The 288358-nt window shown below is 43.9% G+C and overlaps 1 protein-coding gene across 2 annotated transcripts; it reads right to left on the bottom strand.

Annotated features, from left to right (window-relative positions):
* Positions 1–82507: 82507 nt before the first annotated feature.
* Positions 82508–235465, bottom strand: SH3RF2 (SH3 domain containing ring finger 2). 2 transcript variants are annotated; one of them, XM_073651277.1, is made up of 10 exons: positions 235332–235465; positions 223006–223437; positions 146378–146647; positions 134124–134219; positions 133278–133598; positions 123661–123758; positions 122335–122505; positions 88593–88816; positions 85831–86174; positions 82508–85055 (listed from the first exon to the last, which is right to left on the bottom strand). In XM_073651277.1, the coding sequence occupies exons 2-10, from the start codon at positions 223381–223383 to the stop codon at positions 84729–84731; spliced, it is 2229 nt and encodes a 742-aa protein (XP_073507378.1). In that variant the 5' UTR covers positions 223384–223437; positions 235332–235465; the 3' UTR covers positions 82508–84728. The 2 variants fall into 2 exon arrangements, with proteins under 2 accessions (XP_073507378.1, XP_073507379.1); XM_073651278.1 differs by having other exon boundaries at positions 82508–85052.
* Between the last annotated feature and the right edge of the window lie 52893 nt (positions 235466–288358).

The raw sequence follows: 288358 nt of genomic DNA, 5'->3' as shown, positions 1-288358 counted from the left end.
CCGCTGGTGCGGTGGACTAGCAGAGCAAAACCACAGGAGCGGTGAACAAGCAGAGCGGAGCAAAGCCGCAGGTGCGGTGAACAAGCAGAGCGGAGCAAAAGGCAGGAGTGGTGAACAAGCAGAGAGGAGCAAAACCGCAGGTGCGGTGAACAAGCAGAGCGGAGCAAAACCGCAGGTGCGGTGAACAAGCAGATTGGAGCAAAACCGCAGGTGCGGTGAACAAGCTGAGCGGAGCAAAACCGCAGGTGCGGTGAACAAGCAGAGCGGAGGAAAACTGCAGGTGCGGTAAACAAGCGGAGCAGAGCGGAACCACCGGAGTGGTGAACAAGCAGAGCAGAACAGAGCAGAAGGTGAAGGCAGACAGGACAGGGCTCTGTTCACATGGAACAGACTGGAAAATACAGGAAGATGGTAAGAGCACAGGAGGTAGATACGGAGGCAGGGAAACGGGACAAGTAGAACCAGATACACACAAGGTACTTACAATGAAGTAGTGAGTGGACACAAAACTCACAAACAGAATACAGAGACAACGAGTTGGAGTTAGGTGCAGTTTCAGATACTGCAGGAAAAGGGAAGGTACGGACATAGAGAGAAACAAGTAACGGGCTAGGACAGTGTTCAGACAGGAACTGAACCGGGAACAAGATACAGGAACGAGCCTGGGAACTCAGCCCTCAGGGTGGCGGAAACAGACTAGAAGTCAGAGATACAGGTAGCGGCCCTGGGTACTCAGCCCCCAGGGTGGCAGGAACAGACTAAAAGTCAGAGGTACAGGTAGCAGCCCTGGGTACTCAGCCCCCAGGGTGGCAGAACAGACTAGATACAGGACAGGACCTGGAAACTCAGTTGCATAAGACAAACTGAGGGAAAGTTTTGCTCAGGCACCTCCTACTGGGTGGAGGGGGTTTAAGTATCAAGTGACTCACAGCAATAGGCTGGGGACACATTAGGACTGTGCACACAGTAGCTGTAAGAAACAAGCAGAAAGCTGCGCCGACGCCCTAAGCAATCAGACAAGGTACTGGAGCAAAGAGTGCAGCATGGACTGACAGGTAAGATTGCGGTCTTGCATGGTGGGAGGTGGTGCACCATGCAAGCACTCCGCCAGGGATGTTACAGTACCCCCCCTTTACGCCCCCTCTTCCTCCAGCCAGCAAGGATTTTCTGCAGTGAATTTGGAGGCCAATCCTTCTCCTCAAGAAGATTTCCTCTTCTGTCCACTAGAGGGAACAAAGCTGGTCTCATCATCTTGGTAACTAGGATGCTTCCTTCCATCAGGCCATCCTCAGCAACAGATGAAGTGGGCGAGGTACCAGGAACAGGACAAAGGAAAGTCTCTCTCTACTTATTAATATCGGGTAGCACCCCAAAGGATTCACGGGACAACTGGAGACCCTCCACCGGTTTGGGGGGGTGCAGAGACTCGGGGGAAACCACCGCCTTGACGTGCACTTTGCCAAGCTTACTGGATGAAGTGGGCGAAGTACCAGGTACAGGGTGCAGAAAAGTCTCTTTCCATTTGTTATCATTGGGAAGTACCCCAAAGGATTCATGGGACAACTGGAGGTCCTCCACCAGGTTGGAGGGGTGCAGAGACTTGGAGGTAGCCACCACCTTGATGGACTTATTGCCAGATTTGTTAGAGATGGAGGATCCTTTCTTAGGGACCAACCTCAGTTTGGTTTCTGAGATGACACGTCTGCGAGGCGGGGCGTACCTAAAGCCAGATCATTGATACAATCGTCGAGACTGTGTGGGGACAATGCCTCCGCTTCCCTTCCTTCGGAGACTTCAGCGCACAGCGAGTCAGCGACTAGCAGATCTGGTGAAGAAGAAGAAGAAACTGCTGACTGTCCTGAAGATATGGGGACTGGACACCCCTTTCACCTCAGCAGTCCCCCAGGAAACACCATGCAGGATCTCCAGACCTGAGTGGGCACTAAATCTCTCGGATCTGGACGACCTGTGGGTAAACCAGACAGCACCTGGAATGTGAACTTCTTCATGTGTAATGCTCCGATCTGGAGCTTAATTTGTACAGACATATTTTGACTGTTTCTGAGTAGGGCTCGTCCTTCTGCTGACAATGCCCAAACCGGCTTCTGGAGTTGTCGGACAGGAATCAGACACTGACTCTTCAAGGCTTTAAGCCCGAAACTTCCGGTTAATCCGAGGCCTTCACTTGCCACAGAGACAGTCTTGGTCATCTGTGGAGAGGAAACACTAACGCCAAGGGCAGCCTCTCCTACAGGCCTAATGTCTTGGGATTCTCCAACCTTCGCTGGACAAAGACCGTCAGGGGGTCCCAAACAACCGCAGAGGGGCCGCAATCCAATTTTGTGACTGAGTTCTGGCTTCTGCTTTGCCTGACGAACATAGTCATCCTTCATGGATTCTGTGCGGAAAGCTGCCTCTACAGGCTGGGGAACAGGAGGTCTTTGGGAGGACAGAACCTGGCGTGACGGTTTACCTCTACGCCTTGCACGTCTGGACTGCCTCTTGAAGTTGGGAAGAGAAGTATTCTGTGGAGCATTGTCATCCTGTGTGGATTCTGTGTGGGCAGCAGTCTCTTCAGGCTGGAGAATTGGTAAGCTACCTACACACGTAACCCATCGGGGCTGCTCCAGGATACTGGGAAGGGAAGCTTTAGCAGAAGCCTCAGGATTAGGGTCATCGAAGACCATTAGAAAGGCCACCAGGAAGGCCTGCAGGTCAGAGTCGATAGGATCCCATGCTTCCCATAGGTGGGTGATCCATTTCAAGGCATCACCCCTAGGTAGGACATCATGAATGCTACTTTAACCCGATCGGTAGGAAAATAGTGAGCATAGAATTTGAAATTCAGCATGCATTGCTCCACAAATGCACGGCTTCGTTTTGGATCAGACAGGCAGATACTGGCAGGTATGAATGCAGGCTGGATAGGGACCAGTACAGACTGGGATATAGGAACAGAGCCGCAGGTGCGGTGGACTAGCAGAGCAAAACCGCAGGAGCGGTGAACAGCTTTCTACAGCGATCCAGCCTGTCATGTGAATGTAGCAGAGCTGAAGCTGTCGTGGGAACCATGGAAAGGTAAGGATGATGTTGCTTTATTATTTTACTTTTATTGCAGGAGATCTTTGGCTTCAGCTGGAATGGGCGTGATGGTAAGTATGGTTTAATTTAGAACAATAAAGAATTGTGTCTTTATTTCAATTAAAGGACTTTATTCTGGGTGTTGTGTTTTTTTAAATACTTTACTAGAAATTCATGGCGGTCATGTCTAATATTGGCGTGACCCCATGAATTTCGGGCTTAGGGCCAGCTGATAATACCAAGCTGGCCCTAACCCCTTTATTACCCAGTGAGCCACCGCACCAGGGCCCTGGATGAGCTGGATACAGCGCCAGAAGATGGCGCTTCTATGAACGCGCCATTTTCTGGGGTGGCTGCGGACTGCAATTTGCAGCGGGGGGGCCCAGAAAGCTTGGGCCTCCCTGCGCTGCAGATTCCGGTCCCCCAACTGCCTAGTTGTACCTGGCTGGACACAAAAATAGGGCGAAGCCCCATGTATTTTTTTTTAATTATTTCATGAAATTCATGAAATAATAAAGAAAAAAAGGGCTTCCCTATATTGTTGTGTCCGGCCAGGTACAAATAGGCAGCTGGGGGTTGGGGGCAGCCCGTTCCTGCCTGCTGTACCTTGCTGGACACAAATATAGTGCGAAGCCCCACGTCAATTTTTTTAAAATTATTTCAGGAAATTCATGAAATAATTAAAAAAAAATTGACGTGGGGCTTCGCACTATATTTGTGTCCAATCAGGTACAGCAGGCAGGAACGGGCTGCCCCCAACCACCAGCTGCCAATTTGTACCTGGCCGGACACAACAATATAGGGAAGCCCTTTTTTTTAAATTATTTCATGAAATAATTAAAAAAAAATTGACATGGGGCTTCGCACTATATTTGTGTCCAGTCAGGTACAGCAGGCAGGAACGGGCTGCCCCCAACCACCAGCTGCCTATTTGTACCTGGCCGGACACAACAATATAGGGAAACCCTTTTTTTTTAAATTATTTCATGAAATAATTTAACAAAAATTGACGTGGGGCTTCGCACTATATTTGTGTCCAGTCAGGTACAGCAGGTAGGAACGGGCTGCCCCCAACCACCAGCTGCCTATTTGTACCTGGCCGGACACAACAATATAGGGAAGCCCTTTTTTTCTTAATTATTTCATGAAGTTAATGAAATAATTAAAAAAAAAAAATACGTGGGGCTTCGCCCTATTTTTGTGTCCAGCCAGGTACAACTAGGCAGCTGGGGGCTGGAATCCGCAGCGCAGGGAGGCCCAAGCTTTCTGGGCCCCCCCCCGCTGCAAATTGCAGTCCGCAGCCTCCCCGGAAAATGGTGCGTTCATAGAAGCGCCATCTTCTGGCGCTGTACCCAACTCATCCAGGGCCCTGGTGCGGTGGCTCACTGGGTAATGAAGGGGTTAGGGCCAGCTTGGCATTATCAGCTGGCCCTAAGCCCGAAATTCATGGGGTCACGCCAATATTAGACATGACCGGCATGAATTTCTAGTAAAGTATTTAAAAAAACGCAACACCCAGAAAAAAGTCCTTTAATTGAAATAAACACACAATTCTTTATTGTTCTAAATTAAACCATACTTACCATCACGCCCATTCCATCTGAAGCCAACGATCTCCTGCAATAAAAGTAAAATAATAAAGCAACATCATCCTTACCTTTCCATGGTTCCCACGACAGCTTCAGCTCTGCTACATTCACATGACAGGCTGGATCGCAGCAGAAAGCTGCCATCCAGCTTGCCATGCCGCATACACTGAGAAGTGCAGGCATGCTTGCGCTCCTCAGTGTCTCGCTGTGACGGCATCCAGATGAGCCGAGTTCATGTCCAATGAACTCGGCTCACCTCATGCACGTCACTGACAGCGTGGGAAAATTCTCCTGCACTCAGCGCTTCAGCGTGATAATTTTCCCACGCTGTCAGTGATGTACATGAGGTGAGCTGAGTTCATTGGACATGAACTCACCTCATGCACGTCACTGACAGCGTGGGAAAATTCTCACACTGAAGCGCTGAGTGCAGGAGAATTTTCCCACGCTGTCAGTGACGTGCATGAGGTGAGCCGAGTTCATTGTCAGCTCATCTGGATGCCGTCACAGCCAGACACGGAGGAGCGTAAGCATGCCTGCGCTTCTCAGTTTCTGCGGGATGACAGGCTGGATGGCAGCTTTCTTCTGCGGTCCAGCCTGTCATCTCGATGTAGCAGAGCTGGAGCTGTCCTGGGAACCATCGAAAGGTAAGGATGATGTTGCTTTATTATTTTTCTTTTATTGCAGGAGATCGTTGGCTTCAGCTGGAATGGGCGTGATGGTAAGTATGGTTTAATTTAGAACAATAAAGAATTGTGTCTTTATTTCAATTAAAGGACTTTATTCTGGGTGTTTGTGTTTTTTTTGTAACTTTGACTATGGGGTTAGTAATGGGAGTGTCTTATAGACGCCTCTCCATTACTAACCTGGGCTTGATGTCAGCTGGCATTATAAGCTGACATCAACCCCAGCCCTATTACCCCACTGCCACCGCTACAGGGCTGTGGGAAGAGCGAGGCTAAGTGCCAGAATTGGCGCATCCTATGGATGCGCCATTTCTGGGGCGGCTGACGGCTGGTGTTTCTAGCCTGGGAGGGGGCCAATATTCATGGCACCCTTCCTGGGCTATTAATATCAGCCCCCAGCTGTCTGCCTAGCCTTTTCTAGCTATTAAAATAGGGGGGACCCCACGTCATTTTTTTGGGGGGGTCCCCCATTTTAATAGCTAGTAAAGGCTAGGTATTCAGCTGGGGGCTGATATTAGTAGCCTGGGAAGCTCCATGGGTATTACCCCCTTCCCAGGCTTCAAACATCTGCCCCAGCCGTCTGCTTAACCTCTGCTAGAGACTAAAATTACGGGGAACCCAACGCCAATTTTTTTTTAAATAAATCCTTTATTTTAACACTAAATGACAAGTACAGTAAGCAACACTGTCACTGTACTTCTTATATATGTGACTGACATGTTTCTATCTATCTAATCTATGTGTGAAGCTCTATTCTGTCTGTTATAAATTGTCGGGTACCGCTGCTGAATTGCCGGCCGGCTTTTTTAAAGAGACGGTGCACGAAAACACTATTATTTTTTTAAATAAATCCTTTACACTAAATGACAAGTACAGTAAGCAACACTATCACTGTACTTATTATATATGTGGCTGACATGTTTCTATCTATCTAATCTATGTGTGAAGCTCTATTCTTTCTGTTCTAAATTGTCGGGTACCAGTGTATGCCGCTGATGAATTGCCGGCTTTTCATGTTTCACTGTGAGCACTGTTCCCATCGATTTGGGCAACCACCTCCCCCGATACATTCTACATTATTGTTAGTTGTTTTCCTTCATGTAGAATTAACCTACAAGGAAAGAAAGGGTTTATTTTCATTCAATATTTGTGTCCCATTGACTTGCATTGGTTTCCGGTATCGGAATCGGCAATATCCGATACTTTTTGAGTATCGGCCCGATCCAATCCGATCCGATATTTCCTGATATCGGAAGGTATCGCTCAACACTACTCATATAACCATTAATAATCTCATTGATAACGTGCCAAGGCATGTAAGTGCACATTTTTCTGCGAGTGGTGATCATACTCAATACTGAATAAAACAAGTTATTTTGAACACTTTGCTTGCATTTTTTCATCATTAGCATATAGCATGGCAATCAGTCCTGTGATTTCCATAATTCCATAACCTTTCCTTCATGGTATTGAAAATTCAAGGTTGAGAAGTGTATATATATATATATATATATATATATATATATATATATATATACAGTACAGACCAAAAGTTTGGACACACCTTCTCATTTAAAGATTTTTCTGTATTTTCATGACTTTGAAAATTGTACATTCACACTGAAGGCATCAAAACTATGAATTAACACATGTGGAATTATATACTTAACAAAAAAGTGTGTAACAACTGAAAATATGTCTTATATTCTAGGTTCTTCAAAGTAGCCACCTTTTGCTTTGATGACTGCTTTGGACACTCTTGGCATTCTCTTGATGAGCTTCAAGAGGTAGTCACCTGAAATGGTCTTCCAACAATCTTGAAGGAGTTCCCAGAGATGCTTAGCACTTGTTGGCCCTTGTGCCTTCACTCTGCGGTCCAGCTCACCCCAAACCATCTGTGGAGGCCAGGTCATCTGGCGTAGCACCCCATCACTCTCCTTCTTGGTCAAATAGCCCTTACACAGCCTGGAGGTGTGTTTGACGTCATTGTCCTGTTGAAAAATAAATGATGGTCCAACTAAGCACAAACCGGATGGAATGGCATGCCGCTGCAAGATGCTGTGGTAGCCATGCTGGTTCAGTATGCCTTCAATTTTGAATAAATCCCCAACAGTGTCACCAGCAAAGCACCCCCACACCACCTCCTCCATGCTTCACGGTGGGAAGCAGGCATGTAGAGTCCATCCGTTCACCTTTTCTGCGTCGCACAAAGACACGGTGGTTGAAACCAAAGATCTCAAATTTGGACTCCTCAGACCAAAGCAAAGATTTCCACTGGTCTAATGTCCATTCCTTGTGTTCTTTAGCCCAAACAAGTCTCTTCTGCTTGTTGCCTGTCCTTAGCAGTGGTTTCCTAGCAGCTATTTTACCATGAAGGCCTGCTGCACAAAGTCTCCTCTTAATAATTGTTGTAGAGATGTGTCTGCTGCTAGAACTGTGTGTGGCATTGACCTGGTCTCTAATCTGAGCTGCTGTTAACCTGTGATTTCTGAGGCTGGTGACTTGGATAAACTTATCCTCAGAACTAGAGGTGACTCTTGGTATTCTTTTCCTTTGGCGGTCCTCATGTGAGCCAGTTTCTTTGTAGCGCTTGATGGTTTTTGCAACTGCACTTGGGGACACTTTAAAAGTTTGGCCAATTTTTCGGACTGACTGACCTTCATTTCTTAAAGTAATGATGGACCCTCTTTTTTCTTTACTTAGCTGCTTTTTTCTTGCCATAATACAAATTCTAACAGTCTATTCAGTAGGACTATCAACTGTGTATCCACCTGACTTCTGCACAACACAACTGATGGTCCCAACCCCATTTATAAGGCAAGAAATCCCACTTATTAAACGTGACAGGGCACACCTGTGAAGTGAAAACCATTTCCGGTGACTACCTCTTGAAGCTCATCAAGAGAATGCCAAGAGTGTGCAAAGCAGTCATCAAAGCAAAAGGTGGCTACTTTGAAGAACCTACAATATAAGACATATTTTCAGTTGTTTCACACTTTTTTCACACTTTAAAGATCTTTAAATGAGAAGGTGTGTCCAAACTTTTGGTCTGTACTGTATATATACACACACATATGTATATATATTTGTTTTTTCATTTATGTTTTTACATTTTATGCAATGGTGATACATATTTATATTAATATGGCTGCATACATTTGCAAATATACAGCAGTGAAAAATACACACACACACATATATATATATATACATAATATATATATATTTATATATATATATATATATATCTATCTAAAACACATATCACCAGTGAGTAAATCCACCAATAGAAATTATTTTTACAGCATGCTTGATTGTTAACAATGAACAAGTTTTTGTGATCTTTTTGGTCATTAATTTACTGCTATTATAATTGCTCATAAATTAACATATAATAACAATATTTAGGTGCCTTTAATGGGGTGTATTCTAGCTTCGTGCCTAGGGCAGCGTGAACGGTAAATATGGCCCTGCATGTAGTTTGGATCTACGTGCTAAGAAAGCAATAAATAGATGTAGCAGTTATATTGTCCAGTAGTGGACACAAGCAGAAGGAAGTCCCTGTGCAAGAAGAATAAATGGATCCTTTGCAGTCCATCTCATCATCATAATGTTCCACTTTATGTGTGGAGAGAAACTTCTTGCTGCTTTGGAGGTGGAAGTGGGCGCATTTCATCCTGGGCCCTGATGTGGCTGGGCAGGTTGCACCAATGGTGTCTTACCCCTGTTATTGTACGACTTAAACAGTTTTTGTCAACATACTGAACAATATTTTAAAGAGTATTTTCATTGTAACTATCATCCCGACGTATATTTAAAATATATTTGCATTGACATTGTAATACTATGAATACAAATATGGACATAACAGAAAATGTTCAAAACACTTCAGCAATTCAAAAAATAGAATATTAAATGTGCCACGGATCTTGGTGCCTGCAGAAAAAATGTCCCATCTCGGTTTAAAAGAGGCCGAATTGTCCTGGTCACCAATGAATATTAAGTGCCATAGAAGGTCTAGAAATCACATTTGATATTTTTATATTTTTTTCCTGCAATAAAAGGGATAATAGGAAGTAAAATGCAACAAGAGCAACATAAACCGAGTGAATGACAAAATCGCATAGAAGCACCAATTAATAATATTAGGGAATATATAAGACCAGATCTGTTATGAGACTATGTTAGTGCTGCTTATGGCCATTAGATGGCAGCATAAGACTGGCAGCAGTCACAATAAATGCGATAATGCCTATATGATTAAGTAGTCTTATCTGTGTGCCATGAGGTCTGTTTTATAATCTTTACTGCCTGATATCTATCACTTATCACGATAAATATAGACATAGCAATAGGAACATTATTGCCATTAAGCAGATCACTCGCTGTCCTCAAAAGGCCGTGGGGAAAGTTAAAATACTTTACAGCATGATTCAGTGATGTTTATGGCTTTATATCAGTTTTTATGAATAATAATTATTCTTTAAGGCAACACAGGGAGACGCTAGTTTTGTTTATACATGTGAATTTTTCTGTAGCTTCTCTAAAATTGATGTCCCTTAATGGAACATTTCAGTAGTTTTTGTAAATGTTGAAATAGAAAAAAAAAGAAAGAAAAGGATTTATAGGACTATGCATATGCTCATAGATTTTAGTCCAATCAATGTTGGCTCTGAACTTGTTCTGTTCTTCTCTAGTAGCAGTGATTGGTATAAAACTTTGCGTTTCACCCAGTTTTGACACTCCCCCTAATGAAGCTTAGTGTAACGTGCGTTGAGGCGTAGGGCAACACACCTAACAGGGCTACACATTATTACTATGCAAGTTAGCCTCCTTTACTCTTCTATCTGATGTATAAGTTAACCATTAGGGAATGTACTGAAATATATATGTGGGCATATTAATTATATGCTGTTTATAGCCTTATTATAATTACTTCAGAATCAGAGGCCTCCCTGAGGTCGTTAAGACACTAAATCTTGTTGTTATCCTACAGGATGTTACGGATCCAGGTGGTGGAACCTCTGTGCTGCGGTGCAAGGAGGGACCAGAGGGGCGTGACTAAGTATCTACTCGGCCTGACCAAGGTCGCACGGTGGCTTAGTCGACTCCGTGAACCAGGGAGGGACCGAGCAGAGGGACCAAGTGCCACTCTGGGACCGACCTTGTATGAGAGCAGGTGACTCCCACGGGTCAGAAGGCAGGAACCGACTGGTACAGCAGAAGAGCCCGGCAGGAAGGCTGACGGGTGGTCCAGATAGTCAGGCAGGCTGGTAACAGGCAGGTGCTTCCAGGTAAACAGGCGGGCAGGCACGGCAGGTAACAGGCAGGTGCTTCCAGATAAGCAGGCGGGCAAAGCCCATAGACCGACTGGCGGACTGGACTGTAGGCAGACTGTCGGGCTGGAAAGTAGTCAGACTGGCGGACTGGACTGAAGAACAGACTGGCGGACAGGACTGACTTGCAGAGGACCTGAGGGCTGAAGCAAAGTAAGTATAACAGAGCAACAACCTTACACGGGCACCTCCATATTGGAGGAGGTGCCTTTTATAGAGAAAGCCCTCTGGTCATTGGTCGGGGACTTTTTAGGACGGCGCGCGCGGCCCCTTTAAGAGGGAGGGAGCGCGCGCGCGCCCTAAGCACAGTGCCAGGGAAGCAGCGTGCAGCAGCAGCAGGGAGGTCGGAAGATGCCGGAGCAGGACCGCGGCGGTAGGGGGGACGGCGTCTCTGCCTGGCAGGGGGCAGAGACGCCAATGCTACAATACCCCCTCCTTTATGCCCCCTCTTTTTTAGGCCAGCAAGAAATTCTTTAAGAAGAAGAGGGGCATGGATGTTCTCCCTGGGTTCCCAAGACCTCTCCTCCGGGCCAAATCCCTTCCAATCCACAAGAAAAAAGGTTTTTCCTCTTACCCTTTTGGTGGCCAAAATGTTCTCTACCTCATAGACGTCCTCAGCGGAGACTGGCGCTGGAGTGGTACCTGGATCATCAGAAAAAGAATTAAGAACAACTGGTTTGAGGAGAGATACATGGAAGGAGTTGGGAATCCATAAGGTGGCCGGGAGTTTTAGCTTGTAAGCCACGCGATTAATTTGCTTGAGAACCTCAAACGAGCCGATGAACCACGGACCCAACTTATATGATGGTATTTTGAGCCGAACATGTTTGGAGGAGAGCCAGACCCTGTCTCTCGGACGGAATTGAGGCGGATCCAGACGTCTCTTATCGGCATGTTTCTTCATCCGCTCAGAGGAACGAAGAAGTGTGGATCTAGTGTTCTCACAAATGGTAGAAAATTCGCTGACCAGAGACTCCGCGGCAGGATTGTCCACAGAAGCGGAGACAGGAAATGGAATCCGGGGGTGTTGGCCGTAGACCACAAAGAATGGGGATTTGGAAGTAGACTCATTCTCATGGTTGTTATAGGAGAACTCGGCCCAGGGCAGGAGCTCAACCCAATCGTTATGGTGAGCATTGACGAAATGCCGGAGAAAGCTGGTAAGGACCTGGTTGATACGTTCCACTTGACCATTGGACTGGGGATGATAAGCAGAGGAGAAGTCCAGAGTGACATCCAGCAGCTTACACGTAGCTCTCCAGAAGCACGAAGTGAACTGAACCCTGCGATCAAACACAATGTGGAGGGGAAGGCCATGGAGACGAAAGATGTGATGGATGAAGTCCTTAGCCAGTTCAGATGCGGACGGTAGACCAGGCAAAGGGATGAAGTGGGCCATTTTAGAAAACGGTCAGCGACCACCCAAATGACTGTACAACCGGCAGAAACAGGGAGATCCATAATAAAGTCCATAGCTATGTATTGCCACGGGGTGGAAGGTACGGTAAAGGCAGAAGACGGCCGGCGGGAAGATGCCTGGAACTTTGTTATGGGCGCAGGAGGAACAAGCCGAGATGAAATCTGCAACATCCTTGCGTAGAGAGGGCCACCAGTAGTGCCGGGCGATGAGCAGGAAGGTCTTCCTCTGGCCTGCATGGCCGGCTAGTTTGGACGAATGACCCGAGAGAAGAACCTTCTTACGATCCGGAACAGCTACAAAAGTCTTATCGGGTGGAAGACGAGACAGGTCAAACAGGGCCACAGGCATTACTCTGGAGGGGTCGATGATATGCAGTGTCTCCTCCTCTTGGTCGTAGGACAGGAATGAGCGGGATAGAGCATCGGCTTTAATGTTCTTGTCCGCAGGGCGGTAATGTAGAGTAAAGCAGAATCGGGCAAAGAACAGAGACCACCGGGCCTGATGTGGATTGAGTCTCTGGGCATTTTGTAAATAGGCCAGGTTTTTGTGGTCTGTGTAGATGACTACCGGGTGCAGAGCCCCTTCCAGCAGGTAGTGCCACTCCTCCAGCGCCAATTTGATGGCAAGCAGCTCATGATCTCCTATGGAGTAGTTGTGCTCGGATGAGGAGAAGAGCTTGGAGAAGAAGCCGCAGGCTACCATTCTTCTGGACGGGGATTTCTGGGTGAGCACCGCTACGGCTCCAGAGGAGGAAGCATCAACCTCCAGGAAGAACTGCTTGTTGCAATCCGGACGGTGCAGCACAGGAGCAGAGGAGGAGGCTTGTTTTAGGGAGACGAAGGCCTCCTCTGCTTCGGAAGTCCATTCCTTGGGATTTGCTCCCTTACGGGTGAGAGCGGAGATGGGAGCGGTCCAGGTGGAGAAATGAGGGATGAAGAGGCAGTAATCATTTGCGAAGCCCAGGAATCGCTAAATCGCCTTCAACCCCTCCGGTCGGGGCCATTTTAAGATGGCAGAAACCTTCTCGGGATCCATCCGAAGACCAGTCTCGGAGATAATATATCCCAGGAACGGAAGGGAAGTCTGCTCGAAGAGACATTTCTCAAATTTTGCGTAGAGACGATTCTGCCGGAGCCTTAGCAGATCCTGACGAACATTCCTCTGGTGTGTGGGCAGATCCGGAGAGAAGACCAAGATATTGTCCAGGTACACCACTACGCAAGAATACAAGAGATCTCGGAAGATGTCGTTAACCAGCTCCTGGAAGACGGCTGGAGCATTACAGAGACCAAAGGGCATCACGTGGTATTCATAGTGACCATCCCGGGTGATGCATGCCGTCTTCCACTCGTCTCCCTGGAGGATATGGACCAAATTGTATGCCCCACGAAGATCCAGCTTGGTGAAGATCCTCGTGCCTTTAAGGTGGTCAAACAGCTCCGAGAAGAGAGGCAGGGGGTTAAGACCCCTGTAGTCGATACACGGCCGTAGTGAGCCGTCTTTCTTTTTAACGAAGAAGAATCCTGCTCCAGCTGGGGAAGTAGATTTCTGAATGAATCCCCTAGCAAGATTCTCCTCAATGTACTCAGACATGGCCTGGGTCTCAGCCAGCGACAAGGGGTAGATACGCCAGCGGGGAGGAGAAGCACCGGGTACCAGGTCGATTGGGCAATCATACGGCCTATGAGGTGGTAGGGTCTCAGCTTCCATCTTGTTGAAGACGTCCGCATAGGACCAGTAGGGTGCCGGCAGACCAGGTAGATTAGCCGGAGAAGACGGAGGTCGAGCCGGATGAACCGGAACCAGGCTGGTCTCATGGCAATCCTGCCCCCAACGGAGCACCTCACCAGATAGCCAATTCAGGACGGGTTCATGTCTCTGTAGCCAGGGTAGACCTAGCAATAGGGAATGAGAGAGTCCGGATAGCACATGAAATTAGATCTTCTCCGAGTGCAGCATTCCCACCTGAAGGGTTACTGGCTCTGTGACGAGCAAGATGGTCTCCGGAAGGAGTCTCCCATCCACAGAAGTGACTGCCAATGGTTCGGCCAGACATTTGGTAGGAATCTGATACAGCTCCGCAAGGGCCTGAGAAATGAGATTCCCAGCGGCTCTGTAATTCAGGTGGGATGTCTCAAAGAAGCGGGTCTCACCACTGGAAATAGAAACGGATAGAGTCAAGGACGGAGGGGATTTACTCTTGCATAGGATGACCTCTTGCAAGACATGACCATCTTGGTCTGGTCAATTTGCATGGGAGGCAGGTTTCTGGAATACAGGAGCGAGACGAGGAAATCTTCTCTCCCGGGTAGTCTCCTTAACTCGTTCCAAGAAACGGGTGTCAATCCGGATAGCTAGTGACACCAGGTCGTCCAGGGTGGAAGGGATGTCACGACCAGCAAGCTCATTCTTGATCCGTCTGGAAAGACCCTCCCAGAAGGTGGACACCAGGGCCTCATTGTTCCAGGCAAGCTCGGATGCGAGGGTACGGAACTGTATGGCATACTGGCCCACAGTGAGACTTCCTTGGCAGAGACAGAGAAGAGAGGAAGCAGTAGAAATCTTTCGTCCGGGCTCATCGAAGACCTTAGGGAAGGCAGTGAGGAAAGCCGGAAGATCGGACACCAGGCGATCTCCTCTCTCCCATAGAGGGTTTAGCCATGCCAATGTTTCCCCGGTGAGGTGAGACATGATGAACGCCACCTTGGCCCGGTCGGAGGGAAACTGATGTGCCAGGAGTTCAAAGTGCAGCGTGCACTGGTTTATAAAACCCCGACATAAGACGGGGTCACCACCTAAACGTGGGGGCGTAGAGAGCCGGGGACCAGGGCCAGATGTCATGACACTAGTAGGCAGAGGCGCCGCCGGAGCGGGTGCCGCTCGGCACGAGATGGACACAGGTGGGATGGACAGCGTGTCCAGGCGGGAGTTGACAGACCGCAGGTAGGTTAGGATAGTTTCCTGTTGGGATCTCTGACGAGAAACCTCCTGGTACAGGTCAGAAAGCGCAGGAGCCTGGGAGCCACCGGGTTCCATTTACTGTGCAAACTGCTACGGATCCGGGTGGTGGAACCTCTGTGCTGCGGTACAAGGAGGGACCAGAGGGGCGTGACTAAGTATCTACTCAGCCTGACCAATGTCGCACGGCTTAGTCAACTCCATGAACCAGGGAGGGACCGAGCAGAGGGACCAAGTGCCACTCTGGGACTGACCTTGTATGGTATGAGAGCAGGTGACTCCCACGGGTCAGAAGGCAGGAACCGACTTGTACAGTGGAAGAGCACGGCAGACAGGCTGACGGGTGGTCCAGATGGTCAGGCAGGCTGATTCGGCTGATAGCCAGATAGGTGCTCCGGGTAGGCAAGCTGGCAAGCACAACAGGTAATTGGCAGGTGCTCCAGGTAAGGAGTCAAGCCGGCACGGCAGTTAGAGGCAGGTGCTTCCAGGTAAGCAGGCAAGCGGGCACGGCTGGTAACAGGCAGGTGCTTCCAGGTAAGCAGGCGGGCGGGCACGGCAGGTAACAGACAGGTGCTTACAGGTAAGCAGACGGGCAAAGCCCATAGACTGACTGGCGGACTGGACTGTAGGCAGACTGTCGGGCTGGAAAGTAGTCAGACTGGCGGACTGGACTGAAGAACAGACTGGCAGACGCGACTGACTTGCAGAGGACCTGAGGGCTGAAGCAAAGTAAGTATAACAGAGCAACAACCTTGCACGGGCACCTCCATATTGGAGGAGGTGCCTTTTATAGAGAAAGCCCTCCAGCCATTGGTCGGGGACTTTTTAGGACGGCGCACAGCCCTTTTAAGAGGGAGGGAGCGCTCCGTAAGCACAGTGCCAGGGAAGCTGCGTGCACCAGCAGCAGCAGGGAGGCCGGAAGACGCCGGAGTAGGACCGCGGCGGTACAACGGACGGCGTCTCTGCCTGGCAGGGGGCAGAGACGTCGATGCTACACAGGATCTATTAAGCAAAATAAACTAGCAGAAGACGACCTAAAGATAGACAGAGCTCGCAGGACCCGTCAACCCTGATGTTAATATACCATGGAATGTAATCTTATACATGCACTTTTACACCATAAAAGATGAAATAATGCTAAAAGTGGTTGTCTGGTCTTCTGGTGATAGTCTGCAGTCAATGTGACTGCAGTCGTCTAAGCCCCAACAGCGTGCACACTGCATGCTGTCAAGATTCTTCAATGTTGCCGGTGAGAGTGAGTGCGATTTGTATACATATGGTTACATGTTGACTAGATGTGCTTGGCCCTGCTCAGTACAGAGCCTGGGTACAACTGGTCAGAATGTGGCCGAAAGGACATACTTGTAATCACATGACCGCCTGGTCTCATCAGCAATTCCAGAGAATCCTGCCAGCAGGTGGGATGCATGCTGTAAGGATTCAGAAGTCTGCAGTCACGTGGAGTGACTGCAGACTTTCACAACAAGAACAGAAAACCCCTTTAAATGAAGAAATATGGATACTATTCTACATGATGTTGCGCAGTTATCTGTTATGCAAGATTTATCACACTGCTGTACTCCAACAAAGGGTCTTACATCTTCTACTAGACATTCTTAGAGAGCATGAAATACCAGATTCCTGTGGCTTCCATTTCACTTGATATCTTGGATGTTCTTGGGCTCCTAGATGTACCCTTTTTGTATTGGCAATCGCTTCAAAGCCAGCTCACAATAGACCAATAGAGGTGTCTCCAGGTGGTAGCCATGATTCTAAGGAAAGAGCTTTACTAGAAAACCCAGGACCCCAGGCAGTGGCGTAACTAGAGCCCGTTGGGCATCGGTGCAAAATTTGGAGCTGTGCCCCCATCTACATGTTGGTCAGATGTATGAGCCTTGTAGCGTTCTAGATCCTATAAAGACATACAATATGTTTCCACCCTCCATGTACTAATGTCTTCATCCTGGCACCTTCCTGTAATAATGTCCCCCTTCCTGGCCCCATCCTGCAATAATGTCCCTCAGCATGGGTCATTTTCTGTAATAATGTCCCCAGTCCTGGCCTAGCTCAACGATTAATAACACAAAACTCTATTTGAGAACATATTAATTGGTTGATGTTAAGAGAATACACCGCCTTAAGATAGGGATTATTCATATTACTGGCCTCCCATTGCTATTATAGAGCATTGGATATTTTTATAATCTCACAATATACAGTGCTTTAACTTTTCAGCAAAAGGCATTTTTTGGATCTGCTCCAGCGGGTGAAATAAGTATTGAACATGTCACCAATTTTCTAAGTAAATATATTTCTAAAGGTGCTTTTGACATGAAATTCTCACCAGATGTCGGTAACAACCCATCCAATCCACACAGGCAAAGAAATCAAACCATAGATGTCCAGAAATTAAGTTATGAGTAATAATGAGAAATGACAAAGGAAAGAATATTGAACATGCTTACTGAAATTTATTTAATACTTCATATAAAAGCCTTTGTTGGTGATGAAAGCTTCAAGATGCCTCATGTATAAAGAAACTAGTCGCATGCATTGCTCAGGTGTGATTCTGGCCCATTATTAAACCCAAACACTCTTCATCTCCTGAAGGTCCTATGGGCTGCTTCTATGAACTCTGAGATTTAGTTCCCTACATACATTTTTTATTGGATTCAGGTCAGGTGATTGGCTGGGTCATTCTAGCAGCTTTATTTTCTTTCTCTGAAACCAATTGAGTTTCCCTGGCTGAGTGTTTGGGATCATTGTCTTGCTGAAATGTCCACCCTCATTTCATCTTCATCACCCTGGTAGATTACAGCAGTTTTCTTTCAAGAGTGTCTCGATACATTTACCCATTCATCCTTCCTTCAATCATAAAGTTTGCCAGTGCCGTATTCTGAAAAACACACCCACACCATGATGTTTCCACCTTCAAACTTCACTGTTGGTATAGTGTGTTTGGGGTGATATGCAGTGCTTTTTGGCCTCCAAACATGGTGTGCATTATGGCATCCAAAGAGTTCAATTTCAGTCTCATCAGACCAGAATATATCCTCCCAGTATTTCACAGGCTTGTTTAAATGTCGTTGAGCAAACTTTTATCATATTTGACCATGTTACCAACATCTGGTGAGAATTTCATATCAATAGCACCTTTAGAAATATATTTACTTAGAAAATTGGTGACGTGTTCAGTACTCATTTCACCTGCTGTATATGGTCTGACCATTCTCCTGGTTCCCTGGTACTACAGTAGACTAGGATATAATCCAATGAGTAAACACTGCTTTTAAATGACTCCTTACCTGATGATTTGGTATATAAATTTATATATATATATATATATATATATATATATATATATTTATATATATATTTATTTTATATTTATATAAATTGAGAAGGTTATTACAATTGTCATGGTGGACCACATGTCTGATCCAAGTGCTCCTTCTTTGGATTTGAAGGTCTTAAAATATGTAGTAAGGCTGTGTGCACACGATGCGTTTTTAATGCGTTTCCGCAGCATTTTTGCAGCTGCGGAAACGCATTAAAAACGCATTAAAAACACATGGTAGAAGGGCAGCAATGTTCCCCAATGATAATCCACATGTGCTGTGCACATGCTGCGGAAATTTCCGCTGTAGATTATCTTTGCGGAAAAAAACGCAGCACTACCAATTATTTTGCGGAAGTGCTGCGTCTTCGCCGCCATTGACTTGCATTAGACCGCATGGATTACGCATCACTGTATATGTAGATGCGTAATCCAAGCGTTCTAATGTGCGGATGGTACCCGGGTGTAGATGAGAGGAGACTCTCCTCCACACCCAGGTACCATTAAAAAATCTGTAAAAAAAGAATAAAATAAAAAATAAATGTATACTTACCTTCTGTCGGCCTACGCACCCCTCCTGCTTGGTTCCCGGCACTTTGCAGTGAGTTGAAGGACCTGCGCTGACGTCAGAGTCATGTGACGGGTCACGTGACGCTGACGTCGGCAGGTCTTTCAATTCACTGTTGCCGGCAAGGGAGAACGTAGTGAGCGGGACACCGGGGGCCATCGGAGGGTAAGTATACATTTATTTTTTTATTTTTACCACTCTTTCGGGTCACACTATATAAATCCATGCTGTTTGCACGGATTTATATAGTGTGACCTAGATGTCACAAGCACTTTCCAAGTGATGCTAATCGCTTGGAAAGCGCTTGTCAATCCGCATGTGGAAATGTCAGTGGGTAACCGCTCCATTTCCGCATGTCCCTGGCAGGAAAACGCATGTACAATCCGCATGCGTTTTTTTCTGCCAGGGAGATGCAGAAACGCTCAGGAAAAATTCCTGAGCATTTCTGCATCGTGGGCACATAGCCTAAGAGGGATCTTCATTCAACACTGTTCTAGATTGAAACAGTAGAGATCAGTCCCCATCCTAAAGCTCTTGGCCTACAGTGGCATGTAAAAGTTTGGACACCCCTGATCAAAATCACTGTGAGCAGTAAAGCAAGTTGAAGATTAAATGATCTCTAAAAGGCCTGAAGTTAAAGATGACACATTTCCTTTGTATTTTAGGCTAAAATATATAAACTGTAATTTTTTTCATTTAAAAAATTACAAAAAGGGAAATGAGCAGATGCAAAGTTTGGGTACTCTTGGAGATTTGTGTGCTCAGATAACTTTGACCAATGTTTCAGACCTTAATTAGCCTGTTAAGGATATGGCTTGTTCAGTATCATCGTTAGGAAAGGCCAGGTGATGCAAACTTTGAAGCTTCATAAAATCCCAGCCTCCTCTAACCTTGTGTCAAAAAACAGCAGCCATGGGTTCTTCTAAGCAGCTGCCTAGCATTCCGAAAATGAAAATGGTGGAGGCCCACAAAGCAGGAAAAGGCTATAAGAAGATAGCAAAGTGTCTCAAGTTGCCGTTTCCTCAGTTCGAAATGTAATTAAGAAATGGCAGTTAACAAGAACAGTGTAAGTTAAGATAAGGTCTGGAAGACCAAGCAAAATGTCAGTGAGAGCTGCTCGTAAGATTGCTAGAGAGGCAAATCAGAACCCCTGCTTGTCTGCAAAAGACCTTCAGAAAGATTTACCAGACTCTGGATTTGTGGTTCATTTTTCTACTGTTCAGTGACACTTACACAAATATGGCCTTCACGGAAAAGTAATCAGAAGAAAACCGCTCCTGCATCCTCACCATAAAATTCTGCATCAGAAGTATGCAAAACATCATTTAAACAAGCCTAATGCATTTTGGAAACACGTCCTGTGGACCAATGAGGTTAAAATAGAACTCTTTCGTCACAATGAGCAAAGGTACAGTGGCGAAAAAAAGTATTTAGTCAGCCACCAATTGTGCAAGTTCTCCCACTTAAAAAGATGAGAGATGCCTGTAATTGACATCATAGGTAGACCTCAACTATGAGAGACAAAATGAGAAAACAAATCCTGAAAATCACATTGTCTGATTTGGAAAGAATTTTTTTTCAAATTTTGGTGGAAAATAAGTATTTGGTCAATTACAAACAAGCAAGATTTCTGGATTTCACAGACCTGTAACTTCTTCTTTAAGAGGCTCTTCTGTCCTCCACTCATTACCTGTAGTACTGGCACCTGTTTGAACTTATCAGTATAAAAGACACCTGTCCGCAACCTCAAACAGTCACACTCCAAACTCCACTATGGTGAAGACCAAAAAGTTGTCAAAGGACACCAGAAACAAAATTGTAGCCCTGCACCAGGCTGGGAAGACTGAATTTACAATAGGCAAGCAGCTTGGTGTGAAGAAATCAATTGTGGGAGCAATAATTAGAAAATGGAAGACGTACAAGACCACTGATAATCTCCCTCGATCTGGGGCTCCACACAGGATCTCACCCCGTGGGGTCAAAATGCTCTCAAGAACGGTGAGTAAAAATCCCAGAACCACATGGGGTGACCTAGTGAATGACCTGCAGAGAGCTGGGACCAACGTTACACAGGCTACCATCAGTAACACACTACGCCACCAGGGACTCAGATCCTGCAGTGCCAGACGTATCCCCCTGCTTAAGCCATTACATGTCCGGGCCCTTCTGAAGTTTGCTAGAGAGCATTTAAGTGGGAGAACTTGCACAATTGGTGGCTGACTAAATATTTTTTCCCCACTGTAGGTGTGGAGAAAAAAGGGCACAGAATTTCAGGAAAAGAACACCTCGCCAACCATTAAGCATGGGAGTGGATCAATCATGCTTTGGGGTTATGTTTCAGCCAAAGACACAGTGAACATTTCACGGGTAGAGGAAAGAATGGGTTCAATGAAATTGCAACTAATTCTCGATGCAAACATAACACCATCTGTAAAAAAGCTGAAGTTGAAAAGAGAATGGCTTCTACAAATGGAAAATTATCCTAAACAAATGTCAAAATACACAATAGACTACCTCAAAAGGTGCAAGCTGAAGATTTTGCAATGGCCCTCACAGTCCCCTGATCTGAACATGATTGAAAATCTGTGGCTAGACACTCAAAATAGCAGTGCATGCAAGACGACCCAGGAATCTCACTGAACTGAAAGAATTTTCCAAGGAAGAATGGATGAAAATCCCTCAAACAAGAATTGAAAGACACTTGGCTGGCTACAAAAAGCATTTACAAGCTGTGATATTTTCAAAAGGGGGTGCTACTAGGTACTAACCATGCAGGGTGCCCAAACTTTGTATCAGCCTATATTCCTTTTTGTAATTTTTAACATGCAAAACATGAAAAAAATATATTTTTTGGACCATAAGACGCACTTTTTTCCTCCAAAATTTGCATCTTATAGTCTGATATACATGAATACTGTGACTGTGGGTGGTGGGGGATGTGGGGGGAGCGACAGCGGTGGAGTAACGGGGCACAGGAGGCAGCAGCTATCAGCTGCAGCCTACACTGTGCCCTCTACTAAAGAAAATGAATATTCACTGCTCCCCACACCAATGTACGTGGGGAGCAGTGAATATTCATTTTCCTTCATTTCCTGAAGCGCGTCTCCTGGTATGTATGGCACCCTTCATCCCTGTATATATGGCCCCCCTCATCCCTCTTCCTTGTATGTATGGCACCGTTCATCCATGTATGTATGGCCCCCCTCATTCTGGTATGCTTGGCCCCCCTCATCACTGTCATGCTGCACAGAAAAAAATAAACAATTATACTCACCTCCTCTCTCCTCCAGCACTGCGTCCTGCTCTGCTGCCGACAGGGTTCTCACTGTGTGAGCCGCGCATGGCGTAACTGCCATGCGCCCTCACACTGTGAGATACTGTCCCAGAATAGTCACTGCTCCCCACACCGGGACTGTGTGCGTGGGGAGCAGTGACCAATCCATTCATTCTCCCTAATAGCAAGCACACTGTAGCCGCAGCTGTGCTCGGCGGTCAGTGTGCCCGCTATTAAAGACCATGAATATTCACTACAATCCACTCCCATGGGAGTGGTGAATATTCATGGACTTTAATAGCGGGCACACTGACCGATGACTGATCGATATGAAGGGTGCCATACATACCATGATGAGAGGGGCTATACATACAGTGATGAGGAATGAAGGTGCCATACATACCTGGAAGAGGGATGAAGGTGCCATAAATACCAGTAGGGGGGCCATACATACCAGGATGGGGATGAGGGGAGCCATACATACCAGGATGAGGGGGGTCATACATACAGGGATGAAGAAAGACGGTGTCATACATACCAGGGAGAGGGATGAAGGTGTCATACATACCAGGAGGGGGGACATACATACCAAGATGGGAATGAGGGGGGCCATACATACCAGGATGAAGGGTGCAATACATACCAGGAAGAGGGATGAGGGGGGCCATATGTACCAGGATGGGAATGAGGGATGCCATGCATACCAGGATGAAGGGTGCAATACATACCAAGAAGAGGGATGAGGCGGGCCATGCATACCAGGATGGGGGATTAGACACAGGGACATGCACCTTGAAGAACCCTGATGAAGCCACCGTGTGTGGCGATACGCGTTGGATAATTAGTACCCTTCTACACCTTTCCACCAAACAGGCTGTTCTTATTTAGGACTTCTTATTGGGAATACTACTGGTTTGGTTTGTATTTTGCTGGTGCAGCAATTTCCACTCAAATAGCATGTATTCAGTGTGGACATTTTCCTTTGGCTGATCTGAGTGACTCATTTTGAGTCTGCCAGGGTTACCTGAGGTGGGGACACAATATTGTTCAAGTTGTCCTACCACCTCGCATGTGGATCATTAGGTCAAGTGGATATGCTCATATGTATGTCCATTTTTCCAGGATTATTGAATTTCATTTAGGTGTTGTTTGCTGCACCAAATTTGCGTGTTCTTATCTTTTTTTACACACCGGGCAGGTGCAATATTGACCGTCACAGATGCTTTATATAGCCTGTATAAATTTATTGATGTGTATAATCATGTATATACAACCAGGTCAAATCATGGAAGGTTACTGAAGTAGAGGGTCCTATAGGGAGTGGATGGTCCCATTTAATTTTTAATTGTGTTTTAACGTGTCTTGCGGGTATGTCCTTTGTGTATATGTGTCTAGTCAATTTGAAATAAAAATTTGTGCATTTTTTGCATTCGGATAATTTATACTGTTTATTGGATGTACCTTGATTATTAATGGTGATCACTGCTCAGATGCATGTCTTCTTTTCTTCTCAAATATTGCATGGTTTCTGTATGACATGCTGCATGTAGATGCCAAATATTGGATGGTGCCCTCCTAATGTGTTAGTAGGATGGGGGATTAGGGTGCCATGCATATCAGGATGGGGTTAGGGCCACGTATAACAGGAAGGAGGGGGCCATATATACCAAGATGGGGGATATTAACATAATTGGGGGATATTACCCCTATAACAGTGTCAGCAGCAGACCCCCTCCCCCTTAACAGGGCATCATGACCACATTTTTTGCTTACTTTTTTTTCTAGTTTCCTCCTCCCCCTAGATGCGTCTTATGGTCCAGTGCGTCTTATAGTCCGAAAAATACGGTATATATATATATATATATATATATATATATATATATATATACAGTTATGCTCAAAAGTTTACATACCCCGGCAGAATTTTTCCTTTCTTGGACTTGTTTCAGAGAATATGAATGATAACAAAAAAATTTTTTTCTCCACTTATGGTTATTGGTTGAGTGAAGTCATTTATTGTCAAGCTACTGTGTTTTCTCTTTTTAAATCTTAATGACAACCAAAAACATCCAAATGACCTTAATCAAAAGTTCACATACCCTGGTGATTTTGGCCTGGTAACATGCACAGAATTTGACACAAATGAGTTTGAATGGCTACTAAAGGCAACATCCTCCCCTGTGACCCGTTTGCTTGTGTGTGTGCATAAAAGCTGAGTGAGTTTCTGGGATCCAGACAGACTCTTGCATCTTTCATCCAGCCACTGACGTTTCTGGATTGGGAGTCATGGGGAAAGCAAAAGAATTGTCAACAAATCAACAGGAAAAGGTAGTTGAACTGTATAACACAGGAAAGGGATACAAAAAGATATCCAAGGAATTGATAATGCCAGTCAGCAGCGTTCAAACTGTGATTAACAAATGGAAAATAAGGGGCTCTGTAAAAACCAAACCACAGTAGACCAACAAAAATTTTGGCCACAACTGCCAGGAAAATTGTTCGGAATGCAAAGAATTTGTCAGATGAGACAAAAATTTAGCTCTTTGGCATTAACTCAACTCGCCGTGTTTGGAGGAAGAAGAAGGATGAATACAAACCTAAGAACATCGTCTCAACCATGAAGCATGGTGGGAGAAACATTGTACTTTGGGGGTGCTTTTCTGCAAAGGGGACATGACGACTGCACCGTACTGAAGGGAAGATGGATGGGGTCATGTATCGCGAGATTTTGGCCAACGACCTCCTTCCCTCATTGAAGATGTGTCGTGGCTGGGTTTTCCAGCAAGATAATGACCCAAAACATACAGCCAAGGCAACAAAGGAGTGGCTCAAAAAGAAGCCCAGTAAGATCATGGAGTGGCCTAGCCAGTCTCCAGACCTTAATCCCATAGAAATCTTATGGAGGGAGTTGAAGCTCCGAGTTGCTAAGTGACAGCCTCAAAATCTGAATGATTTAGAGATGATCTGCAAAGAGGAGTGGACCAAAATTCCTCCTGACATGTGCGCAAACCTCATCATCAACTACAAAAAACATCTGACTGCTGTGCTTGCCAACAAGGGTTGTTTGCCAGAGGAATCAAATGCTTATTTCTCACTGCAAAATGCAAATACATTTATTTAATTTATACAATGTGATTTTCTTGATTTTTTTGGGATATTCTATCTCTCAATGTTAAAATTAACCTACCCTTAAAATTATAGACTGTCCATGCCTTTGTCAGTGGGCAAACTTACAAAAACAGCAAGGGATCAAATACTTATTTCTCCCACTGTAAATAGATTGAAAAAAAACATAGTTCTATTAAGTTCAACCTTTCTCCCACCAGTTATAGTTGTGATCCCTGTATTATTAGCTATGGGACAAGACAGAGTTGTCCCTTGAGTCCCTTGCTCTACATCATCACAATGATTTAGCAACCTCTCTACATAACAATCTGGACATCTCAGTTGTTGGGATCAGGCAGAACCATCACAATCTAGCTCTCTATGAGGACAATCTTCTTCTTTATGTCATTTTTTCACATATTACACTACACTAATTGACTTCAAAAGCTCGGGTGCTTAAAGGGAAGCTATTGTCAAAAAATTACCTATTGTTTAAATCATGTTTTTGTGTTAGATATATTGCTATAAAAAATTGATAATCTTGCGACGTTCACAGTCATCACTGGGTCTTTTTTAGACTTTATACTATCTGTCCATTCAGAAAGAGATTACAACAGTTTCCCTATCAGCAGAGGCAGAATTACAATGACAGGTGACTCCTCTATGCACAGCTGATAAGAATGGATATACAATTAATAATGTCACCGATGACCCTGCTCCCTCCTCCATTCACAGAGACTTTTATACACATTCATTAGATGCTTCAAAATAAAACATAATGTAGAAGTCTGTTCATTGCTGCTAATGTTCATGTGTTGTTTCATTGGTCAATGTGAAAATTGAAAGATTTTCTTGGAAAAAATGGATGTTTTACCCAAAAAATCTTGTATTTTTTTCTTGCATTTTCCTAGGATATATGACTTATCCCTCTATTGAAGATCTAAAGATGTTTATAATTGCATGTCATTTTTTGTGCATATATAAAAAAATATTTCTTTCCTTTTTTTTCTTGCAATATTCTTGGATTTAATATGCACAGGGTGAAATATCTATTTTCATTAAAATATGATATGAAGGCTTGAATATGGATACTTTGTCCAATTGGAAATGGAGGTTGAGAATTGTGTTCTTTTGGGATACATATCTCCCACTGTTGCATGGTTAACCGGTTGCCAGCCCCCAGCTAACGGGGGGCGTTCCTGTACCGTTTGGTATATGTCCTTAACTGATCATATTCTACCCCATATCACAGGTTAGCACAGCCCCATATCTTCATAAATAGGATTCAAATGTGAATATGACATTTGATCAGAGTGGCATTATTAAAATGTGCTCATTTACTCATGGTATCTCTCAAGCCTCGCTGGCAACAGAGAAGAACTACTAAATTATTTGCCGTTTTTATTACTACCCAGTGGATATGCATCGTACGTACTCCAATGTCACTTATCTTTGTTGGAGGTGTGAGGAGGAAAAGGGTACTAAGATTCACATCTGGTGGGAGTGTTAAAATCTTTTTCGGGAAAAATCTGTGACAGTAAGGCCGTGTTCACACTATCAGTATTTGGCCAGTATTTTACATCAGTATTTATAAGCCAAAACCATGAGTGGGTGAGAAATACTGAAGTGGTGACGTGTTTCTATTATACTTTTCCTCTGACTGTCCCTCTCCTGGTTTTGGTTTACAAATACTGATGTAAAATACTGACCAAATACTGAACGTGTGAACGTGGACTTATAGCACTTATTCAGTATACACCATACTCCTAGTGAAACATTTCCTTGCCAGCAGTATAATTAGTCTTTGTCATTGGAGATTTAAAGAAGGGGTCAAGATCGAGAAGGGGTTGTCCTTGTAGTGGACAATCCCTTTAAATCTCCAATGACAAATAATAATCATACTGCTGGCAAGGAAATGTTTCAGATCGAGAATGGGTTGGTCTCATTCAGGTCCCTTCTCTTAGTGATTTGGCTTACTGAAATTCTCAACATGAGAATGAAAGAACTCAACTATGCTTAACGCAGTATGGTTCTTTTGCCTATATTTCATGAATTTGCCTTAATTCCCATGATTATTTAGCTGAAGATTATTAACTGCGTTCCAATTATTACACAAATGCTTTTTTCTCTCATTTTCCTACATGATCGATGCAAATGAGTCAGTATAATGTTTAAATCATGAATCGTTAGAGTATAAATCAAATTTTATTGGACAAATCTCTCAATGATAAATATTTTTTCAAAACTAAAAAAAAAAGTAAGTTATTAATGCACAACAGAATTTCCAAACATTTTATAGGTTGTAAAGAACATAAAATAGTCATTTGTTTAATTTGCAGCATTAAGAGGTCACATTTAGGCTATGTGCCCACGATGCAGAAATGCTGCTGATTTTTTCTGCATCTCCCTGGCAGGAAAAATGCATGCGGATTGTACATGTGGATTGTACATGCGGATTGTACATGCGGTTTTTACATGCGTTTTTCCTGCCAGGTAGAAGCTTTTGTCAAGCGTCTTCACATGCATTTCTGCATGCGGGTTATCAAGTGCTTTCCAAGCGATTTTAGCATCACTTGGAAAAATGCTTGACAACTCGGTCACACTATATAAATCCATGCAACTGGCATGGATTTATATAGTGTGACCAACTTAATAGATAAAAAAAGAATAAAAATGGTAAAAAAAGAAACAAAAAAACATTATACTCACCTTCTGATGGCTCAGGGTCTTCTCTCCGGTGCGTCCTGGCTCCCTGGTGCCTCGCGGTGGTGTAAAAGGACCTTTCATGATGTTATTTAGTCATGTGACAGGTCACGCGACCGCCGACGTCAGCGGTCGCGTGACCTGTCACGTGACTAAATGACGTCATGGAAGGTCCTCTTACACCATCGCGAGCCGCCGGGGAGCCAGGACGCACCGTACAGGAGACCGGGGGCCATCAGAAGGTAAGTATAATGTTTACTTTTTATTTTAAATTCTTTTTTTTTAACAGGTACTATGGTACCCGAGTCTGGTGGAGAGTCTCCCCTTCTGACAAATTGAATCGCTTAATATCCACATGTGCACATGTACTCATGCGGATATTAAGCGATTCAATGCAAGTCAATGGCGGCAATTACGCCGCGTTTCCGCAAAAATAATGGACATGCTGTGGATTTTTCCGCAATGATAATCCGCAGCGGAAATTTCCCCAGCATGTGCACAACACATGCGGATTATCATTGGGGACCATGGGGCACGTATTACCAAGCGTTTTTTAAGCGTTTTTGCTGCAGAAATTCCGTGGCAAAAGCGCTTGAAAAATGCATAGTGGGCACGCAGCCTTACTGAAATCAAAAGCTTTGATATCACCATCACAATTTTTGCATCCATTGAGCTTTTGGATAGTTTCTGCTTAACTCTGTTTTGATGTGAGCTGCCTCCCACCCTCATAGATCTTTTGCTTGAGGATACTCCAGAGGTTCTCAATAGGGTCAGGGGAGGATGGTGGTCACACCATGAGCTTCTCTGCTCTTATGCCCATAACAGCCAATGACTCATAGGTATTCTTTGCTGATGAGATGGTGCATTGTCATGCATGAAGAAGATTTTGCTATGAATGACAACATTCTTTTTGTACCATGGAAGAAAGCGGTTAGTCACTGTAAACAAGCAATTTTATATGTCATAACTTTAGCTAAGTCAATCTTTACTTTTTCTGTAGTGACAATGAGCAATCTTTGGATTTTATTTCAAAACTTAATAAATTAAGATCATCCATAAAACGGTACACCCCTTACAGATCATTTCAACATGATCAAATGCCCAATGATTTTTTTCTGTTGTTTTATAAAATGGCATTTTCCAGAATTCACGAAACTGCTCAATAAAAAAATATATATGTTATCCAGCTCACCCTGAATGAGGCTCCAATGTTCCTTGGCACGGAAAAAAAACTCCTGCCCAATGTGGTAAAAAGACAATCTGAAATATGAAGCTTTTCAGCCATATTCCGGATTAAAAAATATGAATGAGCCTTATTCCAGCATGTATTTTAAAAAAACATTACCGGTACATCAAAGAACATTAATATTTTTGCGTTTCGGAATAAACCTTAGTCCTTATTCATGGACATTCATTCATTCATTCATTGAAAACGCATAGGAAAATCTATAATATAATGGGAGATGCGTGTCTCTGTCTAAAGCCTTTATAGACTGCGCATGCGCGACGCGCAGTCTGGCTCTAGACAGAAGACCGCATCCAGCAGTTACAGGTAAGAGGAGTGTATGGCGCCGGAGATCACGGTATGCGTAGACACTGAATGCATACCGCGATCTCCGGCGCCATACTTTCATACTTACCTGACTGGGAGGGGCATTGCCACGGCGCCTCTCTTCGCCAGAGACAGGGGCAGGAGTCAGGCGTCGGATAAGCGCATAGCGCTATCCAGCGACATTTTACTGAAGACACATTTGCAGTGTGTCTTCAGCAAAATGGTGCCAGACAGCGCAGTATGGGTACGCGTGTACTCCGGTTATACACTCCTCCCCCGGCCTCCGGCAGAACAGGACACCACAGAGCTGGAGTACAGGGAAGAAGGGTGAGTATAAGTGTTTATTTTTTTGTATGTGTGCACAGCGTGAAAGGGATGAGGGGACCACACATACCAGGATTGGGGGGTGAGGGGGCCACATATACCAGGATTGGGGGGTGAGGGGGCCACACGTACCAGGATTGGGGGGTGAGGGGGCCACACATACCAGTATTGGGGGGATGAGGGGTACCACACATACCAGGATTGTGGGATGAGGGGACCATGCATACCAGGATTGGGGGTGAGAGGACCATGCATACCAGGATTGTGGGGTGAGGGGATCATGCATACCAGGATGAGGGGTACCACACATAACAGGATTGGGGGATGAGGGGACCATGCATACCAGGATTGTGGGGTGAGGGGATCATGCATACCAGGATGAGGGGTACCACACATACTAGGATTGAGGGGTGAGGGGACCATGCATACCATGATTGGGGGGTGAGGGATACCACACATACCAGAATTGGGGGGTGAGGTGACCATGCACACCAGGATTGGGGGGTGAGGGGACCATGCATACTGGGATTGGGGGGTGAGGGGACCAGACCATACATACCAGGATTGGGGGGGTGAGGGGACCATGCATACCAGGATTGGGGGGTGAGGGTTACCATGCATACCAGACTAGGGATGAGGGGTACCATACATACCAGGATAGGAATGCAGGGTACTATGCATACCAGGATTGGGGATGAGGGGTACCATGTATACTAGGATTGGGGATGAGGGAGCCATGCATACCAGGATTGGGGATGAGGGAGCCATGCATACCAGGATTGGGGATGAGGGGTGCCACGCATACCAGGATTGGGGGTGAGGGGTGCCATGCATATCAGGATTGGGGATAAGGGGTGCCATGCCTTCCAGGATTGGGGTTGAGGGGTGCCATGCATACCAGGATTGGGGGTGAGGGGTGCCATGCATATCAGGATTGGGGGTGAGGGGTGCTATGCATACCAGGATTGGGGATGAGGGGTGCCATGCATACCAGGATTGGAGATGAGGGAGCCATGCATACCAGGATTGGGGATGAGGGGTGCCATGCATACCAGGTTTGGGAATGAGGGGTGCCATGCATACCAGGATTGGGGATGAGGGGTACCATGTATACTAGGATTGGGGATGAGGGAGCCATACATACCAGGATTGGGGATGAGGGGTGCCATGCATACCAGGTTTGGGAATGAGGGGTGCCATGCATACTAGGATTGGGGATGAGGCGTGCCATGCATACCAGGATTGGGGATGAGGGAGCCATGCATACCAGGATTGGTGATGAGGGAGCCATGCATACTTGGATTGGGGATGAGGGAGCCATGCATAGCAGGATTGGGGATGAGGGAGCAATGCATACCAGGATTGGGGATGAGGGGTGTCATGCATACTGGGATTAGGAATGAGGGGTGCCATGCATACTGGGATTGGGGATGAGGGGTGCCATGCATACCAGGATTCGGATGACGGGCCATGCATACCAGGATAGGGATGAGGAGTGACATGCATACCAGGATGGGGGTGAGGGGTGCCATGCATACCAGGATGTGGGTGAGGGGCCCATGCATACCAAGATGAGGGATACCATACATACCAGGATAGGGATGAGGGATGGGGTACCATGCATAACAGGATAGGGATGAGGAGTACCACACATACCAGGATTGGGGATGAGGGGTGCCACACATACCAGGATTGGGGGTGAGGGGTGCCACGCATACCAGGATTGGGGATGAGGGGTGCCATGCCTTCCAGGATTGGGGATGAGGGGTGCCATGCATATCAGGATTGGGGGTGAGGGGTGCCATGCATACCAGGATTGGGGATGAGGGAGCCATGCATACCAGGATTGGGAATGAGGGGTGCCATGCATACCTGGTTTGGGAATGAGTGGTGCCATGCATACCAGGATTGGGGATGAGGGGTGCCATGCATACCAGGATTGGGGGTGAGGGGTGCCATGCATATCAGGATTGGGGGTGAGGGGTGCCATGCATACCAGGATTGGGGATGAGGGAATCATGCATACCAGGATTGGGGATGAGGGGTGCCATGCATACCAGGTTTGGGAATGAGGGGTGCCATGCATACCAGGATTGGGGATGAGGGGTGCCATGCATACCAGGATTGGGGATGAGGGAGCCATGCATACCAGGATTGGGGATGATGGAGCCATGCATACTAGGATTGGGGTTGAGGGATACCATGCATACCAGGATTGGGGATGAGGGGTGTCATGCATACTGGGATTGGGAATGAGGGGTGCCATGCATACCGGGATTGGGGATGAGGGGTGCCATGCATACCAGGATTCGGATGACGGGTCATGCATACCAGGATAGGGATGAGGAGTGACATGCATAGCAGGATGGGGATGAGGGGTGCCATGCATACCAGGATGTGGGTGAGGGGCCCATGCATACCAGGATGAGGGATACCATACATACCAGGATAGGGATGAGGGATGGGGTACCATGCATAATAGGATAGGGATGAGGAGTACCACACATACCAGGATTGGGGATGAGGGGAGCCACGCATACCAGGATTGGGGGTGAGGGGTGCCACGCATACCAGGATTGGGGATGAGGGGTGCCATGTCTTCCAGGATTGGGGTTGAGGGGTGCCATGCATACCAGGATTGGGGGTGAGGGGTGCCATGCATATAAGGATTGGGGGTGAGGGGTGCTATGCATACTAGGATTGGGGATGAGGGGTGCCATGCATACCAGGATAGGGATGGGGGGTGCCATGCATACCAAGATTGGGGTTGAGGGGTGCCATGCATACCAGGATTGGGGGTGAGGGGTGCTATGCATACTAGGATTGGGGATGAGGGGTGCCATGCATACCAGGATTTGGAGTGAGGGGTGCCATGCATACCAGGATGGGGATGAGGGGTGCCATGCATACCAGGATAGGATGGTGGGGACAGGATGGGGGCAGCACATACCATCATGGGAAACCATATACCAATAAAAATGCTCGCCACCCGGGTGTAGAACGGGTTCAGTAGCTAGTACAAATATACTTGGATCTACCAGAAATGCTTTTTAATTCATGTTGAAATAAAGCTCATGCATATTTTTTAATCCGGAATATGGCAGGAAAGCTTCATACTTGAAACTACTCAATAAGCCTTCTGCTATTATCCAATATAACCCAGATTGAAGGATATCTGTCTGGTCAGAGATTTTCTTGAATATTGTATCCACCCTTTATGGAATTTTTAATACCTGAAGTTTCTCTTCTAGACTTTTACTTAGCTTGTAAAAATGTTGGGTGTTAATTGTGTGCCAAAAGAGTTCAGAGACAGGTTAGAAAGCTTTATAGTAATGTGCGCCTATTAAATGCATCAACACAGATCTCTTATGTCAATCCTTTTTTATAATTACTTCAGGGTGTTACTATGAAATTAGCTACAGTTTTATGTACAGTATGCAGTTAGTCATTAAGGGCGGTGGCCATTTTCAAAGAAGTGCATTTCGAGAACTTAAACATACAATGGGCATGAAGTTAACTGGCATAAAAATTTGCATACTAAGCTTTTATCTCATACCTCCTCTATAGATTAATAGCTGAACTTTATTAATGGGAGTTGGTTCTTTATTACTGTCAATGTGTTAACTCAATATAATATTAATATAAAATAGAAAACTTGGAAATCCTAAATTTAACTGCACAATTATGTTAAAGTGTAGCTTTTGCCAGATTTCTAAATACAAACGACATGAATTTTAAATAAATCACTTACACCTGATGAGGCTGGTATACCTACTCTGAAAATCTGTCAGAATGGCTTTATAATCCCTTGTGAAAGTTTCCCTGCCTAATTCTCTGCATTTTATGAGTCCAGCTCCTTTGCACTCCCAGAGTAGGCCTCATTATTGGCATCATTACTATGGTCCTCCTGCTCATCTTTATTATGTGCATTCCTGCAGTCTTCATAAAATTGTGGTGAAGCTTCTGGCCTGGTGGACCAAACAATATTACAACTTTTCATGACCATATTTTTACGGACCTTTAGCTTTTTTTCATTTGTGATTTTTATTGTATTATTCTTTTTTGTGTTGCTGTTTGTACTATGTTCTTTGTTTCGGCACCATGTTGGTGCGATTTTGTAAACCGCAACCTCAGCCCAAAAAAATAAATAAATATTTTTTTGGGGGGTGATGGGGGTTGAAAGCTGGCGGAGGTCAATAAAAAAGTGTGGGGTGTAGGTGATTGTGCTGGGTAAGTGTTTCTGTTTTATGATGAGGTGAAGAAAGTTGGTTGAGTCCAAAATTTCTCAATACAAAAGTTAGACTGAGCCTGCTATGGTTTAAGCATTTCTGTTTTCTATTTGTTGTCCTAAACCCATGCAGGAATCTTCTGCTTGGAGAAAATGCATCTGATAATTATGAAAAGTCTGATTTACTTATCTATTCATGGGATATCAGCACTTTGACGCTCATAATTGCAAAATTGGTAATAGATGTAGCAGATAAATATAGGCCCAGATGTAATCTTTGGAAACTTTTGCTTTTATCTGCAAAATTCAAATACCTGATTATAAAACGTGATGCGAAACAAACTGATTTATATAAAAGTGAATGCACACTATTAAAAAGTAACGCATCTTCTTTGTCTTGCATATCGCGAAACTATCCTAACCATTAAAATAAATAAATCAAAAAATATTTCAATACTGACTTTAAGGACACAGTCACAAAACAACAAGACAAAAGTAGATAATGTCCTGCTTCCAGTGAAAAGCTCAGGACTCATAAAATAGTCAACATAGAAGTCCCCGTTTTGTAGACTAGATGTTCTTGACCTTCCATGTGCTGACTGGCCAATAGTGAATGGCGTTGTTGTCACATGTTGGTCTACATTCTCAATAAAGTAGCATCACAGATCCTGCTGAAATTGTGAAGGAAATTTCCAGATTTATCAGTTGTGAAGACCAAAGACCCTCATTTGTTTGCTATAATCCTTAAGGGCAATGCCACAAAATAGAATGGCTTGGTGACCCTTAAGTTGAAAATACACTTCCAGATGTCCAAACATCATTTAGGGGAATGGACACAACATATTGATGGAGAGTTTAAAGCCCTCATCTTTCACTATAACATGAGAGGTTGACGGTGCTGAAGATCCAGGCAGTGGGTGGGTTTCAGAAAGTGCAAGCTGGTTGAGTTGTGGAAGCACCTAAGAAGCTTCAGCAATGATTCCATGGGACCTGATGTTCGAAATATCAAAGCCCACAGCAAAACAGAGAAAAACTATAGATGAATTGATTGCCAACTGCTTTTGGACATGGATATGTTTTTGGGAAACAGTGCAGTGTGTAAAAATTGATCAGCAATATTCATATTCATCCAGCAGCTTCTATTTATTTACCGTAGGCATGACAACCATAAGAACTTTAATTACAAGACTAGACAGTGATGAATGCACTTTCAGCCAAGTCCTCCTTTTCTTGGGAATAAGGTATATCAGTACTCTGAACCTGTGTCCCAACTTTAACAAGCTCCCTGGTCAGGGCCATAATAGGTAGAGTGTCCACAGCATGAGCGTTCGTGCTCCCAACTGTCATTCTCCCACACAACTGTCTCATCCCATCTCATCATCCAGCCTGCACAGCTCTCTTCTAACCCCATTTACACATCAGACAGTAGACAGACACAAGGAAGACATATAGTACGTAGAAAAAAACAAAAAAGACGAACACCACAGGTGGGCTCCCAATGTGTGTTGGACAGGAAAACCTCTTCACATTGAAGCCATGTATAAACAATTTAAAGGGGCCACATTAACTCCCTAACAAGCCACCTTTAAGTGGTGACACCATAATGGGCTGCTCTATTATGGTGACTATGCACAGGACATTTTCACAATGGTTCTAATGGTTATTTTTGCATCATACAGATCATTTGATACCATATGATTTTGAGCTCATTGTGGTTTGGTCCTGATGAAGAGGTTTGAAAACATATTTCATAGTTCATATTTTTGATCTGTCACATTTACATGGCTCTTTCTGGTTACTTTTTGATCTATCTGTCACTTTTATATGGCTCAAGTTGGGATGGTCCGTAACCAGATTAAGGGTTCAGTTTATACAAAAAGGAAGATTAAGAAACTGCGTTTTAAAGGGAAGCTATCATAATTAAAAATTGTCAAAGTTTTTTTTTCACATCATGATCACTATTAAAAAAAAATTGTAATCTTGCAATTTCCACACTGGCCATCGGGGCTTTTTTAAACTAATATTTCCTGTCCTTCAAGCCTTGATATTATCATAGGTGGGATTACGATGGCAAGTAATACATCTATAGGCAGCTTATAACACAGGATCCACTAATCAACATAGGTGATTTTACACCTGACTTTGCTTCCACTCCCTTTACAATGAGTTTTGCACAGACTTATTAGACACTACAAAAGATAGGTAATATATACCAAAAAGGGTCAAATACAAATTCCAACTTCCCGTTCAAGGTATTATATCAACAAAAACTAGAGCTAAATCAGTCCAGTTTCAAAGGAAGATATAAACAAAATCATTAAGATAATTTTTATTTTCATTCAATTAAAAAATATTTTTAAAATACAGGTACTTTCAAAATCAAAAGTCAAGTATCAATCACGAACCTATGTTATTATGGTAAATTTTCTCCATAAATACAATTAACAGTATTAGAGTACTCAAATATCCAATTCTATTGCACCCATTCCCTGATAATAAAGTGCTGAAAACATTTTTTTTTGAAAAACATAATTATAGCCCGAGATTCAAAAAATGCAAAGTGCAAGTGCCAAAAAGTTATATCTCTATATGCTATAAATAAATCTCTCATAGATCATTAGTTGTATTTAGAATAGTGCAATGCAACATGGTAATTTCATAGGGAGCATGATGTGCAAACAGGGCAAAGTCACTAAAGTTCACTGAGAGTAGACATAATAATTCTGAGGAGGGTACTTACATGACTCAATTAGCGGCTTGTGAGTGATGAGACTGTGATTTACCCCGATGACGCCGTTTCGCCTTGGGCTTCTTCAATAGAGGCGTTCTTTTTAAGATTTAAAAAGAGAAAACACAGTAGTTTGACAATAAATGGCTTCACCCAACCAATAACCATGAGTGGAGAAAAAGTTTTTTTTGTTATCATTCATATTCTCTGAAACAAGGCCAACAAAGGAAAAATTCTGCCGAGGTATGTAAACTTTTGAGGACAACTGTATGCACCCTTGCTGAGCATGGATGGTTCTTGCTGCAAATAGTGTTAGAAACTGTACACGCTGAATGTTCTGCTGGAAGACAGGTTCTTTGAACTATAGTGCTGTGGAGACCAAGGCTTCTATTGAGCATGTGCAATATTTCAGCTACAGGAGCATTGAGAGGGCAGTTAAAGAGCTCGTCAGTCAAGCTGAGTAGGTGGAGACAGAGTTTGCAACCTGAATACACTTGGATTAAAATCTAGCAATGTATAGCTAGTAGTGTTGAGCGAGCACTAAAATGCTCGGGTGCTCGAAGCTCGGGCCGAGCTCGCCGTGATACTCGGGTGCTCGACCTGAGCAACGAGCCCAATGTTAGTCTATGGGAGACTCGAGCATTTTTGCGGTGGCACCCCCGGCAGTCTTTTAAAAGCCTAACAAGTGCCCAAAACGATAGTGACAGTGCTCAAATGACATGGGGACAGCATGGGGATCGCCCCAGGAAGCATTTCTGACCTCCAGGTCACTGCTGTCAACAACGTGGTCAGAGGTATTAAGCCACTTTTACAGGCTCACAATAAAACGAAAGTGAAACTTTTTTCCTGTGAAATATGTTAAGGAACATCCTTTCCAGGGAAAAGACTTGTGTATAATTTAAAATAAATGACCAAAAACAAAAATACTCCTCCACACCTTCGGCTATGTTCACAAGTAGCATTTTTTATGCGTTTTTGCACTTTTGTATTGCTTTCAACTATGACAAATGCATTCACCGGGAAATGTCATTTTAACATTTTACAACCTTATCTGGCCATGTGCTGTGTGACACATGCATAAAGTGCTGAAAAGACATGGGAACAGCATGGGGAAGACCCCTGGAAGCATCTCTGACTCCCAGGTCACTGTCTAAAAGTGTGCCCATCATAAGTGATCCTTGCCGCATCAGAAGATGCAGACTTGCAACTATCCCCATGCAAGTTCTAGTCCCAGGGCAGTGTTCAATTGTACCTCCCCCATTCCTTGAAATACAAGCGCAAGTATGCAGCCTGCCACCCACCCACCCCCAGGCTGCAATACCATACTGCTTGCTTGCTTGAACTTGAAATTGGGCCTTTTAGGCATGTGGAGGCGGAATCTGGCCACCACGTCATGGCTGTGTTGGCGGCCTGGAATCCATACTCAGTCCCCAGCCGCCCAGCGGCCGGGTGTCCATACTCAGTCCCCAGCCGCCCCACGGCCGAGTGTCCACACGGTCCCCAGCCGCCTGGGGGCAGTCGGGTGTCCATAAACGGTCCCCAGCGGCCCCATTTCTCCTTGGAACATCCCCCCACACACTTTTCTTAGCCCGGCCTGCTTTAGGCAGCATTGGACGAGCCCACCAGAGAACCAGACTCCTCCGGTGGGCCCTGATTTCTCCATCGGTGGAGTTGAGAGTGCCAAGGTGAGGAGCATGATGATGATGACAGAAGTTAGCATCTGCTATGTTTTCTTTTAATGCAAGTGTAAGTGTGCAGCCTGCCACCCACCCACCCCCAGACTGCAATTCATACTGCTAGCTTGCACTTGAAATGGGGCCTTTTAGTTTAGAGGAGGCCGAAGCTGGCCACTACCTCATGGCTGCTTCGGCAGCGAGGTATCCATACTCAGTCCCCAGCCGCCCCTATTTGTCCTGGTGTGCCTTATACATAAGATTAAGCGCGTATACCAAAACATTACCTGTGCCCTCCCCAGTGCATTTAGTGGGAAGGAGAGCCTATTCCGCTGTAGTGTGTGCATGCCAAACCCCTGTTCATGGTACATGTGAAGATGCCTCCCACCTTGCACCTGTCGTTGCAGACTTGCAACTATCCCCATTCAAGTCCTTGTCCCAGGGCAGTGTTCAATTGTACCTCTCCCATTCCTTGCAATGCAAGCGCAAGTATGCAGCCTGCCACCCACCCACCCCCAGGCTGCAATACCATACTGCTTGCTTGCTTGCACTTTAAATTGGGCCTTTTAGGCATGTGGAGGCGGAATCTGGCCACCACGCCATGACTGTGTCGACGGCCTGGTATCCATACTCAGTCCCCAGCCGCCTGGTGGCCGGGTGTCCCCGCTTGCTCCCCAGCCTTCAGGGGGTGGCCGGGTGTCCCTACTCGGTCCCCAGCCACCCCTATTTGTACCGGTAACCTTTCCCACACTTTTCTTAGACTCCTCCGGTGGGCCCTGGCTTCTCCATCAGGGGAGTTGAGAGTGCCAAGGTGAGGAGCATGATGAGGATGATAGAAGTTAGCATCTGCTTTGTTTTGTTGTAATGCAAGCGCATGTATGTAGTAGCGGCTAGGCCTGAGGAGGTCAGCGTTTTGGCGCATATCCTACCTCCTCCGAGGATTGCTGGATGTTTTCCTGCTACTATCCAAGTTCTATGACTCCCGTTAAAACAAAGCTTCAGGTGATAAATGATGGATGAGGTAGTGGCAAAGGAGAAAGAGCAGGAGGAACAGGGACCATTCACATCAATATCAGGCCAGTCAACCAGATATGTCTTGTAGGATATGTTTCTGTAACAAAAGGAGCGGTTCGGCTACACAGTTATAGGGCATACAGTGAGTGCAATGCCTACCAAAAATTTCGAGGCACTCCAATGCCCCTTGGAAATGACATGGAGGTCAGAGGGCGTTAACTAAACCTTTTTTTCCATTTATAGCAACTGGGTCTCCTGTGCACTGTTGGCCTAAGCAGTGAATGGAATGCTTTCCAAAAATTATGAGGTACTGCAATGCCCCTTACAAGAGCCATGTGTGGCACCCCAGGGGTCTGGTCACCACAGTAATAGAGATTACGTCGGAGAGCAAGTGGGAGGTTTCCTGGTCAGGATCCCTTAAACATGCAACATCCTCCTGCCCCAGTCCTGGGAGGGGAGAATTATGCCCTTATAAACTGGATCTGGGGTGGGGTTGAGTGAGTCAGAGAACAGAGAACAGTCAGAGTCAGAGTGAGAGCAAGGGAAAGTAACAGCAAGGAGCTCTGTAGGAGCTAGGAGCTAAAGATGAGGGGCTGGAAGCTGAGCAGAGCTCGCCCTGGCAGAAGACAATAGGAACCGGACACAGGAGTCCGAAGCTGTGAGGACTTATATATCCAGCAGCAGAAACCAGCCGGCAGGGGATTTCAGGTCCTCTGGCCATAGAAGCCCGGAGGCTCAGTCACAAGCAAGGGACCAGCACCGCCATCGTGGAGCGGAGGCTAACAGAAGGCCCGAAGTCACCAGCCATACGTGTGAGCACTACACGGTAAACTCAGGGACGTGGGCTACTTCTACCCGCTTACAGCAAGGTAGCCAGGAAGAGTGCAGACAGACGGGGAGGCCTACAACTCCACCTGGCAAGGGGAACTTCTGCTTGCTCACAGACTGACCAGGCCTCTTATGCTAGCCAGTACTCCCGGGAGGGTCTACCTTATAATCATCAGTAAAGACCCTGAACTACACTGCAAAGACTCTGAGTCATTCCTGCTGCGCTCGTGCACCATCACCCCCATCATCCACACTCACTGCCCTGAGGCTATACTCCTCCCGAGGGGAGTTATCCCATTTTATGCTGCACACACAACACCAGCCTCAGCGGTCTGCTTCGCAGCGGTGGTACTCCCTGACCGCAATCCACGGGTGGCGCAGTCGGACAATTAACCTCAAAACCTAAGAAAGATTGCCACTGGTTTGACCAGCCTGAGCCACTGGACCGGGTCACCGCCACGGAGACTACAGACCCCAGAGACCTGGCACCGGGTATCCCACACACGTGTACACACGGCCCAGGGGGCGCGTCACATGCAGTACAGCATATTACAAACATAAGTCCCATTATTGGGGAGTGGGTGTCCCATAGTATTTGCTTATGCCTTGCAAGCAAAAGCTGCCAAAAATTAGGACGGAGCAAATTGCAATGCCCCTTACAAGAGCCATGCAGTACAGCATATTACAAACATAAGTCCCATAATTGGGGAGTGGGTCTCCCATAGTATTTGCTTATGCTTTCCCAGCAAAAGCTGCCAAAAATTAGGACGGAACAACTTGCAATGCCCCTTACAAGAGCCATGCAGTACAGCATATTACAAACATAAGTCCCATTATTGGGGAGTGGGTGTCCCATAGTATTTGCTTATGCTTTCCCAGCAAAAGCTGCCAAAAATTAGGATGGAGCAACTTGCAATGCCCCTTACAAGAGCCATGCAGTACAGCATATTACAAACATAAGTCCCATTATTGGGGAGTGGGTGTCCCATGGTATTTGCTTATGCTTTCTCAGCAAAAGCTGCCAAAAATTAGGACGGAGGAACTTGCAATGCTGGCACCCTGGTGGTATAGTGGTGGTGGAGGCTGAGGATAAGGAGAAGAAGATTAAACAGCCGAAACGAGGAAGCGTATACCCATGTGTGGGTGTGAAGCGGTGCATGTGAGTACACCTCCCGAAATAACACAGTGGATTTGACTTTATGTTACTCTGCTGTCATTTGGTGGTGATGAGAAGTCTGGCCCAATCCAGCCCTTGTTCATTTTGATAAGGGTCAGCTTGTCAGCATTGTCAGTTGACAGGTGAGTGCGCTTATCAGTTCTAATTCCCCCAGCGGCACTAAAAACACGCTCCGATAACACGCTAGCGGCAGGGCAGGCCAGGACCTCCAAGGCGTACAGAGCGAGTTCATTCCAAGTGTCCAGCTTGGATACCCAATAATTAAAAGGCACAGAGGAATCACGGAGGATGCTGGTACGATCGGCAAGGTACTCCCTCACCATCTTTTGAAACTTTCCACTCCTTGTGAGAGTACCCCGCGCCTCAGGGCCTGTAAGCTGGGCGGGTGTCAGAAAACTGTCCCAGAACGTTGACAGTGTTCCCCTGCCTCTGCTGGATTGGAGTTGCATCTCTGTCGCCTGTACGCCTTGGTTGGGCAACGAACTGTGACCTCTGCCGCTAGCGTGTTCAGATGGGAATTTTTTTAAGAGTTCTGCAGCAAGGGCCTTCTGGTATTGCCCCATTTTTGTAGACCTCTACACCTCAGGAATAAGAGAGTGAAAGTTATCCTTGTAGCGGGGGTCTACAAGTGTCACCAACCAGTAATGACTGTCACCCAACATTTTGACAACGCGAGGGTCACGGTTAAGGCAGCGTAACATAAAGTCAGCCATGCGTGCCAGACTGGTAACGGGCAAGATTTCCGTGTCCTCACCAAGATGACGACTGACCATGCTCTCCTTCTCCTCTTCCTCCTCCCCCCTGTCCTCAGGCCACCCACGCTGAACCGACGGTATGACACTTGTACAGGCACTACCGTCTACAACGCATGATAGCAGCTCCTGTTTTTCCTCCTCCTCCTCCTCCTCCTCCTCTCCCTCATTGTCCCCCAATGCACGTTGGGATGAGATGAGGCTGGGCTGTGTGTAATCGCCCGCTACGGCTTCTTGATCCATCTCATCATACTCTGGCTGCAATGCCTCCTCTTTAATTCTCTGCAGAGAGCGTTGCAAAAGACAGACAAGTGGGATGCTGACACTAATGATGGCGTCATCGCCACTCACTATCTTGGTGGCCTCCTCAAAGTTTGTCAGGATGGTACATATGTCAGACATCCAGGTCCACTCCTGAGGTCTTATGTGTGGAGTCTGACCTGAATATCGACGGCCTTGTTGCAGCTGGTACTCCACAACTGCTCTCTTCTGCTCACAAATCCTTTGCAACATGTGGAGGGTAGAGTTCCAATGTGTGGGGACATCACAAACCAGTCGGTACGCCGGAAGCTGCAAACGCTGCTGCAACACAGCAAGGGCGGCGGAAGCTGTAGCCGACTTGCGAAAATGAGCTGACAGGCGGCGTACTTTCACGAGCAGATCTGGCAACTTGGGGTACGATTTAAGAAACCGCTGAACCACGAGGTTAAGCACATGAGCCAGGCATGGTACGTGTGTGATCTCACCTCGCCTCAGAGCCGCCACCAGGTTACGGCCATTGTCACACACGACCATGCCGGGATGTAGGTTCAGCGGTCTCAGCCACAGATCTGCCTGCTCTTTCACAGCTGTCCACAACTCACAAGCAGTGTGAGGTTTATCACCTAAGCTTATGAGTTTCAGCACAGCCTGTTGCCGCTTGGCGGAGGCAGTACTGCAATGCTTCCAGCTTGTAACTGATGTGGTGATATCTGAGATGGAGGCTGAACATGAGGAGGAGGAGGAGGAGGATGCGCAGGAGCTGTACACTGTGGGGGCAACTCTGACTGACATAGGGCCCGCAATCCTCGGTGTGGGGAGGATGTGTTCCGTCCCAAGGTCCGACTGGGTCCCGGCTTCCACTATGTTTACCCAGTGTGCCGTCAGAGAGATGTACCGTCCCTGGCCACAAGCACTTGTCCACGTGTCCGTTGTCAGATGGACTCTCCCAGTAACTGCGTTGTTGAGGGCACGGCAGATGCTTTGGGACATGTGCTTGTGTAGTGGGGGATGGCACACCGGGCAAAATAGTGTCGGCTGGGGACCGAGTACCGAGGGACGGCCACCGCCATAAGATTGCGGAAGGATTCCGTCTCCACCAGCCTAAAAGGCAGCATTTCCAATGCAAGCAGTCGTGAAATGTGCGAATTTAGGACTGTGGCCTGTGGGGCCTTAGCTGCGAATTTCCGCTTTCGCTCAAAGGTCTGGGATATGGACAATTGAACGCTGCGGTGGGACGTGGACGTGGACGTTGATGCTGTTTCTTGAGAAACTGCCATAACAAGTGAAGACTGAGAGGAGGGGGCATCTTTATGTAACGGGTCTGGAAGGTGGAACCTCTGAGCAACTATACAAGGGGGCAGTCCTTGTAAGGAAGCGGGTGGCTCCCAGGGAAGACGGGCAGGTAGTCACGGCAAGTGACAGGGACAGTCTCTGGGTAGAGGGGCAGGTAGTCACGGCAAGTGACAGGGACAGTCTCTGGGTAGAAGGGCAGCGGGCTGGTGGCTGGTGAGCGCTCCCAGGCGAGCGGGCGAGAGTCTCTGGACAGGCAGGTGGTCACGGCAAGTGACGGCAGAACCTCCAGGTAGACTAGCAGACACGTAGCGGATGGACGCTCCCAGGTGAGCGGGCAAGAGTCTCTGGACAGGCAGGTGGTCACGGCAAGTGACGGCAGAGCCTCCAGGTAGGCTAGCAGGCAGGTAAGAGGTGAGCGCTCCCAGGTGAGCGGGCAAGAGTCTCTGGACAGGCAGGTGGTCACGGCAAGTGACGGCAGAGCCTCCAGGTAGGCTAGCAGGCAGGTAACAGGTGAGCGCTCCCAGGTGAGCGGGCAAGAGTCTCTGGACAGGCAAGTGGTCACGGCAAGTGACGGCAGAGCCTCCAGGTAGGCTAGCAGGCAGGTAGCAGGTGAGCGCTCCCAGGTGAGCGGGCAGGCTGGTCCATAGACAGACTGACAGGAGTCGGAGGGCAGACCGTCGGACCGCAGGCTTGCAAGCGGGTAGCGGATATCAGGCAGGTATCAAGCAGGAATCTGGCAGGTGACTGGCAGGTAACAGGCAGGAATCTGGCAGGTGACTGTCAGGTAACTGGTAACGGGACCTGAGGGCTGAAGCAGAGTGAAGGCTTTGCAACAACATTGCTCGGGCACCTCCATTTTGGAGGAGGTGCCTTATATATGGGAGGTCCTCCGGCAATTGGCCGGGGACTCCTTAGGATGGCGCGCGCGGTCCCTTTAAGAGAGGGGGAGCGCGCGCGCGCTCTAAGCACACTGCCGGGGAAGAAGCGCGTGCCGGAAGCAGCGGGGAGAGAAGCGCTGGAGGACGCAGCGCCAGGAGCGGGGAGGTGAGAGGGACGGCGTCTCTGCCTAGTACGGGGCAGAGACGCCGATGCTACACTTTACATGCAGTATGGACAGGGGATTGCCTTGCACACACAACAGGGGGTTCTATTGCATGCACAACAGTGGAAGAAGCAGTGGTGACACCCGCTGACACTGGTCGTGGACCCTGGGTTTCGCCCCACAAAGTCGGGTGCTTTGCTGCCATGTGCCTGATCATGCTGGTGGTGGTCAGGCTGGTAGTTTTGTCACCCCTGCTGATGCTGGCATGGCAGGTGGAACATATGGCCTTTTTGGGGTTATCAGCAGAGTCTTTAAAAAAATTCAAGACTCTGGAAGACCTACCGCTTGTACTGGCAACGTCCCTCTTGTTGGTGTTACGGGGAACGGTTGCCTGCCTTCTGTCTGCGGCCACCACACTGCTTCTTCCTGCCTGTTGGGGTACTCTGCCTCCCTCCCCCTGTGTGCTGCTGGCCTCACTCTGCATGTCCTCCTTCCACGTTGGGTCAGTTACTAGATCATCCACCACCTCCTCCTCTTCCACTTGCGCACCACGATCCTCCTCCTCACTTCCTGGCAATTGTGTCTCGTCATCGTCCACCTCTTGTGACAGATTTCCAACGTCGACTTCCTGTGGCCGTGGCTGTTCAAATATTTGGGCATCGCAACATGGGATCTCCTCTTCCACCACTTCAAGCGTATCAGGCGAGGGGCCCAAATATGGAAATGGACCAGTGAACAGCTCTTCAGAGTGTCCAAGTGTGGGATCACTTGCTGTCTGACGACACTCGGCATTGTGGGAGGAAGGAGCATCAGGGTGAGGAGGAGTATGCGATCGAGACTCACGGCTACTAAGAGTTGACCGTGTGGAAGACAGACCGCAGGTGGTGGTGCCCAGGTAACTGGAAGTATTGTCTGCTATCCAATTAATAACCTGTTCACACTGATCAGTTCTCAATACTGGTGTTGTTCTGTGCTTCCCTAGTAATTCGGTCAAGAAGTGGGAGCGAGAAGATGTGGCTGTTGGTTGTGGCACATTTTCAACTTGGCCACGGCCCCATCCTCTGCACGAACCATCACCAGAACGTCCACTTCCACGTCCCTTGCCATGCGCCTTGCCCATTGTAAATGAAGTAAAATAGCTTACACTTGCACTACCAATGGAAAAAGGGTAATAAAGAGTAGATTAGAACCGTGGAAGAGGAAAACCACAGTTATTGTTTACTGGGGTATACCACACTTTTTTAAATAGAGATATTTGCGGCTGAACAGTGAGCAACACACTCAAACTGCTTTTTTTTAGATACCAAAGGCCCAAAACTGGATAGTACAGCGATTTGACCCGTGGAACTGCGAAACCACACTGGGATGTCGGGCCTACACAAGACTATTTTCAACAGATATATTTTTGTGTCACAACAGTCAGGAGACACTACTGTTTTTCTTTACGGAAAAAACTGCCAAAACCTGAATAATAGCGATTTTTTACCGTGGAACAGCAAAACCACAGTTATAATTTACTGGTGTATACCAGGCTTTTTAAAATATATATATATTTGCGGCTGAACAGTGAGCGACACACTCAAACTGTTTTTTTTAGATACAAATGGCCCAAAAGTGGATAATACAGAGGTTTGTACAGTGGAACTGCAAAACCACACTTGTATTTCTCGGGCCTACACCAGACTATTTTCAACAGATATATTTGTGTCTGAAAAATCAGGGAGACACTATTTTTTTTTTTTTACAGCAAAAAATGCAAAAAGCAGGATAATAGAGATTTTTTACCGTGGAACAGCAAAAGCACACTTCTGTCTCTCTGGCCTACACCAGACTATTTTCAACAGATATATTTGTGTCTGAAAAATCAGGGAGACACTATTATTATTTTTATACAGCAAAAAATGCCAAAAACAGGATAATAGAGATGTTTTACCGTGGAACATCAAAACCACAGTAATAATTTACTGGTGTATACCAGACTTTTCAAAATATATATATATTTGCGGCTGAACAGTGAGCGACACACTCAAACAGTTTTTTTTTAAGATACAAATGGCCCAAAAGTGGATAATACAGAGGTTTGTACCGTGGAACTGCAAAACCACACTTGTATTTCTCGGGCCTACACCAGACTATTTTCAACAGATATATTTGTGTCTGAAAAATCAGGGAGACACTATTTTTTTTTTTTACAGCAAAAAATGCAAAAAGCAGGATAATAGAGATTTTTTACCGTGGAACAGCAAAAGCACACTTCTGTCTCTCAGGCCTACACCAGACTATTTTCAACAGATATATTTGTGTCTGAAAAATCAGGGAGACACTATTATTATTTTTATACAGCAAAAAATGCCAAAAACAGGATAATAGAGATGTTTTACCGTGGAACATCAAAACCACAGTAATAATTTACTGGTGTATACCAGGCTTTTTAAAATATATATATATTTGCGGCTGAACAGTGAGCGACACACTCAAACTGTTTTTTTTAGATACAAATGGCCCAAAAGTGGATAATACAGAGGTTTGTACCGTGGAACTGCAAAACCACACTTGTATTTCTCGGGCCTACACCAGACTATTTTCAACAGATATATTTGTGTCTGAAAAATCAGGAAGACACTATTTTTTTTTTTTTACAGCAAAAAATGCAAAAAGCAGGATAATAGAGATTTTTTACCGTGGAACAGCAAAAGCACACTTCTGTCTCTCTGGCCTACACCAGACTATTTTCAACAGATATATTTGTGTCTGAAAAATCAGGGAGACACTATTATTATTTTTATACAGCAAAAAATGCCAAAAACAGGATAATAGAGATGTTTTACCGTGGAACATCAAAACCACAGTAATAATTTACTGGTGTATACCAGGCTTTTTAAAATATATATATATTTGCGGCTGAACAGTGAGCGACACACTCAAACTGTTTTTTTTAGATACAAATGGCCCAAAAGTGGATAATACAGAGGTTTGTACCGTGGAACTGCAAAACCACACTTGTATTTCTCGGGCCTACACCAGACTATTTTCAACAGATATATTTGTGTCTGAAAAATCAGGGAGACACAAATTTTTTTTTTTACTGCAAAAAATGCAAAAAGCAGGATAATAGAGATTTTTTACCGTGGAACAGCAAAAGCACACTTCTGTCTCTCTGGCCTACACCAGACTATTTTCAACAGATATATTTGTGTCTGAAAAATCAGGGAGACACTATTATTATTTTTATACAGCAAAAAATGCCAAAAACAGGATAATAGAGATGTTTTACCGTGGAACATCAAAACCACAGTAATAATTTACTGGTGTATACCAGGCTTTTTAAAATATATATATATTTGCGGCTGAACAGTGAGCGACACACTCAAACTGTTTTTTTTAGATACAAATGGCCCAAAAGTGGATAATACAGAGGTTTGTACAGTGGAACTGCAAAACCACACTTGTATTTCTCGGGCCTACACCAGACTATTTTCAACAGATATATTTGTGTCTGAAAAATCAGGGAGACACTATTTTTTTTTTTTTACAGCAAAAAATTCAAAAAGCAGGATAATAGAGATTTTTTACCGTGGAACAGCAAAAGCACACTTCTGTCTCTCTGGCCTACACCAGACTATTTTCAACAGATATATTTGTGTCTGAAAAATCAGGGAGACACTTATTATTTTTATACAGCAAAAAATGCCAAAAAAAGGATAATAGAGATGTTTTACCGTGGAACATCAAAACCACAATAATAATTTACTGGTGTATACCAGGCTTTTTAAAATATATATATATTTGCGGCTGAACAGTGAGCGACACACTCAAACTGTTTTTTTTAGATACAAATGGCCCAAAAGTGGATAATACAGAGGTTTGTACCGTGGAACTGCAAAACCACACTTGTATTTCTCGGGCCTACACCAGACTATTTTCAACAGATATATTTGTGTCTGAAAAATCAGGGAGACACTATTTTTTTTTTTTTTACAGCAAAAAATTCAAAAAGCAGGATAATAGAGATTTTTTACCGTGGAACAGCAAAAGCACACTTCTGTCTCCCTGGCCTACACCAGACTATTTTCAACAGATATATTTGTGTCTGAAAAATCAGGGAGACACTTATTATTTTTATACAGCAAAAAATGCCAAAAAAAGGATAATAGAGATGTTTTACCGTGGAACATCAAAACCACAATAATAATTTACTGGTGTATACCAGGCTTTTTAAAATATATATATATTTGCGGCTGAACAGTGAGCGACACACTCAAACTGTTTTTTTTAGATACAAATTGCCCATAGAACTGCAAAACCACACTTCTATTTCTCTGGCCTACACCAGACTATTTTCAACAGATATATTTGTGTCAGAGGTACACTTTTTTTTTTTGGGGGGGGGGCACCAAAAGGTTAATAAGATGGGCATTTGTACATTGTGAAGGAGGAAAAAAAAAAGAGGATTTAGATTAAAAAAAAAGGATTTTTCCTGGCCCCCAGGACCTGGAGCTAAGTCCAGCAATTTCAGCAACAGGAGCAGCACACAGGACTGTAATGCAGCGTGTGCTGGTATAACCACTGCGTCTCCTATACAGCCTGCCTGCCTGCCTGCCTGATATACCTGGGATGGATATTAGTCCTGAGAAGGACTTTTCGTTTGATCTGGCAGCCTTTACAGACCCTACACTAACTATTTTGCAGGATATATCTCTCCCTAAATCAGCAGCGCTGTCCCTACACTGTCTGATCCGGAGCGACTGTGTCAAAGATGGCGGCGCCCGGTTTTAAATACTCGAGGTGACGCTGTGCGGCCAGCCAATCACTGTAATGCCCACAAACAACATGGCTGCGGCATTACAGTGACTGGCTGGCAATCCCTGCATGTTCATTGGCTCAGTAAAGAGCGCCAAACATGCAGGGCGGAGACCTGAGCTCCCGCCCGAGTAACCCGGAAATGCTCGGTGCTCGCCGAACATCCCGAGAAGCGTGATGCTCGGGCGAGTACCGAGCAGTGTCGAGCATGTTCGCTCAACACTAATAGCTAGAGTTCAGAATGAATTATAATCAGTCTTGGATGCATTGCCAAGCAAGTGCACCATCCTTGTGGCTTTTTCTTTGTAGTTTGAAATTATTTTAAAACTAATCAAGCCTTTTGGACAGTTTACTCCAGTGATGTCAAACTCAGATATACAGAAAGCCAAATTGGAAAAACTTGGACAAAGTTTGATATTTATGAAATGTCTACAATTAAGGAAGTTTTTCCTTATCATCAAATATAATGATGAACCTTTTAATATGGAAACAAACTTAAAGGAGTTGTCCCACAAACAAAGTACATTTTAATTAATAGTTAGCTAATTAATGAGTCAGCTCACATGACCGGACTATTGGGTATTTCCTCACGGGCAAGGGCTTACATAGAAATTATGAGGCCCAATAACAGAAGACCTAATTGGTGCCTCCCTTCCAAAAAAACCCTTTAATATTTGGTGGAGTCACAGAAGAGCATGTCTCACAACTTTGCAGCCCTTACAAAATATTTTTCCTCTTATTGAAACCCCTAGATTGCCCTTTCATTGCTCCCATATAGTATGATGCAAACAAAAGTGCCCCCCAAACACATTATAATACCCCTACAGTGAATTCCTCCACAGTACCCTCCATACGTACGATATGATGACCCTACTGTACCCTCCCTCAACCTACCTGGCAAAGTAGTATGGTGACCCCAACTGTGATCCCCACACAGCCCTCCACACTGTATAATAAGCCCCACATTTTCCTCCATACAGTATAATTGGTCTCACATAGTCCTCCATATAATATAATGGGCCCCACGTAGTCCTCCATACAGTAGAATGGGCCCCACAGAGTCCTCCATACAGTATAATGGGTCCAACATAGTCCTCCATACATTATAACGGGCCCCACATTGTCCTCCATACAGTATAATGGGCCCCACATTGTTCTACATACAGAATAATGGCACCAACATAGTCCTCCATACAGGATAATTGGCCCCACATACTCCTCCATATAGTCTTATGTGGCCCACATTGCCTTTTATAAAGTATAATGGCCCCACATATTCCTCCATACAGTATAATGGGCCCCACATAGTCCTCTATACCGTATGATGGGCCCCACATAGTCCTCCATACAGTATAAGGGGCCCCATATAGTCATCTATACAGTATAATGGCCCAACATAGTCATTCAACAGAATAATGGGCCCCACATTGCCTTTCATACAGTATAATGGGCCCCACATAGTCGTCCATATAGTATTATGGGCCCCATATTGGCTTCCATATAATACAATGGGCCCCACATAGTCCTCCATATAGTATTATGGGCCCCACATACCTTCCATACAGTATAATGGGCCCTAAATAGTCCTCCATGCAGTATAATGGGCCCAACATAAAAAAAAAATACTCACCTCTCCTCGTTCCCGACGCTTCCGTCTCAGCACCGAGCGCTCGGAAGCTCTTCACTGCTCTGCACAGCGTGCGCGAAATAGTGACGTCATCATGCTCGCTGTACTGAGACGTCAGACGCAGAGAGAGAATGATGGTGGAGGGAGCTGACGGCTTCCCTCCTCCATCATTGCATTCAACTGTATTGACATCCAGGATACTGATACAGTTGAAAATGCGATGCCAGATGGGGGAGGCGGCGCGCCTGCATCGCGGGCCAAAAAAACTCATGTTGCTGGCCAGATTTGGCCGGCGGGCCAGAGTTTGACATGTATGGTTTACACTCAAACTCGAAAATGCTATTAACATCAGTGGCCAACTACACATGGGTCCAAGAAGAAGAGATATAGGGCCTTCCTTCAGGGTCTGCCGACCTGAACAGCATCGTAAATGCCTGTGGGGCTGTTGGTTCATGTCTGGAAAGCAGTGGTCAGGTTGGGAACTGCAACTGTAACACTATGAATACACCCTAAAGAAAACTTGTCAGCTTTCCTATCATGACAAGAAATTACTTGTTTAATGACAATTCTATACCATGTTTTCCTCAGCTAAATCCTATGGTAACTATTCTCTCCTGATTTTTTTGGATTTTTCTGCTGTTTTTACACCATAGACCACCAACTCCTACTTGATATGTCCCACTCTATTAGTTTTAAGGAAACTGCTCTCTCTTGGTTCTGCTATCTCTCTCACACCATTCTTTAAATCGCTGGCTCTCCTTCTCTTTCTTTTCCCTTTGCTGTCAGGGTTCCTCAGGGTTCAATCTTACGACTCATCAGATAAATGATAAGCAGACTTGTCTTTTAGTACCATCTCTACACTGATTTCTGTGCTGCGAAGACACCCAATTATATACTTCTCCTGACATCACCTTTACACTTTTAGAGAACACCATCCTTTTCTTACCATAGAAACCACAGAAACGCTTATGGTTGCTCAAATTTATTGGCCTCTTGACAACAGCAATTTAATACTAATCAGTCTTCCTCTCACTAACTCTGCCCTCTACAATTCATTCTCAATGGAGAAACCAAGCTCATATTTCCATCCAGCTGGTACACCAATGCCTTGACATTGTGCCAGTCCGGTTGCCCAGTCCACTATAGAGTACAATATAAACTTTCACTTTCATCCTTAAAGGTCTTCACAGTTCTATTCTGAGATACATCTCCTGCTTCATCTCTGTCTAACTCCCTAGCCATATTTTTTGTTCTGCTGATGATCTAATACTAGCAACTTTCCTAATCCAAACCTCCTACCTCCCAGACTTCTCTCATGCTGCACCAATTATTTGAAATACTCTACCCCAGGCAATAAGATTAATTCCCAGAGTCCACAGTTTTAGTTTTTAGGCAGACCTTTCATTTCGCTGATCTAACTTTTCTCAATTTCCCCTTACCCACATTTTTCTTCAGAATCTGGTCTCTTCTTTGAACAGTTTCCCAACACTTCATGCACTAACTAGCCCTCCATATGTGTATGACTCGCCCCCTGGGCCGTGGGGCACTCGGAACCGTGCTGCAGGGCAATACTGGGAGTAGTAGTGGCAATCCGGTCCATGGCTCAGGGTGGTCAGACCAATGGCAGTCTTCTATATGTTTTGCAATGTCCGACTACGCCACCTGTGGATTGCGGTCAGGGCTAACCGCCGCTGCAGTGCAGACCGTTGGGACTGATATAAATGTGCAGCGCTGAATAGTACAACTCCCCACGGGAGAAGTATGGCCCCAGGGCAGTATACAATGGATGATGGAGGGGATGATTCCGACCGTGATAGCCAGGAAACGGAGGCCTCTTAAACAGTTCAGGGTCTTTATTAGAACAGGTGAAACGACCCAAAAACAGGCTCGGCTAGGAGGGGGCCTGGTTGTCTGAGAACAAGTGGGAAGCTGGCCCTGATCAGGGTGAGGGTGTAGGCCTACCGTGCTCTCTGCGCTCTCTCTGGCTATTTTCCTCCTCGTGGTGTAATAGCCCACGTTCCTGAGCTCACCGTGTCTTCTCGCCCGTATGGCTGGCGACTTGGGTCCCTTTTTACTCTTGGCTTGGTGCAGCTCTGCTGGTCCCTTCTGCTGTGGCGGAACCTCCGGGCTTCTTAGGCCAGGGAACATACAATCCCCTGCGGACTGGTTGTTTGCTGTAGGACTTGGAATCCTCACAGCCTCAGATACCAAAGTCTGGTAGATTAGTTTCTCTATCTGCCAGGACAGGCTCGCTTAGCCTCTTGTCCCTGGCTTGTGGCTCTCCTACTGCCACACGGCCTCTTAGGCTGCAACACAACTGTCTGTCCCTGCTCTGGGACACCTCTCAATCCAGAGACAGGTTGTCCAGTTCTCCTCTAACCCTGCCCCCAGTTCCAGCTTTTATAGGGGCAGCCTGCTCCCCCTGCTGGCCTGGGACAGGAGGTGCTGCATGCTAATGGTCCTTGACCAGAGAACCTCCCCCTTGCTCTCAGACACAGCTTTATTATACATTTGTGGCATCCAGGCCAGGGTGACACATGTACATCCACAGGTACTGGCTAGTGACTGAGTAATGCAGATTTACATCTACTACTTTACTTATTATAGAACATGGCTGCACAATACACTACAAGTACTTTTTACTTTTCGTGTCACCCTAATCTTCTCATTGATTGTAAACACTAGCATGCAGGGCCCTCACTTCTCTTGTTTGAATTGATAAACTATATGTTAGCGCTCATTCAGACGAGCCTATAATGCGGACAAGTGCTGTCCAAGTAATACATTGACCAATGTAAATCATCAGGGCTAATTCAGATGCCAGTTTTAGTTTTTTCACACGGACTAAATGTCCATTTGAAAAAAAATTGCTGCATTCACTATTCTCTTCCGAATCTCGGATGAGACTCACCCATTCAAGACTATGAATGCACAAAAAAAAATCAGATCTTATATTAAACATCTGTATTTTCCTATTTATATGTACATTGCCATTATTATCAAAAGAAACTGTATTTGATAATGTACAGTGTAAAATGTTGATGTACAAAATCGGATGCTACACGGACATAAAAATGGACATATGGATGGCACATGTGTAATAGTGGGGAAGGATGTAGCCTTCCTTTGGCACTGATGTAGTTAAAGGAGAATGAACCCGGAGTTAAACCTCTCTGAACTGTTGTTAGGCCCAGCTAAAGGGTTAGCTGCAGTGGTCCAGTCAGTAGAGTAGAGGGGGAACTTAGTGCCATGATCAAACATCGAGTGTTTATAAAGACTGTTTCTGATATAATTCCTTGTGGGCTGTAGTATTGGTAACCAGCCACAAGATGCCACTGACCCTGGTGCAGATGCCAGGTTGGGTCTGCCAGCAGTATTGCAGTCAGTGAAGGGGTTAATGGTGTGTGATGACAGCCCACAGAGGGTGGGCACATCAGGAAAATCTCTGCTTAGTTTCCAGAAGCAGGAAGTGAAGGCTCAGTGATAGTTGAGACAGTGAACCGTATGGGCAGCCTGAGTATATGGTGGCTGCTAGGGTAGACGGGTGCTCCGCACCCTCAGACAGTGGGATCACCAGTGTGAACATTTCCCTACCAAGAGTCCTGTTAGCCGGCCGGAGAAACTCAGCAGAGATATTGAGGACCCGGGGCACTTTCAGTCTGTAGGCAGCAGAGGAAGATAAGACTCCAGGCTAAGATGTAGGGGAGATATAGGATCCGGATACACTGTTGATATTGAAGAAGATTCTCTTGGGCTAGAGATTAGAGTCACAGAGATGCTTCACTTAAAGAGGGAACCAGGGCTGAAGATGTTGCCAGCGCCTGTGAAGGAGATGACAACCTGTCGGGCCTTATCCATTATATCTGCCTGTAAATACTGTATATATTCCTCTTCCCCAAGTAAAGTCCAAGTTATAGTTAAGAACCTCGTGTCCTCTGAATTTATTGCTGCCCTGGTCCCAGAAGAAAAATGCCTGGAGACAGCCGCGATCGGATGGTCTGAAGTAAGTGTAGAGCACCACATACACAGCCACACATCAGAGGGAGGACACGTATTGTCTTTAGAGAGCCAGAGCAAGCAGGGGCTACAGCTTGCCCACGACTACCTCGCTGAGGCACCTTTCATTTGGTGTAGTCGGCAGGATGCGAGCTCCTCGCATGAAGAAAACGGGGAAGAGGCGACGCAGAACACTGAAGAGAAAGTGTTGGAAGGGATGCGGCCCAAGATGGCGGCCTGAAACATGGATTCCAAGATGGTGACAGTGGCGGTAAAGTACAGGAGAAGAACCACCTATCGTAGGAGTGGACAGCGCCGGAGAGCGCGAAAAGATGTCCAGCCCCTACGAGTTCCAGCCCAGAGGAGGATGGGCCCAGTGGTGAAGATGCGTTCCAGGATAGGACGTCCAGTGAAGAAGAGGGCGCGGCGCAGAGCAAAGTCCGGCCCAGTGAGTACCAGCGCGCCCAGAGAAGGGGCGTGGCTGAAGGAGGAGCTGCCAGGAATGATGTGTGCGTCAGAAGACCAGCCCAGAAATAGGAGGAGTTAGACGCGCAGGACGCGCGCCACCGGTAAGCGACGAGCGCCATTTTCTGTCCAGCGCACAAGGGGAAGGAGGTGTCGCACTGGATGCTCCAGAAGAATGGCAGCCGGAGGATCCAAAGACGTGATGGAGATGCGCGGTGAGGAGGATATCCTGGAGATCACCACCCCAGGGGCCGCAGCTGGAAGCCACCCACCCGTGGACGCTGCCCGTGAGCCCCCGCCATTACCACCAGTGGCCGTCCAGTGGTCTATCAGGCCTGAGCCTGAGGAGGGTCTGCTCGTCCACGAGCTACGTGTGTGGTGCTGGAGCCGGATGCCGGAAGATGCTTCCCCCTCGGCGGAGGGCGAAGAACATCCCGGTGGGGCTGAAGCAGCAGCTGCAGCATGGCCTGGTGAAGGTGAGCAGCATATACCCTGGTGGCTGGTCCCGCTTGCGGCATCTATAGCGATAACTCCCGGAGTGGCGGCAGAGGCTCCTAGGCCTGAAGGTGTTGTGACGGAGGCAAGGCCTCCAAAGAGAAAGGTCACCCGCATAAATTGGTGGCAGATGGCGATGGAGGCCCTAAATATGCCCCCAGCAAAGCGCCACTCCGAGCCTGGTAGCCTGAGGTTGACCACGCGTAATCCCCCAATGATGCCATGGGAGCACCGGCGGTGGACCGATACGTTCCTGCGAGGCTGGCTGGAAGGGTCTAACGTTGTGCGGAGGGAGTCAGTGGAGGCTTCCCAGACCCGGGGGCAGGTCATGGAGTTCCACATCAGGCAAGGATATGGGTTTCTAGAGGAGGAGTGGACCGGGCACGAAGTTTTCTTTACTCGCGAGGTGGTCAAGCGAGAGTACCTGCCAGATCGCCTCCACAACCTGCACGTGGGAGACATAGTGCACTTCGTGAAATGCGAATGCTCCAGAGGGTGGTATGCGGCTGCGCTTACCCGCTACTATGAATAGAAAGATGTCCTCGAGAAGGATGAGGAGGTCTTCAGGCGGAGGTCCAAAAGAGAGGCTCTGCAGCGGTGGGCTAGGGAAGCCCCTAAGGGATTTCTACCCCCTCCCAAGGCCGGTGTCCCTCAAGAGGAGGAACAAAGAAAACGGCAATGAGGAGAGATCGAGGGCGAAGAGGAGGAAGGCTTTGCAAGATGCAGGGCAGCTGACTTTCCCAGTGAGGCGCATGTTGTCAGCTCAACGCCAAAACACCCAGGAGGGGCTGAAGGAGCTGGGCAGGGAACTGCTGGAGAATCACAAGCTGGCGTCAGCAACGTGGTCCACAACTTCATGGTTACCAGCTACGGCCCTACCCAGGTTGGCTGCGGCAGTGCCACGTCTTCGGATGAGGACCATGGGCCCAGTAGGTACCCTGATCAGCCTTGGAGGTCGAATAAGCCACCTTCATCTGCAGCATGGGCCACCTTCATGAAGGAGTGAAGGGAGGCACGGAAGAAGTGAGTTGGTTTATTAAAAGGTCCGTTGACCTTCCATTTCTTCCTTCACTAGGATCCACCAGCCATGGTCCTTTTTCTGGCACTGTTTCCCAATGGGGGTGGAGTGCCCCATGTTGATTTAGAGTTAAAAAACAAAAGGAAAGAGTTGGAGGACCGTTTTCCCTACCTCCCAGGCCAAGGAGGCCTCAAGCAGCACCAAGTTGAGTACTTACGTGAGCTGCTCTTTTTATTTTTACTTTTATTTTTATTTTTGTTGCTCCCATTGTGCCTTTTTCTGCTGGAATTTGCAGCGCTGAGGCACACCTTGAGGATGGATATCCTCTAAACCTAAGAGACTTGCGGCCTAGTGGGAATAACCGATGACCCCTGCTAGGGCCAAGAAGAAAGAGACTCACGGGGTGTTCCCTGTGACCGTGTGCCTCAGAATGCAGCCCTTGAAAGAGATTGAGGGCTATTTATGTGTTGACCTATCTTAATAATATGAACATGGACACTGTGTTTCCTGGGTCCTTACCAAGAAGGACAGGTACTTCTGAGCAAAGTTGAATGTTATGACAATGGACTGTCTGAAATGCTGTTCCGGGGCCCTTAACCGAGAAGGGCTGGTTTCCCACCCAAGAAGAAGACTTCAGGACCAGTCTTGTACTAAAAAGTGATATGATGTTATGCATGTTAATATGTATTGGTTGCCTAGTGTGGTCGGGGACGACAAACATTAAAGTGTGGGGGAATGTAATAGTGGGGAAGGATGTAGTCTTCCTTTGGCACTGATGTAGTTAAAGGAGAATGTTCCCGGAGTTAGACCTCTCTGAACTGTTGTTAGGCCGAGCTAAGGGGTTAGCTGCAGTGGTCCAGTTAGTAGAGTAGAGAGGGAACTTAGTGCCATGATCCAAACATCGAGTGTTTATAAAGCCTGTTTCTGATATAATTCCTTGTGGGCTGTAGTATTGGTAACCAGCCACAAGATGCCACTGTCCTGGGTGCAGATGCCAGGTTGGGTCTGCCAGCAGTACTGCAGACAGTGAAGAGGTTAATGGTGTGTGATGACAGCCCACAGAGGGTGGGCACATCAGGAAAATCTCTGCTTAGTTTCCAGAAGCAGGAAGTGAAGACTCAGTGATAGTTGGGACAGTGAACTGTACGGGCAGCCTGAGTATATGGTGGCTGCTAGGGTAGACGGGAGCTCTGTACCCACAGACAGTGGGATCACCAGTGTGAGGATCTCCCTAAGCAAGAGTCCTGTTAGCCGGCCGGAGAAACTCAACAGAGGTATTGAAGACCCGGGGCACTTTCAGTCTGCAGGCAGCAGAGGAAGATAGGACTCCAGGCTAAGACGTGGGGAAGATATAGGATCCGGATACACTGTTGATATTGAAGAAGATTCTCTTGGGCTAGAGATTAGAGTCACAGAGATGATTCACTTAAAGAGGGAACCAGGGCTGAAAATGTTGCCAGCACCTGTGAGGGAGATGACAACCTGTCGGGCTTTATCCATTATATCTGCCTGTAAATACTGTATATATGCCTCTTCCCCAAGTAAAGTCCAAGTTATGCTTAAGAACCTTGTGTCCTCTGAATTTATTGCTGCCCTGGTCCCAGAAGAGAAATGCCTGGAGACAGCCGCGATCGGATGGTTTGAAGTAAGTGGAGAGCACCACATACACAGTCACACATCAGAGGGAGGACACGTATTGTCTGTAGGGTGCCAAAGCGAGCAGGGGCTACAGCTCGCCCACGACTACCTCGCTGAGGCACCTTACATATCGATGACAATACGAATGAAAAGAAGATATTTTTTCATATTTTCATCGGACTCTGGCCTTACTGATATGACTGATATTGTTTGCACATTTACCCTCTGAATTGCAGAATACTGTATGTTGGTGCTGTAAAAATAAAGACTATTATTAACTTGAACCTCTTGGAAATGTAAGAATAAATTATCACTTGGGACTTATATTTCCTCTTGTCAATATGGAATATTTACTGGAACAGACGTTAGGAGAACTGACAGTTTCCCTTTAAGTTTCGCAACTGTTTAAGAGTGACACCACCATGTCTTTTATAGATAGATAGATAGATAGATAGATAGATAGATAGATAGATAGATAGATAGATATACTGCTATCCTGAGGCCACTATCAAGAAGGTAATAAGTTGACTGCTTTCTATGGTTATGTCACATTGAACAATGATTATACAGTGTTAATGCTCGAGTGACAAACTCTTGCTATTTCATGTTGTCATGGAAACATAATCTAGATTGTTAAAAAAAATTAAAATGCCTTTACTTGTAGGTCTCAGTCAATCATTCCATTCAATACAGTATATAATTGCCAAAAAATATTTTTTTTGTAGATATTTAATGTAGATTTGTCAGATTAATGTGCTACAATATATAAAGACAGCATATTAAAGCTACAGGTCCATACTCATAATAGCCAATATGGTGCAAAATGATGTGCCGCTTGGCTTCTCGGCACTCAAAAAATTTACAGTGGACTAATAGCCATGAGTCCAGTTTATTAATGATAGGAGCGCTTCCCCCGCCACTTTCCACCTTTCAGGGTGATGATTTTTTTTTAATTATCATTTGAAATCACTTTTTTCACTTCTTGTTAGATGAAGGCATCTGCATAAGGCCACGTTCACACGTTCAGTATTTTACCTCAGTATGTGTAAGCCAAAACCAGGAGTGGGACAATCAGAGGAAAAGTATAATAGAAACACGTCACCACTTCTGTATTTATCACCCACTCCTGGTTTTGGCTTACACATACTGAGGTAAAATACTGACCAAATACTGAACGTGTGAACGTGGCCTAAATATCATAACTGTCAAACATATCATGACGAGAACAAAAAAGGATCTTATAATGGGTTATTACCATCGCTGCTGTGCCATGGTGCGAATACCTGCTTCTAGGTACTGGGACCCAGAGTTGGGGTTAGGAAAACATTCTAGCAATGAATGGGAGTTACGGAAACAATGTAGCACACCGAGCTATGCTGATTCTGCAGCTCGGGAGTGACGCCAACAGCAAAGCTTGCTGTGATAAGATGTTTGGAAATTCCCATTGTCTACATCATGTTAGAGATGACTGTACTACCTGGTGCAGCCAAATCACTGGCCAAAAATGGTGATGCCAGTAAGTACTGTATGTGATGTATCTGCTGAGGCCACTGATTGGCTGCAGCAGTCATGTGATGTTAGTGTGGGTCATCTTCTGAAATTTTGCAGCACCTAGCAGAATTTTCCATTCTTTTCTTCTCGTAAAGAAGAAATGTCCCTATTAGGGTGTAATAAAGTGGAGAAGCTGTGAATTATTTTTTTTTCAAATTGCGTCTAATGCGGTTTTACTGTCTAGCTGTGGCTTGCAGTTATAAATACAGGGAGGACTTGGCGAGGATTCATCAAATTTAAATATTAAAGGGATTCTCTCACCCCCTCCAAAACGCAAATTAATTATACAGTACATTCATCTAGGAGACTTAGCCCCTATAAAAATCATACTTGCAGTGTAGATTTTACTTAATGCGTTTTATATAAAAAAAAGTTTCATTAAATATGTAACATTAATATGTTTTAATATGTTTATTAAATATGTAAATAGGGGGCTCAGTGCACCATGCTGATTAGTTGCTTTGAGACACTGCTTCAAGAGCGCACTGTCAATCAACATAAGGGAAGATATGGAGAATTGGATATGAGTGGGCATATACAATTCACCATATCTTCCCTTATGTTGATTGACAGTGCGCTCTTGAAACAGTGACTCAAAGCAACTAATCAGATCCCAGCTTTTAGTTTCTAGAATCTCTATCAAAGTGAAAGTAACAATAATGCTGAAATGCTGAGTAGTTGTTTTTTTGTATGCATGGTCAACAGACCTGCAAACTCAATAATATAAATTATTAAAGGGAATCTGTCACAAGGTTTTTGCCAACTAATCTGAGAGCAACATAATATAGGGTGAGAGATGCTTATTCCAGCACTGTATCACTTGGGCCGTTTGCTGCAGTTTTGATAAATCACTGTTTTATCTGCAGGAGATTTTCAATAGAGGACTAGAAAACCTGCTGCAAGGTAGTCAAGCATATTCATGAGTTCTGTGTAACCCCGCCCCCCACCACTGATTGGTTGCTTTGTGCCTCTGCACAGTGTACACAGAAATCTGCCACTCAGTGAAGTGGGCAGGGTCACATAGAGCTCAGCATTCAGAGAACTGCTAGAAAAAGCAGTAAAAACAGTATTTTTTGTCAAAACTATAGCAAGCAGCTCAGTAAGTCTCTTCCCTACATCATGCTGCTCTCATATGGGGTATCAAAAACCTGTTGAAAGAGTCCCTTTAAGAGTAGACGGGGGCCAGTTGATGTACACAGAGCAGTATAAAAGGACAGAGACAACAATTTATGGAACCACTTGATAACTGAGGCAGAGAGAGGGCCACAAACGGCTCCTGCACACCAGTTTTTCTGGTCTTTTCTAAAACAATTTCCTTGGACTGAAATATTTCTCAACATAAAGTTAAATGTTTGATACTTCCCACAAATAAGAAAACTACAGAAAAGAACAATTTTAACTTGAGCTGAAAGGGAGAAATTTGCCCTGTAAAAGTGCAATATCAATCTGTCATAACGATAATGATATCACAGAGAGGAGACCGTTGTGCACAAACAATGCCATAAATTTAGAGAAATGAAATGAGGTGCTAACGAAAACTTGGAGAATCAGCGACAACATGACAAGAAATGTCTCTGTATATTTGCCTCTATTTGGCTTCAGGAACACACACATATATCTTCTTTATGTTTCTGCTAATACAATTCTTCAAGCAAGCATGAACCTCTTACTTTCTACAATTTCATTAAGTCTCAATGGAATGTGACCATTGAATAATGACACATGGGGGAACCATTAGACTGAAAGTTAATGGGCTGAGCGAAATGCTAGCACACAAACAGAATTGTAAAATGAGGGTGTGGTAAATAAATCTTCTGCCCATAGTGGTATGCATAATAAAACGCTCAATTAACTGCTTATAATTTCTATCTCTACCTCTCAGCGGGAATTGCAGTCACAAAGTCATTAGATGACTCAGGAATATTTTTGGTAATATTTAGTGATTAAAGTTGAAGGAAGGCGTCATCATACCTATTGACTATCAGGAAAAGTACCCATAACATTGGGAGCCCAAAAAAAAAGTATTTTAAGAAAGCTAAATAAGTTTGATAAGTTTGACAAAAGTAAACACAGGTCCTTCAAGTCACGTCTAAGGTCGTGTTCAAGATTTAGGTAAAAATGCAATGCCCAAGTCCTGACAGAATTGGTTGACAATTCATTGGAATAGAGTAATGCATATTAGAAAAAACTATACGGTGACAATATTTTTGAACAAATGTGAACCATTTATATTTTTGTTCTATGACATGTAAAAAGGATTTCAAAAAGATGTATAGAGGGGGCTTGGCAAAAGGCTGACATGAGTAGTGTGATGAACCTGTAGCCGCCATCTTGGTAATGATAAATCATATCCAGGGATGGCCACACTTCAGCAGCCCCCACCCTTGGGACCTTCTGTTAAAACGTCAACTAGATAGTTTCCCCCCATCCAGGCTCCTGTAAGATAAGAAGCCTACTTAACACTTGAATGCTAGGAGCTTCAAAGACTTCGAGAGGAAACACAGCCAGCAGGGGGGGGTGCTTCGTCTATCTGTACCTGACCATTTGTCCCATAGGACTAGTTTCTTTGTCTGTCACAAGCATGGAGGCATAAGATATAGAAACATGAATAGTACACGCATGTTGCGTGGGATGGGCCAATAAAAAAATATCACGGCGTCCCGGAGCCATTGCGCACACAAGCCTCCGCGGTAGACGTTTGTACGTGCTCTGGAAGCCAAGATATAGCGCGGAGCCATTCCTGAGGACCGTATGGTATCATAATTGATATCAAAAGGTCGGTTACGGCGGCCCGAATCCATGGGAACCCCTGGGGGTATCATGAGACCATCCCAGAAGAAGTTATTGGGTTCCATAGAATTTGGGCTTCTGATCGAAGTTAGACCTGAGGGTGGAGACTGAGCCAGCTGACCTCACCAGCAGTGGGCGGGACGGGGCAGGTAAGATAGCAGGACAGACAAGAGACAAGTCAGTTTTTGACCCAAGAGTGGTGTGCTGAACATCTGAGCACCAGCTGAGGCCACCAAGGGGAGGAGCAGTTTGACCATGCGGTGGTAGGCCTCAGCCTGTAACAAAGAACCGTGCCTGCGACCGCAGAATCCTCTCCCTGCGTCACAAGAAAATCAAGAAACCGGTAACTGATATGCTGTGGTGATTCTGTGTGTTGTATTCCATTGTTGTATAGTTTAGCCTGACCTTATACCTGTGTATATTTAGTTGTATATCGTGTATCTAGTGTATTATTATAATCAATTACCTCAAGTAATTGTGGGCCTGCCTTTTATTCTGCATAACGAACGCACGTCCGTGTGAGCTCGGCTCAAGCCAAAAACGCTACCCAGGGTTGGTTCCTGACCCGATATAGGCCCATTCACGGACTGGGCGTATATCTAAAATAGGGACTGGTGGCAGCATACCAACTGGGGATTGGGGAAGGCTGGTAGTGACGGTCGGAGGTTCAGATATATATATTCCTGGCGCGGCCAAGGAAGATATATATACCGCCCTCACTACAGAGGGCCCCGATACCCAGTAGGTTACAGGACAGTCTCTCTGGCGACCGCTTATCCTAGGTGCAGTTCCTTGACTGACCTGAGGCTAAGAGGGCGCTAGCGAGTTGTGCTGTGTAGTGACGTTGAAGGGATAACACACTACCGTGTTCCCTGCGCTGGTTGCAGCTACCTGGCACTACTTTCTCTAGGTGCAGTACCTTGACTGACCTGAGAGGTAAGGGGGCGCCAGAGAGCTGCACCCACCGGCCGGCTTTCATCACATTGGTGGCAGAGCGGTGGGATTGCAGAATAATAGTGTTGTGGGACCCCTACTCCCAGGCACTAAAGACTGCCAGTGGTAACTTCCACTGCTGGAGTCTTAAGGTCAGCCCAACGTTAGACGGTCAGGCTAAAAGTATAACAAGGTGTGTGCAAACTCAGGGTTGCAGCGGTGTCGGTTACCAAGATGGCAGACGGCACCAGGAGCAAGACCCTGCAGGAGGCTAATGCTACGGTCCGTGTGGCAGGAGGGGAGGACATTGTTACTCATGGCGAGGAGGAGTCCAGCCCGGGCACCTCAGGGAGCCAGTCCCCAGTATACGGTCCCGCAGTGGGCTGCCCACCACCTACCCAGCCCAGCCTGTCCAGATCACAAGCCCTTTTACAAGCGGCTATGGCAAGTCTCCAGTCTCATGGCGATGCCGTCTACAAAACCCTCCTGGCAGCATCAGAGAAGGCAGCGGAGGAGGAGCGCGAAGCTGCGGAGCGCCGGGAGGCTGCGGAGCGTGAAGCTGCAGAGCGCCGGGAGGCTGCGGAGCGTGCAGAGCGAGCTGCGGAGCGCCAGCACCAACTGGACCTGGCCCAGCGGGGGCTTCCGCTAGAGCAACCAACCCATCAGGAGACCAAGTCGTCCAAAGTCCGAGCTGAGGACTTCCCTCTACTGGAGAAGGATGGGGACCTGGACTCCTTTCTGGTGGCATTTGAACGGACCTGTCTTCAGCACCATCTGGCCCGGGATCAGTGGGCCAGATACCTGACCCCCCGTTTGAGGGGTAAGTCCCTGGATGCCTTGGGGGACTTACCTGCCGGGGAGGTACAGAACTACGACTGCATCAAGCGGGCCCTGATCCGGCAGTACAACCTCACTCCCGAGTCGTACCGCCAGAAGTTCCGGAGCCTGCTGCGTGGCCCCAAGGACACCTGGACCGATCATATGCGGGCGCTGTTGAGAGCCGCAGAGCACTGGACCTCGGGTCTAGCGCTTACTACCCGCCAGGAGGTCCAGGAACTGTTCGTCACGGAGCAGTTTTTGTGGAACTGCCCAGAGGACCTCCGACAGTTCCTCCGTGACCGAAAACCAACAGGGGCTTCTGCTACAGCCGCCCTGGCAGACGAGTATGCCAATAACAGGGCGCCTGAGCTGAAGAAGTCTGCCAGCAGCACCTGGAGAGGGGGTAAGCCCAGTCATGCCCCTGTTTCCCCGGCCCCTAGAACACAAGGGGTGTATCCCCCTGTTGCCCTCTCCAGGCAAGGACCAGACGTAAGACGTTGTCATCTATGCAACAAACCAGGACACTTTAGGGCTGAGTGTCCCCAGCGCCAAAAGACCCCATCCCAGTCCCAGAGAGCGCCCAATGTTTTGTGTGTGGGAGGGGGTGGTGGTAGGTCCCTGGACAACATCCAACCCGTCACCATAGGCCGTTCTGCGGTCATGGGACTGCGGGACACGGGCGCTGAACGAACACTGGTACGGCCTGAGGTGGTGTCCCCCCAGGACTTGGTACCAGGAAAGACTCTTTCCGTCTCCGGGGTTGGAGGCGTGGAGCCGGCACTTCCCGTTGCCATGGTGTATTTGGACTGGGGTGCCGGAAGGGGGATGCGGGAGGTGGGAGTAACGCCAAATATTCCCGCAAATGTTTTATTAGGGACCGACTTGGGGCGTCTAGTATCGCAGTATGTACCCTCTGAACCCCCAAGTTCGGCCCCCCAAGAGTGTATTGATTTGTCTGCTGCTAATGCCAACCATGTTGTATGTAGTGTGTGTCCTGCTGAGGAGGAGGGAGTGAAACCTGAGGGTAACACCTGCACAGACACAACACAAACAGGGTTAGTGAAAGCAGGTGGGGAGTGTGGGGATGCCCGCAGAGGTGCTCAGCCGGCGTGCCGTGACCTCTTGTCCTCCGGTGAGGGAGGGGGCGGGCAGGATTCTGTAGAGGGAAGCTCAGGGATGGAGAGGGGGGCAGCTACCGGCAGTGTAGGGCTCCCAGGGGTATCCAGGCTGCTGAGTATAGGCCCACTGCAGGGGGAGGAACAGGCCATGGGAGGTGGGGGTGTCCCAAGAGAGGAGCCGCCAGGTAAGACCCCAGGGCAGGAGTTCCCCACATCCGAGATGTCCAAAGGCCTAGGAAGCCTGCCTGATCGGGCGGCTTGGTCAGAAACAGAGGGGAAGCAGGCACTACCCACGGTCACAGCGGTCATAGCCGCTGTCACCAGGAGTGGGAGCGCCGGAGCCCAAGGAGCCTTGCAGAGGTCCGACGGCTTCCCCACTTCTGACCAAGTGTCTGCCGGGTCAGACAGCGGCCAGGTGACATGCCCGGAGGGGCTGACAGAGGATGTGGCAGTTTCGTCGATTCTGGCCACATCAAGTCAGGAATTTCAGGCTGCGTTGGAAGCAGACGACAGCCTGAAAGCTCTCAAGGAACAGGCGGCACAGCCTCCCATGGAGTCAGACTGCGAGCGTGTGGTCTGGGACCAGGGACGGCTGTACCGGGTAACGGTCCAGCAGGGTTCACCGGAGGCGTGGCCCAGGGACCGACAGTTAGTGGTACCCTATCCGTTCAGGGCGGAATTGTTGCGGATCGCACACGAGATTCCGATGGCCGGACACCTAGGGATCGCTAAAACCAAGGCCAGGATAGCTCAGCATTTCTACTGGCCTGGGATGGGAGCCGCGGTGGGTGCCTACTGCCGTTCGTGTGACACCTGTCAGAGGGTGGGGAAGGCGGGGCCGCGCCCCAAAGCCCCACTGGTAACTCTGCCAATCATCGAAGAGCCTTTCTCGAGGGTCGCTGTGGATCTTATTGGACCTCTGTCCACTCCCAGCCACTCCGGGAAATGCTTCATACTCCCGGTAGTGGACTATGCCACCCGGTACCCGGAAGCGGTAGCTTTGTCGTCCATTCGGGCCGACAAGGTGGCTACCGCCTTACTGGAGATCTTCTCCAGAGTGGGTTTCCCCCAAGAAATGCTCACCGACCGAGGGACCCAGTTCATGTCGCGGCTGATGGAGTCCCTCTGTAAGCAAATGCAGGTGCAACATCTGGTGGCCAGCCCGTATCACCCACAGACTAATGGCCTGTGTGAGCGGTTCAATGGCACCTTAAAGCAGATGCTTAAGATGTTGGTCGACTCCCACGGGAGAGACTGGGAGCGTTACCTCCCACACCTCCTATTTGCTTACCGGGAGGTTCCGCAGGCCTCAACGGGGTTCTCCCCCTTTGAGCTCCTGTACGGGCGACGGGTACGGGGCCCCCTGGCTCTGGTGAAGGAAGCATGGGAAGGGGATTTGGCCACCCCCGAGGTGTCGGTCATCGAGTATGTCGTGCGCCACCGGGACAGGATGATGGCCTTGGCAAAGCTGGTGCAGGACAATATGGCCCAGGCCCAGGCCGACCAGAAGCGGTGGTACGACCAGAATGCTTGTGAGAGGACCTACCAGGTGGGTCAAAAGGTGTGGGTACTGGTCCCCGTACCACAGAACAAGCTTCAGGCAGCCTGGGAAGGTCCCTACTTCGTGCACCAGAAACTCAATGCCGTCACCTATCTGGTCACCCTGGATCACGCCCGTGGAAGGAGGAAGGCCTTCCACGTGAACATGATGAAGGCTCATCATGAGCGGGAAGCGACTGCCCACCCAGTGTGCAACCTTCCCGAGGAAGGAGAGGTAGAAACCCTCCTGGATCTGCTCACCCAAGCCAAGGCGGGTGGGTCCATCGAGGATGTGGGGGTTGGCCACCAGCTCACGGAGGACCAACGGTCCCAGCTGGGGACCACCCTGCACCCCTTCCGGGGGCTGTTCAGCAGCCTGCCCGGAAGGACTGAGATGGCTGTCCACGACGTGGACACTGGCGATCACCCGCCGATCCGGCGTTCAGCATATCGGGTCTCTTTCGAGGTGCAGGGAAACATGCGCCAAGAGATAGACGAGATGCTGAAGCTGGGGGTGATCCAGGCATCCAGCAGCGCGTGGGCCTCGCCTGTAGTCCTCGTACCAAAGAAGGACCGAACTACACGGTTCTGCGTGGACTACCGGGGGCTCAACGCTGTAACGGCCACCGATGCGTTCCCCATACCACGCATCGATGACCTGCTCGATCGGATGGCCGGGGCTAAGTACCTGACCATCATGGATCTGAGCCGGGGGTACTGGCAGATTCCTCTGACCCCCGCGGCAAGGGAACGCTCTGCCTTTATCACCCCTTTTGGACTGTACGAGTCCACAGTGATGCCATTCGGCATGAAGAATGCCCCTGCCACTTTTCAGCGGATGGTCAATACGCTGCTTGAGGGACTTGAAGGGTACGCGGCTGCGTACTTGGACGATATTGCAGTCTTCAGTCCCACTTGGGAGGATCACCTAGAGCACCTGCGGCAGGTGCTCGGTCGGATCCACCGGGCAGGCTTGACCATCAAGCCGGAAAAGTGCCAGCTGGGCATGAGTGAGGTCCTCTACCTGGGTCACAGGGTAGGCGGGGGGGTTCTGAAGCCAGAACCGGGGAAAGTGGATGCCATCGCATCCTGGCCCACTCCTAGGACCAAAAAGCAGGTGATGTCCTTCTTGGGGACCGCCGGGTACTATAGGAGGTTCGTCCCACACTATAGCACCCTGGCCAAGCCCCTGACGGACCTCACCAAGAAGAAGCTGCCCGTCGCAGTCGACTGGACAGTCGCCTGCGAGACAGCTTTCGGGGCACTCAAGGCCGCCCTAAGTAGCTCCCCTGTACTGCAAGCTGCCGACTTCGACCGGCCGTTTGTGGTACAGACCGACGCCAGTGACTTTGGCCTCGGTGCTGTGCTAAGTCAGGTCAACACGACAGGCCAGGAACATCCTGTCTTGTACCTGAGCAGGAAGCTACTGCCCCGGGAGGTGGCTTACTCCACGGTGGAAAAAGAATGCCTGGCAATTGTATGGGCCCTGCAGCGTCTGCAGCCCTACTTGTACGGGAGCCATTTCACCGTGGAGACGGACCACAACCCCCTCAGCTGGTTACACACGGTCTCTGGGTCGAATGGCAGGTTGCTACGCTGGAGCCTCGCTCTCCAGCAGTACCACTTCTCCATTCGCCACAGAAGAGGCCGTGACCACGGTAACGCTGACGGGTTATCCCGGCAAGGGGAGGGTGCAGAAGGACGCACGGGGGAACACAGGAATGTGCTACCCCCTCGCGCCCTCGTATAGGGGGAGGTGTGATGAACCTGTAGCCGCCATCTTGGTAATGATAAATCATATCCAGGGATGGCCACACTTCAGCAGCCCCCACCCTTGGGACCTTCTGTTAAAACGTCAACTAGATAGTTTCCCCCCATCCAGGCTCCTGTAAGATAAGAAGCCTACTTAACACTTGAATGCTAGGAGCTTCAAAGACTTCGAGAGGAAACACAGCCAGCAGGGGGGGGTGCTTCGTCTATCTGTACCTGACCATTTGTCCCATAGGACTAGTTTCTTTGTCTGTCACAAGCATGGAGGCATAAGATATAGAAACATGAATAGTACACGCATGTTGCGTGGGATGGGCCAATAAAAAAATATCACGGCGTCCCGGAGCCATTGCGCACACAAGCCTCCGCGGTAGACGTTTGTACGTGCTCTGGAAGCCAAGATATAGCGCGGAGCCATTCCTGAGGACCGTATGGTATCATAATTGATATCAAAAGGTCGGTTACGGCGGCCCGAATCCATGGGAACCCCTGGGGGTATCATGAGACCATCCCAGAAGAAGTTATTGGGTTCCATAGAATTTGGGCTTCTGATCGAAGTTAGACCTGAGGGTGGAGACTGAGCCAGCTGACCTCACCAGCAGTGGGCGGGACGGGGCAGGTAAGATAGCAGGACAGACAAGAGACAAGTCAGTTTTTGACCCAAGAGTGGTGTGCTGAACATCTGAGCACCAGCTGAGGCCACCAAGGGGAGGAGCAGTTTGACCATGCGGTGGTAGGCCTCAGCCTGTAACAAAGAACCGTGCCTGCGACCGCAGAATCCTCTCCCTGCGTCACAAGAAAATCAAGAAACCGGTAACTGATATGCTGTGGTGATTCTGTGTGTTGTATTCCATTGTTGTATAGTTTAGCCTGACCTTATACCTGTGTATATTTAGTTGTATATCGTGTATCTAGTGTATTATTATAATCAATTACCTCAAGTAATTGTGGGCCTGCCTTTTATTCTGCATAATGAACGCACGTCCGTGTGAGCTCGGCTCAAGCCAAAAACGCTACCCAGGGTTGGTTCCTGACCCGATATAGGCCCATTCACGGACTGGGCGTATATCTAAAATAGGGACTGGTGGCAGCATACCAACTGGGGATTGGGGAAGGCTGGTAGTGACGGTCGGAGGTTCAGATATATATATTCCTGGCGCGGCCAAGGAAGATATATATACCGCCCTCACTACAGAGGGCCCCGATACCCAGTAGGTTACAGGACAGTCTCTCTGGCGACCGCTTATCCTAGGTGCAGTTCCTTGACTGACCTGAGGCTAAGAGGGCGCTAGCGAGTTGTGCTGTGTAGTGACGTTGAAGGGATAACACACTACCGTGTTCCCTGCGCTGGTTGCAGCTACCTGGCACTACTTTCTCTAGGTGCAGTACCTTGACTGACCTGAGAGGTAAGGGGGCGCCAGAGAGCTGCACCCACCGGCCGGCTTTCATCACAAGTAGTGACCCAATACATGTGTGACACCCCAGGGGTCTGGTTGCCACAGTAACGTAATGTTATGTCTGAGAGCAGGTGGGAGGTCCTTTAGTCAGGGATCCTGTGCATGCCACACCTCCTGCCCAGTCTTGGGAGGGGAAGAACTTCCCCTATATAAACCTGGGGCTGAGGCAGGGTGAGTGAGTAGAAGAAGAGAAGAAGTAGAGACAGCATAGGAAGAAACAGCAGTTACAAGGAGTCAGGGGCTGGCAGCTGCAGAGTTCGCCCTGACTAAGAAGACTTTTTACCGGACCCGGAGTCCGAGGCTGTGGGGACTAATTCCTGCCCAGCAGCAGAATCCGTCAGGCAGGGGATTTCAGGTCCTCTGGCCCAGAAGCCCGAAGGCACGGTCACACGCGTGGGACCAGCACCGCCATCGTGGAGCGGAAGCCATTAGAAGGCCCCGAGTCACCGGCCATACGGGTGAGCACCACACGGTACACTCAGGGACGTGGGCTACTTACATCAGCTCCTAGCAAGGTAGCCAGAAGAGTACAGTCAGTTTGGGAGGCCTACAACTACGCCTGGCCAGGGGAGATCCCATCTGCTCAAGGACTGACCAGGCCCCATCCGCTAGCAAGTACTCCGGGAGGGTCTTTTGTTGTTACCAGTAAAGACCCTGAACTACACCGTACCGTCTCTGAGTGGTTCCTGCTACCCCCATCATCCACGTCGGCTGCCCTGAGGCCATACCCCTCCCTTTGGGGGTTATACTATCACGCTGCACAATCCCACCATCGGCCTCAGCGGTCTGCCCTGCAGCAGCAGCCCCCTGGCTGCACTCAACGGGTGGCGTAGTCATCAACCATTTACTACTAATGGACTGCCGTCTAGTTTGACTCCCTGGGCACGGACCGGGTCACCGCCACGAGACTACAACCCTCCACAGATCCGGCTCCGGGTAAGCTCCCGCATGCGCAGCGCAGCGCGACACAGGCCCAGGGGCGCGTCAACTTTGGCGTAGTCGGCAGGATTTCGTGCCCGCAACCACCGGGTACTGCGTGCCTGAAAAGCAAAGACTGTTCAAACTTACCAGTGGTGAAGATTCCCGCTATCCGTGGAGGTTTCCCGCCATCCGGCGCCATCTTCTACCTTCTTCCCGCCATCCGCGAAGTTTTCCCGCCATCCGGCGCCATCTTCGACCTTCTTCCCGCCATCCGTGGAGTTTTCCCGCCATTGGACGCCATCTTGAGGACGCCGCGCGGGAAGAAGAGGGGCGTGGACTCCGAAAGCGCGCGAGAACTGAAGCCCCGCCTCACGTCCGGACGTTGCGTAAGGTCCTGGAAGGAGCCCAGCAGACGCCGACGTCACAGGAGCGCGACGGAAGGTCCTCAACCCTGACGATCCACTGCGGAGCCGCGGCCTACGGAAGAGGATCATCGCAAGGTAGGCCACGGTCCACTAGGGGGGAGGAAGATGTCGGATACGGAGGAGAGCTTCACTGCCTCAACCCCCGCCAGCGCTACCGCTGCTGCAGTTATGCCCTTCACCATGCCCTATATCCCGGGAGCAGCTTGGCTACCCCAGTACTCAGGGGAGTCACATACCCTGCATGACTTTAGAGAAAAGCTGGATAGCCTCTTCCAGGTGTACCCCCTCACAGAAGAGCAAAAAGTGAGCATCCTGGTGGCCCAACTAACCGGGGCAGCCAAAAGAGAAGTAAAATCTTGGCCACCTGGGAGGAGGACTGTTGCAGAGATACTAACCCGGCTGAGGGACACCTTCGATACCCGCACCTCAGCCGAGATCAAGCTTAGATTCTACGGGTGCAAGCAGCGAGCGCATGAGAGTATAAGGGACTATGCACTAAACCTACAAGAGGCCCTGAGGGCCATAAAGCAGACCGACCCTGATGGGGTGGGAAACGAGGACAGGCTGTTGACTGAACAATTTATAGAGGGTTTATATTGCAATGCCCACCGAACCCAGTTGCGGGCAATGGCCTTACAGGATCCCCATCTGGACTTTGCACAGTTCAAGGATAGAGCTATCCGGGTGCTCCGAGAACCAGCACCGGGTGGCGTTGTGACCCACAGGCGCCCAGCTATCACTTACCACCAGGAGGCGGCGCCCTTGTCGACAGGGCCTGTGGGAGCTCATGCGCAGGCTTTGGACAATGACCCGGCTCCAGACCTACACCATCAGGTCCAAGAGCTAGTTAAGAGCGTTGCTGCGCTAACCCGAACTGTGCAGTCTTTACAGGTTTCCACCCCAGGGAAGATCCAGCTGGCATCCGGACCGGAGGACATCCCGTGGCGTCGACCAAGGAGGACCCCACCGGCCAGAGGAAGACCCAGTGACCGATACAGCGAGGACGGACGACCCATCTGCCGCCGCTGCAATCAACCCGGACATATGGAAAGGTACTGTTCTTTAAACGGGCACAACCTGGGGTAGAGGGCCAACCCCCAGGAAAAAGATCACCAGGCCCATCGAACTGGCGCGACAGATATGTGGGAGGACGTCCAGTCTTGCCTGTGGTACTGGATGGCATTCCCATGAGTGCCCTACTGGATACCGGGTCACAGGTCACCACCATCCCGTACGTGCTCTTCAAGCAGTACTGGAATGACTCGGATATTACCCGCTACCCTGACGACGACTTGAGTATCATCGCCAGCAATGGCCAGCCCGTGCCACAGATCGGATTTAAAGAGGTGACCCTCAAAATCGGTAGAGTCGAACTGGCCGCACAGGGACTGATCATTGTAGATATTGATAAACATGAGAGTCACCCAAAAATAACTCTAGGAACTAACGTAATTGAAAATTGTCTTGCAGAGGTGATTTTCCTTTTACAGCAGGTTGCCAAGAACGCCAGCTCCGGCGAGCAGCGGGTGCTCCAGAAAGAGATCCGGGCACTGATGCAACGGCAACAAGTGGAACTCTCCGGTGGTGAGATTGGTAGCGTAAGAATGTGTGACCCTTTTCTTATTGCCATGCCCCCAAAAAGTGAAATGATGATTTGGTGCCGGGCAGCTATTGGTCTGAGAGGTAGAGATTACCAGGCAATGGTAGAACCAGTTTACTCAGACAGTAGGCCCACCATTTTGACAGCACGGGGGGTGGTCAATGTACGCCATGGGAGGGTGCCCGTTCGCATAATAAATATCGGGGAGAGGGAAGTGTACCTGCCCCGGTATGCCACGCTAGCCAAATTATATACCACTAATCAAAATTCTATACAATCTGTGGGACCCTTGCCTCCATCTCACCCGGAGGAAGGTAACGGCTCTAAGAAAGACATGGAGGACTGGTGTCAGCAACTACATCTGGGTACTGACTCCACTCCCTCACATCAGAAACAAGGAGTCTATCGGGTGGTTCAAGAGTATGAGAGAGTGTTTAGTAAACACCCGTTAGACTTCGGGCGAGTCAAGGGGGTAGAACACCGCATCCCCACGGGAGATCATCCTCCCATAAAAGAGAGGTATCGACCCGTACCCCCTGCACATTACCAACACGCCAAGGGGATGCTTAGAGACATGAAGGAGGCTGGGGTAATCCGGGATAGCTGTAGCCCCTGGGCAGCCCCACTAGTTTTAGTCAAAAAGAAAGACAACACCATGAGGATGTGTGTAGATTACCGGAAAATCAACCGTATCACACACAAGGATGCGTACCCCTTACCAAGGATAGAGGAGTCATTGGCTGCTTTAAGATCTGCTAACTTCTTCTCTACCTTGGATCTCACTAGCGGGTACTGGCAGGTTCCTGTAGCAGAGGCGGACCGGGAGAAGACCGCATTCACCACCCCGATGGGACTTAGCGAGTTCACCTGCATGCCGTTCGGACTCTGCAACGCCCCAGGAACCTTCCAACGATTAATGGAGTGCTGTCTGGGCCACAGAAACTTCGAGACGGTCCTGTTGTACCTGGACGATGTCATCGTATACTCCAAAACTTATGAGGACCACCTGAAACACCTGGCGGAGGTGTTCGAAGCTCTGGCGAGTTACGGCCTAAAGGTGAAACCCTCCAAGTGTCACCTCCTGAAACCAAAGGTGCAATACCTGGGACACGTGGTGAGCGCTGACGGAGTGGCTCCCGACCCCGATAAGATCACCGCAATTAAGGGATGGCCAAGCCCCTCCAGCGTAAAAGAAGTGCGGCAGTTCCTAGGGTTGGTAGGCTACTACCGAAGGTTTATTCCCGGTTTCACCAAAAAGGCAGCACCTATGCAGGACCTCCTGATAGGCCAGTCCCGGAAGGCCAAGAACCAGAAGCCGCCCTTCAAATGGGAAAAGCTAGAAGAAGAGTCCTTCCGCCAGCTGAAGATGGCCCTCACGGGGGATGAAATCTTGGCGTACCCGGACTATAGCCAGCCCTTCATCCTCTACACCGACGCCAGTAACATCGGGCTAGGAGCCGTACTGTCCCAGATTCAGCAGGGGAGAGAACGAGTAATCTCCTATGCCAGCCGAAAACTGCGACCCACCGAAAGGAACCCCGAAAATTACAGCTCATTTAAGCTAGAGTTCCTGGCCGTGGTATGGGCAGTCACCGAGCGCTTTAGGCATTACCTCGCTTCTTCCCGGTTCACCGTATACACGGATAACAACCCGTTGACACACCTGGACACGGCAAGACTCGGTGCCCTGGAGCAGAGGTGGATGGCCCGTCTGTCCAACTACGAGTTCACAATCAAATACCGGGCAGGACGCTCCAATACTAACGCGGACGCCCTGTCCAGGATGCCCAACCTGCCGGACGAAGGAGAAGATCCGGAGGGACTGGAAGAAGTTGAACTCCCTGCGTTCCACCGTCATGGGACTATCCAGTATTCCCACCGGGTAAGGGGTAAGCAGGCTGCTACGTTGAACCCCTTACCCCACTACAACTGGGCGGAAACGCAAGACAGCGACCCTGCCGTCCGACTGGTGAAGGAGATGCTGACTCGGCCGGAGGCTCGCCTTGAACCAGACGCTCCGGAGGAAGCCAAACAACTATGGGCGGAGAAGAGTCGACTATTCCTTTACAAGGGGAAGTTGTGCCGCAGAATGGTCAACTCCCGGACGCATGAACTACTCTGGCAAGTAGTGGTGCCCCGAAGAGACGCAGCCATGGTGATGGAGGCATACCACGACGGAGCTGGACACTTCGGGTGGAAAAAGCTGGAGTTCCTGCTGCGCGAGCGGTTCCACTGGGTAGGCATGAGGGGAACCATCGAGAAGTGGTGCAGAGACTGTGGCCCGTGCAATCTGAGAAGGAAGGACCGGGCCAGCCAGAAGACTCCCCTGCAGTCCATCGTCACCCGGCAACCGTTGGAACTGGTAGCCTTGGATCATGTAAAACTGACCCCAAGCAGAAGTGGCTACGTCTACGCGTTAACCATCGTGGATCATTACTCCCGGTTCTTGGTTGTCGTCCCCGTCAAGGACTTAACGGCTCAAACAGCAGCTAGGGCCTTCCAGCAGCACTTCTGCCGTCCACACGGGTACCCGGACCAAGTGCTGACGGACCAGGGACCTGCCTTTGAAGCGGAGGTCTTCCAGGAATTCTGCAATCTGTATGGCTGCCGGAAGATAAGGACGACACCCTACCATCCGCAAACTAATGGACTTTGTGAAAAAATGAACCAGGTGGTAATGGATCTTCTAAAAACATTGCCCCTGGAAGAACGCAGTCTGTGGCCTGAGAAGTTGCCCGATCTGGTGGACCTATACAACCACATCCCGGTAGGTTCCACCAACTGTACCCCGGCTTACCTAATGAGGGCGAGACCTGGTAAGTTACCTGTTGACCTGGAAATGGGAGTCCTGACACCTGAGGACACTTCACCAGAAACAGACTGGGACACAGAGAGGCAGCAGCAGTACCGGAGAGTACAGGAGAGCGTGGAGCGAAGTCTCTGTCAGGCTAGGGAAAGACAAGAGAAGACTTACAACCAGTATGCTCCCGCTGTTCCCCTGGTACCCGGAGAGCAGGTCTTGAAGAGGAAAAGACGGCTCCACAAGTTGGATGACCAGTGGGAGAAGGACCCGTACACCGTACTGCCCTCAAGCCACGAGAACCCGAAGGTCTGTACCATCAGTAAAGACGGAGGGGAAACCACAGCCATTGTATCCCGGGACCACCTGAAGAAGTGTCCCGAACAACTGAGGAACCCTGAAGAGGAACAAGAAGACCATCGACCCGTGGGAGAAAGGGAAGATATGGTTAGTACCGTGCTCGGGGACTTCCCTCGGTCTTGGACTCAAGTCAATGGTGCAGTTGTGGTACCCGTACTCACCTTCCTCCAACCATCATCCCAAGAACCTACGGAGCAACGGGTAGAGCTGGAAGAACAGCCGGTCCAGGAGGCAGAAGACTCCACACAAGTAGAACAGGAGAATCAACCCTCTGCTTATAGTGAGCCTGCCGTACCCCTAGTGAGACAAAGAGCCGGTAGACAGCTGCCCAGTTTACCCTTGACAGCTCCTACACCCTGTAGTTCAGGGCCAGACAGTCAGCTCCGTAGGTCCACTAGGGCCACTAGAGGCCAGTTACCCGCACGTTGGAGGATCTAAATGTTTAAGCTATTTTATAATGTTCACCTGTCTATAGTTGCTTGTGTGTAATTTTGTATTTCTAGTTGTTTTAGGAATCCTTGGTGGATTTACCGGGAATCCTTGTATATAGTTGGAGCGTAACCCAGGATGGACTAAAGACTGTCAAGGACTCGGGGTAGAACAGACCCCTACCTGGTTACGTCTCCCTGTGTTGGTGAAATGGACACCTTGCTTTCTTCAGAGACTGCACCCGGTTGCGGACACGCCGTAACCATCTTTATGTGTTTTCTTATTGTATTATTAATGTTTTGCCTTGTTATGTTTTCTAAATGTGTTTAGTCCCGGAGTACTAAATTTTACTAGGGGGGAATGTGACACCCCAGGGGTCTGGTTGCCACAGTAACGTAATGTTATGTCTGAGAGCAGGTGGGAGGTCCTTTAGTCAGGGATCCTGTGCATGCCACACCTCCTGCCCAGTCTTGGGAGGGGAAGAACTTCCCCTATATAAACCTGGGGCTGAGGCAGGGTGAGTGAGTAGAAGAAGAGAAGAAGTAGAGACAGCATAGGAAGAAACAGCAGTTACAAGGAGTCAGGGGCTGGCAGCTGCAGAGTTCGCCCTGACTAAGAAGACTTTTTACCGGACCCGGAGTCTGAGGCTGTGGGGACTAATTCCTGCCCAGCAGCAGAATCCGTCAGGCAGGGGATTTCAGGTCCTCTGGCCCAGAAGCCCGAAGGCACGGTCACACGCGTGGGACCAGCACCGCCATCGTGGAGCGGAAGCCATCAGAAGGCCCCGAGTCACCGGCCATACGGGTGAGCACCACACGGTACACTCAGGGACGTGGGCTACTTACATCAGCTCCTAGCAAGGTAGCCAGAAGAGTACAGTCAGTTTGGGAGGCCTACAACTACGCCTGGCCAGGGGAGATCCCATCTGCTCAAGGACTGACCAGGCCCCATCCGCTAGCAAGTACTCCGGGAGGGTCTTTTGTTGTTACCAGTAAAGACCCTGAACTACACCGTACCGTCTCTGAGTGGTTCCTGCTACCCCCATCATCCACGTCGGCTGCCCTGAGGCCATACCCCTCCCGTTGGGGGTTATACTATCACGCTGCACAATCCCACCATCGGCCTCAGCGGTCTGCCCTGCAGCAGCAGCCCCCTGGCTGCACTCAACGGGTGGCGTAGTCATCAACCATTTACTACTAATGGACTGCCGTCTAGTTTGACTCCCTGGGCACGGACCGGGTCACCGCCACGAGACTACAACCCTCCACAGATCCGGCTCCGGGTAAGCTCCCGCATGCGCAGCGCAGCGCGACACAGGCCCAGGGGCGCGTCACATGCTTGACAGTCTATGGTGATATAAGGGAGGAATCCCGTATTAGAAGCTGAATGTAGCTTACCGGGGGCAGAGCGGTGGTGGAGCGGGTTCACAGGAGGCAGGGTTGCCATTGCAGAAAGTTGGCAGCAGCAGGATTGGGGCGATGCTGCAGTCCCTGGGCTGGGAGGAAGGGGTGTCCTGGCGGCGCAAGGCAGGAGCCATTGATCTCCCGGCAGTGAGCTTCAGGAAAATGTCGGCAGTGCGAGGCAGGAGAGGAGTCCTCGCTGAGCACATTGATCTCTAGGCGGTGGGCTTCAGGAAAATTGCCGCCGGTGTTGCGGCAAATGCAAAGATTTAGATCTCAGCTCAGTGACGAGCCGAGATCTCAATCTGCACCGTTTGACTTTAGAAACGCAAAGTTGGCTGGAATAGATAGTGGACACGATGTCCTGTTTGCAGAGCCTCTGATGTGCTTAAACAGTGGAAACCCCCAAAAGTGGCCCCATTTTAAAAACTGCACCCCTCAAGGAATTTAACTAAAGGTGTGATGAGCACCTTGAACAAAGAGGTGCTAAACAGAACTTTTATAACGCTGAGCCGTGAAAATAAAAAAATACCGTTAATGTTGCTTCAGCCCAAATTTTTCATTTTCACAAGGGGAACAGGAGTAAATGGACCATACAATTCGTTGTTCAATTTTGTCCTAAGTACCTCACATGTGGTGGAAAACTACTGTTTGGGCACACGGCAGGGCTCAGAAGGGAAGGAGTGCCAATTGAATTCTGGAGCGCAATTTTGGCTGGGATAGATTGTGGATGCCATGTCACATTTGAAGAGCCCCTGACATGCCAAAACAGCAGAAACCCCCACATGTGACCCCATTTTGAAAACTACCCCTCTTGAATTATATAACAGTCTGCTGAGTCAATGAAAAATTACCATTTTTTTCTACTTAAATGTTGCTTTGGTTCCAAGTTTTCAATTTTCAAAATGGGTAATAGGAGAAATTGCGTAACAAATTGCACCGTTCATTTTCTCCTGTTTGCGCCAAAACCCCATATGTTGTCAAAAACTACTTTTGAGGGACAGTGAAAAGCACAGAACTGAAGGAGCACCATATTTTAGTGCAGATTTTTCTGGAATGAATGGAGGGTGCCATGTCAAATTGGCAGAGCCCTTGAGGTGCCACAATAGCAGAAACCCTCATAAGTGACCTCATTTTACAAACTACACCTCTCAATGAATTCAACTAGGAGTGCAGTGATCATATTGACACCACAGGTGTGTCACAGAATGTTATACCATTGGGCGGTGAAGAAAAAATAACATTTTTGCCACGAAAATTTAGTTTTAGCCCCAGGCTTTACATTTTTACACGGGAGAAGAGGGTAAAAATGGCACCAAAGTTTGTCACACAATTTCTGCTGAACGGGCAAATACCCCATATGTGGTTTTACAGTAAGGTTTAGCCACACGGCAAAACTTGGAATGAAAGGAGGGCTATTTGACTCTCTTGGAGAACAAATTATAATAGTAGAATAGTTTGCAGACTCCATATACAGAGCACCTAAGCGCCAGAAGAGCAGAATTCCCCCTCAAGTGACCCTATTTTGGAAATTACACCCCTCTGGGAATTTATCTACAGGTGTAGTGACAATTTTAACTCCATGGGTGTTTCCCAGAAACAAGCAGCAGTGATTGTTGCTGAGTGAAAATTGCAATCTGCCTTTGTAGTGCCCAGTATGTTGTAGTGCCCATAAATTGTGCCAAGTTTGTGCTTCTGGAGACATGGATCCTGTAAATTAAGCGGGCTCTCATCACTACAGAGATGCAAATCATGTGGATGCTAAATGTGGTTTAGGCATACTGGGGAGGGGCATTTGGATTTGGGAACACAGAATTTGCTGGTGTTCTTTTGGGGGGCGAGGAACCATAGTGCTTTTCCAGAGCATTTGTGCCACCAGTAACATTGAACCGCACGATATTTCCATTGACAGATGATGGACCTGAGTGGAGATTTGCTCTTTTTGTGGATTGAGTTGAAGCTTTTATTGGGAACATTTTACATAATATTTTGGATCACATTTATCGTGTGACCATCAGCCGACTAAATGTCACCGCAGGTCCTGGCAGAACACTGCGGGTCGCCGAGGAAAGAGGACTCAAACTGGAGGAGACCAGGGGGCCGCCGGAGAGGTGTGTATGAATATATATATATTTTTTTTACTTTATAATTCTTTTTTTTTTTTTTTTACTATAGGTGCAGTATTTTAAGCAGAAATCTCGGTCACACAATATAAATTCATGCTAGTTGCATGGATTTATATTGTGTGACCAACTTGTCAAGCCCTTTTCCAAATGATGCTCAAAATCGCTTGGAAAAGCGCTTGAAAAAACGCATTCATAAACGCACGTAAAAACGCTTCTCCCTGGCAGAAAAAAACGCATGTAAATCTGCATGCGCTTTTTCTGCCAGGGAGAGGAAAAAACGCTGAGGAAATTTCTGCTTAAAATCTGAATTGTGGGCACATACCCTTGCACAATAAAACAATTTTATTAAAAAATAATTGTTTTTGCATCGCTAAAGCTAGCTATATCGCTATATATGATGGAGCTGTATGGCAGCTTGTTTTTTGTGGGACAAGATGACGTTTTCAGAGATACCATTTTTATTTACATTCGACTTTTTGATCGCTTTTATTCCACTTTTTGATTAGCGGCATAATAAAAAATATAGTTTTTTACCACGTTGTGTGTTTTTTTTTTTGTCACCAGTGGCAAGTAAAAGGTTTGGGCAAAATGAAAATCACAATTTTGTTATTTTACACATAACTAAACCTGCAAGCATTTCTAGGCATACACTGTGAACTCTGGAAAGGTAGAGGAGATGAGCTGTGTCCTTCATTGTAGATATTGTAATATCTATATGTAGGTGACACCTTTGTTGTAATGCTGCCTGTGATGATAATGTGATGAGAGCTACAAGTGACCTCAACAGAAAAGGAAATACCAGAGTAATATTAGGCTTCATAGCCAAATTTAAAATTGAAATTTTTTAGGATATTTTTATTTATTAAATATAGAAAAAAATCTGGAAACTTAAAAAAACAATACTCACACCATATTTTTAAATTTAAATTTGATTTAAAAAATGTCATTTTCTGATTACACATTCCCTTTAACACTTTTAGGCTATGGCCCCATTATCAATATTTGGTCAGTATTTGACCTCAGTATTTGTAAGCCAAAACCAGGAGTGGGTCAAAAATGCAGAATTGGTGCATGTGTTTCTATTATACTTTTCCTCTGATTGTTCCTCACCTGGTTTTGGCTTACACATACGGAGGAAAAATACTGAGGAAATATACTGACGAAATACTGATTGTGGGGCCGTAGCCTTAGGGACAGTATAACAAGTGATCAAAGCATTTAGCTTAATTCCTAAACTACCGTAATTGTGATACACAACCTGAAGTGACTGCCATATTACAAATACAAGACTTTGACTGCTTGCAATCCCCTGCTAGTCTAAGTTTGGTTCACTTGAACCACAAAGGGTCCAGGAATATGTGCTTTAATGCAGATCCTAAAAGGTGGCTGCAATAAGATCTTCTTAGTGGAGCCAAAAGCACATGGAACCCAGACGAGTAGGATGCCATTAGTTATTGTAATAATGTAAAGTTTTAGTAATTAAAATATTTAATTCATATAGTTGATATTCAAAATTCTAAGATTTATTTGCTTAAAAGTCAATACTAAGATGTACAGTTATATACAGATAACATATTCGCTATACATTCATTCTATAAATGCATGTAGTGTATTGTCTTGAGAAAAGTCATAAATAGCACAAAAGGAAGATTTTAAATTGTGTACTAATTCTAACAAAATATTTAATGTTTGCAAAATTGGCAACACTATAAGAATTAATCAGAAGTGTTCAACATACCACATTGTGGGGCAAAGCTATTTTCATTTTTTTACAAGAGCACATATTATATTCAGTCAAGAATAACACATTCAAATAAACAGCAAGTGTTCCAATGTAAAATAGGAAGCCACAACAGTGCCAACAGCCTCTATGGCCCTTAAAATGGGTTTCCCAGCCAAGAAAAGGTCTTTTTGGTATACAATCGCTCACTGAACGGTAAGGGTCTGACTTATCAAATACAGCTGATGGCAATTACCCAATGAACAAGCAAATAGGTTATTGGAAAATTATGCAGAATGAGAATCATCATCATTGGAAGCACATTGTCCTGCTCTGTATAAATGATAATAGCCTTTCCGATTGTTCTGTGCAAATAGAATTCAGGTCAGTCTTTCTAATCACATCATTAAATGAGCTCTGATTATCTTGCATATAGCGGCAGTTGTTTAATAACTTAGATCAGAACTGGGCAACCTGCAGCCACAGGCCACATCCAGCCCTATGGTTGTTCCAGTCCGGCCCGCAGATTGAGACACCCAAAGGGCTAAAACAGTGGTCCATGGGCCACACCATGCCCTCCCCAGCTGTCCATCCGCCGTCCGCTGTCACCTCTTTCTGCATTCTGCAACCTATGGAGGCTATGTGGGGCTCACACTGTATATATGGAGGCTATGTGTGGCTCGCACTGTATATAGGGAGGTTATGTGGGGGCTCACCCTGTATATAATGAGGCTATGTGGGGTCTCATGTATATAGGGAGTCTATGTTGGGGCTCTCGCTGTATATAGTAGGCTATGTGGGAGCTCACGCTACATATAGGAGGCTATGTGGGGGCTCATACTGTATTTAGGAGGCTGTGTGTGGGCTCATACTGTATATAAGAGGCTATGTTGGAGCTGTTATACGGAGCAGTGTGTGGGCTTTTACGGTATATAGGAGGATATCAGCATACTTAATTCTGCTCAATTTTGAGTGATACAATTAATATTAGTATAAACAATTATAATTAATAGGTTAATATTAATATTGAGCAAAATTAATTTCAGCCTATTGGTTCAGCCCTCCACAACAGTCACGGTCTATCATGTAACCCCTCGAGAAAATTAATTGCCCACCCCTGGCTTAGATCATACATTGTAAATGCACCTTATACTGGTCCTCAAAATATCTGGATAATTTATTTGGATCGAAACATAAAAAATGAATACTATTTTAACAGAATAAATCATTTCTATTCCCCATAATAAGGATTACATCCAAATGCTGTTTACATATGATTGTCACTGTCTGCTGATTTGGTCAGATAGGTCCACATTTTTGACCATATTAACATAGTGAATAGAGAGTCCAAGGCAACAGGCTTGCAGGGAAGGTAGTCTATAACTTTAAGCTTTTCCATATTTATCAAAGTGAATAAAATTATTAACTTTTTTCATACATCAAAGTTCATATTGTAATTTTGAAGTATGGAGACACAGTATTGCACAGTGATGCACAGTAATACTTGTTAAGTAGAATTTGAGACCTCACAAGCCAAGTCAACATTATCTTTTCAGATATTAATTAGTTTTAAGGTTTAATGGAAAATAAGAATATAATATATACAAAAAAAGTGCAAAAACCCAAAAGCTTTAAATGTCCTGATTCATGTCAACATCAAACTACTGTAGTTTCTGTCTTTCACCTTGTTGAGTAAGCGACCTTATTTCCTAAAGAGAAAAATAACCCAGTCAATGTGTCAAAAATATCCACTATATATCTTCATATGGCGGAGACCATGACAGAATGTCTGACACAAACCAGTCTTGATAATAGGAATGAGGGGTAAAAGAAACATTCATAATTGAAGGTGCCAGTGATCCTTTGTTTGTCATGGTAACTCTGTTCCATATGACAAAATGGATTGATGAGAAAATTAGAGAGAAACTCTCGGACACAAAATCTAATTTAATGTGCCAAGGAAGGAAAACAGCTGAGCACAAGTGAAATCAAAGCAGAGGCGCTAAGTTGACAGGATATCTTGAGTTTGACAGATTGCACTCCACCTATTTGAGTTATCACTTATGGCTTTTTTGTTGGGAAAGGACAAGGTTGATTGTGGAGTTAGGTCATTGCAAGTGTTCTTGAGCTTCTGTATCTTGCGACCTTCCGCTGGGTGAGCGGAGCTATGGTTGAGTCTTAATGGCGCAGTCATCAGAGCATCTGATGTAGAAGAATTCTCTGGATTGCTTGGCTGATTGGAAAATTCGTCCAGTTTGTCATCAAAATGAGCACTCTGACGTTTCAATGTAGGTGGACTAAAATTCATGAACCTCACAGTCTTCACCTGCTGAAAGAAAGAAAAGAATTCACTTATATACTCAAAGAACATCAGATATTTTGCACTTAGTCTAACCGAGGGTGCTCTGACAATGTTTTGCTGTGTCTGTGGCATACATTGGGAGGATTTTAAGAGATAAAGCTTCGATTGATGCCTCTGTAATGTGGCTCCTGGGCTCGCTTTGTTAAAGAAAAGGTGTACGCCATACTATACAATTTTTTTTTCTTGATGCTCCTGTCTAGAATTTTACACAGAAGATTGCACTATTCCATAAAGCAAAAAAAGAGCATATAGATGTGTAGCAGCCCAACAGAAAAGGATACCCTATTTGAGGTTGGGTAGGGGGTCTGTGGACAAGTTTAACATATGTGCAAGCGTGATATTGTGTGCTTTGATTAATTGAAGATTTTGATATCACCCATATGTATTCACTAATTTATCTACCTGGGAGGTGAAGTTGGGCTGTTTATGCAAAGTCTAAGCCAAATGGGGAAGGGGGCAGTTACAGTTGAAATAAGACATTCCACAGCACCCATCGGAATTATGGATAAGACCTCCAAAGACAGACAAACTGTGCGCAGTACCATCTGCCCTCACAACAGAAATGGGTCTCATTCCATGGATCCGCTCTATTTCCTACCATGTCCTAACAAGGAAATGTAGAAAGAGGACATCCCTTTATATGATCTTTCACCACCATATCAAGTCAGACTGGCAAAGAAATTACATTTTTAATTGCATATTTGTCTAATGTGTTAATTATTAAACTTAATTATGCTTTCACCTTGTCAGAACAACCTTTAGGCGTGTCTGGCTTCACCAGTATAGATGGAGGAGCAGAGGCTGGTGATTTTGTTGGTGAATCAATTTTAATTGGGAACTCTTTGGGCTCAAAAGCAAGGGAACTGGCAGCAGAGTATCTCCTGTAATCCACTGGTCTACCGGAGAGGGGCAAAACTTCACAAAATGAGCTGTGCCTTGTCCGGATATCAGGAGTGGCCCCAACAGTAGAATAAGCGGCATTGACAAATATCTGTTGTGGTTGAGCAATGCCTGATGGTGGCCTGTTGAAGGTTGTCACAGCCTGTGTTGTAGTGTTACTTTGTAGAGTCTTCTGTGGAAGCATACCTAATAAAACAAAAATTCTCATGTCAAAATGTTGTCAGACAATGGTGTATCAGATTTTATGATAAATTATAAAACATTTATAGAATTTTTTTTACAATTTTTTATCACATTGTGGTACTAAAATCAGCTTTGCACAGCTAGTGTAGTATCAAAATATCAAAATTAAAGAAACTACCTTATATAAAAAGTTTTTTTTTTTAAATTTTATGTTGGGTACTTGGAGTGATTTTTGCCACATTTATGAAAAGAGAAATTCTTCGGTGAATGTTTAAATTTTATGAGTACAATCATTTGTATATTTCTTGCACAGTTTAAACTGCATAGCAAATATAGCCTTTAGTGTCTGGAGCATTAACAACCGTCCACTCCTTATAAAAAAATGATATATTTAACTAAAGCAAATGTATGTCCTTTTACATTTTAAAATGTAAATTTAAATGATCCTAATTGAATAATGTTGTCAGTATAAGGCAGGGTTCAAACTTCGCAAACCATGACGCATTTTTGGCTTCAATTCTCTGAAAAAGCAACAAAAGAGTTACGGTTTGCAGCATGTGAACTGAGCCTTAGGGGCTTATTCAGATGTTCATTTTTCACACTTAAGTTTTTCACAGATATGACCCTTTATAGTCTGTGGCTGTTCACATTTCCATGTTTTTTTGTAAACCAAATGCCGTGCAAAAAAACAAAGCAAAAACAGAAACATGTCCATTACTGATCCAAGTCACAGATCAAAATTAGCTGTACAAGTCTATAGGTCCATGAAATATCACTGACAGCTCACAGTGTGACCCCTTTGTGCTGTCCGTTGTAGTGGATAGGAGAAGCTTTGCAATTTTTTTCCATACATGGAAATCGCTAAGGAAACACTGACCAAATATTGATGAAAATCAGATCCAAAATACTGATGAAAATCGTACCACTTTTTGTGTACAAGAAAATTCACTGATGTCTGAATAAGACTTTATTTTGCCAAATTCTTTGGGTCAATTGCATGGAAAACAGTTGTGCAAAGGGGGAAATAGTGAGTGTTTGTGACATAAAGGGATTTGGACAATAGAATTATATATTCATGACCATCACTGTTGTTGACACAGTCGTTCTGGTGGTCTATAATTTTTCTAGACTTCACTGAATTTAAAAACGTAGATAAGATACTAAATCATACTAAACACTCCAAAGACATACTGATAGGGAATGTAGATTGTGAGCCCCAATGGGGACAGTGCCGATAATCTCTGTAAATTGTCAGAATTGTAAAGCGCTGCGGAATATGTTGGCGCTAAATAAATAAAAGTATTATCATTTATTATAAGTCATATTATCTAATCTATAACTTGTCATAACTTTATCAAGCCCACATTGCCCATTAGAGTTGATGCCAGATACCTACATAATGGGAACCAAATAATTTGTTGGGTAAAATCCATTCCTTGTTATCTAAATGGTAGGCCTTGGCCCGCATTTATTAACCAGTTTTACCAAGATTTTGACAAGAATTGCACAAGTATAAGGTATAGGCAATTAAAACAGTGCCAAACGTACATCAAATTTATGCAAATAATTGAGACAAATGGCTTAACTCCAAACAATTAAAGATGAGTAATTTGGGCATGGCTAATCTGTTATATATTTAAAGAGAACCTGTCACCAGGTCAAAACTGACTAGTTTTTGCTCTTATTTTATTCTTGCTGCTCCCCTGAGTACTATTTTTCATTTTTTAAATCCACCATAAGGTTTCAGAGATATGGGCCATATTATTTAGTCTTGATTTTGTTGTTTTTTACCAATGGGTTGTTGCTCCCAGGATTCTCTGGGGAGGGAAGGGGTACATGGTGTCTGTAGGCCCATAGGCTGTTCTGCAACGTCCACTTGATAAAAGCCATAAAAATTAGCACTGAGTAAAAAGGCCCATATTTCTGGAACCTTACGGTGGATTTTAAAAAAAGAAATAAAAAACAGAATAATCAGCGGGAATAAAAAAAGAGCAGAAACTGGTCACTTTTGACCTGGTGACCAACCTTCTTTAAACCCATTTATTAGAGGGAACAGTAAAAAAGGCACACTGCAGTGATACAAATGTACAGCTGCCAGATGGGCTATGTGAAATGAGATTAGAAAAGACCTGACAAAAATACTGAAAATATCACAACCTCTAAAATTACTGACCCTTAAATATCATTTTATAAACAACTAAACATACAATGATTAAATGACATCCCAAAATAGCTCCTGGGGAATAATCAGATTTATTGCAATATATTGTATGCGGATCACATGTATAGACTGTTGTCCCTAAATGTTAAGTATGCAAACTTAAATAAAAAGAAAAGGAATAATAAAATCTTAATAAAAGATATCAATTACATTCCCAACATCCAGTATTTAGAACTTCTGTGTCAGCGTTTAGGACATACTTTTTCTGAAGCTGTCATTCCTGCGACGGAGAGTGGGTACAAGTGCTGTAGAAACAGGTGGATTCTTTTTCACTGGTTCGACCACAGCAGTTGCCACAAAAAAGGACCTGACAGGCCTGTTTACACCCGTTTCAGACACACTGCTCTGTGAGGAAACGGAGGCATTACTTGAAATCCACTTGCTGCAGGAAGAGCGTCTTGGATCAGGATATTGTGTGGATTTTCTGCAAAGAAGTGGAAACATCTTCATATTATCTTCAACTGGAATAATATTGCAAATGTATTAATAAAATAGTCTCTAGACCTCAGTCATTTTATGACAGATGATGGCACCTATAAGAAAATGCAGGAAACATGGGAATGATAACCGTGTAAAGTACAGTATTTGGATTTATTAGATGTTCACTTGGCACGCAAGGTTAAATCCATACAAATCCACCTAGTTCAATGCATTATCCTGCAGTGTTGATTTGTAACGAGAAACAACCCCATGTCCTCTCCTTGGAATAAGAAAAATCCTTATCAACTTAAAATATGAATACATGTCTAGATCTGTAGTCCAGTATCCAATATGTGGTAGACTAGTCATTTCCTAAACTCTGAAAACTTTGTCCTTAGCACCTGTTAACCATAGTAGTGTGCTTCTGCCTTGTCTGGAACCTTATGCACTCCCTGATCTATTCTTCACAGCTACCATGTAACAGTCCCTTATAGTCAAGGACCAGTCTCCTAGCTGTCTACAATGGCACACAAGCCACACTCAGGCATCAGCCCACAGATTTTTCCACTATGGCCACTTCTAACACCATATAGGCGGCCAAAACAGTATATGGGCCCTTTGCTGTCCAATAGCTCATAATAACGCACAATACCACCTGCTTTAGCAGTGTAAGTGGGCCCCTCGCCTATTGGGTCCCTTTGCGGCTGCACAGGTAGCACCAATGACATATCGGTCCCTGCCTCTCACCTGTCATGTGACTAGTAAATTAGTGCACACACAGATTTAAGGACATAGCACAACCCTCGTTTCTAACAATTAGCTATCCAGTGATACACTGCCTAAGCGTTACTTTCTCCCATAAACTCACTAGCTCTTGATGGCCCTAGTCACTCATATCACTCATCTGCTATTATTTGCTTTTACAGCAGCTGCCTGGCACTGGTTGCTACAGTTGAGTTTTTTGTCCAACAATAAGCTCAAATTTATTTTCTATGTCAGTTCAACACTGTTTTCTTATTTAGTATGTAATGGTAGTAAATAAAAAAATGACAATCTACATTCATAGCAAATATTACACACAATAATATCTAAAATAAGATTCTCATTACACTAAACTGTCAACCCAATACATCTCTTTTGTCACCTATCTTACATCTCTCATCAGTTTGAGTTGTACATTGATTCTACATTCTACATGTTATTTCCTAAGGAACACACCACTCCTCTGCCTCCTGTTTGTCAGGGGTCGTGGTGATCTTCTGAAATTAATAGTTCAAACCAGCGGCATGTTCGTGCACTATCAGAACTGTATGCTCTTCCATGCTGTAATCATAGGCAGCTTTGTCTCTGCAGCATTGGAGACGTGATAGGGCATTGAAGGTGGTCGGATCCAGCGACCCGTTCAGTTTCATAGAAGAGAATGTTAGCTCTAAAGCAAATAGTTTGTAACTGTGTACACCTAGACTTAAGCCCCCGTCTCACATAGCGAGATCGCTAGCGAGATCGCTGCGGTGTCACGGTTTTGGTGACGCAACAGCGACCTCACCAGCGATGTCGCTATGTGTGACACTTTGCAACGATCAGGCCCCTGCTGTGAGGTCGCTGATTGCTGCAAAGTGTCCTGGACCATTTTTTGGTCGTTGCTCTCCCGCTGGTCAGCACACATCACTGTGTGTGACCAGCGGGAGCAGCGATCAGGCTGGTAACCATGATAAACATCGGGTTAATAGGGGCACACGCGCACCTAGTAACCCGTTGTTTATCATGGTTACGAGCCTGCTAAAGGGAGCGGTAACCTCCCGCTCACTGTAGCAGAGTGGTAACCATGATAAACAACGGGTTACTAGGAGCGCGTGTGCCCCTAGTAACCCGATGTTTACCATAGTTACCAGCCTGCTCCTGCTTCAGCAAGCTCGTAACCAGGAGCAGGAGATCGTGGAAAGATTCTTTCCCTGATGTCGCTGCTCCCCTGATCGTTGGTGAGCCTGCCTGTTTGACAACTCACCAGCGACCACATAGCGACGCAGCAACGATCCCTGACAGGTCATATCATTGTCAGGATCGTTGCAGCGTCGCTAAGTGTGATGGGGCCTTTAGACTTGGACACTGGCCACATCTGATAGAATGTGTTGATAGTTGGTAACCTAGACAACAAGCAGTAAACTGTAGATTTAAAAATCCCTCCATACTTGCGAATGCTGCGGTTTTTAATATAAGATAAATTGCAAAGTTGTTTTTACAAGCAGTTTGCATTATTACCGATTTAATAAGATTAATAAGATGAGACAACCCCTTTACCCTTCAGGTGCTTCATCAGAATTAATGGAATGTGGAAGGTAAAAATAAACATTTACTTTTTTTTCACCAAAAATTTACTTTAGACCCCAATTATTTTTACTTTTACAAGGGTAAAAGGAGAAAATGGACCCCAAAATTTGTTGAACAATTTCTCCTGAGAACGTCAATACCCCATATGTGGGAGAAAACTGAAGGGAAGGCGCGCCATTTGACTTTTTGAATGTAAAATTTGCTGGAATAATTAGCAGATACCATGTCACGTTTGAAGAGCCCCTGATGTGCCTAAACAGTGGAAAATCCGCACAAGTGACACCGTTTTGGAAACTAGACCCCTCAGGGAACTTATCTAGATGTGTGGTGAGCACCTTGAACCCCCAGGTACTTCACGGATGTTTATAACACAGAGCCATGAAAATAAAAAATAAAAAAATCACATTTTTGCCACAAAAATGTTTTTTTTAGCCTCAAAATGTTTATTTTCACAAGGGTAACAGGAGAAAATAGACCCCATAATTTGTTATGCAATTTCTCTTGCGTACACAGATACCCCATATGTGGGGAAAACTACTGTTTTGGTGCTGGGCAGGGCTCAGAAAGGAAGGAATAACGTTTTGGAATGCAGACTTTGATGGAATGGTCTGTGGGTGCCATGTCGTGTTTGGGGAACCCCTTATGTGCCTAAACAGTGGAAACCCCCCACAAGTGACCCCATTTTGGAAACTAGACCCCTCAAGGATTTATCTACATGTGTGGTGAGCACCTTGAACCCAAAGGTGCTTCACAGAATTTTATAATGTTGATCTGTGAAAATGAAAAAATATATATTTTTCCCACAAATTTTTTTTTCATTTTCACAAGGATAGCAGGAGAAAATGGACTTCAAAGTTTGTTGTGCGATTTCTCCTGAATATGCTGATACCCCATATGTGGTCAAAAAGTACTTTTGATACACAGTGCAAAGCTCAGAAGGGAAGAAGCACCATATTGGAGTTCAAAGTTTGCTTGACTGGTTTGAGGGTGCCCTGAGGCTCCAGAACAGCAAAACCACCTATAAGAGACCCCAATTTTCAAACTACACCTCTCAATGAATTCATCCAGGGGTGCAGTGATCATATTGACACCAAATATGTGTCACAGAATTTTATACCATTGGGCAGTGAAGAAAAAAATAATTACATTTTTACCAACAAAATTTTGCTTTAGCCCCAGATTTTACATTTTCACATGGGGAAATGGGTAAAAATGGCACCAAAATTTGTCCCACAATTTCTGCTGAATGTAGAAATACCCCATATGTGGCTGTACAGTACTGCTTAGCCATATAGCGAGACTCGGGAGGGACAGAGCGATATTTGCCTCCTGGAACACTGATTTTCCTAGAATAGTATGCAGACTCCATAAACAGAAAAGCAGAATTCCTCCTCAAATGACCCCATTTTGGAAATTACATCCCTCTGCGAATTTATCTACAGGTGTAATGACGATTTTGACTCCATGGGTGTTTTCCAGAAACAAGCAGAAGTGGAAGTTGCTGAGTGAAAATTGCAAACTGTAACGATGCGCCCAGCTCATGTTTCTGGAGACATGCACCCATAAGTTAGCCGAACTCTCATCACTACAGAAATGCCAAACATGTGGACGCTAACTGCGGTTTAGGCACACTGTGGTGCTCAGAAGGAAGGGGGGCATTTTGATTTGGTAGTAGAAAATTCGCTGGATTTCTTTAGGGGGGTGAGGAGCCATAGCGCTTTTTCAGAGCCTTTGTGCTACCAGAAATGAGGAAGCCCACTATATTTCCGTATTTCCGATAACAGATGATGAACCTGAGTGGGGGCTTTTTGTGGATTGATTTGAAGCTTTTGCTAGGAACATTTTACATAACGTTTGGGATCACAATTAACCGACACTCTACGCTGAGCACTTACTGTGGTTTGAAAAAGTGTTTGCCCCCTTTAAATATTTGACAAAGGTAACACAAGAAAACACAAAATGTAGTTTTTAAATGAAGATCTTTATTATTAAGGGAAAACATTTTTTTGTCAAATATTTAAATTTGTTTTGTGATCTGAAACATTTAAGTTTGACAAACATGCAAAACAATGAGAAATCCGGAAGGGGGCAAACACATTTTCACATCACTGTATATCGGGGTTTCCATTTAAATCTCTGAGTGACGTGATTCAGATGAGATCCATTCACTATAATGAGGCAGCAGAGTTACTCTGCACTCCATCTGACCTCTATTCAGCGTTGTCCTTCTTTGTGCAGAAGTACACAAAACTGTGGCCGACGGCACTTTTTTGCACGACTTAAAAGGTGAACACTGCCGGATCACAGGCCAGACGGCTGCCACAGTGCCTCCATCTGCCTCATTGTAGGGAATCTTCAGCTGGGGGTTCTGTCTGAATCACGTATTTCAGAGATTTACATGGAAACCCCAGAGTAAGCGCTCAGTGCAGAGCGCAGGATAAAGGTGAGCCAAGCCTCACTGCAATCTTTGTAAAGCAGAATGAACAAATCCGCAGCAAATGAAGAATTGGTTTTATTTATTTTTTACACAGTTTCTCTTGCAGTGTAAGTGACGACTTCATTCTTTGGGTCGATGCCATTACAGCAATACCAGATTTATAGTGATTTTTTTATGTTTGGCTGCTGTCAAACACTAAAAGACTTTTTTTTTGCAAAAACTAGTTTTTGCATCGCATATTTTGAAAGCAATAATTTTTCCATATTCTGGCTGACAGTCATGTGAGGGCTTGTTTTCTGCCGTACGAGTTGATGGTTTTAATGGTACTATTTTAAATAATTATTTTTGCATTGCTTTATTCTGAGAGCTATAACTTTTTTCTTTTTCTGCTGATTGAGCTGTTTTGCTGCTGTTTTTTTGTGGGACAAGATGACGCTTTCACTGGAACCATTTTTATTTACATTCGTCTTTTTGATCACGTTTTATTCCTCTTTTTGTTTGCCGGTATGATGATAAAGCATCTTTTTTTTGTTTTTTTTTACGGTCTTCAATAAAGGAGTTAACTAGTGGGACAGTTTTATAGGTTGGGTCGTTCCGGACTCGGCGGTACCAAATGTGTGTACTTTTGTGTTTATTTTTTATTTCTTTAATATTTTTTACATTTTTGTTTTCACTTTTTTTTTACTTTATCCCACTTTGGAACTTTCACTTTTTGCAATGTGATCGCTTATAAAGCTCTGAGCATGGTGTAGCAATTTTGCTAGCTGGGGTGACTCGGATGTAGTCATGATAACATAGGGTCACCATGGCAGCGATCGGGCCCCCGCAATGACTGGCACAGATCCAAGGGCAGAGAGGGCTTCATTCCCCTGCCTGCTCTCTAATTGCTGCGATTGATTTAGATCGCAGCATTTAAAGGGTTAAAGTGTCGGGAGCGGTGCGGCACCGCTTCTGGCACTAAGTGCTGGGTGTCAGCTGTCGTATCAGCTGAACACCTGGCAGCAATCATGCGCCCACAGCCCCTGTGCGCGGGCGATCACAATGACGTATCCATACGTCCGAGGTCAGTAAGTACAAGGCGACATGGACGTATGGATACATTAAAGGTTGTAAAGGGGTTAAGGTACTAAAGGTATTAAAAAACATTAATTATTCAAATAGAGAATAGTTCAAACTATATATTATGGTGAATCAATTGTGTATCACTCAGCTTGAAGGAAGAATATGAAGAAAAAGGTCCTCTGTGCAAGACAAATGTGTCTTAAATAACAAACTTGTCCTATCTTTGCTGTTTTGATATTCTATAACCACATGTAAGTGACTAAAGCAAAGCACAGAACCATAATCATCTGCTCTAACGTCAACCCTTCATCTGACAAGCCATGGGCGGTTTTTAAAGATATATCTGGATAACTAGCAATTCAAGCATTCATTCTGACACGCAATATTAAACAAGGGAGAATCTTATCCACCTTTTACAAGTGCATACAGATTCAGTCATTGTAATTGTAAAACTTTTTTTTTTAACTTTTAAGAATGTAAAAATTATAAAGGCTATTGGTATCTATGACTTGAATGTTTTTTTTTATTTATTTAAATTGCATTTATTATTTAAAAAGAAAAATTCGGAAGGTTCACATTCTGGCCTCTGTTGAACAAAGGAGAGTTTACAGGATTTACAAGAAAAGGTATTGCGCAGCTTGTAATGTATTGCAACTGCAGAAGGAAAACAGTGAAAAATTATTAATTAAAACAAATTACAAAATGTGCTGTTGGTTTTTGCAATAAAATAATTGTAATAAATATGTTGCAAAGGTGAACATAGCCATTAAGGAAAAGAAACATTTACATACCTACGTACTTCCCATTGCAGTACTGTCTATAATAATACACCAATATCAAAGCCCAGTAGGGTTCACGATCTTAGTTTTCTAACAAACACACACAAGGTTAAGTTCACTGCTGCATATAATTTGATCAAGAAGTAAATCAATAAAACTTCCTGTGCATCTAAAAAATTTCATCAAAATTCCACTATCATCAAATGACAGAGCAACCTGTTCTATATCCATAAGTCAACAGGCAAAAGTATTTCTCAGTCAGTTAGTCCTATACCTTTGTGGTACTGCCTCTTAAACAAGTTTTCAATTAACTAAACAGGTGACCAAAAGCTTTTATATACAGTGGGTACGGAAAGTATTCAGACCCCTTTACATTTTTCACTCTTTGTTTCATTGGAGCCATTTGGTAAATTCTAAAAAGTTCATTTTTTTCTCATTAAAGTACACTCTGCACCCCATCTTGACTGAAAAAAAACAGAACTGTAGAAATTTTTGCAAATTATCAAAAAAGAAAAACTGAAATATCACATGGTCATAAGTATTCAGACCCTTTGCTCAGACACTCATATTTAAGTCACATGCTGTCCATTTCCTTGTGATCCTCCTTGAGATGGTTCTATTCCTTCATTGGAGTCCAGCTGTGTTTAATTAAACTGATAGGACTTGATTTGGAAAGGCACACACCTGTCTATATAAGTATTCACAGCTCACAGTGCATGTCAGATGAAATGAGAATTATGAGCTCAAAGGAACTGCCCAAGGAGCTCAGAGACAGAATTGTGGCAAGGCACAGATCTGGCCAAGGTTACAAAAGAATTTCAGCATTACTCAAGGTTCCTAAGAGCACAGTGGCCTCCATAATCCTTAAATGGAAGAAGTTTGGGACCACCAGAAGTCTTCCTTGACCTGGCCATCCAGCAAAACTGAGAAATCATGGGAGAAGAGCCTTGGTGAGAGAGGTAAAGAAAAATCACAAGATCACTGTGGCTGATCTCCAGAAATGCAGTAGGGAGATGGGAGAAAGTTCCACAAAGTCAACTATCACTGCAGCCCTCCACCAGTAGGGCCTTTATGGCAGAGTGGCAGTCGGAAGCCTCTCCTCAGTGCAAGACATATGAAAGCCCGCATAGAGTTTGCTCAAAAACACATGAACTACTCCCAGACGATGAGAAATAAGATTCTCTGGTCTGATGAGACGAAGATAGAACTTTTTGGTGATAATTCTAAGCGGTATGCGTGGAGAAAACCAGGCACTGCTCATCACCTGCCCAATACAATCCCAACAGTAAAACATGGTGGTGGCAGCATCATGCTATGGGGGTGTTTTTCAGCTGCAGGGACAGGATGACTGGTTGCAATTGAAGAAAACATGAATGCGGCCAAGTACAGAGATATACTGGATGAAAACCTCTTCCAGAGTTCTCTGGACCTCAAACTTGGCCGAAGGATCACCTTCCATCAAGACAATAACCCAAAGCACACAGCTAAAATAACAAAGGAGTGGCTTCAGAACAACTCTGTGACCATTCTTGACTGACCCAGCCAGAGCCCTGACCTAAACCCAATTGAGCATCTCTGGAGAAACCTGAAAATGGCTGTCCACCAACGTTCACCATCCAACCTGACGGAACTGGAGAGGATCTGCAAGGAAGAATGGCAGAGGATCCCCAAATCCAGGTGTGATAAACTTGTTGCATCATTCCCAAGAAGACTCATGGCTGTACTAGCTCAAAAGGGTGCTTCTACTCAATACTGAGCAAAGGGTCTGAATACTTATGACCATATGATATTTCAGTTTTTCTTTTTTAATAAATTTGCAAAAATTTCTACATTTATGTTTTCTTTCAGTCAAGATGGGGTGCAGAGTGTACTTTAATGAGAAAAAAAATGAACTTTTTAGAATTTCCCAAATGACTCCAATGAAACAAAGAGTGAAAAATTTAAAGTGGTCTGAAAACTTTCCGTACCCACTGTACGTAAAATAAAAAACACAGCAAGCACTCACATTCCCTGAGTTCAGCGTCGACTCTTCACCACTGCATATGTCTCTGATGTCACCACTGCAGCGCACATCATTGATGCAGCCAATTACTTAGCTCAGTGGCTCTGCAGCACAAGCAGCTGAGCTCAGTGGTTGGCTGGCGGCAGCAGAGATGTATGCTGTAGTTGGGATGTCTCCACTGCAAACAAAACAGAGTACGGAGCAGTGGTTGAGAACCAGTGCCAGACTTGGTCAGGGGGGTAAGAACCTTCTGTGTTTGTTATCTTACATGTATGAAATCATTTTTTGATCAGTTTTACTAAAGTGGAGGGCCCCGTTAAAGAGGTTTCCTGAAAAATAATACCAATCAGATATGTCATAGGTAGCGACTCATCCAAAAAGATCCCTACTGATCAACAAGGCAAGTGAATCCCAGTGCCATACCTCAAAAAAAATGTAAGAATGTTCTACTTATCTGATTGGTCACTGCGTTGTTCCTTCTAATTCATTGATTTCAGTTGGCCTACTGCTTAGTTTGGTTACTTTCCTGCTTAAATATACTCTTCATTTCTCACATCCAGCAGCATTCTTTGCCTTTTGGGCTTAGCATACTCTTTCTAGCAATAAATTTACAGACAAAAACAACAATCTGCAATAAGCAGGTTGTTTCACAAAGACAACCCATTTCTCATGGCATATTATATTATGCGGTCATCTAAGTGGTGATTCTTCACTCAAACCCCCTATTTGATCAAGAAAGGAGAGACTGTGGTGGCCTTCATAGGTTCATCCCTTACATGTGTTTGGAAATACATTTAAAGGGAACCGGTCACCAGTTCTTTCGTTTATAAACCCTGCCCATCACCTTTAAGATCATAAGAATGGGGTTACTGCAAACCCTCAGTTATATCCTCAGACGTGCCCCTGCATACCTCAGAAAAGTGTTTTATACTTGTCCCCCGCTGTATGTAAATTGCACTGGCCGGTTCAATGGGTGTTTCCACAGTGTGATCAGCACCGCCCCGGTCCCTTCAAACGCCACCTCTTATAAGTGCATTAAGTAGATAACATATCTCTGTCACCCACGTAGTGCCTGAAGTCTCACGCCTGGGCAGTGGAATTACTGGCTGTTCAATAGTGCACAGCGAGGTGCGCCTGCGCAGCTCTCTGATTCCACTGCGCAGGCGCGAGACTACAGGCACTACATGGATGACGGAGAGATGTCATCAACTTACTTGCACTTATAAGAGGTGGCGTTTGAAGGGACCGGGGCGGTGCTGATCACAATGTGGAAACACCCATTGAACCGGCCAGCGCAATTTACATACAGCGCGGGACAAGTGCAAAACACTTTTCTGGGGTATGCAGGAGCACGTCTGAGGATATAAAGGGGTTGCAGGAATCCCATTCTTATGATCTTAAAGGTGATGGGCAGGGATTATAAGCCAAAAAAATGGTGTTCCCTTTAAAATACCAACATGTAATATTGCACACCCCTATGCAGTGACTGCTAATTGGAAATATATAGGCATACACTGCTTCCCTTGGTGACAATGCTAGGATGTAGAGCAGCCAGACTTGTAGTGATCAGCTGCTCATTGAGCTGGTTCCTATTTACAAAGTGGTTTTCTAAGTGTGACACCCACTAAAAACAAAACACTGATTATCTTTGTGCAGTGGGATAGGCAGGTTTATCAATGAGTAAAAACATTGTAGCAACAGCTTTTCACTTTTTGTTAATGATATCGTAGACACGAAGGCAAAATTTTGCCAGCCATAGGGGTCATGTTACAATATTATAGTTTGTTTCCTGAGAAATCAGCAATAGCCTTAATCCAAACTGTTAGCTCTAACCAATGTATTTTCTGCAATCCTGACACTTAACTACAGCACTCATTACACTTAATGTGAGAAAATGTTATCGGAAACTAGCTGTGCTAAGATACATGTTAATGAGTTGCAATAGCTAATTATCTAGATATCTCTATATCACTGTCATAAACAAGTATTCATAGCTTAATGTGTGATTATGAAGTCCTCGATAAAGCTTGGTATGATGTATAAATGTCTTAACTATTATTGCGATAACTATCTGTTAAACGGCAAATTTCTTTAATAATTCTACGACTAAATTAACAATTTACATTTTAGTAGATTAAAATGGCTTCTGATTATGGGAAATTGAAGGTAATGATAACAGGACATTTTATGGATAACGAGCCATAACATACAAACATGACATTTTAACTGATAATTTTTAATGTGCTGATGGGTAACATGCATTCAGATTGTACATCCCCCTAAACTCTACCGAGCAGAAATCTTCCAGTTGGTGGGGTACCTCTAGTTGGGAACCTTAGCATTATCTGAGATAAAGGGAGAAGCCTAGGTGCAATTCCTAATTTTTCTTGTGCCTCTAATGCAGAGTGAGTCAGCTTAAAGGGAAACTGTCACTAGAAATAACGCTATTAAACTGAAGAATCTGCAGGTTAACAGAGCTAATATGCTGCCCGGCGCCTGCACGCAGCTGAATGCAGTGGGGAGAAAATGAACTTGTATCAGACACTGACTAGAGAACTATTCATTGATGAAGCCAAAGTGGAAATATGGTATGTGTGGTATAGCTTGTTTCAGGTTCCTATGTCTCCCTCATAAACATACATGATAATAAAACTACAAATATAGCTCATACAAAGTCATCACATGCAAATTTGGATCATACTATCACAGTTTGATAACTAACAATTACATACTTGATGAATAAAGACAGAACATAAACCTTAAAGAGAACCTGACAGCTAATACATGCTGCTTGATTCACGGGCAGCATATATCAGTCACTGGTTGTATGATCTTACCAATGTATGTTTGACTGTGAAATGCTGCGGCATTTCAGACAAAAAATGCATTAAAAGCTGCCGGAGACTGAGCCGCACAGGAGACTATTCGGACAGGCAGGTCCCCGGGAGCTTCTCCTTGCCGGCTTCCCTGGTCTCTACCTGCATGCATGTATAGGAACCTGTCACTTCATGGCAGCAGTCAGGGAGAAGTCGCCAGGTACCCACCTGTCTGAAAATGCCACAACGTTTCAAATCATACAGCTAGTGTCTAATACATGCTGCCCGCGATTCGTGCAGCATGTATAAGCGATCACGTCCTCTTTAATTGCAATATGCACTTTTTAATAGATAACAATGGTGCTCCAAAGACAAGAACTTTCTTCATATCGATAATATAGAAATTATTAACAATATTTGCACTATTTAGCCTTATAATACTGTCATTTTATCTATTACACGCCTATTACATATCTATCTATCTAGAAATTATTGCAGAACTGGATTTTCCCACAAGGAAGAGAGAAGGAAGTTTACTGAGGAGGGAAATGTGAAACACGGAATTATGCCAAATCGGCAACATTAATAATATAGATTTAATATGAGGAATGACACATCACGATACATTATTTAGAATTTGATAAATTATTCATTATCATTGCTTTATTCTATGCAATCTTTACTCTCTCTACTTTTTATACTCACTTGGGAAATGTTAGATTTATTTTGATTTGATATCTATTATTTAAGGGTTGCTCAGTATTCTTCTTCAAATAGCTGATGAAAATAGAGGTTTATTCCTAAGGTGAGCTGACTTAATGTGGTATATATAGAAAGCTAGTGTGTTTAAACTTAAAGGAAAGAATTCACAAATAAATACATTAAACTGATGACTAAGGAACTAGTGATACTCAGCTGAAAGTAAATCTAGACATGAGTTTATGGTAAATGTTTACGGAAATGGTTAATGTGAAACACTGCAACATATTATTACATATTATCACCACCGAGAGATGCCGCCATTGTGAAGGTGACATATATGCTAAAGACAGCTTAATGGGAATCTGTAAGCAGGTTTATGCTTCTCAATCTGAGGTCAGCATAAAAGAAGTAAAGAGACCCGGATTCCAACACTGGATCACTTACTGGGCTTATTACTGTAGTTATAATAAAACACTGCTTTATCTGGTTCGGACATGCTAGCCTTGTCAGTGATCAGCTCCTTCTAACCCCACACCACTGACAGAGTTCTACCCACACTGTAAAGGCAGAAAGCTGTCAATCAATGGTGGGTGCGGGAACACTGCGAGCTTATGTATATTGAGGACTACATAGCAGAAGCTAATACTGCAGCAGATAAAACTTAATTTTATCAAAATTACAGCAGAAGCACCGTAAATGACACATCACTGGAATCCGGGTCTCTGTCCCTTCTTTATGTAGTTCTCAGATGACAAAGGGTAAACCTACTGACAGATTCCCATTAAACTTTCACCCCCAGCTGTAATTGTCATCTTAAGGGCAACTGAACACAATGGGTCTAAATCTATTCTCTGAGTTCACCCTAGAAGGTTAAATTCATCATTCTCTGAATATTTTTACCTCTTTATTTTAGTCTTCAGCATCCCTCACATAACTACATTTCTCCCACCACAAATCATATATTTGAGACACTTCCACAAAAAAATTACATTCTCAACACCAACCTGGAATGCCAGAGATCACAGATCCACAACAATCATATACAAGTGCATCCTCTCTCCAAAAATTCTTAGTCAACACTTCCAAATCTTGTTGGCGAAGAGCAACACCACCATACCGCAGATCAAACCGTGAAATATCTTTATTAAGTTTAATGCATGTTTTACTGATTTTTACAACTTTCAAGCCCACCCTGCAGCAATATCAGAGCAAGCTGCTACTTTTTCTATAATGTCTACAACCTTAATAGATCCAATTTAATTTCTCCTGTCTAACCCCTGATTATAAATACACCCAAATCATTGATCTCTACCTGAACCAACTTCTTATACAATTGAAATCTGTGTAGCAGGGCAGGCCACACCATCTTCTTAATGCCAATCCACACAACCCGGACAAACTGCTACAAAGTGAAAATGCAAAAAAGCTTTACCATTCTTTTTTTAAAAATAAAATAATCCACTCGACCTCCAGACATACCAATGAAAAATGTTTGCACCATTGTACAACACCATGGTTTTCACACCTCAACGTTTTTGATGTTTTGATTTTTTGAATCAACACATCAAACTACTTCTTCCATTTTTATTGCCATACTTTGATATGCTAAAAAAGTATTAACACAGTTGTATTCTGTAAGCTGGTTGACAATGTCAAAGAGCAAAAAAAAAGTGCTTTTGTTCGATTTACGAAAATATTTTCAATCTGAGCATCTTTTCTTAAAACTCTGTAATATAAACACAGTCTTTGTAATGTCAAAGTGACCTCAGTACAGAAATGGATGCCTGTGGTAACCATCAGCCCATCTAATAAGACAGTCCACTGACAAACTTTTGTTTTTTTATTAAAAAAGGATCCAAAAATTACCTCTCAGTCATTTGTGATAAGGCAGACTGTTCTATGCAGAACACTTACTCAAACTGACAGTGTCGCTGTCAGAGGTAACACCATCCTGATGTAACAGAGGCAAGTGATGTAGCATAAATCCCATAATGCTTCCTCCCCTCTAAAGTGCTTGCTGGAGGCAAAGGAGGCCAATTGAGACCTGCGTTTGGTACTGTTACACTTGAATGGCTGCTGCCATTGGTGGTGATGGTGCTTTTGCTGCTGCTAGCAGCTCCCACATTCTCAGCCATGGTATAATTTTTTTTTTCTTTTCCACTACCCCAGTCCATTGCCATAGCCACTTTTTCTTTGATACATGTTGTACTACACTATATTAACACTTGACAATCTTTTAAACTGCAATCATTCAACCCCTGTCAAAATGGACATAACAAGAAATGCTAGGTAAGTAGGTTCACATGCAGAAAACAAAATATGACAGCAGGCACCAATATAAATGTGACATGTAAGGTTATGAAATTGGTCTAGTAAAACAGATGTAAAAAAGAGACACACATAGTTAATGTCTACATTTCTTAAACATTTTTTTCTATTTTTTAACTAAGTTCAACACCTTTGCCGAAATTAACATGATAAGAAATGCTAAGTAAATATATGTCCAAAAAGCCAGCAGCTGCAAAACAGCGTAGTATTGGTGTGGCATGTTTAAATGTAAAATTTGACTAGTTAAACAATTATTCCCCCCAAAAATATTGCTCAAAAAATACAAAAACTCAGTACAGTCATTTGTCGCTTGCAAGCACAACGTCTTTTTCTCTGTAAAAAATATTTTGCTGTCTTGCTGATGCTTTCCAGTGCATTAAGAATGAAGAAAACAATGTGTAACTGTAATTCAAATGCAGCATGACAGTTGCCAACTACACCTTATAACTGATTAATTACAGTGTGTTACTGCTGTTTCTAGCCTATATCTCTCTCCCCATATCAATTAAGTAACGGTGTTATTCACAGACTATTACACTTATCTTTTTCAATGTTGCAGTTGTACAACACATTACTGTCTGGGCTATTTGTCCAATGTTTTAGATATTTTTTTTCCTATCTCTACAACTGAGCTGTGAGTTATGACAACCTCTCCCTATCTTATACTGTATCACCTTAAAATGGTTTTTATACAGGCTAGAATAGTCTCTTCTGATTGGCTGGAATATACTGTGCGATGTGATAGTTGCAATGCATTATGAGGAGGCCAGCCCCGTTGTGTCCAAGGTCATGTCAGCCTTCTGTTATGCACATTGCAGAGGGACCCAGCAAGACTGACACCAAACCAGCAAAGGCGCAGCCACAGACGCACTTGGCACAAGCTGCCCAGCTAGGCGAACCCTTGAGGGTTGGGAAAACTCTTCACTCAGCTCCCAGTAAATGGAAGGGGGACTTTGGCAGAGCCCTTCCCAGGTCCCATGTCGCAGGACAGCTGGCGTCTGGTGACGCGGCTGATGCATAGTCAAAAACCAGGTGAGTACCTCTGCAAGAACTGCAGGAAGTGAAACCAGAAGAGAAAATGAAAAAAAAACCCTTAAAAGATAGCAACACTAATGCTAGCACTACTCACCACCACAGCACATAGAAACTACAATAAACAGCAAAGCACTGACCAGGGAGCAGGTTCAAATAGCCCGCCTAATGATCAGGTGTTGAATATCTCCCAATCATCCCCAGACAGCCACTCCCTGCTAGTTTGCACTGCAGAATGAACTTAATTCCACCACTGCTTAGTGCCAGACAAAGCAGCATCCTGCATTGCCTAGCAATTGGGGAAATCAGTGAGAGACATGGCATCCCGCGTTCTCATGCATCCTACAACACCAAAACGCGATGCTCCATAAGATTGGGACAGTTTCCGTGCATGCGTTGTAGCTCTGCCTCCAGGGTCAGGACAATGGCGGCGCCTAAGAAAGGAGTAGAATAGCACCGGACCTGCTCCATTCCCAGGTGGGAGCACAGAATCACCTAACACCTTCCTTGGTTGATGCAATCTTCTGCAATGTGTAAAAATGCAGCAGTCATTTTGTTGGCGATTTGTACAAGCCAATTGCAAATTGTTCATTTGTTCAAATTTGCAGTGTTCCGCGAATTTCAAAATATTGCTAAATATATATATATTATTTTTTCTTTTACTATATATATATTACTTGTTTGATACTACCTAACTATACACTTTATTTTAGTCACAGAAACTGTATTTTGCATTTAATTAAAGGAGGAGACATCTGTATGCATTACTAGTAAAGATGCACAAACATGTCTCTGTCCCTGAAGTCTGCAGTTAAAATCCAACTTGTCATAATTCAACTGAAATTGTACCATACGGAACAATTCTAACTTTCTTGGCTGGAGTTATATGTCGTTTCCTAGTGAGCCTGATTTATAGTTTAATAACATAGCTAGTCTGTGGCAATGCACCCAACGCACCAATTCATTTCATTAGTAGAGACATTTCAGAGAGTGCTGTGATGTAGATCTGCCTGCTTGGCGTCTGCTTCGTACTCCTGATTATAGTGCTATTTATATCTTTTCTTGTTGCTACGTTTTATTGTTATGGTTTGGGGGAGAACAATGAAGAGGCTACAAAATGAGCACTAAGAACACAAACCACAATTTCCATTCCCTTGCTGGAATATTTCAAGTATACTAGTCAATGAGAATTCATGGCGCATAACCACATGAATATGAGAAGAGGAAGAAGTGTTCTGCTGAATTTAAGGAATGTAATTGTGCACAATGCACAGGAGATGTATTATCAGAAGTCATTCTTGTAGACAACAGCAAAGCGATCGTTCTACAGCAATCAGAGGAATAATTCTGTTATAGGATCAAGATTTTCCTGTCATAGCCTTGAATGACAGCAGCAGCTATAACGGTTTAGAACGCAGAGAATTTCTAAAACTATACATGTCTACAGTGACTTCCTATATCTTTAGACTATTATTCCACCTGGACAACCATTGTGCGATATGCTTTATTATGAATCATGGATGATATAAAGAGGACCACTTCTATTAGTTCAAGTTCATGATGACATGCCCTAGGAAGAGTATGGTGTTATTTTGTTGGCATTTTTGTCACTGACTTTTCTATAGGGCTTCACAAACCTCAGAAAAAATGCTAAATAATAAAAGAACATCACTAAACAATCCCATAAAGGATACAAATAAAACACTTGAAACATATGGCATTTTAAACAGCACATGTACTGTATCTCCTATAGAAGCTTTTATTTACAAAATATCTTGTGTCCTAAGGTTACATACCAAGAAAGACCTATTTCAAATTCATGTCCACATGATCCACTAACTATGCTCTAGCTCTGGGTTTTCATTCTTACTTGTGTTGATAGGTTGGCTGTATATCTTTTATGGAAGTGGTAAATTAAAAAGTTGGAATGATATTAAAAAGGACATGTCATCAGGTCTAAAGTGTTCAAGTTTCCCTGTTGTCACACCCGCAGGTGGCGCACGTGGTTCGTGGACTCACCGAGCCACAGGGCCGGGTCTGCTTAGGAAGGGGCATAGCTAAGCAGCTACCTGGTGTTCACTGGAGCTCCTGATGGTAGAGTCAGGCTTGGCTGCAGGTAGCCGCCAGGTACCACTCCTAGGCAGTCCCCGATACTGCAACTGCTGGTCACTGACACTGACTCGAGCTACATTCAGACTGGACTGATTCGGAGACTGTTTTTAGCAGTTCAGATGCTTGGAATAATCAGAGGCACATTTACAGACACATGAGTCTTAGATACTGGTACTGGCACAGGCTGCACCCAGACCGGGGGATGAAGTTCATGCACTGGCAGCACTCGGACAAGGGACTTCAGGTTCAGGACTGGTCGCACATGGCTAGAGGACGAGGTTCAGGCACTGGCCACACTAGGACCAGGGATTTCGGGTTCAGGACTGGTCGCACACGGACCGAGTGACATCAGATTCAGGACTGGCCACACCAGGATCATGGATTCGGGTACAGGACACTGGCCAGCCCAGGACCTGGGGTTCAGGTTCAGGACACTGGCCACACCGGGACCAGGGGACCTCACAACTGCCTTGGTAGACCACCACACTACCTAATGACTAAATGTGTTGCTTGGCGACTCCCTAAGGGGGAGGGAGTCTTTTATACAAGATGCCTCCCAACTATTGGCTAGGAGCCATCTTTCAGGTGAACATTAATACTAAAACTAAATGCCTCTCAGCTATAGGCATTTCACTATATGTGCGAGCTGCCCCATTAAGATCAGGGGAGCGCACGCGCACTAGGTGTGCCGCCGGAAGGTGCGGCGTGCACACACACAGTCCAGTAAGCAGAGAACACACCGAGGACCATGCCGTGGGGCCGGGGCAGTGAGTGTGCTGTTGTCCCTGCTTGGAGGGAGAAGGGAAACCATGCAGGGGCACCAATAATTGCAGCTGTGATATTATTCCTGCTGCTCCCCTGAATATTCAGTTGTTGTTTTTTGTTGTAATCCATCATACTGTTCCAGAGATATGGGACTTTTTATTTAGTGATAGTTTTTAAGGTCTTTACCAAGAGGGCATGGCTCACAGGGTAATAATACAGAGTAGCCTAAAGACTCACCCCCAGAGAATCCTGTGAGTACCACCCCTTTGGTAATGACCATACAAAGTAGCACAGACTAAAAAGGGACATGCCTCTGAAACTGTATGGCGGATTAAAAAAACCCAAAATTAAACAATCATGCCCCAGCACCAAGGGCATCGCTAGCAAAGATCTGGGGCACTAGTTCCAATCTTCTTGTCTGGAGCCCCAGATCTTATGCGACTGTAGCACCCTGAGGATTCGGCTGCTACAGGAGTATTGCACCTCAACCCAGAGGTGTGATATTCCACTCCCGGGTAAGGATGGAGTGTGGAACTGAGCTCGGTAGGCTGCATGCACTACACACATCCCATTTCCGGGGAACAGGCCGACGGTACTCCCACTTAGAAATGTGCAGGTACGACCGAGTCTGTTCCTGGCTGGAGTGGGAGGGGGGTGGTACATCCCAAGTAGTGTAGGGGCAGATAGGGGGAGCAGCCTGGGTAAAGATAGGAGCTCATTGGGTGCTGGTCACCTGAGCTCACACATAGAGGGTGTATATAAGGAGGGCACCAACTAAGATCAGGGTCAGATGCAGAGGATCAGATGCAGAGAGTCAGTCAGCTGCAGAGAACAAGTCAGGAGCAGAGGAGAGAAGAAAGACAAAGACCCAGAGTGAGAGAGGAGAAAAGAGAGAGACCCAGAGCACAGAAGAGAAGGACTCTGAGATCCCAACTCAAAGCACCGGGTGAAGAGTCGGCATCAGGGTACCGGAACCCAAGCTGGTGGGGGTAAAAACATTCCCCAGCCAGAGACCGGAGACCGTGGGCAGCGTCTGCCACGGTCACCCATCACATCCACCCCGAAGGCACACCACATGAAGGGTCAGGGAACCCAGGGCCAAGGGTGTCCCAACAGAAGGCCCGAGGGAGCTGGACCTAGGTGGATTACTGGTGGGGACGGCCAGAGAACGGGACAGAAAGAGAGCTCAGGGCCACGCTCCGGACTTGTTTGGGGGTTGGCTGGATCCAGGACCTGGTGGACGCAGCACGGCTCGGGTGGTCACTAGCAGCTGGAGTGACCAGTACAACATCTGCAGTAAGTAAACACCCTTAACTGCACAACCCGACTCTGTCTTCACTGCCGTCTGCACTACACCACCACAACCCCCATCCTCTGCGCCTGTCCCCTCTGAGGCTATACCCCTCCCGTTGGGGGTTATCCCACCAAGCTGCGCACCCACCATCAGCCTCAGCGGACCCTGCTGCAGCGGCGGCCACAGTGACCGCATCACAACGGGTGGCGTAGTCGACACAAAAGAACTCTTAATAACATCTGTAGGACTGCCACATAACACTGAGCTTGACGCCCTGGGCACGGGCCGGGTCACAGCCGCTCGGAGACTACAAACCCCCCCATCTGATCCGGTGCCGGGTATTCCCCTCAAAAAGGAATATGTCCCAGGGGGCGCGTCAACTTTGGCGTAGTCGGCAGGATTACGTGCCCGCAACACCCGGGTACTGCGTGCCTGAAGAAAAGTGCAAGTTTACCTCAGAAAGAAGTCTCCCGCCGGTTCCGGAGGGTCCACGCCATCGGACTCCATCACCAGTCGTTTCCCGCCGATTGTCCGCCATTTCCAACTTGTTCCCGCCATCTGCAGAGTTTCCCGCCACTGGGCGACGCTTCCCGCCAAAACCGCAGATTTCCCGCCTTGGAAGAGCAGCGGACGCCATTATGGGCGTGCCAAAGGAGGGCAAGAGGCCACCTCCCATCGTGGGCCAGGACAGAAAATGGCGCCAAAAGTGGAAACCGCCCCCACCAACAGAGACTGTGATGCTGGAGGTGTCTGTCAGCGTGAAAGAACTACCCCTGGAGCTGACAGTCACCGAGTTGCCCCGGGACCGCCCTCGAAGTGGGAGGAGACGAAAGGAGAGAACAAAGATGGGTGCCGCCTGGAGCAGTCTGGAGCGAGCGCACCCGGAGACAAGAAGTCTGGAGAGGAGTAGCAGAGAAGCTCACCCGGAGATGTCCAGAGAGCAGAGCAGCACCGGCCCGCTGGCCAGGAGCCTGCTGGAAGAAGAGCAGAGCAGCACCGACCCGTTGGTCAGGAGCCTGCTGGACACCACGACCCCACTAGGCCTAGTGGAGGTCCTTGCACAGCTCCCCCGAGACCGGGAGTGTGCGCAGACTGCCCTGGAGGGCCTCGCACGGAGGATGGCCCGGGTACAGCGCGAGATATTGGCGGAATGGAGCCGGGAGATGGCCCAGCAAGCTGAAACCAAGACGCAAGCTGAAACCAAGACCCGGAGCACGCCAGCCGAGATGAGGAAGGAGACCGCCTCTGAGGATGGCGCGGGAGGACCCAAGGCCGGAGACGGCGCCGAGGAGGGAGCCGAACGCATGGAGGCAGGTAAAGGGGACGCCTATACCCCAAGCCGTGACACCGCTTACCTGCCCCAGCTCCCCGTCGCAGAGCCCGAAAGTCCCCCTGCTGTGCCCGAAAACGCCATGTCACCGACGCAGACTAGGCCCCAACCGGAAGCCGCCGCCGCGACCCCTGTGACGTCACACGCCTCGACCCCGAGCGTGACCAAGCAGGAAGTACCACCAGCCTGGTCGCAGGGCCTAGAATTCCCGGGCGCCGCAACACCAACAGCGCCCCCTACCTCTGCGGAGCCTCCGGCCTGGTCGCAAGGCCAGGTAGCCCAGGGCGCCGCCGTATTAACGGTGCCCTTCACCTTCCAGGTGCCCCAGGCCTGGCCGCAAGGCCTGGGCAACCCGGGCGCCACCACCACCGCGCCCGCACCCGTAAAACCAAGGGTGCCGCGTCTGGGAGAGGACTTGTTTGCCCAGCACACGTGGCCGGACGGGCAGCCTTTCATCTGGCCCCAGAAGTATTATGAACTGGAGCACCAGAGGAGGGTTGGGGCCATGTGTGCACCCCTGATTCCGGCTCCGAAGCCCGTAATAAGGATCTCGCCCCCGCTAGCGGAAGCACAGTTTGAGTGGGACCCCACCGGAGAAGATCTAATGGGGTTCACTCAGGAAACTAGGGCAGCTGCAGCAGAGCGTGCGGAGTGCTGCCGCCAACAGCTCGAGGAGTTTGCGAGGGAGCGGAGAGAGAGGCGGGTCCGGGAACAACAGGCCCAAATAAGGAGCGCCGAGCAAAAGAGCCGGACCAGGAGGGACCCCCGTGCAGCGCACAGTCCCCGTACCACCGGGACTGTAATCAAGTTCAACCAGCAGCATGGGTGGGGCTTCATTAGAGACAACAACACCCCCGGCGACGTCTTTGTCACGCGCAGAGACGTGGAGTCTCATCTGCCGGAGGGGCACAGAGGTCGTGACCTCTACATCGGAGACGAGGTCACCTTCACCCGGCACAAGTGTGCCAAGGGACCTTATGCCCTCCACGTACACCGCCTGACGGAGGAGGAGTTGCGGTGCGAGGAGGAGGAGCAAGAGGACCCGGACGGGTCTGAAGTAACAACCAGCTGTAAGCAAAGAGCAGGAGGAAGACGCCGTTGAGTGCGGCAGAGCAAGTGATGTAAATAGTTACCCGACCGGGTACCAAAGAAACTGTTGATACATATATATATAGTCCCCGTTGGGACCAGCTGAGTGAACTGTTTACCCGTTAACCCCTTAATCCCACAGGCTGAGGACTGTGAGCAGCCATTCCCTTCCCTCTACCTGGCCGAGGACTGAGAGCGGCCAACTTCCCCTGTATATAGTTGCGCTTCCTAAAGCGCCCCCTACCGGTTTTATAGGAAAACCAGTTTTTCTAAGAGACTGTCGCACTTTTCCCGGACACACGTTGCACAGTGTCCGGAGGAGGAACCTGAAACAAGAGACGACGAGAATGTTTATATGAAAAGTTTTATATATATAATGTTTTATATGTTTTATTATGTTTTTATGAAAAAAAAAAAAAATTGTATGTTTTGGTGTTATTTATGTCTTACAGCCCGAGGACGTGCTGTGATTTACCAGGGGGGAATGTAGCACCCTGAGGATTCGGCTGCTACAGGAGTATTGCACCTCAACCCAGAGGTGTGATATTCCACTCCCGGGTAAGGATGGAGTGTGGAACTGAGCTCGGTAGGCTGCATGCACTACACACATCCCATTTCCGGGGAACAGGCCGACGGTACTCCCACTTAGAAATGTGCAGGTACGACCGAGTCTGTTCCTGGCTGGAGTGGGAGGGGGGTGGTACATCCCAAGTAGTGTAGGGGCAGATAGGGGGAGCAGCCTGGGTAAAGATAGGAGCTCATTGGGTGCTGGTCACCTGAGCTCACACATAGAGGGTGTATATAAGGTGGGCACCAACTAAGATCAGGGTCAGATGCAGAGGATCAGATGCAGAGAGTCAGTCAGCTGCAGAGAACAAGTCAGGAGCAGAGGAGAGAAGAAAGACAAAGACCCAGAGTGAGAGAGGAGAAAAGAGAGAGACCCAGAGCACAGAAGAGAAGGACTCTGAGATCCCAACTCAAAGCACCGGGTGAAGAGTCGGCATCAGGGTACCGGAACCCAAGCTGGTGGGGGTAAAAACATTCCCCAGCCAGAGACCGGAGACCGTGGGCAGCGTCTGCCACGGTCACCCATCACATCCACCCCGAAGGCACACCACATGAAGGGTCAGGGAACCCAGGGCCAAGGGTGTCCCAACAGAAGGCCCGAGGGAGCTGGACCTAGGTGGATTACTGGTGGGGACGGCCAGAGAACGGGACAGAAAGAGAGCTCAGGGCCACGCTCCGGACTTGTTTGGGGGTTGGCTGGATCCAGGACCTGGTGGACGCAGCACGGCTCGGGTGGTCACTAGCAGCTGGAGTGACCAGTACAACATCTGCAGTAAGTAAACACCCTTAACTGCACAACCCGACTCTGTCTTCACTGCCGTCTGCACTACACCACCACAACCCCCATCCTCTGCGCCTGTCCCCTCTGAGGCTATACCCCTCCCGTTGGGGGTTATCCCACCAAGCTGCGCACCCACCATCAGCCTCAGCGGACCCTGCTGCAGCGGCGGCCACAGTGACCGCATCACAACGGGTGGCGTAGTCGACACAAAAGAACTCTTAATAACATCTGTAGGACTGCCACATAACACTGAGCTTGACGCCCTGGGCACGGGCCGGGTCACAGCCGCTCGGAGACTACAAACCCCCCCATCTGATCCGGTGCCGGGTATTCCCCTCAAAAAGGAATATGTCCCAGGGGGCGCGTCACGACCACCACATTGAACTGTGTCAGCATTAACATGACGCTCTATAACGGTCTATAACAAAAGCTCACTGCTCTATAACTATCCATCTTCTAAGCAGCAGACCGTTCTAGGCCAGCAGTTTAAAAGACATCATAATTGCATCGCACAGCCTCTGCAGGCCTGCTGTAAAGCCGGAAGAGGGAAAGGAGGCTGCGGTGCCGAGTATCAGGATTAGAAGAGTATAATCTTGTTTTTTATAATATTGAGTTTTGGGGAGCATCATACTCTATTCTGAAGGGGCTAATGGGGGACAATCATACTGTATACAGAGGGTGCTATTGGGGGAGGCCATCATAATGTATACAGAAAAGGCTCTGTGTTGGGGGGCATCATATTGTAAACAGAAGAGGCTCTGGGGAGTGGGGGATCATCATACTGTATACAAAGTGGATTGTGGTGGGGGAGACCATTATACTGAATGCAGAGGGAGCTGTGGTTGACCATCATACTATATATAGAGGAAGCTGTGGGACAGCTTCATACTGTATACAGAGGAAGCTGTGTGGGACCAGCATACTGTATACAGAAGGAGCTGTGGGACCATCAACAGCATCATACTTTATACAGAGGGGACTGTGGAGGAGATAAAATCATACTGTATACAGAAGGAGCTGTGGGGGGGGGGGGGCATCATACTGTCTCGCATATAGATTTGTCCGGGAATCATTTAAACAAGTAAAATGCATGCTATTTAACTGTGAATTTGCCAATGAGTAATGAATGTACCATCCATTACTACATGGACTTTGTAAGTAAAATCAGTACTGCTAAATTATGTAATTATACCCATATGTGTTTAAAATCGCTCTCCTTGGTACAGCCAGTTAAATAGCCTGCATCTTACTTGCTCAAATAATTCCCTGACAAAGCTATATGAGAAACATGCGTCAGGTGCATTTATACACCATGTTGATTTCTTCTACATTAATTACTTTATCTCCTATATACAACTAAAACATTTTACCACTTACACAAAACTTTTTGGGAGCATTCATCCTCTATGCAGAGTATCTCTCTATTACTTATTATAGCCCCCTCTGTGTAAAGTATGATGATCTCCCCCCACAGCCCCTTTTGGAGTTTCTTCTTACTCACCTAGTTGATTAACTTATTTTGTCTGAAGTTGTATGTTTTTAATCCCTTTTAATCATGCAACAATAAAGATTACATATTCTATTTAATTTTTGAGTTCTGCACTTTCATTAATTTAGGATATATATACTGTATATATAGGGTCTTTGGGGGCCTTATCATATTGTATATAGAGGGCTGTGGGGGCCATCATACTGTATTATAGGGGCCTGTGTGGGCCTCACCATATTGTCTATGAGGCCGGTAAAGGCCTCATCATATTGTATATAGAGCGCTGTGGGAGCCATCAAACTGTATTTAGGGGAACTGTTGGGCCTTACCATATTGTATATAGGAGGAGGCCTGTAGGGGCCACATGATATTGTTTATAGGGGCCTGTAGGAGTCTCATAATGTATATAGGGATTTGTGAGGACATTACATTGTATATATGGACATCACATTATATATAGGGAGTTGTAGTGGCACTTAGGACATTAATTGTATTAATGAGGGAATAATTAGTTTTGATAGGGGCATTCAGGGAACATTTTTACTTTAAGGGGACACAATGTTATTTGTTGCTTGAAGAGGAGATTATAGCCTTCAAAAGGAGCATTCTGGGGATTATTATTTTCTAGGTAACACAGTGGAGGCATTATTACTTGCTAGGTAGTACACTGGGAGCAATATTACTTTCTATGTAGTACAGTGGGGGCATTACTACTTTTTCTGGGACACCATTATTTTTAAAGCACCCTCTAGGGGGAAATCATAGGAATAACACAATTTTTGAAGTATTGGGGTCACTGTTCCATGCAACAAGTGCAGGCATGATGGTGAGTTTTTTGAGGTTGGGAATAAGTGGGAATGGAGCTGGAAATGTATGGAGTCAAATGTGTCTTTCTTATAAACTCTGCAGATACAACTCATGTCTGGAAGAAGTCGTAACAGTCTTACCTTACTTAAAGACACCAAACTGCAGAGGTTGAGCTGTGCACCAAAAGTAATTTTACTATCTCGTACTCTAACTCAGCAACACAGATCTAGAACGAAATCCTCGCACTGCTTTTCAGCAGCCACAGTATTACTCACAAGACGTGTACCTCTTACCACAACAGCTGGTAGAAGCCCCTAGTTCCAGTTTAGTGGTAGAGGACCAGGGGCGAACAACCCGAGTGCCCTCCCATTAATTCAGTCATGGTATTAAAAGTAGTTTTAGATTGCAATTTGCTATACATATTAGAAAGAAATAAAAAAAGTGGTTGTCATGAATTAAACAAAGTAGAGTAAATCATGGCAGTGATCACATACAGAAATTAAAATGAACTCAAAGTCTGCTTGAATGGACATCAAATAAAATAAAAGGGGAAACAGAGTGTGAATAAAAGCAGCAGAGCTGTAATTTATAAATGATCTACTTTATATCTTTACTAATTAGCTTGTAAAGTAATAGTGGAAACTCTGGAGGGCAGTGCCCATTTAATACATTTGTAATTTAAGTATAAATGTAATGAACGACTAAAAGTTATAATGGTTGGAAGAAAAAAAGGAAAACCATGTATCCGATCCTAAGAACATAATGTTAAAATAAAAAAAAATAATTTCAATATATTCATGCTAATTTTCTCTTCTCATTTCCAAGGCGTTTCTCTACTATATTGCTTCAACTACTAAAACTTACTTTACCTTCCCTAACATTAGCTGTATGCAATTATAACAACTGCGCTACATTACCAACACCCAGCGCCCCACCTTGTAATGAAACCACTTAAATTCAACTAATGCATTTTTTTCCCGTCAATTTCATGTTTTACATTTAATTCCCAAAGCATTTTCACAAGATATAGCTCAGTTCTTCCCATAAACTTACATTTCTAGTCAAAAGCAAGAGAATCAAGGTTGTTGTGGAAAGCATTGAGCCTACCAGACTGTGTAATTACACAAGCCAAGTATGTCATTTCTATACATCTAGTATGGAGCATGAGAGCAGTTCAAAGTAGTTTTTTTATCCTTTCAAGGCTATAAAAGCCTAGTAGCGATGCATGCTTTTCACAAATATAGGGATTGAATATGCATATATTGTATACAAATGCTAAATACCTAAAAAAAAACTTCTATTTCATATTCATGTCCATGTGATCCACTAAATTTGTTCTACTTCTTGGTATTTACAATCATTTGGGTAAATGGATTGGCTATATACAGTATGTTATTATGGATGGGAAAGATTACAACGAAAAGCTGTGCGGAAATGTAGTGATTTATTTAACTCCTTCCTGACTGGGCAACTTTTCATTTTTGCCCTTTATTTTTTTCACCCTCCCCTTCTTCCAAGAGCCATAACTTTTTTCATGTTTCCGTATAAGGGCTTGATTTTTGAAGAATGATTTGTAATTTTGAATGACACCATTCATTTTACCCAAAAATGTTATGAGAAACAGGGAACAAAAATAAAAAAGTGGGTGAAATGGTTATAAAAATGCAACCCCAACATTGTTTTTGGGTTTCCCTTAGAACGGGGATGTCAAACTCAAACACACAGAGGGCCAAAATGCAAAACTTGGACAAAGTCGCTGGTCAACGAATATACAATATAATGGGCCCGACATAGTCCTCTATACAGAATAATGGGCCCCACATAGTCCTCCATACAGAATAATGGGCCCCACATAGTCCTCCATACAGAATAATGGGCCCCACATAGTCCTCCATACAGAATAATGGGCCCCACATAGTCCTCCATACAGTATAATGGGTCCCACATAGTCCTCTATACAGAATAATGGGCCCCACATAGTCCTCCATACTAAATAATGGGTCCCACATAGTCCTCCATACAAAATAATGGGCACCACATAGTGCTCCATACAGAATAATGGGCTCCACATAGTCCTCCATACAGAATAATGGGCCCCACATAGTCCTCCATACAGAATAATGGGCCCCACATAGTCCTCCATACAGAATAATGGGCCCCACATAGTCCTCCATACAGTATAATGGGCCCCACATAGTCCTCCATACAGAATAATGGGCCCCACATAGTCCTTCATACAGAATAATGGGCCCCACATAGGGGTAGTGGTTCTGGTGTTGCAGGCCAAATAAAGCCACCCTGTGGGCCAGATTTGAAAGCCACCCTGCGGGCCAGTCAATTGAGTAGGAGGTGGATGTGCAGTAAACCGCGGCGGCCACAACCACTTGACGGCGGAGCCCAGCAGGCGAGAACTCCCGGCCGGCGGCCGCTGGCGTCGGTAACAGCTGATCAGCGGGGGTGCCGCGTGCGGGACCCTGGCCGATCATACATTGATGCCCATACATTGATACCCTATCCTTATCAATGTAAAAGTAGTGGACAACTTCTTTAATGCCGCTACAGAAGCCAATTGGTGTTCTTATCCACTACGATGCCCCTTTCATGGCACCCAGATTTGTAGCTAGGGGTTCAGCTGGTGGATTGGGGTGAGGGGGGGCGCGAAACATATGAGTGGGTCCCTAACCAGGTAACCCTGATAACAACTACGGTGGCAAACCCTAATAGTGGGTACATGGGAACCTCACCAGACGACTGCACCATTACTGAAAGTAAATTTCTATGTTTAAGTACCCACTTAACATTTAATAATATCACCCGAGTATCTCCATGTACAGCTCTCCCATACATAGTATGTTGGGCCCACAGCTCCCCCATACACAGTATGATGGACCCGAAGCTCCCCCATACACAGTACAATGCTCCCAATTCTCCCCTATACACAGCAAAATGCCCCAAAAGCTCCCCTATACGCAGTATAATAGGTCCACAGTTCCCCTATACACAGTATGATGGGCCCACAGCGCTACTATACAAAGTATGATGGGACCACAGCTCCCCTATACACAGTATGATGGGACCACAGCTCCCCTATACACACACTATGATGGGTCCACAGCTCCCCTATACATAGTATGATGCCCTAAGTACTCCCCCAAAACAGAGTATAAATGCCCCTCACAGTAGTTCTCACACTGTATAATGGTCCCCAAACTGTAAAATGACCCTCACACTGTATGATGGCCTCCTCTCTACTCCCCACACTCTATGATGGCTCCCACAGCAGTCCCCACACTTTATGATGGCCCTCACAGTAGTCACCACTTTAAGGGCCCCTACATTAGCTCCCATACTGTATGAGGGCCCCTACAATAGTCCCAACACTATATGATGGCCCCCACATTAGTCCCAACAATGTATATACTGGCCCCACATTAGCCCCAATACTGTAAGAGGATGCCCCACAATAGACTCTACACTATATGATGGCCCCTAAATAAGCCCTTACACTGTATGATGGCCCACACATTAGCTCCTACTGTATACTGTATAATGGCTCCCACACTTTGAGGGCCCCCAACAATAGCCTTTAAAATGTACAAGAGGCCCCTTTCCCACTGTATAAGAGTCCCCCCAAAAATGTTATGAGAAACAGGGAACAAGAATAATAAAGTGGGTGAAATGGTTATAAAAATGCAACCCCAACATTGTTTTTGTGTTTCCCTTAGAACAGGGATGTCAAACTCAAACACACAGAGGGCCAAAATACAAAACTTGGACAAAGTCGCGGGCCAACGAATATACAATATAATGGGCCCGACATAGTCCTCTATACAGAATAATGGGCCCCACATAGTCCTCCATACAGAATAATAGGCCCCACATAGTCCTCCATACAGAATAATGGGCCCCACATAGTCCTCTATACAGTATAATGGGCCCCCCATACTGTAGTCCTCCATACAGAATAATGGTCCCCACATAGTCCTCCATACAGAATAATGGGCCCCACATAGGGGTAGTGGTTCTGGAGTTGCAGGTCAAATAAAACCACAGCTCCTACTGTATACTGTATAATGGCCCCCACACTTTGAGGGCCCCCAACAGTAGCCTTTAAAATGTATGAGTCCCCTTTCCCACTGTATAAGGGTCCCCCCACACATTATTAAGGCGCCATAGTCACCCCAAAAGTTTTAAGTAAAATAAAAAATGTAATATAGTCACTTAATTCAGGATACTGATGAGTCCACTAGGCAGACCAACACGTTGATGTCCCTGTACTACCACTCTGAGCCACGGCAGTATGATGCAATGGATGAGGAGCCAGTACACGCAAAGGACGTTGGAGTCCCAACGCAGGACTTTGACCTTCCTCTACGTGCGCCAGTGCATCGACCATTGCATCATTTTGCCGTGGCTGAGGGTGGTAGTGCAGGTTGATCGTGTCTCCCTGCTCTACTGCAGAGCTTAACTGTATTGGTGAACTGCGCATGTCAATACAGTTAAGGGTAGTGTATCTCCGGGTGGGCCTATCTGAGCGCGGGACCATGACAACCACCCCCTCTGCCCTCCGGTAGCTACACTACTGATGGCCCCTGTAGGGTATGATACCCCTCAAAATGCCTTCCTCCCACAGTATGATATCCTAGTAGTGAATTCCTTCATACAATTTGGCTCCACAGTACCCTCCTCATGCACAGTAGGATGCACCAACATTGCCTCCAACAAAGTATGATGCTGCCACAGTGCCCCCAAAACAGTTTGATGACCCCACAGTTCCCTCCAAGCATTAGGATGCTGCCACAGTCCCCCAAACACAGTATGAATGTCTCCACGATGAACCTCCACACAGTATAATGTGTGAGGCAGTGACCGGGATCGTATACGAGGGACGTTATATATCCCCCAGAATGTGTACAGAGACCTATTAAACCCATTGGTGTGCATTGCAGTCAGAGACACAGCTGCGGCTGCAAGGCAAGAATGAAGGTGAGAATTGACCTGGTCAGGCTATTTGGCTAAGGCAGATTAAGTAAAACCTGGCAGGGCCTTCATTTGTTGGAGGAGGCTACAGGAAGGCAGTGGGGCGGCTTCCTTCCTCCAACCTGGGTTTTCCAGTGGCTCTTGCCACAGGTCCTTTAAAACCCCTGCATTAAGCATTAATGTTGTTCAGTGTTGGGACCTGCTAAGAGCATAGCAGGAAAGCTCGGTGGACCTGTAAGTAGCTGAACCCACGCCTGGGAAGGCGCTGCACCCATCAGGCTCTGAGCGTGTCGACGCGGCATTGTTATGGACTTGTGTTAACCCTGCTGCGTACCGGAGGACTTTTCTGTTTACCCGTGAGTCTGCTGAATAAAAGCTGCTTATGTTGGACTTACTTGGGTCACTGCCTCAGTTACTGCACGATGTGAACACCGAAGCCCTAAAAATGCTTCAATGGCCTCCAACAGAGTATGATTACCCCACAGCCCCACAAACAGTGAGAATGCCCCACTACCTCTTACACACAGTGTGATTGCCCACACAGCCTCCCATACACAGTATCATGGCCCCCACTCTGTATGTTGGCCCCATATCCCCACACACACAGTCCTCACACACAGTATTATGCCCCACTGTCTCTCACCCTCAGTATGATAGCCCACATAACCTCCCACACACAGCAACATGGCCTCCAATCAGTATGATAACCCTCACAGTATGATGGCCCGACTCATCATGATGGCCCACAGAGCCCTCCACACAATATAATGCCCTTACAGTACCCCACACATAGTATGATGACCCCCAAAGCATGATGTCTCCAAAGTGCCCACAATACATCATGACCCCCACATCCTTCCACTCACAGTATCAAAGCCTCACAGCCCCGACATACAGTAGAATGTCCCCACCAGCATGTTGGCCCCCACACAAAGTATGATGGCCCCCACCCTTAGTATGATGGCCCATACAGCCCAGTATACTCAGTATGATTCCACCACAGTCCCCAACACACAGATTGAATGCCCTACAGACCCCCACACACAGGATAATAGCACATACAGCCTCCCATACACAGTATGTTGGTCCCCCACAGACAGTATGATGGTCCACATAGCCCTCATATGCAGTATCATGGCCCCATTCAGTATGATGGCCCCCACAGCCCTCAGTATGATGATCCTCACAGTATGATGGCCTCTATAGCCATGCCCCCACACTTTATGATGACCCTACAGTCCCACAAATACCTCATACAAAAAAAGCATAATTGCCCCCACAGTCCCCCACATAGTATTGTAGCCACACTGCCTCCAACCCACAGTATGATGGTCCCCACAGTCCCCATCACATAGTACATTGGTCCACACAGCCAGCATTCTACACACAGTATGATGATACACACAAGCAGGATTATGGCCCTTATTCAGTATAATGGTCTCCTCAACCCACACACAATACAATGGCCCTCTACTCAGTATGATGGCCCACATATTTACCAACATAGTATGATGGCCCTCATAGCACCCACTCAGTATGATGGCCGCAACACAATTTGATGGTCCCTCACACAGTATGATTTTCACAACAGTCCCCCACAAGTACTGACATTAATGAAATAAAACTACTCATGACTACCCATTCCTCGATACACTGCTCTTATCTGTTCAGACTGAGGCTCCACACAGCAGGCACAATCTAGTGACATCACTGCACTTGCAATGGTGATGATGACTCCCTGTTACACCTGTTTCATGCTATTCAGTGGTATCTGTATGCTGACGATGTAGACAGCATCCTAATTGATAAAATGATCCGGGGTGGGGGTTATGCAGGTTTCAGATTTGAAGTGGTTTGCAATTACTTGCAACACTCAGGGCCACCTCTCTATTAGGAGTGCTCACTCTAGCAGGCCCAATCATAACAGCAGTTAAGAGCAGTTCCAAAGCATCGTGCATGCGCTAGTTTCCCATGCTGTGTTATTATAAGCACATTTGTAAAAAAAAAAAAAAAAAGTAAGGAAACAAGGTTTCTATGAGGAGGTAAGTGCAAATCTGGATGTTGGTAATGCGGCTGATGTGATTTGTCTGGACTTTGGGAAGGCATTTGATAATGTACCACATAGCAGCCTTATACTGAAGCTACAGAAGCAAAGACTTGGGGGAACTATATGTAGATGGGTAAGGAATTGGCTAAATAATAGGAGACAAAGAGTCGTCGTAAATGATACTTTCTCTAAATGGGATATAGTCAGCAGTGGGGGCCGCAGGGATCTGTGCTAGGACCAACTCTTTTCAACCTCTTTATTAATGACCTAGTTGATTTTAAAAAAGGGCTGGATAATTTCCTCAGTACACATAACATTGTAGGTTATATAAAATTTAGTGACAAAATGTATAAGTGGTGGAGGAAGGTTGAACTTGATAGACATAGGACTTTTTTCAACCTATGTAACTATGTAATAATAAATGGCATTTATTACCCTTTCACAGGATAGAGGACGCATTTATTGGATGCTTGCTAGAGACCCGATTGATGGAACACTCACCAATCATTATAATAGGGGTTCTGAGTCACCCGATCTTTCTCAATGCACAAGCGCAGTATGGTGGAGTTGGAGTGGAGAAGCGGTTAGCATGCACACTGCCGCTCAATTCACATTTTATCAGATGAACAGTTACATTCTGCTCACTAATACTCAACGTCACTTATGGAAAAAGACCTTTAAGCTATTATTGCACAAAAACGTTAAAGACCTTTGAGCTATTACTGCATAGAAACTATGAGTATTGAAAAGCAAACTACAGCCTATATTTACTAACCTGTAGATGGGGTTAACACAATGACTTGGGAAGATGCCAATTTTTCCAGTTACCAGTGAAACCCCACGAAGCCAGCCTTCCTGGAACTGCCCTAATACACGGACACCTTCTCCTTTTTGGAGGTCCATCTCATCTGGACCATGAGCTGTGTATGGGTAAACAGCTACACACCTGTCATAGAGGTAATAAATGGGACATTTTGTCAAAATCATGGTCCTAATCTTAGTTTACTTTTAAAACATGTAGCGGATCAAAAACTGTGCTATATTTATACAGAATTATATTTATAAGGGGATAAGTAAAGATCGCAGATGAGTTGATGTAAAATTCTAAATTAAATAACATATCATGGAAACATGTCATTACTTCTGAATTTGAAAAAAAATTGATTATGGTAAAAATGGGGGTGTGTAAAGGGAACCTGACAGTTCCCCCAGGCCCCTCAAACCGCCACCATCTATTTATTGCTATCTTTATAGGCTTCCTAACAAGCACTTTTTATTGTCTTATTGATTACTGCATATGCCAAAGAAACAATTTTATAACAGCGGTGGCGATATGCTAATTAGTAGGGGACTAGTAGTGTTGTTTTCCCCAGAATAGCCATACCACTGATCATGTTATCACACTCCTCTTGGCGTGAGTATAATGATCTGCAAGAGCGATATCACCGCCAGCTCTTTGCAAGTCTCTACCTTCCTGACAATGCGCAGTAAGCCGGCTGTACGTACCCCGGCTTCGTTGGCATCAGTTACCATTACCATCAGCTCTACAAACCTCATGGCTGGCGGTGTCCTACATCAGCGCTATCTCCCTAGGCACGCGCAGTGTGTCGATGAAGCCTGGGAGCGTACACACAGCTTACTGTGCATTGTCAGGGAGGCAGAGATTTCCAAAGAACCGGTGGTGATGCTGCCCTTGCAAATTATGTTACCCACATATTACAACATGATTAATGAGATGACTTGTCTGGGGAAAACAACGCCCCTTTGACTAGTCATCCACTAATTAGCATATCGGCACCACAGTTCTAATTTTATTTTTTTGCGTATGCAGTAATCAATAAAACAATAAAATGGGCTTGATAGGAAGGGTATAAAGACAGCAATAAATACATGGTGGCAGCTTTGGGTGCCTGGGGAAGCTGTCAGGTAATTTTTAAAGTGAATTCAATGTCACTGAGAGACTGATTTATCCTTTATTCATTCCTTCCTCTTCACTTCAAATATGGCAGAAGTATTGCAAGAAGGTTGATACAAATATTGCAATTTGCAACAACAAAGTAAACGATAAATAAAAGTAGACAAAGTTTTCATTAATACTTACATATTTGCCAGAATATTTTGATGAGAACTTGGGAATGCCATTAGGGAGGGTCCTGTTCCCTGTGGTCCCAGAGTAGTATAATAAAATGAGGCATTGACCTAAGGTTATTAAACATGAACAATATCAATTTGTTTTCCTATTGAACAAGAGAGTCGTCAATGTATACAAATAATATAAGACACACATTTTTTTGGGATCAGACACTTAAAGGGGATTTCCCACGAACAAAGTACGCTATAATTAATGGATCTTGGAATAATAATAACTTCCACAATTGGATGTGTTTAAATAAAATGTTCCTGTGCTGAGATAATCTTATAAATGTGCCCCTGCTGTGTACTGTGTAATGGCTGTGTCTGACTGTGCAGGGACATGGTCTGATCATACCACATCTCCTGGGCAGGGGAGGAAGTAAAGGAGTATACAGACACTACAGCATGGGATCACAGCTGATTTTTCTGTGAGGTGAAGCATTTGCTGCTAGTTTTTAAAAATGTTTTACCTCACAGAAAGCAGTAGCTGCGATCCCCTGCTGTAATGTCTGTATATTCTTTTGCTTCCTCCCCTGCCCAGGAGATGTGGTATGATCAGACCGTGTTCTGTACACAGTCAGACACAGCCATTACACAGTACACAGCAGGGGCACATGTATAAGATTATCTCAGCACAGGAACATTTTATTTAATCACTTCCAATAGTGGAACTTATTTTTATTCCAAGATCTATTGATTAAAATGTACTTTGTTCATTGGAAAAACCCTTTCAAGTATTCAAAAAATAGCATTTTAAATTTTCCATAAATACACATACAAAGTTATATTTCCTTGTAAGGAGGCTATGACATAAGTATTGTTATTAGCTCTTTTAGAAGCCCCTTCAAATTGCTGCTCAGCTAAGATCCATAACCTATATTTAAACAGCCCGTGTATGGGAATTACTATCTGAGTACAGGATGGAGAGCGGAGAAGCTCAGAAAGGGAAAGTCACAAACATAAATGGGGTTATACAAAGCTCAACATTTAGAAAACTGCTACATCTGCAGCAGAGAAAAAAGTGATTTAAAAAAAAACTGCACCAAGCAGTTTAGTAAGTGATACATCACTGGAATCATGGTCTCTGTCCCTACTCTCAAATTGCACAGCAAAAACCTGGTGACAGATTTCCTAAATTGATTAATAGTTCTAGTTGTTGATAGTGTTGGAGGTGGTGGAGGGGAGAGCGGGAAAGGAGAGTTCCAGATCTGCTTATTTTTACCTACAGCATTCTTCTGTACAATGTTATCATTTGTTCTATAATTATATGTTGTCTTGTAATCAGTGTGGGATGATTTACTGAAATCCTACAATTGTGCCTGTCTTTACATGAAAAGTCCTGCAACCCACAGAAGTATCTAAACTAGGCAAATACTGTACTAAGTCCTAAAACGACCTGTCAGCTCCCGTAATCCATCTGTTTTAGGAAATATTTGTATTTTTCTTGAAAAAGTAACTTTGCTAAAATGATATACTGGTTGACAATAATCATAGCTTTCCAAAGTTAACTGTAATGTCTATATGCCGAGAACTCCATGGGCCAGGTTGTCAGGTGATCTAAGTGCACAAACATGAAAACAGTGGGCATTGGTAGACCATGTGTCAAGCATCACTGGGTGCCAACAGAAGTTTAACTGGACCAAGAAAGGAAAAACGTCTTCTGCATTTTTTTTCCACCTAAATTCCTATTATCTACATAAGTTGTTAGGTGTTTCACCTGGAAATAAGGGCTTCATATGTCTTTAGACAGCTACACATGTATATCGCATTGTTTTATTATCAAATTATAATACTATGTCACATTATGCAAACTTACAAAATAACTATATTTGAATATAATAGTCTGTCGTAGTAACATCTGCCCAATGGGTCTCTGGCTTCTTCAGGTAAGAACCTGCAATGGAAGGTTTCTGTAAGTTAAGCTGCCTTTCAATCACCTCTTTCCAACCAGTTGTCATGATGGTACTGTTCATGGTCACCTGGCAGCTTCAAAATGGCTACCACAAATAGGTGTGGTGCTAGCTACTTCGTTTTCCAGATCCCAGGGATTGACCTGCCCATCACCCTGCAGCCCCTGTACAGGGATTTGGGCTTACACAGGGACCCGTAGGCTGGGCCACAGAGTTAGACGCTGTTCGGTGGTGCAAGCTGGCAAAAAGTATAGTTAGACAGCCAGGTGAGAACCAGGTGGTACGTGATGGACAAAACCATAAGGCAGGAGAAACATCAATAAACTAGTGAGGTCAGAGAACGGGAATAATCAGAACAACAAACAGGAGCACAGCAAAGCAGTATAAACCAGGACAGCAGTAGCTGACTACTCCGCTCAGTGCTCTCAGGAAAGAGTGATTAAATCTAAACTAAATTAACCCTGTAGCTTCCTTAAAAAGCGGCACCAAAAGTCGAAGGGAAAAAATAGGACTGGCACAGTCGCAATAAATGAAGCCACAAAACGGGAGGCCTGAATCGGCACAGAGCATCTAAAATAATCATCAGTAGTTGAATTCCACCTAACAATCATTTTGGTTGAAATCCTCCCTTATGATTAGTGATGGGTGAACCCAAATGGTAAAGTTCAGGGTCTGTACCGGACACCTAGTGTCCGTGAACGGACCCCAAACACGGACTTCTCCCGGAAGTCCGTGTTACTATTCGGGTTCGGCAGCCCGATCAAAGATTGTCGAAAGGCAACAGCGCAGTCGATCAACAAGCTTTCCCAGTGTGGACACTTCCGGCCTCATCACAGCTATGCCAAGTATTGGCATGGTTGTGATTGGCTGATGCAGTATGCTAAAAATAAATAAATAAATAAAAAAAGATGTGGGGTCCTCGCTATTTTTGATAATAAGCACAGATAAAGCAGACAGCTGTAGGCTGCAGCCCTCAACTGTCTGCTTTATCTTAGCTGGGGCCCCATGCCATTTTTAAAATTATTTAAATAAATAGTTTAAACAAAGGGCATGGGGTCCCCCCTATTTTTGATAACCAGCCAAGGTAAAGCAGACAGCTGGGGGCTGGTATTCTTAGGCTGGGAAGGTCCATGGATATTTGGCCCTCCCCAGCCTAAAAATAGCAGCATACAGCCACCCCAGAAAAAGTCCATCCATTAGATGCACCAATTCTGCATTGGCAAGTGGGGTAATATTTTGGGGTTAATGTCAGCTGTGTAATGTCTGCTGACATCAAGCCCAGAGGTTAGTAATGGGGTGCGGGCTACAAGACACCTCCATTACTAACCCGGAAAATACTTTATTTGATTAAACACTCCCCACACTCCCTTATTTAGGCTATGTGCACACGAAGCGATTTTGATGCGTTTTTGCGCCGTATTTTTGCTGCAAAAATGCCGCGAAAACGCATTAAAATCGCTTATAATAGGTCGGCCATTTACTGCAATGCAAATCCGCATGTGCTGTGCACATCATGCGGAAATTTCAGCTGCGAATTCGCATTGCGGTAAAACCCGCAGCAAGACCAATTCTAGTGCGATTTTTCTGCTAAATCGCCGCCATTGACTTGCATTGGATCGCATAAGATCCGCATGACTACATGTAGTCATGCGGATCTTATGCGATTAATGTGCGGATGGTACCCAGGTCTGGAGAAGAGGAGACTCTCCTCCTGACCCGGGTACCATAGTACCTGTAAGTAAAAAAAGAATTAAAATAAAAAATAACCTTATACTTATGTTCCGATGGCTCCAGCTCTGCTCCTGGCGTCGCTGCTGGCTCCGTGGCGGGTTCCAGTAATGTAAAAAGGACGTCAGCGCTCATGTGACAGGTCACGCGACCGCTGATGTTGGCGGTCGTGTGACCTGTCACATGACCGCTGACGTCATATGGAAGGTCCTTTTACATTACCGGTACCTGCCAGGGAGTCAGCAGCGACGCCGGGAGCAGACCAAGGCCGCCGGAAAGGTGAGTATAAGGTTATTTTTTATGTTCCAATTCTTTCTTTTTTTAACATTATGTTGGTCACACAATATAAATCCATGCCGGTTGCATGGATTTATATTGTGTGACAAACTTTCAAGCACTTTTCCAAGTGATGCTAAAATCGCTTGGAAAAGCGCTTGACAAAAGCATGCGAAATTGCATGCTAAAAACGCATGTAAAATGTGCATGCATTTTTTCTGCCAGAGAGATGCAGAAACACTCAGGAAAAATCCAGAGCATTTCTGCATCGTGGGCACTTAGCCTTACCCATTCATTAATTAAAAATAAATCCAGGAACTTTTGACAGTAATCCAAAAGTGAAATGTCCCACGATGCCCATCGAATTCTATTGTGTCTCATTCTGAGAGAGTTCTTAGAAGGAGACTTCATAGTTCACTCCCAATCAACGGCAGGCATGGAAATTCTCACGCTCCTGCCTGCCACTGATCACGAGTAACCCTATTGAGCCTCGCTCTCAGAAAGTTCTCAGAACGAGGTTCAATAGGGTTACTCGTGGTCAACGGCAGGCAGGAGCGTGAGAATTTCCGTGCCTGCTGCTATAAGCAAGAACAGGAGACGCTGATAACAGTAGTAGTCACCAGCCGACGCCTGACCGGTCAGAGCCAGTGTTTCCCATGCTGCCACACAGAGAACAGCATGGGAACTGCCGGATGTTTGGGCCACCCTTTCACCTGAATAGCGTTTGGGTTCGGGATCAACTTCGGGTACCCAAATTGAACTTTTTTAGAAAATTTGTCCGAACCTGACGGACCCGAACATCCACGGGTCCACCCATCCCTACTTATGATAAACACCACAATACAACTTTACATTAATTTGTATGGCTGTCGATTATTGGTCATTTTCATTTGACAAGAGTCCAGTCCAAATCATTTGGCGCAATGGCTTCTCGGTCTTTTTCAGTTTAACTAATTTATCAAAGATTTCAAACATGTTTCTAGATACAGTATAATGCCAGATCTGTCATACTGTGCACTGGAGTATGATGTGGCGGTATTGCCAAATCTCCTCTAGTAACTAATACAGTATATAGCAACTTTTGCAGTATATTTTTCCACATACATAATACTATAGAATAGGCATTAGCTTTCCTTTCACCCAATCAAGGGATGGGTGAGTCTTCACAACACACATCCTGAACATTCTTTGCATTGTAACAAATAATTTATAATTATTATAAAAAAACTAGAACTGAATAGAAAATATATGAGTGTGTAAAATTCTAAAAAAAATGCTGAATGGTTCTCACAATAAATGTGTCTAGGGATAGCGGAGCACGTTTGTCAACAGACTTATTTGTATTCTTGGACCCCAAGTGTTACTGATAAGGTACAAAGCCTCCGGCAACACATTCTGTGCTAGATGATAACTAGGAAATGTCTGTTTACTCGGCACAGACTTCAACGTTATCACATAGACATTTTAAATCACCACTCCAGACGGGTAGAGCATGTTAAAAATAACACCAAAGCTGTGGCGAAGCAATGGAAACAGAGATACTATATCTTCTGTAACAGTGTCCCCAACAAATAAAAGTTATGTGACCATGAAGACTAATATGTGTCATAAGCCATTTCTTCACAGCTAAACATAATCCTCTTAAAGTCGCAGTCTGTCTTTTAAGGGTGCAGTGAGAATATGCGGCTATATTGTTGAAAAAAGCATATCTTAATATCCATCTATTGCCATCTTAATACCATAAATATATGGTACATGTATTAAGAGTAATTTTTCCTTTCTTCCTCCTGAGCAAGTTTACAGCATTTACATCAAACTTTCAATGTGGCCTAAAGTGATCATCCTATAAAGTCCATGTGCCCTACTAGGACATACAGATGTCATAAAGGGGAGTCCTGTGCAGAAGCAGGAATAGCAGAGTGATATACTTGGCTGTTTCCATTAGTCTCATGAATGGAGTGGCACTGCAAATGCTCAAATGCCTCCCATTTTAATTCAAAATGGAGGCTTGGGACCCTTGTTCTAATGATCAGTGGGGTCCCAGTGATCAGACATTTATCACTCATGTTATGTCACAGTAAAAATTAGATTTTTAATACTTTAGAGGCTACATGTACCTTTTTAAGTAAGTTCACTTTTTTTTTCTTTCTTCTCCTTGTGACAAACTTCTTATGCAGTTGAAGGACCCGAAAAACACATTAGCCAATGTAGCTTGTTAATGGCTATTTAAATGAGTGATCATTACTGGACGCTAATAGCTCAAGTACTTTGGTGAGACGGCCATTAACTAAGGTCAAAAATCGATCTTTACCGATTAACACTGATTTATAAAGGTTATCCACATCAGAAGTGAAGCCACGCTCCAGAGGGCTGCCGGCATGTGTATAAATATTAGCCTGCTCTTAATATCAGCTTTCCAAAACATGGAAAATAGATATACGGGAGTTATTCGATGTCCTAATTGTATGTGCATTATTCTCTATACATGCAGTGTCCTGTCTATGGTGTGCTGCATTAGACTTCATCCCCAGCTGTTTGGGGTAGATAGACGCGATGAGCTGTCCTTTCTGCCTTGAAAGCTGCCAGCGTGAAATTAGAACTCTTACAGCGTAACTGAGGTTTCTAGAAACACCTATTAGCCAGGCTCAGGAGCAGGAAGCGGGCCAACAGAGCAGGCCGTGCGGCTCGCCATTAACCCTCCCCTCCATTCACTACAGTAGCAGGGAAGATTACAAGCTAGAGCCAATGGGCTGTGGATTGTAATGGCTTTTTAAAGACTATAGTAGCGTATAAACATGTTACAAATGCGAATTTATTATGTACAGGTCACGCGGTTCTAAAAATAAATGGAAATCGGGATCTTATACTCTCTCTATATATGTATATACACACAATAAAGCCTTTTACATACAGTATAAACATTTATCTTAAAGGTTTTACGCTTTCTATTTTTTACTAGATAAAACAAAAAAATTGTTCTTTTCTAGGCATGCGCTGTGATTTTTTTCTGCTTTGTGGCATTTACGGACACAGCAGTACCAAATGTGTTTCATTTTTAAATTTGTTTATTTTTAATTGGGTGAAAGACGGATAATTCGTTCAACTGAGTTATATTGCAGCGCAAAGCAAATATCACAGCCTCACCTGGAATGGAGCACACACATACTGAACATCTTAAATGCCAATCCAAGGGGTAAAGAGCAGCGACCAGAACTCAGTTCAGTTTGCTGCTTTTAGAGGCAGATAAGCGGGCACTTGAATTGACTAACAGTAAGAGGATAGGAGGGAAGAAAGCAAAAGGGATGTTCATCTGTAATTTTGTAGGCTTTGTAAGTCACGGGGAAACTAGTAATTCATTCCCACGTAATACATACATAAAAACATACTAACAGATCTGGAGTACAAACAACGGAAATTGATTCTGGAGCAATGTAACACTAATAGGGCTATAGCGCGAAGGGATTGCATTGTGACTGAATCACCTATAGATGTCAGAATTAAATCTTCTCATAGCAATTGATCACAGACTGGGAATATCATCTTTGTTTCATTTCTGACCTTAAAGAAGTTTGTCCAGGACTTATTATTTTACTATGTGCCTAAAAACTAACAGAAGCAACTACCTGCCTGTTGTACTCGACGTTGGCTCAGAGCGGTCACAGCGCCAATCTCTTTCGCTCTGCTTTGTTGATGGGCTGTGACTGCCGGTGTCATGCTGATTGATAGCTGGCTTCCCTTAGTTAGGCAGTGGGGATCAGGCTATCAATCGGCATGACGTCAGGAGTCATACCCCTTCAACATAGCAGAGCGGAAGAGATTGGCGCCGGGCACAACAGGCAGATAGTTAGCAACCTGTAATTATATGCCTAAAATTATGCAGTAGCAAAGACTTCATATTAAGAATTAAAATTTCTACCTGAATATCTGCCACAGCGCACTCTATTGCCACAAGTTAGGCCAATGTAAAGGGAATCTGGGTATGTTTTTGCTATGTAATATGAAGACAGCATGATGTAGGGGTTAAAACATTCAGCGATGTGTCACTTATCAAGCTGTGTGCCGTTGTTTACTTATAATGAAGGTTTTATAACCAGGACCTTATCACTGCTCAGACTTCAGCAGCTACAGCAGTGCGTGAGACCTAGTCTGGCGATGCCCCCTACTCTGATAAGCAGCTCACTGTCTATAAACCATGTACACAGAGAGCCTGGTGTGGGCAGAGCCTGGTGTGGGCAGGGTTTTCTTTCTCAGCTCTGCTTCATGAAACATCGACAAACTCTGATTGTGTCACAACTGCTGCAACCAGTAAACTACGTGATACATCGTTGGAATCGGGGTTTCTTTTCCTGCATTGTGCTCCTCTCAGATGAAATAGCAAAAACCTGGTAACAGATTCTCTTTAAGACTAAGGATGCATTTGGTGTATGTGGTTGCAACTTATGGCCAGCACCACCAATTCATCAAACATATCAGCTTATGTTCATGTTTCCCAAAAACAAGGTAGGAACATAGCCTTTCATACAGTAGTATACAATGCTGTACAATAGCTTACGTGTCATTTGAACTTAAGCTTTATAGCTCTCTCCTCTTTAAAACATCTGTCTACATTATCATTAGAACACCCATAATAAAAACCTGTCATAATTACATATTGTGAATGCTCACCAACAAATCTTTCATTCACTGTGGTGAACACTATGAGTATTCGGTTTCATCATGTCTTATAATATCTATGGGAAAGCAGATATGTGGCAGAACCCAAAAATGTATGGGCGTTTTAGGCAAGTAATATTCTACACCCTAGAATAAAAAAAATCGTAGCTCAAGATGAGTAAGCCTAAGAAACCAAAAGATTATTCTTTCAGGGTACGCCTTGACTTTCAAAACTAGAATAGAGCAGTAGGGACATAGGAGCATCTGAAGTTACCATAGGAAGTAAGAACTTATGCACTTAGTTAAACCAAGGAAAATAGACTAAAGGGTTCAATTGCTAGATAGATGAGGATATTTATTCACTGCCACCTTGCTTTACCTTAGGTCTTCAGTTGGCTGAATAGCTGTACAAATGTATACATCTTTGGTCCCATTCAGGCAATTAACCAATTTAAAACTGGACTTGCTTGTAAAATAATGAGAGCAAAATCCCTGAATTAGTCTCTTAGACCTGGCCTATTTAAGTCTATGTCATGCCCAAAACTCCACAATATTACCTATTACCTATTAGCAACAATATTCTAGAGAATACAAAGGGATTGTTGGGTAGTTAAGAAAATACTACTACTCATCTATTTAGCACAGATGCTGTGGCAATCCCCTCCTTTGTAGCCAATCCATGGCTTTATTGCTAATGTGTGGCATTACAAGTAGAACAACATGTGACTGTTGAGGCCTCTGATTGGCTTAAGAAGTCAAGTGCAACCACAAAATGTCATTACTGGCAGCCGGTAAACAAAGATTGGTGAGGACACCACCATAGCATCGGTGCCACAAACCCCTAATCTAAAGAAAAAGAGATTTAGATACTAACTTAAATTTGAAATTCACAATCATATTAAATCAATAATCGTAGGTAATCCAAAGATTTAAAAAAAAAATGTTTGTAACAATGTGACAAAAACATTTGCATACTTTCTAAATTATTCTATATTTTTGTTATTTATTTTTTTATTACCTGATTTTGTGAACTGGGTAAATACCGGGCTTTCTCAATTATGGCTGTGTTACTTGAACTGATCAGTATGGGGGTACTAATCTCTGGAACCTGTCTACTCGATGGAGAATGGACAATTCTGTTTAATGTATTTAGAGCATTGGTAATCAGGAATTGCCTTGGGGTCTTTCGCCTTCCTTCTGGTATTCGTCGCATTATTTCTGGCTCAGAAGACTTAACATTTGAGGGGGACCTCCTCAGTGGAGAAGTAAAAGGCAAATTCTTCATATCTTTTCTTTTAGTTTTGTTTGACTCCAGCAGTTGCTTGGCTGTAGTGTTTGGCTGCAAATAAAACATCACATTCGTAGGTTGTTTTTTTGGGAAAAAAAAGAGTGTAAAAAGTATAATAAATGATATCAACAATATAAATCAATTATTAGGATTTACAACTTTTCTTGAGGAAAAGCTATTGCTATTTTCTAAACATTTCCCATGGGCTATTGTTTTAAACTCTTCACACTTTTTACTCAATCCTCATGAGGAAAATCAGCTCCTTAGTGGAAACTTTTTTTTTCTAGCAATACAAAATAATAAATATACTTCTAGCCAATATTGTCTAAATAGCAGTCATTTGGGTTAGCAACTACAAATCTATAATCACTGTGATTTCCTAAAACATAATGACAACATTTTTTTTCTGGCATGCAGTTATGCGTGACATTAAAATACAATAATTGGGAAAGTTACTGCTGATTAAAATTAAAGTTAGTCCATATGGGTGGAAAGAATTAGATTGGACCTGATATTTCCAATAAATGTCAATAAGTTGCTCTTAAAAGATACTTCATGCATATATGTGTTTCATACCTCTACGAAGAGAAGGGGGAAAATTCCCACTTGATCACCTAACTTGCCTTCGGCCCAGTTGTCATCTACTCGTCGGATTACACTGATTATATCATCCTACAATAACAGATTTAAATTGTGGATCAGAATGTGTTGTAGATAAGATACAAACCCATTCAAAGGAGAAGGGACTAGACTGACACATGTATGTTAATAAGCCAGAAAAATTTTCATCACTTCATTTTTTAAAAACCAAGTAGGGAATGGTACATTGGCATGTAAAAGTTTGACCCCGGGTCAAAATTACTGTTGTTGTGAACAGTTAAGCAAGTTGAAGATGAAATGATCTCTAAAAGGCCTAAAGTTAAAGATGACACATTTCTTTGCGTTTTAGGCAAAACATTTTTTTTTCATCTTTTACATTTTAAAAATTACAAAAAGGAAAATGGATTGATGCAAAAGTTTGGGCACCCTGCATGGTTAGTACCTAGTAGCACCCCCTTTTGAAAGTATCACAGCGTGTAAATGCTTTTTTTGTAGATAGCCAAGAGTCTTTTAATTCTTGTTTGAAGGATTTTCATCTATTCTTTCTTGGAAAATTCTTCCATTTGTGCGAGATTCCTGGGTCGTCTTGCATGCACTGCAATTTTGAGGTCTAGCCACAGATTTTCAATGATGTTCAGATCAGGAGACTGTGAGGGCCATTATAAAACTTCAGCTTGCGCCTTTTGAGATCCTCTATTGTGGATTTTGACGTATCTTTAGGATAATTATCCATTTGTAGAAGCCATCTTTTTTTCGACTTCAACTTTTTTACAGATGGTGTTATGTTTGCATCAAAAATTTGTTGAAATTTCATTGAATCCATTCTTACCCCTATCTGTGAAATGTTCCCTGTGCCATTGGCTGCAACACAACCCCAAAGCATGATTGATCCACCCCCATACTTAATGGTTGGCGAGATGTACTTTTCCTGAAGTTCTGTGCCCTTTTTTCTCCACGCATGTCTTTGATCATTGTGGCCAAAGTTCTATTTTAACCTCATCGGTCCACAGGACTTGTTTCCAAAATGTATCAGGTTTGTTTAGATGTTCTTTTAGCATACTTCTGACGCTGAATTTTATGGTGAGGACGCAGGAGAGGTTTTCTTCTGATGACTTTTCCGTGAAGGCCATATTTGTGCAGGTGTCTCTGAACAGTAAAACATTGCACCACAACTCCAGAGTTTGCTAAATCTTTTGCAGTCAAGTGGGGGTACTGATTTGCCTCTCTAGCAATACTGCTAGCAACTGTCACAGAAATTTTTCTTCGTCTTCCAGACCTTATCTTGACCCCCACTGTTCTTGCTAACTGCCATTTTTTAATTACATTTCGAACTGAGGAAAGGGCAACTTGAAAACATTTTTCTACCTTCTTATAGCCTTCTCCTGCTTTTCGGGCCTCCACCATTTTCATTTTCAGAGTTGCACAGCAGCTGCTTGGAAGAACTCATGGCTGCTGTTTTTTTGGCACAAGGTTACAGGAGGCTGGGTTTTTATAAACCTGGGAAATTTGCATCACCTAGCTTTTCATAATGATGATAGTGAACAAGCCATAACCCTAAAAGGCTAATTAAAGTTTGAAACCTTGGTCAAGCTTATTGAAGCACACAAATCTCCAAAGGTGCCCAAACTTTTGCATTGGCCCACTTTCCATTTTGTAATTTTTTCAATGAAAAAAAAAATACAATATATATACAGTATATATATATATATATATATATATATATATATATATATATATATATGCCTAAAATACAAAGGACACATGTCATCTTTAACTTTTAGAGATCATTTCATCTTCAAATTGCTTAACTGTTCACAATAACACAAATTTTGACCAGGGGTGCCCAAACATTTACATGTCACTGTAAGTTATACTACGACTAGTAAGAAAGATTAAAATGTGATTTCAATACATTTAGGTCAATCAGTGCTTCATTAAATTACAGTTAGTAGTATGGCATCACAGGCATCAGTATTGGGCCCACTTCTTTTTCTATATGTTTGTTAATGACCTTATATAGAGCTTACAGAAAAAAATTCAACATTTGTCATATGATACGAAAATCTGTAAAAAATAAAATAAGAAATGAGAATAATATAATGTTACAGAAGGATTTGAGGAAGCTTGAGACTTGGGTAAAAATGCAAAATTTAATTTAATGTGGATAAGTGTGAGGTTTAGCATTTGGGTTGAAGAAATAAAACACACAATTATGTAAAACCACCACTGAAAAAGACTAGATGAAATTGGTTAACAGTAAATGCAACTTTAGCAGCTGGTACCAGGCAGCTTCTGCCAAAACAAATTAAATCATTAAATGCTTTAAAAAAGGAATGAATACTTAAAATGAGATCATACAATTGACTTGTCAAACCACAGATGGAAAATGTTGAGCACCTGTGTATAGGAAGAACACTTTACATGTACCTTTCTTTTGTAATTTTTTTTGTTAAGTCTGGAAGAAGAGGCAACACTTCAAATGGAAAACTTACTTTATTCAATCATGCAATGTTTCAACTACAAACAGGCATAACTACAGGGAGTTTATAGCTGTAACACTACATAGATGAAAAACAAAAGGTTTTTAATTTTAAGTGCAGCCTCTAGGATGAGATTTTTGCATGCAAGGGACTGCAGGACACTTTCTTAGGGATTAATACCCAGTGCGGCTTTTGTATGTCTTTAAGAGAATTGGCGGACTGCAGTAGTAAGCCAGGTTATCAAACTTGGTGTTTTTCTGTTTGGAAAATGACAGCTCAGGGGCGATCTAATTACAATGTACAAATATACTGTATGAATGGACATTACAGAGATTATTCCTAATGATCAGTTTATGCCTTGACCTGTAACCAACACAATGGGGTATCTGCTTTGTTTAGAGGAAAGGAGTTTACGTTATAAGATATATGAAACCAGGTATGGTTACTCAATTACTGATGGGACGTTAATCTAAGAAGTTTTTCTAGTTGCCATATTGGGTGTCGGAATTTAATGTTTCCCTAATACTAGACTGTAGGCATCAGCCTCTTAGGGGTTCTTGCCATTCTTGGATTGATATGGAAGGATTATAGTTTGGATTTGAGGGGACAGTGGTCTAGGAGATCATTTTTCTAATTTCAGGCTTTATAGAGGTTCACTAGAACCACCATTACAAAGCAGGCAGTTTTTAGACACTTTGATACTGATCCAAATTTTTGTTTTCACAAAGTTTACAAATTTAGTGTTTTTAGATCTTTTAGTCAGATGTTTTATCAAACATTTATTGGCTAATCAATGCTTGGAGTTTATCATAATTTCTGTGTTTTTATTTGTTTTCTCGCTTTGAGGATCAACCACAGGTTCTCAATGTGATTGAGATCGAGGGGAATCCTGGCCATGAACCCAATGTTAGCCACATTGTTTGCAATTTTGTCTTGTGACATGGTGCTCCATCATGCTGGAAAAAGAATTGTACTGTACATCGCCAAATTGTTCCTGGGTTGTTGGGAAAAATTGCTCTTGGAGGATGTTTAGAAACTGTTCTTTATTCTTGGCTTAGACAAAATTGTAAGTGAACCCTACTACCTTGGATAAAAAACAGCCCCCGTGGGTGCCCCGAATCTTCATCAGAGCAATTGAACCTCTCTCTTTAAAGTTCTTGATGATCCGATAAATGGTTAATTTACATTTGCAATTCATCTAATCATACTTCATAACAATCTCGAGTTAATGCAAATTTCCACTATAAAACTAAAACAGCAAACTTTGTGAAAACCAAAATTTGTGCCAGTCTCAAAACTTTTGGCCATAACTGCACAAAGGCAGTTTTTCACTTCATTCCCTGGCCACCTATATGCCATGTTTTTGGAGGCATTGACCCAATAAATAATAGGCTGTAAAACTGCTCTGTTTTGGCCTGCAGATGTATATATATGGTCAGCTTTTTAGTGCAGCTAGGATGGCTTGTGGGGTTTGGCATTGCATCCCAGTGGTTATCAAATGTGAATGTCAGTGGTAAGCCAAAACTGGTCATCAAGATTTCGACAGAGCACTGAAAAGTTGTTCACATCTTTATCATTTCAGGATGCCTCAGACAAGGGCTATGTTCTGTCGGAATTTACTGATAATATTCTATATCAGGCATAACACACAAGATAGAAGCATCTATTTATAAGCTACAAGCCACACACTTATTCCTTAGTTTTCTGGATTTAATAAAAAAAATCCACAAAAACTTGAATGCAACATCTTTCTCAATCAAAAATAAAAAACTTGAGATCATTATTGTATTCTGATAACATTATTGAATCCTCACCAGGAAAGGCCCAATTCAGCGCAGTTATTTCGATAGCAGGTATAATTACTGAAATGTAATATGCAAAATGCATAATATGTAATAAAGAAATGAAGTCTGCCGAGATTACATCTAATACACATCTACTGGCTCCTACAGAATAATTGTATTTCTTTGTACTAACAGGTACGCTTTAAGCAATTTTTTAAATATCATCCCATTTTATGAATAACTTAAGTGATGGAATCATTTTTAGACCCACATATTGTTTAATTGAAAAGTGACACACTAACTTGTGTATGGCTTAGAAGGTCGACATTGGATATGTTGTATGGAAATAGTTATTATGATATGTACATTAATTTTACTGTATTAATTTGATAACCGAGACATAAAATAAGGCTGAGGTCATTATGATAAGGAAGAAACACTACAGTCAATCACTGGGCTCAGCTGATTTGGCTGGTCAACCTTGTAATGACCACTGAGCCCAGTGTTTGGCTGCATCAGTCACATGCTGTCAATGTGATGTCACCACTGCAGCCATGTAAGGAAGCAGTAGAAGTAAGTCCAGCAGCAACTAGTGGTCAGAACCAGTACCAAAAACCTTTTTGCTCTTCTCTAGGAGCTGTAAAATCAGATTAGAGATGAGCAATTTGATTCGTTCTCTTCTGGTTTAGCATACAGTCCAGTCATCCGTGGAAGACAGTCTTCACTTCTGATCCCAGCATCCTCAGCCTCTTGGGCACCTCTGGTGATTACTAGACCCTGCAACGTTATTATGCGACGTTATTACGCTTTGACGCCACACATATCATGATGTCATATGAAGTCTAGTGACTATTAAGCACCAGAGGCACCCATGAGCGTAGACCGGCCATTGGATGCCGGAACATGGCAGCACAAATCAAATTTATCATCTCTTATTACCATGCTTGTAATGAAAGGCAAAAATATGCGATACCAGTGCCCTACCAGCCCTGCTGAACTAGCACAAATTACTTCCTAATCAAAATACAGCATTTGAGAGTAAATGAGAAGTATGTAGTGACAAATAGTGATTTTGAACACAGATAGAACTCATTACCATTTACTGTATGTATCAGCTAGCTAATCTTGTAAATCACTGAAATCCTTGCAGCCACTCCATAACATTACTAATTAGTACAAGTATGGTGGCAAAAAAGAGCTACTTATCTTACCCAGAATGTCATGATATAGAGTTTTGGAAATTGTGCTAAAATAAATGTTAAAGTTCTAACATTTTCTTATTCTCCATAGCAGTAGTTCATATAGTAAAGAAAGATGCTTTCCAGGATTGTAGAAAGAAAAAGTCTGAAAAGTGATGTCCAAAGAATATAAAAAAAGATGCGATCATCCAATCATTCTGTCTCTCAACACTTTTCTCCTCCAACTGCTCAAATTGCAGATCCTGTGCATCATTGTAGGCTTGTCTCTAGCTTTAAATCTAATTTCGCAGGTAAGGGAACAGGTGAGACCAGCAGGGGGTGTACATAGGTGTTTCCTGCAGCCCAACAGAACGCCCCATGCACAGTACGTCATTAATGATGTCCACTATACGGGGTTATATGCTTTATATTCATCGCTACATGATTTGAATAAAGGACATCAATAGAGCGGCCAAAAGATATTACAATTTCAAATAACTTTTCAGAATAAGCTGCTATGTGTGTGCACATGAGAAATAACACTATTTATGGTGTAGCAAAGCCATGTATGACTGGATTAAATCCTAGCACTGCAGGTCTTAATTAGATGTACCTGACTAGCTTTGAATAAGAACCAGGCCTTGTATTCATTAGGGGTGTCAGTCTGCTGGATGTTGAGCAGAGTCGAGTATGCTGCTGGTGAGTGACCAGACAAAATGTGAGTTATAGCTGGGAGAATGACATGCCAGGGTCTCTCTCTGAATGGAGACTGCATGGGTCAGCTAGGAAAGCTGAGCAGCCTGTGTGTTGGAGCTGCAGTGAACCATGTGGAAGCTGCAGAATGTTCAGTGGGAACTGTGCCCGGAGTTGAACACTTCTGTTTGGCGCTGGAAGCTGCTAGAGCTCAGGTTGAAGGGAATGAGGGGTTTTAGTAGGACCGTACCTCTTCTTTGTGTAAATTTTGCTATGGGAGAAAGAACTGTAATCTGCCTGGGTGAGCCCGCACTGACATACAGTACAGACCAAAAGTTTGGCCACACCTTCTCATTTAAAGATTTTTCTGTATTTTCATGACTATGAAAATTGTACATTCACACTGAAGGCATCAAAACTATGAATTAACACATCTGGAATTATATACTTAACAAAAAAGTGTGAAACAACTGAAAATATGTCTTATATTGTAGGTTCTTCAAAGTAGCCACCTTTTGCTTTGATGACTGCTTTGCACACTCTTGGCATTCTCTTGATGAGCTTCAAGAGGTAGTCACCGGAAATGGTCTTCCAACAATCTTGAAGGAGTTCCCAGAGATGCTTAGCACTTGTTGGCCCTTTTGCCTTCACTCTGCGGTCCAGTTCATACCAAACCATACTTGGTCGGGGCTCCTTTTGCATCAATTACTGTATCAATGGTGTGGCATTGAGGCGATCAGCCTGTGGCACTGCTGAGGTGTTATGGAAGCCCAGGTTGCTTTGATAGCAGCCTTCAGCTCATCTGCATTGTTGGGTCTGGTGTCTCTCATCTTCCTCTTGACAATACCCCATAGATTCTCTATGGGGTTAAGGTCAGGTGAGTTTGCTGGCCAATCAAGCACAGTAATACTGTTGTTTTTAAACCAGGTATTGCTACTTTTGCCGTGTGGACAGGTGCCAAGTCCTGCTGGAGAATTAAATTTCCATCTCCAAAAAGCTTGTTGGCAGAGGGAAGCATGAAGTGCTCTAATATTTCCTGGTAGACTAGCTGCGTTGACTTTGGTCTTGATGAAACACAGTGGACCTACACCAGCAGATGATATGGCTCCCCAAATCATCACTGATTGTGGAAACGTCACACTAGACCTCAAGCAGCTTGGATTGTGTGCCTCTGCACTGTTCCTCCAGACTCTGGGACCTTGATTTCCAAATGAAATGCAAAATTTACTTTAATATGAAAACAACACCTTGGAAAACTGAGCAACAGTCCAGGTTTTATTTCTCCTTGGCCCAGGTAAGACGCTTCTGGTGTTGTCTATTGGTCATGAGTGGCTTGACACAAGGAATGTGACATTTGCAGCCCATGTCCTGGATACGTCTGTCTGTGATGGCTCTTGAAGCAATGACTCCAGCAGCAGTCCACTCCTTGTGAATCTCCCCCAAACTTTTGAATGGCCTTTTTTTAACAATCCTTTCAAGGCTGCGGTTTTCCTGGTTGCTTGTGCACCTTTTTCTACCACACTTTCTCCTTCCATTCAACTTTCCATTAATATGCTTGGATATAGCACTCTGTGAACAGCCAGCTTCTATAGAAATGACTTTTTGTGGCTTACCCTCCTTGTGGAGTGTGTCAATGACTGCTTTCTGGACATCTGTAAAGTCCGCAGTGTTCCCCATGATTGTGGAGCCTACTGAAACAGACTAAAGGACCTTTTGAAACGCGTAGGTAGCCTTTGCAGGTGTTTTTTGTTAACTATTCTAATTTACTGAGATGATTACTTTTGTGTTTTCATTGACTGTAAGCCATAATCATCAACATTAACAGAAATAAACACTTGAAATAGATCACTCTGTTTGTAATGACTCTATATAATATATGAGTTTCACTTTTTGAATTGAAGAACTAAAATAAATTAACTTTTTGATGATATTTTCATTTTGTGAGAAGCACCTTTACCTTTGTGCCCAGAAGAGGCTGTTTTTTTGTTTTGAATCCCTTGGAGGTTTATGAAACCATAAAACTGCACGTTTGGACCAAACCGTATTGCTTGTGTGAACGCTACTGAATGCCTACCCGAGATTGTGAATCCTTATAATGGTCATTATATGACTTGTGTTCTTCATTTATTACCCACTTCTATACACTGCATAGAAATAAGAGGGATACCTTCTCTTCTTTCTCTATAGAACAGACAGAAGAAGCAGCAGGATGGAAGATCTTATACAGCAGCACTGATCTGTGTGGCTGTTAGTCCAGCACTGAAGTGAAATACATTTGATGATCTGGAAGTGCACTGAGTGCTCCCCAATGCTACTGTCCTCTTCATAGAATATAATACGCTCTATAATCTGACACCTCCTGTGCTGGCAGTGCATAGTGTTTTGACCATAATGGGTCTGAACTCTTCTTCCAAGTGTATGGTGAGTCAGGAGATGAGGGAGGAGAACAATTGGCTCATTAGTGAAGAAAGAAATAACTTTCCCTAAAAAGATATTTTAAAAAGTTCTTGACATTCACTTGGTTTGTAATATTGATTTATGCAAAATTGTTGAAATGACAGTGACTATTTAAGTCATTCGACTGACAATGGAATCTGGAGATGGGGATTAAAATAATGCAGTTTAAAAAAAGAAAGCACCATTCACAGCTGAATTGTTCTAATAAACTAACTGTTAGTGAGTACAGTGTATCAAATATCAAAGCATGTTTACCACAAGGATATATAGCTTTACTCCAGTTTATATATCCATGCAGCAGATTTTTTGCAAATGTTTCTGAGGCAGTCCCGGTCAACTGAATCACCTTGGGGTGATTAAAACGCAGGATTGCCATAATTTGCATGTAACTGGGAAAGCTGGTTTCCCGAGCTTCAAAAAAAGTTTATAGACACTTTGACTCTGAAACAAAATATGAAATATTGTAAGTTTCATACGTCTGACAATAATGAGACCTATATTTTTAGTGGCAGAATCAGCCAAGGAATGTATCCATAGTTTCTCATTGCTGTAAGCAAAATCAGGGAGCTGTAGCGCAAAAACACCAGAATAGCAGACTGCAACTATGCGATATGTGGTCTCTAAATGGAAGTAAAATCATAACGAGAAAAATGGCATCGTTTGCAAGCTTCTGCGATCAATGAGCGATGAGTTAATCGCAGAAGTTAGCGTTTTTAATAAAAATGTGCAGGCTGGAAACCAGCCCACATGATGTCACAACAAGGGGCGTGTGGACAGATTTCCCCTTAGGTATAAGAGAACCCATGGAAAATACAGGAGCACTCACTGCCAGGGGGGTATAAGAACTATAAGAAGCAGGTCGCATTCAATAACGCTCAAATCCACTCCTCCACCTATGCTGATTCGTCCCTGCGAACTGTATAGTGTAAGCTGTCTTCTTTTATCCTGTTTATTTTATGCAACTGCTTATGTATTTTAATGTCGCTCCTGAAGGCAAGGTAGAAGAGGTCACTATAGCAGAGACTCTATCGCCGGCCCAAAAGCAACAATGTAGAGAGCTGTTGCAATGGAACAGTGACCTGTTCTCGGAGTTGCCAGGGCATACGCAAGTGGTCGAGCATGACGTGCTGATGGAAGCGCATGCTAGTGTAAACCTCAGAACCCTATAGGAAACCTGAAGCCTGCCGTGAGGTAATCTCAGCTGAGGTGCTGAGGATACTTGACCTCGGCGTGATAGAGTAGTCGAAGAGTGGATGGTTGAGTCCCATTGTTCTCGTGCCAAAGCCCGACGGGGAGATTTTGTAACGACTACCGCAGGCTGAATGAGGCTTCCAAGTGTGACGCATACCCGATGCCCGGCGTCAATGAACTTATTGAGAGGATTGGACCTGTGAGATATATTACCACCCTCGACTTGATGAAGGGCTACTGGCAGATCCCCATGTCCCAGAGGGCCAAGGAGAAAATGGCTTTCTCAACACCTGATGGATGCTTCCAGTACACCCTTTCGGACTGCAGGGGGCACCAGCCACTTTCCAGAGGGCCATGGATCGGAACCTCGGCCCACATAAGAAGTATGCCGCAGCCTACCTTGATGACATTGTCGTCTTTAGCCCGGACTGGGGTAGTCATCTGCCCAAGATATAGGTGATTCTGGATGCTCTAAGGGAGGCATAATTTATGATAAATCCGAGAAAATGTGCCATTGGGAAGGAGGAGGCCAAGTACTTAGGCTACGTCGTCGGGAGAGACGAAATTAAGCCACAGGTCAATAAGATCGAGGCAATTCAGAACTGGCCGCAACCGCTCTCCAAGAAGCAGGTGAGAGCGTTTCTTGGAATCATGGGATATTACCTGCGGTTTATCCCAAATTTTGCCATGACTGCCGCACCACTGACGGACCTCCTGAAAGGCACAAAAACAACGATGGCGAAATGGACGGTTGAAACTGAGATGGCGTTCCAACAGCTGAAGCTGGCACCAGACCTTAATAAAGAGTTTGTGCTCCAGACAGATGCCTAGGAGCCGTGCTGTCACAGGAGATAAATGGGGAAGAGCATCCCATCCTGTATATGAGCCGGAAGCTCCCGTCCTGCGAGAAAAATTATGCTATTGTGGAGAAAGAATGCTTAGCCATAAAATGGGCCATAGACACGCTAAGATATTACTTACTTGGCCGGAAGTTTAAATTGGTGTCAAACCATGCCCTTTGAGATGGTTGAGGGAAAAGAAGGGTAAGAATGCCTGAGTAACTAGGTGGTTCTTAGGTCTCCAAGACTTTCATTTTCACGTGGAGCATAGACCTGGGAAGTTACACGCTAATGCGGAAGTCCGCTTCAAAATTCCCTGCTTGGTGTCTGAAGGTGCCCAAACCCCTGGCTTTGGGCTGAGGGGGGGAATATGTGACAGAGTCACTGGTGTTATATGCGAGGGGAAGTATGTGTCACTCAGGATGCTCTCCTGTGTGAACTAAGACCTACAGAATTTTTGCCAGCATGTTATATGCTGGAAGTTTACTCAACCCGTGTGTCCTGTGTCTGGCTTTGAAGAGCCGGGCAACTCGTTTTACCACAATGCATACAGGGCTGGCATAGGAAAACACCTAACACCTTGGCACCAGTGCATATATGCAGCCTGCCCAGGAGCTGAGCTTGCTCCATAAGCAGCAGGTTTTAGCTTTAAATAAAATGGCTGCAGAAGCAAGGGGATAAATTGCCTGTGATGCACATTTCCTTGCTCAACATACTTCAGACAATTCCAGTTCACAGACAAGAAGACAGCCCAGAGCAGCATTAACAATTCTGCCGGTTGACAACAGAATCAATCAGTATGTTTGTTGACAGACATATCCCTATAGATTACTGTACAGCAGCTAGATGAAAGACTTCAATTTATAGAATGCACCGCATTAAAAGGAATCTGTCACCAAGTTTTTGCAGCATAATGAACAGATCCTGATTCCAGCGATGTGTTATTTACTGGGCTGCTTGCTGTAGTTTTGATAAAATCACTGTTTTATTAGCAGGGTACAATCACTATTGGACCAGTAAACCTGTTGCCATGCAGTCCTCCATATTCATGAGCTCTGTATAATCTCCCCTCCACTTCTGATTGTTAGCTTTCTGCCTATGCACAGTGTATACAGAAAGCTGGCAATCAGTTATAGGTCAGAAAACTGGTAGATCAGCAGCAGATAAAACTGCGATTTTATCAAAACTGCAGCAATCATCCCAGTAAGTGATACATGGCTAGGATCAGGATGTTTGTACCTACATCATGCTGCTCTCAGATGGGCTAGCAAGATCCTGGTGACAGATTCTTTTTAAGATCTATTTAGGCAGTATGCATGAAATACTGTGAACAATAATTAACCAAGCAGAATTGTGAATGCAGCTCAAGAGAATGAAAGCAAGTTAGTTACAAAGTTAATCATTGATGTCAGGTGATGTCTACATGTTAGTTGTAAAATAGTGTCTCATGATAGACAGAAGATTTACAAAATGAAAACTGTTGAATGTAGAATATAAACGTCTGCTCACAGCACAGTTACATTTATTCTACACGTGATCACGTCATATAACTGTTCTGCTATCACAGGGCACTTATTCAGAGGGATGTGTACTGCCACCATACTGTACCTTTGCAAATTTCAAACAATTCTTGTTTTCTCCTCGGCCATTGTCCTTCAATTCAAAGTTGTACAAAGCTTTGCAGAGAGCCAGAGGTTGGTCTATTTTTCGTAGAATTTTTACGGATCGTGCTGGAAAGACACCAGTTCCCCCATTAAATTCTCCATGATACCAATGATCATCTAGCTGTCGATGCAAGATAATAATATCTCCTTTATTGAAGGAAAGGTCACTGGGAGTTTGTCCTCTGTAGCTTGACACTGCTTTAGCACATGGCACCTGCAAAATGGAAAAAAAAAACAGGTTATACAGGGAAATTCCATGTTTCTAAATTAATTTCACATTATGTAATAATAATGTGTTATCAAATTATAACCTGTTGCTTAAATTAAGTTTATGTCTTAACATTTTGTAAGGAATTTTGGGGATTTTTTTTACTGTCACTAGTTTAGAAAAAAACCCTGAAGTCTTGCAGTTTTCACACTGGCCACAGAGTCTCATAATAGACTGATACATTCTGTTCTATAGTTATTCCATTTATTCTGTAGTTATCTCATTATCATTTTATAATGAAAGTCAACATCAATATACAGATAACACAGGATTCAGCGTTCAAGATAAGAGATAATCACAGGTCCCTCCACCAATGTAGCTGCTGATGTTTCAGTACCCGATTTTAATTAGTATGAAACAGAGAGCATTTCACTTTATAATAATAATAATCATTGTATCCTGCATGGAAAGTTATGAAACATTGTAAATCATTTTATTAGATGATTTGTCTTCCTAGCTCTATTTGCCTGTGTTATAGCAGAAGATGAGGTCCCCCAAGTTCAAAGACCCCATCTATGCTATATAAGTCTGACGGTTACCTTAGGTCAAAAACAACAGCTAAATGTTCCTTCCTTGTATCAATAGAAACTAACGTGTCCTTGCTAGTCATCAGAAGTGTCTGATTAAATGTGTCTGATTAAATGTGTCTGAATAAATGTTTCAACTACAAACCTAGGCGTCACGAGAACAGAAACCAGCTTTTGTTTGCACAGCTAAATTGTATGATCGGACCATATATGGTAAATCCGTTTCTGCCTCCAGGGTGTATATAAACCCTATGCTTTGTAATAAAGTTAGAGTCTGTTGACACATACTACCTGTCTTGTGTCTTATTCTCTCCGGGCCTGTATACTAAAGGATAGAAGAACCAGAAAGCAGTGACCACAGCTGGCGCCTCGAACAGGGACCTGAGTTAATCTGCCCAGGGGTGCTCGACCGGTCCGAGATGTGGGACGAGCGAAGCTCTCTGTTGGTGATATATACAGCGCTGAGGTAAGAATAACTGTTATATTCTACCTAAATTATATCACTACATAGAAGAGACTCCCTCACCCCCGAGCGGTCGGCTCCCAGGTAATTCACAGATTGTTGTCTGGCTCAGGTCCCTTTGAACCAGTAGAATCCCCTCAGATAAATTGTCAGTCCTGCCTTCTATCCTTTGGAAAAACTTAAGAATGAAAGTATGGATCCGATGATTGTGTTGTGGGTGTGTCTCGGGATCGGTGTTTTTGGTCTGTTTTTCTGGTTGGCGTATAAGTCCTGGAGGGCAAGTAGTGGTGTGGTTCAGAAATCTTTGTGGCCCATTGTCTAAGTGACTGAGGAGTCTACTCTGAGTGAGGAGAACCGAAAAAAATGGGGAACCAAAATGCCAAAGAAGGCATTACAGCCAAAGACTTAGTAGTACGCAGAGAAGGGAAACAGGCACTGATTGGAATTGACAAAATATTGTGTAAGGCGGGAATGAATGAAAATGGAGAGATGAATGGAGAGAAATGGAAATCCTTCTTTAACTCCTATCATGGATGGCTGAAAGATAAGGGTCTGTTGGAGACAGTGGATGTATGGATGAATGCATGCGCTCATTTTGAAGGAAGAATTGAAGAATTAGGAAACGGATGTTACAGACTGACAAAAACCGGAATGACAGATTTTCCTCCCTATCTGCCCCTGACGTCACCCCCACCCCAGTACCAGAATTCCCAGGAACCCAATTGCTGGGTTTGCCCCAGATGTGGACAGCAGAATCCCTTGACTGTAGATATCTGTGTGGCATGCGGAGGACCAAGACCCCACCCAGCTAGACTATTCCCAATGAGGACGGTAGTTGTGCCAGGAGCACCGGGAGCAGCAGCAGCAGCAGCAGCAGTAGGGGACGCAGTTGTTCCAGGTCAAGAAGCCCATACAATGTTAATGTATAGACCATGGAGTCCCTCAGAACAATTGGCGTTGATTTCCCAGTTGCCAGATCCGTCCCAGTCCCCGATGGGTTTTGCCAGAATGATAAGAACCATACAGGATACGTACAATGCAATTAGGTTGGATTTACAAGGGGTAATTAAGGGAAAATTGGCAGATGAAGCCCGCTATGATAGGTTGACAGACGAAACGTACAAGCAGTATGACAATAGGACCGGACCCGAAGCCACAGAACTCAATAATGCAGCAGGCCGGAGTCCTGTTCACAACAGCATTGGTAAAAGCATGTAAAGACAGGCAGGGAGAAAGGCAGGTTACACTAGAAGACCGAGTTCAGGGTAAGGAAGAGGACCCCAAAGACTACTTTTGGGCTCTAAGGAAGACTTGGTCGGAAATGGGTTTCATTCCTTAAAATAAGACTAGTGAGAGGGTATTAGCAAGTGCTTTCATGAACGGACTAAAGAAAGAGATTGCAGAAAAGGTAAAAGCAAGTAGACCAGAGTGGAGATCAGTGAAGGCAGAGGATTTGGCCAGGATAGCTCAGGGGGCACAGCATGACATAATACAGGCAAAGAGAGCTGCCAGAATACATATAGTAGAGACGACCCCCAGAAACAACAGAGGCAGAGGACGGACTGCAGGAGGGGGACAGAGACTATGCTATGGATGTAGAAAGTCAGGACATTTTAGAAAGGACTGTAGGACCAACCCGTATCCAGATGCTCAGAGTACGGGTCCTCCAGCCAACCAAACAATGCCCCCATAGGATGAGGGTAGCTTGCACATGAACCCCCTCATCTCCTTACCCCCAACTCCCAGTTGTATAGTGCAGGTGAACCTACCAGGGGGACATGAAATCGATTTCCAAGTAGATACGGGGGCCGACAATTCAGTAATTACGCGAGGTGATTGGCCATACACTGACACTGATTTTTCACATCATGTCATTGCCGCCCCTTTGAATTCCCCGTCTGTCCTGCTCCCTGTCACTAAAAAAATTCCCCTGCAAATTCAAGGAGCTACTGTACATAGCCAGCTCATGGTATCGCCCCGAGGCCAATGTAACCTTTTGGGAAACGATGTATTGTCTCAATTACAAGCACATATCGAATATCATCCTGATGGCACCGTCACCATGACTGCAGGTTTAAAACCAAGCACCCTTTGCAAAATAATGTCACTAGATATTGCCAGCATAGAAGAGATAAACGATTTTCCCCTGATATTGGAGCAGGCTGTACCCTACGACTTTTGGGCCTCAGATAACACAGATGTTGGTAGGTTAAGAGTTCAACCAGTAATGGTGAATCTAAAACCAGGGGCCATCTTGCCTCAACAGAAGCAGTATCCCCTTAGCTCGGCTCAGGAGAATGCCATAGCCCAGCAAGTCCAAAAATTACTACACAGGGGAGTCCTAGTCAAAACCCAGTCCCCTTGCAACACTCCCCTGTTCCCAGTAAAGAAAAAGAGCGTGCCAGGACAACCAGCCGCATATAGAATGGTCCATGACCTCCGGTTGGTTAACAAAGCCACAGAACTTCTAACACCAGTTGTGCCCAACCCGCATACTCTTCTGTCACAGATACCTTCTCACTCTCTTTGTTTTTCAGTGGTCGATTTGGCAAATGCATTTTTCAGTGTACCATTACATCCTGACTGCCAGTACCTGTTAGCTTTCACGTTCCAGGGCAGTCAATATACATGGACAGTGTTGCCACAGGGTGCCCAGAATTCACAGTTAATTGATGCGCTACAATTACCCAAACAAGTAGCTGTCATAAAGGTAAGAGCACATACCAGACGCACCGACCAGGTAAGCAGAGGTAATGCGATGGCAGACGCAGCAGCAAAAACAGCAGCCTGCAAGCCGCAACAAGGATCAACAGTACGTCAGATAAGTGCCCCTAAAAACCCCTTTGTGTCGGAAGACATCTTATCCCAAATGCAGGCTCAGGCTCTGAAGGAGGAGGTTGATAAGTGGTTGAAGGAAGGTGCATGCCTGAATGAAGCAAATGGGGTATGGGGGAAAGGGACACGAAGATGCCTTCCAAGGGCACTGTACCCAGCGGCTGCCCAGATGCTACATGGACCAGTAGACCAATCTAAAACGGCTGTGATGAATGTGATGCAGAAACATTGGGAGGCACCAGGATTCTCCACCTGTATTGAACGACTGATAAAAGGGTGCATGATATGTGCTACACATAATCAGGGTAGAGTAGTTAAAACACCACCCAAACACCCCCCCCCGGCCCCTCTATCCATTCCAGAGACTGCAAATTGATTATATTCAGCTGCCGAAGTCAGGATCATGGGAATATGTGTTGGTCTGTATTGATTTGTTCTCAGGATGGCCAGAGGCTTTCCCGATTGCCAAAGCCACGGCTGCGGCAACCGCAAAGAAACTGCTTGCGGGGGTGGTCTGCAGGTATGGGGTACCAGAGGTAATTGAGAGTGACAGAGGTACACACTTCACGGGTGAAATAATGAATGAAGTCATGTCAGCTCTAGGAATTCAACAAGCATTCCATACCCCATATCACCCACAAAGTAGTGGTAAAGTGGAAAGACTGAATGGGACATTGAAATTAAAAATTCTGAAAGCCATGGCTGAGACAGGAAAACCATGGCCGGATTGTTTACCGCTTGCTCTGTTTTCAGTAAGATACACGCCCAATAAAAAGACTGGACTCTCTCCATATGAGATATTGTTTGGCAACGTACCCAGCTTAGGGTGTTTCTATCCGCAAGCATTAGAAATTAACAACCATGTGCTAAGTTCCTACGTAAGGGCTTTACACAAAAAGATCAAGCAAATACATGATAATGTTTTCAGTTCTCTTCCAGATCCAGATCAAGACTCTAGCAGCCATACGCTGCAACCTGGAGACTGGGTGGTTATAAAAAGACACGTGAGGAAAAGCCTAGATCCACTGTTTGACGGACCCTTTCAAGTTCTGCTGACCACAAGCACAGCCGTTAAGCTAGAGGGAAAAGAGGCCTGGATCCACGAGTCCCATTGCAAAAAGATACTAGGAGACCCAGTGGACAAAGAATGAAGACATTGTTTATACTTACCTGCATCCTTGCGACCACAGGTGCATGGACTAAGTTAGGCACCACAGATGGAGATGACAATAGATTCATTAAACACCATCTTGCTCTAATCGATGGACTAAAGGAGCAAAACCAGACTATTGCTAATTGTTGGATATGTACACATGCCCCTGTGACGTTCACTAGCATACCCTTTCTCACTGTCCCAGTCTCATGGGAAGAGATAAACTTTTGGGTGAACTGCTCAGATACTTTGGCCAATAATTCTATTTTTCAGGTTTTGCTAATGTGTCTTGCGGTTTATTTTGTTTTTAAGCTTTTTCTAAAGTGTATTCAGCGTTGTACTAAAAGAAAATGAAAATATAGAAATTCATATTGATAAATGAAGGAACAAAAGGACGGAATTTTATAGCAGAAGATGAGGTCCCCCAAGTTCAAAGACCCCATCTATGCTATATAAGTCTGACGGTTACCTTAGGTCAAAACAACAGCTAAATGTTCCTTCCTTGTATCAATAGAAACTAACGTGTCCTTGCTAGTCATCAGAAGTGTCTGATTAAATGTGTCTGATTAAATATGTCTGAATAAATGTTTCAACTACAAACCTAGGCGTCACGAGAACAGAAATCAGCTTTTGTTTGCACATCTAAATTGTATGATCGGACCATATATGGTAAATCCGTTTCTGCCTCCAGGGTGTATATAAACCCTATGCTTTGTAATAAAGTTAGAGTCTGTTGACACATACTACCTGTCTTGTGTCTTATTCTCTCCGGGCCTGTATACTAAAGGATAGAAGAACCAGAAAGCAGTGACCACACCTGCTTTTAGGACATGCTCATTTGGAGTACAGATGATGGCAGTGAAAGGCTCAGCTCAGCACCTGTCTCACTAACTCTGGGGAAACACCTCTGTAGGAGATTGTTCTGATATGCACAAGGCTCAGAGGAGGAGACAAGTGCTGACCCTTTCACTGCCATCATCTGTACTCCAAATGATTATCTTCTGATAGCAATACTGCTAAAGGCAGGAAAATAGACTGGAGAAAAGTAGGGGCTTGCAAGTCAATAACACTTTTTTACAGGAATGAAGACATCTCCCCTAATAAAATGATTTGTACATTTTAAATCTTTCTATGCTGCGTTCAACTATAAAAAAAAAAGATAATTTATTTACTTTTTAAAGTCTTTTACCCCAAATCCAGATTAAAAAATTTGTGATCATTTCATATAACTGCTTTAGCGTGAGATAGAATCCAAAGCAATTTTATGTTTTGGTACCACTCTGCCATGCGCAGTCATAATTGCCAAATCTACTGCAGGTCGCTAACCTGATTTCTTCGTTTGTTTGTTTCTTAAGAATTGACATAAAACTAGCGGCAGCCAACATTCTTTTTAACAAACAAATTCTAAAACCAAAATGAATGCTAAAGATAAGCAACATAATAAAGAATATAAATGATGCTAATTTAAAAACATTAGCAGCTTTTACTTTGAACTGGAAATCGATTACAATTACAATCATTATAATCTACACAAGCTCTTACAGCATCGAAAAGAAAAGCCTCAATACAATACATCGTTATTTTTACAAACACTGGCAAATAGTGCCCTAATAGAGGTCAGAATGCACTGACATGCACCTCTTTGGAAAAACATAAGCCAAAATACACAGCTAAGGCTATGTTCCCACACGTTGGGTTTTGCAGTGTATTTTGCTGCAGATTTTTATGCAAATTTTCAGCAGCGCTTTTCAGTACCAACAAAGTCTATGAGAAACCAGAATTCTCTGCTCACACATCTTGTTTTTTTTTGTTGTGTATTTTGTGCCTTGGTTGGGTTTTTGGAAAATAGAGCATGTCACTTCTTTCAGCGTTTTTTCACCCATAGGAAGTAATGTGTGGTGAAAAAAATGCTGGAAAAACGCAGGTGAATTTTTTCAGTGTTTTTAATGGCAACATAGAATGGGTTGTTTTGTTTTTTTTCACTTCACAGAACTTTATGTACATGCATAAATAGAGACAGAAGGACAGTGAAAAAACACATAAAAAAACTCATCAAAACCTGCAGATTTGACGCACCTGATTTCCTGCAAGAGATCAGTTTTGCTGCAGGTTTCTGATTGAAAAAAACCACAACATGTGGGAACATAGCCTTAGGATCTGTCCATATCTGCGTAATATGTCCCGTTACGTTCTCTCAATAATTCCATGAATACAACTTTCCCTTATGGGGAGCTTACATTTGTCCTGCCTGGACTGGGGACAATAACGCGTGTAAATTGGGCCAAGCATATCACTCTATAAAAATAACCTAGGATATAATGTTTGCATTTTTATAAACTATTCAGAGTGAGTGGGCAGCTGGATGACTAGTCCTATGGCACTGTAACAACTGTCTGTAGTAGCCATCATATTTGGAAATGTAGCACCCGGTGGAGCAAGATAAGTCAGTAATGTCGGCATAGCATACTGAAAGATTTCACCCCATTCAGGAATTTATATTGTAATCTGTTTTATTTTGTAGGGAAACGCTCTTAAATTCACATGCTGTGTTTTTACTCTTTTGGATAAGGAGTTTCCACTTGGCCGCAAGCTGCGCATGTCATATGCTACAATGTATTCTTCTCAGTGCCAGACACAACAAATAAAGTAAGTCATTTGCTATAAGCTGATATGCTTACAACCGCGCATTAATTTACCCTTTTCATTGACATCACTCTATGAGAAAGACAAAAAAAAACATTGAACACGCTCCAGAAATCACACAAACGACTCCTTGCGCTGCTCAGCCGACATACAGCGTAGTGATGATGCATATAGTAAGAATAAACATTGTGATGGCTGTAGCTGGACTGCTGGCACAGTATGTGCTGGGTGGTGAAGGCGAGACAGGTTATAACAACCCTTTCTCTTGTCGCCAGCAGCAATTACATTGTGTTCTCTATGTCAAAGCTCTATGGTTTAATGCTGCAATACAACTCATGTTTACATATGAATTATCATGCAGAGCGGACAATTTATCATGCCCTTACTACAACCTTAATATTCTAAATCCTCTATTTGTACCTGGCTGCCTCCATCTCTTTTTCTAATACATTTTGCTGCAGCATTACAACATTTTCATTGTCCTTTAGAGCTGACTTCCAACATACACTGTATCTTAAAGTGGTTGTCCAGGCATCTAATAGTGAGGACCTATTTTACGGATCAGTCATCAGTACCTGATAAGTTGGGGTCTCACATCCAGTACTCTAAGGATCAGCTGTTTTTAGCTTATTGATGGCCTGATTGATATAAAATGAACAGTCTGAACATCTCAGCTCAGTTGCTGCAGAAAACTGCACATTAGCACCTAGAGTATGTAGGAGCTAATAGATCCAGATAAAGTAGAAATCCTTTAAAGAAAGCTAGTCAGCACAATTTTTATAATGTAAAATAAAGACATGGCTTGTGATGGCGCTGTAATACAGATTAAATTAATACCTTTGGTGAAGAAATACGCTCTTTGGCTCTTTAATCACCATTTTAAGTTTTCTGCTAATTAGATTTCGGTGCACAGGGGACAGACTTTGCACTGGATCTCCTCTTCCCTGTCTGTGATTCCTCAGCCTTTCTGCTGCCTCTGGTCTGTGAGTGACCTGTCTCCTCTGTCTGAAATCTCAGCAGTGACCTGTCATTCAAAGACTGGAGGTAGTGGAGGGGCCGGGGAATCGCAGACAGAAAGTAGAAGACCCAGTATATTCCCCGCCCCTGTGCACCGAAATCTAATTAGAAGAAAACTTAAAATGGTGATTAAAGAACAACAAAGCGGATTTCTTCACCAAAGGTATCAATTTAATCTGTATTACAGCACCATTATCAGTCCTTGCATCCATGGAGTTCCTGGAGTCTGTCGGTTTCTTAATCTGTTAACAATTAACTTTTTGGGCATCACCAAACACAGCATCCCAGACACTGATCAGAGAGGTGAACTGTTTTCTTCACCGTAAGGGTATGTGCCCACGGTGAGGAACCGCATGCAGCCCGACACTGCGGAATGTCCGCGCGGCTTCTGCTCTCATTTTATGCAAATGAGCGGCGCAATTTTTTTTTTTTACATGCAGACTTTCCTCATTGATGTTAGTCTATGGGGAAAGTCCACATGCGAACCCACAAGAGAAATTGACATGCTGCGGGTCTCAAAGGCGCACTGCATGTCAGTTTCCACGGATGACCCGCAGGTGCACAGAGACGTATAGTGGACATGGGATTTATAGAAATCCCATCCACTATGTTGTAACATCTGGACACTACGGGTTTGACGCATAGATACAAACCGTCAAACCTGCAGCGGCTCCTGACCGTGGGCACGTACCCTAAATCTCCCAATTAAGAAGGTCCAACAAGTTAATAGGGTTTAGGTCAGGGGAGGAAGGGGGTCATGTCATTATTCTTTTATCTTTAAGTGCATTTTTAAAAACTGGCAGTAGGCTTGGGAGTTGATTTTGAGAGCATATTCAATTCAAAAATGTCCAACTAGCTTATCCATAATAATACCAGCCCATAGCATTACCCCGCCTCCACCTTGTTGGTGTCCAAGTCTATGTTGATATCTGTTCCCATTACTGATCTAGCCAAAGGTACATCCATCAGGTCCGTCAAGCGTCACTCTCATCTCATTAGCCCATTAAAAAAAATCTGTCTTTAGATATTTCTTGGCCCAGTATTGATGTTTCAACTTCTGTGTCTTGTTCAGTGGTGGTTGGATTTCAGCCCTCCTTACCTTGGCTATGTCTCAGAATACTAAACACCTTGTACTTCTGGTTACTCCAGGGAGGTTGCAGTTCTGGAATATGGCAGCAGCGGAGGATGCTGGTCGCTTCATGAAAACAAGCTGCCTAATAATTCTGCATACCTTGATAAAGGGTGTTCATATCCTTAGGCCATAGACGCCTTCATTACACAAATACACATCACCTGATCTGCTTCATCCAATAACAAATCAAGGTAATACAGATTGGAGCTGGAAAATATGCATAAAAATGATGATATGGTTAAAAAACTCAGTTGCCTAATAATTAAGCACACTGTGTGTATACTGTGTGGTTAATTATTAGGCAAGTGAGAGTTGGTGTGAATTGATTTGCAGGACCCAGCCTTGAGAACCAACCCCAAATTTACAGCATCCGCAGCTCATCTTTTCATTAGCCGGCCTAACGTGACGTCACATCAATGATATCATGCCAGGCCAACTACCCAAAAGAAAAGCTGTTTATGTGGGGAAGTAAGAGGCAATCCTCAGGGCTCTCATCCAGCAGCCACAGATTACTGACACGGCAAATGGACCATGTCTTGTGAATTGATTTTCACCATCTCAGATATACATATAAATATATATGCGTTACATATCGACATGGACAAAATTCTTGTACCCTGCTGTTAAAGTAAAAACAGCCCGCAATGGTCACTTGGAGATAACTTGAAATTGATAAAAGTAATTTTCAATTTATATTTACTTCTCACATGTAAAGTGCCATGGAATAAATGGCGCTATATTAATAATAATATCAACTAATGAAAATCAGACATTGCTTTTGAAGTATGGCTCATCAGAAAAAAAAATCTAATTACCTACTTAATAACCCTATCACTTTAACAGAAGGGTTCCAACAATTTTATCCATGTATCATATATATATACAGTACAGACCAAAAGTTTGGACTCACCTCATTTAAAGAGATTTCTGTATTTTCCTGACTATGAAAATTGTACATTCACACTGAAGGCATCAAAACTATGAATTAACACATGTGGAATTATATACTTAACAAAAAAGTGTGAAACAACTGAAAATATGTCTTATATTCTGGGTTCTTCAAAGTAGCCACCTTTTGCTTTGATGACTGCTTTGCACACTCTTGGCATTCTCTTGATGAGCTTCAAGAGGTAGTCACCGGAAATGGTTTTCACTTCACAGGTGTGCCCTGTCAGGCTTAATAAGTGAGATTTCTTGCCTTATAAATGGTTTTGGGACCATCAGTTGTGTTGTGCAGAAATCTGGTGGATACACAGCTGATACTCCTACTGAATAGACTGTTAGAATTTGTATTATGGCAAGAAAAAAGCAGCTAAGTAAAGAAAAACGAGTGGCCATCATTACTTTAAGAAATGAAGGTCAGTCAGTCCGAAAAAATGGGCAAACTTTGAAAGTGTCCCCAAGTGCAGTTGCAAAAACCATCAAGCGCTACAAAGAAATGGCTCACATGAGGACCGCCCCAGGAAAGGAAGACCAAGAGTCACCTCTGCTTCTGAGGATAAGTTTATCCGAGTCACCAGCCTCAGAAATCTCAGGTTAACAGCAGCTCAGATTAGAGACCAGGTCAATGCCACACAGAGTTCTAGCAGCAGACACATCTCTTCAACAACTGTTAAGAGGAGACTTTGTGCAGCAGGCCTTCATGGTAAAATAGCTGCTAGGAAACCACTGCTAAGGACAGGCAACAAGCAGAAGAGACTTGTTTGGGCTAAAGAACACAAGGAATGGACATTAGACCAGTGGAAATCTGTGCTTTGGTCTGATGAATCCAAATTAGAGATCTTTGGTTCCAACCACCGTGTCTCTGTGCGACGCAGAAAAGGTGAACGGATGGACTCTACATGCCTGGTTCCCACCGTGAAGCATGGAGGAGGAGGTGTGATGATGTGGGGGTGCTTTGCTGGTGACACTGTTGGGGATTTATTCAAAATTGAAGGCATACTGAACCAGCATGGCTATCACAGCATCTTGCAGCGGCATGCTATTCCATCCGGTTTGCGTTTAGTTGGACCATCATTTATTTTTCAACAGAACAATGACCCGAAACACACCTCCAGGCTGTGTAAGGGCTATTTGACCAAGAAGGAGAGTGATGGGGTGCTACGCTAGATGACCTGGCCTTCACAGTCACCAGACCTGAACTCAATCGAGATGGTTTGGGGTGAGCTGGACCGCAGAGTGAAGGCAAAAGGGCCAACAAGTGCTAAGCATCTCTGGGAACTCCTTCAGGATTGTTGGAAGACCATTTCCGGTGACTACCTCTTGAAGCTCATCAAGAGAATGCCAAGAGTGTGCAAAGCAGTCATCAAAGCAAAAGGTGGCTACTTTGAAGAACCTAGAATATAAGACATATTTTCAGTTGTTTCACACTTTTTTGTTAAGTATATAATTCCACATGTGTTAATTCATAGTTTTGATGCCTTCAGTGTGAATGTACAATTTTCATAGTCAAGAAAATACAGAAAAATCTTTAAATGAGAAGGTGTGTCCAAACTTTTGGTCTGTACTGTATATACACACACACACACACACAGGTGCATCTCACTAAATTAGAATATCATCAAAACATTAATTTATTTCAGTTCTTCAATACAAAAAGTGAAACTAATATATTATATAGAGTCATTACAAACAGAGTTATTTATTAGAAGTGTTTATTTCTGTTAATGTTGATGACTATGGATTACTGCCAATGAAAACACAAAACTCATTATCTCAGTAAATTAGAATACTTTATAACAACAGCTTGAAAAATGATTTTAAAATCCAAAATGTTGTTCTACTGAAATGTCTGTTCAGTAAATGCACTCAATACTTGGTCGGGGCTCCTTTTGCATCAATTACTGCATCAATGCGGCGTGGCATGGAGGCGATCAGCCTGTGACACTGCTGAGGTGTTATGGAAGCCCAGGTTGCTTTGATAGCAGCCTTCAGCTCATCTGCATTGTTGGGTCTGGTGTCTCTCATCTTGGCACGTATATGTATTCTACAGCAGTTTGATCTTGTCTGCACATTTAACCCTAGTAGCACACCTTTTTAAGATATTCTAACCATGAACATTTAGGATTTCTTCAAAAAAAAAATTGAAGATTCAAGATTCCAATGGTAGGAAAATGTGGAATCCTGTGAACTGAATAAGCAACACAATGTGCCAGGCTGTAGCAAAGTCAGGTAAAGCTAGATGCTACTATGGGGGTTATGGGAACATCAGAGTCATTTTGTTTGCCCATATATTATTATACAGAGAGCTATATGTAGGCTGAGGTTTCTCCCCTCCTTTCTCTTAGATATCAGAGCTTTATGATGCATGCTATGGCAACTCTAATAATTAGGACTGATCACATTCCAGGCGAGGGTCTGATAGGTCAAATCTTACCTATCAGAGATTTATGATGTATGCTATGGCAATTGTTCCAATCGTTTTGTTTTTAATAATTTGTTTTTAAAGACATATTGATAGGAACTCTAAATTCTGAGCCCCAATGGGGACAGCGATGCCAAGGTCTGTAAAGTGATGTGGAATTAATGGCACTATATAAGTGAGTAAAATAAATAAATATAAAATAAATAATGATGCCCAATATATAGAGACGCAACATATAGGTGTGATTCAAACAAACAAAAAGAAAAAAAAGCCATGACAATATTAAAATTGGAAATAAAGGGTACGTTTTTAGAAAATAAGATGCAGGAAAAATATATGCCTTTGTACCATGTTAGCCAGAAGATAGAAAAATATTACAATTTGAGAGTCTTCAGTGGTTGTTACGTTTTAATGGCTAACTGAAAAGATGGTAAGAAATTGCAAGCTTTCCAGACTACTCAGGTCTCTTCATCAGGCATAGTATTATGCTCCTCATCAGGCATAGTATTATGCTCTTCATCAGGCATAGTATTATGCTCTTCATCAGGCATAGTATTATGCTCTTCATCAGGCATAGTATTATGCTCTTCATCAGGCATAGTATAAACACAAAATCTGAATGTGACTCTTCAGACTTTTTGTTATTCTATGCTTGATGAAGAGACCTGAGTAGTCTCGAAAACTTGCGATTTGTTACTATCTTTTCAGTTAGCTATTAAAACGTATCAACCTCTGAGGATTCTCAAATTGTAATACTTTTTAGGAAAATAAGAATATTCTAGAAATAAAATATATGGTTACATTTTTTAGAGCAAGAACTGATAATTTTTTATGAAGAAATAGATTATAGGTGTGCCAAGAAGAATTTGAGCAGAGCTGGCCAAAAGTAAATACATTCTTGACTCTGTATCTCATAGCGTGTTCTGACAGATTACCTTCCTGTACAAGTTTTACATTTTCACACAGTGCACCTTTGTCTTTAGTTTATGCAAACACTGAACTTTATCCAGACACACACACCAATGATTATTATGCTGGTTTTAGCCAATGCCTCTAAATTACAATGCACATGTCCAGTACAAGTATCATCTGTTTGATTATGAGCAACTTTGCACATAGATAACACTCATACAGATCTGCTTAAACAATGAGTAAGCTCATAATGATTAGCCGTAAAAGCATACAAATATATTATATGCAAAGAAATTGTTAACAATAGAAAAGCATTCAGAGTCATGTACTAGAACAAGAATTTCATTATATGCTGGAAAAACACTTAACATTCTCCAATTCTACAATACGTTTAGAGACAACGAGTACAGTTTAGTGATGATCAAGCTCTAAAATGCTCGAGTGCTCAGTGCTCAAATCGAGCAGGGTTATGTATGGGATATGGAAGCTCCTTCGCCTCCGCTGACCACCGACTTCTGAGGACGGGGCCGCAGCATCACCCCACCACCACCGGGGCAGCAGCATCACCCCACTACCGCCACCACCACCTTGAATCAGCGACACTTCTTCTGAGGACGTGGCCCGCAGCATCACCCCGCTACCGCTGCAGCCGCCACCAACCTCCTGTATCTGGAACGCCGATCCGACACCGCACCCCCCATATTGTAAGTTCACATTATAAGATGCACCCCCTTTTTCCTCCCAAATTTGGTGGAAAAAAAGTGCGTCTCATAATCCGAAAAATACGGCACTTTTTTGATCTCCACAACATTGCAATAAAATGCAACAGGCGATCAAAACATCATATCTACCCCAAAAAGGAATCAATAAAAACGTCAGCTCAGCGCGCAAAAAATAAGCCCTAACCCGGCCCCAGATTCTGAAAAATGAAGATGCTATGAGTCTTGGAAAATGGCGACTTTTTTTTTTTTTTTTCTGCAAACTTTGGATTTTTTTTCACCCCTTAAATAAAAAAGAACCTTTACATGATTGGTATCTACGAACTCGTAATGACCTGGAAAATAATAATGGCAGGTCAGTTTTAGCATTCAGTGAATATGGTAAAAAAAACAAACCCAAAAAACAATTGTGGAATTGCACCTTTTTTTTTGCAATTTCACCGCACTTAGAATTTTTTTCCTGTTTTCCAGTACACAATATGGTAAAACCAGTGGTGTCGTTTAAAAGTACAACTTGTCTCTCAAAAAACAAGTCTTCACACGGCCATATTGACTGAAAAATAAAAAAGTTATGGCTGTGGGAAGAAGGGGAGCAAAAAACAAAAACGGAAAAACCCAAGCTGGTAAAGGGGTTAAAGCTATAAAACCCCTTAAGACCCACGTACACATTAAAGTCATGTGAACCCAACGACTTTGGTGGACAAAATGACTATCTAATATGTATGGAGGCCTACTGATTCCACTACTATCCCTCCCTGACAGATGGTCTCCCCCACTTCTCACTCCTTTGTTCTCCCTGGAGATAAGCCGCTTCTAGTGGTATCAGGCAGCAGCTTTCCCCATTGAAAAGACATGTTCAATTGGCCAAGCTAAACAGTGAATAAGGGGGATTTAGGAGAGCGCTGTTAGATGAACGGGCATTTGGCTAACAGCTATTTAAGATGTATGGGAGCCTTTACACACTATTCATAGATTTCTGCTACTCATCTTTTTATGCTTGTTCTGGGATATTACAGTATATGCCGTCTCGGTTAGTTCAGAATTTTATATAAGTAATCGTCTCAAAGATTTAGTTCTTTTTTTTTAAAAAAAAAAAGGGATCTGATGAGTGACATCTTAAGCACTACTACCCTCTAATAATGCGTCAAGACAAAGGAGCAATCATACCTAGCAGACACACTGCCCGTATAATAAGAAAATGGAAAGTGGGAGGCTAGCATTTGAGAGAAGTGGCCTATAAGTGATGCATTGATGGCAGACAAAGATTACGGTGTGCTGCCCTTCGCTAATCATCCAATTTCCCACTGCACTATAAGATGACACGGTGCAGACTGAAAGCTTTTTCAATTCTAGGTATTTTACATTATTACATTGATTGATTAAAAATATCATATTGTTTCAAAAATGTCCTTGGGCGGCACACTAAATAGCCAAGGTTATATTTTTACCTGATCATATACCATCAAAAAATATCAGTACGTTCTTTTATTTTTTGTTTTATTTGCAGTTTATTTAGCAGATGAGGCTAAAACGACTAATGTAGAAGAGTAATAATCACCATGTACATTAATATTCTTATGATCTGAGGTTTCACAAAATCTAGATAATCAAATTGATTAATCTTTTTGGTAATTAACTTTAATACAATATCCTCCCACTGCCAACTAACCTGATGCCTCCTTACTTTGCAGAAACTCCCTACGTTTCGGATTTAGCACCAAATCTGCATTAATATTTGCATGGATAAGAAATTCTTTGTCTCAAAGGGAACCTGTCAAGGAATCAAAACCTTTCTACCAGTCATTAAGCCCATAAGAACAATAGTTCATCTCTATTACTTGATTTTCAAAGCCCCCCATGTTTCCTTATTTCCATGCACATGGTGATGGAATTATTAGCAATGCATCACAAATTGCCACAGATTCCCGCTATCGGATATCCTCAAATCATGACCTTTTGGACAGTCTTGAGGAAAGGAGTTAAGAAACACTCTCCTAGAGGACTCATAGTGACCTTTTGAACACTACGGTTACCCATTGAATTCTGGTAATACAATATTTCCCCTATTCAGTAACTGTCCACTGCTTAACCTTGTAATAATAAATAATGATAAATTAATTTCAGCAGCCAGACCTGTCTCACTCAGCTGATTGCTTCAGTGACTTTCTTTTGAAAAGAAGGTGTCTATTTGGAATAACTCATTTACAAAATTAATGTGTGTTGCTTGACATGTTTTACGAACGTACATATTGGCCAAACCCTTATCTAATACATTTTTATAATATAAGTAATGCTGTATATGACTCGCCCCCTGGGCCGTGGGGCACTCGGAACCGGCAATAGGGAGACGATGGGGGTAGTAGTGGTGACCCGGTCCCGTGGCTTAGGGTGGTCAGACCAGTGGCAGTCTTTTAGATGTTTTAGATAATGTCCGACTACGCCACCCGTGGATTGCGGTTATTAGGAACCGCCGCTGCAGGGCAGACCGCTGGGGCCGATGATGTATGCAGCTGGGATGGTGTGACTCCCCACGGGAAGAGTGCGGCCCCAGGGCAGTGTAGTGGATGGTGGGAGTGATGGTGGTGAGAGTCCCAGTACCGGTAGTGCCGGAGGAGCGAAAAAGCACACAGACAACGTACTGCAGTCCAGGGTCTTTACTCACGGTTAATATCCAAGTCACTTCAGCTGGCAATGACTGCCCGAGCCGTGCTGCGTCCACCAGGTGAGGGGCTCGGTCAACTCCCAGGCCGCTCAGTAGTATGGCTCAGGACCCCCTTCAATCCTTCCTCTGGCCTGCCTCACCAGTGACCCACTTTTGTCCAGCTACCGCGGACTTGTGCGGTTAAACGTGGGCCCCGTCCTCCGCTGTCCTACATGGTGCCTTCCTAGCAGGTTTGATGAGGTGTCGCACCAATAAATGATCACGACGTCCGGTCTTTGGCTGAGGGTAGTTTCTCCTCCACCAACTTGGGATCCCGCACCCTTAATCTGCCTGACCCTTCACCCAGGATTCTCGTGGGTTCTTAGGGTCCCTTCCACCTTCTTGTTCCTGAGCCCTTCTGTTTCTCTGTCTCTTCTTTTCCCTTCTCTGTTCCTTTATGTTCCCTTCTGTTCCTTTTTGTTCCTTTCTCGTGGAGCTGGGATGAGGTGACACCACAGCTCCCCTTCACCTCCTCCTCGGCCTCTCACTAGGCCCTCCTGGAGTAGAGCTCCTACAGAGCCTCTACTCCTTGTCTTCTTCTCCCTGGACAGAACTTCTCTCTGAGCTAAGATGGTGCCCACCTTTTATACCTCCCTCTGACCATGAGCCCAGGTGACCAGCAACCAATGGGCTCCTACCTACGCTCAGGAACCAACCCCTATCTGCCCCTACAGCACTGGGTGTTCCACCCCCCTCCCCACTCCAGACAGGGACATAGTCGGTCGTGCCTGCACTTCTGTCTAGTGGGAGCACCATTGAGCTGTCCCTCGGAAATGGGGTGTGTGTGCTGTATGCAGCTAACTGAGCCCTGGTCCATACTCCATCCTTACCTGGGAGTGGAATATCACACCTCTGGCAGAGGTGCAATACCCCTGTAGCGGCCGAGCCCTCGGGGCGCTACATATATAGTTAAAGAGGACCTTTCACCAAATTTTTCATGTTGAACTGGATACACAATGTGATAGTGGCTGCAGAGCGGAATTTTATTTATTTATTTTTTTTAAATTTCACTTCTCCGTTGAGGATAAATTAGCAATTAAAGTATTTGGCACCTAATGAGTTAACATTTTAAAATCCAAGTGGTTGTTATAAGAGTTTTCATTGGGGCGGGTCTACTTCTCCATGTATGATGTTGACCAATCATCAGCAGACAGCAATAACCAAAAGCAAGACCTCGCACCAAAATAGCTTAGAGCAGGTTTCTATTTGTGTGAAATGTATGACAGAGAACTCTGATCTTCTGGTCTAACCTCCTGCATGATTAGAAAGCTCATGATGACTACCACCTTTCAGATAAGGTTTCTATAAGAGTTGGCAGTACAGCGGAATTTAGCTTTGTCACATTACAACCCCTTCTATAAGCTCTTCTCATCTTGTAGCACTATCAACTCTGCCGTACGGCTCCTCCGCGCACACTGCCTGTCCTGAGATGTATCAGCAATCACACTAATCTCTGTTGTGCTCAACTTGTACTCATTCTGCAGTGAGATCAGAGCCAGCTGTTGTTACATCTCACACAGGAGTAGTCCAGTACAGGCACGTTACTCCTGTGTGAGATGTAACAGGAGTAGTCCAGTACAGGCAAGTTACTGATCTCACTGCAGAGCAATTATAAGTTGCTGGAGCACAGCAGACACAAGTGTGATTACTGACACACTCCGTAATCAGGAGAGCAGATAGAAGAATTTGTACTGTAACACAGCTAAACTCAGCTGCAGTACCTCTCACCACTCTGAGGTCAGACCAGGCGATCAGAGCTGTATCATTTCATATCACACACTGAGAAACCTTCTGTAACCTATGGTGGGGGCATGTTCTTCTTCCCTTTCAGTGTTGCTACCAGTGAAAACTGTCTGAAAACGCTCACTTGGACTTAAAAATAAAGCTAACTCATTAGTTGACAAATACTTTGATTGCTAAAAACTCCAAATTGGAGAGGTGAAATTCTAAAAAAAAATAAAAAGCAAAAACATTTTATTTCGGTCTGTAGCCACTTTTTCTACATCCTGTATCCAGTACAACATGAAGCCTTTAGTAAAAGGTCCTTTTTAAAAGGAATCTGTTACAAGATTTTTGCTACACCAACTGAAAGCAGCATGAAGTAGGGGCAGAGACTCTGATTACAGAGATATATCACTTACTAGGCTGCTTGCTGCAGTTTGATAAAATTGCAGTTTGATAAAATTACAGTTTTCTCTGCTGCAGATCTACCAGTTCTCTGAATGCTGAGCTGTGTATAACCCTGCCCACGCCACTGACCAGTTTCTGTGAACACTGTCCATAGGCAGAAAGCTGTTATTGAATGGTGGGTGCGGAGTTATACAGAGCTCATGAAAATGGAGGACTAGACGGTAATAGGTTTTCTAGTCCTCTAGTGATACTCTTGCTGATAAATCAATGATTTTATCAGAACTACAGCAAAAAACCTGGGAAGTGACACATCACTAACATCAGGGTCTCTGCCCCTACATCTTGCCTTTCTCACATTAGGTGGCAAAGAGTTGGTGACATATTTTAAGAGGTTGTCTGTGCTAGTAATTCCATGAATAGATTTTAATGGTACATTTGAAAAAAAGGTGTAGCCAAATTGCAGTTGAAACAATAGTTTAGCATCCAGTTATCGAAGCTTTCAGCTTTCCAAATTCATCACTTCATTTTTATTTGGGTTTGTTTAGAAGTACAATACACTTGTTAATGCATGTGATTTGCTTCACTGTAGGCATCATGCATTGTTCTCTACTCCTCACCTTTGCAGCGCCAAAAGTTTTGAAGCTATCAGTTCCAATAACATTTATCTTGGTCTCATCACTCCAATGCATAGAATCACAGTAGTCTTCATACTTTTCAGCATGGGCTCTGGCAAATTTTAGGTGTTTTTTTGGTTCATGAGCTTTAGGAGAGGCTTCATTCGTTGACAACATCTATGCATACCATTCCTCAGCAGAGCCTGCTGTATTGTGTCACAGGAAACATACACCCCAGTTTGACTTCCTATTTCTTTAGCTAAGTTTAGCTAACTTTAACTACAGTGAATTTCCATGTCAATTCTCTTCAACCCTTCTCATCAGAAGACGCTCCCGCATAGGGGTTAACCTGGATGTCTCTGTGAGATGGATGCAGTAACATCTTTGTTCAATTTTTGCATTCCTTTTGCTACTGTATTCTGACTGATAAGAAAAGCGTTGCTGATCTTATTCTAGCCTTCACCTTTCTGAAGTAAAGAAATTATTTTCTTTCTGAGGGCTTGTGACATTTCTCTTCCATGTGGTGCCATTGCTGACAGCATGAAATGAGAAGGGGTTTTCTTTTGTTAAGTAATGCCATTTTTAAAGTCAACTGCCTACTGGACACCCGTTTTACAAATAATTAAACTTACCTGTGATTGAATTCTTATTAATTTGAATTTTCTAGTCTAAACTTTAGCTTTGCCCTTGAGACTATCATTAGGGTGTTCTCATTGTTTAAACATGGTATTGAACGAATTTGTTAGGAAAATTACTTTTTGTGGTGTGCAAAATCACAAATCTTGTCTGCAATTAATGGACCACATTTATGGGAGTACTTTGAACTGATTTGCAGCGTACACATTTATGCTGACACTGTATATATCTATATCTCTCAATATAGATCGATAGATATCTAAGTACATACACACACACTGTAGGCTCTTGTTGACAATGTAAAAAATTCTGAGAGACGAATTTAAGAGACTGACCAGTTTTGGAGACAATCAAATGCTTTTTTCCCCCCCCAAAACAGTCTGATATTACATCTCATTCCCATTGAAGTGAATGGCACTAATGTCTATACCAGACACATTTTCTTGAAAAAAGACCTTTCTCCTAATCTTTGAAAATGAGTTCTATAGTTCTATATACTGGTACATACTTAGAAGAGACTACATTTGAACATAAAGGATGGACTCAAATCAAGGTATAGCTTTGTTCAGAAGTGTATTAGGCTTGTCATAGAAATGCTGTCTGTAGCGCCATATGACTCCTATAATAGAGGAGAACATTGCTATACACACCGTATGGTGTCTGATGGAGGCTGTATGGCATTGCACAAGGTCATGTGTCTCTTTACTAAAATAATCTACCCTAGATTACAGCTGCGGAGATGGCAACGTGGTGCAAGGTAACAGAGCCCCTCCAGCAAGACACCTGATGCAGCTTATCTAATGAAATGAAGCAGCCATTTATTTTTGCCAGAAAGCAAAATCTCCATTTCCAAAACATTATTGTAGATTAAACAGTTTTTCATGTGGATTAATGCGTATGGATTAGGATGGAGAGCACAAGCTTAGACAACACATGCCTAGAAAATTACATAGCACTAGAAATACCTTCACCATCAAATGCAGACATTTCCCAAAGGGAAGCAAACTATGTCTGATTCATCACTTGGACTAAATAACAGGTGTCTCCATATAATTGCTATCAAGGACTTCAATTGTACGTTCACTTGCAATCTGCTCTTCCGCGTGTCACAAACAAACTGCGGCAAAATGAAGTGGAACAATGCAATTTACTTAGTACAAAATGTCCAGAAGTGTCATGGACCTGCGCTGCCTCACTGCATGCAAAGACTCATTAAGATATTCAGGATTTCCTTTATTACCTCCTTAGCAAAAGCATCTATCCTATTAAGGGTGGCATTGGTGCTTGCAGTGTTGATGCTTTTAGTGTAAAAAAAAAAGGCTTTTAGTGTTAAAAAAAGGCATATTAAAGTCATATGAAGCAGATCTAATAAATAGTAGAGCATTAAACAAACATTATTGGCACCGGATAGCTAGAGGCCCGTGGCTCCATTACTTAAGTGATCATCAATTTTATATACATTGCATTAGTTACCTTGAACTGTGCTTAGTAATGTCTTAGTATGCAGACCTGTATCCACAATTAGCACTGCAGGCTTGTAAAATAAAGAATTAAAGAGGCTGGCCACTACTTTTTCATTGATAGCCTATCCTTAGGATAAGCCATCAATATCTGATTGGTGGGCGTGTGACTCCCGACAGCTTCATTTCTATACTGGCTGTTGCTGGGTACTGCAGATCCTCCCTCTAATAGAGGGTGGGCCTGCAGTACCCAGCCACAACCACTATAGTTTTGATGCAGCTGTGTTCTGGCAGCACTGGAGAACTTCTCGCTGGTGCCAGTGTGGCGCCCCTGAGGGTTCAGTCGCCACAAGGGTACTGCACCTCAGTTCGAGGTGTGGTATCTCTTCTTCCAGGTAAGGATGGAGCATCTCACAGGACCCCACTTCACCATTCAACACTACACCACTCCTGTCCTGTAGGGGACCTAAATGCACCAGGGTGCTGCCCCAGCCCGGGATAGAGGAGATGGGGGGAACCCAAGATAGGGGGAACCATGTAGTGGGTGAGGGTGGAGGACACATGACGCGCCCCCTGGGCCTGTGCTGCTGCTGCTGTGCAGGGGGAATACCCGGAGCCGGATCGCTGGGGGTTGTAGTTCTCCGTAGCGGTGACCCGGTCCGTGCCCAGGGTGGTCAAACCAGTGGCAGTCTAAATGTTGTAATAAGTGTCCGACTACACCACCCGTGGATTGCGGTCAGTGGGGACCGCTGCTGCGCTGCCGACCGCTGAGGCTGATGTTGGTTGCGCAGCCGAGTATGGGATAACTCCCCACGGGAGGAGTATTGCCTCAGGGCAGCTAATGTGAGAGATGATGGGAGTGATGGTGTGAGCGTCCCAGTACTAATGGTGCTGGTGCGGCAAGGAATCACAGAGACGTGTGGTGCAGTTCAGGGTCTTTACTGATGGTACAAGGCAGACCCTCCCGGGAGTACTGGCTAGTATAAGGGGCCTGGTCAGTCTGCGAGCAAGCAGGAGTTCCCCTGGCCAGGTGGAGTTGTAGGCCTCCCCGTTTATCTGCACTCTTCCTGGCTACCTTGCTGTCAGCGGTTACAAGTAGCCCACGTCCCTGAGTATACCGTGTGGTGCTCACCCGTATGGCTGGTGACTTGGGGCCTTCTGTTAGCCTCCGCTCCTGGATGGCGGCACTGGTCCCTTCTTTGTGACTGAGCCTCCGGGCTTCTATGGCCAGAGGACCTGGAATCCCCTGCCGGCTGGTTTCTGCTGCTGGGTGTATATCAGTCCCCACAGCCTCGGACTCCTGTGTCCGGCTTTAGTATCTTCGTCCAGGGCGAACTCTGCTCAGCTCCAGCCCCTGGACTTCTGCTACTGCTCCTCCAGAGCTCCTGATCTCACTTTCCCTCTCCAGACTCTGACTCTGTCTGCAGCTTCACTCTGACTGCTCTAATCCCGCCCCAGACCCAGTTTAAAAGGGCAGATTCCTCCCCTCCCAGGTCTGGGTGGGCCGTGTTGCATGTTTAGGGATCCTGACCAGAGAAACCTCCCACTTGCTCTCAGACATAATATCTCTATTACTGTGGCAACCAGACCCCTGGGGTGTCACATTCCCCCCTAGTAAATTTTAGTACTCCGGGACTAAACACATTTTTTAAAGAAACATAAATACAAGGTATAACAATAATACAATAACATATTCACAAGAAACTTTAGTCTGTAGAGGTCACGGCGTTTCCGTGACCGGGTGTCCATATCACCCAAGGTGAAGTTTATGAAACAAAGGGGGTGTCCATGTCACCCAACAAGGCGAAGTCTTGGCACAGAATAGGGGACCTGTCCAAAGCAAACCCCTTGCGTTGTCCTTGGGCGTGGCTGCAAGGGTAGACTAACTACTTTGGGCCGCAAGGAGGCCACGCCAGACAGGTTTTCTCTTCTGCGGCCGTCTTCGCAAGAGGCACCAAGGTGCAACTATCTACAAAACTGTTCCGGTTATCCAGTGTCCATAACCTGTTAGTCCAAATAAATCTGCAGGGTAACTGAGAAACATAATTAGTAACAGGCAACAAACATAAACCATAAACATTTTTCAATAAACAGTCAACTTTACAGTGCATTGGTTTAGATTCTCCAGCGAGCGGGCATCTGACCTCTAGTGACTCTAGTGGACCTACGGAGCTCACTAACTGGTTCTGCACTACAGGGTGTAGGAGGTGTTATGGGCAAGCTGGGCAGCTTTCTGCGCACTCTTTGGCTCACTAGGGGCACGGCAGGCTCACTACTAGCAGAGGGTTGATCCTCCTGTACTGCTGGTGTGGACTCTTCTGCCTCTTGGGCCGGCTGCTCTTCCAGCTCTACCGGTTCCTCTGTAGGCACTTGCGGGGCTGGCTGGAGAAAGGTGAGGACGGGTACTACGACAGCGCCGTTTACTTGTGTCCAAGACCGGGGGAAGTCTCCGAGTACAGTACTGATCATTTCTTCCCTTTCCTCTGCGGGTTGAGGGTTTTCTTGATCTTCTTCAGGGCTTTGCAGCTGCTCGGGACACTTCTTCAGGTGGTCTCTGGAGACAATGGCTGTGGTTTCTCCTCCATCCTTACTGATTACGCAGATTTTTGGGTTCTCATGGCTTGATGGCAGTACGGTGTACGGGTCCTTCTCCCACTGGTCGTCCAACTTGTGGAGCCGCCTCTTCCTCTTCAAGACCTGCTCTCCAGGTACCAGGGGAACAGTGGGAGCATACTGGTTATAAGCCTTCTCTTGCCTTTCTCTAGCTTGAGACAGACTTCGCTCAACGCTCTCCTGTACTTTCCGATACTGCTGCTGCCGTTCTGTATCCCAGTCTGCCTCTGGTGAGGTGTCCTCAGGCGTCAGGACTCCCATATCCAGGTCAATAGGCAGCTTACCAGGTCTTGCTCTCATTAGGTAAGCCGGGGTACAGTTGGTGGAACCTACAGGGATGTGGTTATACAGGTCCACCAGATCGGGCAGTTTCTCAGGCCACAGACTGCGTTCTTCCAGGGGCAATGTTTTTAGCAGATCTATCACCACCTGGTTCATCTTCTCGCAGAGTCCATTGGTTTGAGGGTGATAGGGCGTTGTTCTTATCTTCTTGCAGCCATACAGGTTGCAGAACTCCTGGAAGACCTCTGCTTCGAAGGCTGGTCCTTGGTCTGTCAACACTTGGTCCAGGTACCTGTGTGGACGGCAGAAGTGCTGCTGGAAGGCTCTAGCTGCTGTTTGAGCCGTTAAGTCCTTGACCGGGACCACCACCAGGAACCGGGAGTAATGATCTACGATTGTGAGGGCGTAGACATACCCAGATCTGCTTGGAGCCAGTTTCACATGGTCCAGGGCTACCAGTTCCAGTGGCTGTCTGGTGATGATGGGCTGCAGGGGAGTCTTCTGGCTGGCACGGTCTTTTCTTCTCAGGTGGCACGGGCCACAGTCTCTGCACCACCTCTCGATGGCTCCTCTCATGCCTACCCAGTAGAACCGTTCACGCAACAAGAACTCCAGCTTCTTCCATCCGAAATGCCCTGCTCCGTTGTGGTACGCCTTCAGAACCATAGCCGCGTCTCGTCTTGGGACCACTATCTGCCAGGTCAACTCATGTGTTCGAGAGTTAACCATTCTCCGGCACAGCTTCTCCCTGTAGAGGAACAGCTTACTTTTCTCCTTCCACAGTTGCTTGGTCTCCTCCGGAGCATCTGGGTCAAGACAGGCATCGGCCTGGGTCAGCATTTCCTTCACCAAATGGACTGCGGGATCACTGTCTTGTGTCTCCGCCCAGTTGTAGTGGGGCAAGGGATTGAACGTCACGGAGCGCCTGTCCTTCACACGGTGGGTATACAGGGTAATCCCATGACGGTGTAATGCAGGGAGCTCGACTTCTTCCAGATCTTCTGGATCTTCCCCTACGTCCGGTAAGTTCGGCATTCTAGACAGGGCATCGGCGTTGGCATTTGTGCGTCCCGCCCGGTATTTGATGGTGAATTCAAAGTTGGACAGGCGAGCCATCCATCTCTGTTCCAGGGCACCGAGCCTTGCAGTGTCCAGGTGTGTCAACGGGTTGTTATCCGTGTACACGGTGAATTTGGAGGAGGCAAGGTAATGCTTGAAACGTTCGGTCACTGCCCACACTACTGCCAGGAACTCCAGCTTGAATGAGCTATAATTCTCAGGGTTCCTCTCCGTGGGCCGTAGCTTTCGGCTGGCGTAAGCGATTACCCGTTCTTTCCCTTGCTGGATCTGGGACAGTACGGCTCCTAGCCCGATGTTGCTTGCATCCGTGTGGAGGATAAAGGGCTGGCTGTAGTCTGGATATGCCAGGATTTCATCCCCCGTGAGGGCCATCTTCAGCTGGCAAAAGGACTCCTCTTCCAGCTTTTCCCACCTGAAGGGCGGCTTCTGGTTTTTGGCTTTCCGAGATTGACCTATCAGGAGGTCCTGCATAGGGGCTGCCATTTTGGTGAAACGAGGAATGAATCTTCGGTAGTAGCCTACCAACCCGAGGAACTGCCGCACTTCCTTTATGCTGGAGGGTCTTGGCCAGTCCTTAATCACGGTGATCTTATCAGGGTCAGGAGCCACTCCGTCAGCACTCACCACGTGTCCCAGGTATTGCACCTTTGGTTTCAGGAGGTGACACTTGGAGGGTTTCACCTTTAGGCCGTAGTTTGCCAGAGCTTCGAACACTTCTGCCAGGTGTTTCAGGTGGTCCTCGTAGGTCTTGGAATAGACGATGACATCGTCCAGGTATAACAGGACCGTCTCGAAGTTCCGGTGTCCCAGACAGCATTCCATCAACCGTTGGAAGGTTCCTGGTGCGTTGCAGAGCCCGAACGGCATGCAGTTAAATTCACTGAGACCCATCGGGGTGGTGAATGCGGTCTTCTCCCGGTCCACCTCTGCTACAGGAACCTGCCAGTACCTGCTAGTGAGATCCAAAGTAGAGAAGAAGTTAGCAGATTTTAATGCAGCTAAGGACTCTTCTATCCTTGGTAACGGGTACGCATCTTTGTGTGTGATACGGTTGACCTTACTGTAGTCTACACACATTCTCATGGTGTTGTCTTTCTTTTTCACTAAGACTAGTGGCGCTGCCCAGGGGCTACAGCTGTCCCTGATTACCCCAGCCTCCTTCATGTCTCTAAGCATCCCCTTGGCGTGTTGGTAGTGTGCCGGGGGTACGGGTCGGTATCTCTCCTTTATGGGAGGATGGTCTCCCGTGGGGATGTGGTGTTCTACCCCCTTTACTCGCCCGAAGTCTAGCGGGTGTTTACTAAACACTCTCTCGTACTCTTGAACCACCCGATAGACTCCCTGTTTCTGGTGTGAGGGAGTGGAGTCAGTACCCAAATGTAGTTGCTGACACCAGTCCTCCATTGGTTTCTTAGAGCCGTTACCTTCCTCTGGTTGAGATGGAGGCAAGGGTTCCACGGCCTGTACAGAATTCTGGTTTATGGTGAACAATTTGGCTAGCGTGGCATACCGGGGCAGGTGTACTTCTCTCTCCCCGATATTTATGATGCGAACGGGCACCCTCCCATGGCGTACATCGACCACCCCCCGTGCTGTCAAAATGGTGGGCCTACTGTCTGAGTAGACGGGTTCTACCATTGCTTGGTAGTCTCTACCTCTTAGACCAATAGCTGCCCGGCACCAAATCATCATCTCACTTTTTGGGGGCATGGCAATAGGGAACGGGTCACACATTCTCACGCTACCTATCTCACCACCAGATAGTTCCACCTGTTGCCGCTTCATCAGTGCCCGGATCTCTTTTTGGAGCACACGCTGCTGGCCGGAACTGGCGTTCTTGGCAACCTGCTGTAAAATGAGAATCACCTCTGCAAGACAATTTTCAATCACATTAGTTCCCAAGGTTATTCTAGCGTGACTCTCATGACGGTCTATGTCCACTATTATCAGTCCTTGTGCCGCCAGTTCGACTTTACCGATCTTAGTGGTCACCTCTTTGAATCCCACCTGCGGCACGGGCTGACCATTGCTGGCGATGATACTCAGGTCGTCATCTGGGTAGCGGGTTATGTCCGAGTCATTCCAGTACTGCTTGAAGAGCACGTACGGGATGGTGGTGACCTGTGACCCGGTGTCTAGTAGGGCACTCATAGGAATGCCATCCAGTACCACAGGCAAGATTGGACGTCCCCCTACGTATTTATCACGCCAGTTTGATGGGCCTGATGGTCTTATGCCTGGGGGTTGGCCCTCTACCCCAGGTTGTGCCCGTTTAAATGACAGTACCTTGCCACATGTCCGGGTTGATTGCAGCGGCGGCAGATGGGTCGTCCGTCCTCGTTGTATCTGTCGCTGGGTCTTCCTCTGGCCGGTGGGGTCCTCCTCAGTCGGCGCCACGGGACGTCCTCCGGTCCGGATGCCAGCTGGATCTTTCCTGGAGAAGAGACCTGTAAAGACTGCACAGTTCTGGTTAGCGCGGCAACGCTCTTAGTCAGCTCTTGGACCTGATGGTGCAGGTCTGTAGCCGGGTCACGGTTTAAAGCCTGCGCATCAGCTCCCACAGGCCCTGCAGACAAGGGCGCCGTCTCCTGGTGGTAAGTGATAGCAGGGCGCCTGTGGGTCACAGCGCCACCTGGTGCCGGTTCTCGGAGCACCCGGATGGCTCTGTCCTTGAACTGTGCAAAGTCCAGGTCAGGGTCCTGTAAGGCCATTGCCCGCAACTGGGTTCGGTGGGCATTGCACAGTAGACCCTCAATAAATTGTTCAGTCAACAGCTTATCTTCATTTCCCACGCTGTCAGGGTCTGCCTGCTTAATGGCTCTCAGGGCCTCTTGTAGGTTTAGAGCATAGTCTCTTATACTCTCATGTGCCCGTTGTTTGCACCCATAAAATCTTAGTTTTATTTCGGCTGAGGTGCGGGTGTCAAATGTGTCTTTCAGCCGGGCTAGTATTTCTCTGACAGTCCTCTTCCTCCCAGGTGGCCAGGACTTTACCTCCCTTTGGGCTGCCCCGATTAATTGGGCCACCAGGATGCTCACTTTTTGCTCTTCTGTGAGGGGGTACACCTGGAAGAGGCTATCCAGTCTTTCTCTAAAGTCATTTAGAGTATGTGACTCCCCTGAGTACTGGGGTAGCCAGGTTGCCTCCGGGATATAGGGCATGGTGAATGGCATAACTGCTGCAGCGGTTGCGCTGGCGGTGGCTGTGGCAGTGGAGCTCCCCTCGGTATCCGGCATCCTCCTCCCCCCTAGTGGACCGTGGCCTACCTTGTGATGCTCTTCTTCCGTAGGCCGCGGCTCCGCAGTCGATCGTCGGGGTTGAGGACCTGGCGTCGCGCTCCGATGACGTCAGCTTCGCTCTTCCTCCCTTCCAGGACCTTGCGCAGCGTCAGAACGTGGGGCGGAGCTTCGGATCTCGCACGCTTTCGACGTCCACGCCCCTCTTCTTCCCGTGCGGCGTCCCGAAGATGGCGTCCGAAGGCGGGAAGCAGCTGCGGATGGCGGGAAGAAGGCAGAAGACGGCGGGAAACGGTCCAAGATGGCGTCTGATGGCGGGAATCGGCTCCGGATGACGGGAAACTTCACCACAGGTAAGTATAAAAGTCTCTTTTTCAGGCACGCAGTACCCGGTGGTTGCGGGCACGAAATCCTGCCGACTACGCCAAAGTTGACGCGCCCCCTGGGCCTGTGCTGCTGCTGCTGTGCAGGGGGAATACCCGGAGCCGGATCGCTGGGGGTTGTAGTTCTCCGTGGCGGTGACCCGGTCCATGCCCAGGGTGGTCAAACCAGTGGCAGTCTAAATGTTGTAATAAGTGTCCGACTACGCCACCCGTGGATTGCGGTCAGTGGGGACCGCCGCTGCGCTGCCGACCGCTGAGGCTGATGTTGGTTGCGCAGCCGAGTATGGGATAACTCCCCACGGGAGGAGTATTGCCTCAGGGCAGCTAATGTGAGAGATGATGGGAGTGATGGTGTGAGCGTCCCAGTACTAATGGTGCTGGTGCGGCAAGGAATCACAGAGACGTGTGGTGCAGTTCAGGGTCTTTACTGATGGTACAAGGCAGACCCTCCCGGGAGTACTGGCTAGTATAAGGGGCCTGGTCAGTCTGCGAGCAAGCAGGAGTTCCCCTGGCCAGGTGGAGTTGTAGGCCTCCCCGTTTATCTGCACTCTTCCTGGCTACCTTGCTGTCAGCGGTTACAAGTAGCCCACGTCCCTGAGTATACCGTGTGGTGCTCACCCGTATGGCTGGTGACTTGGGGCCTTCTGTTAGCCTCCGCTCCTGGATGGCGGCGCTGGACCCTTCTTTGTGACTGAGCCTCCGGGCTTCTATGGCCAGAGGACCTGGAATCCCCTGCCGGCTGGTTTCTGCTGCTGGGTGTATATCAGTCCCCACAGCCTCGGACTCCTGTGTCCGGCTTTAGTATCTTCGTCCAGGGCGAACTCTGCTCAGCTCCAGCCCCTGGACTTCTGCTACTGCTCCTCCAGAGCTCCTGATCTCACTTTCCCTCTCCAGACTCTGACTCTGTCTACAGCTTCACTCTGACTGCTCTAATCCCGCCCCAGACCCAGTTTAAAAGGGCAGATTCCTCCCCTCCCAGGTCTGGGTGGGCCGTGTTGCATGTTTAGGGATCCTGACCAGAGAAACCTCCCACTTGCTCTCAGACATAATATCTCTATTACTGTGGCAACCAGACCCCTGGGGTGTCACACACACTTTTAGGAAACACTTATTGATTCATATTTAATCTACGGCCATCTTAGGTTCAAGGTCTTGGATTGAGGGTCTTCTGTCAGGGTCCAGCAAGAGGCTGTAGCTGGCGGAAGGTTCGCGGTCCTCGTACTCTGGCCTTGAGACGAGGAGCGGGTCAGAGTTAACCACTGTCTCTACCCGGTCAAGGTCCTGACCTAAGAAGGCCTTGGAGGGGAGCGGAGGAGATAGGCTCCACAGGCAAAAGGATCCCAGGGGGATACGGACGGAGCGGAGTCGCCACCTGTATTCTTTACTCTGGTATAGCCAGAGGGATTCTGCTGCAAAAGGGGTAACCGGCCCCCGACATCTGACTTTGTTACTTTACGTCTCAGTCAGAAAAGCCCGGAGGCTTAGTGGCTCCCAGGGGAATACGGACGGAGCGGAGCCGCCACCTGTATCTCTTAAACTGCGTTTATCCAGTGGGACCCGGCCTTACGCCACGCTCTTACCACACACAGTCAGGAGAAGACTTAGTGGGAGAACTTACCAAGGAGAGGAACACATACCAGAGAGGTCTCGACAGGTGCTCCTGAGGAAGTCCTGAACCCCCTTCCCGGTGGCCGCAGTACGCCGTGTGTAGCACAGAGAAGCTTTGCGGCTGAAAGTTCATCTGAAGTGAGTAAAGACCTTGATGACTTCATACACCGCCTCAGCTGGTTATTTCCTGCGCGGCACTGCACCCACCATTCCTTCTCACACTGCCCTGAGGCCTGCTCCGCCTGTGGGGAGCAGTCCCATCTTAGCTGCTAGAACACCGGCCTCAGAAGACTGATGCAGCGCTGGTGGCCGTCACCAGGAACCGCAGGTGGCGTAGTCGAAATACCACTCATCCTTGAAGGCCCAATATTTTTATGTGACAGCCCTGGACACAGACCGGGTCTAGGCCACGCCTGCATCCCTCCCGCAACCCCTACACTGACCCGGCTCCGAGTAACCCCAAAGCTCAGGGAGGGCGAGGTGTCACACCAGTAAGCTAATCAAAGGATGTTTATGTGTCAGCAGTGGGGTCCCCCTGAGTCTCCTGCCTTAGCGTTTTATTTCATTCAAATGTCGACGGATAGTTCGCACTGACACTGATGCACTCTGAGCCTGCGGAACAGCTTGAATTTCTATGGAACTTGATTAGGGCTGCTTATCCACCATCTGGCATGCACAGATACACAATGCAAAGATTGAGTCAACTTCTCCCCCTTTTTCTGGTTTCAGGTATGATTTTCATATTGCCAACACTTATTACTTGCCACATGTGAGTTTGAACGAGCATCATATGCGTGCAACAAACTTGTTTACCCACAATTTTGGAAAGGTGCCAACAGTTTTGTTTGGCCCATTTTTGAGGTTTTGTGTTAAATTATGTCCAATTTGCCATTTTTTCTGGGTTTTTTTGTGCTGTTCCAATACATACAAAGGAAATAAACCCTGCGGGTTCAGTCGCCACAGAGGTACTGCATCTCACCCAGAGGTGTGGTATCCCACTCTCAGGTAAGGATGGAGTACTGCCCGGGACCCACACACTTGCATCCATTACACTTCACTTCAGAGGGAAGGGTGAGATTGCTCCTAAGGGAGAGCACAGTCCCTGGTCCCTAGCTGGAGGGTGGAACCATGTAGTGGGTGTGGGTGGAGGAAGAAGCGCAGGGGAGAACTTCAGTAGGAGTATATAAAGAGGGAACCATCTTGGGAGAGAGAGTCCAGTCAAAGAAGACAGTCTGAGGAGAAGGAGTGGGAGCAGGAGCTCTGTAGGAGCTCTGCTCAGAGAAGAGGGCCTAGGTTGAGAAGTCCAGGAGGACTGGCTGGACGAGCAAGGGAGCAGAGGAAGGCTCCAGAAGTGAGGGGATCCCAGGGGCATGGTGAGTGCGGAAGCCACCCGTGCGCCCAAATCTACCAGAGAGTGGAGGGATCAGGCCGCAAAGGGGACCGGCCCCTAACTAGTGGAGAACTACAAGGCTCAGCTAGAAACCGGAGGCTTCTGTACTTTCAGGGTGCAGTTGCTCACAACCGCAACTACATCGCTAAAAAGGTAGCCAAATAGGATTCAGGGGACTGCAGGTTTCCCGCCAAAATCCGAGGTTACCGGCTTGGGACACTGGTTGCGATGCACAGGGCAGGAGGGTGAGAGCCAGTGCAGGAAGACGACCGAGGTAGGCACACAAAATGGGGTCCCGTTATGTACTCCTGAAACACCTGTGAGTTTGCTGAACCCCTGCCTTGGTAAACACAGGACTGCGTGGGAGGTTACCCTGGTCCTGGTAACCTGGAGTTCAACAACTGTGAGTAAAGATTGAAGACGGCACCCCACTGTGTCCTAGAATTATTATCTGTGCCATCCCCTGCAGTATACTGCACAGCAATATTTGCTTCCTTAACCATCACTTACCGCCCTGGAGCTTAGCTCTAACTGTGGAGAGCTGAACCAACTCTGCTGCGTCACCAACAGCTTCCGAGGATCTGCACCGCAGCGGCGGCTTCATATAGCCGCATACCACAGGTGGCGTCACGAACATTTATATAAAAACTATAATCCCCTTTCAATAATCCCTCTTTTATTGACCGCCCTGGGTCACGGACCGGGTCACTGCCACTGTGACATCCCCTGCACCGATCGGCCCGGCACCGAGTACCCCACGGCCCAGGGGGCGCGTCACATGTGTATAAGAAAACATGTGCAATTGCAATAATTTTTTGGGTGCCAACACTTTCGTCCATAACTGTATAAGAGGAGAGTTATGAGTGGATGGTGGACTCCTTCAGTGTGCAGGTTGCATGGTGTATAGTTGATCTACATCATAGTGTATAGTTGATCTGGAGTTGGAGCAGTAGAGAGTGAGCCAGGAGTGCCAGATTTCAGGAATGATGGTGGAGTAACCAAGTGAGGATGGAACAGAGAAGATGAATAGGGATGGCTTCACTATCCACATGTAGTGTCAGCAGGGCTGCCAGATAGGATGTACCACAGGTCTTGCAGGGTGGCTTGTATTCTGTGCCGTCAGCAAGACAATGGTAAAGACAAGCCAGCTAGCATAATCAGGGGAGAGAAGCCTAGAAGCATCAAGAGGGCACCTGGTGTACCAACTGCATATCTAACAGTATGGTCAGTCTGTGTGGTTCCAGTTAAAACTGCAGAGTGGTTGAATGTCACTCAGCAGATATAGATTAGCGACTTGCATAGTAAGTACCCCAATAAGAAGTTCCTGTCATCTCTGTTTAGACATTTTTGAAGATTCTTTGCATTAATCATTTTAGGAGACCCTATTATCACTGTGCAGAGACAGCTAAAAAGTTAATGTTAGAGCTGTTTCCACCCTTTGCTATTCATTATTTGTCATTATTCGCATGTTTTTCCTTGAGTACTGCTCAAGCCATATATATATTCAGTAAAGCAAGAGTTAACAGGTTAATCACAGCAGAGTATCTCTAGTTTGCATAACACTATTATTCCTTCTGATGTAAAATGTGTCTGCTTTCTCTGCTTCTTCTGTGGCTATATAGAACTTGTAGAGACCATCTGAAATCTGGCAAGTGTTGTCCTTAGGCCACATGCACACGTTTAGTATATGATCAGTATATTGCATTAGTATGTGTAAGCCAAAAAAAAGAGTGGATGAAATATGCAGAAGTGGTGACGCGTTGTCATTATACTTTTCTGATTGTTCCATTCCTCATTTTGGTTTACAAATACTGATGTCAAATACTGAACGTGTGAATATGGCCTCACACCAAGTGTCTGAAGAATGTAAAGTAATTGATATAAAACGTAGAAAATCTTACAAGCCACATTCAAATGTGAAAGAAATGGTCTGCTGTGAATTTGTCTGCAAATCTGAGCTAAAATCCATCAATTCAGAATGGAGTTTGATGGAGGCCATAATCTAGTAGTATGAAGTTTCTCACAGTGCCAGATTAGAAAAGTTTGCTAGTTTTAATATTGTAAATGAAAAGAGCAACTGTGGTGTTATTCATTACATCTAATGAAGCAGACCTCTGGTTCGACAAGTAAAATATCCTAAGAAAGTACTGCAAGGAGTACAGCTGCAACCCGGCAGCACACATACATATTTTATATACATTATTCAGTCGCCTAAGGGGCATTCCTTCCTTTATATTCTGCATAATCAGACATTTGTTGCTTGTATTGTACAACTAAACAATGATTATTAATGAAAAATGTCTACATCATTTATTAAACAAGATATTTTGCTGTTTTTATGGAATAACGGGCAGGTGAGGAAGAGAAACACATAAATCGGTTCATTAGAAAACCACCACCAATCCCTTTTGATTCAAAGACAAGGTATGTGCCTCACCTGCATTAAAAATGAATGTCTAGACGCTGACAAGGTTGAAAACTGGGCCTCTTCTAGCACGTACCAGGAATAAAATTTACATTGCCATTCCAAGGCAAAATGTATAAATAAATTAAGCCGGCACTTTCTGTTTCAAATTGTAAAATACATTTTAGGAGTGCGCTTCCTCCTACTTTACATATCATTTGTGAGTCAGAGCTAAACAAAGTCTATAAAACTAGTGCACAGCTCCAGCATTTACTGATACTATAGCTCAGAATAATATTCAGTACTTTCTGCAAACTTCGGCAAACTAATAAAATGTCGACTTTTGTATGTACAGAGTTTGTCACAAGTTAGGTAAACAATTATAATCTTCGGTACAGAGCTAATTGCTCTGGCTCACACACATCCTTGGTGTATAGCACCATATCCTGTTATAGGTTTTCCCTGAAACACAGAAGCTCCGATTCATCAAGACCGGTGGTTTTCTTGCTCGTCTTGTTGAGGGAGTGGTGTCATATGATCCTGATTCATGAAGGGGTAACACCTCTTCATGAATTTAGAGCATCTGATGAGTGGCATCAGCCTCCATGCACTAGGCCAGAAATCTTACTCTAGTCAGGGACTGGAGTAAAATTTCTGGAAAAAATACTCCACAGCTCGTCACGCCCCAGCTCCTACCATTCAGATGGAATCGGGAGAAACTATTGTGAAGTTGGCAACAGTTGCAAAATTTTGGCGCAACTCCCGCCAAAATTTTGCAACTTTTCAAAGCATTTTTGGCTTAAAAGCTTTGAAGAATTGGTTCATAGTGCTTCCAATTTCATATTTTTTTTCTCACATGGACAGTTTGCTATGCTCCATCAGATGCAGTATACTACCCTGGAAGCGCTCAGGCACTACATGTGAAACTCTATGAGGTTTGTGCTAAAAATAACTGAGCTCCTGATCTGTGATGGATGGACCACCTTAAAAAGTCTGGATCATTATGATATTGTCCAGTTCAACCATATATAGGTATTGCATTATTTAGTAGCATTATATGCACTCTTAACAGTAGCATATTTCGCAGACTTACCTAGGGTATGTGCACATGATGTCATTTCAGACGGGTTCACGCAGAAACCCACTTAAGAAAAAAAAGATGCACAAAAGAATGAATATATGCATTTTTCTGTAACAACAACTTATTGTTCATATGTGCAGTCTTTTCAGAGTCTTTTATCAACTTCAGGTTTCCAAAGACACCATGCGGTTAAAAGAAATGACCAGACCTTTCTTCAGGAGTTTTCCACTCTGAAGATGCTCTATACTTCATAACAGAAGTCAATGTAGAGGCTTTTTGAGCATTATGCCACCATCTCTTCTCGAAAAAAAAACACTAGCAAATTATTCATTGTTAAATGGAATTTAAAAAAAATATCCAGAAACTGTCAGTAAACAAGACGACACAAAATCTAAGTAAGCGGTTAAAAACACACCGGCGGTCAAGAACATTGAAAAAGCGCTCAGGAGATAACAAAAAAAGCTAAGAAAGACACTTCAGGAAAAAAAAAGTAATTTCCTGAAGCATCTTCATCTTGAAAAACTCTCCAGGTTCGGAAGCCTGAAAAAGACATTTTGTGTACATACCCTTACATGTGCGGTAACTGAGCTTCCAGGGTCGCTTGATAATCCTTCTTATATCCCGGCCTGTAAAGTGCATGTGTGCTTTTTTCTGCCACTTGTACTCTGTGAAACCTACTGTTGGGTAAGGCTAGAGTCACACGACCGGTTTTCTCCCATCTGAGAAAATATGGCCGACTATGTTAATCATACTCTGATCAGTTTACTCAGTGTGATTCGATTTTCTCAGATGTGGAAGATAAAAAAAATTCTCCATCTACTCCATTCTGTCAGTCCATGAAAATCAGACCGTATTTAGATGACATCCAATTTTTTTCCGCAGACGCATAGATATGAATGGCTGAGTGCGGTCTGATAATCGGATGCAACTTGTGAATGTTGCGATTTCTTCCTCAGACCAACTCTGTCCTAGGTAAAAATTGGACATGTGCATGGCCCCATAGAATAACATGGGGACAAATGCTATATGTCCGGATAGCTCTCGTCCAATTTTTATGGCCGTGTGCACGAGCCTGAAGGCTTAGTACTGGACCAGCACCAATGACATTGGCTCAATCTGATGGCAGACGAAGATCAGGGGAGATGTGGTTCAAACATTTCACAAACCCCCTCCTCCTCCAAATACTACGGCAGTGGACCCTTTGGAAGATAAAAGAAGGAGCTACTTAGTGGGAAAATGGAAGTGACAGCAAGGAAAGCACTAAGTATGGTAACCAAATGTCAGAAATAGTCAAATTTAATGTTGGGGTGGAGGATCAGTTTAACAACTAAACTCTGCAGATTTATGAACACTGGTCTAATTCTATACACTGGTCTTCCTTTATCTACCACTGTAAATGTGAGGGATGTTGTGATATAATACAGATTTTTTTTCCGTGGATTCTTCTATCCCTGGCAGATTCAGGAATGTTGGCACCTCTGAATCTGACATGTATTTCCGATGTGTCATTCCTGTGGGTTTCTTTATTCATACTGTTGGGTCATGCTCTAAGCTATGGCCATGCTTTGTATGCATACATATTTTAAATTCCCTTAAAACCCTCTGGTTAAACTTGCCTCATGGGAACAACAGACATAGTGGTTGAGGTCTCTAATAAAATGTTGTGTTTCCACATTCTATTTCTCTGTGTTCGGGAAGTGATTATTACAGCATGCCAAGTCAACCACCACTCCACTGCTGTCTCATTGGATTAGTAAGTTAAGTAGTGATGAGCGAGCATGCTCGCTACTGCTCGGTGCTCGCCCGAGCATCTCACTGCTTGAGATGCTTGGCGCTCGCTCGGGTCCCCTCCCTGAGTGTTTTGTGCTCTTTAGAGTGCCAATTAACATGCAGGGATTGTCCGCCACACACTGTAATGCCGCAGTCATGTTGGCTGGCCGCACAGCATCATCAGGTCTATATCAGACATGGTGCTGCCATGCTCGTCACAGTCACTCCGGAATCAGACAGTGAAGGGAGAGCTGCTGCTGAGCTAGGTAGAGATTTGCTTGTTTCTAGTTAGTGTAGGTATACCAGACTATATTAGAGACACATATCCATCTCAACTAACAGTCCTTCTGAGGAGTAATCCAGCTGCAGAGATATCAGTGCTAGGCAGGCAGGCAGGCAGGGTATATAGCAGACTGCAGTGCACATAGCAAGAGGGTCCATTCCAGTTCTGTCTGCTGGTGCTTTTACAGAAATTTGTAGAAATAGGCCCAGGTATCAGGGGCCAGGAATAATTTTTTTTTGTCATAATCCTGATTATTTGCTTAAAAAGCAATCCAGAGAACATCGTTTATCTGCGCCATTTGCTTGTTGGCAGTGCAGAATAAAGCCAGGTCCTTTGTATATTACAGCGCTAAAAATCCAGCTATTTAAAACTGTGGTTTGTCCGTCACACGGATCACATATAATTGCGCTGAAAATATTGCCATTTCTGGCCTCCATTGAAATTTTGTTGCAGTGTGTCAGTGAACTTATTGACATGAGGTTGGCGCTGTTAAAAATAGTTACCTTCAGGCCAGCTATTTAAAACAGTGGTTTGTCCGTCACACGGATCACATATAAGTTCGCTCCAAATTCAGCCATTTGTAGTGAGTGTGGAAGATATTGGGCAGGCACGTGGCAAGGGACGGGGAACTGGATGTGATGGTGATGGTTCATGCAGAGACCGAGGCCGTGGGCAAGCTGAAATTGTGCCTCAACAAACACCCACATCTTCTGCCTCGACCTTCCTGTTCCAATAAATAGGGGACCGCAGAATACCACTATTGAACAGAAAACAATGTGAAAAGGTTATTGGTTGGATAGCAGATAATGCTTCCAGTCACTTAGCCACTACCACCACCCTGTCTTCCACACGGTCACGTCTCAGTAGCCGTGAGTCTGGACCGCATATTCCTCACTCTGATCCTCCTTCCTCTCACCATGCCGAGTGCCCAGAGACAACTGATCCCACACTTGGACACTCTGTAGAGCTGTTCACTTTTCCACTTATAGATTCCGGCCTCTCGCCTGGTCCACTTGAAGCGGGACAAGAGGAGATCGCATGTAGCGATGCCCAAATATTTGAGCAGCCACGGTCATACAAAGGCGACTTGTGGGAAAGTGTCACAAGAGGTGGACGATGATCAGACACAGTTGCCAGAAAGTCAGGAGGAGGACCAGGGTGTGGAAGTGGAAGACGAGGTGGTGGATGATATAGCAGCACACAGGGAGAGGGAGGCAGAGAACCCTAACAGGCAGGAAGAAGCAGTGTGGTGGCTGCAGACAGAAGGCGGGCAACCGTTCCCCATAACACCAACACAACAGAAGTTGCCAGTACAATTGTTAGGTCTTCCCGAGTCTGGTTGTTTTTTAAAGACTCTGCTTATAACCCCAAAAAGGCCATTTGCACCACCTGCCATGCCAGCATCAGCAGGGGTAGCTAAACTAGCAGCCTGACCACCACCAGCATGATCAGACACATGGCAGCAAAGCACCCGACTTTGTGGGCCAAACCCCAGGGTCCAGAAACAGTGGCTGTAGGTGACACCACTGCTTCTTCCTCTGTTGTACGTGCAAGCCAATCCCCTGTCCATAGTGCATGTGAAGATGCCTCCTGCCCTGCACCAGTCGTTGCACACTCTCAACTAGCACCATCAGCAAGCACGTCCTTGTCCCAGCACAGTGTTCAGTTGTCCATACCCCAGTCCTTGGAACGCAAGTGCAAAAACGCAGCCAACGCCCCACAGGCCACACAACTAAATTCCCACATTTTGCGACTGCTTGCGCTCAAAATATTGCCTTTTAGGCTCGTGGAGATGGACGCTTTCCACAACCTGATGGCGGCGGCTGTCCCTCGGTACTCAGTCCCCAGCCACCACTATTTCTTCCAGTGTGCCGTCCCCGCATTACACAAGCACATGTCCCACAGCATTAGCCGTGCCCTCAACAATGCAGTTACAGGGAAAGTCCACCTAACCACGGACACGTGGACAAGTGCTTGTGGGCAGGGATGATACATCTCGCTGATGGCACACTGGGTTAACATAGAGGAAGCCGGGACCCAGTCAGACCTTCGGACGGAACACATCCTCCCGACACCGAGGATCGCGGGCCCTAGGTCAATCAGGGTGGCCCCCACAGTCTACAGCTCCTGCACCTCATCTTCCTCTTCAGTCTCCATCTCCGAAATGACCACATCAGTCACAAGCTGGAAGCAGTGCCTCGGCCAAGCGGCAACAGGCTGTGCTGAAGCTAATATGCTTAGGTAACAAACCACACAATGCTGAAGAGTTGTGCAAAGCTCTGAAAGAGCAGGCAGATCTGTGGCTCACACTGCTAAACCTACAGCCAGGCATGTTCGTGTGTGACAATGGCCGGAACCTGGTGGCGGCTCTGAGGCAAGGCGAGCTCATATATGTACCATGCCTGGCCCATGTGCTTAATCTCGTGGTTCAACGGTTTCTCAAAAGCTACCCAGAGCTGCCGGATCTGCTTGTCAAAGTACGCCACCCGTGTGCCCATTTTAGAAAGTCAGCTACAGCTTCCGCCGCCCTTGCCGTGCTTCAGAAGCATTTGCAGCTTCCGGCTCACCAACTGGTGTGTGATGTCCCCACACGTTGGAACTCTACACCGCAGATGTTGGGAAGGATTTGTGAGCAGAAGAGGGCAGTTGTTGAATACCAGCATCAACAAGACCGTCGGTATTCAGTTCAGACTCCACACATAAGACCTCAGGAGTGGACATGGATGTCAGACATCTGTACCATCCTCCAAAACTTTGAGGACTCCACTAAGATGGTGAGCGGCGATGACGCCATAATTAGTGTCACCATCCCGCTTCTCTGTCTTCTGAAATGCTCTCTGCTCACAATCAAAGAGGATGCATTGCAGGCGGAGCACGATGAGATGGAGCAAGGAACCATACAGGGTGATTACACACAGCCCAGCCTCATCTCATCCCAACGTGGATTGGGTGACAATGAGGAAGAGGAGGAGGAGGAAGAACAGGAGCTAGTTTCATGCGCTATAGACGATACTAGCTGCACAACTGTCATACTGTCTGTTCAGCATGGATGGCCTGAGGACAGGAGGAGAGCATGGTCAGTCATCCTCTTGGTGAGGACACGGAAGTCTTGCCTGTTAGCAGTCTGGCACGCATGGCTGAGTTACGCTGCTTTTCCTGTGACCCGCGCATTCTCAAATTTTGGGTGACAGTCATTACTGGTTGGTGACACTTGTAGACCCATGCTACAAGGAGAACTTTATATCTCTTATTCCAGAGGAGGACAGGTCTACAAAAATGGGGCAGTACCAGAAGGCCCTTGTTGCAGAACTATTAAAAAAATTCCCATCTGAAAATGCTGGCGGCAGAGGTCACAGTTCGTTGGACAAACAAGGAGTACAGCCGAGAGAGACACAACTCCAATCCAGCAGAGGCAGGGTAACATTGTCAGAGTTCTGGGAAAGTTTTCTCAGCCCCTCCCATCACACAGGCCCTGAGGCGCAGGGTACTCTCACAAGGAGTGCAAAGTTTGGGAAGATGGTGAGTGAGTACCTTGCCCACCGTACCAACATCCTCCGTGATTCCTCTGTGCCTTATAATTATTGGGTATTCAAGCTGGACACGTGGAATGAACTGGCTCTTTACGCCTTGGAGGTCCTGGCCTGCCCTGCCACTAGCGTTTTATCAGAGCGGGTTCTTAGTGCCGCTGGTGGAATTATAACTGATAAGTGCATCCGCCTGTCAACTGAAAATGCTGACAGGCTGACTCTTATAAAAATGAACAAGGGCTGGATTGAGCCAGACTTCTCAACACCACCGAATGATAGCAGCGTAACATACACTCAAATCCAGTGTCTTTTTTTGGGAGGTGTATTCCCATGCACCTTTTCACACCCACACGTGGGTATACGCTTCCTGATTTTGGCTATTTTCTCTTGTCCTCCTCCTTCTCCTCATCCTCCACCACCATATCACCAGAGTAACCGTGGTCTGTGATGCAACACCCACATAATTTTTTTAAAGGGTGTTTATTATGCCCGTAAAAAGCAGTATGTTCATGTATACTGCCCAGGGGTAAATGTTTGTCAGCCCATACACTTAGTGCATGGGCATTACAAGTATAGGAGACCCGCTCCTTTCGAATGGGAACATTTTTTTTAGGCCCTTCTCCTCGTCTCTTCCAAGGTGCATTGGAGTGCCTGCCAATTTCTGGCAGCCCTTGCATTCACTGCATAGGCCAACACTATGGGAGACCCACTTCCTAATAATGGGAACATTTTTTCATGAGGCCCTCTACGTCTCTTCCAAGGGGCATTGGAGTGCCTCCCAATTTTTGGCAGCCCTTGCATTCACTGCATAGGCCAACACTATGGGAGACCCACTTCTTAATAATGGGAACATTGTTTTCAGGAGGCTCTCTGACATCCACGTCTCTTCCAAGGGGCATTGGAGTGCCTCCAAATTTTTGGCAACCCTTGCATTCACTGCATAGGCAAACAAAATGGGAGACCCACTTCCTAATAATGGGAACATTGTTTTCAGGAGGCTCTCTGACCTCCAAGTCTCTTCCAAGGGGCATTGGAGTGCCTCCAAATTTTTGGCAACCCTTGCATTCACTGCATAGGCAAACAAAATGGGAGACCCACTTCCTAATAATGGGAACATTGTTTTCAGGAGGCTCTCTGACCTCCAAGTCTCTTCCAAGGGGCATTGGAGTGCCTCCAAATTTTTGGCAACCCTTGCATTCACTGCATAGGCAAACACAATGGGAGACCCATTTCCTAATAATGGGAACATTGTTTTCAGGAGGCCCTCTGACCTCCACGTTTCTTCCAAGGGGCATTGGAGTGCCTCCAAATTTTGGGCAACCCTTGCATTCACTGCATAAGCAAACACAATGGGAGACCCACTTCCTAATAATGGGAACATTTTTTTTCAGGAGGCCCTCATCTACGTCTCTTCCAAGGGGCATTGCAGTAGGTCCAAATTTTTGGCAGCCCTTGCATTCACTGCATAGGCAAACAGTATAGGAGACACACTCTTTAGTAATGGGAACAACAAAGCATAGCCGGCTGATGGCGCTCTAACAATAGTGAGGGCTGACTACTGGCCCTTTAAGAATAGGAAAAAAGACGCCTGATGGCCCTATAAAAATAGGCTTTTGTGATTTTCAGAGTCCCTCCTTCATAAATGAAACAGGATGTGTCTGATCATGTCTCACACACCACATGGCCAGATATGGTTGTAAAATGTTAAAATGACATTTCCCGGTGAATGCATTTGTCACGGCAAGCAATACAAAAGTGCAAAAACGCATCAAAAATTCTACATGTGAACATAGCCCAAGGTGTGGAGGAGTATTTTTGGTTTTGGTTATTTATTTTGCCTTATATATAAGTCATTACACGGGAAAGGATGTTCCTTAACATCCATTTTGGCTTCGTTTTTGTATATTTTATTGTGAGTCCGTAAAAGTGGCGTAATACCTCTGACAACGTTGTTGACAGCAGTGACCTGGGAGTCAGAAATTCTTCCAGGGGTCTTCCCCATGCTGTTCCCATGTCATTTGAGTGCTGTTCCCATGTCATTTGAGCACTGTTCCCATCAATTTGGGCAATTTTTAGGCCCCTGCATACTGCCGGGGGGGAGCCGCTTGAAAAATCCTCGAGTTTCCCATAGACTTACATTGGTCTCGTTGCTCGGGTCGCGCACTCGAGTATTCCAATGTGCTCGACCCGAACATCGAGCACCCTAGCATTTTAGTGCTCGCCCATCACTAATGGTAAGACTACAAGCCAGACTGACATGCTGACAATCATTTTCTGTTGTAGGTGGAGATAGATTTGAAGTGAATCAATCTAATGTAAGGAAGATTTCCATCAAACCCTTTTATCCTCTCAGTAACCACTAGTTATTATCTTCCCATGGTAACCTATGTGCGGAGACCTTGTATGTACACAAAGGTCAACCAGTCACATATACTGGTCAGTGACAACCAAAGCCACATGATGTAGAGGCAATTCTTTTCCCCTTCTGTCTCACGAAAGTTTTCTTTAATTTGGGCTGCTATAACTTCAGGCACAGAGCAAAACTAAGTTTCAATTATGCAATTATAGTGCCACCATTCAACCTTATGAGGGACATACTATGACTAATGAAAAAGAAAAGAATCAGAAAATTGCTATCAATTTAATTATTTTATACAATGTATCCTCATAATGCATTTGAATAAAGAAAGATGTTGAATCACAACAATCCACCTATACCTTGTCACAAGCTTACCTCACCCTGTCCCAACGCCGATCCTCTCTTTCAGGCACTGGCAGAGATGTATGGTGGCGTGTGCGCAGTGTACATGACTGCCCATCTGCTATAACAGATAGAAATGCTGTCCAGTAAGGTACTCCTGCTGACTGGTCAATAGATCAATTACTGGAGTGGTGGCCAATCAGTAGTCACAATGCCCTTTATAAAAGCCTTTACCCTATTGCCTGCAGCCTAGTACTGCATTAATTTACTAGACTGATGCATTTATTGGGCATAAATTCTCCCCTTCTGGAATTGGTGCTACTCCTGGCTTAACAAGGATCTCTTGCTGTTTATACTGTGAATTCCGTTTTGGCAATATTTACCCTCAGTGACCTTCGAGTTAATCAGCCTTAGGCCATATTCAAACGGCCATGTTTGACAGTCCGTATAGGTACCGTAATTCCTGGATTTAGCGGGTCTCATGACTCGAACTTACAGCCTTGTAGGCATAGATGAGTTTTTAAAGAGGTTGTCCGGTCTTAAGCTACAAGTCTGCAGCCTTTCTATGTGTCTGCAGACTTGTGAATCCTCACAATGTGCACACTGCACGCTGTGAGAATTTTCTGGTGCTGGGAGCAGCGACGCATGACCGTAAGTAAGTGATTTGCATACATGCAGCCACATGTCGAATAGATGGGCGCATCCTCACTCAATGCAGGTGTATTTGGCGAGGCTGGATACGTTCTAGTCGGAATGTGGCCGGAAGATTCTCCCGGCGCCGTCACCGGAGAATCTTCACAGCGCGCAGAGATCGCGATGTGAGTATTCACAAGTCTGCAGTCCTGTACAGTGACTGCAGACTTGTAGCTTATGACCCGGCAACCCCTTTAAGTTTGAGTTGGGAAACCTGTGGTCTGCAGGGGAATTCTGGTCTACATATGGACTATGAAATTCGGTGTTCTTACCTGAGCATCATTCTCACATTGCTTCCCTCGTTTGTTGGCAACTATTCTGTGGATGAAACTATGACCCCAGCAGCAGTGAAAGATAGTTCCCTTTATATAGATTAAATGGTAAAAACTTTGGGTTTCTGAAGACTCAACTAACCAGAGTGGCCTAAGCAAATTCCTACTGCAGAAGCCTTATTAAAAAGCAAATGGACTCTCACTACTCCTTACCTGTATGATAACATAACGATTACAAGCCTAGCATGCCACATATTCACATCTTAATTCATTTATCAGAAAGTAATGTTGTTACTAGTTTTTTTTTCCAGCAAACAAATAAAACCCAGTAGCAGAATTCATTATTAGGAAACCAATTCTTCATGCCTCCTTAGAAATATATTGGTCAGAAACTATACCATATAGGACTATAGGCAGTTCCCAATAAATGGTATGTACAATACATGGAGATGTAATGGGGTTTGTGTTTTAGTCTCATCATTGTGGTATAACCCAAACATTCTGTTACATACTCATGATTCAAGGTCACAAACACAACCTTATGTCAGTATGGCTGATGGAGCATATCATGGCTCATTTATACGTAATATAATGTGCTAACTGATATATTATATTCTTTGCTAGTTCACAGTTCACTGACAGTTTCAACTTGAAGATGGTATCTAATGCAAGGTATACTCCCAAGTGGCATGTGCTAGTTATCATTAAGTGGAAACTCCTACATGATTCCTCTCATCCACTTATCCCATTCTGCTGCATTATTATTTCATGACAATACTCTCGCTGTTCTCTCCCTTCTTTAAAAGTCAGACTGAGTCATGGAAAGTCAATTTTATTTGTCTGCAATCTCGTCTTCTCTAACAAAGCTGAAAAACAGGTTACATTGCAAGCTCACTGCAGGTATAGCAAACATGACCTCATCATACTGTTCATATTAGTTGCATCGTTACTCCTTTATAGAAGTTAACCTAATGTTTCATAGTGCAAATTAAGGACCTCATCACTCAAAATATAGCAGTTTCAATAACATATGGTGCATCACCACATTTGGAAAAAATGGTGTAACAAATTGTGAGGTCTATTTTCACCTATTTGCAGCTAATATAACACTTTAGTGGTAAAAATATATTTCCATGGCCCAACGTTATAAAATTCCTGGATATAGTATGTGGATTGAAAATGCCTACTTTACCCCTACATAAATTCATTGTGGGGTTTAGTTTTCCAAATGGGGTCACTTGTGGGTGTTTCTGAATTTTTGGCACCTCAGGGGCTCTGCAAGTGCAAAATGGCATCCAAAAATTGTGCTTCAAAAATCGAGCCCTGTCATATGCCCAAAAATAGTTTTTTTGCTTTTTTTTTACCACAAATGGGTTATCACTGCATTCAGTAGCAACTGAATAACAAATTATATTGGCCATGTTTGCCTATTAGCCCTTGTGAAAATTACAAAATTTGGGCCAAAAGCAACATTTTCCTTGAAAATTTAATTTTTGTTTTGAAATCTAAATATAAAGTTCTGAGATGCACCTGTGGGTTACAAATGTTCAACTTACCCCTAGTTGAATTTCCAGAGGGGTCTAGTTTCTAAAACGGGTTCACTGGTGGGGGGTTTCTGCTGTTTTGGCATGTTAGAAACTCTCCAAATGTAATAAAATATCTACAATCTATTCCAATCAAATTTGCGCTCCAAAAATCAAATCACACTCTTTACTTTCAGAGCCCAGCCATGCGCCCAAACATTAGCTTTTGACCACATATGTGGTATCATCACATTCTGGAAAAATTTTCAAACAAATTATGGGGCCTATTTTCCCCTTACAAATTTGCAGCTTAAAAAAAATTTCACTGGAAAAAAACATAATTTTTCATTTTCATGTCCAAATTTTATAAAGTTTGATGATTAGAAAACTGATGAATTCCTTGAGGAGGTCTTGTTTCTAAAATGGGGTAAATTTTTGGAGTGTCTGCTGTTTTGGCACATCAGGGTCATTGCAAATGTGACATGGCATTCACAATCTATTTCAAACAAATTTATGTTCCAAGAATTAAATAGCGCTTCTTCCCTTCCGAGCTATGCCATGTGCCCAAACAGCAGTTTTTGATCACCTGTGTGACATTTCCACTTTGAGGACAAATTGACTAATAAATGTTGGGGTCCATTTTCTCCTACTACTCTTTGTGAAAATGAAACATTTGCAGCTAAAGCAAATTTTAGTTTCAGCTGTCAGGCTCCCTTTAATTACTATGTAACACCTGAAGGGTTATGAAATTTCCTGACAACGGCTTAGAATCATTTCAGGGGTGCAGTTTTGAAAACAGTCTAACTTCTGGGGGTTTTCCAATATAGAGGCCCAACAAAGTCATTGAAAAACTGAATAGGTCCATAAAAGATAGGAATTGTAAATTTCCTTGAAAAAAATGAAAAAATTGCTGATAAATTTTAACCCTTCTAACTGTTATGATCTGCAACATGTACTAAGGAAAGAAAGGGGAAAGCTGTCCCTACTGTAAGACTAAGCTGAATCCCTAGAATGTAGCAGGCTTCCTGTTCCTTGTGAATGGACCCGCCTAAGTCCTCGGCTATTCTGAACGAAGACCTATAGAATAAAGGAAGGAACTAAGGACTGGAACAAAAATGGGACACCTCCTGAACAGAGAAAGTTGTTGCAGAACACAAAAAGACAAACTGAGAAAAATGTACTAGAGGTCCCAGAAGAACCAAGCGAACTGACAGAGAAGGGCACAGAAGCACCTAGCTAGAGAGACAGGCAAACACTGAAGTCCAGCACAGCCAAAAGGGCGGAGCTGGAATATAAAGACAGATGGTCATATGACCGCAAAACACAAGATGGAAATAAACAAACAGGAGGGTTCTAACACTAACATCATAACAAAATAAAAAGACATTTGAAAAAAGATGCTTACATAAAGTATACAGTACATATGGGAAATGTTGTTTACTAACTATTTTTTGTGGTGTGGTTTAAGGATATACCGTATTTTTCGGACCATAAGACGCACTTTTTTTCCACAATATTTGGGAGGAAAATGGGGGTGCGTCTTATGGTCCGAACGTTACCTGCGGTGGTGGTGAAGTGGGATCACAGGGCCCTCCAGGAACGCGGTGGTGGTAGCGGCGGCATCAGCGGCACCAGAGGTGAGGCAGAGCCGGCTGGGGCCAGGACCTGTGCCTGGCTGGTACTAGGGCTGGGGCCAGTGTCGGGCTGTGAGCAGCGTCGGGCAGCGAAGCAGTGCGGCCTGCGCAGGTTTCCGTTGTGCGCGGCCATCTTCCTAGAGCTGTGATCTACAGGAAAATGGCTTACCGAGCCGGCGCATGCGCAGACAGGTAGCTCCGGCGGCCATTTTCCTGTAGATCACAGCTCTAGGAAGATGGCCGCGCACACCGGACACCTGCACAGGCCGCACTGCTTCGCCGCCCGATGCCGCCTGGTAGAGGCCCCGGCCTCAGCCTGGTAAAGGCCCCAGCCCCAGCCAGAGGCCCCAGCCCCAGCCAGAGGCCTCGGCCTTAGACAGAGGCCTCGGCGTCAGCCTCAGCCCCAGCCAGAGGCCTTGGCCTCAGCCTCAGCCACAGCCAGAGGCCTCGGCCCCGGCCTTAGCCCCAGCCAGAGGCCTCGGTCCCAGCCAGAGGCCTTGGCCCCAGCCAGAGGCCTTGGCCTCATCGCCAGCCAGAGGCCTCAGCCCCAGCCAGAGGCCTCGTCCTCAGCCCCAGCCACAGGCCCCAGCACAGGAACCGGCCAGCACCAGTCAGAGGCCTCGGCCTCAGCACCAACCAGAGGCCTCAGCCCCAGCCACAGGCCCCAGCACAGGAACCGGCCAGGCTAAGGGCCTCAGCCAGGCACAGGCCCCGGCCTACCACAGGCTCTACAGCATCTGACCTCTTCTGCTGCAGCTGTCGACTTCCTGAGGGACCCTGGCTCCTGTGACCCTCGCTCCACTGCTCCCCAGGTAAGATACCGTACCTATTCAGACAATAAGATGGACCCCCATCTTATAAAAAATATTTTTTTTCTGTTTTCACCTCAAAATTTGAGGTGCGACTTATAGTCCGAAAAAAACGGTAAGCCTTCAAAGTTTGAAAATTGCTAATTTTTCAAAATTTTCATCAAATTTCAGATATTTTCATTAAAAAAAGCTAAATATTTAAACATAAATTTACCACTAACATAAAGTACAAAGAAAAAAACAGAATCATTGGGATATACTGAAGCATTCCAGAATTATTACTACATAAAGTGACGTTAGATATAAAAAATGGGACTCTGTCATTTAGGTTAAAATTGGCTCTGTCACTAAGCGGTTAAACTATTTCCATTCCAAATTTTGGGAAAACAATTACATTTTCGGTTGAGGTGAGACTTTTATTTATTGAAGTAGAGTGGATAATACTCAATGTTCAAACATAACCACACATTACATGGTTTGTAGACACTGGATGCCTGCCATCTAGTCTGTACCCGACTATGATAACACCTGATAACATTGCTTATTTTCCAGCAGATAAGTCTCTGTTCACTCCGACTCAACATATTCTTTCTGCATATCATGCTATGGAAGCCTACACAACAACATTAGTGATTTGACATACTTTGAAGAAGATTCTAATAAGTTTTCATTAAAAATTGTTGTCAAGTTTCCAGTGTTGATGGCCAGATAAAGCCAGTGATGTGATATACAAAAAAGTCAAAGAGCTGGATGAGCAGAGCTAATCAAAATAACTTTACTATGCGACTCGTTGCATTCCAGAAAACGTTAGTGATGTCCTAGGGTGAAATAATATACAGTGTGTAAAATGCAGGTTCCATTACAATCAACTGATTCCTTTCACAGTAAATATTAGGAAAGTATTCCCCTGGTGACCATATGAGTACTTTCTTTAAGGATAGTGTTTGCACCGTGACTTCGCAACCAGTGTTCATAGGTGCTTTTTTATGACAGTTATTCTATATGAGGTCATGATATAGCACTAATATTTGGCCTATATGGTTGAATGTGTTTTGGCTAGGAGCCGACACAGACAGAAGAGGGCCTCTCTGCAAGAACAATGTATTGTCCCTTTGCAGTCCAATAGCTCATCATAATGCACAATTCCACCTGCTTTGGAGGCAGAAGTGGACCCCTCACTTTTTGGTAAAACGTTGCACCAATGGTTTGTTTGGGCCAAAATTTGCCAGGACAAAGTAATCAGTTCATAATTGTAAACAATAACTCTAAGGGACATAATGTGAGAACATATAACCCTTAAAAACTCATACACAGTATCTTCAAATTGAGTTTCTGGTATTGGCTTTTATCCTAAGTCATGTGATAAGGCTCGTTAAAGGGTCACTATTGACTTTTAGGATTGCTACTTCCTGTAGGTGGCACTAGAGTTCTGGTCCTTTTCCTCTCTGAAGAGACAATTTGCATATTTCCCAGAGGAGCATTGCGCCTTTAAAAGTCTCCTTACCGTGACATGCTTAACATGTCGCTCTCCGCAAGGAGAAATGTTACTCCTTAGATACCAGTCTGACGCCTCTCAACCAGCCAAACCAGACCTCACACTTTGCACTGAAGAGGAGCAGTACCCTGAAACCCAGTGTCTGCAAATTGAGTTTCTGGTTATGGCTTATATCCTAAGTCATGTGATAAGGCTCGTTAAAGGGTCACTATTGACTTTTAGGATTGCTACTTCCTGTAGGTGGCACTAGAGTTCTGGTCCTTTTCCTCTCTGAAGAGACAATTTGCATATTTCCCAGAGGAGCATTGCAGCTTTAAAAGTTTCCTCACCGTGACATGCTTAACATGTCGCTCTCCGCAAGGAGAAATGTTACTCCTTAGATACCAGTCTGACGCCTCTCAACCAGCCAAACCAGACCTCACACTTTGCACTGAAGAGGAGCAGTACCCTGAAACCCAGTGTCTGCAAATTGAGTTTCTGGTTATGGCTTATATCCTAAGTCATGTGATAAGGCTCGTTAAAGGGTCACTATTGACTTTTAGGATTGCTACTTCCTGTAGGTGGCACTAGAGTTCTGGTCCTTTTCCTCTCTGAAGAGACAATTTGCATATTTCCCAGAGGAGCATTGCAGCTTTAAAAGTTTCCTCACCGTGACATGCTTAACATGTCGCTCTCCGCAAGGAGAAATGTTACTCCTTAGATACCAGTCTGACGCCTCTCAACCAGCCAAACCAGACCTCACACTTTGCACTGAAGAGGAGCAGTACCCTGAAACCCAGTGTCTGCAAATTGAGTTTCTGGTTATGGCTTATATCCTAAGTCATGTGATAAGGCTCGTTAAAGGGTCACTATTGACTTTTAGGATTGCTACTTCCTGTAGGTGGCACTAGAGTTCTGGTCCATTTCCTCTCTGAAGAGACAATTTGCATATTTCCCAGAGGAGCATTGCGCCTTTAAAAGTCTCCTTACCGTGACATGCTTAACATGTCGCTCTCCGCAATGAGAAATGTTACCTCTTAGATACTTTAATGCTAAATTTAAAAAGACACCTAGAGACCCTAAAATGCACAACAGCAAAGACTAACCAGTCTAAATAGTCAGATTGACTGGGAATAGACCCAGTGAATAAGTCCACCAACCAACACTTATGTAGTCTCCCTTATATCGGAGCAGAGATGTATCAGATAAAAAGCATAATTCAAAAAGACAGATGTATCAGATGAATAACAGACATCATTCAAAGAAACAGATGTATTAGGCTAGGTTGTGAAGTGCTAAACTTTCCCAGGTAATACCTGTTAGAACCCTCCTGTTAGTTCTTTCTATCTTGGGTTTTGCGGTCACGTGACCATCTGCCTATATATTCCAGCTCCGCCCTTCTGGCTTTGCTGGACTTCAGTGTTGTTTGACTGTTTTGCTAGTCTTCTGTTAAAACTATATGCCCATTAATTGCTCTCTACCAATTGGAGGGTGCCTCATAGTTTGAGAAGCTCTGCTCTATGGTTGTAATAAAAAGACTCCAACCTAGTCTCTTGTTATCACAACCACTGTGGTAGTACAGGTAGGTAGCATAGTCAGTTGGAAGCCAGAAGTCGGTACACATGAACGGCAAACAAAATGGCGGAGCAGCAGGTATTGTAGTTAGTTGGAAGCCAGAGGTCGGTACACATGAACAGCAAACAATATGGAGGAGGAGCAGCAAGTGAGAGAGCTAGACTGAAGGCTGGGAGCTCAATCATCTCACAAGGAAGGAAGTGCAAGGCCAGGTTTAAATAGGGTGTCCAGTCAGGAAGACACAGGGTGAAGTACATCAGGAACAGGTTCTAGTTGCACTAGTAGCAGTGGGAGCAATACATTTAGTGGCCACAGACAAAATGTGATTTGCTTTCTCTATCCACACACACATACTTTGTATAGGTTTAGCTCAATGTTTTAGCTTTACTAAGAATCAATCTAAGAGAGCTATATAAACGAAACTAAAGCCTCGGGTTGCGAAGAGAGCCTATTCCAACATAAACAAACTACAGCACACAAATCCATAAAGCGGGCCATTTGTGGTGGAGTGCTTACCTTTTAGAGACCCCTCAGTTAAAGCTCTGTATAACACTATGACCTTGAATGTAAATCCCAGCACCGTGTCTATTGCTTTACTTGGCAAAACTCTCTATATATTTGACAGCATGTAGCAAAAATCACAATCTTTATCATGTCTGCTGTGATGTGGATTCTTTATAGAAATCTATTTGTACTTTAATATATTTAAATAGTCATAAAATACGTGTTAAAGTCGGTGTATAAGCACCCATTTTAATACTGAGGATCTTTTTATGTAGTTTCCAGTGTATGCAGTGGGAACGCTCTGCAGCTTTAGAATTGGCTTACAATCAAATAATTACGTGTATATGTTGTACATAAGTTTTAAAACTAATATTCTTTTGTATGAAATGGGCGCAATAGAATTTAGAGATGAAGAATTGCTTAACTCTTTTCGTAGCAGAACAAGTGAAAACGGCTCGATAAATTATTAATACGCTTCCTATATAATTGGTTTTAATTTTGAAAATTTCCAAACTACTTTATTGAAAAAGGCACACAATTGTTTCTATACAGAATTACTAATTAGCATCCTCTAAATTATGTAAAAAGATTGCTGCCAAGGGGCATGTAAAATGTTTTATTGCTTTGTGCTGTGAGTACAGATGAGGAAAATGGAGAGTTATACTGTAGTGGTTGGAATACCTCTTACGCTTTTTGACAAAGATGCTAGAGGCATTTTGGATACACTGTAGAATATTACTAAATTATGGAGCACAAGGGGCCTCAAGCCAGTGCTAAACTCTTAAATGACACATTTACTAGCGTACAAGATCTCTGCAGGATAATTGGATTCACAGCAAAATCTATTGCAGTGTTTGAAATGAATGGCACTCTATGGCAGGTGTATTTATATCCTCGGTGTATGGCTTATACGAAAGCTAATTGTTTCTAGTTCTAGTCTAGGCTCAAGATTGCATGATACAATCACAGTCTTTTTCTTGACCTGAATGCTATCTTAACGATAAACCAGCAGATTAGATCAGAAGCGGACACCGACAGAAGAGGACCCCTGTGCAAGAACAGTATATGGGCCTTTTGTAGTCCTGTAGCCCATTACAATACACAAGTCCACCCAAATTTGAGGTGAAAGTGGATAACCTCACCTCTTGGGCCCACGTGTGGCTGCACATGGTGCAGCAATGGTGTGTCCATCCCTATATTAGATAGTAGTACAGCTTAAAAAATACTACAAAAAATAGAAATATTCAATCAGATTAGGCATGAAATAATTACAAGTTAAAATTCTCCATTAGAAAAATATCACATGACTATGAAAATTAATTTAGATTGCTCAGAGAACCCTGGGCTAAGGTTTATGTGACATGTCCTTTTTAATAGACCTCCAATGTGCAAACATGGAAAAAACCCTGTAATGGTTAAATTCTTGATTTTAAAATGAGAAGAAAGCTATGGGATTTGTATTTTACAATATTTAACATTCTTGACAATTAGAAAAGGTCCTGTGTAGTAGAGAAAAATAATAAAATCCATACAGACATCTTCGGAGAGGGGACATATCACCCTTCCATTGAATATATGGGATTAATTATAACTGGGGAAGTGATAAATAGCTGACACTTCAACCTCCATTGAGGTAGTGCCTCCTGACGTGAACAGGTAATTACAAAAAGGAATCTGATGGGAACCAGCCAAAAAGGCTAGAATTAATATACTCTGAGGTGGATAAGTACACTTCCAAGGCAAGAGCTTCCTCTGTTCAAAGGATTTGTCTCAGATAGTGGTCAGCGATGAATATTGGGTTTGCATCAATCCAATATTTATGGGAGACATATTTTCGGTGTCGTAGCTGAGGGACGAACATAACGACTATAACTAGCCTAGTAGTGGAAACAGCTGCAGCCTCATCCATCACTCGTCAGTCAATTGCGTAATTGTCCTGATGATTGGAGGCAGCGGAGTTGCATCCCCTGACAAATTGAGGGCAGTGGTGGGATCTGCTGATCTCTCCGGTGTTCTCCTTGATAAATTGGTGGCAGGTGTGGGATCTGCGTGAGTCCTTCTGCTGTCATCCTGGATTACAGAAGTTCAGGTCCTTGATTACTTAACTCTTTATGGACTTTAGGGGGTCTCCACTAGACTGGCCTGGCCTTAGCCATGATATAAGCTCACGCTCTATGGAATTATTTAGAAACGTACAACATTATCACTCAGAAAATACCGAGTAATAGTTTTCTGGCACTGTTATATGCTCTCTTTATTGTATAAAATGTGTAGTACATTTTATTTTTACTTAGCCATTGCACTGTATTGTTGTTTAGCGCTAAATGCCCCAGGATATGCAAACATAAAATGCTCGGATAAACTTTACCCATGAGTCTTTTTACATTATGACACATGCTCGTGCATTATGATGTAGATGACACAAGGCTGCTAAGCACAGTGATTTGCTGCAGTGGTCATGATGTCACCGCTGCAGAATGTCAGCAAAGACAAGGGGAAGCATCAGAGAGGCTGGAGCAGCAGTGCCTGAATTAAGCTGATTTTATTATTTTTAACCTTAGTGAGCCTGAGAACTAAAAAAAAAGTTCTTCATGCAAAACCCTTTGAATAAAATATACTATTGTCAATGTTCACGTATTTCAGGTGGGGGCATGGTTCATAGAAGTGGTTTTCTTATTGGGATAAATAACAGAGAAACCTGAAAATGTATTCTAGAATCACTACCTTATCGCACGTATTTCCAGTTATGATAGCCTTTTGAAACATTTACATACATATTAGTGTCTCCTCTCATCCGTAACTACATTCAAAGAGAAAATGATGCAATAACCAATATGGCCAGACAGTATCTTCCTGAAAGTGACTCATTCTCATACACTAATATGATTGTTTGTTGATATTGATTGGCAATCCTCCAAGGACCTACTTTCTACGAGTACGATCATGAATCTAATCACATATAACCAGGACAAGGTGACAGCTTAGCACCACTCCCATATTTGTAATTGTGAAATATATGGGGCATTTCAAGGTACATAATACTAAGTTCCTAATACCTAAGTCTTTTCTTAATTAATTTTTAGTTTAACAGCCTAGCCTAGAAGTCAAATTGTGCAACCTAGGAAGGAAAGTCGGGAATTTGGAGCTTCGTGACAAAAGAAATTAAGGTTAAAACCCTAACAATACACAGCTCTGGCAAAAATTAAGAGACCACTGCAAAATTTTCATTTTCTCAGATTTTTCTCTTTATAGGTATATTTTTGAGTAAAATGTACATTGTTGTTTTAGTCTATAAACTACTGACAACATGTCTCCGAAATGCAAAGCTAAAAATTTTGTATTTATTTGCAGCAAATGATAAAGCATCAAAATACTAAAAAAGAAACAGTGCTTTCAGACCTCAAATTACTCATGTTTTAACTCAGCAACAGTCCAGAAATCAATATTTGGTGGAATAACCATGATTTTTAATCACAGCTTTCATGCGTCTTGGCTGCTTTCCAATAGAAAACTGTTCAGAGGTCTCTTAATTTTTGCCAGAGCTGTATTTTCTAGAAATATGTATCCCATACCTTCAAGTACAAGGTTATGTAATGCTATGCTCTTAAGAGGAGGCCGTAGCCCCTTTCTCTCTGTTTGGTGACGTGGTGTTGCAACGGATGCAGCGTTCCAACATTACTTTGCCTTCCTGTTCAGTCCTTCTGTGCACATCATGTCAAAAGATGGTGTTCTCTCCGGAACAACGAATACTGATTGTGGAAGGCTATGTGTAAAGGCTATGTGCCAATGTTTGGGACACGAGCTGGCTGGCTCAGTGATTAGCTACAGTGGTGACGAGCGCTGTTAATGTGATGTCACCGCTGCAACTAAACGCTGAGAATGAAGCAGAGGTGGAGAGCTGGCACAGGACACAGGATGAGTGCTTGGTGTGTTTTGTTATTTTCGGTATTTTACAGCATTTGGGTTCCACTTACTTGAAAGTGGACAACCCCTTTAGAATTGTAAACTATGCTTTTCAACTCAAATATATGCCAAAATTACACACTTTTGACAAAAATTTGGAAGTAGTAGGTACATCACTGCATATTCTTGAATACTTTATTTCTTAGCCAAGTATATCCTTTCAATGCAGAAGAGAGCTTTCTACACTCTTGAACCAGTCAGCCAGCTTGATTCATACATGTCATTAGTGGTGTGGCAACAAAGGAACGCTCTCCAGTGTTAAAGGGAAACTGCTAGGACTTGAGACTGATGCTTATATTTATAGATCAGGTCTCCTTAATTAATACAAGTATATTATGCTGATAGATGCATTGGGGACATGATTTTATGGCACTCACTTATAAGTATTACTGGTTCTTCTCCTTTTTGAAATTACGCCCAGCTACACAGCTCTACTGTTCTCAAAATGAATGCTGGGGGTGGATCATTTTACCAGACCAGTATTTCAGCCTCTTCTAATTTTAAAACACTGAATATGGGATGTTCAATTAGATGACGCTGATAAACAGGTCTGGTCACATGCTCCTTCACCAGCAGCCATTTTGTAGACAGTAGAGTTGTCTAGTCCGTAAGGAAGTGCCGCAAAATCATATCCCATACATATTTGCTTAAATAAAAAAAGATAAAGTGGCCAATCCATTTAAGCTGTATCTTTTTTCACTTTACACACAATAAAATACTTTTTTTTTTCAAGATGGACAACCAATATACAATATTTACTAGTATAGAATAGCTTATCTCAATTTAATGTTATTTTTGTGTAAAAGTTTACCTTTACATCATGATTCCTCAAAAGTTTATTCAAAATTTTCTGAAGTTGGTCATGTTGAGGAGATATAAAAATGGAGGGTTTATGGTTATGTTTATTCACATAGTATCTGTGCATTTTACATTTTGTATCCTTCTAAGATAGTTTTATGTGATTTTTAAGATACAGCCTGCAGGATCTTGCGTCTGAGCTCAGAAGGTTTAGCAAGCAATCCCTGAACACTGTAGGTGCTCAATTTATTGGGGGTATCTAAAGTTTTAAAGTAAAAATGTAGGAACTTATTAAATAGGTGATCAAAAGTACAATATATTTAATCAGTGATCCATTTTTGGCCACATTTTTGGCCCATGAAAACCTAGAAGTACATCTCAGGATATGATCAATTTCATTAACGTTTTCAGTGCTACTATGTGATTTATCCCTGGATTCTTCTTCCGATTAAGGATATTGCAGTTGAGGGAATTGCAGTACTACATTTTAAAATGTCTGACTGATCAAGTAATCATGTTTAGAGTGAATGGATCAACTTGTTGCGGCTAATAAAGAGAAGTCCCAGATATAATGAAGGGGCTATATCCTTGACATAACCCCATTATAGATAAATGACTTCTTTCCAAAACTGTAACCTAATTTAAGGTTTATTCTAATGTTCTATCTTCAGGAGCATGTCACTCTCGGCTCCCAGCCTCCTGCTTTTGAAGGTATGCTGTGCTTGTGAAGACTGACAGTTCGAACTAGCGGCATGGACGTGCCACTAGTCTGAATTGTGCGCTTTTCAGGATGCTAGCAGAGACATGGGAGAGGTTCAGGTGAACTGAAACTGGTCAGATCCACCAATTTGGATAGCTTTAGATTACCGCAAGCAGACTTTAAAGCATAGAGCCTGTAAGCAGTGCTCGCTCCTTACCTAGGTGACCAGACTCAAACTGCTGGGTGTCTAGTAGCTTAGGCAATGAGGTGTCCAAGCTAAAATTTAAAAAAATTGAGACAGAGAGGATTTTTAATAGGAGTTAAATTGCAAAGTTGCTTGCTTTTACAAACACTTTTACAAACCAAATTTTGCCAATTTAAGAACTTGAAACAAGCCTTTTAATAAAAATATAAGTTGCTAACTTTTTCAAAACATTTTCAACTTTAAAGGATTTTACAATGATTAAAAAGTTTGAAAAATGATTGTTTTTACATAATTAGTAAATAATATAGTATTTTTATGGCAATTTTCATGGATTCCCCATAGCCACTAGAGGCTTATTACCAAGTGAACAACACAACTAAATAGGCAATTGTTTGCTTCCAACCCATCCTCTCTAAATTGATATTTAATGTTTAAAGATACCAATATGTCTCCAAGGTTTAGTAAATGTAGTTACTAATGGAGTTCTTTGTTGCTGAAGAATAAAAACGTGAGCACTCTCAATCCACCCATAATACTTTAATTCTACTGATAAATACATCTATTGAAAGTCTACAATGGAGGTGGTGTCCATGGTCCACGCTAGCAAATGACTCATAAGAAGTGAGTCATGTTCATAATGAAAGGTACACCTTGTTTTTTGCTAAATAAGTAGTCCTCGTAATTACTAGTTTGGGTGGATATGTCATTAGAAATTTGTCCAGGAGACTTAAAGCTGAAAAGTGTCTAGGTCAGCTATTTCATATATAATTATAGGAAGGTAAAATCGAATGTTCTACATTTTTCCAAAGTCTAGGATAAACTAATATGGTCACCACCACAATGGAGATATGGACTTTTTGTTCGACTATCACACTAGAATTATATATAATTGCATGAACAGAATTGTTCCTTGTTCATGTACACATACTATTGCATAGTTTCATAATGAAATCAACATCCTCTATTCATGATCTCAACCAAGAAATAAATGTGCTGTCCTCTATTTCATAGTCGGTTGCTTTTCTGCCCATATGTAGGGCAATGCATAGACTTATATTGTGCAACCTTTTCAGAAGAAACTGTTGCCCAAACGTGATATCAGTTTCTTCTTGATATTTTAATTGCAGTCACATGAAAGTCACAAGTGCATGGAATCTAGTAAAGGATACTCGTCAGCTGCAGTGCTTAGTCAGGCTACATAGGTTGTATGGGTTTAGCTAAAAAGTATTCCTTTCTGAAACAGCACAAGTTATGTACATGGGAAGATCTGGTAAGACAGCTGTGCCCCATTTATAGACAAGACTTGCACTTTTTTGTGGTACAAAAATGAAAGCCTTTTTATAATCTTTTACAACCTATATATGAAACATCTTTGTTCATTTTCAACCAATAAAGGTGGTGTTGGGATTTAAATTTGCTTTCTTGTGCATGTGATATCATAACTGTTTCACTGGTGATTTACTGTTCCAGTAACCTCACTGCTGCAGACAGTCAACCTATACCTAAAAACAAACAGTGTAATTCCAGCCAACCCCACTATGAGCTGGTGATAATGTAAGCCGAAGATAGGACAGAACAGGTGTGCTAATACAGGAGTCAACAGATGACCCAGATGCCTTGGCTGAATTTTTAACCACTTTACCCCCGGGTCGTTTTCAGTTTTGGTCAATATGGCCATGTGAGGGCTTATTTTTTGTGGGACAAGTTGTACTTTTGAACGACACCATTGGTTTTAACATATCTTGTACTGGAAAATGGGAAAAAAATTACAAGTGCGGTAAAATTGCAAAAAAAGTGCAATTCAATAGTTGTTGTTTTTTTTTTTTTTACCATGTTCACTAAATGCTAAAACTGACCTGCTATTATGATTCTCCAGGTCATTATGAGTTTGCAGATACCAAATACGTATAGGTTCATTTTTATTAAGCAGGGAAAAAAAATCCAAAGTTTGTTAAAAGATAAAAAAAGGTCGCCATTTTCCGAGACCCGTAGCGTCTCCATTTTTCAGGATCTGGGGTCGGGTGAGGGATTATTTTTTGCATGCTGAGCTGACGTTTTTATTGATACCATTTTGGGATAGATACAATGTTTTGATCGCCCGTTATAGCATTTTATTGCAATGTTACGGTGACAAAAAAAAGGTAACTTTTGATTTTTTTTCTCATTATGACGTTTACCGATCGGATTAATTCTTTTTATATACTGATAGATCGGGCGATTCTGAATGTGGTGATATCAAATATGTGTATATCTAATTTTTTTTTTTTTACACATGCTTCAATAGTCTCCATGGGAGACTAGAAGCTACGATTGTATGATCCCCTCTGCTACACCCAGGCGATGATCAGATTGCCTGGGTGTAGCAGAAATGCTCACTGGCTATGAGTGCCAACTGCTGGACGGTGCTCATAGCCTCCCGGCAATGACAAATGCAGGGGTCTCCTGGAAACCCCGGGTTGTCATGCCCATCGGCTACCCGCAGTCATGTGACACGGGCGCTGATGGGCGGGACTTATAACGTCCTTCCGCCGTGTCCATGTTAAATGCCGCTGTCAGAGATTGACAGCAGCAATTACCATGTTAACAGCCGCAGGTGGATCGCGATTCCACCCTCGGCTGTCAGATCAGCTGTCATGTCCCCGGAAAGGGAGAGACCCGACATGTGCCGTACGTGTACGGCACATGTCGGAGATGGGTTCAACACAAATGGCCAAAGAGGGAGGAAGGAAATATTATTTGCCAGTACTTCTCTTAAAGACTCCTATACACATTAGATTCAAGTCAGTTGACCTTGCCAATTTTCGCAGGATAGATTGACCATATAATGTGCATGGTACCTGCCAACTCTTTCAAGACAGATGTTTTTGGGATGATAAGGACTGATCAGTTTGAATTCAAACACCAAACCTTTTTGTTCTCCAGACAAAAAAGTCACTGAAAGATGGGTCTGGCAGCATCTTACTCCGCCAAATTAAAAGTGAACACATAAATTCTCAGCCGGTTTGTGCGCTTGTGTGTATGGGGATGTTGGGAGAGACTACTGTCGCCTGAACAAGCATTTGCTCGACAACTAACTAAGGTGTATAGACAACAAGTTGAACTATTTTTTATCTACAATAGCACAATATAGGTTTCAATGCTGGCTCTTTTGACTTGACCACTGAATGTCTAAGAAGTATTCTTGCCATGGTCTGTACAACCACTCCACTGGCTTGTACTGTCTCTTAGCCCAGGTTTTCATATGCATCTGTCTCAGCACTATTGCAGAGAAGCTTCTACCTGCACCTGTTTCTCAGACTCTTCCTCGTAGTCAGTTGTGTGACTTTTCTACATCCATATTCTGGATGGGGCATCAATTAAAGTAGAATGTCGGGCTAATAGCAAGGAGACAGTGACCAGTCCAAAACTGCAGCACTACCCACTGCCCTTTTGACCAGGGTTGCTAACTTGACATGTTATTTTTCCTCTACAACGTATCAAAAAATCATGGACAGACAATATTTTTTACATACACATTGGAAAACCATAATAAATCATTGTGAAGTGATCCATGTCTACTGCCCATAATTCTGATATGAAGACATTACCTGCATTCATTGTAAAATGTAATATGCTGATAATTACAGCCAAAATAATCTGTATAAGTTTCTTCAGTTTCAAAAATGCTAGAGCCGGTATGTCACTCTCCACAAGAAAAAAACGTTACCCCTTATACCGCACTCCAGAGCCTCTCATCTAGCCAAATCAGTTCTCATACTTTGCACTGACGAGGGCCAACAGCCCGAAACACCGTGTCTGCAAATTGAGATTCTGATTTGGCTATTATCCCAAGTCACATTGCACGACTCGTTAAAGGGTTGACTGTGACTTGTAGGCTTGCTGCTTCCAATAGGTGGAGCTATAGAGTACAAGTCCTCTTTCTCTCTGAAGAGGCGATTTGCATATAAAATAATTACGGACGCCTTACATTTTATTTTTGGACAGGTCAAAAAAGTGCCCTATTTTTACGGACTACCTTGAATTTCTGGACAGTTGGCAACCCTCATTTTGACTGAGAGGAACGGCAGGCAGCTGTTTTTCTAAGTCAGTTTTTTCTTTCATACTAATTCTGGTAATTTAATCAGAGCAATGCGAAGAACAGTATTAACATACATTATCGTAGTATGTCTCTGGTTCAGTTACAGAAATCATACTGACAAGTTTCCTTTTCACAGTCAATTAAACTCCACAATTAGACCTGTGGCAAATGGGGTGGAAACAAGTTAAGCACCATGAGACATAACCATACATTCCCTAATGCAGGGATATATTGCATACATAGTAATTTCCCTCAATAGGTCCGATTTGGGTGGGAATCTATAAGCCTATGACTACCCCAGAAAATATGCAAATAAACCTATATAAAAAGGAAAAATACCTTTTTTATGACTAAACAATGACATTTAAAATGCTACCGTCTCATGAGAGAACATATCTGTTCAGGCTATCAGAAGAAATCATTGTACATGGTTTTAACCATCCTATTATCCTTCCCTATAAATAAACACTTTGCTCTCTACAGTCAGACATAAACCTCCTGCACCAGGTCAATACATACTGTTTAAATCTTATGCATCTGCCAAAACATCAGGTGAGAAAATTAAGTATGGTAGGATTAATTGGACAAAAAGGAGGAAAAAAACATACATAGTGTGTGGCCAGAATTGTCTAAGGCCATGTTCTCCTCGGTGTTTTGATTTCCGTTAGAAATAGAAGCTACAATGCTTGGCCAAATCCATTGCACTATGATGGACTGACAATGGGATTTGCTATGTCCTGTGCTGCTGAGGTGTCCATAGATTTGACAGGACAAGATTTTCTTTGAGGTTTTTAAACTTAATAGCAAGCACTTTTGATGGACAGAAGTATTGGCAAAAGATATGTCAGCCAATCATCTGAACAATAGATTATGATACATTGTTTTGTTCTCATAAAAAATCTTTTAACGATTCTAATTGAAAATGAATGCCAAAAAACTAGCAAAACAGTATAAAACATTATTTTCTGTTTAAGTTACGAGTTTGAGTTGAAATTTATGTAAATCGCAGTTCCAAGTGAATTCGAACAATTTGTAAACTGCAGCAGTGAAGAAGATGAGAGAAGCAGTCTGTGAATAATAAATATATCCAATTGATGGTGAAGAGAATGAAGAGGTGCTTGCAGTAGCAGTGTCAGTGTGATTGATCAGTGATATGGTGTAGCTATCATCTGTCCTGCTGCATTTCAAATACAATTACAAGTTTTCTTCACTCATAATGCATTAAAAAGCAGAAGCAAGACAGTACAGTTTTTTTTACAGAAAAAAACCCTGAAATCAGTGTCAGTGTGCTTGTTTGTTACAAGTGACTATACTGAGTTTTTGCATTTCTTGTGCAATCATTATTGTGAAGAAGAATAACTGTTTTTTTTAAAAATACAAAAATACATTTTCTAAAATGCAGACATTTAAATACAACGGTCTAATTTTCAAAGTGTGTGTGTCACAAACAATTTTTTTTACGTGTGTTTTACTTGTCAAACTTTATATCTTTTCATGGCAAAGGTCGAATAACCGAAGTTGGAAATATTGTCAAATGTTAATCATAGTATGGTAAAAAATGTATGGAAAAGAAAAAAGTGGCAATGACAACGCATGTGGTTCTGTAAAAGTAAAATCTGCATACCTTGGCTGTGGGAGCCGCTAACTGTAGCAGAAGCATCACCACCACCACTAGCACTTTATTCTTCACTATGTAAGTCACAACACTTCATGTTAATTTACTGCTTGATAAACCTTGGATTTTTTTCCCTGAAATATCTCTGGAGAAGTGTTCAGCTAAAAATACATACCATATTATTGCTCTTGAGAGAGAGGCCACTTTGAGAATGTATTAAATAATCTGTGGAAGATTTCTTTCAGAGTGGAAATTGAGCAGCCGACATTACATTGAAAGGCTGTATTTTAAAACTAGTCATTCAATAAAATTAATTTTCTGCTTAAAAGCACTGGTAGAATCCGCACGATGAGAATCATATATATGAATAAATTCACCTGCTTTAGAATTCAGACTGAAGCCTCATCGTAGCAACATGTCTGCCACCTGTCTGACTTCATTACCTGTCATTCTACAGTATCAGTAAAACTAATAATTGAACTAAATGTCTGTATGATCTGAAAAAAAGAGCTTTCTCAATATATTTTACAAGCATTTGCCGGATTTTCAGATAAAATAAATGAGGTTTGCCCTTCTCCTGACATGCATTGAGAGTCTTGTTCAAGTACAGAGAAGTTTTTATCACTTTTCTTCCTTATAGCTAAGCAATTTTTCAACTTTCATTCTCATTACCTTGTACCAGCATTGCCTACATTAGCTTCTTTACAGCCCCAACTACAAATCTAGGGTTTCTATGATACATATTGTTGTGATCACTGCAAGATTGGCAACATGTGTAAAAGATGCACATTTAACCCTTTACCATTCCAACAAATTTAGGCCGATATTCTTTTGCGTTTATTTGTGAAAATATTGACATTTTGGAGAAAATGTTGCAATTTTCAAACTTTTCATTTTTATGCCCTTAAACCAGATAGTTATATCACACAAAATAGTTAATAAATAACATTTACCACATATCTACTTTACATCAGCATCATTTTTGAAACATAATTTTTTTTGTTAGGAAGTTAGAAGGGCTAAAAGTTGATCAGCAATCTACAAAACCAATTTTTGTAGGGACCACATCACAGTTGACGTGACTTTGACACACCTATATTGAAGAAAATACCCAGAAGTGACACCATTTCAAAAACTGCACCCCTCAAAGAACTTAAAACCACATTCAATTTAGTTTATTAACCTTTCAGCTTCTTCACAGTAATTAAAGCAATGTGAAAGGAAAAATTAAAATTTTACTTTTCCCCACAAAAATGTTGCTTTAGCTCCAAATTTGGAATTTTTATAAGGGTAACAGGAGAAATGGACCATACAGTTTGTTGTGCAATTTCCCCTGATTATGCTGATACGCCGTATAGGGTGGAAAACTACTGCTTGGGTGCACGAGATGGTGTGAACTACTGAGTCTCATCCTTCCGCTGGCCTGCCGGGATTAGAGTCGTGAGATATGTGGCCAGGTGACCTGATTGTCCCAACCTGGATTCTTCAAATCGCCCCTGAGAGTTCAACAATGGTGAATGGAGCAGTTCTGTATCTTTCCAGCCAGGGCTGTGGTGCCTTAGGCTGTCATCCTGTAGTGTCTTCTTGAACAGATGCAGAGACCCCCTTTTTATAGTTCACATTTGTCCTTTCAAGCCATCATTCACAGGTCAAGGGTCAGAGATCATGATATTAATTTACAATGCTCGAATATCCACAGCTCATCCCCCCAATGTGGGCTGGCAAACACCCTCCAATGGTATTTAACATAACTTTGCAAACATTCATTGTTCAGAGTCCCTGTATTGCAAAACTGGCAGACGATACATTGTAAGAGCTGATATAAGATGTGAATAGCAGCCATTCATCAATTACTTATATCACCTCAAGTGATCAGCATTCAGGTTTATACGACCACTAATCTATGTTGAGCAATCAAAAAAGAACACAGCTTCAAAAATCAACATAAAAATAAAGATATATGGCTCCTGGCCTACAGAAAGTATGTCTGGCATAATTAAGAAGAAAAGCTGTGTGTCACAAGTACCTTTTGACTTCTGGAATGCAAAATTGGTTGGAATCAATAGAGGACGCCATGTCGTGTTTCCAGAGCCCCTGATGTGCCTAAACACAGTGGAAACCCCCCAAAAGTGACCCCATTTTGGAAACCAAACCCCTCAAGGAACTTAGGAACTTATCTAGAGGTGTGGTGAGAACCTTAAACCCACAGGTGCTTTGCAGAATTTTATAACGTTGAGCTGTGAAAATTAAAAAATACATTTATTCGGCAAAAATGTTTGTTTTGCCACACATTTTTCATTTTCACAAGGGTAACAAGTGAAAATGGGCCATACAATTTGTTGTGCAATTTCTACTGAGTACACCAATTTGTGGCGTAAAACTACTTTTGGGCACACAGCAGGACACGAAAGGGAAGGAGTGCCAATTGAATTCTGGAGCACAATTTTGGCTGGAATAGAATGCAGGCGCCATGTCACATTTGAAGAGCCCCTGACATGCCAAAATAGCAGAACCTCCCATAAGTGACCCCATTGTGGAAATGACACCTCTTGAGGAATTCATGTAGTTGTGTAGTGAGCATTTGTAAGCCTCGATTCACAGAATTGTATACATTGTGCAGAGTCAATGGAAAATTACCATTTTTTCCACTAAAATGTTGCTTTGGCTTCAAGTTTTTAATTTTCAAAAAAGATAATAGGCGAAATTAAACAGTACATTTTGTTATGCAATTTCTCCTGATTACAACAATACCCCATATGTGGTCAAAAACTACTTTTGAGGCACAGTGCAAAGCTCAAAAGTGACCCTATTTTACAAACTACACCTTTCAATGAATTTATCAAGGTTTCACTGATCATATTGACAACATGGGTGTGTCACAGAATTTTATACCATTGGGCAGTCAAGAAAAAATAATTACATTTTTACCACAAAAAATGTTGTTTTAGCCCCATATTTTATATTTTTACATTTGCACCAAAATTAGTCACACAATTTCTGCTGAATGTAGAAATACCCCATATGTGGCTGTACAGTACGGCTTAGCCACACAGCAAGACTCAGAAGGGATGGAGCACAAATTTTCCTAGAATAGCTTGCAAACTCCATATACAGAGCCCCTATGTGCTAGAATAGCAGAATCCTGCAATCAAGTGAACCCATTCTGGAAATTATACCCCTTTGAGAATTTATCTACTGGTGTAGAGACGATTTGTGCTGACACTGGACAAAGACAGAGCTGGTGGATAGTCTATATTGCAGCCTGAGAGGTTACTGTAATACCAAGTTGGTGAGACCATTTAATTAACTTTGCCTTACCGAGAAACTTTTTTGTTATTCACTTGTGCTAAAGAAAGGTTGTTTTCATTTGGAGCTGTAAAGTTTATGAAGGAAAATAAACTTTATTCAGTTTTGACATACTTCACTCTACAGGCCACACACTGCCGACAAAAAAACAGTGACTGAGCATTTAAACTGAGCATTTAAACTTGCTCAACCACATATAACATGCTGTCAGAAAGTTTGTAGGTTTCAGCTCACACATGCTAGCAGCCGGAGTGACACATACCTCCCCTCGTATATAACACCAGTGACTCTGTCACAATATATATATCCATCCAAGAGGTATAAATAGTGGGGAAAGTTAATATCTGATACACTGCCGATTTTGCAAGTATTATATCACACACTGGAGCAATGCCAGGTAAGCCAGGGTTAAATCCTACCTCCTCAGATTATCTATCTAGAACATAACCAGGGATGTGTCCTTCTGTTCGAAGCTTCTGTAGAATGCACCTGCGCAATGTCTGGCCCCAGACAGAAAAACACATCCACATCCCAGACAGGGATGAGGAGTGCAGCGCTGGAGATCGCGGCTTGCATAGGCAAGGAAAGCATACCGCGATCTCCGGCGCCATTAGCACATACCTGCTGGGGAGGAGTGTGGCGCCTCTGTTCGGGCCAGAGGCCGGGGGAGGAGTGCGGCGTCGGAATCGTCGCCTGCGCATAGCGTGATATCTGGTGCCATTTTAGCATAGACACATTTGCAGTGTGTCTTCAACAAAATGGCGCTGGACATCGTGGTATGCGTATGCACGGATTCTGGCACCATTTTGTTGAAGACACTCCATATTTGTCTTCAATAAAATGGAGCGGGATATCGCGTTATGCAGGCGCTGATTCCTGCACCATTTTAGTAAAATAACCAAAGCGACGTGCTGCAGGAGAGCGATGGAAAGGTGAGTAGGAGTGTTTTTTTTATTTCATTTATGGTTGGATGGGGGAGCATATTCCAGGATGGGGGAGCATATACCAGGACGGGAGGGACAAATACCAGGATGGGAGAGCATATACCAGGATGGGGCACAAATATCATGATGGGGGAGCATATACCAGGATGGGGGACCATATACCGGGATGAGGGAGCATATACCAGGATGAGGGAGGGAGCATATACCAGGATGATGGAGGGAGCATATACCAGGATGAGGGAGGGAGCATATACCAGGATGGTGGCGCAAATACCAGGATGCAGGAGCATATACCAGGATGGGGGCACAAATACCAGGATGGCGAAGCATATACCAAGATGGGGGAGCATATACCAGGATGGGGGCACAAATACCAGGATGGGGGGAGCATATACCAGGATGGGGGAGCATATACCAGGACGGGGGCACAAATACCAGGATGGGGGAGCATATACCAGGATGGGGGCACAAATATCAGGATGGGAGACCAGAATTGGGGAGCATATACCAGTATGGGGGACCAGGATTGGGGAGCATATACCAGGATGGGGGAGCATATTCCAGGATGAGGGGAGCAAATTCCAGGATTGGGGAGCATATACCAGGATGGGGGAGCATACACCTGGATGGGGGACCATATACCCAGGGCTGTAGAGTCGGAGTCGTGGAGTCAGTGTCCATTTTGGTGGAGTCGGTATAACATGGACCGACTCCAACACATATATACATATACACATGAAAAATAAGCATTTGGCTCACATACAACTGAGTCTTTGCCAAGCCTGCATGAGAGCGTTTGTCAAGCTCAGCTGTATGTGAGCCGAAACTTTGCTGTTTTTGCACATGGGCAAATAAACTATTTTTCTGCGGTTTTTTTTCTGCAGCAAAACCTGATCTCTTGCCAGAAAGTTTGTTGAGGATTTTTCCTGCTTTTAGGCTTGTTTTGTTATTGCGTTTTTTTCAGCGTTTTTTTCACAGTCCTTTTGTCTCTTTTATGCATGTACATGAAGTTCAATGAAAAATAAAAATCGCATTCTGTTTTTTGCACAAAAAAACGCTGAAAAACCTGACACCTGCGTTTTTGGTGCATTTTTTCACCACTGATTACTTCCAATGGGTGAAAAAACGCTGAAAAAAACGCTGAAAGAAGTGACATGCTCTATTTTACAAAAAAACATGCAAGGCACAAAATCCGGAACATAAAAAAACCATGATGTGTGCATGAGATTTCTGGAATCTCATAGGTTTGCTGGTACTGTAAAACTCAGCTGAAAATTTGCATAAAAAAATATCAAAAAACGCTGAAAAAAACATGATGTGTGAACATCGCCTTAGTCTGAAATTGAACTGTTGCAGTGCTGCCTATTTTTCTTGGATCTGTATTGCAAAGTTGTTTAGGTAAAAACTAATGGGCGTGCACCAACTGCTATTTTGGATGAGTGCTGCTTTATATATAGACACAGTGTGTATAATACATACAGTTTTGTATATATATTTAATACAATGCATAACTAATCTTGTGCTAACCGCAATTATTTCAATAACTCAAAAGACTAATACATTAATAATAAAGCATATTGCCATTTTTTTCATATCTTCATAGCTGAATAGGAGTGTATGTATTAAGTCATAAAAGATGTTTCCCTGACTAACACAAATTAATGTAATGAGGTACAAGTTTCCCGGCCTTTCAAACTGTCACACAAGACTGTTTCCACAATAAAAATAAAGAAAATACTAAGTAACTAGATTTTGCTAGATAACTAGATAGCTCGGTAGATTTAGGTACACCACAAGTACAATGAAAATACAGGAAGGAAACTTATTTGCCTTCATTTATTTTTACTCTATGCATAAATAAAAATTATAATTGTAATTATGTTATACATTAAGTGCTTCAAACATAAATTGCAAAAAATATACATGTAAAAACGGTGATACATTCCAAAATTCTATCACCCTGGACACATTACAGACCAGTAAACTAAATTAAATCAATGACTTACATTCAGTAAAGCAAATATATATTTTGTTCTCCATGAATTGGAAAAAATATCTAAAGAGAATGTCATTATAAAGTCAACTGGTCAATCACACTTATTTTGTCTATGGAGCTAATTACCATAGAATTTTAAAGGTAACCGTCTTTTACACTGACTTAAACCAGTCATAGAATGTTAATAGGACAGATGCCTGTGAGCATGTACAATACAAAGTTGCTCCCTTGTCCCTTCATGTGTAGGAATATGTGCTCCCTGTGGATATTCTGATCTAATACTGGAGATACCAGGAGCATAAGATTGCTCACACTGCAAGATAAGGTTGCTCACACTGCTGTCCACCCTGCCTATCTGATCTAATACTGGAGATAATAGGGATGTTGAGGTAAGAAGAGGCTGCTCACACTGTTGTCCACCATGTCTATATGATCTAATACTGGAGACACAAGGAGTGCTGAGGAATCAAAACCTGCTCACACTGCTGCTCACAATGTCTATCTGATGTAATACTAGAGGGGTGCTGAGGTAAGAAGAAGCTGCTCAAACTGCTGTCTACCATGTCTTTTTTTTTAAATCAAATAATTTTTATTTAAACATTTTCAACATGACCAGGTAAGTTGACAATCCCATCCTTTCAAATTTTCCCCCAACTCCCACCACTTCCCGTCGGCTCTTTCGACCTTAAGACTAAGTGCCCACGATGCAGAAATGCTCCGGATTTTTCCTGAGCGTTTCTGCATCTCCCTGGCAGAAAAAAACGAATGCGGATTTTACATGCGTTTTTCCTGCCAGGGACAAGCGTAAGTGAAGCGTTCTTCACATGCATTTCCGCATGCGGGTTGTCAAGTGCCTTCCAAGCGATTTTAGCATCACTTGGAAAGTGCGTGACAACTTGGTCACACTATATAAATACAGCACATGCGGATTATCATTGGACAACATTGCAGACCTTCTACCAAGTGTTTTTTAAGCGTTTCTGCAGCGGAATTGCCGCTGCGGACATGCTTAAAAAACGCATAGTGGGCACACAGCCTAAAGGGGAGAAACAGTTTATAGACATTGCCAATTTCTTCACTTTGTAAAACTTGTTTCTCATGCAATAAAAGGATTTATTTTATTACATATCAGATGTGTTGGTCACTTTCTATATCTCTCTTATTTATTAACATGCACAGTTCATTTAGCTACTTCTTATCAATCTGCTAATTATCAATTAGCTGGAGCCATTTCATTTATATTACAATCAAAACTGATTTATCTAATCAATGCAGTTGCTAACATTCTTGACCATGTTAATGTCATAGGGGCCGGGCCCAGAGAATCCAACAAAGGTGCCCACAATTTTTCAAATTTAAGAGGGTTCCCCCTTCTCCGGTATACATATCTCTCTAGTCTAAGTATATAGTTGATTTTAGGGATATATTCTTTTATGTTTGGAGGCTCATTGTCTTTCCAGTGCGAAGCTATCAGCTCCTGGCCTGGTATAGTAGACAGAGGATAGCTATCTGATGGGCCTCTTCAGTTGGTAAACCATTTACATATCCCAATAGACACACAATAGGATCATGGGGAATTTCACATTCAAACACCTTGGACACAAGATCTAGAATCTCTCTGCAGAATCCCCTAACTTTAGGGCAGTTCCACATTACGTGACATAAATCTGCATCAGGATTACAACACCTATAACAGTTTGAGTCACTTTTGTAACCAAAATTGTGTAAGCGCAAAGGGGTATTATATACTCTATTGCGAAAGTTTTCGCCCCTCGCTTGTCGACACTAGTGGTATGGACTGTAAAATATCTTCTCATGTGTCTTCCTCTATTGGGCCCAGGTCTTGGTCCCATTTCGTTTTAAGATTACTACCTCGTTTTTTGAGGACCTGTTCCATTAGACATTTATAGTGGAGCGAGATTACCCCTCTCGTTGACCCCTTCCCCACCACTGTGTCCAAGAAAGCTGTTCCTCTACTTTGAATAATAGGCTCCCGACCATTTTGTGTCATGAAGGCGTGCCTAAACTGCAGGTATTTATAAAATCCCTTGCGGGAGACCCCAAACTCATTCTGGAACTCCTGGAAGGACTTAAACCTACCATCCTTGACTAATTGTACAATCTTATAATGTCCCAGTCTGTGCCATTAACCAAACCCCTCCAGTCTATCGAATTCTGGATAGTCAGAATTATTCCATATGGGTGAGTATTTTGAGTATCCCACCATGCCCATCATCTTTTTAACTTTAGACCATATTTTATGAATACCTCTGATTGTTCCTCCCACTAGCTCGTAATTCCTTAATCTTCCTCCTTCCACAGCCTCCACTAGGTTGCTCACATGCCTAATCATTCTAGCCGATGAGGATGGGAGTTCCGGGCTCTCCCACCCCCTCAAATGCTGTAATTGTGAGGAAAGATAATACACTAGTGGGTCAGGAACCGCAAGTTCTCTATCCCCCTTTTGTCTCTGCAGGGTCTCAAGTTTTATCCTTGGCACCTTTTTTTTCCATATTAAGTCTCTAAAAATTCTATTAACTTTATAAAAAACTTGTAAGGGAAGCCATATTGGTGCATTATGCAGCAGGTACATTAACTGTGGCATGAGGATCATCTTAATTAGATTGGTTTTCCCTACCACCGACAGGGGCAACTTACACCAAGTTGCAATTTTGTTTTGGAATTTACTTAAAAGGGGGTCGATATTTAGAGATACATACTTCTCCATATTCTCGCTTATTTTAATCCCAAGATACTTAAATGAGTGGACAATTTTAAGTTGTCCCACTTCCATCGCTTCATTTGAGAGTTTAGTTCCCACCATCATAAGCGCTGATTTACCCCAATTAATAGAGAGGCCTGACAAAGAGCCGTAGTTGTTAATAATTGCCATGGCTTCCCTCAATGATTCCGGCCAGTTATGTAGAAAAACAAGTATATCGTTTGCATATAATGCGATTTTTTCTTGATGGTTCCCATAAGGGAACCCCTGAACCCTTGGGGAGAGGCGAATTACTGCAGCCAATGGCTCAATAGCAATGGCGAACAACAGTGGAGAAAGTGGGCATCCCTGCCTTGTGCCCCTTTGTAAGGAAAACATCTGATTTAAGACTGTTAGCCTGAATTTTGGCTTGGGGGCCAGAATAAAGAAGCTTAATCCAGGAGATAAATGTATTCCAAAATCCCATGTGTGACAATGTACTCCACAGAAAGGCCCACTCTATACTGTCAAAGGCTTTGGCTGCATCCAAAGATGACATAGCCTTGTAGCTGTTAATTTGATTAGGAAAGGACCTAGAATTGTTGGGAAGCTGAAGGTTTAAGTACAGTCTACGTATATTAATTGCTGTTGACATGTTTGGCATAAAGCCTGCCTGGTCTTGGTGGATTATGGACGTTATTACTTTGTTAAGCCTATTGGCTAGTAACTTTGCCAGTACCTTAATGTCCACCTTAAGTAATGAAATAGGGCGATAAGATTCTGGGAGCAGCATATCCCTTCCCTCCTTTGGAATCACTACAATTATGGCCTCATTCATGGACGGTGGAAGTCTCCCACTCTGTAATGCCTCATTGTAAACCTCCATCAATTGTGGAAGAATATATTTGCTATACTTTTTGTAAACCTCTACCAGGATACCATCCTCTCCTGGTGCCTTATTATTTGATAAGGAGCCCAAGGCTTCTTCTAATTCCCCAAGTGAAAGTGGTTTGTCTAAGAGTACCATGTCTTTTTGAATGCCGAGTAGCTACTGAGAACTAGAGACAGTTTTACAGTATGTGGTGTAGGTTATCTCAAGGTTACAGCAGCAGATCTTCCTACTATATATGCTCAAAGGTTCCTGGCCATTTCAATGCTCTATCGTGATTACCTCCTTGAGAAAACGACTCTGATTTTCTAATTAAGGTTCTTTAGAAAATTATTTAAAATACTCTCAAAGTCTCCAATCCATTGTAAGGAACTTTTAAGGACTGTAGACTCCCTTTTGAACCAAGGCAATGGTGATCTTCTCTAAGTGATCTACACATAGATCTTGATCTGGTGTTTGCCTATAAATACTATCCATGTAGGGCTGTTGAATGGCATGTGAAGGGAGCTTAGTGCATAATTTAGAAGTGTAAACCATATTACGCAACCTGTCAGGAACCTCGGTGTGGGAAGTACTGACATTTGCATATGGCACATGATTTGAATTGCACATCAACCTCACATTTAAAGTACGGTTCAGTGGGTGCAATAACACCTACTGAATCAGTTTATAGAGTATCTTTTGGATGCTTATTAGCAAAGAGGACCTACCTAGTGTAATTTCTGCTGTTCTTATTAATCTAGAATCTGTTCCTGAGAGATTGGCCCTTGGGTAATCAGACCAGATTTACATACAGGAAAGAGGGGTCCATATCTCAGGAATGGAGAGGCATGGGAAGAAAAAACCACCAGATTCTGGACATGCGATATTTGTAGTGTTTCATAGGTCCTCTTTAAAGGGGTCTATAAAGTAACACATTCCTTACAAATCTGCATGTAAATAATCAAGGGAACTTGTTTCTATCTATTCTCCTATGAAATGAACTCTGTGAACTGGAGATGTGCTTATTACAATCACAGTAATTAATTTTTCTATATAAGTTATGGGCTCAGCATGCCACAATAACTATGCAAGTAAGGCTGGTACACTGCTCAAATAGTGAACTGGTGACATTATATCATGACAAAAACTCGAAAAAGACAAGAAATTACATGACTTCTATTGGCATTGCCAAAGTTTTGTAGGTGGGAGAAATATTAGGGTGATGATCACCTTATAGACTGACTTAGAACATATAAGACGTTATTACGGTGTAGAGAATGTATCTGAACCCCACCCCCTCCATCCAAGTTTATCTTATAGAGGTGGGGTGACTGTGATTCATGAGTATAACATCCCACTTTTCTCCTTAAGAATAACAAAGAACATATTATTTCATCCTCAAAATATTCTAGTTAATATTCAATAAATATTCCCTGCACATTCAGGTGATTTCACCTACCAAGCACAGACATGTAGAAAACATAATATCATTTAATGCCATATCTTTCTGTGAAGTACAGGCCAAATCAAACATACCCTGGCACATTTTTTTACAGCAGACATTGCCTAAACTGTTTGCAAAAGAAAAATCAGAGGCAGCAATATCTAAATTCAGAAGACATTTCCTGTTAATGATTTCAGTTCCAGCATATATCATGCATACTGACCATTTTCATTGAGAAGACTATCCTTGAGGAGAACACTTTTCAATGCTATATTGGGCAGTCGTCTCAGAGGTTTCACTGTGGACATATATATATATCTATATAAATCTATATATATCACATCCACAGATATACATATTTTGGTAGCTGAACCAGTAACACAGAAAAATAGAGACATAGATTGCTCATTTTTAAATGCCCCAATCCCCCTTTGTAGGGATCAAATGAATCAAGTAGAAGACTAACATACCGTACATAAAGGACAATTATATACACAATGAAAATACATATACGGTAAATTCTTCAGTGACTTACCCCTTCTATAGGCATTCTTGTCTTTGGGAACAATCTGTAATGTGATTCATGATTTGTCTTCTGTTCTCGACCCTTCCGAAAAGAATCCTGGGAAAACAGTCCTCCCACTCTTTGAAAGGAGTTCTTTCTCACCAGGCCTTGCCCACCTCTTATGCCTTCTAGCAGACGGATCAAGAGCAAGTTTGCCGGTAGCTCCTCTATGCTGCTGTGTACTGGGGTTCTGCATTCTGGACATCTCAGCTCTTTTCGGGCTTTCAGTATCCTCTGTAAGCATGGCTGACAGAAAGTATGCTGGCATGGCAACACCTTGGCCGTGGCATCCAATTTTCCTAAACAGACTGGGCAGTTCAACAGGTCAAGGACAATCAATTCATCCATGGTAGGCAAGGTTTATTGCGGGAACCCGAAGATCAAATCTACATGATGATGACACTAGAAAGAAATGAGAAAAAATGATCAAGATGTACCGTATATGTGCAGGTGCAGTGTTCACAGCAGACCAGTCCTTAGATATTCAAACCTCACAGCATTTTCCTTGGGGAAAAATCATTCTCGCAGACATTACAGAGCAATGCCTCACAAGACATTTGCAGATGTGCACCTTAGTTTTACAGCTCAGTTCCAAGTGAGTCATTTGTGATTCACAAATGCAATGGGAGCAATAAAATGCTGCTTTCTCATCATCTGTCTATCAGGATCTAAGTTTCCCTGCTGCAACAGGTAGCTGGTGCTTACAGGGCGAATCAGGAAACACTGACCTCTCGAATTAGCCACTCCTATGGTTAGTAGAATTCACTGGTATTCGCGCCAATTTTTTTTTTATTGAGATAGATCCTGACTGCAAAGACTGTGTTATGTCAGTTTTATTCTTATGTGTTCACACTGCACCAATAAAAATCATACTGCCATATGGAATATGCACATAGCAAAAGTTTCAATGATCTAATTGGTAGAGGGGTAATAATAACTAACTTGAAGTTGCTACCCTAAATTCCAGTAATTATAAATAAGGTGACCACTATCATGAGTCACAGTTTCGTCACCAATTGTGATGCAAAATAGTGTAGTGTATTTAGAGCTGTAAGATCATGAAAGTAAGAAGCAACATTTTTCAGCTATTCAGAAAGCTGTAACTTTGCTGCCTATTAATGTGGCGACCTTGGTGCTCTCAGTAAAACCTACTGTACACGATTTTGACATCAGTCATATAGTGTGAGGTCTCTATCTCTATACATTAGTGTTAGGCTACACTCTTGTATAGAAATAGCAATCAAAAAAATATTCTATTTGTCTGTTTAATCTGAGGAAGAATTCATTGATAAACATAAAATAAACTGGGAAAGCCCCATAAATGGTAACTATAGTTCCAAGTAACGTTTCAGAGTACATACATAAGGAATAACACTATTTCTGGTCATTATATGACTTGTGTCCTGCATTTTTCAATATTTTCCCCTTACAATTCTTTATTTCTAATTTGAAATGACTCTGAGCTTGGGTGTGGAGACAAACTGCTGTTATGTCTACCGTACATTAAACATTCAGAAAGACATATTCCTGTTCTTCATTCCTTAGATAATGCACAGACTGAAGCAACAGCTTGGAAAAAAATATACAGCAGTTTGGCTGTGAATCCAGCTCTGGGGTAAGGTAAAAGATTTGTTAGAAAGCTCAGAATATAGTATTCTGTCTCTGCTAGTTTTTTGTTACTGATCCTCTCTCCAAAGAAATTAGAAGGAATAACTTGACACCCCCCCCATGCTATCTTATCTTGAGCAAGATGACGTTAACCTGTTTTATCAGAGTGGATGGTAAGTTCAGGAGGCAGGGGGATAAGAAGTGGATCATAAGTGGAGAAAGTAGCAGATTTTTGCAAAGTTTGTTGAAAGTACAGTTCATATTTAACTAATTGCATAAGATGAAAAAATATCAGCTGTTTCCATCAATATTCATTCAATCTTGGCCCTCTTGAAATTGTTCCAGAAAATGAAATATTTCTCCCAGAAAATTATTGCAATTACATACAGTACAGACCAAAAGTTTGGACACACCTTCTCATTTAAAGATTTTTCTGTATTTTCATGACTATGAAAATTGTACATTCACACTGAAGGCATCAAAACTATGAATTAACACATGTGGAATTATATACTTAACAAAAAAGTGTGAAACAACTGAAAATATGTCTTATATTCTAGGCTCTTCAAAGTAGCCACCTTTTGCTTTGATGACTGCTTTGCACACTCTTGGCATTCTCTTGATGAGCTTCACGAGGTAGTCACCGGAAATGGTTTTCACTTCAGAAGTGTGCCCTGTCAGGTTTAATAAGTGGGATTTCTTGCCTTATAAATGGGGTTGGGACCATTAGTTGTGTTGTGCACAAGTCTGGTGGATACACAGCTGATAGTCCTACTGAACAGACTGTTAGAATTTGTATTATGGCAAGAAAAAAGCAGCTAAGTAAAGAAAAACGAGTGGCTATCATTACTTTAAGAAATGAAGGTCAGTCAGTGCGAAAAATTGGGCAAACTTTGAAAGTGTCCCCAAGTGCAGTTGCAAAAACCATCAAGCGCTACAAAGAAACTGGCTCACATGAGGACCGCTCCAGGAAAGGAAGACCAAGAGTCACCTCTGCTTCTGAGGATAAGTTTATCCGAGTCACCAGCCTCAGAAATCGCAGGTTAACAGCAGCTCAGATTAGAGACCAGGTCAATGCCACACAGAGTTCTAGCAGCAGACACATCTCTACAACAACTGTTAAGAGGAGACTTTGTGCAGCAGGCCTTCATGGTAAAAAAGCTGCTAGGAAACCACTGCTAAGGACAGACAACAAGCAGAAGAGACTTGTTTGGGCTAAAGAACACAAGGAATGGACATTAGACCAGTGGAAATCTGTGCTTTGGTCTGATGAGTCCAAATTTGAGATCTTTGGTTCCAACCACCGTGTCTTTGTGCGACGCAGAAAAGGTGAACGGATGGACTCTGTCTGGTTCCCACCGTGAAGCATGGAGGAGGAGGTGTCATGGTGTGGGGGTGCTTTGCTGGTGACACTGTTAGGGATTTATTCAAAATTGAAGGCATACTGAACCAGCATGGCTTCCACAGCATCTCGCAGCGGCATGCTATTCCATCCGGTTTGCGTTTAGTTGGACCATCATTTATTTTTCAACAGGACAATGACCCCAAACACACCTCCAGGCTGTGTAAGGGCTATTTGACCAAGAAGGAGAGTGATGGGGTGCTACGTCAGATGACCTGGCCTCCACAGTCACCAGACCTGAACCCAATCGAGATGGTTTGGGGTGAGCTGGACCGCAGAGTGAAGGCAAAAGGGCCAACAAGTGCTAAGCATCTCTGGGAACTCCTTCAAGATTGTTGGAAGACCATTTCCGGTGACTACATCTTAAAGCTCATCAAGAGAATGCCAAGAGTGTGCAAAGCAGTCATGAAAGCAAAAGGTGGCTACTTTGAAGAGCCTAGAATATAAGACATATTTTCAGTTGTTTCACACTTTTTTGTTAAGTATATAATTCCACATGTGTTAATTCATAGTTTTGATGCCTTCAGTGTGAATGTACAATTTTCATAGTTATGAAAATACAGAAAAATCTTTAAATGAGAAGGTGTGTCGAAACTTTTGGTCTGTACTGTATGTTTTATTATACACATGTTTATTTCCTTTGTGTGTATTGATACAACAGAACAAAAAACAGTGAAAAAATGGCAAATTGGACATAATTTCACACAAAACCCCAAAAATGGGCTGGACAAAATTGTTGGCACCTTTCCAAAATTGTGGGTAAACAACTTTGTTTCATACATGTGATACTCGTTCAAACTCACCTGTCGCAAGTAACAGGTGTGGGCAATCTGAAAATCATATAACCAGATAAAAAGGGGAGAAGTTGACTCAATCTTTGCATTGTGTGCCACACTTTGAACAGAACAGAAAGAGGAGAAATTAACTGTTGGAGGACTTGAGAACCAAAATTGTTGAAAAATATCAACACATTCTAGGCTACAAGTCCATCTCCAGAGATCTTGATGTTCCTTTGTCCACAGTGTGCAACAAAATCAAGAGGTTTACAACCCATGGCACTGTAGCTAATCTCCCTGGATGTGGACGGCAGAGAAAAATTGATGAAAGTTTGCAACGCAGGATAGTCCGGATGGTGGATAAGCAGTCTCAATCAAGTTCCAAAGAAATTCAAGCTGGCCTGCAGGTTCAGGGTGCATCAGTGTCAGCAGAAACTGTCGACATTTGAATGAAATGAAACGCTATGGCAGGAGACCCAGGAGGACCCCACTGCTGATACAGAGACATGAAAAAGCTAGACTGCAGTTTGCCAAATTGTATGTGAGTAAGCCAAAATCCTTCTGGGAAAGCATCTTTTAGACAAATGAGACAAAGATAGAGCTGATTGGTACATCATATCATTCTACCATCTACCGAAAACGGAACAAAGCCTACAGTCCTGCTCATCGCTATTGGCACCCATCAAGTTTAAGTACATAATGTGGAATATCTCCTGAAAAAATGAATCAAATGAAACAGTTTTTTTGTATAGAGCACTTGTGTTAAATACAAAAGATCAAATGATAAACAATAATTTAAAACCAAAAACAATGGGAGGGAAAAATAGAAAAACCTAAAGCTTGCTGTGTCACTGGTATTGGCACTAGTGATGAGCGAGCGTGCTTGTTTAACCCTTTAACCGAGCATGCTTGGGTGCTTACTAAGTATCTTCGGCGTGCTCGTATATTATGTTCGAGTCCCTGTGTCTGCATGATTTACAGCTGTAAGACAGCCTCAACACATGCAGTTTGTTAGGGAATCCTCACATGTGTTGAGGCTGTCTTACAGCTGTAAATCATGCAGACACGGGGACTCGTACATAATATACGAGCATGCCGAAGATACTTGTAAGCACCCGAGCATGCTCGGTTAAAGGGTTAAATGAGCACACTCGCTCATCACTAATTGGCACCCTTTACATTAATTTCGTATGGGAACACATTTTGACTTGCCTGTGGTAAATCAGAAAAGAGATTCTCCGGTGATTGTCGGTGCCCATGTGACATGAATTAGTCAATGGATGATGACTTCAGTGTTTTAAAAAGTCACATGGTAGGCCCTGTTCATTTGTTATAATGGTGAAGACAAAGGAGCTGTCTTAGGACATCAGAACTGCAATTATACATTTTGGAAGTCTTGTGTTTGCTAATAAGGCCATTTCCAAAGACCTAGGCATCCCAGTTTCAACAGTGCGCAATGTTATTAAGAAGTTTGCCAAGCATGGAATCATCAAGAACCTCCCTGGACGTGGGGGAAAGAGGAAAATTGACAAGAGAAGTCTTCGAAGGTTGGTGCGAATGGTGGAAAAAACACCATGTAAACATCCAAAGACCTGAAAGCCAACCTGGAACAGTCTGGGGTCATGGTTTCATTAAGTACCATACGCTGCACACTAAACCAAGCAGAGCTTTATTGATGAAGGCCAAGGAAGAAACCATTGCTGAGGAAAAGACATAAAAAGAAACGACTGATCTTTCCCAAAGAATACCTTGACAAACCACAATCCTTCTGGGAAAATGTTCTGTGGACAGATGAAACAAAAATAGATTTTTTTGGCTATGCAAAGCAACAGTTTGTTTACAGACTGCGCAATTAAGCTTATAAGGAAAAGAACACATTACCAACAGTTAAGCATGGTGGAGGATCCATAATGCTTTGGAGTTGCTTTGCTGCGTTTGGCACTCGAGGCCTTGACCATATCACAGGAATCATGAAATCACAGAATAATCAAGAGATTTTAGAGTGAAATGTCCTAGCCAGTGTAAGAAAATTTGGTTTGAGTCGAAGATCATGGGTCCTCCAGCAAGACAATGTCCCAAAGCATACAGCCAAAAGTACACAGCAATGGTTGAAAATAAAAAAAATGGACGGCTTTAAAATGGCCAGCAATGAGTCCTGACCTCAATCCCATTGAAAATCTTTGGAGTGAGCTGAAATCTGCCATTGAGAAAAAGAACCCTGCAAACATTCAAGAACTTGAACAAACTGCAAAAGAAGAATGGAAGAAAATTCCAGATGAGAAGTGCAAGAAGCTTATAAATGGCTCCAAGAAACATTTAGAGGCTGTCATCAATGCCAAAGGGTTTACAACCAAGTATTAATTAGGGGTGCCTTTATTGCTACATATACTGTTTATTCTTTGAAATTGAAACATGGAAGTTGAAAAACAATGTTTCATTGTTGTATTACTTTGGACCACTAATTAAAAAATCCTGAGGATATAACTTTGGTACATTTCCATTTTCTTTCTGAAGATATTGTACAGTCTATAAAAAAAATGAAAGGGTGCCAATAATGGTGACCAGCACCTAGTATAAAGTCAAGTATGGTGGAGGGTCAAAGATATTTTGGGTTTGTTTTGCTGTCTTTGGCACTGGGTGTCTTGCCTGTGTGCCAGGAATCATGAAATATGAAGATTACCAAAGGATTTTGGGTCGCAATGTAGTATCCAGTGTCAAAAAACTGGGTTTGCGACCTAGGTCATGGGTCTTGCAGCAGGACAATGACCCCAAAAATAATTCAAGAAGCACCCAGAAATGAATGGAAACAAAGCGCTGGAGAGTTCTGAAGTGGCCAGCAATTAGGATCTAAATCCCATTGATCACCTGTGAGAAATCCTAAAATTGCTGTTGGGAGAAGGCACCCTTCTAATATGAGAGACCTGGAGCAGTTTGCAAAAGAAGAGTGGCCAAAAATTCCAGTTGAGAGGTGTAAGAGGCTTGCTGATGGTTATAGGAAGCGATTCATTGCAGTTATTTATTCCAAAGGGTGTGCAACCAAATAATAAGTTGACGGTGTCAACAATTTTGTCTGGCCCATTTTTGGGGTTTTGTGTGAAATTATGTCCAATTTGCCTTTTTTTTGTGTTGTTCCAATACACATAAAGGAAATAAACATGTGTATAACAAAACATGTGTGATTGCAATAATTTTCTGTGAGAAATACTTCACTTCCTGAAACAATTTCAAGGGTGCCAACACTTTTAGCCATGACTGTGTATAAATATCCACCATTTCAAAAATCTCTTGATCCACATAATAATGTTCTACTTCAATCTAATTAGTTTCACTAGTTTTTTTTTTGTAAATATTTAATTGCGCTGGATAAAACTTGCTCTGCATTCATTTACAGTGGAAATCAGCAAAAAAACCCAAAAGACACGTACAAACCATTTACGAAAATGGGTCATGTAACAAAAAAAAGTACATAGTAATCCGGTGAATGATTGCATTGAGGAACCAGACGTTTTACTTTTCTTAACTGCTGATAGTTAGACTCATACAGAAACTGGTTGGACAGTGCAAGAAATTAATTACACGCCACACCTAATATGATTGTTTACATGTACCACATGCCCACACATAACTAAAATAACACGCAGCAAGCAAACATAGTTCAAAGCTTCATTTATACATTTTCCAAACAGGATCGGTTGCTTTTATTATAGGTATTGCGTACACACTGTTTGTGTACTGTTCTTGCCTATTAGTTGAAGTGATACATCATTGGAGGGCTGCAACATATGTTTCTGTATAGAGTGTCATTTGTTGTCTAATGACTATCAATGAAATAAAAAAAAGTAGATTAATAGGTAAGTTGCCCAACATATTCCAAAAATACATTTTTTAGCATTTTCTGGGGGGTGCATGGGGTACTATGGATATATTTTATGCAGTCACTGGAATCTAAACTGGTACATGTGCTGAACAAGTACAGAAAATATGTGGAAAAAGCCTTGAAATGAATCTCCAGATAAATCTAATAAAAAAAATAAAATAAAACTAACTTCATGTCAGTCATATTAGAACTTATAAGGCTGATATCACTGGTCATCTAAAAGCAAACCATGGATATATCAGTATATAAGGCATCCTTCATGTCAGTGTTACCTGCAACCAAAGCAGATAAATAACTGCTTGGCATATATGACTGTGCTTACCTTTATAAGAACAAATTATTAAAATCCAATCCAATAGAGCCCATTTTTCTTATTATAAGGGACATAAAGAAGAGATTGGAGTTGTGCTCACATACACACTAGATTGTTGGTGGATCCCATTAAAAATAAAATCATACATAAATAAATAAATAGGTTCTGATGAGAAATAAATCTAATATACACAACCACCTTATAAAAAATGACTTTTAGGCTATGTGCCCATGATGCAGAAATGCTCAGGATTTTTTCCTGAGCGTTTCTGCATCTCCCTGGCAGAAAAAACACATGTGGATTGTACATGCGGATTGTACATGGGGATTGTACATGCGTTTTCCTGCCAGGTACATGCGGATGTGAAGCGTTCTTCACATGCATTTCCGCATGCGGGTTGTCAAGCGCTTTCTAAGCGATTTTAGCATCACTTGGAAAGTGCTTGACAACTTGATCACACTATATAAATCCATGCAAACGGCATGGATTTATATAGTGTGACCCCAAAGAATGGTTAAAAATAAAATAAAAAAAATCTATACTTACCTTCTGATGGCCCCCGGAGTCTTTATTCGATACGTCCTGGCTGCAGGCAGCTCGCGGTACACTACACTGAAGGACCTGCCGTCACATGAATATGACGTCAGCGCAGGTCCTTCAGTCCACCACAAGCTGCCGGCAAACGAAGACAAGCACACGGCGGTCCATCAAAAGGTAAGTATAATATTTATTTTTTATTTTATTCTTTTTTTTACAGGTTCTATGGTACCCGGGTCCGGAGGAGAGTCTCCTGTCCTCCAGACCTGGGTACCATCCGCACATTGGAACGCATGGATTCCGCATGTACAGATGCAGTGATGCGAATTCCATGCGTTCCAATGCAAGTCAATGGCGGCGAAAACGCAACGCTTCCGCAAAATAATTGGTAGTGCTTCGGATTTTTTTGCGCAATGATAACCCGCAGTGGAAATTTCCGCAGCATGTGCACAGCACATGCGGATTATCATTGGGGAACATGGCAGGCCTTCTACCATGCGTTTTTCAAGCATTTCTGCAGCGTTTTTGCCGCTGCGGAAACGCTTAAAAAATGCATTGTGGGCACACAGCCTTACATGCCTATTTTATTGTAGACTGTAAGGCACAGAGAGAATGCTTGTTTGCTACAAAAGAACAATAACAGCTACGTAGAATAAATTAAATATTGGAAATAGCTAAAAGTAGAACACATAAAATAATATTTTGGATGGACACACAAGTGCAGAATTGTATTCACTGCTAATACAGCATTCCTCAATCCCTTCAGGTGCTACTGAATGTTTCCCTGTAGCCGTCTCAGTTTCCTGCAACTTAGCATAAGAAGCATCAATACAATACAGGGATTGTAAATATAAAATGTTTTTTTTCCAATTCAAACTAATCTTAATTACATAACTATTTTTAAGTTAACGGATGGACCTCCTTGAATGTGTTTAAATGATAGATGTTCAAAACCTAAGATAGAAACAAAATGAACATATATCCTGCTATAAGTAAGTACAAAGCAATAGTGCATATAAATAATATCGGGTACTTAGTAAACACTGTTTTTAATCAAAAAAAGCGTAAAAGCCATCCAACCAGCGACAAGGTGTACCCAGTTGGGATGGTCCTAGCCTCTAGTAAAACCTTACCATGTGTCAAAAATGATTTTAATGTGAAAACGGGCCGAGCAAGATCGGGCCCAACTATTGACACCAAGCAATAGGAAGCTATATAGACTTAATGACCAGCTTAAAGAAAGGGAGGCCACACTGGGCATGTTTATATAGCTTCCCATTGCTGGGTTTCTATAGTTGGGCCCTGGTCCTGTTCGGCCCTTATTCACATAGAGGTAATTTGGGATAAAATTGTAAAGGTTTAAATACCAAAGGTTACATTACTGCTGTAAAAAATAGAAATAACTGAGAAATCTTAGCACATAAATTGGCCAATTCATGTATACCTGGCAGTCACGGTAAGGCATTTCTCGTTTCCATGAACCTACCTAATGTGTATCCTCTCTTAGAGACTAAAGTCTGCATGTGTATGGGAAGGTAAGAACCTGCTGTAATTAAAACCGCCTGAGGCTTAGAGGTGGAGTGCTCAGTCAGAAGGCCTATGTATACAAATATCAAAAGACTGGCTGTCACTTCCAAAACAGAAAACTGGTGTGTACAGGTGCTTACTAAGAGTAGCCATCACCATATATAACCCACAAATAAAGTAGCACTCTGCAACATGAAATATATGAAGTTTGAATTGCATTACTGCTCTAGAAAATAGAAATAACTGAGAAATCTTAGAGCATAAATTAGCCAATTCATGTGTTCCCGGCAGCCACGGTAAGGCGTTTCTTGTTGCCAGGAACTTACCTAATGTGAATCTTCTCTTAGAGACTAAAGTCTCCATGTGTATGGGAAGTTAAGATGGAGACGGCTACTCTTAGTTAGCACCTGTACACACCAGTTTTCTGTTTTGGAAGTGACAGTCTTTTGATATTTGTATACATAGGCCTTCAGACTGAGCACTCCACCTCAAATCCTCAGGTGGTTTTAATTACAGCAGGTTCTTACCTTCCCATACACATGCAGACTTTAGTCTCTAAGAGGGGATTCACATTAGGTGGGTTCCTGGCAACGAGAAACGCCTTACCATGGCTACCAGGTACACATGAATTGGCCAATTTATGCGCTAAGATTTCTCAGTTATTTCTATTTTCTAGAGCAGTAATGCTATTCAAATTTCATATATTTCATGTTTGCATACTTAGCGTTGCAGAGTGCTACTTTATTTGTTAGTTAATACTAAATGTTGGGACCAAAAAAGGGGGTTTTCCAGCTCACCAAAGATGATATCCATCCAGCAGTGCAAGACTTTGGGACAGTCCCAATTGGGTACACCTTGACGCTGGTGGGATAGCTTTTGCGCTTTTTTTGATCAAAAATAGTGTTTACTGAGTACCCCATTTCATTTATATGCATTATTGCTTTTATTTACTTACAGCAGGGTATGTGTTCATTTTCTTTATATCTTAGGTTTTGTCTGTTTAATGGACAGTGTGAACATGCTCCTAGAGGTTGCATGTATACCAACTTACACTTCAGTTCATTTCTTTCAGTTTTGCTTTATGATAGATGTTCAGCAAAAAGGGACATCCTTCCTCTAAATATGTCAACATAACTACCATACTACATACATCATTCATCCCATGTTTCCCACATTAATTAAATGTAAATCCAGAAGGTTGGTATGCAGTGTACCAAAATAATACATGCTAACTATCCATGACTCCATTTGTTAATTATTGTGACTTGACTACAACAGGCGCATAGAAAAAACATGAACTAACAATAGTGGTGAAAATTTATAGAACGTATACAAAAATTAGCAATCAATAATAGTTATATTGGTGGTCACGGCCATTGGTACATGCTGGAAGTAGAAGTTTTACACCAGCTGGGATTACTGGCTGATAACATGCATTCTTAACTAGGGTCAGTTGACCTGCTGGGGGTCTATAGATGAATACAGAAATAACCTATTTTCATATCACACCATCAAAAAAATCTCCAAATGGCTCAAATGAAATTAATTCAACACTATTTAAAAAAATATTCTGAGGAAAGATTCATAGACTTCACAAGGCTATCAATGGGATCTATGGTACAAACCTAAGGTATGAAATATTAAGCGGTTTAAGTAAATATTGCTTGAAAAGCAATTGTACAGTAGTTCTTCTTTATAGGAGTAACAAGGTTGTCATCTTTGAAGAACCAACAATGCTTTCAATTTTTACGCCCTTCACTTCTTCTTTCCCATGTATGTCTTCGTTACCAACAAGTACAATATTTGATGAGATGTCTTCTGGTCAGTAGTGCCTGGACTGAAGTTTGACGTATATGAATACATTGCTCTTTGGGTAAATGTTTGACTACTTAAGACCTTTGCAATTATTTAGATAAATTCTAAATTAACAATCCTAATTACTTGGTACGATTCACTGTGACTTTGTTTCCATTGGCCATTTCTCCCCAATAATATTTTTCCTTTTTGCCAAAATCCCATAAATAAGTGAGGGCATGAGCATTTCTAAATATTATTACATAGTCTTATACCATGGCATCTAATTTCAATGCCGAAATTGCCTTTAACAATAGAATCAATCTCATTGAAACATACATCCTACTTTTTATCATGTTCAAAGGTTGACATAACAAATACAGATTTGTAACATTCATGTATAATAAGATTGTTATAAATTAATTATTAAATTCCTTAACTAGAGTCTTTGTAGCTACTGACCTTTCTTTTTCAACACGGAAGATTTCACGGGATGAACCAGTTTTGTTTCGGAGCTGTGGCTGCAATGAAACTTCAGCTTACTTTGAAACTATTAACATGCACACAGCCCTTTTAACTCTTGCATTGCTTTTCTTCATAATTGGCATAACTCCCAGAGGAAGTTGAGAAACTTGGATAAGTTCCTATTAGTATCAGCACAGTCACCTAAGAGGTATAGATATGAGGATTTCTTAGATTCTTTGTGTTACATTCACAATAAAACATGTCCTAGCAATGTACTGCTTTACAGCCCCAAAATCCCATCACAATTCATAGCTTATAATTAAGGCAGCTTACATGAAGAATTATGTGATATTAATGTTACACTGTGTAAACCTACTACTGTAACTCTTTCCCCAAATAAAAATGGCGAATTTCCTTTTGGACACTTTCTTCCAAAACATTCAAGTTATCTATCCGGTATGCAGTCAGTGTGAAACAGAATTGTGCTTGTCACAAGCACTGCAAAACCCAGCAGCTCTATTTGTGCAGAGGAGAGCACACAGCCAATGGACAAAAGTGGAAGTCAGTCAGATTTTTGGAAAAATTTACTATGGTTGCAGAGGAAAAAGTAAAACCATAACAAATATCCGCACACATCAGTTCACTATTACGACTAGACCCTTCTTATTATTTAAAGGTGTGTCTGACTTTCCCCATAAGGTTAAGTGCAGACGAGCGTATTTTTTTATCATCTGAGAAAATCATATCAATTATGATAGTCACACACTGATCAAAGTTTAAATAGAGTATGATCATAGTGTACTCAGATTCTCTTGGATGAGGAAAAAATGCAGATGTTATCTGAGTGCAGTCCGATGTTTTCCACCCACTCATTGCCTTGCATGACTGAGTGCGATCTGAATATTGGATCAAACTTGGGCATTGTAAGGCAGCTACCGGGCATATAGTTGATGGGAGGTATGTGTCACAGAGATACTTGTCATCTGTGATGTTATCCTGGAGTGTTGCTCTAGTGCACATAGCACTAAGAGGATTGTTTGGTGCATCCGTTAACAGGTTACAGGCAGCCATGAGAGATGGGCGGGTCTGACTACCCACATACCTCATCTCTGGATGTGGTTAAGAGGTTAAAATGGAGTCCTTTGTTTGACACATGGTCTGTGTATGGAGGGAAAAGGCCTCCTGTGTGTGGTTGTCTCCAGACTGAGCCAGTGTACTGGATGCTACCCAGCCTGTGTGCCCACAGGACTGGCTAACAAAAGACTTTGCCTAAAGAACTGTTTACTTTGTTTTGCCTGCACTAAAGGCTGTTTTTTTTCATTTTGCTTCTGCATGGTTTATGAGGTAATAAACTGACACGGACATTTAAATTAAAACACTTCCTGTTTGACTCCCGACACACCCAAGTGAGTAGAAACCCTACAGAATGTAGCAATTTTTTTTTTAGATCGGACAGGCTCGGTCAGTGGAAAAAAATTGGACATGTGTACACCCTATAACATAACATTAATCTGATAATACGGTCATCTACACGAGCCCTAAGTGTTAAAAAAGCAGGGCATTTGATAAGATAATAAAATAAGCTGTATTCACCAGCTGTAGTTCCCTCTTGTGCAGGTTGCTCGGGTGGTCTCTGCTGGGACAGGAAGCAAAGACATCCCTTTCTATAGCCACCTGACCACTAAGATCTATGATTTGCTGCAACAGTCAATGTTGGGAGTAACAGCCAGTGTAGCTTCTTGTTCTAATATTTTATCATAAGCCCTGCCTTATAAATATTTTTGTGGAAAGTCAAATTACCTCTTTAAAACGGGAGCAGCTATGATTGAATTTGTAGATTAGTGTTCTTTCTGATTGAGAGGAATGTACACTCCCTGACAGACGTTATGTTGCTTATCCATGTTATGTAAATAAAAGCTTATAACCTGACGTTAAATTCATCCATTGGTTTTATAAATTACTCTTTGGAAAGCTGAAACCCTCCCAAATTTGGTTTAGGTAAAGAAAATAAATTGGCATAAATGCTGAAATATTGATCATTTAATGAACACAGAATGGTCAGATTTTGGCAAGACAAAAGTTTTGTCGCCCACAGAAAGTAATGTGATATTCAAACAAATAATTATCTTAAAATATAAATATATGTTGCATAACATTGGTGAATGAAGTTGTGCTGTTATTAGAGTCATATTTAACATTTTGTGCGACTTCCATGAGCTTGAAGGACTGCATCCATGTGGTTCAACAATGATTCATACAATTTATTAATGAAGTCATCAGGAATAGCAACGAATGCAGTCTTACATGCCTCCCAGAGTTCATCTAGATTCTTTGGTTTTGTCTTCCAAGCTTCCTCTTTCATCCTACCCCAAACATGCTCAATGATGGTCATGTCGGTGACTGGGCTGGCCAGTCCTTGAGCACCTTGATCTTTTTTGCCTGGAGGAACTTTGTTGTAGAGATGGATGTATGAGATTGAGCACCATCCTGCTGCAGAATTTGACCCCTTTTATGATTTGGAATGTAAGAGGTAGCTAATACTTCTTGATCTTTTAGGCTATTGATATTGCCTTCCACCTTGCAAATGTTTTGCACAACCCCATACTGAATGTAACCCCAGACCATGATCTTTCCACCACCAAATTTAACTGTTTTCTGGATGTATTTTGGATCCATACGGGCTCCAGTAGGTCTCCTGCAGTATTTGCGGCGGCTGTGGTGTAATTCTACTGAAGATTCATCAGAGAAATCCACCTTCTGCCACTTTTCCAGCGTCCATCTGTTTAGCAGGCTGTGGGACATTGCAAATGCCTCACAGTTTTTTATTTGCCTTTTGTTTAGTGCTGGCTTCTGGGCACTGATTCGACCATGAAGGCCATTTCGAGACAGAATCCTACAAACTGTTTTAGCTGACACAGGGACTTGAGGTGACCAGGCCTGTTGGAGCTATGCTGCAGTGGAAGAGGGGCTTGCTTTGGATTTTCTAACCAACAAACGTTCCTCCTGAGCAGTTGTCTTGTGGGGTCTGCCGGACCTGGGCTTGTCAAACACATCTCCAGTCTCTTCAAATCTTTTTTTAATTCTTTGTACTTGACGCTGAGACACATTAAAGGTGCCAGCCACCTCTGCAGTGGATCTGGTCTTCAACCTCTTGATAATCAAGGCTTTGGTCGCAGGGTGGATTTTTGGCATGTTGTTAGAGCTCAAGTTGCAGTTCAAGTGAAGGTCTGGGGTGCTGAGTTTCTTTTTATACACACCCACTAATTAACCGATCATTTACTGAGCACTGGTGAGGATGTAAACTAGGATTGGGTGCATTATATGACCAGGCGACAAAACTTTTGTCTTGCCAAAATCTGACCATTCTGTGTTCATTAAATGATCAATATTTCAGCAATGATGCCAATTTATTTTCTTTACCTATACCAAATTTGGGAGGGTTTCAGCTTTCAAAAGAGCAATTTATAAAACCAATGGATGAATTTAACGTCAGGTTATAAGCTTTTATTTACATAACATGGATAAGCGACATAACTTCTGTTAGGGAGTGTATTCATGATCTAAATAATGGAAGCCTATGCAAAATGCGTTTATGTGAATCAGGATTTCTAATACTGGTGAGTGTGGAATATGACTGAATTCATACCCTGCACTACCACTTGCAGTACTGCAGACATGTCCCCTTGTATTGACAAATAAATGCACAAATTTGCATATAACACTGAATTTAAGCTTTGGTGGAGATTTCTTGCAAGTTTGGGGCAGCATTTCAGCAATTAAAGTTATGGATTTGGTCAGGATTAATGGTGTCCTCAGTGCGGAGAAATGTAGGCAGAGACTTATCTATCATGCATTACCATTAGGAAAGTGTCTGATTAGCAAGTGCCAAATATATGCCAATGCCTTTAAAAACTATCTGCAGCGTAAAGAAGAACAATGAGTACTGGAAGTGATGATTTGGTCCCCACAAAGCCCTGATCTCAACATCATTGAGTCTGTCTGGGATTATATGAAGAGACAGAAGGATTTCTGCAAATCTACATCCACAGTGGTAAGTTCTCCAAGATGTTCAGAACAATGCACTGGCTAGTTCCTTCAAAGACTTTATGTACCTAGAAGAATTGATGCTGTTTTAAAGGCAAAAAGGTGGTCACTAGAGACGAGTCAATTTGAAATGTAAAAAAATTAATTTTGCAAGCAGAATTTTCCCCAAAAATTAGATTTCTATCAAAGTCTCTAATCAACTGGAAACGTTGTGAGGTCTCATAGGGCTGTACTGAACCTTTTTGGAACTCTTTAACACAAACACAGCTTTATTAATATCCAACTTACGTCAACCTATCTGGCTAAGTGAAAATGCAGGGTAACAAACACACTGCAGTATCAGACTTTTTGGGCTACTTAGATTGTTAACATTATCTTTTTTTGCAGAGCAGATGCAACGCTTGCTGTTTTTATATAAGCGGTACAAATGAAAGAAGCTGTGGCTTTTTCACATGGAATGGTGAAAAAATTATCCATGTTATCTTCTCTAAAGTCATGTGTATGCCCTCGACCATTTTCAGGATCAGTGGATAGGTTGATGTATAAATAGATGACCATTTTCAATATAGAAAATAACCTTTTAACCTTTATTAAGCTTTGAACTCATCACAGTACAAGAAAATGAAATGAAGAATAAAACCCCTGAAGGTGCTGTGTCCACGTCAAAACATGTTGGAATGGTATGGGGGTATTGTCTTCGGTTTTAAAATCAATTAGGGTCTCAGACACCAACTAATAAAATTATGGACTGCAGACTCACTTCTTTAACCCCTTCATGACTTTGATGTACATGTACGTCAAAAGTCGTTTCCCTGCCGTTGATGCTGGCTCAGCGTGCGAGACCACATCTTTCCACACATATGATATCTGATTTAACCATTAACATGTTAAATGCCACTGTCAATCACTGACAGCGGCATTTAACATGAACGAGCCAGAAGCGAGTATCAAACGCCGCCCATCGGCGCCCCTGTCACATGATCGTGGGGTGCCAATGAGTTGCCATGACAGCCGGGGTCTGCTGAAGACTCCCGTGCCTGTCACTACAATTCTCCTGTAAAAGCCAGCCCGCGGCTGGTTTTAATAGTAGATTGTGATATTAGCTATACATAGCAGTGCTGATGCTCTGCTATGTATAGCACAAGTGATCAGACAGTCGCAGCTTCAAGTCCCCTAAGTGGACTATTAAATACAGTAAAAAGTGATAAAAATGTTTTTAAAACATGAAAATAGAAAAAACACAAAACTTCAAATCACCCCCTTTATGCCCATACAAATGAAACAATTAAAAATACATATATTTGGTATCGCTGAGTTCGTAAATGTCAGATCTTTCAAAATATAAAATAAATTAATCCGATCGGTAAATGTCATTACAAGAAAATAAATTAAAATGCCAGAATTACGTTTTCTAGGCTGCCGCAACATGGCAATAAAATGCAATAAGAAACGATAAAAACATTGCATCTATGCCAAAATGGTATCAGTAAAAAACATCAGCTCAGGGCGCATAAAATAAGGTGTCACACAGACCCAATACCGAAAAATGAAAATGTTACAGGTATCGTAAAATGGTGAAACAAGCAAAATTATTTCTTCTTACAAATTTCTGCATTTTTTCACCACTTAAATAAACAAAAAACTATACATATTTGGTATCTGTGTGCTTATACTGACCTGGTCAGTTTTACCATATCATGATCATGGCAAATATAAAAACAAACAATTGTGAAATTGCAATTTTTTTTGCAATTTCAATGCACTTGGAATTTTTTCCCACTTTCCAGTGCATCACACGATAAAATTAATGATGTCATTCAAATGTACAAGTTGTCCAGCAAAAAAAGAAGCCCTCGTAAGGCTATGTGGACGGAAAAGTAAAAAAGTTATGGCTCTTGGAAGAAGGGAAGGAAAAAACGAAAACAAAAATTTGCAAGGTTGTGAAGGGGTAAAGTGTTAATGTAAGTGTGAGAATGCACTTCGTACTTCACTTATGCAATCTCACATAGAATTGTATATATGTATACACACCTTGCTCATTTTAAATTAGGTATATAATGCATGCCTGTAAACTTTTCATAATTAATAGGGATAGCAAAATATGTAGACCTGAAAAGGACTTTTGTTTTTAGGATGCAGCAGCAGTATACCTATGGAAGGACTGTAAGGCAATAAACCCTGCCTATATACCTCTAAGCCAAAACTATGCCTCCTTAAGCAGCTATCCCTACACTGAATGCAGGTAACAGCGGTTTTACTAGAGAAAGGACAATATGTAGCCCTGAAAAGGACCTTTGTTTTAATGGTGCAGCAGCAATATGCATGTAGTGCAATAGTAATTAAACACTGCCTATATGCCTGCTTTAATCTAAGCACTCCCTTCTAGATCAACTCTCCCTGAACTGCTTCCAGAGGAGAATGTGCCAAGCATCGCGTCACTCCATCTTATATAAGACCTGATGACGTGATGCGGCCAACGACACAGTAATGCCAATAGCCAAAATGGCTACGGCATTACAGTGTATAGCAGGCATTCCCCACATGTTTTTTGTCTGTCCAACAGCTACAAAGCATGCAGGGCGGGGACTCGAGCATGGCGCTCGAGCACCCGTTATGCTCGATTGAGTAAGGAGTGTACCCAAGCACACAGATGCTTGATCAAGTATCAAACAGTGGAGAGCACGCTCGCCCATCACTAGTAATGACTGACACTATGCTCTCATAATCACACACAGCTCTGCAGTGAGAACAGAACTATCATAGCTAAGCTAACACTTTAATGAGACAAAGGTCTATACTGTGGTACTATCACATCTGCACTGTAGGTGTCCTCTTTTAGTACTTCAGCTTCCATGTCTCAGCATTCAGTTTGGGAGGGTGAGGCAATACAGCAGAGCTGCCATCACTGCAAATGTGTCTGCAATGAGACAAGGTTCAACAGTGCTGTACTGTGTTCTTCTACGCAGGTGCCAATAGTACACAATATTTCATCTGTGGTCTGCCTAGTGGCTTGTGTAGTGGTAAAACTAAGTTCTCATCATGTGTATGTATGCCTCTTTTGATGCATTCCACTTTTTTTTTATTTTCCTTGGCAGGAGTTGCCTGGCAATGGTTGCTGAAATAATCTAGCAATATATCCAAGTTTCTTTTGGTGGTACTTTTACTCCGACTTTTAACATTTGGTCCATTTTGTTTTCTTGGAACAAATGCCAGATTAAACGTTAATTGCCTTTTTTTTGCCTCCCTTCATAATCTTATATTATCTCACTCTGTGCTGATTATCTTACAGAACTTACAATTCTTGTAGCATTATCTGCAAAAAATGAAGGTATACTTTGAACACCCTTACAAAGCCATTGATAAACATATTGAAAAGAGTAGGGCCCAATACTGACCCCAGTGGTACCTCATTACTGACTATTATCCAATCAGAAGATGATCTATTTATTACTACCTTCTGTTTTCTATCACTGGATAAGTGAAAATTGCATTCAACCACTTTGACCCTAATTGACTGCTAAAATGATTGACTTGTGTCTCCTGTCCCTGAATGTGACTGGTTTGGCATGTGCAGCACTTAGTTAGCCTAGGGTATCTTCCATATCATAGATGTAAATGAAGTCATTCTGTTACATCATTTAACCGCTTTTGGCCATGTTTATGAGACCGAGGGAAATTGGGGCTCATAAGTTTTTTGTTCTTGTGATTGGTGGTCATCCTAATAGTGAGATTCACACCAATTTAAATCCAATAGCCAATCCAATGGCTATTGAAAAACTTGTTTAGATGGGAATACCACTTTAACCCTCCAAATGTTTTTACATGGTCTTGATTTTGAACCAATAGACATTAAAGAAAAGTAGGAATTTATATGGTGTTGTTAACAGAATAAGCCGGCTGATTAGAATGGGCAGTGGTGTAATTAGGCGGCGGGGCATTGGCCCTGGGCGCAGTCGAGCTGGCTGAGAGGTGCTGTTGTGCTGCCTGATGTGGCAGTCCGAGGTGAGGTGTCTTCTAGGCAGCGGCATCTTGCATCCCCCTCTCATCTCCAGAGTTGGAGTTGGTTGTTAAACTGACAGCCGGCAAAGAAAACATGTTAAATCTGGACTTGCAGCATTGAATTGTATTTGCGTCTTTCAGGAGTGAGTACAGCTGAAGCCCTGACTGCTGACACTTCCGGGTCAGGGTGACATTAATCAATGACAATTGATCATGCTGCTGATGTCACTCCTGCACACAGAGGAGGTGGCTGGCAGTAAGGTAAGCGTTCCCATGGACCCAATCAAACAAGAGATTTATTGGGGGGGAAATATTGTAAGGTTATAGTACAGGGAGAGGATGTAATAGTAGACAGTATGAGGAGAGAGAAATGTATGAGGAGACAGTATGAGGAGGGGTAAAAATGTGTGAGGATATAAAATAGGTGGGAGGGGAAAATGTGAGGAGACAATTTGAGGATTGGATGAGGGCTAAATGTGTGAAAAAACAGTATGGGGGGGATGTATGAGGAAAAAGTATAGCGGAAATGTGTGAGGAGACAGTACGGGGATGGGGAAAATGTGTGAGGAGACAGTATGGGGACATGTGAAAAGAGACAGTATAGGGGGAATTTGTATGGAGACAATATGGGGTAGGGGAATGTATTTATTTGTGACACTGACTACATTTCATCAATACTGTGGTCCTGTGTGATTCACAATCTAATAATGGCTGTTAGGAACAACTCCCAGCATCTATTTGCCATTGCTAAAGCACTACCCCAGCATTTTTTTTTATTTCACCAGTGTAGTATTAATAATGTAAGTTCCCTAACCCTAGTAATATAGGTACATATCACTAAATTAGAATATCATCAAATAGTTAATTTATTTCAGTTCTTCAATACAAAAAGTGAAACTCATATATTATATAGAGTCATTACAGAGTGTTTTTTTACAAACAAGTGTTTATTTCTGTTAATGTTGATGATTACGGCTTACAGCCAATGAAAACACAAAAGTCATTATCTCAGTAATTAGAATACTTTATAACAACAGCTTGAAAAATGTTTTTAAAATCCGAACTGTTGGCCTACTGAAATGTATGTTCAGTAAATGCACTCAATACTTGGTCGGGGCTCCTTTTGCATCAATTACTGCATTAATGAAGCATGGCATGGAGGCGATCAGCCTGTGGCACTGCTGAGGTGTTATGGAAGCCCAGGTTGCTTTGATAGCAGCCTTCAGCTCGTCTGCATTGTTGGGTCTGGTGTCTCTCATCTTCCTCTTGACAATACCCTATAGATTTTCTATGGGGTTAAGGTCAGGCGAGTTTGCTGGCCAATCAAGCACAGAGATATTGTTATTTTTAAACCAGGTATTGGTACTTTTGGCATTGTGGACAGGTGCCAAGTCTTGCTGGAGAATGAAATTTCCATCTCCAAAAAGCTTGTTGGCAGAGGGAAGCATGAAGTGCTCTAAAATTTCCTGGTAGATGGCTGCGCTGACTTTGGTCTTGATAAAACACAGTGGACCTACACCAGCAGATGACATGGCTCCCCAAACCATCACTGATTGTGGAAACTTCACACTAGACCTTAAGCAGCTTGGATTGTGTGCTTCTCCACTCTTCCTCCAGACTCTGGGACCTTGATTTCCAAATGAAAATTGGAACTCTGGGACCTTGTGGAGTGTGTCAATGACTGCCTTCTGGACATCTGTCAAGTCAGCAGTCTTCACCATGATTGTTGAGCCTACTGAAACAGACTAAGGAACCTCTTTAAATGCTTCGGAAGCCTTTGCAGGTGTTTTTTGTTAATTATTTTAATTTACTGAGATAATGACGTTTGTGTTTTCATTGGCTGTAAGCCATAATCATCAACATTAACAGGAATAAACACTTGAAATAGATCACTCTGTTTGTAATGACTCTATATATGAGTTTCACTTTTCGTATTGAAGAACTGAAATTAACTTTTTGATAATATTCTAATTTAGTGAGATGCACCTGTATACTTACCAGCTGCAGTGTACCTCTGTTCTCAGTGCTGCACTGGTCATCTTCTGCAGTTTGTAATTTGCCAGTTAGCTACACTGTATGCTGGGAGAGCCGGAGGTCACTTCTCAATGTAAGTCTATGAGAAAAAAGTATAGGGGAAATGTGTGAGAAGACAGTATCGGGAGGGGGAAATGTGTGAGGAGACAGTATGGCGATGGGGACATGTGAAGGGAGACAGTATAGGGGGAATTTGTATGGAGACAATATGGGGTAGGGGAATGTATTTATTTGTGACACTGACTACATTTCATCAATATTGTGGTTCTGTACGATTCACAGTCTGATAATGGCTGTTAACAACTCCCAGCATCTATTTGCAATTGCGAAAGCATCACTTCAGCATTGTTTTTATTTTCCTGCTGGAGTAGTATCAATAATGTACCCTACCCCTAGTAATAAACTTACCAGCTGCAGTGTACCTCTGTTCTCAGTGCTGCACTTGGTCATCTTCTGCAGTTTGTAACTTGCCAGGAGGTCACTTTTCAATGTAAGTCTATGAGAGCCAGAACGAGGCTCTTATAGACTTACATTGTGCTCTTGTGACCGTTAGCTGTGACGTCTGGTCAGTGATAATCTGCAATCACAAGATCGTGGTTCGGAAACTAAGCAGCCCTGGGAGGAGCAGAAGACGGCGACAAGAAAGTATATTACCATGGGCAGGGAACATACATTATCGTGGTGCTTTAAGGACATACTAGGAATTGTTGGTTCAGGAGGTACAGTTGTGATCAGTGGCGCACCGCCAATGGCGGCAGACCACGCCACTGCTATGGGGCCCGTGGCCGGAGGGGGCCCGTGAGGGCCCCAAGCAGCGTGGGAACGAGGAGGATAGGTGAGTAGGAGGTTGCGGTGGCAGAGGAGCGGGTTGCGGCAGTGGAGGAGCGGGGCACACGCTGTAGCCGCTACTGCAGCTATCACATGTGCCCGCTGATTAAGGGACATGAATATTCCCTCTTCTCCACTCCCATGGGCGTGGAGAAGACGGAATATTCATTCTCTTTAATAGCCGGCACGGAAGAGCGCTGAGCCCCGGCTCCTGCTGTCAGTGCCCGCCACTAAAGAGAAAGCATATTCACGCTTCTCCACGCCCATAGTCCCGGTGTGGAGAGGAGTGAATGTGCCGGCAGCAGCTCACCTCGGCTTCTGAGAGCGCGCGCAGCTCAGATGCCGACATAAGCTGCTGCAGACATGACTCAGCGCTGGAGCAGAGGTGAGGAAGGAAGGTGAGTATAAGTGTTTATTGTTTTATGTGTGCAGTGATTGGGGGGATGAGGAAGCCACACATACCAGGAATGGGGGATTGAGGAGGCCACACTTACCAGGAATGGGGGATTGAGGAGGCCACACTTACCAGGATTTGGGGATTGAGGAGGCCACACTTACCAGGATTTGGGGATTGAGGAGGCCACACATACCAAGGATTAGGGGATTGAGGAGGCCACACATACCAGGATACTTGGATTGAGGAGACCACACATACCAGGAATGGGGGATTGAGGAGGCCACACATACCAGGAATGGGTGATTGAGGAGGCCACACATACCAGGATTTGGGGATTGAGGAGGCCACACATACCAGGATTGGGGGATTGAGGAGGCCACACATACCAGGATTTGGGGATTGAAAAGGCCACACATACCAGGATTGGGGGGTTGAGGAGGCCACACATACCAGCATTGGGGGGTTGAGGAGGCCACACATACCAGGATTGAGGGGTTGAGGAGGCCACACATACCAGGATTGGAGGATTGAGGAGGCCACACATACCAGGATTGGGGGATTGAGGAGGCCACACATACCAGGATTTGGGGATTGAGGAGGCCACACATACCAGGAATGGGGGATTGAGGGGGCCACACATACCAGGAATGGGGGATTGAGGAGGCCACACATACCAGGAATGGGGGATTGAGGAGGCCACACATACCAGGATTGGGGGATTGAGGAGGCCACACATACCAGGGATCGTGGGATTGAGGGGGCCACACATACCAGGGATTGTGGGATTGAGGGGGCCACACATACCAGGGATTGTGGGATTGAGGGGGCCACATATACCAGGGATTGTGGGATTGAGGGGGCCACACATACCAGGGATTGTGGGATTGAGGGGGCCACACATACCAGGGATTGGGGGATTGAGGAGGCTACACATACCAGGGATTGTGGGGGCCACACATACCAGGGATTGTGGGATTGAGGGGACCACACATACGAGGATGGGGAAATTTACCAGTAGCTGCTGCATTTCCCACCCTAGGCTTATACTCAAGTCAATAGGTTTTCCCATTTTTATGTGGTAAAATTAGGGGCCTCGGCTTATATTCGGGTCGGCTTATTTAAAATATACGGTATTTTAAAATCAGTAAGTACGTGGTGCCCATAATACTGCAGGACTGTGGTGTGCATTTTACCCTATGGGGTGTGTAATATACTGTATGGAGGACTATGGGGAGTGCATTATATTCTATGGAGGACCATGGGAAGTTCATTATACTATATTGAGGATTATGGGGGGCGTATTATACTATATGGAGGTTTATGGGGGGAGCATTACACTATATGGAGGATTATGGGGGCGCATTATACTATATGGAAGATTATTGGTGGTGCATTATACTATATGGAAGGCTATGTGGGGCCATTATAATATTTTGAGGGCTATGTGGGGGGCCATTATACTGTATGAAAGCAATTATACAGTATGAATGTTTGTGTGGGGTCATTATACTGTTTGGAGGGCTGTGTGGGGGCCATTATACTGTTTGGAGTGCTGTGTGGGGCCATGAGAGTGTATGGAGGGCTCTGTGGGGTTCACAGTTGGGGGATTATACTGTGTTAGGGTCACCATACTTTGCCGTGGGAGTTGAAGTGGGGTACAATAGGGTCATTATACTGTGCATGTGGAGGAATGCACCATGGGGGTATCATACTGTTTGGGGGGCACTTTTGTTGGCATCATACTTTATGGGGGCAATGAAGGAGGAATCTACGACTTCAGAAGGAGGTAAATTACTATGTAAAGGCTGGAAAGTTGTGAGATCTGCTCTTCTGTGACACAGACAAATATTTATTTTTTGTAGGGGGGGGCTCCAATTAGAGCTTCTGCTATGGGGCCCCATGACTTCTATGTACGCCCCTGGTTGTGATACACTGCTATGTTAATAAAATATTGTGCCATCTGACAATTTAAGTGTTTTCACATATGTACTTATGTTAGGAGTATTACTTAAATAAAATAAAATTAAGCACTTTAGTACGTCAAATCCTAGCGAAGTGTAATATATTCACTGTCAGGATATGTCTCTGCTTGCTGGTACCAGCAGTGACCAGCAATATGCAATTTTCTTTCTCTCAATGAAACAGGGGATGTAGTTTTTCACTAAACACTGAAATAATTAGGCATAACAGCTAGTCAGCACATGACTAAGCATCCAAATTGCATATGAACGGTCACATGACAATTACACTAACCACTTAAGTTGTATATAAGAGGGGGTATCAAACTGAATTTTTGCCCATAGGGCAGGAAAACCTAGATTTGCCTCTGGAATGGGTGTCACCATACACCAAGTAGGGCTTTCTGGGCATGCCTTTTTTTGTGACATTTTGGAACTCTTGTAATTATATACAGTCATGGCTGAATGTGTTGGCATCCTTGCCATGGTTCCAGAAAAGGAAGTATGTCTCTCAGAAAATTATTGCAATTCCACGTTTATTTCCTTTTTGTATATTGGATCAACACAAAAAAAACTGAGAAAAAAGGCAAATTGAACATAATTTCACACAAAACCCCAAAAATGGGCCAGACAAAACTGTTGGCACTTTTCCGAAATTGTGGGTAAACAACTTTGTTTCAATCAGGTGATGCTTGTTCAAACTCTCCTGTCGCAAGTAACAGGTGTGGGAAATATGAAAATTCCACATGAATCCAGATAAAAAGGGGAGAAGTTGACTCAATCTTTGCATTGTGTCTGTGTGTGTCACACTAAGCATGGTGAACAGAAAGAGAAGAAGAGAACTGTCTGAGGACTTGAGAACCAAAATTGTTGAACAACATAAAACAATCTCAAGGTTCCAGGCCCATTTTTGTGGCTTTGGGTGGAATTATGTCCAATTTGCAGTTTTTCTCAGTTTTTTATGTTGTTCCAATGCACAGAAAGGAAATAAACATGTATATAACAAAACATGCGTAATTGCAATAATTTTCTGGGAGAAATAGTTCATTTTCTGGAACAATTTCAAGGGTGTCAACACTTTCATCCGTGACTGTATTTCTATTAAAAAGGCAAAGGACAATTCTAGTGATAAGTGTTAAACTGTGTATAATAGATAACCCTGAGACATTTTCTACTCAAGGCATTGAAGAAATGTATATTTCTGTCTTTATTTATGATCTTTAATATGTGTAATTTTAAATAAGATAAAGGAAGCAGAAAGTTTTGGTGACAGATGATTTATTGATTTTTTCCATGCTATGATTCTCTTTAGTTAACTTTTATCACACTGACAGCATGTAATTTAAATGGCAAACAATGACAAGGAATAAGATTTATTATAAACTTGTGGTGTTTATGCAGTGCAATTCAACGCAGTGTGGTTTTCTCCATCCAAATTTCAAATGTAAACTTCATTTTCCTTGTTATGTGAGGTCAGAGAGATGTAAATCTAAAATATTGATTACTCTACGTGGATATATCTGAGTTACTCAGAATACAAAAGTACAGCTTTTTAGTAATTTTAAAGACTAGCCGTCATTTTAATTTGTATGTCATCAATCAATAGCAAACGTGAAAATAAGCAATGTTGTATTACATCTTATCAGAGAAATCTGCTTCTTTCTCTGCCAGGACTGACCATTCTTTTTAAAAATTCTCAATTTACTTTTAAAATCTGTATTCAGTGAAGACAGAGTTTTACATTTCTGAAATAGGAGATGAGTTCTATGTAGACAGGAGGTAATAGGAGGGAGTAGCTCGGCCTCTAGTTCTCCCCCCCTCCTCTCCTCTATATGGACTCTTATCAGAAACCAAAATAAAGGTAAAGTGCAGGACATGGAAAAATTAGTCATAATAATAACTTATTGCAAAAAATGATTAAAAGTCAAAAAAGTTAATAGTGGTAGGGGCCACAATTAACACGTGTTTGTGAGTGAATCAAAGAGGAAAAAAAGCCCTAGAAGTAATAATCCAAGTAGGAAAGATAAAACACAATCAATTCATAATGACGTGCAATGGAAATAAGGAATGGCATGCCAGGGTAAAATTGTATTGAAGTAAAGACCTATTTTAAGAATAGAATATTCTCTGGCACTCAGCAGTCAAGATAAAAGGGGCTCATACAATTTCCATTGATAACTTTTTTGTATTTTAAATGTTTTTTGCAATAAAAGTTATTTACACTCCCTGACAGAAGTTATGTCGCTTATCCATGTTATGTAAATAAAAGCTTATAACCTGACGTTAAATTCATCCATTGGTTTTATAATTTACTCTTTTGAAAGCTAAAACCCTCCCAAATTTGGTATAGGTTAAGAAAATAAATTGACATCAATGCTGAAATATTGATCATTTAATGAACACAGAATGGTCAAATTTTGGCAAGACAGAAGTTTTGTCACCCACAGAAAGTAATGTGATATTCAAACAAATAATTATCTTAAAATACAAATATATGTTGCATAACATTGGTGAATGAAGTTGTGGTGCTATTAGAGTCATATTTAATATTTTGTGTGACTTCCATGAGCTTGAAGGACTGCATCCATGCGGTTCAACAATGATTCATACAATTTATTAATGAAGTCATCAGGAATAGCAAAAAATGCAGTCTTACATGCCTCCCAGAGTTCATCTAGATTCTTTGGTTTTGTCTTCCAAGCTTCCTCTTTCATCCTACCCCAAACATGCTCAATGATGTTCATGTCTGGTGAATGGGCTGGCCAGTCCTTGAGCACCTTGATCTTTTTTTGCCTGGAGGAACTTTGTTGTAGAGATGGATGTATGAGATGGAGCACCATCCATCCTTTTATGATTTGGAATGTAAGAGGTAGCTAATACTTCTTGATATTTTAGGCTATTGATATTGCCTTCCACCTTGCAAATGTTTCGCACACCCCATACTGAAGGTAACCCCAGACCATGATCTTTCCACCACCAAAATTAACTGTTTTCTGGGTGTATTTTGGATCCATACGGGCTCCTGCAGTATTTGCGGCGGCTGTAGTGTAATTCTACTGAAGATTCATCAGAGAAATCCACCTTCTGCCACTTTTCCAGCGTCCATCTGTTTAGCAGGCTGTGGGACTTTGCAAATGCCACACGGTTTTTTATTTGCCTTTTGTTTAGTGCTGGCTTCTGGGCACTGATTCGACCATGGAGGCCATTTCGAGACAGAATCCTACAAACTGTTCTAGTTGACACAAGGACTTGAGGTGACCAGGCCTGTTGGAGCTATGCTGCAGTGGAAGAGGGGCTTGCTTTGGATTTTCTAACCAACAAACGTTCCTCCTGAGCAGTTGTCTTGCGGGGTTTTCTGGACCTGTCAAACACATCTCCAGTCTCTTCAAATCTTTTTTTAATTCTTTGTACTTGACGCTGAGACACATTAAAGGTGCCAGCCACCTCTGCAGTGGATCTGGTCTTCAGCCTCTTGATAATCAAGACTTTGGTCGCAGGGTGGATTTTTGGCATGTTGTCAGAGCTCAAGTTGCAGTTCAAGTGAAGATCTGGGGTGCTGGGATTCTTTTTATACACACCCACTAATTAACCGATCATTTACTGAGCACTGGTGAGGATGTAAACTAGGATTGGGTGCATTATATGACCAGGCGACAAAACTTTTGTCTTGCCAAAATCTGACCATTCTGTGTTCATTAAATGATCAATATTTCAGCATTGATGCAAATTTATTTTCTTTACCTAAACCAAATTGGGGAGGGTTTCAGCTTTCAAAACAGTAATTTATAAAACCAATGGATGAATTTAACGTCAGGTTATAAGCTTTTATTTACATAACATGGATAAGCGACATAACTTCTGTCAGGGAGTATACTTTGATTCATTTTTCCCTGTTTTGAACTTTATCATTATTAATTTCTCCTTTATGCTAGTGCTATTTGGGACTCACTTCCTCTCCCTGGATTATGGTTTTGGTTCATAGAATCTTATCAGTAGTAACTGTTCTCTCCTATTTCAGTAATGTAAAAATCTGTCTTCACTGAAGACAGATGTAGCGTTGGCGTCCCTGCCTCCTGCTAGGCAGGGACGCTGTTCCCCTCACCTCTCCGCTCCGTGCCCGGCGTCCTCCTCCCGCTCTGCTGGCAGCGCGCGCTGCTTCCCGGCCACTGTGCTTAGGGCGCGCGCGCGCTCCCCCTCTCTTAAAGGGGACGCGCGCGCCATCCTAAGGAGTCCCCGGCCAATGGCCAGAGGACCTCACCATATATAAGGCACCTCCTCCAAAATGGAGGTGCCCGAGCAATGTTGTTGCAAAGCCTTCACTCTGCTTCAGCCCTCAGGTCCCGTTACCAGTTACCTGCCAGTCACCTGCCAGATGCCTGCTTGTTACCTGCCAGTCACCTGCCAGATTCCTGCTTGTTACCTGCCAGTCACCTGCCAGATTCCTGCCTGTTACCTGCCAGTCACCTGCCAGATTCCTGCTGGATACCTGCCTGATACCCGCTTACCTGCTTGCAAGCCTGCGGTCCGACGGTCTGCCTTCCGACACCTGTCAGTCTGTCTATGGACCAGCCTGCCCGCTCACCTGGGAGCGCTCACCTGCTACCTGCCTGCTTGCCTACCTGGAGGCTCTGCCGTCACTTGCCGTGACCACCTGCCTGTCCAGAGACTCTTGCCCGCTCACCTGGGAGCGCTCACCTGCTACCTGCCTGCTAGCCTACCTGGAGGCTCTGCCGTCACTTGCCGTGACCACCTGCCTGTCCAGAGACTCTTGCCCGCTCACCTGGGAGCGCTCACCTGCTACCTGCCTGCTAGCCTACCTGGAGGCTCTGCCGTCACCTGCCGTGACCACCTGCCTGTCCAGAGACTCTTGCCCGCTCACCTGGGAGCGCACACCTGCTACCTGCCTGCTAGCCTACCTGGAGGCTCTACCGTCACTTGCCATGACCACCTGCCCGTCCAGAGACTCTTGCCCGCTCACCTAGGAGCGTCCACCTGCTACCTGTCTGCTAGTCTACCCAGAGACTGTCTCTGTCACTTGCCGTGACTACCTGCCCTTCTACCCAGAGACTGTCCCTGTCACTTGCCGTGACTTCCTGCCCTTCTACCCAGAGACTGTCCCTGTCACTTGCCGTGACTACCTGCCCGTCTTCCCTGGGAGCCACCCGCTTCCTTACAAGGACCGCCCCCTTGTATAGTTGCTCAGAGGTTCCGCCTCCCAGACCCGTTACAGTTTGCTCGGGCCATGGAACCCGGTGGCACCCAAGCTCCCTCGCTCTCGGACCTATGTCATGAACTGTCCCATCAGAGGTCCCAACAGGAGTCCATCCTGAGTCATCTGCGGAATGTCAACTCTCGCCTGGACACTCTGACTGCTCCACCAGCAACCACCGCTAGTGTCATGACTCGCAGCCCGGCAGCGCCGCTGCCCACCAATACCATGGCATCCTGCCCCGGACCCCGGCTTTCTGCACCTCCTCGCTTCGGAGGCGACCCCGCTCAAGCTCGGGGCTTCATAAACCAGTGCACCCTGCACTTTCAACTCCTGTCCCACCAGTTTATCTCCGACCGGGCCAAAGTAGCCTTCATCATGTCCCATCTCACGAGGGAGGCACTGGCTTGGCTAAATCCTCTATGGGAGAGAGGAGACCCCCTGGTGTCCAACCTGCCAGCCTTTCTCACGGCTTTCCGGAAAGTCTTCGACGAACCCGGACGGAAGACCTCATCCGCATCATCTCTGCTACGCCTCCATCAAGGAAATCTCACCGTGGGCCAATATGCCATACGGTTCCATACCCTTTCTTCAGAGCTGGCCTGGGATAACGATACCCTGGTGTCTGTCTTTTGGGAGGGTCTGTCCGGCCGTATTAAAGATGAACTCGCCGGTCGGGACATACCTACCACTTTCGACGACTTAATAACTCTTGCCACCCGGATTGACATCCGGTTCCAGGAACGCGCCAAAGAGGTCACCCGTGAGAGGAGGTTTCCACGTCTAGCCCCTACCTTTCAGAAACCTGTCACTTCTCCCGCTACTCCCCAGGCGCACTCACCCGAGCCTATGCAGGTCGACCAGACCAAGATGGTCAAAACCCGTCAAGAGTTACGCCGTGCCGAGGGGAGCTGCTTCTACTGTGGCAGTAAGGAGCACCGGATCCGTTCCTGCCCGGAGAGGTCGGGAAACGCCTGTGTCTAGGATCGCTCAGAGAGGTCGTCCTAGACAAGAGTAAACCCTCTCCATCTCTGTTGCTGTCGGTCTCTATCATCTGCGGGGAGAACCGTTATTTTGAACTAGCCCAACTTGACTCTGGAGCTGCCGGAAATCTCATTTCTCAGTCTCTGGTAGAGAAATACTGCATTCCCACCAAACCTCTAGCAGTACCCTTATCTGTCGCTGCCGTGGATGGGGGCCTCTTACCACATCCCATCCAACTCATCACCGAATCCATAACCCTGCAGGTGGGAATGCTGCACTCTGAGTGCATCTCCTTTCATGCTCTGCCTGGACTCTCTCACGCCCTCTTACTAGGCCTACCTTGGCTTCAGAGACATGCACCCGTGCTTGATTGGCAGACCGGAGAAGTCCTTCGCTGGGGACAGGACTGTCATAAGACTTGTTTAGTTCCCGTCCATCCTGTCCGTCCTTCTCCTACTCCAGCCAATCTACCTGGTCTTCCGGCTCCTTATTGGTCGTATGCGGACGTCTTTAATAAAAAGGAGGCAGAGACATTACCCCCTCATAGACCATACGACTGCCCAATCGACCTGATGCCCGGCACTACTCCTCCCCGTGGGCGCATTTACCTTTTGTCCGCTGCTGAGACCAGATCCATGTCAGAATATATTGAGGAGAGTCTGGCCCGGGGATTCATCCGGAAATCTACTTCCCCGGCGGGAGCAGGCTTCTTCTTCGTCAAAAAGAAGGACGGCTCACTCCGTCCCTGTATAGACTATAGAGGGCTTAACCAGATCACGGTGAAGAATAAATACCCCCTTCCGCTCATTCCGGAATTATTTGACCGTCTGAGGGGGGCTAGAATCTTCACCAAGCTGGACCTCCGTAGGGCATATAACCTGGTCCGTATCCGTCAGGGGGATGAATGGAAGACGGCATTCAACACCCGGGACGGCCACTATGAATACCTGGTAATGCCCTTCGGTCTCTGTAACGCTCCCGCCGTCTTTCAAGAGTTGGTCAATGACATCTTCCGGGACCTTCTCTACTCCTGCATAGTGGTGTACCTGGACGACATCTTGGTCTTCTCTCCGGATCTCCCCACACACCGGAGGGATGTTCGTCAGGTTCTGCTCAGGCTCAGGCAGAACCACCTCTACGCTAAATATGAGAAGTGCCTCTTTGAGCAGACCTCGCTTCCATTTTTGGGCTACATAATTTCTCAGACCGGCCTACAAATGGATCCTGAGAAACTGTCTGCCATCGAGAAGTGGCCTCGACCAGAGGGGTTGAAGGCTATTCAGCGGTTCCTGGGCTTCGCCAACTACTACCGCCTCTTCATACCGCACTTCTCTTCCCGGACTGCCCCAATCTCTGCGCTCACCCGTAAGGGCACTAATCCCAGAGAATGGCCGCCCGAAGCAGAGGAAGCCTTTCTTTCCTTAAAACAGGCTTTCTCTTCCGCCCCGGTGCTGCATCGCCCGGACGGCAACAAGCAATTCTTCCTAGAAGTTGACGCCTCCTCCTCTGGAGCCGGAGCGGTACTTACCCAAAAATCGTCTTCCGGGAGAATGGTAACTTGCGGCTTCTTCTCCAAACTCTTCTCCTCTTCCGAGCGCAACTATTCTATAGGAGACAGAGAGTTATTGGCCATTAAGCTGGCATTGGAGGAGTGGCGCTACCTGCTCGAGGGGGCTCTTCACCCGGTAATAATTTACACGGACCACAAGAACTTGGCTTACCTCCAGAGTGCCAGAGACTTAACCCGCGCCAAGCCCGGTGGTCCTTGTTTTTTGCTCGCTTTGATTTTGTTCTTCATTTTCGCCCGGCTGACAAAAACATCAAAGCTGACGCCTTGTCCCGATCCTTCCTGGTGTCTGATCTTGAGGAGGAACCTAAACACATCATCGATCCCGCCAGAGTAATGCAGGTGGCCCCCGTGAGTCTAAATCGTCTCCCTCCCGGTAAGACGTTCGTAACGGTACCTGATCGGGAGAAGATCCTACACTGGGGTCACTCGTCTAAGCTTGCTGGCCACGCCGGTCAGAAAAAGACCCTCCAGCTTATCACCCGGCACTACTGGTGGCCTACCCTGCACAAGGACGTAATAGACTTTGTTTCTGCCTGTGTGTCCTGCGCCCGCAACAAGGTTCCGAGACACCTGCCAGCCGGTCGCCTCCTTCCTCTTCCAGTACCTGCTGCCCCCTGGCAGCATATAGCTATGGACTTCATAACAGATCTCCCTGTCTCTGCCGGTTGTACGGTCATTTGGGTGGTCGCTGACCGCTTTTCCAAAATGGCTCATTTCATTCCCCTGCCAGGCCTCCCGTCTGCACCCGAGCTGGCGAAAGACTTTATCCGCCACATCTTCCGTCTCCATGGCCTGCCCCTCCACATTGTGTCGGATCGTGGGGTTCAGTTCACTTCACGCTTCTGGAGAGCCACATGTAAGCTGCTAGACGTCACCCTGGACTTCTCCTCCGCATACCACCCAAAGTCCAATGGTCAAGCGGAGCGGATCAATCAGATCCTGACCAGTTACCTCCGGCACTTCGTTAATGCCCACCATTCAGACTGGGTGGATCTCCTGCCATGGGCCGAATTCTCTTACAATAATCACGAGAGCGAATCTTCCTCCAAGTCCCCGTTTTTTGTAGTCTTCGGTCAGCATCCTCGGATCCCATTTCCCGCCTCCACCTCGGTGGACAATCCGGCTGCGGAATCTCTCGTTAGCAAATTTTCCTCCATTTGGGAGAGTACCCGATCCGCACTCCTTCAGTCGTCCGAGCGGATGAAAAAACACGCTGACAAAAAACGCCTGGATCCTCCACAATTCCGTCCTGGAGATAAAGTCTGGCTCTCGTCCAAGTATGTCCGGCTCAAGATTCCTTCCTACAAGTTAGGGCCTCGTTTCATCGGCCCACTGGAAGTTATCAAACAAATCAACCCAGTGGCCTATAAATTGAAACTCCCGGCCAACTTGCGGATCCCTAACTCCTTCCATGTATCTCTCCTCAAACCCGTGGTACTTAACTCTTTTTCCAAGTCTACAGGTACGCCTCCTGCTCCGGTTTCCGCTGAAAATGAGTTTGAGGTAGAGAACATTCTGGCCACCAAAAGGGTAAGAGGAAAAACCTTTTTTCTGGTAGATTGGAAGGGGTTTGGTCCTGAGGAGAGAACTTGGGAGCCCCGGGAGAACATCCATGCCCCTCTCATCCTTGATAAATTTCTGTCTGGCCTAAAAAAGGGGGGGCCTAAAGGGGGGGGTACTGTAGCGTCTGCGTCCCTGCCTCCTGCTAGGCAGGGACGCTGTTCCCCTCACCTCTCCGCTCCGTGCCCGGCGTCCTCCTCCCGCTCTGCTGGCAGCGCGCGCCGCTTTCCGGCCAATGTGCTTAGGGCGCGCGCGCGCTCCCCCTCTCTTAAAGGGGCCGCGTGCGCCGTCCTAAGGAGTCCCCGGCCAATGGCCGGAGGACCTCACCATATATAAGGCACCTCCTCCAAAATGAAGGTGCCCGAGCAATGTTGTTGCAAAGCCTTCACTCTGCTTCAGCCCTCAGGTCCCGTTACCAGTTACCTGTCAGTCACCTGCCAGATTCCTGCTTGTTACCTGCCAGTCACCTGCCAGATTCCTGCTTGTTACCTGCCAGTCACCTGCCAGATTCCTGCCTGTTACCTGCCAGTCACCTGCCAGATTCCTGCTGGATACCTGCCTGATATCCGCTTACCTGCTTGCAAGCCTGCGGTCCGACGGTCTGCCTTCCGACACCTGTCAGTCTGTCTATGGACCAGCCTGCCCGCTCACCTGGGAGCGCTCACCTGCTACCTGCCTGCTTGCCTACCTGGAGGCTCTGCCGTCACTTGCCGTGACCACCTGCCTGTCCAGAGACTCTTGCCCGCTCACCTGGGAGCGCTCACCTGCTACCTGCCTGCTAGCCTACCTGGAGGCTCTGCCGTCACTTGCCGTGACCACCTGCCTGTCCAGAGACTCTTGCCCGCTCACCTGGGAGCGCTCACCTGCTACCTGCCTGCTAGCCTACCTGGAGGCTCTGCCGTCACCTGCCGTGACCACCTGCCTGTCCAGAGACTCTTGCCCGCTCACCTGGGAGCGCACACCTGCTACCTGCCTGCTAGCCTACCTGGAGGATCTGCCGTCACTTGCCGTGACCACCTGCCCGTCCAGAGACTCTTGCCCGCTCACCTGGGAGCGTCCACCTGCTACCTGTCTGCTAGTCTACCCAGAGACTGTCTCTGTCACTTGCCGTGACTACCTGCCCTTCTACCCAGAGACTGTCCCTGTCACTTGCCGTGACTTCCTGCCCTTCTACCCAGAGACTGTCCCTGTCACTTGCCGTGACTACCTGCCCGTCTTCCCTTGGAGCCACCCGCTTCCTTACAAGGACCGCCCCCTTGTATAGTTGCTCAGAGGTTCCGCCTCCCAGACCCGTTACAACAGATTTTACCTCTAAATTGAGAATTTTTTAGAATGAATAATTAGTTGAGAAAGAGGTAAATTTTTGTAATAAGATATATTATAAAGTTGCTTGTTTTCACATGCACTATTGATTTATAAAAATAAAATGTGTTTACTTTTTAAAGGGAACCTATCAAGTTGACCAAGCAGTTCTATCTGTGAGCAGCATGTCATTTAGCAAAAGTTGAGAAGCAGAATACTATATAGTTTTGCAGGAAAATATTTAATATAAATTGCCTGATCTTTAATTGCTATTAGTCAGATAGGCGATCCTACTTTATGGTTGACAACTTTAGGCCACGGCCCCACTATCAGTGTTCGGTCAGTATTTTTTCTCAGGAGTGGGAGCCAAAAACCAGGAGTGGGTGATAAATGCAGAATTGGTGACTTGTGTCTATTATACCTTTTCTCTGATTGTTCCTCACCTGGTTTTGGTTCCCACTCCTGAGAAAAAATACTGACCGAATACTGACCAAATACTGATAGTGGGGCCATGGCCTAATAGAGATAGTTGTCAATTACTAAGCAAGACCACTGACTGTTCTGTAAAGTAAAAAAGGAGCATGAATGAATAAAATACAAGTTATACTTAATCTTTTTACACAAAACTTTACATAAAGCTATTAAATTCCTCCAGCTGCCCACAAACAGAATTGCATATTCAATATGATAGGTTATCTTCAATCTGTAAGTGATCATGTATATGGCAATGCTACAAGTCGGTAATTCGAAATCTACAGCAATCTATGGATTCACAAAAGGTATGCATTATCCATATAATAATATTGACAAAAAATATAAAAACACACTTGTAGTAGATACTACATAGTCAATCAGGAAACAAGGCTGCGACGCTTTACTGACCCCTAGTGCTCATTGCTACTATTTGTTTTGTTGCTTTGCTGTCAAGGTTGCTTAAGACATAACATTAGGTGAACAAACATCGGCCCCCATATCAATGATCGGGTCAGCGAGCAACCAGTCAATGCATCATGCCCGTCACCCACATGCCTGCTCAAAACAACATAACAAGAACCAGGAGAAACAACGAGCAAATATGGCATAAAAATAGATTATTTATTTAGTAAATATATAATAATTTATTCAAATATTCAATCACAAAGTTTATATCCTAATAGGAAAAAGGTGCAATGTGCAGGGAAAAAAAGCTGCAGCGCCCTAACATATATCCCTCCATAGTATTTACCACAAGACAGCTAAAAAGGTATAAGGCCAGTTTAGAGACCCCAGTTCCAATCATAAAGTAATGCAGGTCAATAGTGCGTCATATAAGTCAAATAAGCACTGCTTACCACTGGGTGTGATGGAAGATAGTGTGGAGGGCCGCAGTAGAGTGGTGTCTCGGGAAGAAAGAGCCCCGATGCGCGTTTCGCCGCTAAAGCTGCTGGCTTTCTCAAGAGGCGTACTCAGGACTGTGTAGCAGGACCTTATATACACCCTCTCACAAGTCACATGACGAGATTGCGATCATGTGACCGGAAGGTCCTTTGCAGTAGGTGCTCCATGGCGCATGCGTCTGGCCCAGGGAGTCCCACGGCACGAGCGCCAGCCGTCAGCGCGCACCCAGGAGCGCGGTGATGCCCATACTGGGAGCGTGCGGCCGAGCAGAGACAGCCGGGCACGGGCCAGGTAACCGGGGAACCACGGCGCATGCGCACCGCACATGATACTGCAAAGTGCATCTGAGTACCACAGGGAAGAACGAACGTATGGGAGAGTTCAATATCATAAGAAGCCGGTACTATTACCAAATATATAATGTAGCATACCTACCTGTGTCATAATATCCATATATATATATATATATATATATATATATATATATATACAGTACAGACCAAAAGTTTGGACACACCTTCTCATTTAAAGATTTTTCTGTATTTTCATGACTTTGAAAATTGTACATTCACACTGAAGGCATCAAGACTATGAATTAACACATGTGGAATTATATACTTAACAAAAAAGTGTGAAACAACTGAAAATATGTCTTATATTCTAGGTTCTTCAAAGTAGCCACCTTTTGCTTTGATGACTGCTTTGCACACTCTTGGCATTCTCTTGATGAGCTTCAAGAGGTAGTCTCCGGAAATGGTCTTCCAACAATCTTGAAGGAGTTCCCAGAGATGCTTAGCACTTGTTGGCCCTTTTGCCTTCACTCTGCGGTCCAGCTCACCCCAAACCATCTCGATTGGGTTCAGGTCTGGTGACTGTGGAGGCCAGGTCATCTAGCGTAGCACCCCATCACTCTCGTTCTTGGTCAAATAGCCCTTACACAGCCTGGAGGTGTGTTTGGGGTCATTGTCCTGTTGAAAAATAAATGATGGTTCAACTAAACGCAAACCGGATGGAATAGCATGCCGCTGCAAGATGCTGTGGTAGCCATGCTGGTTCAGTATGCCTTCAATTTTGAATAAATCCCCAACATTGTCACCAGCAAAGCACCCCCACACCATCACACCTCCTCCTCCATGCTTCACGGTGGGAACCAGGCATGTAGAGTCCATCCGTTCACCTTTTCTGCGTCGCACAAAGACACAGTGGTTGGAACCAAAGATCTCAAATTTGGACTCATCAGACCAAAGCACAGATTTCCACTGGTCTAATGTCCATTCCTTGTGTTCTTTAGCCCAAACAAGTCTCTTCTGCTTGTTGCCTGTCCTTAACAGTGGTTTCCTAGCAACTATTTTACCATGAAGGCCTGCTGCACAAAGTTTCCTCTTAACAGTTGTTGAAGAGATGTGTCTGCTGCTAAAACTCTGTGTGGCATTGACCTGGTCTCTAATCTGAGCTGCTGTTAACCTGCGATTTCTGAGGCCGGTGACTCGGATAAACTTCTCCTCAGAAGCAGAGGTGACTCTTGATCTTCCTTTCCTGGGGCGGTCCTCATGTGAGCCAGTTTCTTTGTAGCGCTTGATGGTTTTTGCAACTGCACTTGAGGACACTTTCAAAGTTTGCCCAATTTTTCGGACTGACTGACTTTCATTTCTTAAAGTAATGATGGCCACTCGTTTTTCTTTACTTAACTGCTTTTTTCTTGCCATAATACAAATTCTAACAGTCTTTTCAGTAGGACTATCAGCTGTGTATCCACCTGACTTCTGCAAAACACAACTGATGGTCCCAACCCCATTTATAAGGCAAGAAATCCCACTTATTAAACCTGACAGGTTACACCTGTGAAGTGAAAACCATTTCCGGTGACTACCTCTTGAAGCTCATCAAGAGAATGCCAAGAGTGTGCAAAGCAGTCATCAAAGCAAAAGGTGGCTACTTTGAAGAACCTAGAATATAAGACATAATTTCAGTTGTTTCACACTTTTTTGTTAAGTATATAATTCCACATGTGTTAATTCATAGTTTTGATGCCTTCAGTGTGAATGTACAATTTTCAAAGTCATGAAAATACAGAAAAATCTTTAAATGAGAAGGTGTGTCCAAACTTTTGGTCTGTACTGTATATATATATATACAGTTAGGTCCATATATATTTGGACAGAGACAACATTTTTCTAATTTTGGTTCTAGACATTACCACAATGAATTTTAAACAAAACAATTCAGATGCAGTTGAAGTTCAGACTTTCAGCTTTCATTTGAGGGTATCCACATTAAAATTGGATGAAGGGTTTGGGAGTTTCAGCTCCTTAACATGTGCCACCCTGTTTTTAAAGGGACCAAAAGTAATTGGACAGATTAAATAATTGTAAATAAAATGTTCATTTCTAGTACTTGGTTGAAAACCCTTTGTTGGCAATGACTGCCTGAAGTCTTGAACTCATGGACATCACCAGACGCTGTGTTTCCTCCTCTTTGATGCTCTGCCAGGCCTTCACTGCGGTGGTTTTCAGTTGCTGTTTGTTTGTGGGCCTTTCTGTCTGAAGTTTAGTCTTTAACAAGTGAAATGCATGCTCAATTGGGTTGAGATCAGGTGACTGACTTGGCCATTCAAGAATATTCCACTTCTTTGCTTTAATAAACTCCTGGGTTGCTTTGGCTTTATGTTTTGGGTCATTGTCCATCTGTAGTATGAAACAACGACCAATCAGTTTGGCTTCATTTGGCTGGATCTGAGCACACAGTATGGCTCTGAAGACATCAGGATTCATTCGGCTGCTTCTGTCCTGTGTCACATCATCAATAAACACTAGTGACCCAGTGCCTCTGGCAGCCATGCATGCCCAAGCCATCACACTGCCTCCGCCGTGTTTTACAGATGATGTGGTATGTTTTGGTTCATGAGCTGGACCACGCCTTCGCCATACTTTTCTCTTTCCATCATTCTGGTAGAGGTTGATCTTGGTTTCATCTGTCCAAAGAATGTTCTTCCAGAACTGTGCTGGCTTTTTTAGATGTTTTTTAAGCAAAGTCCAGTCTAGCCTTTTTATTCTTGATGCTTATGAGTGGCTTGCACCGTGCAGTGAACCCTCTGTATTTACTCTCATGCAGTCTTCTCTTTATGGTAGATTTGGATATTGACACGCCTACCTCCTGGAGAGTGTTGTTCACTTGGTTGGCTGTTGTGAAGGGGTTTCTCTTCACCATGGAGATTATTCTGCGATCATCCACCACTGTTGTCTTCCGTGGGTGCCCAGGTCTTTTTGCATTGATGAGTTCACCAGTGCTTTCTTTCTTTCTCAGGATGTACCAAACTGTAGATTTTGGCACTCCTAATATTGTAGCAATTTCTTGGATGGGTTTTTTCTGTTTTTGCAGCTTAAGGATGGCTTGTTTCATCTACATGGAGAGCTCCTTTGACCGCATGTTTACTTCACAGCAAAACTTTCCAAATGCAAGCACCACACCTCAAATCAACTCCAGGCCTTTTATCTGCTTAATTGAGAATGATATAACGAAGGGATTGCTCACACCTGTCCATGAAATAGCGTTGGAGTCAATTGTCCAATTACTTTTGGTCCCTTTAAAAACAGGGTGGCACATGCTAAGGAGCTGAAACTGCTAAACCTTTCATCCAATTTTAATGTGGATACCCTCAAATGAAAGCTGAAAGTCTGAACTTCAACTGCATCTGAATTGTTTTCTTTAAAATTCATTGTGGTAATATCTAGAACCAAAATTAGAAAAATGTTGTCTCTGTCCAAATATATATGGACCTAACTATATATATATATATATATATATATATATATATATATATATATATACACAGTTATATGAAAAAGTTTGGGCACCCCTATTAATCTTAAGCTTAATGTTTTATAAAAATTGGTATTTTTGCAACAGCTATTTCAGTTTGATATATGTAATAACTGTTGGACACAGTAATGTTTCTGCCTTGAAATGAGGTTTATTGTACTAACAGAAAATGAGCAATCTGCATTCAAACAAAATTTGACAGGTGCATAAGTATGGGCACCTCACCAGAAAAGTGACATTAATATTTAGTAGATCCTCCTTTTGCAAAAATAACAGATTCTAGTCGCTTCCTGTAGCTTTTAATGAGTTCCTGGATCTTGGATGAAGGTATTTTTGACCATTCCTCTTTACAAAACAATTCCAGTTCAGTTAAGTTTGATGGTCGCCGAGCATGGACAGCCCTCTTCAAATGATCCCACAGATGTTCAAGGATATTCAGGTCTGGGGACTGGGATGGCCATTCCAGAACATTGTAATTGTTCCTCTGCATGAATGCCTGAGTAGATTTGGAGCGGTGTTTTGGATCATTGTCTTGCTGAAAGATCCATCCCCTGCGTAACTTCAACTTTATCACTGATTCTTGAACATTATTGTCAAGAATCTGCTGATACTGAGTGGAATCCATGCGTCCCTCAACTTTAACAAGATTCCCGGTGCCGGCATTGGCCACACAGCCCCAAAGCATGATGGAACCTCCACCAAATTTTACTGTGGGTAGCAAGTGTTTTTCTTGTTTTTTTTGCCGCCATGCATAACGCCTTTTTGTATGACCAAACAACTCAGTCTTGGTTTCATCAGTCCACAGGACCTTCTTCCAAAAAGAAATTGGCTTCTCCAAATGTGCTTTTGCATACCTCAGCCGACTCTGTTTGTGGCGTGCTTGCAGAAATGGCTTCTTTCGCATCACTCTCCCATACAGCTTCTCCTTGTGCAAAGTGCGTTGTATAGTTGACCGATGCACAGTGACACCATCTGCAGCAAGTTGATGCTGCAGTTCTCTGGAGGTGGTCTGAGGATTGTCCTTGACTGATCTCACCATTCTTCTTCTCTGCCTTTCTGATGTTTTTCTTGGCCTGCCACTTCTGGCCTTAACAAGAACTGTCCCTGTGTTCTTCCATTTCCTTACTATGCTCCTCACAGTGGAAACTGACAGGTTAAATCTCTGAGACAGCTTTTTGTATCCTTCCCCTGAACAACTATGTTGAATAATCTTTGTTTTCAGATCATTTGACAGTTGTTTTGAGGAGCCCATGATGCCACTCTTCAGAGGAGATTCAAACAGGAGAACAACGTGCAAGTGGCCACTTTAAGTAGCTTTTCTCATGATTGCATACACCTGGCTATGAAGTTCAAAGCTCAATGAGGTTACAAAACCAAAAAAAGTACTTTAGTAAGTCAGTAAAAAGTAGGTAGGAGTATTTAAAACAAGAAAATGATAAGGGTGCCCATACTTATGCACCTGTCAAATTTTGTTTGAATGCAGATTGTACATTTTCTGTTAGTACAATAAACCTCATTTCAAGGCAGAAACATTACTGTGTCCAACAGTTATTACATATATCAAACTGAAATAGCTGTTGCAAAAGCACCAATTTTAAGAAAACATTAAGCTTAAGATTAATAGGGGTGTCCAAACTTTTTCATATAACTGTATATATATATATATATATATATATATATATATATATATATATATATATATGAAACTGGGAAGTCCCACATCAAGAAAATATAATAAATAACATGTAGACAGCAGGCAGTTCCATAAGACGAGTGGTTTGGAGTAACACGCCAAATCTTCCTTGCAGACATGGTGGCTCAGAGAGTAAAGTCAGGTCCCACTCAAGTGCTAATCAGAAAAGAAAACAGACAATGAGCATAAAATAAAAGATAACGTATTAAAATATAATTAAAAGAAAAGGCCGGGACTTAAATAGTGGGATAAACAGGGGAGCAAAAGCATCGTAAAATTCATAGAAAGGAAGCGAAACCCAATGGCTCATTCAGACCTCGCGTTGCCAGGGTGTCAAGATTGATAATCCATCTGGCCTCTTTCTGGGCCAGGATTTTCCCCCCATTTCCTCCACGGGATCCTAAATGAAGGATGTCTATCCCACGTACCCTCAGAGATTTTGGATCGCAATTATGTTTGCGCTGAAAGTGACGTGGGAGAGTCCTGAGCTCCCGAGGGTCGGTCACCGACCTGACCGCACAAATGTCGCGCACATGCTCCTGCACCCTCACCCTCAGCTCCCTAGTGGTCAAGCCAATATAGATTAATTGGCATGCACATGTGGCATAGTAGATCACATATGTAGAGCCGCATGAGCGGTAACTGCGGATCAGAAATTCACGGGAGCCGTCGGATGAAGTGAAGGAAACAGAGCGCACGACATTCGCGCATGCCAGGCAGTGACCGCATGGGAAGGACCCTATCATGGGTCTGCGAGATTGGAAGGGATTGGTGGGTGGGGGCACATAGTGGCTGGAGACCAATAGGTCTCCCAAATTATTGGCTTTACGAGGAGTCATCAAAGGATAGTCTCCAATATGGAGATATAAACTTTGTGACTGAATATTTGAATAAACTATTATATATGTACTAAATAAATAAATAATCTATTTTTATGCCATATTTACTCGTTGTTTCTCCTGGTTCTTATAACATTAGGTGAGCAGTTACTTATGTGTACAACAAAATGACAAGTGTATTTTTAGTCTGACAACACAAATATGTCAGAACTTGCATAAATACACATACACCGAATACATTACCAGAATATAAAAATCAAGCATCAACTTTTTCTTTCTCTTCTGATGCTTCTCAGGTACAGCAGGTATATTACTCAGAATCCTGTTGTGTATTTAAGTCTTCTGTTCTGAGATCTCAACTAGATCAAAGTTCCAGTCCTAAATGTCTGTGGGTATCTTTAGAATGTAAAAAATATTTTTTTCCTAATTTATTGGTGACCTTTATTTAAACCCGTTAAACACACAAATACACAGACACAAATACACACACACACACATACACACACACAGTTTGCAGCGCAACCCATGTGTCAGATCTGTTTCTTGTGGAAGTGTCCCTCCCAGTATCAGTCTAGGGCCACAGATCCACTATCAGTATTCGGTCAGTATTTTTTCTCAGGAGTGGGAGGCAAAACCAGATGAGGAACGAACAGAGAAAACGTATAATAGACACAAGTCACCAATTCTGCATTTATCACCCACTCCTGGTTTTGGCTCCCACTCCTGAGAAAAAATACTGACTGAATACTGATAGTGGGGCCATGGCCTAGATGTGATATTTGTATGTATTCAGGGTGCTACTGTCTTCGTACGCTCATGTATCAGAACAGCTTCTATCCTGCTATTACAGGTGCTTCTCACAAAATTAGAATATCACTAAAAAGTTATATAGAGTTATTACAAACAGAGTGATCTATTTCAAGTGTTTATTTCTGTTAATGTTGATGATTATGGCTTACAGCCAATGAAAACACAAAAGTCATTATCTCAGTAAATTAGAATACTTTATAACAACAGCTTGAAATTTTTTAAAAAAATCCTAAATGTTGGCCTACTGAAATGTATGTTCAGTGAATGCACTCAATACTTGGTAGGGGCTCCTTTTGCATCAATTACAGCATCAATGCGGCGTGGCATGGAGGCGATCAGCCTGTGGCACTGCTAAGGTGTTATGGAAGCCCAGGTTGCTTTGATAGCAGCCTTCAGCTCGTCTGCATTGTTGAGTCTGGTGTCTCTCATCTTCCTCTTGACAATACCCTATAGGTTCTCTATGGGGTTAAGGTCAGGCGAGTTTGCTGGCCAATCAAGCACAGTGATACTGTTGTTTTTAAACCAGGTGATAGTACTTTTGGCAGTGTGGACAGGTGCCAAGTCCTGCTGGAGAATGGAATTTCCATCTCCAAAAAGCATGGTGGAAGAGGGAAGCATGAAGTGCTCTAAAATTTCCTGGTAGACGGCTGTGCTGACTTTGTTCTTGATAAAACACAGTGGACCTACACCAGCAGATGACATGGCTCTCCAAACCATCACTGATTGTGGAAACTTCACACTAGACCTCAAGCAGCTTGGATTGTGTGCCTCTCCACTCTTCCTCCAGACTCTGGGACCTTGATTTCCAAATGAAATGCAAAATTTACTTTCATCTGAAAACAACAACTTGGACCACTGACCAACAGTCCAGGTCTTTTTCTCCTTGGCCCAGGTAAGACGCTTCTGACGTTGTCTATTGGTCATGAGTGGCCTGCCACAAGGAATGCGACACTTTTAGCCCATATCTTGGATATGTCTGTGTGTGGTGGCTCTTAAAGCAATGACTCCAGCAGCAGTCCACTACTTGTGAATTTCCCCCAAATTTTTGAATGGCCTTTTTTAACAATCCTTTCAAGGCTGCACAGTACTCTGAACAGCCAGCTTCTTTAGCAATGACCTTTTGTGGCTTACCCTTCTTGTGGAGTGCGTCAATGACTGCCTTCTGGACATCTGTCAAGTCAGTAGTCTTCCCCATGATTGTTGAGCCTTCTGAAACAGACTAATGGACCTTTTTTAAAGGCTTCAGAAGCCTTTGCAGGTGTTTTTTGTTAATTATTCTAATTCACTAAGACAATGACTTTTGTGTTTTCATTGGCTGTAAGCCATAATCAACATTAACAGAAATAAACACTTGAAATAGATCACTCTGTTTGTAATGACTCTATATAATTTATGAGTTTCACTTTTTGTATTGAAGAACTGAAATAAATTAACTTTTTAATGATATTCTAATTTTGTGAGAAGCACCTATATTTCCTGTCCATGGGATTTTCTCCTTTCCCCTAGTCTGTTTTCTCTCCTCTACTTGAGACTGTACATTCTTTCTCCAGTGTCAACATTGTGGAGATCTGTATGCAACACAATTCCTGCTGCTATCTCTAATATTGAGAGAAGGGAGAGAGAATGCAGAGAGAGAGCTGTGAGAACCAGGTGCAAAGCTCTAATGGATTTGTATTACTTTTCTAAAAGCACTAAGTCAGAAAAAGAACTTACAGACACTCTGTAGCAGCAAAAAGATGCAAAATGTTTAATGAAGACTATTTAGATGTTGCTTGATTTTGCAGGGGTATCACATTAAACCTTTCACCCATCTTGAGCACCAAGAATAATATATTAACATCTTAATATTTGTTTGTGCTCCATGATGGATATATACCTTGTGTTGATTACCTGGTACAGATTCTGTATATAGCACAATGAGCTGCATGAGCCAGACTGATGTAAGCATTCAAGCTTTTGCTGTAATTACTTTATCAGTGTTCTCATTGATCTCAGCAGTTTAAACCTACAATAGTGACAGCGACACATGAGGAGTTTGACAATAGGGGAGTTCTCCCTCTGTCATCACATTGGCTTCCCCCACAGTGAGATCGTGGAGTGCTGATAGGTTGCTTTGGCAAATTGGGGTCTACCAATCACCTCTGAATCTGTCATTTACCATAGCCTATCGGATTTTCTGCATGAGGTCGGGTCTGATAGGCTACCTATGAGTCTGACTGTATGAGGCACTGCACTACAAAGGATTGCATACTTAAGTTCCCCTTGGGATATGTTTTTAATTGTTTGGGTTTAAAAAAAATTAAATAAAAACAATGAAGGAAAAAAGCGTTCCCAAAATGCCAGTTTTTCCAATATAAATTGGTTTGAAGACTAAAGTGATTTTTTTGTGCAAAAGTAGTAAATAAAAAAAATAAAACTTGGATATTACAGTAATTGTATTGACCTGTCCTATAAACCAATATATTATATTTATTGGCATGGTGAATTGCATAAGAAAAAAAAACAAAAAACAAAACAGCAATTTTACCTTTACTTTTAGTATCATCCAGCCTCACAAAAACTAAATAGCGAATAAAAAGTCATGTGCCCAAAAATGGTAACTTCTCCCATAAGAATAAGCCTTCACAAAACTCTGCTTACAGAAAAACAAAAAAGTTATTGGTTTCAGAATATTGCGATCACCTCCAAAATAGTTTTGGTTCTTTTTAATTTTTTGTGTAAAAGTAGTAAAAAAAATAATAAAAAAAATTGTTTTGTGTCACCATTTTCTGAGACTTGTAACATTTTTTTTTTTTCTTATATTGCATTTCTTAGGTAGGTGTGAGGCTGGACCCCACATATTTTTTTAGGGGGTTCCCCCTTTTTAATAACCTAAGGAGGTTAAGTAGACAGCTGTGAGCTGATATTAATAGGCTGGGAAGCTCCATGGTTAATGGCCCCTTCCCAGAATAATAACACCAGCCCGCAACTGCCTGCTTTCCCTCAGCTGTTTATTAAATATAAGGGGGACCCCATGCCATTTTTTTCATTTAATTTTATATTTATTAGCTAAATACATGTACAGTAAACTACACACGCTCTGCGGTAATTATATATCTCACTGACATCTTTCTATCTATTCTCGACGGTTCACGCTGTGAATTTACTGTTCTTGGCTGATGAAATGTCGGGTTTGCTATGAGATGTGTGCATAAAAACCAGACGGCACATGCATGGTTCGTGTGTCGTGCAATTTTTTTCGCGCACCTGTGACTTGCATTGGCGAGCGATATACACGGCCATTTGCAGCATGCTGCAAATTTTTTCTTAGTCCGATCCGAGCGGAGAAAAAAAAAAGTCAGCATGCAATCTGATTTTATATCGGATTGGACTTGTCTGATTTATACATGGATTAGTACGAGCCCTAAATAAGTAAAAAGCTCTCACACTGTGAATTATAAGCTCAATGTGTGTACATACGATGTAGGATCCGTAGTCGTAGTCCTGTGGATGTGGCAAGTAGATGAAATCACACTTGTATGAAGTATAGCCTGGACTAAAAAAGAAAAAGCCTCTCCATGCTGTGGTACCCCAGCTGGCAGCATTCACAGCAATCTTGTGCATACAGTTCACATAGTACCGCTGAAAGAGTGACATCACCAATGCAGGTAAGGAGGTCTACAGTGACCAAAAAGCATTCTACACGTTTCAGAAATTAACTATTTCCTCTGTCAGCCCTTCGTACTGACCTACAAAATAAAGTTAAGACTTGATTTATGCAGCAAGTGAATAGTGAAAAATAAAACACAGAAAAACAACAGCAGAATTTGTTTTCTAGCTCGAGATAAGTTATATGTATCCTAAAGTGGTGCCACTGACGAATACAACTCATCCTGAAAGAAACAAGCCATTGTACATCTATGTAGACAAAAAAACTAAAGTATTATGGCTCCTGGAAAGCGATGATGAAAAATAGAAAAACACTGCTTTATATATGCCTAATGAAAATATGGTCCTATGCCTCTCCCCTGCTATCCACAATATCCTGTTATACCTTGCTTTATCACTTACCAGTCACATGGGCCTAAAACTGCTCAAAGGTATCTACCCCCTAATCTGGATATTCCCCAGATATACTTGTACACATTTATTACAGCATTTACTACTTGCATCCTCTGACTTTAAATGATGGACTGTGGATTATTTTTTGCTTGATTGTTGAGTCACAGAGCTTTTAATATAGTCATGTGGTACAAAACAGAAATTGCAGTTTTATCAATCATGGCAAATTGTTCTGGCACCAGTAGTGATGTAGGAATGCAAATGGCTGTCAACCATAGTATTTATTATGTAAGACCAAAAGGACTAATTCTAACTCATTGGTCTACAGAGCTTCTATTCTTGCTTATTCAGGTATTCTTTTGCAAACTATAAAATGGCAAAGTAGCTTCTTCTTTCCTATAATCCTACGCATAATATTCTTGCACTGAGATCACAAGACTAGTCTATGGATCCGTAGGCGTTACTTTGGGGTTCTTTTGGAATATTATATGCCCTGCTCTTTTGATTTCTGTTGGATGAATTCTCTTGGGCAGAAGAACAATGATTTCTATGCTATATGCCAACATCTTTATAACCTTTTTCAGACCGCTGAGCATTGAGAACATTTTTTCTGATGTTCTACAAAATCTCCTTAGACTGAGGCATGGCACATGTTTACAAATCTGTTTCAAAAGATTGAACTTGACAAGAAACCATAACCAAAAGAAAAGAAGCCATGAACCAGGTGCACATAAAAATAGAAGTTTATTATCATGTAAGAAAATAAATATTCAAAACTACAGGACGAGACTACTTAAAGATAACTAAAAATACACTACATGCACAACATCTGAGGGGGTCACCTGAAGTAAAGTGAACTTTTTACCCCTACCCTAAAAAAATACACATAAAAAAATGGAGAAAAGTTAAATCACAATTATTAGTATAAAAAGTAATAACTAATAACAGACCTGACCCCTCATTATTAAAAAAGTGTGATACAGTGAAATGCCTGAGTATGATCTCAAGTGGTAGAGTAAACACATTATATAAAATAATAAATGGCAACAAGGTCCCAAATACTGTACAAACGTGCAGCAAAAAAATATATATAAAAAGGCATGTTACCCATAGATAAAATGCTAGCCCCTAGGTACAGGAACCCTTAGAACTCAATGTGTATCACTGTCCGGGTTTGCTCCTTCCTCAGCAGTGATATGTTTAAGAAAGTCCCAACCCCTTATAGCCATAATACAGCTGTAATCAATAATGCAGGTGGAAAATATTTAAGCCCCGCTCATTCCCTTCAACAAGTTAACACCATTGTTGGTGCATATAATAGTGTAATGTGTCCAGGAATCAAATCTGTTCTGTAACCTGGTATCAACTCTTTCTAAATTGAAGGTTCTGCTTCATCAACACCAAGTGCCACTGGAGGCCCTGGGACTTATTCTCGCTGATTTCCTAGCGTGCCTTGCCCTTGCCTCAAATGGTTTGATGTCACCAAAATGAAAGCTTGCCTCTTTTTTATACCAGTACGCTATTTGACATTTATAAGAGAAGTAGCAGAGATACAAAGACAGTCCTAACTTGTTGTAATTCATCTTGGTGTCTCTTCTTCTAGAGATGGATTACAGTTACCAACAGGCAGTGGGCAACAAGTAAGGCAGAGTGGAGACACGGAGTAAGAAAACATACTTTTTAACTAAAGTAATTTGAAGATTACAATGTTTATTATTTGTGCACAAGTTTTACAAGTATTTGCCCAAAAATAGTTCAAAAACATAAATATGTATTTATAATAAATAAACAAGGAATTTGATATAACGGTTATGGAGGGACATCTAGAAAACACAGACTGCATTTCATTTATCAGTATAACTGCTGCTCCAGTTTAGATTGCGTATTACATAATCCAAAGCATTTATGGAAGAACGGGAAGAATTACAAAGCAACCATGATAAATGTGATAATTGTATGTATAAGCCCACGGATGTCATTTCACTTCACCTGAGATGAGTAACTTACGGTGGGTTGAACAGCACAGTCATCATGATAATAAGGGATAATTAAAAAAGCAAATGCATTCATAGAGAATTTAGGTTCAATTTCTTTTAGACTAAAAAGCAGTGGTAACATACAAGCAGAAGGGCAATGTGTAAAGAAAACATATTATAACTTGACATGTGATTTAAAAAAAAGAGGTGAACATTTAATTTAACAGCTTAAAATTTAATTACAAAATCAATGGAAACTGCAGTCACTAATTGGTCCCAATGTCTGAAGATCCCATAGCCTGTCTTGTCACATAAGACTATTAACACTATAAGTATGTTGTGCAAAGGTCCAATAGCAAATCCATTTATTGCAAAATGATGTAATTATGCCACACAAAACAATCTAGATGGTCAGATGCCCCAAGTATTGTTTATGAACGAATAGCTTTGACTCAATCAAGGGTCTAAGGAAAAATAAAAAATGCATTCTTCTGAATATCAATCCATTTTATGAGTTTTCACATATCCTGTCTTCAGGAGCACACTGCTCCCCAGTCAGCTAAATTTCCTGGTTTGACAGAGCTTGGATGGGGCTCCTGATTGAGGGTCAGTTTAGTCCATCAGCATTGTTGCTCTGTTGGCCTGAATCTCCACTTTTGCAACTAATAGCGGGGAGGGGGAGCTAGACAGTACAGTAAATTGGCTTTTGGTTGGGTTACTGTGTATGCCCAGGAGCCTTTCCATAGAAATTAATGGATTTGGAGGGAAGTATGCAGAATCAAGCGCTAGCGTGCATGTGCGCTCCCAAGTTTCCAATCAGATTCAGAGTAAACCTTTAGGCAGCAACGGCATTATTGCATTTTTGCCTTCAAAACAAGCAGAAAACAAATAACACAAAAGACGACACAGCAGGAAAATGGAAGCAGAAAACAAAATCAGATGAACTGCAAACTTTTCACAGAGTGTATCTGAGTATACCAATTTATTAATATATGCAGTAAAAATGCTGGCGAGCAAAACAAGCGCAAAATAGGGTCTTAACTAGAGATGAGCGGTGTTCGACTAGAACTGTTCGCCAATCTCAAATTCGAGCTGTTTTGGGTGGTGTTCGAGTTGTTCGACGAACCCGAACGATTTGCAAAAAATTCGGCTGTTCGAGGTTATGTTCGATAACTGTTCGTGCACCAAAAGCGTGTCCTGCATGTCTGGCGCTATTTAGAGCACCAATCATGCAGGGATTGTCTGCCACTCACTGTAATGCCACAGCCATGGTGGTTGTGGCATTACAGTGATTGCATAAATCGATGGGAACAGTGCCAACAGTGAAACATGAAAAGCCGGCAATTCAGCAGCGGCATACACCGGTACCCGACAATTTAGAACCGAAAGAATAGAGCTTCACACATAGATTAGATAGATATAAACATGTCAGCCACATATATACGAAGTACAGTGATAGTGTTGCTTACTGTACTTGTCATTTAGCGTAAAGGATTTATCAAAAAAAATAATAGTGTTTTCGTGCACCGTCTCTTTAAAAAAGCCGGCCGGCAATTCAGCATCTGTACCCGACAATTTATAACAGACAGAATAGAGCTTCACACATAGATTAGATAGATAGAAACATGTCAGCCACATATATACGAAGTACAGTGACAGTGTTGCTTACTGTACTTGTCATTTAGTGTAAAGGATTTATCAAAAAAAATAATAGTGTTTTCATGCACCGTCTCTTTAAGAAAGCCGGCCGGCAATTCAGCATCTGTACCCGACAATTTATAACAGACAGAATAGAGCTTCACACATAGATTAGATAGATAGAAACATGTCAGTCACATATATATGAAGTACAGTGATAGTGTTGGTTACTGTACTTGTCATTTAGTATTAAAATAACGGATTTATTATTAAAAAAATTGGCGTGGGGTTCCCCTTAATTTTAGGCTCTAGCGGAGGTTAAGCAGACGGCTGGGGCAGATGTTTGAAGCCTGGGAAGGGGGTAATACCCACGGAGCTTCCCAGGCTACTAATATCAGCCCCCAGCTGAATACATAGCCTTTACTAGCTATTAAAATGGGGGACCCCCCAAAAAAAATGACGTGGGGTCCCCCCTAATTTAATAGCTAGCAAAGGCTAGGCAGACAGCTGGGGGCTGATATTAATAGCCCAGGAAGGGAGCCATGAATATTGGCCCCCTCCCAGGCTAGAAACACCAGCCGTCAGCCGCCCCAGAAATGGCGCATTCATAGGATGCGCCAATTCTGGCACTTAGCCTCGCTCTTCCACGCTGCCCTGGTGCGGTGGCAGGGGGTAATAGGGTTGGGGTTGATGTCAGCTTATAATGCCAGCTGACATCAAGCCCAGGTTAGTAATGGAGAGGCGTCTATAAGACACCCCCATTACTAACCCCATAGTCAAAGTTAAAGAAAGCACAAACACCCAGAATAAAGTCCTTTAATTGAAATAAAGACACAATCCTTTATTGTTCTAAATTAAACCATACTTACCGTCACGCCCATTCCAGCTGAAGCCAACGATCTCCTGCAATAAAAGAAAAATAATAAAGCAACCTCATCCTTACCTTTCCATGGTTCCCACGACAGCTTCAGCTCTGCTACATCGAGATGACAGGCTGGACCGCAGCAGAACGCTGCCATCCAGCCTGTCATCCCGCGGACACTGAGAAGCGCAGGCTTGCTTGCGCTCCTCAGTGTCTCTCTGTGACGACATCCAGATGAGCCGAGTTCATGTCCAATGAACTCGGCTCACCTCATGCACGTCACTGACAGCGTGGGAAAATTCTCAAGCTGAAGCGGTGAGTGCAGGAGAATTCTCCCACGCTGTCAGTGACGTGCATAAGGTGAGCTCATGTCCAATGAACTCAGCTCACCTCCTGCACGTCACTGACAGCGTGGGAGAATTCTCCTGCACTCAGCGCTTCAGCGTGAGAATTCTCCCGCTGAAGCGCTGAGTGCAGGAGAATTTTCCCACGCTGTCAGTGACGTGCATAAGGTGAGCTCATGTCCAATGAACTCAGCTCACCTCCTGCACGTCACTGACAGCGTGGGAGAATTCTCCTGCACTCAGCGCTTCAGTGTGAGAATTCTCCCACGCTGAAGCGCTGAGTGCAGGAGAATTTTCCCACGCTGTCAGTGACGTGCATGAGGTGAGCCGAGTTCATTGGACATTAACTCGGCTCATCTGGATGCCCTCACAGAGAGACACTGTGGAGCGCAAGCAAGCCTGCGCTTCTCAGTGTCTGCGGGATGACAGGCTGGATGGCAGCGTTCTGCAGCGGTCCAGCCTGTCATCTCGATGTAGCAGAGCTGAAGCTGTCATGGGAACCATGGAAAGGTAAGGATGATGTTGCTTTATTATTTTTCTTTTATTTCAGGAGATCGTTGGCTTCAGCTGGAATGGGCGTGATGGTAAGTATGGTTTAATTTAGAACAATAATGAATTGTGTGTTAATTTCAATTAAAGGACTTTTTTCTGGGTGTTGTGTTTTTTTTAAATACTTTACTAGAAATTCATGGTGGTCATGTCTAATATTGGCGTGACCCCATGAATTTCGGGCTTAGGGCCAGCTGATAATGCCAAGCTGGCCCTAACCCCTTTATTACCCAGTGAGCCACCGCATCAGGGCCCTGGATGAGTTGGGTACAGCGCCAGAAGATGGCGCTTCTATGAACGCGCCATTTTCCGGGTTGGCTGCGGACTGCAATTTGCAGCGGGGGTGGCCCAGAAAGCTTGGGCCTCCCTGCACTGCGGATTCCAGCCCCCAGCTGCCTAGTTGTACCTGGCTGGACACAAAAACAGGGCGAAGCCCCACGTCAATTTTCTTTAAATTATTTCATGAAATAATTAAGAAAAAAAGGGCTTCCCTATATTGTTGTGTCCGGCCAGGTACAAATAGGCAGCTGGTGGTTGGGGGCAGCCCGTTCCTGCCTGCTGTACCTGGCTGGACACAAATATAGTGCGAAGCCCCACGTCAATTTTTTTTAAATTATTTCATGAATTTCCTGAAATAATTTAAAAAAATTGAAGTGGGGCTTCGCACTATATTTGTGTCCAGCCAGGTACAACTAGGCAGCTGGGGGCTGGAATCTGCAGCGCAGGGAGGCCCAAGCTTTCTGGGCCCCCCCCCGCTACAAATTGCAGTCCGCAGCCACCCCGGAAAATGGCGCGTTCATAGAAGCGCCATCTTCTGGCGCTGTACCCAACTCATCCAGGGCCCTGGTGCGGTGGCTCACTGGGTAATAAAGGGGTTAGGGCCAGCTTGGTATTATCAGCTGGCCCCAAGCCCAAAATTCATGGGGTCACGCCAGTATTAGACATGACCGCCATGAATTTCTAGTAAAGTATTTAAAAAAAACACAACACCCAGAATAAAGTCCTTTAATTGAAATAAAGACACAATTCTTTATTGTTCTAAATTAAACCATACTTACCATCACACCCATTCCAGCTGAAGCCAACGATCTCCTGCAATAAAAGAAAAATAATAAACCAACCTCATCCTTACCTTTCCATGGTTCCCACGACAGCTTCAGCTCTGCTACATCGAGATGACTGGCTGGACCGCAGCAGAACGCTGCCATCCAGTCTGTCATCCCGCAGACACTGAGAAGCGCAGGCATGCTTGCGCTCCTCACTGTCTCGCTGTGACGGCATCCAGATGAGCCGAGGTCATGTCCAATGAACTCGGCTCACCTCATGCACGTCACTGACAGCGTGGGAAAATTCTCACGCTGAAGTGCTGAGTGCAGGAGAATTCTCCCACGCTGTCAGTGATGTGCATGAGGTGAGCTCATGTCCAATGAACTCATCTCACCTCCTGCACGTCACTGACAGCGTGGGAAAATTCTCCTGCAATCAGCGCTTCAGCGTGAGAATTTTCCCACGCTGTCAGTGACGTGCATGAGGTGAGCCGAGTTCATTGGACATGAACTCGGCTCATCTGGATGTCGTCACAGAGAGACGCTGAGCAGCGCAAGCAAGCCTGCGCTTCTCAGTGTCTGCGGGATGACAGGCTGGATGGCAGCGTTCTGCTGCGGTCCAGCCTGTCATCTCGATGTAGCAGAGCTGAAGCTGTCGTGGGAACCATGGAAAGGTAAGGATGAGGTTGCTTTATTATTTTTATTTTATTGCAGGAGATCGTTGGCTTCAGCTGGAATGGGCGTGATGGTAAGTATGGTTTAATTTAGAACAATAAAGGATTGTGTCTTTATTTCAATTAAAGGACTTTATTCTGGGTGTTTGTGTTTTTTTTAACTTTGACTATGGGGTTAGTAATGGGGGTGTCTTATAGACGCCTCTCCATTACTAACCTGGGCTTGATGTCAGCTGGCATTATAAGCTGACATCAACCCCAACCCTATTACCCCCTGCCACCGCACCAGGGCAGCGTGGAAGAGCGAGGCTAAGTGCCAGAATTGGCGCATCCTATGAATGCGCCATTTCTGGGGCGGCTGACGGCTGGTGTTTCTAGCCTGGGAGGGGGCCAATATTCATGGCTCCCTTCCTGGGCTATTAATATCAGCCCCCAGCTGTCTGCCTAGCCTTTGCTAGCTATTAAATTAGGGGGGACCCCACGTCATTTTTTTTGGGGGGTCCCCCATTTTAATAGCTAGTAAAGGCTATGTATTCAGCTGGGGGCTGATATTAGTAGCCTGGGAAGCTCCGTGGGTATTACCCCCTTCCCAGGCTTCAAACATCTGCCCCAGCCGTCTGCTTAACCTCCGCTAGAGCCTAAAATTAAGGGGAACCCCACGCCAATTTTTTTAATAATAAATCCTTTATTTTAATACTAAATGACAAGTACAGTAACCAACACTATCACTGTACTTCATATATATGTGACTGACATGTTTCTATCTATCTAATCTATGTGTGATGCTCTATCTTTCTGTTCTAAATTGTCGGGTACCGCTGCTGAATTGCCGGCCGGCTTTTTTAAAGAGACAGTGCATGAAAACACTATTATTTTTTTAAATAAATCCTTTACACTAAATGACAAGTACAGTAAGCAACACTATCACTGTACTTATTATATATGTGACTGACATGTTTCTATCTATCTAATCTATGTGTGAAGCTCTATTCTTTCTGTTCTAAATTGTCGGGTACAGATGCTGAATTGCTGGCCGGCTTTTTTAAAGAGACGGTGCATGAAAACACTAATATTTTTTTTAATAAATCCTTTACACTAAATGACAAGTGCAGTAACCAACACTGTCACTGTGCTTCTTATATGTGTGACTGACATGTTTCTATCTATCTAATCTATGTGTGATGCTCTATTCCTTCTTGTCTAAATTGTCGGGTACCGGTGTATGCCGCTGCTGAATTTGCCGGCCGGCTTTTTTAAAGAGAGTGTCTTCTGAGCAGTTTGTCAGCTTTTGGACACCTTTGCAGGTGTTTTCCATGTGTTTCTATGTGTTTTTGTTTGCCTGCCATTGGTTTTAACGGTGTTCGACGGTGTTCTAAGGTGTTCGACGAACAGTTCGACGAACAGTTCCTCGAACATCCCGGTGTTCGACGAACCGAACCGAACCCGAACACTACGGGGGTGGCTCAACACTAGTCTTAACTAGTAAACAGAAAGAGATAGATAAGAAGGTCATACGCTCACCTGATAAGGTTGCACATTTGCAGCCTTTCAAACTCATGAATCAGCTGCTGCAGGACACAGGTCATCAGGCCGAAGAAATGTGGTTCCAGTAGAATGTGTATAACCTGCGCTGCTGATGGAGATTTCAGGAAGCAATGTGTTCTTGAATAAGATTTATTTGAACAGGTTAAAGATCAACGCGTTTTGAAGTCATTCACAACTTCTACCTCCGGTCATAACCTAATTGGTGCCATGTGTATCTTGAACAGTTATATACAGTTATATGAAAAAGTTTGGGCACCCCTATTAATCTTAAGCTTAATGTTTTATAAAAATTTGTGTTTTTGCAACAGCTATTTCAGTTTGATATATGTAATAACTGTTGGACACAGTAATGTTTCTGCCTTGAAATGAGGTTTATTGTACTAACAGAAAATGTGCAATCTGCATTCAAACAAAATTTGACAGGTGCATAAGTATGGGCATCCTTATCATTTTCTTGTTTTAAATACTCCTACCTCCTTTTTATTGACGTACTAAAGCACTTTTTTGGGTTTTGTAACCTCATTGAGCTTTGAACTTCATAGCCAGGTGTATGCAATCATGAGAAAAGCTACTTAAAGTGGCCACTTGCAAGTTGTTCTCCTGTTTGAATCTCCTCTGAAGAGTGGCATCATGGGCTTCTCAAAACAACTGTCAAATGATCTGAAAACAAAGATTATTCAACATAGTTGTTCAGGGGAAGGATACAAAAAGCTGTCTCAGAGATTTAACCTGTCAGTTTCCACTGTGAGGAACATAGTAAGGAAATGGAAGATCACAGGGACAGTTCTTGTTAAGGCCAGAAGTAGCAGGCCAAGAAAAACATCAGAAAGGCAGAGAAGAAGAATGGTGAGATCAGTCAAGTACAATCCTCAGACCACCTCCAGAGAGCTGCAGCATCAACTTGCTGCAGATGGTGTCACTGTGCATCGGTCAACTATACAACGCACTTTGCACAAGGAGAAGCTGTATGGGAGAGTGATGCGAAAGAAGCCGTTTCTGCAAGCACGCCACAAACAGAGTCGGCTGAGGCATGCAAAAGCACATTTGGAGAAGCCTATTTCTTTTTGGAAGAAGGTCCTATGGACTGATGAAACCAAGATTGAGTTGTTTGGTCATACAAAAAGGCGTTATGCATGGCGGCAAAAAAACACAGCATTCCAAGAAAAACACTTGCTACCCACAGTAAAATTTGGTGGAGGTTCCATCATGCTTTGGGGCTGTGTGGCCAATGCCGGCACCGGGAATCTTGTTAAAGTTGAGGGACGCATGGATTCCACTCAGTATCAGCAGATTCTTGACAATAATGTTCAAGAATCAGTGATAAAGTTGAAGTTACGCAGGGGATGGATCTTTCAGCAAGACAATGATCCAGAACACCGCTCCAAATCTACTCAGGCATTCATGCAGAGGAACAATTACAATGTTCTGGAATGGCCATCCCAGTCCCCAGACCTGAATATCATTGAACATCTGTGGGATCATTTGAAGAGGGCTGTCCATGCTCGGCGACCATCAAACTTAACTGAACTGGAATTGTTTTGTAAAGAGGAATTGTCAAAAATACCTTCATCCAGGATCCAGGAACTCATTAAAAGCTACAGGAAGCGACTAGAGGCTGTTATTTTTGCAAAAGGAGGATCTACTAAATATTAATGTCACTTTTCTGGTGAGGTGCCCATACTTATGCACCTGTCAAATTTTGTTTGAATGCAGATTGCACATTTTCTGTTAGTACAATAAACCTCATTTCAAGGCAGAAACATTATTGTGTCCAACAGTTATTACATATATCAAACTGAAATAGCTGTTGCAAAAACACCAATTTCTGTAGAACATTAAGCTTAAGATTAATAGGGGTGCCCAAACTTTTTCATATAACTGTATGTGGTCTTTATGAAAAAAAAAAAAAACGCCAAACAAGGGCACAAGATATGCCAAAGTTCAAATGTAAGTCCATTAAAAAGAGGTCAATTGAAGTATTACTTCTCTAGAGTCATTCTTTTAATACTTCAACTGACCTCTTTTTAAAGCAGTAACCGAGAGTTACCCAGAGCAAGGGTGTAATTAGATGGGTGCAAGAGGCGGCCGCTGCAGTGCAGAGATTCACAAACTTAACAATTCTCTAAGGTTACAATTCTGTTATGCTATCTGTACACAAGCTCACCCACTGAGGGGAGGATCTAGCTAAGGTTCACCCAGTCCAATTAGCAAACAATGTTCTCTAACTGAGAATCTATGTTTGGCGCCAAACTCTCACTAAAGTCTGTGTGCACACTCCCACCGGGATCCCTGTGGTGTGGCTTGAGGTCAGGACTTACTGGCCATAACCTGATCACTGAAGAGTCTGCCTGATCGTCCGTTTGGCCGTTTAGCCGGGAGGCCGAGGAGTGGATCCTGGATTTGTCACCTGGAGCATAGTTTTAGCCCGATAAACTAGTAGAAGGCCATTCACGTCACAGCAGATGCCTTGGGGGGAATCCAACTCTGCATCCAACCATAGTCGTCCCCCCAAAGTAATTCTTCCTCTCTGACAGAAGTCATAGGAACAGTTACACCTTTCCTCAGTAATCTGATCAGCTCCTAGCACACTGCACACACTGAGCTTCCAGGATCTCACACGATTGTCCTGCTCAATCAGCTTCCTGTTTCAACTAACTAAAACACCATGAAGTCAGCTATAGAGTCTATTGCAAAGGCAACAATGACCTCTTGTGGGCGGAGTCCAATACTGCAACAATGTTCAATCATTCCCATCTCACATCTGTACTTTTTATTCCTGCTTCGATTGTCGGCCGATGCAGAGCAACTATAGTGTAGCCCTGTTTTACTCCTGGGACTTGTGATCTGGACAGTCCGGAAGCATAGGGGCTAAATGCTAACTAGCCCCTAAGAAATAGCTCCCACTGCCAGCCTTGTGAGTATTCCAGCTCTTGTGTTTTAGTGGATATTCCTAATTCTGACTTTTGCTGGTTTTGTGAGTGCTTCAGGAACTTTGGTGATATCATGGCCGTGTGGGAGTCTAGAAGAACTTAAAAAGAGGAGAATGGTAAGTCTTCTATAGTGTGTGTGTGTGTGTGTGTGTGCACGCGCATGTGCTCTTTGTATACTGTAGGGTTTGTACTCACTCAGCTGCAGTTGAGGTAGGCACAAGAATATCCAGGCTGGTTTATTAAGACAGCATAAACCGCCCAGGAAGCAAAAAAAAAAAAAACCTTTTCCGGCACAAAATGGAAACACAAGGTAAAATGTCCATATAATGTTGCGGGTTCGCCCGCTCAGGTCAGTGTCCAGTTCTCAAGTCCTTAGCACAGACCAACACACGGGAGATCCACATATCTCCAGAAAAAGACCGTGAATGAGACACTTGGTCTCCATTTTATTTACCAATATATGTGAGCAGCCATTCCCCCCATCTTTTATGACTGCTCGTAAAACCCGGCCCTGATACGCCCCATTAACCCTCTCAGCACTATAAGTGCTGGAGAATGCTTTTCCGGGATAACATCACTGAAGCTACCAACCTCGATGATACATATCTCCCCTAAAGGACCTGTCCTGCGGCCATCTTACAATGCATGTAAATGTATGTATATGCTGTCTTTACATTATTATTATTTATTTATATAGCACCATTGATTCCATGGTGCTGTACATGAGAAGGGGTTACATACAAAATACAGATAGCACTTACAGTAACAAATGAACGATGATAGACTGGTACAGAGGGAAGACTACCCTGCCCTTGCGGGCTTACATTCTACAGGATGATGGGGAAGGAGACAGTAGGTGGGGGGTTTACATGTCTCTGTATGTATGTGCTCTGTGTATACATGCCTGTGTATGTATGTGCTCTGTGTATACATGTGTTTGTAAGTGCACTGTGTATGTATCTTTATGTATGTCATCTGTGTATACAAGTAATTTGTAGGCATATCCTGTGTATACATGTTTATGTATGTATGAGCTCTGTGTATGCATGTATTTGCTCTGTGTATATGTGTCTCTGTATGTATGAACCGTTTATACATACACTGATGAGCCAAAGGGTAACAATGTTTTGAACTTTGGATTTTCAGACTCCAAATCTCACCATCCACTACAGCTTTGAACAGTTGAGTCAATAAGTCGGCTCATCACAAGATTTATCAGTTCTGGCAAGATAAACATGGCAGTGGAGGTGGCTCGTATGCTTCGTAATAGTGAGATCACAGAAGTCCATGCAAGCACCGTGCGATGCACATTACACAAGTCTAGAATGGTGGCCCAAAAAAAGGTGAAGACGCTTCAGGTATTGGTACTTTTGGCAGTGTGGACAGGTGCCAAGTCCTGCTGGAGAATGAAATCTCCATCTCCAAAAAGCTTGTAGGCAGAAGGAAGCATGAAGTGGTCTAAAATTTCCTGGTAAATGGCTGTGCTGACTTTGGTCTTGATAAAATACAGTGGACCTACACGAGCAGATGACATGGCTCTCCAAACCATCACTGATTGTGGAAACTTCACACTAGGCCTCAAGCAGCTTGGATTGTGTGCCTCTCCACTCTTCCTCCAGACTCTGGGACCTTGATTTCCAAATGAAATGCTAAATTTACTTTCATCTGAAAATAACACCTTGGACCACTGAGCATTAGTCCAGGTCTTTTTCTCCTTGGCCAAGGTAAGACGCTTCTGGCGTTGTCTATTGTTCATGAGTGGCTTGACACAAGGACTGCGACACCTTTAGCCCATGTCCTGGATATGTCTGTGTGTGGTGGCTCTTGAAGCAAGGACTCCAGCAGCAGTCCACTCCTTGTGAATCGCCCCCAAATTTTTGAATGGCCTTTTCTTAACAATGCTTTCAAAGCTGCGGTTATCCTGGTTGCTTGTGCACCTTTTTCTACTACACTTTTTCCTTCCACTCAACTTTCCATTAATATGCTTGGATACAGCACTCTGTGAACAGCCAGCTTCTTTAGCAATGACCTTTTGTGGCTTACCCTCCTTGTGGAGTGTGTTGATGACTGCCTTCTGGACATCTGTCAAGTCAGCAGTCTTTCCCATGATTGTGGAGCCTACTGAAACAGACTAAGGGACCTTTTTAAACGCATAGGAAGCCTTTGCAGGTATTTTTTGTTAATTCTAATTTACTGACATAATAACTTTTGTGTTTTCATTGGCTGTAAGCCATAATCATCAACATTAACAGAAATAAATACTTGAAATAGATCACTCTGTTTGTAATGACTCTATATAATATATGAGTTTCACTTTTTGCATTGAAGAACTGACATAAATTAACTTTTTGATGATATTCTAATTTTGTGAGAAGCACCTGTATGCGCGGTGAATGCATGTATATGTATGTATTTGCTGTGTATGTATGTCTCTGTAGGTGTGTACTCTGTGTATACTTGTATTTATGTCCTGTATGTATGCATGTATCTGTATTTTTGTGCTGTGCATGCATCTGTATGTGTTCTGTATATACATATATATGTGCTCTATGTGTATACGTGTGTGTAACATACACACACAGTATGTGATACAAACATTGTATGTAGCATCCACATTTATAAATACCGACAGCACAGACGAGATTTTATAGGTGTAAATATGTCAGCAATCGAACAACGAACGAGCATATTGATGCTCACACATTGGGTGATTGGATTGTTTATACTGGAACAAAAATCATACTTCTTAGCAGCACATCATCTAGTGTAGACTGCAGATGTGCTGCTGATAAGATGATACTGTATGGGGGACAGATTCATCTACTAGTGATTGTTCTGTGCCCATCATTCTTCGTCAGTCTGTGTTAAGAGGCTGGTAAATGAGCGCCAAATGACTTAAATATTGTCGATTACGCTTGTTTAATGGCTTAAAATCAGCTCATGTAGATGCAACCTAAATTTTTCTGTGTGATGGATGGTACAATATGATAGCACTTAGGGCCCCACTTTAAACTTTTTCCCAGGGCTCCACTTTGTCTAAAACAATTCCTGTGTGTTGGACCACTGCTATTTGACTATTCTTCTTGCCAGCTTGCACCTTGCAACAGCATTCAACTCTGTGGCCCCAGCCCAGCGGTCCCTATGTAAGTCTAGATCTCTGTACAGGGGTTAAAGGGTGAAGGCCAGAACAACACCTGGGATCTGATAAACCAAGAAGCTTGAGCCAATCCTCCTCATGGTAGTCATTTTTAGAGCTGCCGGGAGACCACGAACAGTGCCGTCGTGACATAGTTAATAGATTAATTCATAGTGGTCTTGAGTAATGAAGTGGTTAGTGTCACTGTACTATTGTTATCTAAAATTATCTACAGAAACTTATCTTTATAGGGGTCCCCACATCTAAAATTATCTACAGAAACTTATCTTTATAGGGGTCCCCACATCTAAAATTATCTATAGAAACGTATTTTTATATGGGTCCCCACTGCACAAAACATTATATATCTTTATAGGGGGTCCCCACATGTAAAATTATCTACAGAAACTTATCTTTATAGTACCTTTACAGGACCTGTTTTTGGAGTTGCCAGGATGTATGCAGGTTGTTGAACCTGGAATCCTGACAGAACCACATCTGCAGTGAACAAAAAGCCGTATAGAATCCCTGAAGGTGATTTCGAAGGAGGTGGCTAAATTTGATGCATATCTGATGCCCAGCGTTGATGAACTCCTAGAGAAGCTAGGGTCAGCCAGATACATCACCTCCCTGGACCTAATGAAAAGTTACTGGAAAATCCCCCTCTCTCAAAGTGTCAAGGAAAAGACGGTCTCTTTTACACCTGACGGTTGCTTTCAGTATGCCAGACGCCCATTCGGGCTGCAAAGAGACCTAGCTACCTTCCAGAGGGCCATGGACCAGATCTTAGGCCCTCACAAAAAGTACCTCGCAGCTTACCTCAACGATATTGTCATATTCAGCCCGGATTGGGGAAGTCATCTGCAGATGGTCCAGGCCGTGCTGGATGCACTGAGGAAGGGGGAAAAAATAGAATTAGACTTATCGGTAATTCGGTTTCTAATAACCCACCACGACAGCACACAGGAGGATGTAACCCCACCCTAATAGGGACAGGAAATATGAAGAGGTTTAAATAGCCCCACCCACATCCTCCCTCCAGTGTTATTACAAAGGACCACAAGAGTATAGATGCTTCACATTAATTTTTATTTCTACTGACCAAGCTGTCGTAGAAGCAATAAGCGAGGGGGAGGGAATTACCCATGCTGTCGTGGTGGGTTATAGAAACCGAATTACCGGTAAGTCTAATTCTATTTTCTCTAATAACCCCCACGACAGCACACAGGAGGTATACCAAAGATATACCAGGGAGGGACAATAGTCTAAAGGACCTTCCTTCCGAAGGCTAAATCTCCAACAGACATTAGGTCTAGTCTGTAGTGTTTGGACAAAAAGTATGAATTGATATCGCCCTTGTAGAATGGGCCTTAAGCTTCGCTGGAGGTAGATCCTGGATCTGGTAAGCCTCCGTAATCGCTCTCTTAATCCAGTTGGCTATTGTGGATTTTGCTGCTTTCTTTCCTCTGTTTGGACCTTGTGTATGGACAAATAGGTTCTTGTCTTTCCTTCCTTCTTCTGTTTCCTGAAGATAGTGCAGTACTATTCTCCGAACGTCCAGAGTGTGGAATTCCATCTCTTTTTTGTCTTTTGGGTTGTCACAAAAAGATGGAAGGATTATCTCCTTAGATCTGTGGAAATTTGAGACCACCTTAGGTAGAAATGAAGGGTCAAGTTGGAAAATTAGACGATCTTCCAGGATTCTCAGGTAGGGTTCGTTGATCGAAAGGGCCTGTAGTTCACACTCTTCTGGCTGTAGTTATTGCCACCAGGAAAGCCGTTTTCCAGGTCAGCCTGTCCAGTCTTATGGTTGATAAGGGCTCAAAGGGTGGAAGGGTTAACCCCTTCAGAACAATGTTA

This window comes from Phyllobates terribilis, unplaced genomic scaffold, assembly GCF_046119375.1.
Source record: "Phyllobates terribilis strain yellow unplaced genomic scaffold, ASM4611937v1 Scaffold_11__3_contigs__length_659146591, whole genome shotgun sequence".
Taxonomy (NCBI): Eukaryota; Metazoa; Chordata; class Amphibia; order Anura; family Dendrobatidae; genus Phyllobates; species Phyllobates terribilis.
Note: the sequence above shows the minus strand (reverse complement) of the source record. Positions and strands in the feature narration are given on the sequence as shown.

Coding starts and splice junctions, on each gene's coding strand:
- SH3RF2 (XM_073651277.1), bottom strand. CDS start 223,383: ATGGATGAATTGATTGTCCTTGACCTGTTGAACTGCCCAGTCTGTTTA. Junction 88,817..122,334: donor TGTGTTAACCCCATCTACAG/GTTAGTAAATAT, acceptor ACTTCTTTGCAG/AAAATCCACACAATATCCTG. Junction 85,056..85,830: donor CTAAAGGTTGTTCTGACAAG/GTGAAAGCATAA, acceptor TCTTTCTTTCAG/CAGGTGAAGACTGTGAGGTT.